This window comes from Dendrobates tinctorius, unplaced genomic scaffold (genome assembly GCF_039654945.1).
Source record: "Dendrobates tinctorius isolate UK_male_01 unplaced genomic scaffold, ASM3965494v1 ptg000332l, whole genome shotgun sequence".
Lineage (NCBI taxonomy): Eukaryota > Metazoa > Chordata > Amphibia > Anura > Dendrobatidae > Dendrobates > Dendrobates tinctorius.
In genome coordinates, this window is record NW_027361998.1 from 17,626,329 (window position 1) to 17,833,893 (window position 207,565).

At 45.4% G+C, this 207,565-nt stretch overlaps 78 non-coding genes across 78 annotated transcripts; all 78 read right to left on the bottom strand.

Moving 5' to 3' along the window:
- Window positions 1-5,086: 5,086 nt before the first annotated feature.
- On the bottom strand, window positions 5,087-5,159 carry TRNAV-UAC (transfer RNA valine (anticodon UAC)). Its single transcript has one exon. It is a non-coding gene; the product is annotated as a tRNA-Val (tRNA).
- Window positions 5,160-5,256: 97 nt separating this feature from the next.
- On the bottom strand, window positions 5,257-5,329 carry TRNAV-CAC (transfer RNA valine (anticodon CAC)). Its single transcript has one exon. It is a non-coding gene; the product is annotated as a tRNA-Val (tRNA).
- A 1,888-nt stretch (window positions 5,330-7,217) lies between these two features.
- On the bottom strand, window positions 7,218-7,290 carry TRNAV-UAC (transfer RNA valine (anticodon UAC)). The gene has a single exon. It is a non-coding gene; the product is annotated as a tRNA-Val (tRNA).
- A 256-nt stretch (window positions 7,291-7,546) lies between these two features.
- TRNAV-AAC (transfer RNA valine (anticodon AAC)) lies at window positions 7,547-7,619 on the bottom strand. The gene has a single exon. It is a non-coding gene; the product is annotated as a tRNA-Val (tRNA).
- Window positions 7,620-13,729: 6,110 nt separating this feature from the next.
- Window positions 13,730-13,802, bottom strand: TRNAV-UAC (transfer RNA valine (anticodon UAC)). The gene has a single exon. It is a non-coding gene; the product is annotated as a tRNA-Val (tRNA).
- A 256-nt stretch (window positions 13,803-14,058) lies between these two features.
- Window positions 14,059-14,131, bottom strand: TRNAV-AAC (transfer RNA valine (anticodon AAC)). The gene has a single exon. It is a non-coding gene; the product is annotated as a tRNA-Val (tRNA).
- A 12,083-nt stretch (window positions 14,132-26,214) lies between these two features.
- Window positions 26,215-26,287, bottom strand: TRNAV-CAC (transfer RNA valine (anticodon CAC)). The gene has a single exon. It is a non-coding gene; the product is annotated as a tRNA-Val (tRNA).
- An 86-nt stretch (window positions 26,288-26,373) lies between these two features.
- Window positions 26,374-26,446, bottom strand: TRNAV-AAC (transfer RNA valine (anticodon AAC)). Its single transcript has one exon. It is a non-coding gene; the product is annotated as a tRNA-Val (tRNA).
- Window positions 26,447-27,214: 768 nt separating this feature from the next.
- TRNAV-UAC (transfer RNA valine (anticodon UAC)) lies at window positions 27,215-27,287 on the bottom strand. The gene has a single exon. It is a non-coding gene; the product is annotated as a tRNA-Val (tRNA).
- Window positions 27,288-27,447: 160 nt separating this feature from the next.
- Window positions 27,448-27,520, bottom strand: TRNAV-CAC (transfer RNA valine (anticodon CAC)). Its single transcript has one exon. It is a non-coding gene; the product is annotated as a tRNA-Val (tRNA).
- An 86-nt stretch (window positions 27,521-27,606) lies between these two features.
- Window positions 27,607-27,679, bottom strand: TRNAV-AAC (transfer RNA valine (anticodon AAC)). Its single transcript has one exon. It is a non-coding gene; the product is annotated as a tRNA-Val (tRNA).
- Window positions 27,680-28,617: 938 nt separating this feature from the next.
- Window positions 28,618-28,690, bottom strand: TRNAV-CAC (transfer RNA valine (anticodon CAC)). The gene has a single exon. It is a non-coding gene; the product is annotated as a tRNA-Val (tRNA).
- A 1,513-nt stretch (window positions 28,691-30,203) lies between these two features.
- On the bottom strand, window positions 30,204-30,276 carry TRNAV-AAC (transfer RNA valine (anticodon AAC)). The gene has a single exon. It is a non-coding gene; the product is annotated as a tRNA-Val (tRNA).
- Window positions 30,277-31,044: 768 nt separating this feature from the next.
- On the bottom strand, window positions 31,045-31,117 carry TRNAL-UAG (transfer RNA leucine (anticodon UAG)). The gene has a single exon. It is a non-coding gene; the product is annotated as a tRNA-Leu (tRNA).
- A 1,272-nt stretch (window positions 31,118-32,389) lies between these two features.
- Window positions 32,390-32,462, bottom strand: TRNAV-CAC (transfer RNA valine (anticodon CAC)). The gene has a single exon. It is a non-coding gene; the product is annotated as a tRNA-Val (tRNA).
- An 86-nt stretch (window positions 32,463-32,548) lies between these two features.
- Window positions 32,549-32,621, bottom strand: TRNAV-CAC (transfer RNA valine (anticodon CAC)). Its single transcript has one exon. It is a non-coding gene; the product is annotated as a tRNA-Val (tRNA).
- A 1,098-nt stretch (window positions 32,622-33,719) lies between these two features.
- On the bottom strand, window positions 33,720-33,792 carry TRNAV-GAC (transfer RNA valine (anticodon GAC)). Its single transcript has one exon. It is a non-coding gene; the product is annotated as a tRNA-Val (tRNA).
- Window positions 33,793-33,878: 86 nt separating this feature from the next.
- TRNAV-AAC (transfer RNA valine (anticodon AAC)) lies at window positions 33,879-33,952 on the bottom strand. The gene has a single exon. It is a non-coding gene; the product is annotated as a tRNA-Val (tRNA).
- A 767-nt stretch (window positions 33,953-34,719) lies between these two features.
- TRNAI-UAU (transfer RNA isoleucine (anticodon UAU)) lies at window positions 34,720-34,792 on the bottom strand. Its single transcript has one exon. It is a non-coding gene; the product is annotated as a tRNA-Ile (tRNA).
- A 1,097-nt stretch (window positions 34,793-35,889) lies between these two features.
- TRNAV-UAC (transfer RNA valine (anticodon UAC)) lies at window positions 35,890-35,962 on the bottom strand. The gene has a single exon. It is a non-coding gene; the product is annotated as a tRNA-Val (tRNA).
- Window positions 35,963-36,059: 97 nt separating this feature from the next.
- On the bottom strand, window positions 36,060-36,132 carry TRNAV-CAC (transfer RNA valine (anticodon CAC)). The gene has a single exon. It is a non-coding gene; the product is annotated as a tRNA-Val (tRNA).
- A 927-nt stretch (window positions 36,133-37,059) lies between these two features.
- On the bottom strand, window positions 37,060-37,132 carry TRNAI-UAU (transfer RNA isoleucine (anticodon UAU)). Its single transcript has one exon. It is a non-coding gene; the product is annotated as a tRNA-Ile (tRNA).
- A 1,097-nt stretch (window positions 37,133-38,229) lies between these two features.
- Window positions 38,230-38,302, bottom strand: TRNAV-UAC (transfer RNA valine (anticodon UAC)). Its single transcript has one exon. It is a non-coding gene; the product is annotated as a tRNA-Val (tRNA).
- Window positions 38,303-38,399: 97 nt separating this feature from the next.
- Window positions 38,400-38,472, bottom strand: TRNAV-CAC (transfer RNA valine (anticodon CAC)). The gene has a single exon. It is a non-coding gene; the product is annotated as a tRNA-Val (tRNA).
- A 927-nt stretch (window positions 38,473-39,399) lies between these two features.
- TRNAV-UAC (transfer RNA valine (anticodon UAC)) lies at window positions 39,400-39,472 on the bottom strand. Its single transcript has one exon. It is a non-coding gene; the product is annotated as a tRNA-Val (tRNA).
- Window positions 39,473-44,069: 4,597 nt separating this feature from the next.
- TRNAV-CAC (transfer RNA valine (anticodon CAC)) lies at window positions 44,070-44,142 on the bottom strand. The gene has a single exon. It is a non-coding gene; the product is annotated as a tRNA-Val (tRNA).
- A 1,093-nt stretch (window positions 44,143-45,235) lies between these two features.
- TRNAV-CAC (transfer RNA valine (anticodon CAC)) lies at window positions 45,236-45,308 on the bottom strand. The gene has a single exon. It is a non-coding gene; the product is annotated as a tRNA-Val (tRNA).
- An 86-nt stretch (window positions 45,309-45,394) lies between these two features.
- Window positions 45,395-45,467, bottom strand: TRNAV-AAC (transfer RNA valine (anticodon AAC)). The gene has a single exon. It is a non-coding gene; the product is annotated as a tRNA-Val (tRNA).
- A 7,018-nt stretch (window positions 45,468-52,485) lies between these two features.
- TRNAV-UAC (transfer RNA valine (anticodon UAC)) lies at window positions 52,486-52,558 on the bottom strand. Its single transcript has one exon. It is a non-coding gene; the product is annotated as a tRNA-Val (tRNA).
- A 243-nt stretch (window positions 52,559-52,801) lies between these two features.
- Window positions 52,802-52,874, bottom strand: TRNAV-AAC (transfer RNA valine (anticodon AAC)). Its single transcript has one exon. It is a non-coding gene; the product is annotated as a tRNA-Val (tRNA).
- A 7,813-nt stretch (window positions 52,875-60,687) lies between these two features.
- TRNAV-UAC (transfer RNA valine (anticodon UAC)) lies at window positions 60,688-60,760 on the bottom strand. Its single transcript has one exon. It is a non-coding gene; the product is annotated as a tRNA-Val (tRNA).
- A 99-nt stretch (window positions 60,761-60,859) lies between these two features.
- On the bottom strand, window positions 60,860-60,932 carry TRNAV-CAC (transfer RNA valine (anticodon CAC)). The gene has a single exon. It is a non-coding gene; the product is annotated as a tRNA-Val (tRNA).
- Window positions 60,933-60,996: 64 nt separating this feature from the next.
- Window positions 60,997-61,069, bottom strand: TRNAV-AAC (transfer RNA valine (anticodon AAC)). The gene has a single exon. It is a non-coding gene; the product is annotated as a tRNA-Val (tRNA).
- A 6,340-nt stretch (window positions 61,070-67,409) lies between these two features.
- On the bottom strand, window positions 67,410-67,482 carry TRNAV-UAC (transfer RNA valine (anticodon UAC)). The gene has a single exon. It is a non-coding gene; the product is annotated as a tRNA-Val (tRNA).
- A 94-nt stretch (window positions 67,483-67,576) lies between these two features.
- On the bottom strand, window positions 67,577-67,649 carry TRNAV-CAC (transfer RNA valine (anticodon CAC)). The gene has a single exon. It is a non-coding gene; the product is annotated as a tRNA-Val (tRNA).
- An 86-nt stretch (window positions 67,650-67,735) lies between these two features.
- On the bottom strand, window positions 67,736-67,808 carry TRNAV-AAC (transfer RNA valine (anticodon AAC)). The gene has a single exon. It is a non-coding gene; the product is annotated as a tRNA-Val (tRNA).
- Window positions 67,809-68,576: 768 nt separating this feature from the next.
- On the bottom strand, window positions 68,577-68,649 carry TRNAV-UAC (transfer RNA valine (anticodon UAC)). The gene has a single exon. It is a non-coding gene; the product is annotated as a tRNA-Val (tRNA).
- Window positions 68,650-69,914: 1,265 nt separating this feature from the next.
- Window positions 69,915-69,987, bottom strand: TRNAV-CAC (transfer RNA valine (anticodon CAC)). The gene has a single exon. It is a non-coding gene; the product is annotated as a tRNA-Val (tRNA).
- A 927-nt stretch (window positions 69,988-70,914) lies between these two features.
- Window positions 70,915-70,987, bottom strand: TRNAV-UAC (transfer RNA valine (anticodon UAC)). The gene has a single exon. It is a non-coding gene; the product is annotated as a tRNA-Val (tRNA).
- Window positions 70,988-71,084: 97 nt separating this feature from the next.
- Window positions 71,085-71,157, bottom strand: TRNAV-CAC (transfer RNA valine (anticodon CAC)). Its single transcript has one exon. It is a non-coding gene; the product is annotated as a tRNA-Val (tRNA).
- A 1,248-nt stretch (window positions 71,158-72,405) lies between these two features.
- Window positions 72,406-72,478, bottom strand: TRNAV-AAC (transfer RNA valine (anticodon AAC)). The gene has a single exon. It is a non-coding gene; the product is annotated as a tRNA-Val (tRNA).
- Window positions 72,479-73,574: 1,096 nt separating this feature from the next.
- TRNAV-UAC (transfer RNA valine (anticodon UAC)) lies at window positions 73,575-73,647 on the bottom strand. The gene has a single exon. It is a non-coding gene; the product is annotated as a tRNA-Val (tRNA).
- Window positions 73,648-74,745: 1,098 nt separating this feature from the next.
- TRNAV-CAC (transfer RNA valine (anticodon CAC)) lies at window positions 74,746-74,818 on the bottom strand. Its single transcript has one exon. It is a non-coding gene; the product is annotated as a tRNA-Val (tRNA).
- Window positions 74,819-86,178: 11,360 nt separating this feature from the next.
- On the bottom strand, window positions 86,179-86,251 carry TRNAV-UAC (transfer RNA valine (anticodon UAC)). The gene has a single exon. It is a non-coding gene; the product is annotated as a tRNA-Val (tRNA).
- A 256-nt stretch (window positions 86,252-86,507) lies between these two features.
- TRNAV-AAC (transfer RNA valine (anticodon AAC)) lies at window positions 86,508-86,580 on the bottom strand. The gene has a single exon. It is a non-coding gene; the product is annotated as a tRNA-Val (tRNA).
- A 768-nt stretch (window positions 86,581-87,348) lies between these two features.
- Window positions 87,349-87,421, bottom strand: TRNAV-UAC (transfer RNA valine (anticodon UAC)). The gene has a single exon. It is a non-coding gene; the product is annotated as a tRNA-Val (tRNA).
- Window positions 87,422-96,730: 9,309 nt separating this feature from the next.
- TRNAV-UAC (transfer RNA valine (anticodon UAC)) lies at window positions 96,731-96,803 on the bottom strand. Its single transcript has one exon. It is a non-coding gene; the product is annotated as a tRNA-Val (tRNA).
- Window positions 96,804-97,503: 700 nt separating this feature from the next.
- On the bottom strand, window positions 97,504-97,577 carry TRNAV-CAC (transfer RNA valine (anticodon CAC)). Its single transcript has one exon. It is a non-coding gene; the product is annotated as a tRNA-Val (tRNA).
- An 85-nt stretch (window positions 97,578-97,662) lies between these two features.
- Window positions 97,663-97,735, bottom strand: TRNAV-AAC (transfer RNA valine (anticodon AAC)). The gene has a single exon. It is a non-coding gene; the product is annotated as a tRNA-Val (tRNA).
- Window positions 97,736-99,172: 1,437 nt separating this feature from the next.
- Window positions 99,173-99,245, bottom strand: TRNAG-CCC (transfer RNA glycine (anticodon CCC)). The gene has a single exon. It is a non-coding gene; the product is annotated as a tRNA-Gly (tRNA).
- An 86-nt stretch (window positions 99,246-99,331) lies between these two features.
- TRNAV-AAC (transfer RNA valine (anticodon AAC)) lies at window positions 99,332-99,404 on the bottom strand. Its single transcript has one exon. It is a non-coding gene; the product is annotated as a tRNA-Val (tRNA).
- Window positions 99,405-100,172: 768 nt separating this feature from the next.
- On the bottom strand, window positions 100,173-100,245 carry TRNAE-UUC (transfer RNA glutamic acid (anticodon UUC)). Its single transcript has one exon. It is a non-coding gene; the product is annotated as a tRNA-Glu (tRNA).
- Window positions 100,246-100,342: 97 nt separating this feature from the next.
- On the bottom strand, window positions 100,343-100,415 carry TRNAV-CAC (transfer RNA valine (anticodon CAC)). The gene has a single exon. It is a non-coding gene; the product is annotated as a tRNA-Val (tRNA).
- An 86-nt stretch (window positions 100,416-100,501) lies between these two features.
- On the bottom strand, window positions 100,502-100,574 carry TRNAV-AAC (transfer RNA valine (anticodon AAC)). The gene has a single exon. It is a non-coding gene; the product is annotated as a tRNA-Val (tRNA).
- Window positions 100,575-107,662: 7,088 nt separating this feature from the next.
- Window positions 107,663-107,735, bottom strand: TRNAV-UAC (transfer RNA valine (anticodon UAC)). The gene has a single exon. It is a non-coding gene; the product is annotated as a tRNA-Val (tRNA).
- A 97-nt stretch (window positions 107,736-107,832) lies between these two features.
- On the bottom strand, window positions 107,833-107,905 carry TRNAV-AAC (transfer RNA valine (anticodon AAC)). Its single transcript has one exon. It is a non-coding gene; the product is annotated as a tRNA-Val (tRNA).
- A 5,379-nt stretch (window positions 107,906-113,284) lies between these two features.
- TRNAV-CAC (transfer RNA valine (anticodon CAC)) lies at window positions 113,285-113,357 on the bottom strand. Its single transcript has one exon. It is a non-coding gene; the product is annotated as a tRNA-Val (tRNA).
- A 928-nt stretch (window positions 113,358-114,285) lies between these two features.
- Window positions 114,286-114,358, bottom strand: TRNAV-UAC (transfer RNA valine (anticodon UAC)). The gene has a single exon. It is a non-coding gene; the product is annotated as a tRNA-Val (tRNA).
- A 97-nt stretch (window positions 114,359-114,455) lies between these two features.
- TRNAV-CAC (transfer RNA valine (anticodon CAC)) lies at window positions 114,456-114,528 on the bottom strand. Its single transcript has one exon. It is a non-coding gene; the product is annotated as a tRNA-Val (tRNA).
- An 86-nt stretch (window positions 114,529-114,614) lies between these two features.
- Window positions 114,615-114,687, bottom strand: TRNAV-AAC (transfer RNA valine (anticodon AAC)). The gene has a single exon. It is a non-coding gene; the product is annotated as a tRNA-Val (tRNA).
- A 4,136-nt stretch (window positions 114,688-118,823) lies between these two features.
- Window positions 118,824-118,896, bottom strand: TRNAI-UAU (transfer RNA isoleucine (anticodon UAU)). The gene has a single exon. It is a non-coding gene; the product is annotated as a tRNA-Ile (tRNA).
- Window positions 118,897-120,127: 1,231 nt separating this feature from the next.
- Window positions 120,128-120,200, bottom strand: TRNAV-CAC (transfer RNA valine (anticodon CAC)). The gene has a single exon. It is a non-coding gene; the product is annotated as a tRNA-Val (tRNA).
- Window positions 120,201-146,744: 26,544 nt separating this feature from the next.
- Window positions 146,745-146,817, bottom strand: TRNAV-CAC (transfer RNA valine (anticodon CAC)). Its single transcript has one exon. It is a non-coding gene; the product is annotated as a tRNA-Val (tRNA).
- A 2,573-nt stretch (window positions 146,818-149,390) lies between these two features.
- On the bottom strand, window positions 149,391-149,463 carry TRNAV-AAC (transfer RNA valine (anticodon AAC)). The gene has a single exon. It is a non-coding gene; the product is annotated as a tRNA-Val (tRNA).
- Window positions 149,464-150,562: 1,099 nt separating this feature from the next.
- Window positions 150,563-150,635, bottom strand: TRNAV-AAC (transfer RNA valine (anticodon AAC)). Its single transcript has one exon. It is a non-coding gene; the product is annotated as a tRNA-Val (tRNA).
- A 927-nt stretch (window positions 150,636-151,562) lies between these two features.
- TRNAA-UGC (transfer RNA alanine (anticodon UGC)) lies at window positions 151,563-151,635 on the bottom strand. The gene has a single exon. It is a non-coding gene; the product is annotated as a tRNA-Ala (tRNA).
- A 585-nt stretch (window positions 151,636-152,220) lies between these two features.
- On the bottom strand, window positions 152,221-152,293 carry TRNAV-UAC (transfer RNA valine (anticodon UAC)). The gene has a single exon. It is a non-coding gene; the product is annotated as a tRNA-Val (tRNA).
- Window positions 152,294-153,389: 1,096 nt separating this feature from the next.
- TRNAV-CAC (transfer RNA valine (anticodon CAC)) lies at window positions 153,390-153,462 on the bottom strand. Its single transcript has one exon. It is a non-coding gene; the product is annotated as a tRNA-Val (tRNA).
- A 5,939-nt stretch (window positions 153,463-159,401) lies between these two features.
- TRNAV-AAC (transfer RNA valine (anticodon AAC)) lies at window positions 159,402-159,475 on the bottom strand. Its single transcript has one exon. It is a non-coding gene; the product is annotated as a tRNA-Val (tRNA).
- Window positions 159,476-160,418: 943 nt separating this feature from the next.
- TRNAV-CAC (transfer RNA valine (anticodon CAC)) lies at window positions 160,419-160,491 on the bottom strand. The gene has a single exon. It is a non-coding gene; the product is annotated as a tRNA-Val (tRNA).
- A 16,956-nt stretch (window positions 160,492-177,447) lies between these two features.
- TRNAV-CAC (transfer RNA valine (anticodon CAC)) lies at window positions 177,448-177,520 on the bottom strand. The gene has a single exon. It is a non-coding gene; the product is annotated as a tRNA-Val (tRNA).
- Window positions 177,521-178,606: 1,086 nt separating this feature from the next.
- Window positions 178,607-178,679, bottom strand: TRNAG-CCC (transfer RNA glycine (anticodon CCC)). The gene has a single exon. It is a non-coding gene; the product is annotated as a tRNA-Gly (tRNA).
- Window positions 178,680-181,104: 2,425 nt separating this feature from the next.
- TRNAV-AAC (transfer RNA valine (anticodon AAC)) lies at window positions 181,105-181,177 on the bottom strand. Its single transcript has one exon. It is a non-coding gene; the product is annotated as a tRNA-Val (tRNA).
- Window positions 181,178-194,854: 13,677 nt separating this feature from the next.
- Window positions 194,855-194,927, bottom strand: TRNAV-UAC (transfer RNA valine (anticodon UAC)). The gene has a single exon. It is a non-coding gene; the product is annotated as a tRNA-Val (tRNA).
- A 99-nt stretch (window positions 194,928-195,026) lies between these two features.
- Window positions 195,027-195,099, bottom strand: TRNAV-CAC (transfer RNA valine (anticodon CAC)). Its single transcript has one exon. It is a non-coding gene; the product is annotated as a tRNA-Val (tRNA).
- An 86-nt stretch (window positions 195,100-195,185) lies between these two features.
- Window positions 195,186-195,258, bottom strand: TRNAV-AAC (transfer RNA valine (anticodon AAC)). The gene has a single exon. It is a non-coding gene; the product is annotated as a tRNA-Val (tRNA).
- Window positions 195,259-197,202: 1,944 nt separating this feature from the next.
- On the bottom strand, window positions 197,203-197,275 carry TRNAV-UAC (transfer RNA valine (anticodon UAC)). Its single transcript has one exon. It is a non-coding gene; the product is annotated as a tRNA-Val (tRNA).
- Window positions 197,276-198,375: 1,100 nt separating this feature from the next.
- Window positions 198,376-198,448, bottom strand: TRNAV-UAC (transfer RNA valine (anticodon UAC)). The gene has a single exon. It is a non-coding gene; the product is annotated as a tRNA-Val (tRNA).
- Window positions 198,449-207,565: the final 9,117 nt, after the last annotated feature.

Sequence of the window (207,565 nt, forward strand, 5' to 3'; positions counted from 1 at the left end):
AGAAGCGAAAGCTCGTCCACAGAGCGCAGTCGTACGAGCACTCCATCTGCAGCTGCCACTGTTGCCCACGATGTGTCCCCCTATCGAGCAGCTAGTTTAAAGCGTCAGCAGGCTGTGTTGCAGATGATGTGTTTGGGCGACAGACACACCGCCGAGGTGCTGGCCGAGTACTTGAAGCGACAAACTGAGTCATGGCTGGGCAGTGTACATCTTGAGGCAGGCAAGGTAGTTAGTGATAACGGCCGTAATTTTGTGGCAGCCATAGCCCTTTCAAAACTCAGCCACATACCTTGCTTGGCTCACACCTTGAACCTGGTGGTGCAGTGCTTCCTCAAAAATTATCCGGAGTTAACAGCCCTGCTCCAGAAGGTGCGAAGACTGTGCGCGCACATCCGCCGGTCGCCTGTACACTCCGTTCGTATGCAGAAGCTGCAGCGATTGCTCCACCTTCCCAACCACCGCCTCATTATCAACATTGCAACAAGGTGGAACTCCACCCTGCACATGGTGGAGCGGCTGTGCGAGCAGAGGCAGGCCATAATGCATTTGTGGGAGGATACACGGCCAGGCACTTTGAGAGCAGACATGGAGTTGACAGGTGTGCAGTGGTCGAAGCTGAAAGACCTTTGTAAAGTCCTTCAGTGTTTTGAGGAATGCACACGGCTGGTAAGCGCAGACGACGCCATCCTAAGCATGAGCATCCCACTTATGCATCTGCTCATGCAAACTTTGACGCACCTTAAGGAGCAGTCGTCTGCAGCCAATGTTGATGAGGAGGAAGAGGAGGAGGGAATCCTTGATGACATTCAGCCATTGTCTGCTCAGGGACCTCTCCTGGATGAGGTGGAGGAAGAAGAGGGGGAGGAGGAGGATGATGGGGATGATTACTTAGGGGAGGAGGATGCATCTCGTGGGGCAAGTGAAAATGTTGGCGTGGCAAGGTCTGGTACAGGGTTTGTGCGTGACTGGAGGGATGTGGATTTGCCAGAAAGTGCTCCTCCACCCAGCACTCGCAGTGCATCATTGACACCGGGAACATTGGCCCACATGTCAGATTATGCCTTGCGGATCCTAAAAAGGGACCCCCGCATTGCCAAAATGATGAACGATGACGACTACTGGTTGGCCAGCATCCTGGATCCACGCTATAAAGGCAAATTACAAAACATCATGCCACAGGAGAACCTTGACCTAATATTAGCTAATAAACAAGCAACTCTGGTAAATCGGTTGCTTGAGGCATTCCCAGCACACAGCAGCGGTGATGGTTCTCACACGAGCCGTACGGACCGGGGGCAGCTTGGCAGAGGTGTTCGTGGTGCACACAGCAGAAGTGGCATTGGAGACAGGGGTTTCATGACAATGTTGTGGACTGATTTTTCAAATACCGCTCACACAACTGGTAATACTGCATCGATGGAAAGTGACAGGAGACAGCAGTTGTCAACTATGGTAACAAACTACTTTTCCTCCCATATCGATGTTCTCCCACACAGGTCATTCCCCTTTGACTATTGGGCCGCTAAACTGGACACCTGGCCTGAATTGGCCCAATATGCCTTACAGGAGCTCGCTTGCCCAGCTGCAAGTGTGCTATCGGAAAGAGTCTTCAGTGCAGCTGGATCAATCCTGACAGAAAAAAGGACCCATCTGTCAACCCAAAATGTGGATGATCTAACCTTCATTAAAATGAACCACGCATGGGTTTCCAAGAATTTTGTCCCACCTTCCCCTGATGACACATAGGGTGACAGAAAAATGGCTTGCTTTGGTCCACCTCTTCCTGGTACTTCACCTATTTCACCTTTTGCATCAGCTGAATGTCCAACATCAACATATGCCACTTTCTAAAACTCCCTAACTGTGCTGCCTCCCCCCCCATGGCCGGGGTCACCACCTACCGCACAACACCGTGCGAGTGCCGTTGCCCTGGACAGGTGGGTAGGCCGACTCTTGGGCGCGGGCACTGGCACAGGGTCCCTCATAGTGCAATCAAGTGTCTCTGACGGTGGTGGTGCACACCCGCCGTCAGACACACCGCTGTACTATGAGGGGCCCAGTGCCAGTACCGACGCCCACGAGTGGGCCCCCCTTGCTTGGGCAGGGCCCCAGCATTTGCAATCTTTACCTCTCCCTGCTCCTCCGCTGTGTAATCTGGGCCGTCAAATCCATACTGTGCCTGACACCGTCTTTGCCTGCCTCCTGAGACATATATTTTGAATGTGTACGCTATCCATACATGTTATCCAGGGATACGGTACCCCTTTCTAACCTTTGTGCAATCACGTGCAATCCATACTGGGCCTAACACCGTCTGAGCCTGCCTCATGCTGTATAGACATATATTTTGAATGTGTACGCTATCCATACATGTTATCCAGGGATACGGTACCCTTTCTAACCTTTGTGCAATCACGTGCAATCCATACTGAGCCTAACACCGTCTGAGCCTGCCTCATGCTGTATAGACATATATTTTGAATGTGTACGCTATCCATACATGTTATCCAGGGATACGGTACCCTTTCTAACCTTTGTGCAATCACGTGCAATCCATACTGGGCCTAACACCGTCTGAGCCTGCCTCATGCTGTATAGACATATATTTTGAATGTGTACGCTATCCATACATGTTATCCAGGGATATGGTACCCTTTCTAACCTTTGTGCAATCACGTGCAATCCATACTGGGCCTAACACCGTCTGAGCCTGCCTCATGCTGTATAGACATATATTTTGAATGTGTACGCTATCCATACATGTTATCCAGGGATACGGTACCTTTCTAACCTTTGTGCAATCACGTGCAATCCATACTGGGCCTAACACCGTCTGAGCCTGCCTCATGCTGTATAGACATATATTTTGAATGTGTACGCTATCCATACATGTTATCCGGGGATACGGTACCCTTTCTAACCTTTGTGCAATCACGTGCAATCCATACTGGGCCTAACACCATCTGAGCCTGCCTCATGCTGTATAGACATAAATTTTGAATGTGTACGCTATCCATACATGTTATCCGGGGATACGGTACCCTTTCTAACCTTTGTGCAATCACGTGCAATCCACACTGGGCCTAACACCGTCTGAGCCTGCCTCCTGATGTATAGACATATATTTTGAATGTGTACGCTATCCATACATGTTATCCGGGGATACGGTACCCTTTCTAACCTTTGTGCAATCACGTGCAATCCATACTGGGCCTAACACCGTCTGAGCTTGCCTCCTGAGACATATATTTTGAATGTGTACGCTATCCATACATGTTATCTGGGGATACGGTACCCTTTCTCACCTTTGTGCAATCACGTGTAATCCATACTGGGAGTGAGAACGGCTGGCGAGCTGTTAAGCAAGCTACAGCACCTGTCCAGACAAGTACAGGGATTCCCTAGAGAGGAGACTTATTTGATTGTTTTCAATGTTGGGACAGCAATTTTTGGGGAGCACTATACTCTGGAGAATGATAGATGGGGCCCACCATACACTGGAACTTTCCAAGGGTGGACATCAGACACTGGAGCAGCATTTACAGGGCCCATTATACACTAGAGCATTAGAAATGGGGCCCATTGTGTTTGGAGCATTATTTGGGCCCATAAGACAGTGGAGCTTCATCCATGGGGACCAACATATACTGTAGCATTATGTGGAGCTCATCATATACTGTTTCAAACATTATATGGGACCAATGATTCTGTATGGAGAAATAGATGGGCCTCGTCATGAGATGTAAAAAGTGAGGTATTTTTCATTGTACTATACCGCTATTTCTCTGCCGTATCGGAGCATGATGAGTTGTGGTATGTGTTAAAGGGGCGCTCTTTCGCCCAGGGCACATGAAAACCTGGAGCCAGCCCCCCCCCACAGTTTGTAGCCAAATAACCCCCATTTTTCAGTGTGTAACTTGTATTATGAAGTTAATTAAGGTTGACAAGCTTAAGAAAGAAGAATTGATGTTTTTGGCATTCAAATGGGCACTGTAGGTGTGTTTCCTGTCCTCCTCTGCCGACTTTTATTCTCCATTGACTTACATTGGGTTTCGTGTTTCGGGACGACCCCGAATTTTCCCTATAATCGGACGATGTTGCTCGACCCGACTTTTGGAAAAGTCGTGTTTCTCGAAACGAAACGCGACCCTAAAAAACCAAAAGTCGCTCAACTCTAGTTGTGACAACAAGCAATCGAGATCAAGAACTGAAAGTCAAAAGCTTAGATACCAAAGTGTAACAGCGTGTTTCTGCCCAGTTTTCGAACTGGGGACCTTTCGTGTGTTATGCGAACGTGATAACCACTACACTACAGAAACCGGCTGCGGAAGGTTATTGTGGTCATGATGAGCCATCGAGAACAAAGACTCAACGTCAAAAGCTTTAATATCAACGCCTAATGTCATGCTTCTATCCAGTTTCGAACTGGGGACCGTTCGCGTGTGAGGTGAACGTGACAACCACTACACTTCAGAAACTCCATGCAAAGCTAAAGATGTTTAAACATGCTGAAATGAACTTGAAAAAGAAAAAACATTCAGCCAAAGTCAAGAGGTCTTCCTCTATGTCTAAAGACAGGACAAAGTGCATTTTGCAACACAGGAACCTTTCATTTGTCAGGCTATTGGAGAAAAAGAACAAACAGGGAAACAAAACCATGCTCCACAAAACATTCTCATGCCTTTGTCCAAAAGCCAAAAAGAAAAAGCACCTAGATGCCTGCTTTCGCACCTTGATCCTATCAGGTGTTACTTGAATTAGGAACACTTAGACACTGTCAAAAACACACATGCTTGCCAAAAGCAAAAACGGGCAGAAATAATCACATTGGTAAAAGTAATGCTCATTAAACCAGCAATAGAAAATGCTAACTAAGGCTAATTAATCCAACAACATATGTTTGTGATCAAAATAAAGAAAAGCCATATGTTTCTGCCCGGGATCCAAACAGGGAACTTTCAGGAGGATGGCAAACAGGACAATCACTACACTACAGTAACCAGACAAGAGCGTTTACTGTGGTCATGGCAAGCATTAAAGATCAAGCACTCATTGTCAAAAGCGCTAGTTTGCCAGTGGAACGCTGTGTTTCTGCCCAGTTTCGAACTGAGGACCTTTCGCATGTAAAGCGAACATGATAACCGCTACACTACAGAAACCAACCGATTCAAACAAGCAAAAAATGCTGTGGTCATGGCAAGCAATAAAGAACAAGCACTGAAAGTCAAAAAGATCGTTTTCCAAGAGAAAAAGCTGTGTTTCTGCCCAGTTTCGAACTGGGGACCTTTCGCGTGTGAGGCGAACGTGATAACCGCTACACTACAGAAACCGGAAGCAAGCGCTTAGGCCTGTTTCACACTTGCTTTTTTTTGCAGCGCGTTTTTCCCTCAAAAAAACGCATTGAAAAACGCATACAAAAGCATACAACTGCTGCGTTTTTTTCAAGCATTTTTATGAGCATGCAGGAAAAAAACACAGCGTTTTTATGCGTTTGTATGCGTTTTTAGTGCGTTTTTACCGCGTTTGCGTTTTTTTCCAACATTATGTGGCCCCTCACATAAACCCAAACCATGACTTTACTAACCCTGACCCTAACCCTAACCCTAACCCTAACCCTGACCCTAACCCTAACCCTAACCCTAACCCTTAACCAAACCATACTTAACCCTAACCCTGACCCTAACCATTAACCAAACCATACTTAACCCTAACCCTGACCCTAACCCTGACCCTAACCCTAACCCTAACCCTAACCCTAACCCTGACCCTAACCCTTAACCAAACCATACTTAACCCTAACCCTGACCCTAACCCTAACCCTAACCCTGACCCTAACCCTTAACCAAACCATACTTAACCCTAACCCTGACCCTAACCCTAACCCTAACCCTGACCCTAACCCTAACCCAAAACCCCCTTAACTAACCCTAACTTTACCCAAACCCCTAAATTCCATTGTCTAAACTAATGGTAAAAAAATAAATGCATGTGCAAAAAAACGCATACATAAGCATGCCAATGCGCACATATGCTCACCATAGACTTATAATGGGTGTCTTGCTGTAAAAAAACGCATTGCGCGCGCATGCGTTTTTTTTAGGCAAATTGGACGCACAAAAAATGCAACAAGTTGCATTTTGTGCGCCCGAGCGCATACCGCAAAAAAACGCATGCGCGGTAAAACGCGTACAAACGCATGTGTATGCGCACATAAGCGCATACCATGCAAAGTATAGGAAAAAAAACGCATGCGCTATTTAGCGCTAAATTACCGCGAAAAAAACCGCAAATGTGAAACCAGCCTTACTGTGGTGACAACAAGCAATCGAGATCAAGAACTGAAAGTCAAAAGCTTGGATACCAAAGGGTAACAGCGTGTTTCTGCCCAGTTTCGAACTGGGGACCTTTTGTGTGTTAGGCAAACATGATATCCACTACACTACAGAAACGGACTGCAGAAGGTTACTGTGCTCATGATGAGCCATCGAGAACAAAGACTCAACATCAAAAGCTTTAATATCAACACCTAATGTCATGCTTCTATACAGTTTCGAACTGGGGACCGTTCACGTGTGAGGTGAACGTGACAACCACTACACTTCAGAAACTCCATGCAAAGCTAAATATGTTTAAACATGCTGAAATGAACTTGAAAAAGAAAATAACATCCAGCCAAAGTCAAGAGGTCTTCCTCTATGTCTGAAAACAGGACAAAGTGCATTTTGCAACACAGGAACCTTTCATTTGTCAGGCTATTGGAGAAAAAGAACAAACAGGGAAACAAAACCATGCTCCACAAAACATTCTCATGCCTTTGTCCAAAAGCCAAAAAGAAAGAGCACCTAGATGCCTGCTTTCGCACCTTGATCCTATCAGGTGTTACTTGAATTAGGAACACTTAGACACTGTCAAAAACACACATGCTTGCCAAAAGCAAAAACGGGTAGAAAAAATCACATTGGTAAAAGTAATGCTCATTAAACCAGCAATAGAATATGCTAACTAAGGCTAATTAAGCCAACAATATACGTTTGTGATCAAAATAAAGAAAAGCCACATGTTTCTGCCCGGGATCAAAACAGGGAGCTTTCAGGAGGATGGCAAACAGGACAATCACTACACTACAGTAACCAGACAAGAGCGTTTACTGTGGTCATGGCAAGCATTAAAGATCAAGCACTCATTGTCAAAAGCGCTAGTTTGCAAGAGGAACACTGTGTTTCTGCCCAGTTTCGAACTGCGGACCTTTCGCGTGTAAAGCGAACGTGATAACCGCTACACTACAGAAACCAACCGAGTCAAACAAACAAAAAATGCTGTGGTCATGGCAAGCAATAAAGAACAAGCACTGAAAGTCAAAAAGATCGTTTTCCAAGAGAAAATGCTGTGTTTCTGCCCAGTTTCAAACTGGGGACCTTTCGCGTGTGAGGCCAACGTGATAACCGCTACACTACAGAAAGCGGATGCAAGCGCTTACTGTGGTGACAACAAGCAATCGAGATCAAGAACTGAAAGTCAAAAGCTTGGATACCAAAGGGTAACAGCGTGTTTCTGCCCAGTTTCGAACTGGGGACCTTTCGCGTGTTAGGCGAACGTGATAACCACTACACTACAGAAACCGGCTGCGGAAGGTTACTGTGGTCATGACGAGCCATCGAGAACAAAGACTCAACGTCAAAAGCTTTAATATCAACGCCTAATGTCATGCTTCTATCCAGTTTCGAACTGGGGACCGTTTGCGTGTGAGGTTAACGTGACAACCACTACACTTCAGAAACTCAATGCAAAGCTAAAGATGTTTAAACATGCTGAAATGAATTTGAAAAAGAAAAAAACAGCCAGCCAAAGTCAAGAGGTCTTCCTCTATGTCTGAAGACAGGACAAAGTGCATTTTGCAACACAGGAACCTTTCATTTGTCAGGCTATTGGAGAAAAAGAACAAACAGGGAAACAAAACCATGCTCCACAAAACATTCTCATGCCTTTGTCCAAAAGCCAAAAAGAAAAAGCACCTAGATGCCTGCTTTCGCACCTTGATCCTATCAAGTGTTACTTGAATTAGGAACACTTAGACACTGTCAAAAACACACATGCTTGCCAAAAGCAAAAACGGGTAGAAATAATCACATTGGTAAAAGTAATGCTCATTAAACCAGCAAGAGAATATGCTAACTAAGGCTAATTAAGGCTACTTTCACACATCAGGTTTTCGGCGTCAGGCGCGATCCGGCGTCGTGCCGGAACGCCGGATCCGGCAAATGTTTAGTAAAACCGGATGTGACGGATCTGGTTTTCTGCCGGATCCGTCTTTTTCTTGACAGACAAAACCGGATCCGTCTCATTTGGTTCATCCGTTTTTCTATCCGTTTTTCGACGGTTACGCCGGATCCGGTTTTTAAAATTGACCCTTGTGGCCTTCCGAACGGGATTGGCTACTGGAAAACTATATATAGAGTGTTCCTACAGCCCTTCTTTGACAGGTTGTCGAAGAGAAAGTGCAGGTTGGAGAGAAGAGCAAGTTACTGGCGAAGATGGATGTTGTCATTGGAAATATTTTGAAGAATTTGGCGGTTTTTATAGCGGAGGTGAATCGTTTGAGGGTGATTGTTCTGGAGAAGGAGAGAGCGAGACAGCAGCGCATCAGGCATCGTAGACGACGTTTGTGGATCCACCCCATCACAGCCAAGAGAATGACGCGTGGGGTCTATTCTACACTCTGCATGGACCTTCGACGAAACCCGGATAAATTTTTTGGATATGTTAGGATGAAAATGGAGAATTTTGATTACTTGGTGGAGCGCATTGCACACCTCATAAGAAAAGCGAACACCTATTGCCGCTTCTCTGTTTCACCCGCAGAGCGTCTGATGGTGACTTTAAGGTAAGCCACATTTATTGGATGTGATCGCATCAGAGCACACTTTCACTGCAATCTTGTTGGTGGTAGTTTGTATCTCCAAGTGTTATAGGTCAGTTTTGGTATGTAATGCTGTGATTTAAAACTAATTTATTGTTTTTTAATTCCCCACAGATTTCTTGCAACTGGAGAATCCCTTTCGTCACTGCATTTCCAGTACAGACTCGGGATTTCCACCATATCTGGAATTGTGAAGTACACATGCCGTGCACTGTGGGACTCCTTAGCTGAAGAGTTTTTACCAGAGCCCACAACAGAGAGGTGGATTGAAATTGCTGACAAGTTTCAACAGATATGTCAGTTTCCCAACTGCTTGGGCGCTGTGGACGGGAAACATTTCCGCATTGTAAAGCCAGCTGGATCGGGATCGGAATATTTCAATTACAAGAAATATTTTTCAATTGTCCTCATGGCCATCGCTGACGCGGAATACAAATTTATTGCGGTTGATATTGGGGCCTATGGCCGCTCCAATGACTCTCAAGTTTTCAAACTGTCTGCCATGGGGCGTAAACTGTATGGAAACACCTTCCAGTTCCCACCACCTACCGCTGCCGCAAACATCTGGTCCACCTATGCCATTTGTCTGTGTAGGGGATGAAGCCTTCCAGCTGTCAGAACACCTTTTGAAACCGTACTCTAGCAGAGGATTGACAATACCAAAACGCATTTTTAATTACCGCCTCACAAGAGCAAGAAGAATGGTTGAATGTACCTTTGGTATTCTGACAGCCAAATGGCGGGTCCTATTGACTGCGATCAACCTCAAGACAGAAACTGTGGACGAGGTGATCAAAGCGTGCGTGGTTCTCCACAATTTTGTTATCTGCAAGGAACCCATTTCCATTGAGGACACCTCTGAAGAAACCACCTTGCAAGATTACCATGACATTACCACTAGAAGTTCTGTGACGGTTTCAGTGATGAGGGACAATTTTGCACAATACTTTATGTCACCTCAAGGCAGAGTACACTGGCAGGATGACAGAGTGTGAAAGATTTGTGCCCTAACCAAACTTGTGTACCTTCTGTACCAACAGTATATACCTTTGCCAACCAAAGTTGGCTATCTTGTCATGGTCTCTATTTTTAGCTTTAGGCCACAGGTGTGTACCTGGTTGTGTTTTATGCAAAGTATTTCACCTTTTAACAAAAGTTGTGTACATTGTTAGGAAATCACCAACAATAAACACAACTTTTTAGGTGAAATACTTTGCTTCAAACACAACCAGGAACACAACTGTGGCAAAAAGCTAAAATTTACCCACAGTTATATACCTAGTTTTGAATACCATTTCACCTTTTAAATACCCTGTATTTAACCTTTTTCGCCGCAGAAAGAAATGACAGACAACCAGTGTAAAATAATTTAACTTTTATTGAAAAATGTTTTTTTTAGTAAACTTTTTTTAAATTTTAATAAACTTGTTTAATAAAGCTTTGAAACCATAAAACTGGTCATTTTTATTTAAATACACACATTATAAATCTGTGCAGTGTGTGGTGGAAATACTGCTGGAGGGGCTGCGGGACACTTCGACACTGGGAGTGTGGAGAGAGGACTGGGATCGTGGTGGGGAAGGAACAGTTAGAGGTGAAGGTGTGGAAAAAACTACAGAATGGGTGGACATGTGGGAAGCAGAAGAGGTGGTGGGTGGTGGAGTGGAGGGTTGGGCAGGGACTGTAGGAGCAGATGATGTTGATGGCAAGTTGTATGGGGAAGGAGTTTGGTACGGGGCAGGTTGCTGGAAGTGGGGAGATGTCTGGTACAGGGCAGGTTGCTGGAAGTGGGGAGATGTCTGGTACGGGGCAGGTTGCTGGAAGTGGGGAGATGTCTGGTACTGGGGAGGTTGCTGGTACTGGGGAGTTTGCAGGTACTGGGGAGGTTGCTGGTACTGGGGAGGTTGCTGGTACTGGGGAGGTTGCTGGTGCTGGGGAGGTTGCTGGTACTGGGGAGGTTGCTGGTGCTGGGGAGGTTGCTGGTGCTGGGGAGGTGGATGGTATGTAATAGGAGGGGGAGGATGGAAAGTGGCTGGAGGGGGTGTAGATGTAATAGGAGGGGGAGGATGGAAAGTGGCTGGAGGGGGTGTAGATGTAATAGGAGGGGGAGGATGAAAAGTGGCTGGAGGGGGTGCAGGTGGAGGAACTACTGTGGTGGGAGGAGGAGGTTGGGAGGTAACTTGCTGGAGAGCAGCGTGGCATGAATGCATTACATGCATCTGCTGGGCAGGAGAGAGCGTTTCCATGCGCTCCACAACAGACCTGAAAAAGGTGTGGTTTGGCGAAGATCTTGCTTCTGAATGCATGGTTTGCAGAAGTGTCTTCACCTCCAGAATGCTGGAGTTGATCTGCTGAAAGCCTGCGGAGATTTGCTCTGACAAGACTTTTAGACAGTTCTGGAAAGATGCATTCAGATGCAAGAACTCTGGCGCATAAGTCTTTTCCTGACCCCTCTGCCACTGCTGCCCAGTACCCGCAGGTGTACTAGAGGTGGCAGGGGCAGAAGGGTGGGGTAAAGGGAAAGCGATCTCCACACCAGCAGCTTCATGTAATGTAGGCGGCCACGATGCTCCTGTGCTGGTGGATGGGACAGATGGGTCGAATGTGTGGGAAGGCTGGGAAGGTGCAGATGTACCGGGGCGGTCGAAGTGTCCCTCGGTGCTGGTCTCCTCAGGGATCGCCTCAGAAGGGTCCAATCGTGCAGGTTCCCGAGTGCTGCTCACCGTGCTGTGGAATAAAGAGAAAAAAAAACAATTAAAATAGTGACATGGTATGGCCCTGGCTGAAAAAAAAAGTTACATCTAAACTTTTTTTGTCACATGTGGTGTGTAATATTTACCTTCTGGTGAGCATTGTCTCCCGGAGGAACGACAGGGCTCGTGCGTACTTGTACTTGCTCCTGCGTCCTCCAGATCCACTCGGGGCCCGCATCTCTTTATTGAACTCCTTCTTGAAATGATCCCTCACAGACCGCCACCGCTTCACAATTCTCTCCCCTGAAACGAGAAAGGACAAAGTGGTTAGTATACAACATCAGTGTTTCCCAAACTCCAGTCCTCATGGTCCCCAGGGGTCATGTTTTCAGGATTTCCAAAGTAAATAGAAATCCTGAACACATGATCCGTGGGGACCACGAGGACTGGAGTTCGGGAAACACTGGTTTAAATCAAGCAACCGGTACTGTATATACTTACGCTCTTTAATCTGGGCCCGAGCTTCGAGGTCCTCCCAGCGGTCCACAAGGAGCGAACAGATTTCCTCCCAGAGTCGTTGGGTAACGATCAGGTCAGCGTGGCGGCGGTCAGCCATATTCCAGAGCGGCTCCCTTTCTCTGACGAGATCGATGAGGTGGTCCACATCAATCCCTCCATCCTCACCGTCAGAGTCGGGAGCACGCTGTGAAGGCTGTTAAAGAAAAAGACAAAAATAACATAATTAGCCTCCACAAAAGAAATGAAATAAAAAGTGCAAAAAAACAAAGCAAAAATATTTATACTTACACGCTGGTGACCGCCGCGTTGCTGTCGCCGACGACCCTGGGAGGCACTGCGAGGACCTCTTGGCCGAGCACCAGATTGGGAAGACTAGAGAAGAAAACAAAAAATGTTATGTCTTTGGATGTAGGCATTTGTTTGCTGTGTGTGGTCTGCAGAACATTGTTTTCTATGTGTTGTGTGTAGTGTGATGTTGTGTTTCTGCGTTTGATGCAAAAAACTTACCAATTGTGAGTCCACTCCAAGTGTCTGTCCACCCCTTCCTTCTTCTTCTGGGAGCTCCTCTTCATCTTGTGATTCCTGTTTTGAAATAAAAGGCAATGAATACACATATATTACAGAGATGATGGATTTTTGAAATAAAAACTTACTGTCAAACGCTGACGATGCGAGGGAGGGAGGGCTCCCAGAAGCTGTGCTGTCTTCCTCATGGCCAGACTCCATGGCTGTGGGTGGTGTTTCTGCTGCTGCATCTATTGGGCGGCTGTTGAATAAAGAGAAACAAAGGGCCCATGAATATCTTGATATTCCATAGCCCTAGTTTGGAGGAATGGGAGATTTGATAATTACCGTCTCTCATCTGCTGCTGGACTCCCCTCACGTTGTTCAGCATGCTGCTCCATTTGGGGTGGTGCTGATGATGCTGCTGCTGCAGATGTCTGCTGCCTTCTCCTGCTCCTGGTTCTTGGCTTGGGTGGCATGTTGGGTGTGGCTGAGGGTCCCATTGTCTTGCTTTTATATATGTCCTGTGGGCAGAGCTACTGAGCATGCTCAGACCAAAGAAGCCGGATCCGGCTGTCGCCGGATCAGGCGCATTGCGGCGCTCATAGGCTTTCATTGTATGAAAAAGCCGGACACGCCGGATCCGGCGTGTCCGGCTTTTTCGCCGGAGACAAAAAACGTTACAGTAGCCGTTTTTTCCAGACGCCGGATCGCGTCACATTGCCGGATCCGGCGAAAATCGGATAAAACGCATGGCCATCCGGCTCGATCCGGCTCTAATGCAAGTCAATGGGGGGGAATCCGGATCCGGCATTGCATTTCGCCGGATCCGGTTTTAGTCAAAAGCGCCGGATCGCGCCTGACGCCGAAAACCTGATGTGTGAAAGAGGCCTAAGCCAACAATATACGTTTGTGATCAAAATAAAGAAAAGCCACATGTTTCTGCCCGGGATCAAAACAGGGAACTTTCAGGAGGATGGCAAACAGGACAATCACTACACTACAGTAACCAGACAAGAGCGTTTACTGTGGTCATGGCAAGCATTAAAGATCAAGCACTCATTGTCAAAAGCACTAGTTTGCAAGAGGAACGCTGTGTTTCTGCCCAGTTTCAAACTGAGGACCTTTCGCATGTAAAGCGAACGTGATAACCGCTACACTACAGAAACCAACCAATTCAAACAAGCAAAAAATGCTGTGGTCATGGCAAGCAATAAAGAACAAGCACTGAAAGTCAAAAAGATCGTTTTCCAAGAGAAAAAGCTGTTTTTCTGCCCAGTTTCGAACTGGGGACCTTTCGCGTGTGAGTCAAACATGATAACCGCTACACTACAGAAACCAGATGCTAGTGTTTACTGTGGTGACAACAAGCAATCGAGATCAAGAACTGAAAGTCAAAAGCTTGGATAGCAAAGGGTAACAGCGTGTTTCTGCCCAGTTTCGAACTAGGGACCTTTCGCGTGTTAGGCGAACGTGATAACCACTACACTACAGAAACCGGCTGCAGAAGGTTACTGTGGTCATGACGAGCCATCGAGAACAAAGACTCAAAGTCAAAAGCTTTAATATCAATACCTAATGTCATGCTTCTATCCAGTTTCGAACTGGGGACCGTTCGCGTGTGAGGTTAACGTGACAACCAATACACTTCAGAAACTCCATGCAAACCTAAAGATGTTTAAACGTGCTGAAATGAACTTAAAAAAGAAAAAAACAGCCAGCCAAAGTCAAGAGGTCTTCCTCTATGTCTGAAGACAGGACAAAGTGCATTTTGCAACACAGGAACCTTTCATTTGTCAGGCTATTGGAGAAAAAGAACAAACAGGGAAACAAAACCATGCTCCACAAAACATTCTCATGCCTTTGTCCAAAAGCCAAAAAGAAAAAGCACCTGGATGCCTGCTTTCGCACTGATAGGAACTGAAGGAGTTAAATTGAGTTCTGTCTATGTTGCATTCTCTTGTTTAAAACCTTATCTGTTCTTCGAGGAGATGTCTCAGACATCTCCCTTGTGAACCAAGGTCAAATACCTCTGCTTTTTTGCCTAAGTGACTTTCTTTGTAGAAAACAAGTTGTGAAATCATTTGTACTGCGCATGTCTGTAAATGTTTAAATTCTTTACTATAAAAGACGGAAGCCTAACTGATAAGCCAGAGGCGTCTTGGCAGGCATCCCGAGTGGTATTATACAGCCCGTGTCTGTGTTATCCTTCTCGACGGAGCAATTGATTAGAGACATATGGTGCTTCACACCTAAAAACATCGGTCCTTCAGATGAAAGAGTAATCTGAGGTATCCCGACAGTTTCCTGGCGCCCGAAACAGGGACCTGATATAGGCACCTCTCCAAGACTACCCGATCTACAGACCACTCCAGTTACTGATGAAATTGTGAACAGCAGACCTAAACACCTGGCCAGGTAAGAGATCAATTTTTCTCTTCTCTGCTCTTTATAATCTATCATTATAACTAAGGTCCGTATAAAGGGGAATCTAGTAGAGGAGGGGGCCGTAAAATCAGGTCCATATAAGAACTCTGAGGAAATCGGGTGTGACACGCATATGTAATTTCTGCTCGAATGAGAGGTTACTGTAGGTTCTGTCTGTGCACAGCTATTTTTAGAAAAAGAGCTGATGCAAATCAAAATGGGAGAGGTCTGACATTACGGAATATAAGGCTGGGTGAACAGTTCATACTGCGCAGCCCGGACGGACAAGTTTTTCACAATAGACGATTCCGCACTAGAAATAGAGGAGGTTGTTGAGTGACTGCCTTGATTTGAAGGACTGTGAAAAGTAGACAAATAAGCTGCACAGTAGGTATTCGTTCAAAGAGTGGTGATATTGCCTAACTGGGTCATGTGACAGCGTCCTTTCGGGGAGGTCACCGCCTAAGCTTAAATCAACACCCTTTACGAATAAACCTTGTGACAGATAAGAGTGTGATAGAATGAGCACAGGACCACGAAATGAGCCTGTGACAGGATATGACTGAAGAACCCCGATAGATGGACACATTGTTTACAATCCTGTGTGTTGTGGGAGTATTTCTGTTCGGATGCTACATAGCATATAAGTACACAAAACACGTAGTACACCGAGGAACAGACACTCCATTTAGCCTGTTAGCACCTTAGGAAGAAGGTAACGAGGTATAGTAGAGCCTAGTCTTGAGCTTACCCAATACACCACCTAAGGCAGGGGACTAACAGGAAGACAACAAGAGAAACAGGATAAGAATAAAAGATAAAATGGGGAACAGTCAGGGAAAGACACCTGAAGAAGGAAATCGGTTATGTGATATAATTGAGGATAGATATGGAAGTAGTGCAGCAAAGAACCTGGAAAAAGTATTAATCAAATCCAAAGTGCAAGATAGGCAGGCTGTGTGAATCCTTGTATATATGTCTATGAGAACCTCTGAATAAGATGAGAGATGAGTAATTGAGTAAAAAAAAAAAAAAAAATAAAAAAAAATCAGTGAATGAGCACGTATGAATGAATCATCACACATCATTTTTGTGTCAAGAGATTTGTGACCTTTCTAGTTGTGGTGGAATCCCGGACAGATGCGTTATAGATAATTCTAATCTACATCTGAGACTGAATGAATTGAGTAATGATATAGTTCGTGTTATATGTGGCATTACATTGTAAAGTTTCCTGAATGCATTTGGCCAGAAAAAGGGCAAGGCATGGTTAATCTCATTATACAGTTATCTGCCCTTACAGTGAAATCCCGTGATTTTGAGTTTCTTTGTAGAAATTGATTTTGATAAGTCTAAAGAACTACAGAATTCTGTGAAGGACGACGCTGCATTCTGATGGGAGGGGTGAAGGATGGCGCTGCGCAGTTTTTCTTCTCCCTTCGCTCTTATCTCTGCTGAGTGTGAGCTGTGCTCAAAATTCTCTGTAATTCTATCCGTAAGGTACGCGCTGAAAGATTTGTGCATTTTAAAGCAACAGTACTTAATTGAAGATTGGAAGTTAAAAGTAAGATATGGTGCCTAATTTAGAAGGGAATTGTAAGTGATTGTTTGGTCATTGTAAGTGATTGCTTGGTCATTAATGTGTTTGAACCTGCTTCTAGTTGTGTGATTGATTTGTATAGCAAATTGTGTCAAATTACAAGAGACAGAGAAGGAAGGAAGCAGTAAAACAAGTGGGACAAATATTGAAAAAGGCAAAAATACCAGAGTGTGAATGTTTGGATGTACAAAAAGGCACAGACAAGGGAAGAAAATAGCAAGATAAATGATGCTTGAGAATGTGCAGCAGTGTGGAAGGTGTATTATGAATGTTTGATTGACAAAGTGTAATCAGAGACCCAGACAAAACAGATGGACTTGTAAACACTGTGGTCAGACTCAGACAAATCCAGACTGAATAGCTACTTGTGTGACCTGTGCTACTGACCTAAGAGAATTGCACTAAATCCTATCCAGACAAGATTATAAGAAGCTGACATAATAGTGTGGATAGTGGGTAGTGGGGACATTGGCCCTTGAGGAGTAAGCTGACAGTAGACATCAGACGACCAACCCCATCAGGACCTAGAAGTGTGACTAGAATAAGAAAGATACAGGTGTATTATCCCTGGAGCCCCTCTGACCAGCTAGCTTTGCTGAAGCAGCTGCCTGCCCCTGAAGACCAACCATTCCCGTTTTACAGACACATAAAGGAAGTACAGCAAACATATAAGTGTACCTGGGCAGACTTAGAGAGGTTGGTGAGTTTAAAGGCAGGTGACGCACTAGATCATATAATTAAGACACACAGATGTGACAAAGAATCAGGCTTGGGGCATGGATGATAAATCTGCACGATCTGGGGAGACGTACTGTGAGTCACTAAGACAATGGGCTGCAGTGGAACAATCAGAGCAGTCTGTACTCCTGACTAATGTGACACAGCAAAGATGAGAGAGAGTAGAGATATACCTTGGACGGTTACAGCTGAAATGGGCAGACATGGGGTACATTTGCATAAACCCACTTGATGTTAGAATACTGGTGAATGCATTCATTGACGGTATGAACAAAGACTTACGAGACGCAGTACAGACAGCCAGACCTGAATGGAGATATGTAGATCTGAAAGACCTCCTTAAGGTAGCTAAAGAAATTGAGCGAAGAAGGACAATAAAACGACCTGTCATGTATGCTGGAGCACAAGGAAAAAAGTGGAGACGTAATAGGGAAGGCATGTGAGATGACACTGACGTTTCTTTTGACAATCTATTCCCCACATGACATCCATGCCATACTCCTACAAGTTCAACCAAAACATCTGTCTATGGCCAGACAGCTCCGACTTGAGTGTGCTCTACTAATTCCTGAGTATGTCACTCCTCAAAAGATGTAACGTTCTGAATCCAGCCACCCTCCTGCCTGTGGATTCAGAAAAGGGGGAATTGGTGACCGTATTGGCAAGTGAGGAAGGATACTTTGACATGACGCATGAACATGTCTGCATAGAACTGATGAGTCAGGAGACAGTTGGGTTTGCACACATTCATGAAAAACCTGTTCCTAATGCAGACTTTGAGTTTCTTTTTTGTAGATGGCCCCAGATACCACCAGGATGGACGATTCTACACTGGATATGCAGTAGTATCCTCACATGAGGTAATCCGAGCGGAGCCACTCTCTCCTCACATGTCGGCGCAGGAGGCAGAGTTGAAGGCACTCACTGAGGCGTGTAGAGCCGCTGCAGGTAAAGTCGCTAATATTTTCACAGATTCGAAGCCCATTAAAAATGCAGAGCTGGTGAAACAATTGATGGAGGCATTGATGTTACCAGTCCAGGTTGGCATTGTCAAGGTAAAAGCACACACAAAGGTGACTCCGTGGAGGTAGAGGGCAATAGAAGGGCGAACGAGGCTGCTAAAATAGCACAAGGCGGCCTAGAGAGAGCAGTGGACGGTGGCGGGGAGTCAGCGTATTCCAGCCACATTGGGTCTAGAAGTCCTGAAATCCCTCCAGCAAAAGGCTGCCCAAACAGAGAAGGTACACCGGGGGAGACTGGGAGCTGAGCTGAACTCAAATGGAGTATGGGAGAATAAGGATAAAATGTGCCCACCAAAGTCCCTGTTCCCAGTCATGGCGCAAGCAGCACATGGCCCCAATCACACCTCAAAAAGTCACATGTGTGCCATGGTAGATGCCTTCTGGATCGCTCCTGGCTTCAGTTGCGCAGCCGCGAAACTTGTACAATCATGCCTCATCTGTGCACAGCACAACCAAGGTAAAACAGTAAAAGTCCCTAAGAAAGCGACACCTAGGCCTCTCTACGCATTTCAGAAACAGCAGATTGACGACATACAGCTACCAAGGTAGGAGTGTATGCAAATATCCTAGTATGTGTAGATCTCTTCTCTGGATGGCCAGAGGCCTACCCGGTGAAAACGGCTACAGCTCGAGCCACTGCAAAGAAACTGGTGATGGAACTAGTACCACGATTCGGTGTCCCTGAAACAATTGAATCAGACAGAGGTACACACTTTACTGCTGAGGTAATGCAAAATGTAATGCAAATGATCATAGAATCATAGAATCATAGAATCGTAGAGTTGGAAGGGACCTCCTGGGCCATCTGGTCCAACCCCCTGCTCAAAGCAGGATTCGCTAAATCATCCCAGTCAGATGTCTGTCCAGCCTCTGTTTGAAGACTTCCATTGAAGGAGAACTCACCACTTCTCGTGGCAGCCTGTTCCACTCATTGATCACTCTAACTGTCAAAAAGTTTTTTCTAATATCTAATCTGTGTCTCCTCCCATTCAGTTTCATCCCATTGCTTCTAGTCTTTCCTTGTGCAAATGAGAATAAAGTTGATCCTTCTACAATGTGACAGCCCTTTAGATATTTGTAGACAGCTATTAAGTCTCCTCTCAGTCTTCTCTTTTGCAAACTAAACATTCCCAAATCCTGCAACCTTTCCTCATAAGACAGGGTTTGCAGACCGGTCACCATTCTGCTCGCTCTTTTCTGAACTTGCTCCAGTTTGTTGATGTCTTTTTTAAAATGTGGTGCCCAAAACTGGACACAATATTCCAGATGAGGTCTGACCAAAGAGGAGTAGAGGGAAATAATGACTTCACGTGATCTAGACTGTATGCTTCTGTTAATACATCCTAGAATTGCATTTGCCTTTTTTGCTGCTGCATCACATTGTTGACTCATATTCAGTCTGTGATCTATTAGTATACCCAAGTCTTTTTCACATGTGCTGTCACTTAGCCCTATTCCTCCCATTCTATATATGCTTTTTCCATTTTTATTGCCCAGATGTAGTACTTTGCATTTCTCCCTGTTAAAAACCATTCTGTTAGTTGCTGCCCACTTCTCCAGTTTATTTAAATCTTTTTGAATCCTCTCTCTCTCTTCTCTAGTATTAGCTATCCCTCCTAGCTTTGTGTCATCAGCAAATTTAATCAGTTTACCCTCAATTCCTTCATCTAAATCGTTGATAAAGATGTTGAACAATACAGGGCCCAGGACAGAGCCCTGTGGTACCCCACTTGAGACATTCTTCCAACTGGATGTGCAGCCATTTACGACCACTCTTTGGGTCCGATCACTAAGCCAGTTATGAATCCACCTAACAGTTGCCTTGTCCATTCCATACTTAATCATTTTTTCAATAAGGATTGTATGAGAGACTTTGTCAAATGCTTTGCTGAAGTCAAGATATACTATATCTACAGCATTTCCTTGATCCACCCAATCAGTGATACCGTCATAGAAGGAAATTAAGTTAGTCTGACATGACTTATTAGTTACAAACCCATGCTGACTCTGTTTAATCACTTCATTCTTATCCAGGTATTGACATACATGTTGTTTAATAATTTGTTCAAAGATCTTTCCTGGTATAGAAGTCAGACTCACCGGCCTATAGTTGCCTGGGTCCACCTTCTTCCCCTTTTTGAAGATAGGAACAACATTTGCTCTTCTCCAGTCTTCTGGCACTTCTCCTGTTCTCCAAGAATTTTCAAAGATTATAGAGAGGGGTTCAAAAATTTCTTCTGCTATCTCCTTCAGTACTCTGGGGTGTAATTCATCTGGACCTGGAGACTTGAATTCATTTAGGCTAGCTAAGTGTTTCCTCACTATCTTTCTGTTTATAGATATCCTGGATTCTTCTATTCCCTTAATAGGACAGTGAATAACAGTTGATGTTACATTTCCTTTCTGAGAGAAAACAGATGCAAAATAGGAATTTAAAAGTTCAGCCTTCTCAACATCCTGTCTTACCATTTCATCATTTTCATCCTGTAAAAATCCTATAGCATCTTTGACTTTTCTTTTACTTTTGACATATCCCCAAAATCCTTTATTATTGCTTTTGACATCTCTTGCAAGCCTCAATTCATTTTCAGCTTTAGCTAATCTGATTTGTGCCCTGCAGGTTCTGCAGACAGCATTATATTCTTCTTTAGATATGCCTCCCTCTTTCCATTTTATAAACATTTTTTTCTTCCTTTTTAGCATGTGCTTAAGTTCTGTGTTCATCCATCCTGGTTTCCTTAACTGCTTCCTATTCTTCCCTCTTTTCGGAATTGTTAACAACTGTGCTTTGAGAATTTCATTTTTCAAGATTTCCCATCCTTCCTGGACATTTTTGTCTTTAAGGATATCCAGCCATTGGATCCCTCCAATTCTCTTTCTGAATCCCTTAAAATCTGCCTTTCTGAAATCTAACCTTGACGTCTGAGTCTTCACAGGTCTTCCGCCTCTAGTTATCCAAAATACTAAAATAGCATGGTCGCTACCTCCTAGGGTCCCAGCCACTTTTACCTCCTCAACCATTTCCTCCCTGTTTATAAGGATTAGATCCAAGGTAGCAGTTCCCCTTGTTTTCTCCCTGACCTTTTGGAAGATAAAGTTGTCAGCAAGAGAGGATAAGAATTTCCTTGACCTGTTAGTTTTGCCTGAGAGAGATTCCCAACAAATGTCTGGATAGTTGAAATCTCCCATGACAACTATGTCATATTTTTTGGAGAACTTGGCCATTTGATGCATAAAGAGTTCATCCATAGCTTCAGCTTGCACAGGCGGCCTGTAGTAAATGCCTACAATGGTGTCCTTTCCATTGTTCTGTCCTTGTATTCTTACCCAAACAGTTTCCACAGAACTCCCAGTCTCTGAAGCTTCAATCTCTGTGCAGATATACGCATTTCTAACATACAATGCGACACCCCCTCCTCGTTTATCAAGTCTGTTTCTTGCAAATAAGTTGTATCCTTCTAGTCTTGTATTCCAATCATGTGTATTGTCCCACCAAGTTTCAGTGATTCCAATGACATCATATTTCTTTTCCTGTGTTAGTAGTTCCAATTCTCCTTGTTTGTTGCCCATGCTTTGTGCATTAGTATAGAAACATTTTAGTTTGTGATTGGTTTCTCTTTCTCCAATATTTTTATTAATTAGATTCTTTCGTCTTTGTTCTTCCTTTCCACTTCTAATAGCAGAGTTGTCAATAGCATTTGTCAGGTGTATGGCTTTTTCTGGTCTTTTGCTTCCCTTCCCATGTTGTTCTAGTTTAAACCTCTCTTTACAAGTGTAGCAAGGCGACTTCCAAATACATGCTTACCAGTCTTTGTAAGGTGCACCCCATCTCTAGCAAGTAGTCCATCGTATAAGTAGTTCACTCCGTGATCCAGAAATCCAAATCGTTGCTGAAGGCACCATTGACGTAGCCAGTTGTTCACCTGCAGAATCTTATTCCACCTCCTTGTTCCATGGCCATCCACTGGGAGGATGGAAGAGAAGACCACTTGCGCTCCCAGTTCTTTCACTTTCTTGCCTAAGTCTTCAAAGTCTCTGCAGATGGTTTCCAGGTCGTTTCTTGCAGTGTCATTTGTCCCCACATGTAGTAGCAGGAATGGGTAGTCATCTGTAGGTCTGAAGAGTCCTGATATCCTGTCAGACACATCTTTAATTTTTTCACCTGGAAGACAACACATTTCTCTTGAAGTTATATCCGGTCTGCAGATAGCGGCCTCAGTTCCTCTCAACAGGGAATCCCCCATGACCACCACTCTCCGTTTCTTCTTCACAACATTTTTCTTTCTCCATCCAGGAGGACTCTGAAGGCGTACAAGGTTGCTGCTTGTTGGCAAAGTCTTATCCTGATGTATTTCTTCATTGTTTTCCTGCGTGAGAGCCTGGTACTGGTTCCTGAGCAGTATGGGTGCTGACTGCCTCCTGATCCTCCTGCTTCTCTGGGTCACATGTCTCCATTCCTCTGTTTCTTCAGGTGCACTTCGAATTTCTTCTCTTTCTGTAACATGAAGAGATAATTCTGCTCTGTCCAAGAACTCTTCACCTTCCTTAATGATCTTCAACGTAGCTAACCTCTCTTCGAGATTTTGCAACTTTTCCTCCAACAGGGACACAAGCTTGCATTTGTGGCATGTGAAGTTTGGCTTTTCCACTGGTAAATCTGTGAACATGTAGCAAGAAATGCAGCTCACCAAATGGCTCCTGGCCTCTTCCATCTTGAGATTTCTTAAAAACGATGAAAGATGAGCCAAATATGCAAATGATCTCCTCAAGACTCTTCCCCTGGTTTTCCAATTTCCTCTTTTCAGCTGCAACGGCCAAAACCCAGTGATCGTTGAGCTCGCGGAGACTTCACTTATCCCAGAAGGCACTGGGAATATGCAAATGATCTCCTCAAAACTCTTCCCCTGGTTTTCCGATTTCCTCTTTTCAGCTGCAACGGCCAAAACCCAGTGATCGTTGAGCTCGCGGAGACTCTTCACTTATCCCAGAAGGCACTGGGAATATGCAAATGATCTCCTCAAGACTCTTCCCCTGGTTTTCCGATTTCCTCTTTTCAGCTGCAACGGCCAAAACCCAGTGATCGTTGAGCTCGCGGAGACTCTTCACTTATCCCCGAAGGCACTGGGAATATGCAAATGATCTCCTCAAGACTCTTCCCCTGGTTTTGAATAATAAGTTTATACAACATCATGAAAAATTACTGAATGATTGGTCAAATGACACTCAGTCTCCAGCAGATTGCTGGATCTGCACACATTCACCAGTATCAGCCACTAGTATTCCGTTCCTTGTTATTCCTATGCCACCCGAGGAATTATTTGCCTGGACCAGTTGTTCTGATACACTTGCTAATAATGCCACAAATAATGTGAAGTTATGGAACACAACTGTTGGAATACCTATTGTGGGATGGGTAGGATACCCTTGGTGGCAGGGTAATCTTTCAGGAAGTAATACATACCTTCAATATCTGGCATATAAAGGGGGGGCTTGGGTACCCAGGAATAGAACTCGATTAACCTACCTGGGGCAAATTCCAATGTATGGCCTACAAGTTAGTTTTAATGTAACTTCCCACTCTACTGATGCCTTCAAACCAATACTGCTAGAAAGAAGGTTGCATAACACGTCCTGTGAGTATTCCAATTTATTTCCCCAGGGCAACAATGAAACTTGTTTTAATATTTCAGGTAATATACCTTGCAATGAGTCATCTGGATATGAGAAAGGAACTCCCACCTGTGGAAATCCCGATGTAGGGAATTGTAGCCCTTTAGGACAACTTCCAAATTGGTGTATGCTTCAGAATGTATCTGCGCTCATAGATTTAGTTCATAGACTGGTATTACAACATTCAGCCCTATGGGACCTACCTAGTGACATGTACTGGATATGTGGAGACAATGCATATAAATGGTTGCCAGTAGGGGTAAAAGGTGCTTGTACTCTGGGTCGTTTGACTCCAGCTAACTTTGTTATTCCGAATGACCAGTTGAATACTCAGAGCATACCTAAACACACGTTGTACAAAAGAGCTGCTGACAATACACCTCACCTCTCTGGGAGACCACATATAGTGCAGATGAGTGTGGCTAATAAAATTGTCAGTTCTATTTTTATTTATCCTATGATTACTCAAATGTGGGATAAATTAGTCAGGGCTACAGATTACTTAGATGACCAAATATGGGATATATTGGATATATTGAACACCACCGTTGCTGTCCAAAATCAGCTCATCATAGCCACTAATCAGCATACCATAGTATTAGATTATTTAACTGCAGCGCAAGGAGGTATGTGTCAAGTCATCGGACCAGCTTGCTGTCATTATATAGATCCCAACAGCATTATAAAGTTAAAATTGAAAATAGAGGATGTTCAAAAACTTAGAGATCAGTACGATAAAGACAATGATCGTACTAAGGATAGTTGGTGGTCAGATACATTCTCCTTTCTTAATCCAGCTAATTGGTTTAAGGGTATTGGAGGCTGGATAACTGGGATTATACTGTCTATTACGTATTGTTGTTTATATCTTCATAATATATGTGCTATTGAAACTTGTTTTTTTGTGTATCTCTGTATGCAAGAAAAGATGTAGAAATAGATAAGGAAGTTTGACTGTAAACAACAAGAATTTAACTATTATTCCTTTGAGTCCTAGATTGACATCTCATTTCTGGCATGAAGGAGCGTACTCTTGCAATGATGGACGTGGCTTCAGTATCTGGGGGATGGAGAAGGTAGAAGACCTGTCTCCCTTGGGCAACCCGTCGGCCTGGGATAGTACCTGGTGAACGAGCCACTATCCGCTGTTGTTGCAGGATCCAGTGTTCCAGATTGTGGAAAATGAAGATGTCAAAGGGGGGAATGATAGGAACTGAAGGAGTTAAATTGAGTTCTGTCTATGTTGCATTCTCTTGTTTAAAACCTTATCTGTTCTTCGAGGAGATGTCTCAGACATCTCCCTTGTGAACCAAGGTCAAATACCTCTGCTTTTTCGCCTAAGTGACTTTCTTTGTAGAAAACAAGTTGTGAAATCATTTGTACTGCGCATGTCTGTAAATGTTTAAATTCTTTACTATAAAAGACGGAAGCCTAACTGATAAGCCAGAGGTGTCTTGGCAGGCATCCCGAGTGGTATTATACAGCCCATGTCTGTGTTATCCTTATCGACGGAGCAATTGATTAGAGACATATGGTGCTTCACACCTAAGAACATCGGTCCTTCAGATGAAAGAGTAATCTGAGGGTTCCCGACAGCACCTTGATCCTATCAGGTGTTACTTGAATTAGGAACACTTAGACACTGTCAAAAACACACATGCTTGCCAAAAGCAAAAACGGGTAGAAATAATCACATTGGTAAAAGTAATGCTCATTAAACCAGCAATAGAATATGCTAACTAAGGGTAATTAAGCCAACAATATACGTTTGTGATCAAAATAAAGAAAAGCCACATGTTTCTGCCCGGGATCAAAACAGGGAACTTTCAGGAGGATGGCAAACAGGACAATCACTACACTACAGTAACCAGACAAGAGCGATTACTGTGGTCATGGAAAGCATTAAAGATCAAGCACTCATTGTCAAAAGTGCTAGTTTGCAAGAGAAACACTGTGTTTCTGCCCAGTTTCGAACAGAGGACCTTTTGCGTGTAAAGCGAACGTGATAACAACTACACTACAGAAACCAACCGATTCAAACAAACAAAAAATGCTGTGGTCATGGCAAGCAATAAAGAACAAGCACTGAAAGTCAAAAAGATCGTTTTCCAAGAGAAAAAGCTGTGTTTCTGCCCAGTTTCGAACTGGGGACCTTTCGCATGTGAGGCGAACGTGATAACCGCTACACTACAGAAACCTGATGCAAGTGATTACTGTGGTGACAACAAGCAATCGAGATCAAGAACTGAAAGTCAAAAGCTTGGATACCAAAGGGTAACAGCGTGTTTCTGCCCAGTTTCGAACTGGGGACCTTTCGCGTGTTAGGCGAATGTGATAACCACTACACTACAGAAACCGGCTGCAGAAGGTTACTGTGGTCATGACGAGCCATCGAGAACAAAGACTCAACGTCAAAAGCTTTAATATCAACGCCTAATTTCATGCTTCTATCCAGTTTCGAACTGGGGACCGTTCGCGTGTGAGGTGAACGTGACAACCATTACACTTCAGAAACTCAATGCAAAGCTAAAGATGTTTAAACATGCTGAAATGAACTTGAAAAAGAAAAAAACAGCCAGCCAAACTCAAGAGATCTTCCTCTATGTCTGAAGACAGGACAAAGTGCATTTTGCAACACAGGAACCTTTCATTTGTCAGGCTATTGGAGAAAAAGAACAAACAGGGAAACAAAACCATGCTGCACAAAACATTCTCATGCCTTTGTCCAAAAGCCAAAAAGAAAAAGCACCTAGATGCCTGCTTTCGCATCTTGATCCTATCAGGTGTTACTTGAATTAGGAACACTTAGACACTGTCAAAAACACACATGCTTGCCAAAAGCAAAAACGGGTAGAAATAATCACATTGGTAAAAGTAATGCTCATTAAACCAGCAATAGAATATGCTAACTAAGGCTAATTAAGCCAACAATATACGTTTGTGATCAAAATAAAGAAAAGCCACATGTTTCTGCCCGGGATCAAAACAGGGAACTTTCAGGAGGATGGCAAACAGGACAATCACTACACTACAGTAACCAGACAAGAGCGTTTACTGTGGTCATGGCAAGCATTAAAGATCAAGCACTCATTGTCAAAAGCGCTAGTTTGCAAGAGAAACGCTGTGTTTCTGCCCAGTTTCGAACTGTGGACCTTTCGCGTGTAAAGCGAACGTAATAACCGCTACACTACAGAAACCAACCGATTCAAACAAACTTTTTTGTTTGTTTGAATCGGTTGGTTTCTGTAGTGTAGCGGTTATTACGTTCGCTTTACACGCGTTATTGCTGTGGTCATGGCAAGCAATAAAGAACAAGCACTGAAAGTCAAAAAGATCGTTTTCCAAGAGAAAAAGCTGTGTTTCTGCCCAGTTTCGAACTGGGGACCTTTCGCGTGTGAGGCGAACATGATAACCGCTACACTACAGAAACCGGAAGCAAGCGCTTACTGTGGTGACAACAAGCAATCGAGATCAAGAACTGAAAGTCAAAAGCTTGGATACCAAAGGGTAACAGCGTGTTTCTGCCCAGTTTCGAACTGGGGACCTTTCCCGTGTTAGGCGAACGTGATAACCACTACACTACAGAAACCAGCTGCGGAATGTTACTGTGGTCATGACGAGCCATCGAGAACAAAGACTCAACGTCAAAAGCTTTAATATCAACGCCTAATGTCATGCTTCTATCCAGTTTCGAACTGGAGACCGTTCGCGTTTGAGGTGAACGTGACAACCACTACACTTCAGAAACTCCATGCAAATCTAAAGATGTTTAAACATGCTGAAATGAACTTGAAAAAGAAAAAAACAGCCAGCCAAAGTCAAGAGGTCTTCCTCTATGTCTGAAGACAGGACAAAGTGCATTTTGCAACACAGGAACCTTTCATTTGTCAGGCTATTGGAGAAAAAGAACAAACAGGGAAACAAAACCATGCTCCACAAAACATTCTCATGCCTTTGTCCAAAAGCCAAAAAGAAAAAGCACCTAGATGCCTGCTTTCGCACCTTGATCCTATCAGGTGTTACTTGAATTAGGAACACTTAGACACTGTCAAAAACACACATGCTTGCCAAAAGCAAAAACGGGTAGAAATAATCACATTGGTAAAAGTAATGCTCATTAAACCAGCAATAGAATATGCTAACTAAGGCTAATTAAGCCAACAATATACGTTTGTGATCAAAATAAAGAAAAGCCACATGTTTCTGCCCTGGATCAAAACAGGGAACTTTCAGGAGGATGGCAAACAGGACAATCACTACACTACAGTAACCAGACAAGAGCGTTTACTGTGGTCATGGCAAGCATTAAAGATCAAGCACTCATTGTCAAAAGCGCTAGTTTGCAAGAGGAACGCTGTGTTTCTGCCCAGTTTCGAACTGAGGACCTTTCACGTGTAAAGCTAATATGATAACCGCTACACTACTGAAACCAACCGATTCAAACAAACAAAAAATGCTGTGGTCATGGCAAGCAATAAAGAACAGGCACTGAAAGTCAAAACGATCGTTTTCCAAGAGAAAAAGCTGTGTTTCTGCCCAGTTTCGAACTGGGCACCTTTCGCGTGTGAGGCGAACGTGATAACCGCTACACTACAGAAACCGGAAGAAAGCGCTGACTGTGGTGACAACAAGGAATCGAGATCAAGAACTGAAAGTCAAAAGCTTGGATACCAATGTGTAACAGCGTGTTTCTGCCCAGTTTCAAACTGGGGACCTTTCGCGTGTTAGGCGAACGTGATAACCACTACACTACAGAAAACGGCTGCGGAAGGTTTCTGTGGTCATGACGAGCCATCGAGAACAAAGACTCACCTTTCTCATGTGAGGCGAACGTGATAACCGCTACACTACAGAAAGCGGATGCAAGCGCTTACTGTGGTGACAACAAGCAATCGAGATCAAGAACTGAAAGTCAAAAGCTTGGATACCAAAGGGTAACAGCGTGTTTCTGCCCAGTTTTGAACTGTGGACCTTTCGCGCGTTTGGCAAACGTGATAACCACTACACTACAGAAACCAGCTGCGGAAGGTTACTATGGTCATGACGAGCCATCGAGAACAAAGACTCAACGTCAAAAGCTTTAATATCAACGCCTAATGTCATGCTTCTATCCAGTTTCGAACTAGGGACCGTTCGCGTGTGAGGTGAACGTGACAACAACTACACTTCAGAAACTCCATGCAAAGCTAAAGATGTTTAAACATGCTGAAATGAACTTGAAAAAGAAAAAAACAGCCAGCCAAAGTCAAGAGGTCTTCCTCTATGTCTGAAGACAGGACAAAGTGCATTTTGCAACACAGGAACCTTTCATTTGTCAGGCTTTTGGAGAAAAAGAACAAACAGGGAAACAAAACCATGCTCCACAAAACATTCTCATGCCTTTGTCCAAAAGCCAAAAAGAAAAAGCACCTAGATGCCTGCTTTCGCACCTTGATCCTATCAGGTGTTACTTGAATTAGGAACACTTAGACACTGTCAAAAACACACATGCTTGCCAAAAGCAAAAACGGGTAGAAATAATCACATTGGTAAAAGTAATGCTCATTAAACCAGCAATAGAATATGCTAACTAAGGCTAATTAAGCCAACAATATACGTTTGTGATCAAAATAAAGAAAAGCCACATGTTTCTGACCGGGATCAAAACAAGGAACTTTCAGGAGGATGGCAAACAGGACAATCACTACACTACAGTAACCAGACAAGAGAATTTACTGTGGTCATGGCAAACATTAAAGATCAAGCACTCATTGTCAAAAGCACTAGTGTGCAAGAGGAGCGTTGTGTTTCTGCCCACTTTCGAACTGAGGACCTTTCGTGTGTAAAGCGAACGTGATAACCTCTACACTACAGAAACCAACCAATTTACACAAACAAAAAATGCTGTGGTCATGGCAAGCAATAAAGAACAAGCACTGAAAGTCAAAAAGATCGTTTTCCAAGAGAAAAAGCTGTGTTTCTGCCCATTTTCGAACTGGGGACCTTTCGCGGGTGAGGCGAGCGTGATAACCGCTACTCTACAGAAAGCAGATGCAAGCGCTTACTGTGGTGACAACAAGCAATCGAGATCAAGAACTGAAAGTCAAAAGCTTGGATACCACAGGGTAACAGCGTGTTTCTGTCCAGTTTCGAACTGGGGACCTTTCGCGTGTTAGGCGAATGTGATAACCACTACACTACAGAAACCGGCTGCAGAAGGTTACTGTGGTCATGACGAGCCATCGAGAACAAAGACTCAACATCAAAATCTTTAATATCAACGCTTAATGTCATGCTTCTATCCAGTTTTGAACTGGGGACCGTTCGCGTGTGAGGTGAACGTGACAACCACTACACTTCAGAAACTCCATGCAAAGCTAAAGATGTTTAAACATGCTGAAATGAACTTGAAAAAGAAAAAAACAGCCAGCCAAAGTCAAGAGGTTTTCCTCTATGTCTGAAGACAGGACAAAGTGCATTTTGCAACACAGGAACCTTTCATTTGTCAGGCTATTGGAGAAAAAGAACAAACAGGGAAACAAAACCATGCTCCACAAAACATTCTCATGCCTTTGTCCAAAAGCCAAAAAGAAAAAGCACCTAGATGCCTGCTTTCGCACCTTGATCTTATCAGGTGTTCCTTGAATTAGGAACACTTAGACACTGTCAAAAACACACATGCTTGCCAAAAGCAAAAACGGGTAGAAATAATCACATTGGTAAAAGTAATGCTCATTAAACCAGCAATAGAATATGCTAACTAAGGCTAATTAAGCCAACAATATACGTTTGTGATCAAAATAAAGAAAAGCCACATGTTTCTGCTCAGGATCAAAACAGGGAACTTTCAGGAGGATGGCAAACAGGACAATCACTACACTACAGTAACCAGACAAGAGCGTTTACTGTGGTCATGGCAAGCATTAAAGATCAAGCACTCATTGTCAAAAGCGCTAGTTTGCAAGAGGAACGCTGTGTTTCCACCCAGTTTCGAACTGAGGACCTTTCGCGTCTAAAGCGAACGTGATAACCGCTACACTACAGAAACTAACCAATCCAAACAAACAAAAAATGCTGTGGTCATGGCAAGCAATAAAGAACAAGCACTGAAAGTAAAAAAGATCGTTTTCCATGAGAAAAAGCTGTGTTTCTGCCCAGTTTCGAACTGGGGACTTTTCGCGTGTGAGGCGAACGTGATAGCCGCTACACTACAGAAACCGGAAGCAAGCGCTTACTGTGGTGACAACAAGCAATCGAGATCAAGAACTGAAAGTCAAAAGCTTAGATACCAAAGGGTAACAGCGTGTTTCTGCCCAGTTTCGAACTGGGGACCTTTCGCGTGTTAGGCGAACGTGATAACCACGACACTAGAGAAACCGGCTGCGGAAGGTTACTGTGGTCATGACGAGCCATCGAGAACAAAGACTCAACGTCAAAAGCTTTAATATCAACGCCTAATGTCATGCTTCTATTAAGTTTCGAACTGGGGACCGTTCGCGCGTGAGGTGAACGTGACAACCACTACACTTCAGAAACTCCATGCAAAACTAAAGATGTTTAAACATGCTGAAATGAACTTGAAAAAGAAAAAAACAGCCAGCCAAAGTCAAGAGGTCTTCCTCTATGTCTGAAGACAGGACAAAGTGCATTTTGCAACACAGGAACCTTTCATTTGTCAGGCTATTGGAGAAAAAGAACAAACAGGGAAACAAAACCATGCTCCACAAAACATTCTCATGCCTTTGTCCAAAAGTCAAAAAGAAAAAGCACCTAGATGCCTGCTTTCGCACCTTGATCCTATCAGGTGTTACTTGAATTAGGAACACTTAGACACTGTCAAAAACACACATGCTTGCCAAAAGCAAAAACGGGTAGAAATAATCACTTTGCTAAAAGTAATGCTCATTAAACCAGCAATAGAATATGCTAACTAAGGCTAATTAAGCCAACAATATACGTTTGTGATCAAAATAAAGAAAAGCCACATGTTTCTGCCCGGGATCAAAACAGGGAACTTTCAGGAGGATGGCAAACAGGACAATCACTACACTACAGTAACCAGACAAGATCGTTTACTGTGGTCATGGCAAGCATTAAAGATCAAGCACTCATTGTCAAAAGTGCTGGTTTGCAAGAGGAACGATGTGTTTCTGCCCAGTTTCGAACTGAGGACTTTTTGCACGTAAAGCGAACGTGTTAACCGTAGTGGTAGTACTACAGAAACCAACCGATTCAAACAAGCAAAAAATGCTGTGGTCATGGCAAGCAATAAAGAACAAGCACTGAAAATCAAAAAGATCGTTTTCCAAGAGAAAAGCTAAGTTTCTGCCCAGTTTCGAACTGGGGACCTTTTGCGTGTGAGGCAAACGTGATAACCACTACACTAGAGAAACCAGAAGCAAGCGCTGACTGTGGTGACAACAAGCAATCGAGATCAAGAACTGAAAGTCAAAAGCTTGGATACCAAAGGGTAACAGCGTGTTTCTGCCCAGTTTCGAACTGGGGACCTTTCGCGTGTGAGGCGAACGTGATAACCACTACAATACAGAAACCAGCTGCGGAAGGTTCTTGTGGTCATGACCAGCCATCGAGAACAAAGACTCCACGTCAAAAGCTTTAATATCAACACCTAATGTCATGCTTCTATCCAGTTTCAAACTGGGGACCATTCGTGTGTGAGGTGAACTTGACAACCACTACACTTCAGAAACTCCATGCAAAACTAAAGATGTTTAAACATGCTGAAATGAACTTGAAAAAGAAAAAAAACATCCAGCCAAAGTCAAGAGGTCTTCCTCTATGTCTGAAGACAGGACAAAGTACATTTTGCAACACCGGAACCTTTCATTTGTCAGGCTATTGGAGAAAAAGAACAAACAGGGAAACAAAACCATGCTCCACAAAACATTCTCATGCCTTTGTCCAAAAGCCAAAAAGAAAAAGCACCTAGATGCCTGCTTTCGCACCTTGATCCTATCAGGTGTTACTTGAATTAGGAACACTTAGACACTGTCAAAAACACACATGCTTGCCAAAAGCAAAAACGGGTAGAAATAATCACATTGGTAAAAGTAATGCTCATTAAACCAGCAATAGAATATGCTAACTAAGGCTAATTAAGCCAACAATATATGTTTGTGATCAAAATAAAGAAAAGCCACATGTTTCTGCCCGGGATCAAAACAGGGAACTTTCAGGAGGATGGCAAACAGGACAATGACTACACTACAGTAACCAGACAAGAGCGTTTACTGTGGTCATGGCAAGCATTAAAGATCAAGCACTCATTGTCAAAAGTGCTAGTTTGCAAGATGAACGCTGTGTTTCTGCCCAATTTCGAACGGAGGACCTTTCGCTTGTAAAGAGAACGTGATAACAGCTACACTACAGAAACCAACCGATTCAAACAAGCAAAAAATGCTGTGGTCATGGCAAGCAATAAAGAACAAGCACTGAAAATCAAAAAGATCTTTTTCCAAGAGAAAAAGCTGTGTTTCTACCCAGTTTCGAACTTGGGACCTTTCACGTGTGAGGCGAAAGTGATAACCACTACACTACAAAAACCAGATGCAAGCGCTTACTGTGTTGACAACAAGCAATCGAGATCAAGAACTGAAAGTCAAAAGCTTGGATACCAAAGGGTAACAGCGTGTTTCTGCCCAGTTTCGAACTGGGGACCTTTCGCGTGTCAGTCGAACGTGATAACCGCTACACTACAGAAACCAGATGCAAGTGCTTACTGTGGTGACAACAAGAAATCGAGATCAATAACTGAAAGTCAAAAGCTTGGATACCAAAGGGTAACAGCGTGGTTCTGCCCAGTTTCGAACTGGGGACCTTTCGCGTGTTAGGCGAACGTGATAACCACTACACTACAGAAACCGGCTGCGGAAGGTTACTGTGGTCATGACGAGCCATCGAGAACAAAGACTCAACGTCAAAAGCTTTAATATCAATGCCTAATGTCATGCTTCTATCCAGTTTCGAACTGGGGACCGTTCGCGTGTGAGGTGAACGTGACAACCACTACACTTCAGAAACTCCATACAAAGGTAAAGATGTTTAAACATGCTGAAATGAACTTGAAAAAGAAAAAAACAGCCAGCCAAAGTCAAGAGGTCTTCCTCTATGTCTGAAGACAGGACAAAGTGCATTTTGCAACACAGGAACCTTTCATTTGTCAGGCTATTGGAGAAAAAGAACAAACAGGGAAACAAAACCATGCTCCACAAAACATTCTCATGCCTTTGTCCAAAAGCCAAAAAGAAAAAGCACCTAGATGCCTGCTTTCGCACCTTGATCCTATCAGGTGTTACTTGAATTAGGAACACTTAGACACTGTCAAAAACACACATGCTTGCCAAAAGCAAAAACGGGTAGAAATAATCACATTGGTAAAAGTAATGCTCATTAAACCAGCAATAGAATATGCTAACTAAGGCTAATTAAGCCAACAATATATGTTTGTGATCAAAATAAAGAAAAGCCACATGTTTCTGCCCGGGATCAAAACAGGGAACTTTCAGGAGGATGGCAAACAGGACAATCACTACACTACAGTAACCAGACAAGAGCGTTTACTGTGGTCATGGCAAGCATTAAATATCAAGCACTCATTGTCAAAAGCGCTAGTTTGCAAAAGGAATGCTGTGTTTCTGCCCAGTTTCGAACTGAGGCCCTTTCGCGTATAAAGCGAATGTGATAACCGCTACACTACAGAAACCAACCGATTCAAACAAACAAAAAATGCTGTGGTCATGGCAAGCAATAAAGAACAAGCACTGAAAGTCAAAAAGATCGTTTTCCAAGAGAAAAAGCTGTGTTTCTGCTCAGTTTCGAACTGGGGACCTTTCGCGAGTGAGGCGAACGTTATAACAGCTACATTACAGAAACCAGAAGCAAGTGCTTACTGTGGTGACAACAAGCAATCGAGATCAAGAACTGAAAGTCAAAAGCTTGGATACCAAAGGGTAACAGCGTGTTTCTGCTCAGTTTCGAACCGGGGAGCTTTCGCATGTTAGGCGAACGTGATAACCACTACACTACAGAAACCGGCTGAGGATAGTTACTGTGGTCATGACGAGCCATCGAGAACAAAGACTCAACGTCAAAAGCTTTAATATCAACGCCTAATGTCATGCTTCTATCCAGTTTCGAACTGGGGACCGTTCGCGTGTGAGGTGAACGTGACAACCACTACACTTCAGAAACTCCATGCAAAGCTAAAGATGTTTAAACATGCTGAAATGAACTTGAAAAAGAAAAAAACAGCCAGCCAAAGTCAAGAGGTCTTCCTCTATGTCTGAAGACAGGACAAAGTGCAGTTTGCAACACAGGAACCTTTCATTTGTCAGGCTATTGGAGAAAAAGAACAAACAGTGAAACAAAACCATGCTCCACAAAACATTCTCATGCCTTTGTCCAAAAGCCAAAAAGAAAAAGCACCTAGATGCCTGCTTTCGCACCTTGATCCTATCAGGTGTTACTTGAATTAGGAACACTTAGACACTGTCAAAAACACACATGCTTGCCAAAAGCAAAAACGGGTAGAAATAATCACATTGGTAAAAGTAATGCTCATTAAACCAGCAATAGAATATGCTAACTAAGGCTAATTAAGCCAACAATATACGTTTGTGATCAAAATAAAGAAAAGCCACATGTTTCTGCCCGGGATCAAAACAGGGAACTTTCAGGAGGATGGCAAACAGGACAATGACTACACTACAGTAACCAGACAAGAGCGTTTACTGTGGTCATGGCAAGCATTAAAGATCAAGCACTCATTGTCAAAAGCACTAGTTTGCGAGAGGAACGCTGTGTTTCTGCCCAGTTTCGAACTGAGGACCTTTCGCGTGTAAAGCGAACGTGATAACCACTACACTACAGAAACCAAACTATTCAAACAAGCAAAAAATGCTGTGGTCATGGCAAGCAATAAAGAACAAGCACTGAAAGTCAAAAAGATCGTTTTCCAAGAGAAAAAGCTGTGTTTCTGCCCAGTTTCGAACTGGGGACCTTTCGCGTGTGAGGCGAACGTGATAACCGCTACACTACAGAAACCGGAAGCAAGCGTTTACTGTGGTGACAACAAGCAATCGAGATCAAGAACTGAAAGTCAAAAGCTTGGATACCAAAGGGTTACAGCGCGTTTCTGCCCAGTCTCGAACTGGGGACCTGTCGCGTGTTAGGCGAATGTGATATCCACTACACTACAGAAACCGGCTGCGGAAGGTTACTGTGGTCATGACGAGCCATCGAGAACAAAGACTCAACGTCAAACGCTTTAATATCAACGCCTAATGTCATGCTTCTATCTAGTTTCGAACTGGGGAACGCTCGCGTGTGAGGTGAACGTGACAACCACTACACTTCAGAAACTCCATGCAAAGATAAAGATGTTTAAACATGCTGAAATGAACTTGAAAAAGAAAAAAACAGCCAGCCAAAGTCAAGAGGTCTTCCTCTATGTCTGAAGACAGGACAAAGTGCATTTTGCAACACAGGAACCTTTCATTTGTCAGGCTATTGGAGAAAAAGAACAAACAGGGAAACAAAACCATGCTCCACAAAACATTCTCATGCCTTTGTCCAAAAGCCAAAAAGAAAAAGCACCTAGATGCCTGCTTTCGCACCTTGATCCTATCAGGTGTTACTTGAATTAGGAACACTTAGACACTGTCAAAAACACACATGCTTGCCAAAAGCAAAAACGGGTAGAAATAATCACATTGGTAAAAGTAATGCTCATTAAACCAGCAATAGAATATGCTAACTAAGGCTAATTAAGCCAACAATATATGTTTGTGATCAAAATAAAGAAAAGCCACATGTTTCTGCCCGGGATCAAAACAGGGAACTTTCAGGAGGATGGCAAACAGGACAATCACTACACTACAGTAACCAGACAAGAGCGTTTACTGTGGTCATGGCAAGCATTAAATATCAAGCACTCATTGTCAAAAGCGCTAGTTTGCAAAAGGAATGCTGTGTTTCTGCCCAGTTTCGAACTGAGGCCCTTTCGCGTATAAAGCGAATGTGATAACCGCTACACTACAGAAACCAACCGATTCAAACAAACAAAAAATGCTGTGGTCATGGCAAGCAATAAAGAACAAGCACTGAAAGTCAAAAAGATCGTTTTCCAAGAGAAAAAGCTGTGTTTCTGCTCAGTTTCGAACTGGGGACCTTTCGCGAGTGAGGCGAACGTTATAACAGCTACATTACAGAAACCAGAAGCAAGTGCTTACTGTGGTGACAACAAGCAATCGAGATCAAGAACTGAAAGTCAAAAGCTTGGATACCAAAGGGTAACAGCGTGTTTCTGCTCAGTTTCGAACTGGGGAGCTTTCGCATGTTAGGCGAACGTGATAACCACTACACTACAGAAACCGGCTGAGGATAGTTACTGTGGTCATGACGAGCCATCGAGAACAAAGACTCAACGTCAAAAGCTTTAATATCAACGCCTAATGTCATGCTTCTATCCAGTTTCGAACTGGGGACCGTTCGCGTGTGAGGTGAACGTGACAACCACTACACTTCAGAAACTCCATGCAAAGCTAAAGATGTTTAAACATGCTGAAATGAACTTGAAAAAGAAAAAAACAGCCAGCCAAAGTCAAGAGGTCTTCCTCTATGTCTGAAGACAGGACAAAGTGCATTTTGCAACACAGGAACCTTTCATTTTTCAGGCTATTGGAGAAAAAGAACAAACAGGCAAACAAAACCATGCTCCACAAAACATTCTCATGCCTTTGTCCAAAAGCCAAAAAGAAAAAGCACCTAGATGCCTGCTTTCGCACCTTGATCCTATCAGGTGTTACTTGAATTAGGAACACTTAGACACTGTCAAAAACACACATGCTTGCCAAAAGCAAAAACGGGTAGAAATAATCACATTGGTAAAAGTAATGCTCATTAAACCAGCAATAGAATATGCTAACTAAGGCTAATTAAGCCAACAATATACGTTTGTGATCAAAATAAAGAAAAGCCACATGTTTCTGCCCGGGATCAAAACAGGGAACTTTCAGGAGGATGGCAAACAGGACAATGACTACACTACAGTAACCAGACAAGAGCGTTTACTGTGGTCATGGCAAGCATTAAAGATCAAGCACTCATTGTCAAAAGCACTAGTTTGCGAGAGGAACGCTGTGTTTCTGCCCAGTTTCGAACTGAGGACCTTTCGCGTGTAAAGCGAACGTGATAACCACTACACTACAGAAACCAAACTATTCAAACAAGCAAAAAATGCTGTGGTCATGGCAAGCAATAAAGAACAAGCACTGAAAGTCAAAAAGATCGTTTTCCAAGAGAAAAAGCTGTGTTTCTGCCCAGTTTCGAACTGGGGACCTTTTGCGTGTGAGGCGAACGTGATAACCGCTACACTACAGAAACCGGAAGCAAGCGCTTACTGTGGTGACAACAAGCAATCGAGATCAAGAACTGAAAGTCAAAAGCTTGGATACCAAAGGGTAACAGCGTGTTTCTGCCCAGTTTCGAACTGGGGACCTTTCGCGTGTTAGGCGAACGTGATAACCACTACATTACAGAAAACGGCTGTGGAAGGTTACTGTGGTCATGACGAGCCATCGAGAACAAAGACTCAACGTCAAAAGCTTTAATATCAACGCTTAATGTCATGTTTCTATCCAGTTTTGAACTGGGGACCGTTCGCGTGTGAGGTGATCGTGACAACCACTAGACTTCAGAAACTCCATGCAAAGCTAAAGATGTTTAAACATGCTGAAATGAACTTGAAAAAGAAAAAAACAGCCAGCCAAAGTCAAGAGGTCTTCCTCTATGTCTGAAGACAGGACAAAGTGCATTTTGCAACACAGGAACCTTTCATTTGTCAGGCTATTGGAGAAAAAGAACAAACAGGGAAACAAAACCATGCTCCACAAAACATTCTCATGCCTTTGTCCAAAAGCCAAAAAGAAAAAGCACCTAGATGCCTGCTTTCGCACCTTGATCCTATCAGGTGTTACTTGAATTAGGAACACTTAGACACTGTCAAAAACACACATGCTTGCCAAAAGCAAAAACGGGTAGAAATAATCACATTGGTAAAAGTAATGCTCATTAAACCAGCAATAGAATATGCTAACTAAGGCTAATTAAGCCAACAATATACGTTTGTGATCAAAATAAAGAAAAGCCACATGTTTCTGCCCGGGATCAAAACAGGGAACTTTCAGGAGGATGGCAAACAGGACAATCAGTACACTACAGTAACCAGACAAGAGCGTTTACTGTGGTCATGGCAAGCATTAAAGATCAAGCACTCATTGTCAAAAGCACTAGTTTGCAAGAGGAACGCTGTGTTTCTGCCCAGTTTCGAACTGAGGACCTTTCGCGTGTAAAGCGAACGTGATAACCGCTACACTACAGAAACCAACCGATTCAAACAAACAAAAAATGCTGTGGTCATGGCAAGCAATAAAGAACAAGCACTGAAAGTCAAAAAGATCGTTTTCCAAGAGAAAACGTTGTGTTTCTGCCCAGTTTCGAACTGGGGACCGTTCGCGTGTGAGGCGAACATGATAACCGCTACACTACAGAAAACGGATGCAAGTGCTTACTGTGGTGACAACAAGAAATCGAGATCAAGAACTGAAAGTCAAAAGCTTGGATACTAAAGGGTAACATCGTGTTTCTGCCCAGTTTCAAACTAGGGACCTTTCTCGTGTTAGGCAAACGTGATAATCACTACACTACAGAAACCGGCTGCGGAAGATTACTGTGGTCATGACGAGCCATCGAGAACAAAGACTCAACATCAAAAGCTTTAATATCAACGCCTAATGTCATGCTTCTATCAAGTTTTGAACTGGGGACTGTTCGCGTGTGAGGCGAACATGATAACCGCTACACTACAGAAACAGGATGCAAGCTCTTACTGTGGTGACAACAAGCAATCGAGATCAAGAACTGAAAGTCAAAAGCTTGGATACCAAAGGGTAACAGCGTGTTTCTGCCCAGTTTCGAACTGGGGACCTTTCGCGTGTTAGGCTACTTTCACACATCAGGTTTTCGGCGTCAGGCGCGATCCGGCGTCGTGCCGGAACGCCGGATCCGGCAAATGTTTAGTAAAACCGGATGTGACGGATCCGGTTTTCTGCCGGATCCATCTTGTTCTTGACAGACAAAACCGGATCCGTCTCATCCGGTTCATCCGTTTTTCTATCTGTTTTTCGACGGATTACGCCGGATCCGGTTTTTAAAATTGACCCTCAAGGCAGAGTACACTGGAAGGATGACAGAGTGTGAAAGATTTGTGCCCTAACCAAACTTGTGTACCTTCTGGACCAACAGTATATACCTTTGCCAACCAAAGTTGGCTATCTTGTCATGGTCTACTATTTTTAGCTTTAAGCCACAGGTGTGTACCTGGTTGTGTTTTATGCAAAATATTTCACCTTTTAACAAAAGTTGTGTACATTGTTAGGAAATCACCAACAATAAACACAACTTTTTAGGTGAAATACTTTGCTTCAAACACAACCAGGAACACAACTGTGGCAAAAAGCTAAAATTTACCCACAGTTATATACCTGGTTTTGAATACCTTTTTACCTTTGAAATACCCTGTATTTAACCTTTTTTTTAAACATAGTTCGCCGCAGAAAGAAAAGACAGACAACCATTGTGAAACGATAATTTAACTTTTATTTAAATTTTTATTTTTTTTTTAAATGTTTTTAAAGTGCAAAAAACTTTTTTAATAAAGGTTTTAAACCCAATGGGCATTTTTATTAAAAAAAAAAAAATTACAAATCTGTGTAGTGTGGGGTGGAAATACTGCTGGAGGGGCTGCGGGACACTTCGACACTGGGTGTGTGGAGAGAGGACTGGGATCGTGGTGGGGACGGAACAGTTAGAGGTGAAGGTGTGGAAAAAGCTACAGAATGGGTGGACATGTTGGAGGCAGAAGAGGTGGTGGGCGGTGGAGTGGAGGGTTGGGCAGGGACTGTAGGAGCAGATGATGTTGATGGAAAGTTGTATGGGGAAGGAGTTTGGTACGGGGAAGGAGTTTGGTACGGGGAAGGAGTTTGGTATGGGGCAGGTTGCTGGAAGTGGGGAGATGTCTGGTACTGGGGAGGTTGCTGGTACTGGTGAGGTTGCTGGTATGTAATAGGAGGGGGAGGATGGAAAGTGGCTGGAGGGGGTGCAGATGTAATAGGAGGGGGAGGATGGAAAGTGGCTGGAGGGGTGCAGGTGGAGGAACTACAGTGGTGGGAGGTGGAGGTTGGGAGGTAACCTGCTGTAGAGCACCGTGGCACGAATGCATTACATGCATCTGCTGGGTAGGAGATAGTGTTGCCATGTGCTCCACAACAGACCTGAAAAAGGTGTGGTTTGGCGAAGATCTTGCTTCTGAATGCATGGTTTGCAGAAGTGTCTTCACCTCCAGAATGCTAGAGTTGATCTGCTGAAAGCCTGCGGAGATTTGCTCTGACAAGACTTTTAGACAGTTCTGGAAAGATGCATTCAGATGCAAGAACTCTTGCGCATAACTCTTTTCCTGACCCCTCTGCCGCTGCCGCCCAGTACCCGCAGGTGTACTAGAGGTGGCAGGGGCAGAAGGGTGGGGTAAAGGGAAAGCGATCTCCTCACCAGCAGCTTCATGTAATGTAGGCGGCCACGATGCTCCTGTGCTGGTGGATGGGACAGATGGGTCGAATGTGTGGGAAGGCTGGGAAGGTGCAGATGTACCGGGGCGGTCGAAGTGTCCCTCGGTGCCGGTCTCCTCAGGGATCGCCTCAGAAGGGTCCAATCGTGCAGGCTCCCGAGTGCTGCTCACCGTGCTGTGGAATAAAGAGAAAAAAAACAATTAAAATACTGACATGGTATGGCCCTGGCTGAAAAAAAAAAGTTACATCTAACATTTTTTTTCACATGTGGTGTGTAATATTTACCTTCTGGTGAGCATTGTTTCCCGGAGGAACGACAGGGCTTGTGCGTACTTGTACTTGCTCCTGCGTCCTCCAGATCCACTCGGGGCCCGCATCTCTTTATTGAACTCCTTCTTGAAACGATCCCTCACAGACCGCCACCGATTCACAATTCTGTTCCCTGAAACGAGAAAGGAGTGGTTAGTATACAACATCAGTGTTTCACAAACTCCAGTCCTCATGGTCCCCAGGGGTCATGTTTTCAGGATTTCCATAGTAAATAGAAATCCTGAACACATGATCCGTGGGGACCACGAGGACTGGAGTTCGGGAAACACTGGTTTACATCAAGCAACCGGTACTGTATATACTTACGCTCTTTAATCTGGGCCCGAACATCGAGGTCCTCCCAGCGGCCCACAAGGAGCGAACAGATTTCCTCCCAGAGTCGTCGGGTAACGATCAGGTCAGCGTGGCGGCGGTCAGCCATATTCCAGAGCGGCTCCCTTTCTCTGATGAGATCGATGAGGCGGTCCACATCAATCCCTCCATCCTCACCGTCAGAGTCGGGAGCACGCTGTGAAGGCTGTTAAAGAAAAAGACAAAAATAACATAATTAGCCTCCACAAAAGAAATGAAATAAAAAGTGCAAAAAAACAAAGCAAAAATATTTATACTTCCACGACGGTGACCGCCGCGTTGCTGTCGCCGACGACCCTGGGAGGCACTGCGAGGACCTCTTGGCCGAGCACCAGATTGGGAAGACTAGAGAAAAAAACAAAAAATGTTATGTATTTGGATGTAGGCATTTGTTTGCTGTGTGTGGTCTGCAGAACGTTGTTTTCTATGTGTTGTGTGTAGTGTGATGTTGTGTTTCTGCGTTTGATGCAAAAAACTTACCAATTGTGAGCCCACTCCAGGTGTCTGTCCACCCCTTCCTTCTTCTTCTGGGAGCTCCTCTTCATCTTGTGATTCCTGTTTTGAAATAAAAGGCAATGAATAGACATATATTACAGAGATGATGGATTTTGGAAATAAAAACTTACCGTCAAATGCTGACGATGCGAGGGAGGGCTCCCAGAAGAAGATGTGCTGTCCTGTTGATGGCCAGACTCCATGGCTGTGGGTATTGCTGCTGCTGTTGCTGCTGCCAGTGATGCCATTTCTGCTGCTGCTGCTGCATCTCTTTGGCGGCTGTTGAATAAAGAGAAACAAAGGGCCAATGAATATCTTGATATTCCATGGCCCTAGTTTGGAGGAATGGGGGATTTGATAATTACCGTCTCTTATCTGCTGCTGGACTCCCCTCCTCAGCATGTTCCATTTGCTGCTCCATTTGTGGTGGTGCTGATGGTGCTGCTGCTGCAGATGTCTGCTGCCTTCTCCAGCTCCTGGTTCTTGGCTTGGGTTGGGTGTGGCTGAGGGTCCCATTGTCTTGCTTTTATATATCTCCTGTGGGCAGAGCTACTGAGCATGCTCAGACCAAAAAACCGGATCCGGCCGCCGGATCCGGCGCATTGCGGCGCTCATAGGCTTTCATTGTGTGAAAAAGCTGGACGCGCCGGATCCGGCGTGTCCGGCTTTTTCGCCGGAGACAAAAAACGTTACAGTAGCCGTTTTTTCCAGACGCCGGATCGCGACACATTGCCGGATCCGGCGAAAACCGGAAGAAACGCATGGCCATCCGGCGCAAATGCAAGTCAATTGGGGGGAAACCAGATCCGGCATAGCATTTCGCCGGATCCGGTTTCTGTCAAAAGCGCCGGATCGCGCCTGACGGCGAAAACCTGATGTGTGAAAGAGGCCTTAGGCGAACGTGATAACCACTACACTACAGAAACCGGCTGCCGAAGGTTACTGTGGTCATGACGAGCCATCGAGAACAAAGACTCAATGTCAAAAGCTTTAATATCAACGCCTAATGTCATGCTTCTATCCAGTTTCGAACTGAGGACCTTTCACGTGTAAAGCGAACGTGATAACCGCTACACTACAGAAACCAGCCGATTCAAACAAACTAAAAATGCTGTGGTCATGGCAAGCAATAAAGAACAAGCACTGAAAGTCAAAAAGATCGTTTTCCAAGAGATAAAGCTGTGTTTCTGCCCAGTTTCGAACTGGGGACCTTTCGCGTGTGAGGCGAACGTGATAACCGCTACACTACAGAAACCAGATGCAAGCACTTACTGTGGTGACAACAAGCAATCGAGATCAAGAACTGAAAGTCAAAAGCTTGGATACCAAAGGGTAACAGCGTGTTTCTGCCCAGTTTCGAACTGGGGACCTTTTGCGTGTTAGGCGAACGTGATAACCACTATACTACAGAAACCGGCTGCGGAAGGTTACTGTGGTCATGACGAGCCATCGAGAACAAAGACTCAACATCAAAAGCTTTAATATCAACGCCTAATGTCATGCTTCTATCCAGTTTCGAACTGGGGACCGTTCGCGTTTGAGGTGAATGTGACAACCACTACACTTCAGAAACTCCATGCAAAGCTAATGATGTTTAAACATGCTGAAATGAACTTGAAAAAGAAAAAAACAGCCAAAGTCAAGAGGTCTTCCTCTATGTCTGAAGACAGGACAAAGTGCATTTTGCAACACAGGAACCTTTCATTTGTCAGGCTATTGGAGAAAAAGAACAAACAGGGAAACAAAACCATGCTCCACAAAACATTCTCATGCCTTTGTCCAAAAGCCAAAAAGAAAAAGCACCTAGATGCCTGCTTTCGCACCTTGATCCTATCAGGTGTTACTTGAATTAGGAACACTTAGACACTGTCAAAAACACACATGCTTGCCAAAAGCAAAAACGGGTAGAAATAATCACATTGGTAAAAGTATTGCTCATTAAACCAGCAATAGAATATGCTAACTAAGGCTAATTAAGCCAACAATATACGTTTGTGATCAAAATAAAGAAAAGCCACATGTTTCTGCCCGGGATCAAAACAGGGAACTTTCAGGAGGATGGCAAACAGGACAATCACTACACTACAGTAACCAGACAAGAGCGTTTACTGTGGCCATGGCAAGCATTAAAGATCAAGCACTCATTGTCAAAAGCGCTAGTTTGCAAGAGGAACGCTGTGTTTCTGCCCAGTTTCGAACTGAGGACCTTTCGCGTGTAAAGTGAACGTGATAACCGCTGCACTACAGAAACCAAGCAATTCAAACAAACAAAAAATACTGTGGTCATGGCAAGCAATAAAGAACAAGCACTGAAAGTCAAAAAGATCGTTTTCCAAGAGAAAAAGCTGTGTTTCTGCCCAGTTTCGAACTGGGGACCTTTCGTGTGTGAGGCGAACGTGATAACCGCTACACTACAGAAACCGGAAGCAAGCGCATACTGTGGTGACAACAAGCAATCGAGATCAAGAACTGAAATTCAAAAGCTTGGATACCAAAGGGTAACAGCGTGTTTCTGCCCAGTTTCGAACTGGGGACCTTTCGCGTGTTAGGCGAACGTGATAACCACTACACTACAGAAACCGGCTGTGGAAGGTTACTGTGGTCATGATGAGCCATCGAGAACAAAGACTCAATGTCAAAAGCTTTAATATCAACGCCTAATGTCATGCTTCTATCCAGTTTCGACCTGGGGACCGTTCGCGTGTGAGGTGAACGTGACAAACACTACACTTCAGAAACTCCATGCAAAGCTAAAGATGTTTAAACATGCTGAAATGAACTTGAAAAAGAAAAAAACAGCCAGCCAAAGTCAAGAGGTCTTCCTCTATGTCTGAAAACAGGACCAAGTGCATTTTGCAACACAGGAACCTTTCATTTGTCAGGCTATTGGAGAAAAAGAACAAACAGGGAAACAAAACCATGCTCCACAAAACATTCTCATGCCTTTGTCCAAAAGCCAAAAAGAAAAAGCACCTAGATGCCTGCTTTCGCACCTTGATCCTATCAGGTGTTACTTGAATTAGGAACACTTAGACACTGTCAAAAACACACATGCTTGCCAAAAGCAAAAACGGGTAGAAATAATCACATTGGTAAAAGTAATGCTCATTAAACCAGCAATAGAATATGCTAACTATGGCTAATTAAGCCAACAATATACGTTTGTGATCAAAATAAAGAAAAGCCACATGTTTCTGCCCGGGATCAAAACAGGGAACTTTCAGGAGGATGGCAAACAGGACAATCACTACACTACAGTAACCAGACAAGAGCGTTTACTGTGGTCATGGCAAGCATTAAAGATCAAGCACTCATTGTCAAAAGCGCTAGTTTGCAAGAGGAACGCTGTGTTTGTGCCCAGTTTTGAACTGAGGACCTTTCGCGTGTAAAGCGAACATGATAACCGCTACACTACAGAAACCAACCGATTCAAACAAACAAAAAATGCTGTGGTCATGGCAAGCAATAAAGAACAAGCACTGAAAGTCAAAAAGATCGTTTTCCAAGAGAAAAAGCTGTGTTTCTGCCCAGTTTCGATCTGGCGACCTTGCGCGTGTGAGGCGAACGTGATAACCGCTACACTACAGAAACCGGATGCAAGCACTTACTGTGGTGACAACAAGCAATCGAGATCAAGAACTGAAAGTCAAAAGCTTGGCTACCAAAGGGTAACAGCGTGTTTCTGCCCAGTTTCGAACTGGGGACCTTTCGCGTGTTAGGCGAACGTGATAACTAGAGTTGAGCGATACCGTCCGATACTTCAAAGTATCGGATCGGAATGGATCGGCCGATCTTTAAAAAAAGTATCGGTATCGCCGATTCCGATACCGGAAGTCCCATTCAAGTCTATGGGACTTCCGGTATCGGAATAAGAAAAACCCTGTTTTTGCCTTGTACAGCCTCTCTGGGGTCTGTACGGGCCTTTCGGGGGGCTGTGCCGGCCTGCCAGGGGGTCTGTGCAGGCTCCGGTGGTCTGTGCCGGCCTGCCGGGGGGCTGTGCAGGCTCCGGGGGGCTGTGCCGGCCTGCCGGGGGGCTGTGCCGGCCTGCCGGTGGCCTGTGCAGGCTCCGGGGGGCTGTGCCGGCCTGCCGGGGGGCTGTGCCGGCCTGCCGGTGGCCTGTGCAGGCTTCGGGGGTCTGTGCAGGCATCGTCCGATGGGACTACAAGTCCCATCGGGCGATGCCTGCTACCATGACAGTGATTGACACATTAGCCAATTATGGGACAGTAGTAGTCCCATCATCCGGCTAATGTGTTGAATGTAAAAAAAAAAAAAAAAATACATGCTACATACATGCTACATTCATACTACATACTACATACATGCTACATTCATACTACATATATACTACATACATACTACATATATACTACATGCAAGCTACATACATACTGCATGCTACATACATACTACATGCTACATACATACTACATATATGCTACATACATACTACATATATACTACATGCATGCTACATACATACTGCATGCTACATACATACTACATGCTACATATATACTACATACATACTACATGCATGCTACATGCTACATACATACCACATACATACTACATACATACTACATACATACTACATGCATGCTACATACATACTACATGCTACATACATACATACTACATATATACTACATGCATGCTACATACATACTACATGCTACATACATACTACATGCTACATACATTCCACATATATACTACATGCATGCTACATACATACTGCATGCTACATACATACTACATGCTACATATATACTACATACATACTACATGCATGCTACATGCTACATACATACCACATACATACTACATGCATGCTACATACATACTACATGCATGCTACATACATACTACATGCTACATACATACATACTACATATATACTACATGCATGCTACATACATACTACATGCTACATACATACTACATGCTACATACATTCCACATATATACTACATACATACTACATGCATGCTACATGCTACATACATACCACATACATACTACATACATACTACATACATACTACATACATACTACATGCATGCTACATGCTACATACATACCACATACATACTACATGCATGCTACATACATACTACATGCATGCTACATACATACTACATGCTACATACATACATACTACATATATACTACATGCATGCTACATACATACTACATGCTACATACATACTACATATATACTACATGCATGCTACATAGAATCATAGAATCATAGAATCATAGAATCATAGAATCATAGAATCGTAGAGTTGGAAGGGACCTCCTGGGCCATCTGGTCCAACCCCCTGCTCAAAGCAGGATTCGCTAAATCATCCCAGTCAGATGTCTGTCCAGCCTCTGTTTGAAGACTTCCATTGAAGGAGAACTCACCACTTCTCGTGGCAGCCTGTTCCACTCATTGATCACTCTAACTGTCAAAAAGTTTTTTCTAATATCTAATCTGTGTCTCCTCCCATTCAGTTTCATCCCATTGCTTCTAGTCTTTCCTTGTGCAAATGAGAATAAAGTTGATCCTTCTACAATGTGACATCCCTTTAGATATTTGTAGACAGCTATTAAGTCTCCTCTCAGTCTTCTCTTTTGCAAACTAAACATTCCCAAATCCTGCAACCTTTCCTCATAAGACAGGGTTTGCAGACCGGTCACCATTCTGCTCGCTCTTTTCTGAACTTGCTCCAGTTTGTTGATGTCTTTTTTAAAATGTGGTGCCCAAAACTGGACACAATATTCCAGATGAGGTCTGACCAAAGAGGAGTAGAGGGAAATAATGACTTCACGTGATCTAGACTGTATGCTTCTGTTAATACATCCTAGAATTGCATTTGCCTTTTTTGCTGCTGCATCACACTGTTGACTCATATTCAGTCTGCGATCTATTAGTATACCCAAGTCTTTTTCACATGTGCTGTCACTTAGCCCTATTCCTCCCATTCTATATATGCTTTTTCATTTTTATTGCCCAGATGTAGTACTTTGCATTTCTCCCTGTTAAAAACCATTCTGTTAGTTGCTGCCCACTTCTCCAGTTTATTTAAATCTTTTTGAATTCTCTCTCTCTCTTCTCTAGTATTAGCTATCCCTCCTAGCTTTGTGTCATCAGCAAATTTAATCAGTTTACCCTCAATTCCTTCATCTAAATCGTTGATAAAGATGTTGAACAATACAGGGCCCAGGACAGAGCCCTGTGGTACCCCACTTGAGACATTCTTCCAACTGGATGTGCAGCCATTTACGACCACTCTTTGGGTCCGATCACTAAGCCAGTTATGAATCCACCAAACAGTTGCCTTGTCCATTCCATACTTAGTCATTTTTTCAATAAGGATTGTATGAGAGACTTTGTCAAATGCTTTGCTGAAGTCAAGATATACTATATCTACAGCATTTCCTTGATCCACCCAATCAGTGATACCGTCATAGAAGGAAATTAAGTTAGTCTGACATGACTTATTAGTTACAAACCCATGCTGACTCTGTTTAATCACTTCATTCTTATCCAGGTATTGACATACATGTTGTTTAATAATTTGTTCAAAGATCTTTCCTGGTATAGAAGTCAGACTCACCGGCCTATAGTTGCCTGGGTCCACCTTCTTCCCCTTTTTGAAGATAGGAACAACATTTGCTCTTCTCCAGTCTTCTGGCACTTCTCCTGTTCTCCAAGAATTTTCAAAGATTATGGAGAGGGGTTCAAAAATTTCTTCTGCTATCTCCTTCAGTACTCTGGGGTGTAATTCATCTGGACCTGGAGACTTGAATTCATTTAGGTTAGCTAAGTGTTTCCTCACTATCTTTCTGTTTATAGATATCCTGGATTCTTCTATTCCCTTAATAGGACAGTGAATAACAGTTGATGTTGCATTTCCTTTCTGAGAGAAAACAGATGCAAAATAGGAATTTAAAAGTTCAGCCTTCTCAACATCCTGTCTTACCATTTCATCATTTTCATCCTGTAAAAATCCTATAGCATCTTTGACTTTTCTTTTACTTTTGACATATCCCCAAAATCCTTTATTATTGCTTTTGACATCTCTTGCAAGCCTCAGTTCATTTTCAGCTTTAGCTAATCTGATTTGTGCCCTGCAGGTTCTGCAGACAGCATTATATTCTTCTTTAGATATGCCTCCCGCTTTCCATTTTATAAACATTTTTTTCTTCCTTTTTAGCATGTGCTTAAGTTCTGTGTTCATCCATCCTGGTTTCCTTAAATGCTTCCTATTCTTCCCTCTTTTCGGAATTGTTAACAACTGTGCTTTGAGAATTTCATTTTTCAAGATTTCCCATCCTTCCTGGACATTTTTGTCTTTAAGGATATCCAGCCATTGGATCCCTCCAATTCTCTTTCTGAATCCCTTAAAATCTGCCTTTCTGAAATCTAACCTTGACGTCTGAGTCTTCACAGGTCTTCCACCTCTAGTAATCCAAAATTCTAAAATAGCATGGTCGCTACCTCCTAGGGTCCCAGCCACTTTTACCTCCTCAACCATTTCCTCCCTGTTTATAAGGATTAGATCCAATGTAGCAGTTCCCCTTGTTTTCTCCCATACATACTACATACATACTACATGCTACATACATACATACTACATATATACTACATGCATGCTACATACATACTACATGCTACATACATACTACATATATACTACATGCATGCTACATACATACTACATGCTACATACATACTACATATATACTACATGCATGCTACATACATACTACATGCTACATACATACTACATATATACTACATGCATGCTACATACATACTACATGCTACATACATACTACATATATACTACATGCATGCTACATACATACTACATGCTACATACATACTACATATATACTACATGCATGCTACATACATACTACATGCTACATACATACCACATATATACTACATGCATGCTACATACATACTACATGCTACATACATACTACATATATACTACATGCATGCTACATACATACTGCATGCTACATACATACCACATATATACTACATACATACAATACATTCATACAATACATACATAGACATACAGTACATATAACATAGAGTAACATACTTACCAATACTTGTCACATTGTTCCCCGAAGCCATTGTCTTTTCCGGAATAAATATTAACATAACAAACCACAAAAATACTCACCCACGATCCGAAGCAGTCCACAAGATCAAGCACTCATTGTCAAAAGCACTAGTGTGCAAGAGGAGCGTTGTGTTTCTGCCCACGTTCGAACTGAGGACCTTTCGTGTGTAAAGCGAACGTGATAACCACTACACTACAGAAACCAACCGATTCAAACAAAGAAAATATGCTGTGGTCATGGCAAGCAATAAAGAACAAGCACTGAAAGTCAAAAAGATCATTTTCCAAGAGAAAAAGCTGTGTTTCTGCCCAGTTTCGAACTGGGGACCTTTCTCATGTGAGCCAAACATGATAACCGCTACACTACAGAAAGCGGATGCAAGCGCTTAATGTGGTGACAACAAGCAATTGAGATCAAGAACTGAAAGTCAAAAACTTTGAATACCAAAGGGTAACAGCATGTTTCTGCCCAGTTTCGAACTAGGGACCTTTCTCGTGTTATGCGAACATGATAACCACTACACTACAGAAACCGGCTGCGGAAGGTTACTGTGGTCATGACGAGCCATCGAGAACAAAGACTCAACGTCAAAAGCTTTAATATCAACACCTAACGTCATGCTTCTATCCATTTTCGAACTGGGGACCGTTCACGTGCGAGGTGAACGTGACAACCACTACACTTCAGAAACTCCATGCAAAGCTAAAGATGTTTAAACATGCTGAAATGAACTTGAAAAAGAAAAAAACAGCCAGCCAAAGTCAAGAGGTCTTCCTCTATGTCTGAAGACAGGACAAAGTGCATTTTGCAACACAGGAACCTTTCATTTGTCAGGCTATTGGAGAAAAAGAACAAACAGGGAAACAAAACCATGCTCCACAAAACATTCTCATGCCTTTGTCCAAAAGCCAAAAAGAAAAAGCACCTAGATGCCTGCTTTCGCACCTTGATCCTATCAGGTGTTACTTGAATTAGGAACACTTAGACACTGTCAAAAACACACATGCTTGCCAAATGCAAAAACGGGTAGAAATAATCACATTGGTAAAAGTAATGCTCATTAAACCAGCAATAGAATATGCTAACTAAGGCTAATTAAGCCAACAATATACGTTTGTGATCAAAATAAAGAAAAGCCACATGTTTCTGCCCGGGATCAAAACAGGGAACTTTCAGGAGGATGGCAAACAGGACAATCACTACACTACAGTAACCAGACAAGAGCGTTTACTGTTGTCATGGCAAGCATTAAAGATCAAGCACTCATTGTCAAAAGCGCTAGTTTGCAAGAGAAATGCTGTGTTTCTGCCCAGTTTCAAACTGAGGAACGTTAGCGAGTGAGGAGAAAGTTATAACCGCTACACTACAGAAACCAGATGCAAGCGCTTACTGTGGTGACAACAAGCAATCGAGATCAAGAACTGAAAGTCAAAAGCTTGGATAGCAAATGGTAACAGCGTGTTTCTGCCCAGTTTCGAACTGGGGATCTTTCGCGTGTAAAGCGAACGTGATAACCGCTACACTACAGAAACCACCCGATTTAAAAAAAAAAAAAAAAAAAAAAAATGCTGTGGTCATGGCAAGCAATAAAGAACAAGCACTGAACGACAAAAAGATTGTTTTCCAAGAGAAAAAAAAAGCTGTGTTTTTGCCGAGTTTCGAACTGGGGACCTTTCGCATGTGAAGGGAAAGATGCAAGCGCTTACTGTGGTGACAACAAGCAATCGAGATCAAGAACTGAAAGTCAAAAGCTTGGATACCAAAGGGTAACATCGTGTTTCTGCCCAGTTTCGAACTGGGGACCTTTCGCGTGTTAGGCAAACGTGATAACCACTACACTACAGAAACCGACTGCAGAAGGTTACTGTGGTCATGACGAGCCATCGAGAACAAAGACTCAACGTCAAAAGCTTTAATATCAACGCCTAATGTCATGCTTCTATCGAGTTTCGAACTGGGGACCGTTCACGTGTGAGGTGAACCTGACAACCACTACACTTCAGAAACTCCATGCAAAGCTAAAGATGTTTAAACATGCTGAAATGAACTTGAAAAAGAAAAAAACATCCAGCCAAAGTCAAGAGGTCTTCCTCTATGTCTGAAGACAGGACAAAGTGCATTTTGCAACACAGGAACCTTTCATTTGTCAGGCTATTGGAGAAAAAGAACAAACAGGGAAACAAAACCATGCTCCACAAAACATTCTCATGCCTTTGTCCAAAAGCCAAAAAGAAAAAGCACCTAGATGCCTGCTTTCGCACCTTGATCCTATCAGGTGTTACTTGAATTAGGAACACTTAGACACTGTCAAAAACACCCATGCTTGCCAAAAGCAAAAACGGGTAGAAATTAGAGTTGAGCGACTTTTGGTTTTTTAGGGTCGCGTTTCGTTTCGTGAAACCCGACTTTTCCAAAAGTCGGGTCGAGCAAGATCGTCCGATTATAGGGAAAAGTCGGGGTCGTTCCGAAACACGAAACCCAATGTAAGTCAATGGGGAATAAAAGTCGGCAGTGAGAGGAGGACAGGAAACACACCTACAGTGCCCATTTGAATGCCAAAAGCATCAATTCTTCTTACTTAAGCTTGTCAACCTTAATTAACTTCATAATACAAGTTACGCACTGAAAAATGGGGGTTATTTGGCTAAAGTTGTGGGGGGGAGGGCTGGCTGCAGGTTTTCATGTGCCCTGGGCGAAAGAGCGCCCCTTTAACACATACCACAACTCATCATGCTCCGATACGGCAGATAAATAGCGGTATAGTACAATGAAAAATACCTCACTTTTTACATCTCATGACGAGGCCCATCTATTTCTCCATACAGAATCATTGGTCCCATATAATGTTTGAAACAGTATATGATGAGCTCCACATAATGCTACAGTATATGTTGGTCCCCATGGATGAAGCTCCACTGTCTTATGGGCCCAAATAATGCTCCAAACATAATGGGCCCCATTTCTAATGCTCTAGTGTATAATGGGCCCTGTAAATGCTGCTCCAGTGTCTGATGTCCACCTTTGGAATGTTCCAGTGTATGGTGGGCCCCATCTATCATTCTCCAGAGTATAGTGCTCCCCAAAAATTGCTGTCCCAACATTGAAAACAATCAAATAAGTCTCCTCGCTAGGGAATCCCTGTACTTGTCTGGACAGGTGCTGTAGCTTGCTTAACAGCTCGCCAGCCGTTCTCACGCCCAGTATGGATTGCACGTGATTGCACAAAGGTTAGAAAGGGTACCGTATCCCTGGATAACATGTATGGATAGCGTACACATTCAAAATATATGTCTCAGGAGGAAGGCTCAGACGGTGTCAGGCACAGTGTGGATTTGACGGCCCAGATTACACAGCGGAGGAACAGGGAGAAGTAAAGATTGCAAATGCTGGGGCCCTGCCCAAGCAAGGGGGCCCACTCGTGGGCGTCGGTTCTGGCACTGGGCCCCTCATAGTACAGCGGTGTGTCTGACGGCGGGTGTGCACCACCACTGTCAGAGACACTTGATTGCACTATGAGGGACCCTGTGCCAGTGCCCGCGCCCAAGAGTCGGCCTACCCACCTTTCCAGGGCAACGGCACTCGCACGGTGTCATGCGGTAGGTGGTGACCCCGGCCATGGGGGGGAGGCAGCACAGTTAGGGAGTTTTAGAAAGTGGCATATGTTGATGTTGGACATTCAGCTGATGCAAAAGGCGAAATAGGTGAAGTACCAGGAAGAGGTGGACCAAAGCAAGCCATTTTTCTGTCACCCTATGTGTCATCAGGGGAAGGTGGGACAAAATCCTTGGAAACCCATGCGTGGTTCATTTTAATGAAGGTTAGATCATCCACATTTTGGGTTGACAGACGGGTCCTTTTTTCTGTCAGGATTGATCCAGCTGCACTGAAGACTCTTTCCAATAGCACACTTGCAGCTGGGCAAGCGAGCTCCTGTAAGGCATATTGGGCCAATTCAGGCCAGGTGTCCAGTTTAGCGGCCCAATAGTCAAAGGGGAATGACCTGTGTGGGAGAACATCGATATGGGAGGAAAAGTAGTTTGTAACCATAGTTGACAACTGCTGTCTCCTGTCACTTTCCATCGATGCAGTATTACCAGTTGTGTGAGCGGTATTTGAAAAATCAGTCCACAACATTGTCATGAAACCCCTGTCTCCAACGCCACTTCTGCTGTGTGCACCACGAACACCTCTGCCAAGCTGCCCCCGGCCCGTACGGCTCGTGTGAGAACCATCACCGCTGCTGTGTGCTGGGAATGCCTCAAGCAACCGATTTACCAGAGTTGCTTGTTTATTAGCCAATATTAGGTCAAGGTTCTCCTGTGGCATGATGTTTTGTAATTTGCCTTTATAGCGTGGATCCAGGATGCTGGCCAACCAGTAGTCGTCATCGTTCATCATTTTGGCAATGCGGGGGTCCCTTTTTAGGATCCACAAGGCATAATCTGACATGTGGGCCAATGTTCCCGGTGTCAATGATGCACTGCGAGTGCTGGGTGGAGGAGCACTTTCTGGCAAATCCACATCCCTCCAGTCACGCACAAACCCTGTACCAGACCTTGCCACGCCAACATTTTCACTTGCCCCATGAGATGCATCCTCCTCCCCTAAGTAATCATCCCCATCATCCTCCTCCTCCTCCTCTTCTTCCTCCACCTCGTCCAGGAGAGGTCCCTGAGCAGACAATGGCTGAATGTCATCAAGGATTCCCTCCTCCTCTTCCTCCTCATCAACATTGGCTGCAGACGCCTGCTCCTTAAGGTGCGTCAAAGTTTGCATGAGCAGACGCATAAGTGGGATGCTCATGCTTAGGATGGCGTCGTCTGCGCTTACCAGCCGTGTGCATTCCTCAAAACACTGAAGGACTTTACAAAGGTCTTTCAGCTTCGACCACTGCACGCCTGTCAACTCCATGTCTGCTCTCAAAGTGCCTGGCCGTGTATCCTCCCACAAATGCATTATGGCCTGCCTCTGCTCGCACAGCCGCTCCACCATGTGCAGGGTGGAGTTCCACCTTGTTGCAATGTCGATAATGAGGCGGTGGTTGGGAAGGTGGAGCAATCGCTGCAGCTTCTGCATGCGAACGGAGTGTACAGGCGACCGGCGGATATGCGCGCACAGTCTTCGCACCTTCTGGAGCAGGGCTGTTAACTCCGGATAATTTTTGAGGAAGCACTGCACCACCAGGTTCAAGGTGTGAGCCAAGCAAGGTATGTGGCTGAGTTTTGAAAGGGCTATGGCTGCCACAAAATTACGGCCGTTATCACTAACTACCTTGCCTGCCTCAAGATGTACACTGCCCAGCCATGACTCAGTTTGTCGCTTCAAGTACTCGGCCAGCACCTCGGCGGTGTGTCTGTCGCCCAAACACATCATCTGCAACACAGCCTGCTGACGCTTTCCACTAGCTGCTCGATAGGGGGACACATCGTGTGCAACAGTGGCAGCTGCAGATGGAGTGCTCGTACGACTGCGCTCTGTGGACGAGCTTTCGCTTCTGGAGGAGGAGGAGGAGGAGGAGGGTCGAACGCCTACAGCCAACTGTTTCCTATACCGTGGGCTAGGCAGCACTGTCCCACCACCGCTGTCCCCTGTGGACCCTGCATCCACCACATTAACCCAGTGCGCAGTGATGGACACGTAACGGCCCTGGCCATGCCGACTGGACCATGCATCAGTTGTGAGGTGCACCTTTCCGCTCACTGACTGCTTGAGTGCATGGACAATGCGGTCTTTCACATGGTGGAGGGCTGGGATGGCTTTGCGAGAGAAGAAGTGGCGACTGGGTAGGTCATAGCGTGGTACTGCATAGGCCATGAGTTCGCGGAAAGCTGTGCTTTCCACCAACCGAAAGGGCATCATCTCAAACGAGATTAGTTTGGCAATGTGGGCGTTCAAACCCAGTGTACACGGATGAGAGACTGAGTACTTTCTTGACCTACTCATAGTGTCTGGGAGGGTGAGCTGGACTTGAGAGCTGCATATGGTGGAAGTAGCGGTGGACAGGGCGGACTGAGAGAGGGTTGATGATGGTGATGGAGTTGGTGTTCTTTCTGATGGCCTAGAATCAGTCTTTCGTTGATATAACAGTGGGATTCCCTGACTGCTGTGGTCTTGCAACGACACCTCAACATTTGCTGCTGTGCTAACCGGTGGGCTTACAGTGGGGGAAACAATGTAGCGTTGCTGACTACCTTCGTTGTGATCAGTTGCACATGTGGCACTTGAGGTTTGGTGTTGTGTCCACGCTTGCAAGTGCATGCTGGTTAAATGTCTAAGCATGCAACTGGTATTCAAATTTTTCAGATTTTTCCCTCGGCTAAAGGTCTTTGCGCACTTCTTACAGATAACCTTGGCCTGATCATAAGGATTTTGTTCAAAAAAGTGCCACACTGCACTCTTCCTACTTTGGCAGACATTTTGCGGCCTAGCACGCTGTGATCTTTTGACCCTCTGGACAAGCTGTCCAGCAACTCTTTTGATGTTTGGAACCTGTCTTTGGAGTGCTCCGGGCCTGCCAGATAACAGCTGTTGCGATGTCGATGTCTGCTGTGGATGCTCCTCATCTGAGCTATTGGAAGCAGCACCCTCTTCCGTCAATGGATGCCAATCTGGGTCAACAACTGGGTCATCCATCACCTCCTCTTCTATGTCATGTGCACCTTTCTCTGTGTCACCGTGTATGGTGGTATAGTGTGCGGGAAGGGGCACCTGAGTCTCATCAGGGTCAAAATCTGGCTCTGTACACTGCGAGGACAATGTAGTGCTCTGAGTGAATGTACCAGCAGAATAATCCATCAGCGGCTGTGCATCAGTGCACTCCATGTCAGATTCATCTTGGCCTGGGTAATTCACCATTTCACTTGATAATCCAGGCATGGTATGTGAAAACAGCTCCATGGAGTAATCAGTAGTATGGCCTGCGTCATCCTTCAATCTTGGTTGGGGTGAAGGACAGAAGGAAAGGTGTGGTTCATGAACATGAGCCTTCAATGACGACTCCGTGCTTTTACTTTTTACAACTGAAGAAGAGGAGGCGATAGAGCTGGAGGCTGAGTCAGCAATGTAAGACAAAACTTTTTCCTGATGCTCTGCCTTTAAAAGCGGTTTGCCAACTCCTAGAAAACTAAGCGTTCGAGGCCTTATGTAGCCAGACGATGACGCAGGGTCAGCACCTCCTGCATTCGGTCCTATTTTGCTCTTGCCACTACCATCAGATCCACCACCAACACCATCATTACCAGCTGCCAACCCCCGCCCAATTCCACGGCCTCTTCCACCAGCCTTCCTCATTTTTGGTAGAAATGTAGACAAAATCCAACAAACTATATAGTAATGTAAAACAAGGTACAAGGTGTCTATAGGACAGGGGAGATTTAGAATTTCTGCACACACTTGTGGACAGTGGACACTTTTGGATTGTGTGAGGCCCACTGATATCTGAGCGCTATGTGACAGGCTCGATGGCACAGCTGCCTGTGACCAAAGTGACGAGAGGATAATGGAGATTTTGAATCTCTGCGCACACTTTTGGACACTGGACACTTGTGGATTGTGTGAGGCCCACTGATATCTGAGCGCTATGTGACACGCTCGATGGCACAGCTGCCTGTGACCAAAGTGACGAGAGGATAATGGAGATTTTGAATCTCTGCGCACACTTTTGGACACTGGACACTTGTGGATTGTGTGAGGCCCACTGATAACTGAGCGCTATGTGACACGCTCAATGGCACAGATGCCTGTGACCAAAGTGACGAGAGGATAATGGAGATTTTGAATCTCTGCGCACACTTTTGGACACAGGACACTTGTGGATTGTGTGAGGCCCACTGATATCTGAGTGCTATGTGACACGCTCGATGGCACAGCTGCCTGTGACCAAAGTGACAAGAGGATAATGGAGATTTTGAATCTCTGCGCACACTTTTGGACACTGGACACTTGTGGATTGTGTGAGGCCCACTGATATCTGAGTGCTATGTGACACGCTCGATGGCACAGCTGCCTGTGACCAAAGTGACGAGAGGATAATGGAGATTTTGAATCTCTGCGCACACTTTTGGACACTGGACACTTGTGGATTGTGTGAGGCCCACTGATATCTGAGCGCTATGTGACACGCTCGATGGCACAGCTGCCTGTGACCAAAGTGACGAGAGGATAATGTTGATTTTGAATCTCTGCGCACACTTTTGGACACTGGACACTTGTGGATTGTGTGAGGCCCACTGATATCTGAGCGCTATGTGACACGCTCGATGGCACAGCTGCCTGTGACCAAAGTGACGAGAGGATAATGGAGATTTTGAATCTCTGCGCACACTTTTGGACACTGGACACTTGTGGATTGTGTGAGGCCCACTGATATCTGAGCGCTATGAGACAGGCTCGATGGCACAGCTGTGACCAAAGTGACGAGAGGATAATGGAGATTTTGAATCTCTGCGCACACTTTTGGACACTGGACACTTGTGGATTGTGTGAGGCCCACTGATATCTGAGCGCTATGTGACACGCTCGATGGCACAGCTGCCTGTGACCAAAGTGACGAGAGGATAATGGAGATTTTGAATCTCTGCGCACACTTTTGGACACTGGACACTTGTGGATTGTGTGAGGCCCACTGATATCTGAGCGCTATGTGACACGCTCGATAGCACAGCTGCCTGTGACCAAAGTGACGAGAGGATAATGGAGATTTTGAATCTCTGCGCACAATTTTGGACACTGGACACTTGTGGATTGTGTGAGGCCCACTGATATCTGAGCGCTATGTGACAGGCTCGATGGCACAGCTGTGACAAAAGTGACTAGAGAATAAGGGAGATTGCATTGCTTTTAAAAAAGCAGTTTGCGGAGCAGTGGGTAAACAGCAATGCCAGCGTGTCAGGAAGCCTTAAAAGGCAGCCCAACAACCAACACCACTGATACACCACAATATAGCTTCCCCTTGCACTGCACACACAGTGACTTGTGTGTTGTGCAGGCCAAATCGCTAGCAGCAGAAGTAGTTTTTTTGTCTTCTTCCCTGCCTAACGCTCTCCCTACAGAATCAGCAGCAACCTCTCCCTATACTAAGATCGGCAGAAGTAAGATGGCGGTCGGCGTGCACGCCCTTTTATACCCCCTGTGATGCCCACCAAAGCAAGCCAATCACTTGCATGCCCTTCTGAAAGATGGTGGTGACCCGTGCCTAGGTCATCACGTTGCCCACAGTGTCCGTGGATCCTGATTGGCTGAAAAAGAGCGCAAAACAAACTTTTGAAACGCGTAAGTCGCCGACCTCGTGGCCGACCTCATCCTAGGGTCGGGTTTCGTTTCATGAAACCCGACTTTGCTAAAAGTCGGCGACTTTTGAATTTTTTCGACCCGTTTCGCTCAACTCTAGTAGAAATAATCACATTGGTAAAAGTAATGCTCATTAAACCAGCAATAGAATATGCTAACTAATGCTAATTAAGCCAACAATATAGGTTTGTGATCAAAATAAAGAAAAGCCACATGTTTATGCCCGGGATCAAAACAGGGAACTTTCAGGAGGATGGCAAACAGGACAATCACTACACTACAGTAACCAGACAAGAGCGTTTACTGTGGTCATGGCAAGCATTAAAGATCAAGCACTCATTGTCAAAAGCGTTAGTTTGCAAGAGAAACGCTGTGTTTCTGCCCAGTTTCGAACTGAGGACCTTTCGCGTGTAAAGCGAACGTGATAACCGCTACACTACAGAAACCAACCGATTCCAAAAAAAAAAAAAAAATGCTGTGGTCATGGCAAGCAATAAAGAACAAGCACTGAAAGTCAAAAAGACCGTTTTCCAAGAGTAATGCTGTGTTTCTGCCCAGTTTCGAACTGGGGACCTTTCGCGTGTGAGGCGAACGTGCTAACCGCTACACTACAGAAACCGGATGCAAGTGTTTACTGTGGTGAACTGAAAGTCAAAAGCTTGGATACCAAAGGGTAACAGCATGTTTCTGCCCAGATTCGAACTGGGGACCTTTCGCGTGTTAGGCGAACGTGATAACCACTACACTACAGAAACCGGCTGCTGAAGGTTACTGTGGTCATGACGAGCCATCGAGAACAAAGACTCAACGTCAAAAGCTTTAATATCAACACCTAATGTCATGCTACTATCTAGTTTCGAACTGGGGACCGTTCGCGTGTGAGGTGAACGTGACAACCACTACACTTCAGAAACTCCATGCAAAGCTAAAGATGGTTAAACATGCTGAAATGAACTTGAAAAAGAAAAAAACAGCCAGCCAAAGTCAAGAGGTCTTCCTCTATGTCTGAAGACAGGACAAAGTACATTTTGCAACACAGGAACCTTTCATTTGTCAGGCTATTGGAGAAAAAGAACAAACAGGGAAACAAAACCATGCTCCACAAAACATTCTCATGCCTTTGTCCAAAAGCCAAAAAGAAAAAGCACCTAGATGCCTGCTTTCGCACCTTGATCCTATCAGGTGTTACTTGAATTAGGAACACTTAGACACTGTCAAAAACACACATGCTTGCCAAAAGCAAAAACGGGTAGAAATAATCACATTGGTAAAAGTAATGCTCATTAACCCCTTCCTGACATCCGACGTACTATCCCGTCCACGGTACCCGGGCCCGTAAGACCGTGGACGGGATAGTACGTCTACCGCGATTAGCGGTGCCCACGTGGTGAGCGCCGCTGATCGCGGCCGGGTGTCAGCTGATTATCACAGCTGACACCCGGCACTATGTGTCAGGGGCGGTCACGGACCGCCCCCGACACGTTAACCCCTTGCACACCGCGATCAAACATGATTGCGGTGTACCGGGAGTTAAAGGGAAGCATCGGGAGGGAGGGGGCTCCCTCCGTGCTTCCCTGAGCCCCCCACGGCAGCGCAAAGTGCAGCGCTGCTGCGGGGGGCTCCTATCCTCCAGGCCCCCGAATCCAAGATGGCGACGGGGGCCTTCGGGGACCTGAGGAAGCTGGCTTCCTCAGTGCCTGCAAAGCGCAGGCAAGAGGAAGTCTGCTTCAATGCCTGTGACAGATTGCTGATCTGTCACAGTGATCTGTGATGTGACAGATCAGCGATCTGTCACAGGACAGTGATGTCCCACCTGGGACTATGTAATAAAGTAAAAAAAAAATTAAAAAAAAAAGTAAAAATAAATTAAAAAAAATCGCCAAATAAATTAGAAAAAAAAAAAAAAATATTCCCCCAATAAATCCATTTTTTGGAAATAATAAAAAAAAAAACAATAAAAGTACACATATAAGGTATTGCCGCGTCCGTAATGACCAGCCCTATAAAACTGTCCCATTAGTTAACCCTTTAAGCGAACCCCTTAAAAAATAAAAATAAAAAACGAAGCAAAAAATAATGATTTATTATCATACCGCCAAACAAAAAGTGTAATAACGCGCGATCAAAAAGACGCATATAAATATCCATGGTACCGCTGAAAACGTCATCTTGTCCCGCAAAAAACGAGCCACAATACAGCGTCATCAGCCAAAAAAATAAAAAAGTTATAGCTCGCAGAATAAAGCGATGCAAAAATAATAATTTTTTATATAAAATAGTTTTCATTGCATAAAACCGACAAAAACATAAAAAAAGACCTAAATGAGGTATTGCTGTAACCGTACTGACCCGAAGAATAAAACCGCTTCATCAATTTTACCGCACGCGGAACGGTGTAAACGCACCCCCCCAAAAGAAATTCATGAAACGCTGGTTTTTGTTCATTCTGCGTCCCAAAAATAGGAATAAAAAGCGATCAAAAAATGTCACGTGCCCGAAAATGGTACCAATAAAAACGTCAACTCGTCCCGCAAAAAATAAGACCTCACATGACTCAGTGGGTCAAAATACGGAAAAATTATAGCTCTCAATATGTGGTGATGCAAAAACTATTTTACAATAAAAAGCGTCTTTTAGCGTTTGACAGCCGCCAAACATAAAAACCGCCATAAATAGTAAGTCAAACCCCCCGTTATCACCCCCTTAGTTAGGGAAAAATAATAAAACTAAAAAAAAGTATTTATCTCCATTTTCCCGTTAGGGTAAGGCTGTGTGCACACGCTGCGGATTAGGTGCGGATTCACCCGCGCAGATTTTGTAAAATCCGCAGGTGAAACCGCAGGTCAAAAGACCTGCGGTTTTACCTGCAGATTGCTCTGCGGTTTTGTCCTGCGGTTTTTCATCTCCTCAATAGAGGAGATGGCAAACCGCAGGAGAATCCGCAGAAAGAATTGACATGTCAATTCTTTCTGCGGATTGAAAACCGCAGATAATTCGCGCGGAAAATTCCGCACCGTCTGCACTGCGGTTTTTGATTCCCATAGGGAATCATGGAACTGTACACCGCAGCAAAAACTGCTGCTGGTCCGCAGCGGCCAAAACTGCTGTGGAACCGCAGCAAAATCCGCAGCGTGTGCACACAGCCTTAGGGTTAGGGCTAGGGTTAGGGCTAGGGTTAGGGCTAGGGTTAGGGTTAGGGCTAGGGTTAGGGCTAGGGTTAGGGCTAGGGCTAGGGCTAGGGCTAGGGTTAGGGCTCAGATTAGGGTTAGGGGTGTGTTGGGGTTAGGGTTGGAGTTATAATTGGGAGTTTCCACTGTTTGGGCACATCAGGGGCTCTCCAAATGCAACATGGCGTCTGATCTCAATTCCAGCCAATTCTGAGTTGAAAAAGTCAAATGGTGCTCCTTCCCTTCCAAGCTCTGCCATGCGCCCAAACAGTGTTTTACCCCCACATGTAGGGTATCAGCCTACTCAGGACAAATTGCAAAACATATTTTGGGGTCCAATTTCTCCTGTTACCCTTAGGAAAATAAAAAATTGGGGGCAAAAATATCATTTTTGTGGAAAAAAATGATTTTTTTATTTTCACGTCCGAGTGTTATAAACTTCTGTGAAACACTTGGGGGTTCAAAGTGCTCACCACACATCTAGATAGGTTCCGTGGGGGGTCTAGTGTCCAAAATGGGGTCACATGTGGGGAGTTTCAATAGTTTAGGTACATCAGGGGCTCTCCAAACGCACATGACACCCGCAGACCATTCCATCAAAGTCTGCATTCCAAAACGTCACTGCTTCCCTTCCGAGCCCAGACGTGTGTCCATACAGTAGTTTTCTCCCACATATGGGGTGTCAGCGTACTCAGGCCAAATTGGAAAACAACTTTTGGGGTCCAATTTCTCCTGTTACCCTTGGGAAAATGAAAAAAATGGTGACTAATTGATCATTTTTCTGGAAAAAATACGATTTTTTTATTTTCATGCCCTGGCATTATAAACTTCAGTGAAGCCCTTGGGGGTTCAAAGTGCTCACCTCACATCTAGATAAGTTCCTTAGTGGGTCTAATTTTCAAAATGGGGTCATTTGTGGGGGGTTTCCACTGTTTAGGTACATTAGGGGCTCTCCAAAGGCAACATGACACCCGCAGACCATTCCATCAAAGTCTGCATTCCAAAACGTCACTACTTCCCTTCCGAGCCCCGACGTGTGCCCATACAGTAGTTTTCTCCCACATATGGGGTATCAGCATACTCAGGACAAATTGGACAACAACTTTTGGGGTCCAATTTCTCCTGGTACCCTTGGGAAAATAAAAAAATGGTGACTAAAAGATCATGTTTGTGGAAAAAATACAAATTTTTTATTTTCACGCCCGGGCATTATAAACTTCTCTGAAGCACTGTGGGGTTCAAAGTGCTCACCACACATCTAGATAAGTTCCTTGGGGGGTCTAGTTTACAAAATGGTGTCATTTGTGGGGGGTTTCCACTGTTTAGGTACATTAGGGGCTCTCCAAAGGCAACATGACACCCGCAGACCATTCCATCAAAGTCTGCATTCCAAAACGTCACTACTTCCCTTCCGAGCTCCGACGTGTGCCCATACAGTAGTTTTCTCCCACATATGGGGTATCAGCATACTCAGGACAAATTGGACAACAACTTTTAAGGTCCAATTTCTCCTGGTACCCTTGGGAAAATAAAAAAATGGTGACTAAAAGATCATGTTTGTGGAAAAAATACGAATTTTTTATTTTCACGCCCGGGCGTTATAAACTTCTGTGAAGCACTGGGGGGTTCAAAGTGCTCACCACACATCTAGATAAGTTCCTTGGGGGGTCTAGTTTCCAAAATGGTGTCATTTGTGGGGGGTTTCCACTGTTTTGGTACATCAGGGGTTTTCCAAACGCGACATGGTGTCCGATCTCAATTCCAGCCAAAAACGTCAAATGGCGCTGCTTCCCTTCCGAGCTCTGCCATTCGCCCAAATAGTGGTTTATCCCCACATGTGGGGTATCAGCGTACTCAGGACAAATTGCACAATAACTTTTAGGGTCCTGTTACCCTTGGAAAAATAAGAATTGAGGGTGAAAAGATCATTTTTGTGGAAAAAATATGATTTTTTAATTGTATGGCTTTATGTTATAAACTTCTGTGAAGCCCATGGGGGTTCAAAGTTCTCACCACACATCTAGATAAGTTCCTTAGGGGGTCTAGTTTCCAAAATGGTGTCATTTGTGGGGGGTTTCCACTGTTTTGGTACATCAGGGGTTTTCCAAACGCGACATGGTGTCCGATCTCAATTCCAGCCAAAAACGTCAAATGGCGCTGCTTCCCTTCCGAGCTCTGCCATGCGCCCAAATAGTGGTTTACCCCCACATGTGGGGTATCAGCGTACTCAGGACAAATTGCACAATAACTTTTAGGGTCCTGTTACCCTTGGAAAAATAAGAATTGAGGGTGAAAGATCATTTTTGTGGAAAAAATATGATTTTTTAATTGTATGGCTTTATGTTATAAACTTCTGTGAAGCCCATGGGGGTTCAAAGTTCTCACCACACATCTAGATAAGTTCCTTAAGGGGTCTAGTTTCCAAAATGGTGTCATTTGTGGGGGGTTTCCACTGTTTTGGTACATCAGGGGTTTTCCAAACGCGACATGGAGTCCGATCTCAATTCCAGTCCAAAACGTCAAATGGCGCTGCTTCCCTTCCGAGCTCTGCCATGCGCCCAAATAGTGGTTTACCCCCACATGTGGGGTATCAGCGTACTCAGGACAAATTGCACAATAACTTTTAGGGTCCTGTTACCCTTGGAAAAATAAGAATTGAGGGTGAAAAGATCATTTTTGTGGAAAAAATATGATTTTTTAATTGTATGGCTTTATGTTATAAACTTCTGTGAAGCCCATGGGGGTTCAAAGTTCTCACCACACATCTAGATAAGTTCCTTAGGGGTCTAGTTTCCAAAATGGGGTCACTTGTAGGGGGTTTCCACTGTTTAGGTACATCAGGGACTCTCCAAACGTGACATGGCGTCCAATCTGAATTCCAGCCAATTTTGCATTGAAAAAGTCAAACGGCGCTCCTTCCATTCTGAGCTCTGCCATGCGCCGAAACAGTCGTTCCCCCCCACATATCAGGTATCTGCGTACTCAGGACAAATTGCACAATAACTTTTGCAGTCAAATTTCTCCTGTTACCCTTGGTAAAATAAAAAAAATTGAACCTGAATTATTTTTTTTATGAAAAAAAGTTAGATGTTCATTTTTTTTAAATATTCAAAAAAATTCCTGTGACGCACCTAAAGGGTTAATAAACTTCTTGAATGTGGTTTTGAGCACCTTAAGGGGTGCAGTTTTTAGAATGGTGTCACTTTTGGGTATTTTCTATCATATAGACCCCTCAAAGTGGCTTCAAATGTGATGTGGTCCTAAAAATAAAATGGTGTTGTAAAAATGAGAAATCGCTGGTCAACTTTTAACCCTTATAACTTCCTAACAAAAAAAAATTTTGGTTCCAAAATTGTGCTGATGTAAAGCAAACATGTGGGAAATGTTACTTATCAAGTTTTTTGTGTGCCGTATCTCTGTGATTTAAGGGCATAAAACTTCAAAGTTGGAAAATTGCGAAATTTTCAAAATTTTTGCCAAATTTCCATTTTTTTCACAAATAAACGCAAGTTATTTGAATGAAATTTTACCACTAACATGAAGTACAATATGTCACGAGAAAACAATGTCAGAATCACCGGGATCCATGGAAGCGTTCCAGAGTTATGACCTCATAAAGGTACAGTGGTCAGAATTGTAAAAATTGGCCAGGTCATGAACGTGCAAACCACCCTTGGGGGTGAAGGGGTTAAACCAGCAATAGAATTTGCTAACTAATGCTAACTAAGCCAACAATATACGTTTGTGATCAAAATAAAGAAAAGCCACATGTTTCTGCCCGGGATCAAAACAGGGAACTTTCAGGAGGATGGCAAACAGGACAATCACTACACTACAGTAACCAGACAAGAGCGTTTACTGTGGTCATGGCAAGCATTAAAGATCAAGCACTCATTGCCAAAGGAACTAGTTTGCAAGAGAAACGCTGTGTTTCTGCCCAGTTTCGAACTGAGAACCTTTCGCGTGTAAAGCGAAAGTGATAACCGCTACACTACAGAAACCAACAAAACCAAAAAACAAAAATACTGTGGTCATGGCAAGCAATAAAGAACAAGCACTGAAAGTCAAAAAGATCGTTTTCCAAGAGAAAAGCTGTGTTTCTGCCCAGTTTCGACCTGGGGACCTTTCGCGTGTGAGGCGAACGTGATAACCGCTACACTACAGAAACCAGATGCAAGCACTTACTGTGGTGACAACAAGCAATTGAGATCAAGAACTGAAAGTCAAAAGCTTGGATACCAAAGGGTAACAGCGTGTTTCTGCCCAGTTTCAAACTGGGGACCTTTCGCGTGTTAGGCGAATGTGATAACCACTACACTACAGAAACCGGCTGCGGAAGGTTACTGTGGTCATGAAGAGCCATCGACAACAAAGACTCAACGTCAAAAGCTTTAATATCAACGCCTAATGTCATGCTTCTATCTAGTTTCGAACTGGGGACCGTTCGCGTGTGAGGTGAACGTGACAACCAATACACTTCAGAAACTCCATGCAAAGCTAAAGATGTTTAAACATGCTGAAATAAACTTGAAAAAGAAAAAAACAGCCAGCCAAAGTCACGAGGTCTTCCTCTATGTCTGAAGACAGGACAAAGTGCATTTTGCAACACAGGAAACTTTCATTTGTCAGGCTATTGGAGAAAAAGAACAAACAGGGAAACAAAACCATGCTCCACAAAACATTCTCATGCCTTTGTCCAAAAGCCAAAAAGAAAAAGTACCTAGATGCCTGCTTTCGCACCTTGATCCTATCAGGTGTTACTTGAATTAAGAACACTTAGACACTGTCAAAAACACACATGCTTGCCAAAAGCAAAAACGGGTAGAAATAATCACATTGGTAAAAGTAATGCTCATTAAACCAGCAATAGAATATGCTAACTAATGCTAATTAAGCCAACAATATACATTTGTGATCAAAATAAAGAAAAGCCATATGTTTCTGCCCGGGATCAAAACAGGGAACTTTCAGGAGGATGGCAAACAGGACAATCACTACACTACAGTAACCAGACAAGAGCGTTTACTGTGGTCATGGCAAGCATTAAAGATCAAGCACTCATTGTCAAAAGCGCTAGTTTGCAAGAGAAACGCTGTGTTTCTGCCCAGTTTCGAACCGAGGACCTTTCGCGTGTAAAGCGAAAGTGATAACCGCTACACTACAGAAACCAACCAATACAAAAAACAAAAAATGCTGTGGTCATGGCAAGCAATAAAGAACAAGCACTGACAGTCAAAAAGATCGTTTTCCAAGAGAAAAGCTGTGTTTATGCCTAGTTTCGAACTGGGGACCTTTACGCTTGTGAGGCGAACGTGATAACCGCTACACTACAGAAACCGGATGTAAGTGCTTACTGTGGTGACATCAAGCAATCAAGATCAAGAACTGAAAGTCAAAAGCTTGGATACCAAAGGGTAACAGCGTGTTTCTGCCCAGTTTCGACCTGGTGACCTTTCGCGTGTTAGGCGAACGTGATAACCACTACACTACAGAATCCGGCTGCGGAAGGTTACTGTGGTCATGACGAGCCATCGAGAACAAAGACTCAACGTCAAAAGCTTTAATATCAACACCAAATGTCATGCTTCTATCCAGTTTCGAACTGGGGACCGTTCGCGTGTGAGGTGAACGTGACAACCACTACACTTCAGAAACTCCATGCAAAGCTAAAGATGTTTAAACATGATGGAATGAACTTGAAAAAGAAAAAAACAGCCAGCCAAAGTCAAGAGGTCTTCCTCTATGTCTGAAGACAGGACAAAGTGCATTTTGCAACACAGGAACCTTTCATTTGTCAGGCTATGGGAAAAAAGAACAAACAGGGAAACAAAACCATGCTCCACAAAACATTCTCATGCCTTTGTCCAAAAGCCAAAAAGAAAAAGCACCTAGATGCCTGCTTTCGCACCTTGATCCTATCAGGTGTTACTTGAATTAGGAACACTTAGACACTGTCAAAAACACACATGCTTGCCAAAAGCAAAAACGGGTAGAAATAATCACATTGGTAAAAGTAATGCTCATTAAACCAGCAATAGAATATGCTAACTAAGGCTAATTAAGCCAACAATATACGTTTGTGATCAAAATAAAGAAAAGCCACATGTTTCTGCCCGGGATCAAAACAGGGAACTTTCAGGAGGATGGCAAACAGGACAATCACTACACTACAGTAACCAGACAAGAGCGTTTACTGTGGTCATGGCAAGCATTAAAGATCAAGCACTCATTGTCAAAAGCGCTAGTTTGCAAGAAGAACGCTGTGTTTCTTCCCAGTTTCGAACTGAGGACCTATCACGTGTAAAGCAAACGTGATAACCACTACACTACAGAAACCAACCGATTCAAACAAACAAAAAATGCTGTGGTCATGGCAAGCAATAAAGAACAAGCACTGAAAGTCAAAAAGATCGTTTTCCAAGAGAAAAAGCTGTGTTTCTGCCCAGTTTCGAACTGGAGACCATTCGCGTGTGAGGCGAACGTGATAACCGCTACACTACAGAAACCGGATGCAAGTGCTTACTGTGGTGACAACAAGCAATCGAGATCAAGAACTGAAAGTCAAAAGCTTGGATACCAAAAGGTAACAGCGTGTTTCTGCCCAGTTTCGAACTGGGGACCTTTCTCGTGTTAGGCGAACGTGATAACCACTACACTACAGACACCGGCTGCGGAATGTTACTGTGGTCATGACGAGCCATCGAGAACAAAGACTCAACGTCAAAAGCTTTAATATCAACGCCTAATGTCATGCTTCTATCCAGTTTCGAATTGGGGACCGTTCGCGTGTGAGGTGAACGTGACAACCACTACACTTCAGAAACTCCATGCAAAGGTAAAGATGTTTAAACATGCTGAAATGAACTTGAAAAAGAAAAAAACAGCCAGCCAAAGTCAAGAGGTCTTCCTCTATGTCTGAAGACAGGACAAAGTGCATTTTGCAACACAGGAACCTTTCATTTGTCAGGCTATTGGAGAAAAAGAACAAACAGGGAAACAAAACCATGCTCCACAAAACATTCTCATGCCTTTGTCCAAAAGCCAAAAAGAAAAAGCACCTAGATGCCTGCTTTCGCACCTTGATCCTATCAGGTGTTACTTGAATTAGGAACAATTAGACACTGTCAAAAACACACATGCTTGCCAAAAGCAAAAACGGGTAGAAATAATCACATTGGTAAAAGTAATGCTCATTAAACCAGCAATAGAATATGCTAACTAAGGCTAATTAAGCCAACAATATACGTTTGTGATCAAAATAAAGAAAAGCCACATGTTTCTGCCCGGGATCAAAACAGGGAACTTTCAGGAGGATGGCAAACAGGACAATCACTACACTACAGTAACCAGACAAGAGCGTTTACTGTGGTCATGGCAAGCATAGAAGATCAAGCACTCATTGTCAAAAGCGCTAGTTTGCAAGAGGAACGCTGTGTTTCTGCCCAGTTTCAAACTGAGGACCTTTCGCGTGTAAAGCGAACGTGATAACCGCTACACTACAGAAACCAACCGATTCAATCAAACAAAAAATGCTGTGGTCATGGCAAGCAATAAAGAACAAGCATTGAAAGTCAAAAAGATCGTTTTTAAAGAGAAAAAGCTGTGTTTCTGCCCAGTTTCGAACTTGGGACCTTTCGCGTGTGAGGCGAATGTGATAACCGCTACACTACAGAAACCACAAGCAAGTGCTTACTGTGGTGACAACAAGCAATCGAGATCAAGAACTGAAAGTCAAAAGCTTGGATACCAAAGGGTAACAGCGTGTTTCTGCCCAGTTTCGAACTGGGGACCTTTCGCCTGTTAGGAGAACGTGATAACCACTACACTACAGAAACCGGCTGCGGAAGGTTTCTGTGGTCATGACGAGCCATCGAGAACAAAGACTCAACGTCAAAAGCTTTAATATCAACGGCTAATGTCATGCTTCTATCCAGTTTCGAACTGGGGACCGTTCGCGTGTGAGGTGAACGTGACAACCACTACACTTCAGAAACTCCATGCAAAGCTAAAGATGTTTAAACATGCTGAAATGAACTTGAAAAAGAAAAAAACAGCCAGCCAAAGTCAAGAGGTCTTCTTCTATGTCTGAAGACAGGACAAAGTGCATTTTGCAACACAGGAACCTTTCATTTGTCAGGCTATTGGAGAAAAAGAACAAACAGGGAAACAAAACCATGCTCCACAAAACATTCTCATGCCTTTGTCCAAAAGCCAAAAAGAAAAAGCACCTAGATGCCTGCTTTCGCACCTTGATCCTATCAGGTGTTACTTGAATTAGGAACACTTAGACACTGTCAAAAACACACATGCTTGCCAAAAGCAAAAACGGGTAGAAATAATCACATTGGTAAAAGTAATGCTCATTAAACCAGCAATAGAATATGCTAACTAAGGCTAATTAAGCCAACAATATACGTTTGTGATCAAAATAAAGAAAAGCCACATGTTTCTGCCCGGGATCAAAACAGGGAACTTTCAGGAGGATGGCAAACAGGACAATCACTACACTACAGTAACCAGACAAGAGCGTTTACTGTGGTCATGGCAAGCATTAAAGATCAAGCACTCATTGTCAAAAGCACTAGTTTGCAAGAGGAACGCTGTGTTTCTTCCCAGTTTCGAACTGAGGACCTTTCGCGTGTAAAGTGAACGTGATAACCCCTACACTACAGAAACCAACCGATTCAAACAAACAAAAAATGCTGTGGTCATGGCAAGCAATAAAGAACAAGCACTGAAAGTCAAAAAGATCGTTTTCCAAGAGAAAAAGCTGTGTTTCTGCCCAGTTTCGAACTGGGGACCTTTCGCATGTGAGGATAACCTCTACACTACAGAAAGCGGATGCCAGCGCTTACTGTGGTGACAACAAGCAATCGAGATCAAGAACTGAAAGTCAAAATCTTGGATACCAAAGGGTAACAGCGTGTTTCTGCCCAGTTTCGAACTGGGGACCTTTTGCGTGTTAGGCGAACGTGATAACCACTACACTACAGAAACCGGCTGAGGAATGTTACTGTGGTCATGACGAGCCATCGAGAACAAAGACTCAACGTCAAAAGCTTTAATATCAACGCCTAATGTCATGCTTCTATCCAGTTTCGAAATGGGGACCGTTCGCGTGTGAGGTGAACGTGACAACCACTACACTTCAGAAACTCCATGCAAAGCTAAAGATGTTTAAACATGCTGAAATGAACTTGAAAAAGAAAAAAACAGCCAGCCAAAGTCAAGAGGTCTTCCTCTATGTCTGAAGACAGGACAAAGTGCATTTTGCAACACAGGAACCTTTCATTTGTCAGGCTATGGGAAAAAAGAACAAACAGGGAAACAAAACCATGCTCCACAAAACATTCTCATGCCTTTGTCCAAAAGCCAAAAAGAAAAAGCACCTAGATGCCTGCTTTCGCACCTTGATCCTATCAGGTGTTACTTGAATTAGGAACACTTAGACACTGTCAAAAACACACATGCTTGCCAAAAGCAAAAACGGGTAGAAATAATCACATTGGTGAAAGTAATGCTCATTAAACTAGCAAAAGAATATGCTAACTAATGCTAATTAAGCCAACAATATACGTTTGTGATCAAAATAAAGAAAAGCCACATGTTTCTGCCTGGGATCAAAACAGGGAACTTTCAGGAGGATGGCAAACAGGACAATCACTACACTACAGTAACCAGACAAGAGCATTTACTGCGGTCATGGCAAGCATTAAAGATCAAGCACTCATTGTCAAAAGCGCAAGTTTGCAAGAGAAACGCTGTGTTTCTGCCCAGTTTCGAACTGAGGACTTTTCGCGTGTAAATCAAACGTGATAACTGCTACACTACAGAAACCAACCGATTCAAAAAAAACAAAAAATGCTGTGGTCATGGCAAGCAATAAAGAACAAGCACTGACAGTCAAAAAGATCGTTTTCCAAGAGAAAAGCTGTGTTTCTGCCCAGTTTCAAACTGGGGACCTTTCGCGTGTGAGGCGAACGTGATAACCGCTACACTACAGAACCCAGATGTAAGTGCTTACTGTGGTGACAACAAGCAATCGAGATCAAGAACTGAAAGTCAAAAGCTTGGATACCAGAGGGTAACAGCGTGTTTCTGCCCAGTTTCGAACTGGGGACCTTTCGCGTGTAAGGCAAACGTGATAACCACTACACTACAGAAACCAGCTGCGGAAGGTTGCTGTGGTCATGACGCGCCATTGAGAACAAAGACTCAACGTCAAAAGCTTTAATATCAACGCCTAATGTCATGCTTCTATCCAGTTTCGAATTGGGGACCGTTAGCGTGTGAGGTGAACGTGACAACCACTACACTTAAGAAACTCCATGCAAAGCTAAAGATGTTTAAACATGCTGAAATGAACTTGAAAAAGAAAAAAACATTCAGCCAAAGTCAAGAGGTCTTCCTCTATGTCTGAAGACAGGACAAAGTGCAGTTTGCAACACAGGAACCTTTCATTTGTCAGGCTATTGGAGAAAAAGAACAAACAGGGAAACAAAACCATGCTCCACAAAACATTCTCATGCCTTTGTCCAAAAGCCAAAAAGAAAAAGCACCTAGATGCCTGCTTTTGCACCTTGATCCTATCAGGTGTTACTTGAATTAGGAACACTTAGACACTGTCAAAAACACACATGCTTGCCAAAAGCAAAAACGGGTAGAAATAATCACATTGGTAAAAGTAATGCTCATTAAACCAGCAATAGAATATGCTAACTAAGGCTAATTAAGCCAACAATATACGTTTGTGATCAAAATAAAGAAAAGCCACATGTTTCTGCCCGGGATCAAAACAGGGAACTTTCAGGAGGATGGCAAACAGGACAATCACTACACTACAGTAACCAGACAAGAGCGTTTACTGTGGTCATGGCAAGCATTAAAGATCAAGCACTCATTGTCAAAAGCACTAGTTTGCAAAAGGAACGCTGTGCTTCTGCCCAGTTTCGAACAGAGGACCTTTCGCGTGTAAAGCTAACGTGATAACCTCTACACTACAGAAACCACCTGATTAAAAAAAATCAAAAAATGCTGTGGTCATGGCAAGCAATAAAGAACAAGCAATGAAAGTCAAAAAGATCGTTTTCCAAGAGAAAAAGCTGTGTTTCTGCCCAGTTTCGAACTGGGGACCTTTCGCGTGTGAGGGGAACATGATAACCGCTACACTACAGAAACCGGATGCAAGTGCTTACTGTGGTGACAACAAGCAATCGAGATCAAGAACTGAAAGTCAAAAGCTTGGATACCAAAAGGTAACAGCGTGTTTCTGCCCAGTTTCGAACTGGGGACCTTTCGCGTGTGAGGCGAACGTGATAACCACTACACTACAGAAACCGGCTGCGGAAGGTTACTGTGGTCATGACGAGCCATCGAGAACAAAGACTCAACGTCAAAAGCTTTAATGTAAACGCCTAATGTCATGCTTCTATCCAGTTTCGAACTGGTGACCGTTCGCGTGTGAGGTGAACGTGAAAACCACTACACTTCAGAAACTCCATGCAAAGCTAAAAATGTTTAAACATGCTGAAATGAACTTGAAAAAGAAAAAAACAACCAGCCAAAGTCCAGAGGTCTTCCTCTATGTCTGAAGACAGGACAAAGTGCATTTTGCAACACAGGAACCTTTCATTTGTCAGGCTATTGGAGAAAAAGAACAAACAGGGAAACAAAACCATGCTCCACAAAACATTCTCATGCCTTTGTCCAAAAGCCAAAAAGAAAAAGCACCTAGATGCCTGCTTTCGCACCTTGATCCTATCAGGTGTTACTTGAATTAGGAACACTTAGACACTGTCAAAAACACACATGCTTGCCAAAAGCAAAAACGGGTAGAAATAATCACATTGGTAAAAGTAATGCTCATTAAACCAACAATAGAATATGCTAAATAAGGCTAATTAAGCCAACAATATACGTTTGTGATCAAAATAAAGAAAAGCCACATGTTTCTGCCCGGGATCAAAACAGGGAACTTTCAGGAGGATGGCAAACAGGACAATCACTACACTACAGTAACCAGACAAGAGCGTTTACTGTGGTCATGGCAAGCATTAAAGATCAAGCACTCATTGTCAAAAGCGCTAGTTTGCAAGAGGAACGCTGTGTTTCTGCCCAGTTTCGAACTGAGGACTAGAGTTGAGCGACTTTTGGTTTTTTAGGGTCGCGTTTCGTTTCGTGAAACCCGACTTTTCCAAAAGTCGGGTCGAGCAAGATCGTCCGATTATAGGGAAAAGTCGGGGTCGTCCCGAAACACGAAACCCAATGTAAGTCAATGGGGAATAAAAGTCGGCAGTGAGAGGAGGACAGGAAACACACCAACAGTGCCCATTTGAATGCCAAAAGCATCAATTCTTCTTACTTAAGCTTGTCAACCTTAATTAACTTCATAATATAAGTTACGCACTGAAAAATGGGTGTTATTTGGCTAAAGTTGTGGGGGGGGAGGGCTGGTTGCAGGTTTTCATGTGCCCTGGGCGAAAGAGCGCCCCTTTAACACATACCACAACTCATCATGCTCCGATACGGCAGATAAATAGCGGTATAGTACAATGAAAAATACCTCACTTTTTACATCTCAGGACGAGGCCCATCTATTTCTCCATACAGAATCATTGGTCCCATATAATGTTTGAAACAGTATATGATGAGCTCCACATAATGCTACAGTATATGTTGGTCCCCATGGATGAAGCTCCACTGTCTTATGGGCCCAAATAATGCTCCAAACATAATGGGCCCCATTTCTAATGCTCTAGTGTATAATGGGCCCTGTAAATGCTGCTCCAGTGTCTGATGTCCACCTTTGGAATTTTCCAGTGTATGGTGGGCCCCATCTATCATTCTCCAGAGTATAGTGCTCCCCAAAAATTGCTGTCCCAACATTGAAAACAATCAAATAAGTCTCCTCGCTAGGGAATCCCTGTACTTGTCTGGACAGGTGCTGTAGCTTGCTTAACAGCTCGCCAGCCGTTCTCACGCCCAGTATGGATTGCACGTGATTGCACAAAGGTTAGAAAGGGTACCGTATCCCTGGATAACATGTATGGATAGCGTACACATTCAAAATATATGTCTATACAGCGTGAGGCAGGCTCAGATGGTGTTAGGCCCAGTATGGATTGCACGTCATTGCACAAAGGTTAGAAAGGGTACCGTATCCCTGGATAACATGTATGGATAGCGTACACATTCAAAATATATGTCTATACAGCATGAGGCAGGCTCAGATGGTGTTAGGCCCAGTATGGATTGCACGTCATTGCACAAAGGTTAGAAAGGGTACCGTATCCCTGGATAACATGTATGAATAGCGTACACATTCAAAATATATGTCTATACAGCATGAGGCAGGCTCAAACGGTGTTAGGCCCAGTATGGATTGCACGTCATTGCACAAAGGTTAGAAAGGGTACCGTATCCCCGGATAACATGCATGGATAGCGTACACATTCAAAATATATGTCTATACAGCATGAGGCAGGCTCAGACGGTGTTAGGCCCAGTATGGATTGCACGTGATTGCACAAAGGTTAGAAAGGGTACCGTATCCCCGGAAAACATGTATGGATAGCGTACACATTCAAAATATATGTCTATACAGCATGAGGCAGGCTCAGACGGTGTTAGGCCCAGTATGGATTGCACATCATTGCACAAAGGTTAGAAAGGGTACCGTATCCCCGGATAACATGTATGGATAGCGTACACATTCAAAATATATGTCTATACAGCATGAGGCAGGCTCAGACGGTGTTAGGCCCAGTATGGATTGCACGTCATTGCACAAAGGTTAGAAAGGGTACCGTATCCCTGGGTAACATGTATGGATAGCGTACACATTCAAAATATATGTCTATACAGCATGAGGCAGGCTCAGACGGTGTTAGGCCCAGTATGGATTGCACGTCATTGCACAAAGGTTAGAAAGGGTACCGTATCCCCGGATAACATGTATGGATAGCGTACACATTCAAAATATATATCTATACAGCATGAGGCAGGCTCAGATGGTGTTAGGCCCAGTATGGATTGCACGTCATTGCACAAAGGTTAGAAAGGGTACCGTATCCCCGGATAACATGTATGGATAGCGTACACATTCAAAATATATGTCTATACAGCATGAGGCAGGCTCAGACGGTGTTAGGCCCAGTATGGATTGCACATCATTGCACAAAGGTTAGAAAGGGTACCGTATCCCCGGATAACATGTATGGATAGCGTACACATTCAAAATATATGTCTATACAGCATGAGGCAGGCTCAGATGGTGTTAGGCCCAGTATGGATTGCACGTCATTGCACAAAGGTTAGAAAGGGTACCGTATCCCTGGATAACATGTATGGATAGCGTACACATTCAAAATATATGTCTCAGGAGGCAGGCTCAGACGGTGTCAGGCACAGTATGGATTTGACGGCCCAGATTACACAGCGGAGGAGCAGGGAGAGGTAAAGATTGCAAATGCTGGGGCCCTGCCCAAGCAAGGGGGGCCCACTCTTGGGCGTCGGTACTGGCACTGGGCCCCTCATAGTACAGCGGTGTGTCTGACGGCGGGTGTGCACCACCACCGTCAGAGACACTTGATTGCACTATGAGGGACCCTGTGCCAGTGCCCGCGCCCAAGAGTCGGCCTACCCACCTGTCCAGGGCAATGGCACTCGCACAGTGTCGTGCGCTAGGTGGTTACCCCGGCCATGGGGGGGGAGGCAGCACAGTTAGGGAGTTTTAGAAAGTGGCATATGTTGATGTTGGACATTCAGCTGATGCAAAAGGCGAAATAGGTGAAGTACCAGGAAGAGGTGAACCAAAGCAAGCCATTTTTCTGTCACCATATGTGTCATCAGGGGAAGGTGGGACAAAATCCTTGGAAACCCATGCGTGGTTCATTTTAATGAAGGTTAGATCATCCACATTTTGGGTTGACAGACGGGTCCTTTTTTCTGTCAGGATTGATCCAGCTGCACTGAAGACTCTTTCCGATAGCACACTTGCAGCTGGGCAAGCGAGCTCCTGTAAGGCATATTTGGCCAATTCAGGCCAGGTGTCCAGTTTAGCGGCCCAATAGTCAAAGGGGAATGACCTGTGTGGGAGAACATCGATATGGGAGGAAAAGTAGTTTGTAACCATAGTTGACAACTGCTGTCTCCTGTCACTTTCCATCGATGCAGTATTACCAGTTGTGTGAGCGGTATTTGAAAAATCAGTCCACAACATTGTCATGAAACCCCTGTCTCCAACGCCACTTCTGCTGTGTGCACCACGAACACCTCTGCCAAGCTGCCCCCGGCCCGTACGGCTCGTGTGAGAACCATCACCGCTGCTGTGTGCTGGGAATGCCTCAAGCAACCGATTTACCAGAGTTGCTTGTTTATTAGCCAATATTAGGTCAAGGTTCTCCTGTGGCATGATGTTTTGTAATTTGCCTTTATAGCGTGGATCCAGGATGCTGGCCAACCAGTAGTCGTCATCGTTCATCATTTTGGCAATGCGGGGGTCCCTTTTTAGGATCCGCAAGGCATAATCTGACATGTGGGCCAATGTTCCCGGTGTCAATGATGCACTGCGAGTGCTGGGTGGAGGAGCACTTTCTGGCAAATCCACATCCCTCCAGTCACGCACAAACCCTGTACCAGACCTTGCCATGCCAACATTTTCACTTGCCCCACGAGATGCATCCTCCTCCCCTAAGTAATCATCCCCATCACCCTCCTCCTCCTCTTCTTCCTCCACCTCGTCCAGGAGAGGTCCCTGAGCAGACAATGGCTGAATGTCATCAAGGATTCCCTCCTCCTCTTCCTCCTCATCAACATTGGCTGCAGACGCCTGCTCCTTAAGGTGCGTCAAAGTTTGCATGAGCAGACGCATAAGTGGGATGCTCATGCTTAGGATGGCGTCGTCTGCGCTTACCAGCCGTGTGCATTCCTCAAAACACTGAAGGACTTTACAAAGGTCTTTCAGCTTCGACCACTGCACGCCTGTCAACTCCATGTCTGCTCTCAAAGTGCCTGGCCGTGTATCCTCCCACAAATGCATTATGGCCTGCCTCTGCTCGCACAGCCGCTACACCATGTGCAGGGTGGAGTTCCACCTTGTTGCAATGTCGATAATGAGGCGGTGGTTGGGAAGGTGGAGCAATCGCTGCAGCTTCTGCATACGAACGGAGTGTACAGGCGACCGGCGGATGTGCGCGCACAGTCTTCGCACCTTCTGGAGCAGGGCTGTTAACTCCGGATAATTTTTGAGGAAGCACTGCACCACCAGGTTCAAGGTGTGAGCCAAGCAAGGTATGTGGCTGAGTTTTGAAAGGGCTATGGCTGCCACAAAATTACGGCCGTTATCACTAACTACCTTGCCTGCCTCAAGATGTACACTGCCCAGCCATGACTCAGTTTGTCGCTTCAAGTACTCGGCCAGCACCTCGGCGGTGTGTCTGTCGCCCAAACACATCATCTGCAACACAGCCTGCTGACGCTTTCCACTAGCTGCTCGATAGGGGGACACATCGTGTACAACAGTGGCAGCTGCAAATGGAGTGCTCGTACGACTGCGCTCTGTGGACGAGCTTTCGCTTCTAGAGGAGGAGGAGGAGGAGGGTCGAACGCCTACAGCCAACTGTTTCCTATACCATGGGCTAGGCAGCACTGTCCCACCACCGCTGTCCCCTGTGGACCCTGCATCCACCACATTAACCCAGTGCGCAGTGATGGACACGTAACGGCCCTGGCCATGCCGACTGGACCATGCATCAGTTGTGAGGTGCAGCTTTCCGCTCACTGACTGCTTGAGTGCATGGACAATGCGGTCTTTCACATGATGGTGGAGGGCTGGGATGGCTTTGCGAGAGAAGAAGTGGCGACTGGGTAGGTCATAGCGTGGTACTGCATAGGCCATGAGTTCGCGGAAAGCTGTGCTTTCCACCAACCCAAAGGGCATCATCTCAAACGAGATTAGTTTGGCAATGTGGGCGTTCAAACCCAGTGTACGCGGATGAGAGACTGAGTACTTTCTTGACCTACTCATAGTGTCTGGGAGGGTGAGCTGGACTTGAGAGCTGCATATGGTGGAAGTAGCGGTGGACAGGGCGGACTGAGAGAGGGTTGATGATGGTGATGGAGTTGGTGTTCTTTCTGATGGACTAGAATCAGTCTTTCGTTGATATAACAGTGGGATTCCCTGACTGCTGTGGCCTTGCAACGACACCTCAACATTTGCTGCTGTGCTAACCGGTGGGCTTACAGTGGGGGAAACAATGTAGCGTTGCTGACTACCTTCGTTGTGATCAGTTGCACATGTGGCACTTGAGGTTTGGTGTTGTGTCCACGCTTGCAAGTGCATGCTGGTTAAATGTCTAAGCATGCAACTGGTATTCAAATTTTTCAGATTTTTCCCTCGGCTAAAGGTCTTTGCGCACTTCTTACAGATAACCTTGGCCTGATCATGAGGATTTTGTTCAAAAAAGTGCCACACTGCACTCTTCCTACTTTGGCAGACATTTTGCGGCCTAGCACGCTGTGATCTTTTGACCCTCTGGACAAGCTGTCCAGCAACTCTTTTGATGTTTGGAACCTGTCTTTGGAGTGCTCCGGGCCTGCCAGATAACAGCTGTTGCGATGTCGATGTCTGCTGTGGATGCTCATCTGAGCTATTGGAAGCAGCACCCTCTTCCCCCAATGGATGCCAATCTGGGTCAACAACTGGGTCATCCATCACCTCCTCTTCTATGTCATGTGCACCTTTCTCTGTGTCACCGTGTATGGTGGTATAGTGTGCGGGAAGGGGCACCTGAGTCTCATCAGGGTCAAAATCTGGCTCTGTACACTGCGAGGACAATGTAGTGCTCTGAGTGAATGTACCAGCAGAATCATCCATCAGCGGCTGTGCATCAGTGCACTCCATGTCAGATTCATCTTGGCCTGGGTAATTCACCATTTGACTTGATAATCCAGGCATGGTATGTGAAAACAGCTCCATGGAGTAATCAGTAGTATGGCCTGCGTCATCCTTCAATCTTGGTTGGGGTGAAGGACACAAGGAAAGGTGTGGTTCATGAACATGAGCCTCCAATGACGACTCAGTGCTTTTACTTTTTACAACTGAAGAAGAGGAGGCGATAGAGCTGGAGGCTGAGTCAGCAATGTAAGACAAAACTTTTTCCTGATGCTCTGCCTTTAAAAGCGGTTTGCCAACTCCTAGAAAACTAAGCGTTCGAGGCCTTATGTAGCCAGACGATGACGCAGGGTCAGCACCTCCTGCATTCGGTCCTATTTTGCTCTTGCCACTACCATCAGATCCACCACCAACACCATCATTACCAGCTGCCAACCCCTGCCCAATTCCACGGCCTCTTCCACCAGCCTTCCTCATTTTTGGTAGAAATGTAGACAAAATCCAACAAACTATATAGTAATGTAAAACAAGGTACAAGGTGTCTATAGGACAGGGGAGATTTAGAATTTCTGCACACACTTGTGGACAGTGGACACTTTTGGATTGTGTGAGGCCCACTGATATCTGAGCGCTATGTGACACGCTCGATGGCACAGCTGCCTGTGACCAAAGTGACGAGAGGATAATGGAGATTTTGAATCTCTGCGTACACTTTTGGACACTGGACACTTGTAGATTGTGTGAGGCCCACTGATATCTGAGCGCTAGGTGACACGCTCGATGGCACAGCTGCCTGTGACCAAAGTGACGAGAGGATAATGGAGATTTTGAATCTCTGCGTACACTTTTGGACACTGGACACTTGTGGATTGTGTGCGGCCCACTGATATCTGAGCGCTATGTGACACGCTCGATGGCACAGCTGCCTGTGACCAAAGTGACGAGAGGATAATGGAGATTTTGAATCTCTGCGTACACTTTTGGACACTGGACACTTGTAGATTGTGTGAGGCCCACTGATATCTGAGCGCTATGTGACATGCTCGATGGCACAGCTGCCTGTGACCAAAGTGACGAGAGGATAATGGAGATTTTGAATCTCTGCGTACACTTTTGGACACTGGACACTTGTGGATTGTGTGAGGCCCACTGATATCTGAGCGCTATGTGACACGCTCGATGGCACAGCTGCCTGTGACCAAAGTGACGAGAGGATAATGGAGATTTTGAAACTCTGCGTACACTTTTGGACACTGGACACTTGTGGATTGTGTGAGGCCCACTGATATCTGAGCGCTATGTGACACGCTCGATGGCACAGCTGCCTGTGACCAAAGTGACGAGAGGATAATGGAGATTTTGAATCTCTGCGTACACTTTTGGACACTGGACACTTGTGGATTGTGTGAGGCCCACTGATATCTGAGCGCTAAGTGACACGCTTGATGGCACAGCTGCCTGTGACCAAAGTGACGAGAGGATAATGGAGATTTTGAATCTCTGCGTACACTTTTGGACACTGGACACTTGTAGATTGTGTGAGGCCCACTGATATCTGAGCGCTATGTGACACGCTCGATGGCACAGCTGCCTGTGACCAAAGTGACGAGAGGATAATGGAGATTTTGAATCTCTGCGTACACTTTTGGACACTGGACACTTGTGGATTGTGTGAGGCCCACTGATATCTGAGCGCTATGTGACACGCTCGATGGCACAGCTGCCTGTGACCAAAGTGACGAGAGGATAATGGAGATTTTGAATCTCTGCGTACACTTTTGGACACTGGACACTTGTGGATTGTGTGCGGCCCACTGATATCTGAGCGCTATGTGACACGCTCGATGGCACAGCTGCCTGTGACCAAAGTGACGAGAGGATAATGGAGATTTTGAATCTCTGCGTACACTTTTTGACACTGGACACTTGTGGATTGTGTGCGGCCCACTGATATCTGAGCGCTATGTGACACGCTCGATGGCACAGCTGCCTGTGACCAAAGTGACGAGAGGATAAGGGAGATTTTGAATCTCTGCGTACACTTTTTGACACTGGACACTTGTGGATTGTGTGCGGCCCACTGATATCTGAGCGCTATGTGACACGCTCGATGGCACAGCTGTCTGTGACCAAAGTGACGAGAGGATAATGGAGATTTTGAATCTCTGTGTACACTTTTGGACACTGGACACTTGTGGATTGTGTGCGGCCCACTGATATCTGAGCGCTATTTGACACGCTCGATGGCACAGCTGCCTGTGACCAAAGTGACGAGAGTATAATTGAGATTTTGAATCTCTGCGTACACTTTTGGACACTGGACACTTGTGGATTGTGTGAGGCCCACTGATATCTGAGCGCTATGTGACACGCTCGATGGCACAGCTGCCTGTGACCAAAGTGACGAGAGGATAATGGAGATTTTGAATCTCTGCGTACACTTTTGGACACTGGACACTTGTGGATTGTGTGAGGCCCACTGATATCTGAGCGCTATGTGACACGCTCGATGGCACAGCTGCCTGTGACCAAAGTGACGAGAGGATAATGGAGATTTTGAATCTCTGCGTACACTTTTGGACACTGGGCACTTGTGGATTGTGTGCAGCCCACTGATATCTGAGCGCTATGTGACACGCTCGATGGCACAGCTGCCTGTGACCAAAGTGACGAGAGGATAATGGAGATTTTGAATCTCTGCGTACACTTTTGGACACTGGACACTTGTGGATTGTGTGAGGCCCACTGATATCTAAGCGCTATGTGACACGCTCGATGGCACAGCTGCCTGTGACCAAAGTGACGAGAGGATAATGGAGATTTTGAATCTCTGCGTACACTTTTGGACACTGGACACTTGTGGATTGTGTGAGGCCCACTGATATCTGAGCGCTATGTGACACGCTCGATGGCACAGCTGCCTGTGACCAAAGTGACGAGAGGATAATGGAGATTTTGAATCTCTGCGTACACTTTTGGACACTGGACACTTGTGGATTGTGTGAGGCCCACTGATATCTGAGCGCTATGTGACACGCTCGATGGCACAGCTGTGACAAAAGTGACTAGAGGATAAGGGAGATTGGATTGCTTTTAAAAAAGCAGTTTGCGGAGCAGTGGGTAAACAGCAATGCCAGCGTGTCAGGAAGCCTTAAAAGGCAGCCCAACAACCAACACCACTGATACACCACAATATAGCCTCCCCTTGCACTGCACACACAGTGACTTGTGTGTTGTGCAGGCCAAATCGCTAGCAGCAGAAGCAGTTTTTTTGTCTTCTTCCCTGCCTAACGCTCTCCCTACAGAATCAGCAGCAACCTCTCCCTATACTAAGATCGGCAGAAGTAAGATGGCGGTCGGCGTGCACGCCCTTTTATACCCCCTGTGACGCCCACCAAAGCAAGCCAATCACTTGCATGACCTTCTGAAAGATGGTGGTGACCCGTGCCTAGGTCATCATGTTGCCCACAGTGTCCGTGGATCCTGATTGACTGAAAAAGAGAGCAAAACAAACTTTTGAAACGCGACTTTGGCGCGTAAGTCACCGACCTCGTGGCCGACCTCATCCTAGGGTCGGGTTTCGTTTCATGAAACCCGACTTTGCCAAAAGTCGGCGACTTTTGAATTTTTTCGACCCGTTTCGCTCAACTCTACTGAGGACCTTTCGCGTGTAAAGCAAACGTGATAACCGCTACACTACAGAAACCAACCGATTCAAACAAACAAAAAATGCTGTGGTCATGGCAAGCAATAAAGAACAAGCACTGAAAGTCAAAAAGATCGTTTTCCAAGAGAAAAAAGATGTGTTTCTGCCCAGTTTCGAACTGTGGACCTTTCGCGTGTGAGGCGAACGTGATAACCGCTACACTACAGAAAGCGGATGCAAGCGCTTACTGTGGTGACAACAAGCAATCGAGATCAAGAACTGAAAGTCAAAAGCTTGGATACCAAAGGGTAACAGCGTGTTTCTGCCCAGTTTCGAACAGGGGACCTTTCTCGTGTTAGGCGAACGTGATAACCACTACACTACAGACACAGGCTGCGGAAGGTTACTGTGGTCATGACGAGCCATCGAGAACAAAGACTCAACGTCAAAAGCTTTAATATCAACGCCTAATGTCATGCTTCTGTCCAGTTTCAAACTGGGGACCGTTCGCGTGTGAGGTGAACGTGACAACCACTACACTTCAGAAACTCCATGCAAAGCTAAAGATGTTTAAACATGCTGAAATGAACTTGAAAAAGAAAAAAACAGCCAGCCAAAGTCAAGAGGTCTTCCTCTATGTCTGAAGACAGGACAAAGTGCATTTTGCAACACAGGAACCTTTCATTTGTCAGGCTATTGGAGAAAAAGAACAAACAGGGAAACAAAACCATGCTCCACAAAACATTCTCATGCCTTTGTCCAAAAGCCAAAAAGAAAAAGCACCTAGATGCCTGCTTTCGCACCTTGATCCTATCAGGTGTTACTTGAATTAGGAAAACTTAGACACTGTCAAAAACACACATGCTTGCCAAAAGCAAAAACGGGTAGAAATAATCACATTGGTAAAAGTAATGCTCATTAAACCAGCAATAGAATATGCTAACTAAGGCTAATTAAGCCAACAATATACGTTTGTGATCAAAATAAATAAAAGCCACATGTTTCTGCCCGGGATCAAAACAGGGAACTTTCAGGAGGATGGCAAACAGGACAATCACTACACTACAGTAACCAGACAAGAGCATTTACTGTGGTTATGGCAAGCATTAAAGATCAAGCACTCATTGTCAAAAGCGCTAGTTTGCAATAGAAATGCTGTGTTTCTGCCCAGTTTCGAACTGAGGACCTTTCGCGTGTAAAGCAAACGTGATAACCGCTACACTACAGAAACCAACTGATGCAAACTAACAAAAAATGCTGTGGTCATGGCAAGCAATAAAGAACAAGCACTGAAAGTCAAAAAGATCGTTTTCCAAGAGAAAAAGCTGTGTTTCTGCCCAGTTTCGAACTGTGGACCTTTCGCGTGTGAGGCAAACGTGATAACCGCTACACTACAGAAACCGGATGCAAGCGCTTACTGTGGTGACAACAAGCAATCGAGATCAAGAACTGAAAGTCAAAAGCTTGGATACCAAAGGGTAACTGCGTGTTTCTGCCCAGTTTCGAACTGGGGACCTTTCGCATGTTAGGCGAACGTGATAACCACTACACTACAGAAACCAGCTGTGGAAGGTTACTGTGGTCATGAAGAGCCATCGAGAACAAAGACTCAACGTCAAAAGCTTTAATATCAACGCCTAACGTCATGCTTCTATCTAGTTTTGAACTGTGGACAGTTCGCGTGTGAGGTGAACGTGACAACCACTACACTTCAGAAACTCCATGCAAATCTAAAGATGTTTAAACATGCTGAAACGAACTTGAAAAAGAAAAAAACAGCCAGCCAAAGTCAAGAGGTCTTCCTCTATGTCTGAAGACAGGACAAAGTGCATTTTGCAACACAGGAACCTTTCATTTGTCAGGCTATTGGAGAAAAAGAACAAACAAGGAAACAAAACCATGCTCCACAAAACATTCTCATGCCTTTGTCCAAAAGCCAAAAAGAAAAAGCACCCAGATGCCTGCTTTCGCACCTTGATCCTATCAGGTGTTACTTGAATTAGGAACACTTAGACACTGTCAAAAACACACATGCTTGTCAAAAGCAAAAACGGGTAGAAATAATCACATTGGTAAAAGTAATGCTCATTAAACCAGCAATAGAATATGCTAACTAAGGCTAATTAAGCCAACAATATACGTTTGTGATCAAAATAAAGAAAAGCCACATGTTTCTGCCCGGGATCAAAACAGGGAACTTTCAGGAGGATGGCAAACAGAACAATCACTACACTACAGTAACCAGACAAGAGCGTTTACTGTGGTCATGGCAAGCATTAAAGATCAAGCACTCATTGTCAAAAGCGCTAGTTTGCAAGAGGAACGCAGTGTTTCTACCCAGTTTCGAACTGAGGACCTTTCGCGTGTAAAACAAACGTGATAACCACTACACTACAGAAACCAACCGATTCAAACAAACAAAAAATGCTGTGGTCATGGCAAGCAATAAGGAACAAGCACTGAAAGTCAAAAAGATCGTTTTCCAAGAGAAAAAGCTGTGTTTCTGCCCAGTTTCGAACTGGGGACCTTTCGTGTGTGAGGCGAACCTGATAACCGCTACACTACAGAAACCGGATGCAAGCGCCTACTGTGGTGACAACAAGCAATCGAGATCAAGAACTGAAAGTCAAAAGCTTGGAAACCAAAGGGTAACTGCATGTTTCGAACTGGGGACCTTTCGCGTGTTAGGCGAGCGTGATAACCACTACACTACAGAAACCAGCTGAGGAAGGTTACTGTGGTCATGACGAGCCATCGAGAACAAAGACTCAACGTCAAAAGATTTAATATCAACGCCTAATGTCATGCTTCTATCCAGTTTCGAACTGGGGACCGTTCGCGTGTGAGGTGAACGTGACAACTAGAGTTGAGCGAAACGGGTCGAAAAAATTCAAAAGTCGCCGACTTTTGGCAAAGTCGGGTTTCATGAAACGAAACCCGACCCTAGGATGAGGTCGGCCACGAGGTCGGAGACTTACGCGCCAAAGTCGCGTTTCAAAAGTTTGTTTTGCGCTCTTTTTCAGCCAATCAGGATCCACGGACACTGTGGGCAACGTGATGACATAGGCACGGGTCACCACCATCTTTCAGAAGGGCATGCAAGTGATTGGCTTGCTTTGGTGGGCGTCACAGGGGGTATAAAAGGGCGTGCACGCCGACCGCCATCTTACTTCTGCCGATCTTAGTATAGGGAGAGGTTGCTGCTGATTCTGTAGGGAGAGCATTAGGCAGGGAAGAAGACAAAAAAACTGCTTCTGCTGCTAGCGATTTGGCCTGCACAACACACAAGTCACTGTGTGTGCAGTGCAAGGGGAGGCTATATTGTGGTGTATCAGTGGTGTTGGTTGTTGGGCTGCCTTTTAAGGCTTCCTGACACGCTGGCATTGCTGTTTACCCACTGCTCCGCAAACTGCTTTTTTAAAAGCAATCCAATCTCCATTATCCTCTCGTCACTTTGGTCACAGGCAGCTGTGCCATCGATCGTGTCACATAGCGCTCAGATATCAGTGGGCCGCACACAATCCACAAGTGTCCAGTGTCCAAAAGTGTACGCAGAGATTTAAAATCTCCATTATCCTCTCGTCACTTTGGTCACAGGCAGCTGTGCCATCGAGCGTGTCACATAGCGCACAGATATCAGTGGGCCGCACACAATCCACAAGTGTCCACTGTCCAAAAGTGTACGCAGAGATTCAAAATCTCCATTATCCTCTCGTCACTTTGGTCACAGGCAGCTGTGCCATCGAGCGTATCACATAGCGCTCAGATATCAGTGGGCCGCACACAATCCACAAGTGTCCACTGTCCACAAGTGTACGCAGAGATTCAAAATCTCCATTATCCTCTCGTCACTTTGGTCACAGGCAGCTGTGCCATCGATCGTGTCACTTAGCGCTCAGACATCAGTGGGCCGCACACAATCCACAAGTGTCCACTATCCAAAAGTGTGTGCAGAGATTCAAAATCTCCATTATCCTCTCGTCACTTTGGTCACAGGCAGCTGTGCCATCGAGCGTGTCACATAGCGCTCAGATATCAGTGGGCTGCACACAATCCACAAGTGTCCAGTGTCAAAAAGTGTACGCAGAGATTCAAAATCTCCATTATCCTCTCGTCATTTTGGTCACAGGCAGCTGTGCCATCGAGCGTGTCACATAGCGCTCAGATATCAGTGGGCCGCACACAATCCACAAGTGTCCACTGTCCACAAGTGTACGCAGAGATTCAAAATCTCCATTATCCTCTCGTCACTTTGGTCACAGGCAGCTGTGCCATCGAGCGTGTCACATAGCGCTCAGATATCAGTGGGCCGCACACAATCCACAAGTGTCCAGTGTCCTAAAGTGTACGCAGAGATTCAAAATCTCCATTATCCTGTCGTCACTTTGGTCACAGGCAGCTGTGCCATCGAGCGTGTCACATAGCGCTCAGATATCAGTGGGCCGCACACAATCCACAAGTGTCCACTGTCAACAAGTGTGTGCAGAAATTCTAAAACTCCCCTGTCCTATAGACACCTTGTACCTTGTTTTACATTACTATATAGTTTGTTGGATTTTGTCTACATTTCTACCAAAAATGAGGAAGGCTGGTGGAAGAGGCCGTGGAATTGGGCGGGGGTTGGCAGCTGGTAATGATGGTGTTGGTGGTGGATCTGATGGTAGTGGCAAGAGCAAAATAGGACCGAATGCAGGAGGTGCTGACCCTGCGTCATCGTCTGGCTACATAAGGACTCGAACGCTTAGTTTTCTAGGAGTTGGCAAACCGCTTTTAAAGGCAGAGCATCAGGAAAAAGTTTTGTCTTACATTGCTGACTCAGCCTCCAGCTCTATCGCCTCCTCTTCTTCAGTTGTAAAAAGTAAAAGCACTGAGTCGTCATTGGAGGCTCATGTTCATGAACCACACCTTTCCTTGTGTCCTTCACCCCAACCAAGATTGAAGGATGACGCAGGCCATACTACTGATTACTCCATGGAGCTGTTTTCACATACCATGCCTGGATTATCAAGTCAAATGGTGAATTACCCAGGCCAAGATGAATCAGACATGGAGTGCACTGATGCACAGCCGCTGATGGATGATTCTGCTGGTACATTCACTCAGAGCACTACATTGTCCTCGCAGTGTACAGAGCCAGATTTTGACCCTGATGAGACTCAGGTGCCCCTTCCCGCACACTGTACCACCATACACGGTGACACAGAGAAAGGTGCACATGACATAGAAGAGGAGGTGATGGATGACCCAGTTGTTGACCCAGATTGGCATCCATTGGGGGAAGAGGGTGCTGCTTCCAATAGCTCAGATGAGGAGCATCCACAGCAGACATCGACATCGCAACAGCTGTTATCTGGCATGCCCGGAGCACTCCAAAGACAGGTTCCAAACATCAAAAGAGTTGCTGGACAGCTTGTCCAGAGGGTCAAAAGATCACAGCGTGCTAGGCCGCAAAATGTCTGCCAAAGTAGGAAGAGTGCAGTGTGGCAGTTTTTTGAACAAAATCCTCATGATCAGGCCAAGGTTATCCGTAATAAGTGCACAAAGACCTTTAGCCGAGGGAAAAATCTGAAAAATTTGAATACCAGTTGCATGCTTAGACATTTAACCAGCATGCACTTGCAAGCGTGGACACAACACCAAACCTCAAGTGCCACATGTGCAACTTATCACAACGAAGGTAGTCAGCAATGCTACATTGTTTCCCCCACTGTAAGCCCACCGGTTAGCACAGCAGCAAATGTTGAGGTGTCGTTGCAAGGCCACAGCAGTCAGGGAATCCCACTGTTATATCAACGAAAGACTGATTCTAGGCCATCAGAAAGAACAACAACTCCATCACCATCATCAACCCTCTCTCAGTCCGCCCTGTCCACCGCTACTTCCACCATATGCAGCTCTCAAGTCCAGCTCACCCTCCCAGACACTATGAGTAGGTCAAGAAAGTACTCAGTCTCTCATCCGCGTACACTGGGTTTGAACGCCCACATTGCCAAACTAATCTCGTTTGAGATGATGCCCTTTCGGTTGGTGGAAAGCACAGCTTTCCGCGAACTCATGGCCTATGCAGTACCACGCTATGACCTACCCAGTCGCCACTTCTTCTCTCGGAAAGCCATCCCAGCCCTCCACCATCATGTGAAAGACCGCATTGTCCATGCACTCAAGCAGTCAGTGAGCGGAAAGGTGCACCTCACAACTGATGCATGGTCCAGTCGGCATGGCCAGGGCCGTTACGTGTCCATCACTGCGCACTGGGTTAATGTGGTGGATGCAGGGTCCACAGGGGACAGCGGTGGTGGGACAGTGCTGCCTAGCCCACGGTATAGGAAACAGTTGGCTGTAGGCGTTCGACCCTCCTCCTCCTCCTCCTCCTCCAGAAGCGACAGCTCGTCCACAAAGCGCAGTCGTACGAGCACTCCATCTGCAGCTGCCACTGTTGCACACGATGTGTCCCCCTATCGAGCAGCTAGTGGAAAGCGTCAGCAGGCTGTGTTGCAGATGATGTGTTTGGGCGACAGACACACCGCCGAGGTGCTGGCCGAGTACTTGAAGCTACAAACTGAGTCATGGCTGGGCAGTGTACATCTTGAGGCAGGCAAGGTAGTTAGTGATAACGGCCGTAATTTTGTGGCAGCCATAGCCCTTTCAAAACTCAGCCACATACCTTGCTTGGCTCACACCTTGAACCTGGTGGTGCAGTGCTTCCTCAAAAATTATCCGGAGTTAACAGCCCTGCTCCAGAAGGTGCGAAGACTGTGCGCGCACATCCGCCGGTCGCCTGTACACTCCGTTCGTATGCAGAAGCTGCAGCGATTGCTCCACCTTCCCAACCACCGCCTCATTATCGACATTGCAACAAGGTGGAACTCCACCCTGCACATGGTGGAGCGGCTGTGCGAGCAGAGGCAGGCCATAATGCATTTGTGGGAGGATACACGGCCAGGCACTTTGAGAGCAGACATGGAGTTGACAGGCGTGCAGTGGTCGAAGCTGAAAGACCTTTGTAAAGTCCTTCAGTGTTTTGAGGAATGCACACGGCTCGTAAGCGCAGACGACGCCATCCTAAGCATGAGCATCCCACTTATGCGTCTGCTCATGCAAACTTTGACGCACCTTAAGGAGCAGGCGTCTGCAGCCAATGTTGATGAGGAGGAAGAGGAGGAGGGAATCCTTGATGACATTCAGCCATTGTCTGCTCAGGGACTTATCCTGGACGAGGTGGAGGAAGAAGAGGAGGAGGAGGAGGAGGAGGAGGATGATGGGGATGATTACTTAGGGGAGGAGGATGCATCTCGTGGGGCAAGTGAAAATGTTGGCGTGGCAAGGTCTGGTACAGGGTTTGTGCGTGACTGGAGGGATGTGGATTTGCCAGAAAGTGCTCCTCCACCCAGCACTCGCAGTGCATCATTGACACCGGGAACATTGGCCCACATGTCAGATTATGCCTTGCGGATCCTAAAAAGGGACCCCCGCATAGCCAAAATGATGAACGATGACGACTACTGGTTGGCCAGCATCCTGGATCCACGCTATAAAGGCAAATTACAAAACATCATGCCACAGGAGAACCTTGACCTAATATTGGCTAATAAACAAGCAACTCTGGTAAATCGGTTGCTTGAGGCATTCCCAGCACACAGCAGCGGTGATGGTTCTCACACGAGCCGTACGGGCCGGGGGCAGCTTGGCAGAGGTGTTCGTGGTGCACACAGCAGAAGTGGCGTTGGAGACAGGGGTTTCATCACAATGTTGTGGACTGATTTTTCAAATACCGCTCACACAACTGGTAATACTGCATCGATGGAAAGTGACAGGAGACAGCAGTTGTCAACTATGGTTACAAACTACTTTTCCTCCCATATCGATGTTCTCCCACACAGGTCATTCCCCTTTGACTATTGGGCCGCTAAACTGGACACCTGGCCTGAATTGGCACAATATGCCTTACAGGAGCTCGCTTGCCCAGCTGCAAGTGTGCTATCGGAAAGAGTCTTCAGTGCAGCTGGATCAATCCTGACAGAAAAAAGGACCCGTCTGTCAACCCAAAATGTGGATGATCTAGCCTTCATTAAAATGAACCACGCATGGGTTTCCAAGGATTTTGTCCCACCTTCCCCTGATGACACATAGGGTGACAGAAAAATGGCTTGCTTTGGTCCACCTCTTCCTGGTACTTCACCTATTTCGCCTTTTGCATCAGTTGAATGTCCAACATCAACATATGCCACTTTCTAAAACTCCCTAACTGTGCTGCCTCCCCACCCATGGCCGGGGTCACCACCTAGCGCACGACACCGTGCGAGTGCCGTTGCCCTGGACAGGTGGGTAGGCCGACTCTTGGGCGCGGGCACTGGCACAGGGTCCCTCATAGTGCAATCAAGTGTCTCTGACGGTGGTGGTGCACACCCGCCGTCAGACACACCGCTGTACTATGAGGGGCCCAGTGCCAGTACCGACGCCCACGAGTGGGCCCCCCTTGCTTGGCCAGGGCCCCAGCATTTGCAATCTTTACCTCTCCCTGCTCCTCCGCTGTGTAATCTGGGCCGTCAAATCCATACTGTGCCTGACACCGTCTGAGCCTGCCTCCTGAGACATATATTTTGAATCCAGTCTGGCCTAAGCTGTTACAAGTGGTTCAGCCGCTCGACCCTTATTCACATTCACGCCACTTGGCAAGTGATAAGGTTTTAAATACTAGAGTAGGGACTGTCCCACAAGGGTTGCCGTGACGTGGCGGGATGGCTTGTACATTATTTTGATCAAAATTATGTTTACTAAATACCCTTATTATTATTATTACCTTTATGCATTATTTGCAGTATATTTTTTACTTTTAGTTCAGGATATTTGTGTTTTTTGCTTTCTGTTTTCTCTGGTTAATGGTCATGTGTTAAAATGCACTTACATTGTGCATACACATTAACTTACTTGTCTCAGTTCAGATTTGTTTTTTATTTTTTTTTTGTTTTTTATATATTTTGAATGTGTACGCTATCCAAACATGTTATCCAGGGATACGGTACCCTTTCTAACCTTTGTGCAATGACGTGCAATCCATACTGGGCCTAACACCGTCTGAGCCTGCCTCATGCTGTATAGACATATATTTTGAATGTGTACGCTATCCATACATGTTTTCCGGGGATACGGTACCCCTTCTAACCTTTGTGCAATGACGTGCAATCCATACTGGGCCTAACACCGTCTGAGCCTGCCTCATGCTGTATAGACATATATTTTGAATGTGTACGCTATCCATACATGTTATCCGGGGATACGGTACCCCTTCTAACCTTTGTGCAATCACGTGCAATCCATACTGGGCCTAACACCGTCTGAGCCTGCCTCATGCTGTATAGACATATATTTTGAATGTGTACGCTATCCATACATGTTATCCAGGGATACGGTACCCCTTCTAACCTTTGTGCAATGACGTGCAATCCATACTGGCCCTAACACCGTCTGAGCCTGCCTCATGCTGTATAGACATATATTTTGAATGTGTACGCTATCCATACATGTTATCCGGGGATACGGTACCCCTTCTAACCTTTGTGCAATGACGTGCAATCCATACTGGGCCTAACACCGTCTGAGCCTGCCTCATGCTGTATAGACATATATTTTGAATGTGTACGCTATCCATACATGTTATCCGGGGATACGGTACCCCTTCTAACCTTTGTGCAATGACGTGCAATCCATACTGGGCCTAACACCGTCTGAGCCTGCCTCATGCTGTATAGACATATATTTTGAATGTGTACGCTATCCATACATGTTATCCGGGGATACGGTACCCTTTCTAACCTTTGTGCAATGACGTGCAATCCATACTGGGCCTAACACCGTCTGAGCCTGCCTCATGCTGTATAGACATATATTTTGAATGTGTACGCTATCCATACATGTTATCCGGGGATACGGTACCCCTTCTAACCTTTGTGCAATGACGTGCAATCCATACTGGGCCTAACACCGTCTGAGCCTGCCTCATGCTGTATAGACATATATTTTGAATGTGTACGCTATCCATACATGTTATCCGGGGATACGGTACCCCTTCTAACCTTTGTGCAATGACGTGCAATCCATACTGGCCCTAACACCGTCTGAGCCTGCCTCATGCTGTATAGACATATATTTTGAATGTGTACGCTATCCATGCATGTTATCCAGGGATACGGTACCCTTTCTAACCTTTGTGCAATCACGTGCAATCCATACTGGGCGTGAGAACGGCTGGCGAGCTGTTAAGCAAGCTACAGCACCTGTCCAGACAAGTACAGGGATTCCCTAGCGAGGAGACTTATTTGATTGTTTTCTATGTTGGGACAGCAATTTTTGGGGAGCACTATACTCTGGAGAATGATAGATGGGGCCCACCATACACTGGAACATTCCAAAGGTGGACATCAGACACTGGAGCAGCATTTACAGGGCCCATTATACACTAGAGCATTAGAAATGGGGCCCATTATGTTTGGAGCATTATTTGGGCCCATAAGACAGTGGAGCTTCATCCATGGGGACCAACATATACTGTAGCATTATGTGGAGCTCATCATATACTGTTTCAAACATTATATGGGACCAATGATTTTGTATGGAGAAATAGATGGGCCTCGTCATGAGATGTAAAAAGTGAGGTATTTTTCATTGTACTATACCGCTATTTCTCTGCCGTATCGGAGCATGATGAGTTTTGGTATGTGTTAAAGGGGCGCTCTTTCGCCCAGGGCACATGAAAACCTGCAGCCAGCCCTCCCCCCCCACAAATTTAGCCAAATAACCCCCATTTTTCAGTGCGTAACTTGTATTATGAAGTTAATTAAGGTTGACAAGCTTAAGTAAGAAGAATTGATGCTTTTGGCATTCAAATGGGCACTGTAGGTGTGTTTCCTGTCCTCCTCTCACTGCCGACTTTTATTCCCCATTGACTTACATTGGGTTTCGTGTTTCGGGACGACCCCGACTTTTCCCTATAATCGGACGATCTTGCTCGACCCGACTTTTGGAAAAGTCGGGTTTCACGAAACGCGACCCTAAAAAACCAAAAGTCGCTCAACTCTAGTGACAACCACTACACTTCAGAAACTCCATGCAAAGATAAAGATGTTTAAACATGCTGAAATGAACTTGAAAAAGAAAAAAACAGCCAGCCAAAGTCAAGAGGTCTTCCTCTATGTCTGAAGACAGGACAAAGTGCATTTTGCAACACAGGAACCTTTAATTTGTCAGGCTATTGGAGAAAAAGAACAAACAGGGAAACAAAACCATGCTCCACAAAACATTCTCATGCCTTTGTCCAAAAGCCAAAAAGAAAAAGCACCTAGATGCCTGCTTTCGCACCTTGATCCTATCAGGTGTTACTTGAATTAGGAACACTTAGACACTGTCAAAAACACACATGCTTGCCAAAAGCAAAAACGGGTAGAAATAATCACATTGGTAAAAGTAATGCTCATTAAACCAGCAATAGAATATGCTAACTAATGCTAATTAAGCGAATAATATACATTTGTGATCAAAATAAAGAAAAGCCACATGTTTCTGCCCGGGATCAAAACAGGGAACTTTCAGGAGGATGGCAAACAGGACAATCACTACACTACAGTAACCAGACAAGAGCGTTTACTGTGGTCATGGCAAGCATTAAAGATCAAGCACTCATTGTCAAAAGCGCTAGTTTGCAAGAGGAACGCTGTGTTTCTGCCCAGTTTCGAACTGAGGACCTTTCACGTGTAAAGCGAACGTGATAACCGCTACACTACAGAAACCAACCGATTCAAACAAACAAAAAATGCTGTGGTCATGGCAAGCAATAAAGAACAAGCACTGAAAGTCAAAAAGATCGTTTTCCAAGAGAAAAAGCTGTGTTTCTGCCCAGTTTCAAACTGGGGACCTTTCGCGCGTGAGGCGAACGTGATAACCGCTACACTACAGCAACCGAATGCAAGCACTTACTGTGGAGACAACAAGCAATCGAGATCAAGAACTGAAAGTCAAACGCTTGGATACCAAAGGGTAACAGCTTGTTTCTGCCCAGTTTCGAACTGGGGACCTTTCGCATGTTAGGGGAACGTGATAACCACTACACTACAGAAACCAGCTAAGGAGGGTTACTGTGGTCATGACGAGCCATCGAGAACAAAGACTCAACGTCAAAAGCTTTAATACCAACGCCTAATGTCATGCTTCTATCCAGTTTCGAACTGGGGAACTTTCGCGTGTTAGGCGAACGTGATAACCACTACACTACTGAAACCGGCTGAGGAAGGTTACTGTGGTCATGACGAGCCATCGAGAACAAAGACTCAACGTCAAAAGCTTTAATATCAATGCGTGTAAAGCGAACGTGATAACCACTACACTTCAGAAACCAACCGATTCAAGCAAACAACAAATGCTGTGGTCATGGCAAGCAATAAAGAACAAGCACTGAAAGTCAAAGAGCTCGTTTCCCAAGAGAAACAGCTGTGTTTCTGCCCAGTTTTGAACTGGGGACCTTTCGCATGTGAGGCGAACGTGATAACCGCTACACTACAGAAAACGGATGCAAGCGCTTACTGTGGTGACAACAAGCAATCGAGATCAAGAACTGAAAGTCAAAAGCTTGGATATCAAAGGGTAACAGCGTGTTTCTGCCCAGTTTCGAACTGGGGACTTTTCGCGTGTTAGGCGAACATGATAACCACTACACTACAGAAACCAACCAATTCAAAGAAACAAAAAATGCGGTGGTCATGGCAAGCAATAAAGAACAAGCACTGAAAGTCAAAAATATCGTTTTCCAAGAGAAAAAGCTGTATTTCTGTCCAGTTTCGAACTGGGGACCTTTTGCGTGTAAAGCGAACGTGATAACCACTACACTACAGAAACCAACCGATTCAAACAATCAAAATATGCTGTGGTCATGGCAAGCAATAAAGAACAAGCACTGAAAGTCAAAAATATCGTTTTCCAAGAGAAAAAGCTGTGTTTCTGCCCAGTTTCGAACTGGGGACGTTTCGCATGTGAGGCGAACGTGATAACCGCTACACTACTGAAAATGGATGGAAATGCTTACTGTAGTGACAACAAGCAATTGAGATCAAAAACTGAAAATCAAAACCTTGGATATCAAAGGGTAACAGCGTGTTTCTGCCCAGTTTCGAACTGGGGACCTTTCGCGTGTTAGGCGAACCTGATAACCACTACACTACAGAAACCGGCTGTGGAAGGTTACTGTGGTCATGACGAGCCATCGAGAACAAAGCCTCAACGTCAAAAGCTTTAATATTAACGCCTAATGTCATGCTTCTATCCAGTTTCGAACTGGGGACCGTTCGCGTGTGAGGTGAACGTGACAACCACTACACTTCAGAAACTCCATGCAAAGCTAAAGATGTTTAAACATGCTGAAATGAACTTGAAAAAGAAAAAAACAGCCAGCCAAAGTCAAGAGGTCTTCCTCTATGTCTGAAGACAGGACAAAGTGCATTTTGCAACACAGGAACCTTTCATTTGTCAGGCTATTGGAGAAAAATAACAAACAGGGAAACAAAACCATGCTCCACAAAACAATCTCATGCCTTTGTCCAAAAGCCAAAAAGAAAAAGCACCTAGATGCCTGCTTTCGCACCTTGATCCTATCAGGTGTTACTTGAATTAGGAACACTTAGACACTGTCAAAAACACACATGCTTGCCAAAAGCAAAAACGGGTAGAAATAATCACATTGGTAAAAGTAATGCTCATTAAACCAGCAATAGAATATGCTAACTAAGGCTAATTAAGCCAACAATATACGTTTGTGATCAAAATAAAGAAAAGCCACATGTTTCTGCCCGGGATCAAAACAGGGAACTTTCAGGAGGATGGCAAACAGGACAATCACTACACTACAGTAACCAGACAAGAGCGTTTACTGTGGTCATGGCAAGCATTAAAGATCAAGCACTCATTGTCAAAAGCACTAGTTTGCAAGAGGAACGCTGTGTTTCTGCCCAGTTTCGAACTGAGGACCTTTCACATGTAAAGCGAATGTGATAACAGCTACACTACAGAAACCAACCAATTCAACCAAAAAAAAAATGCTGTGGTCATGGCAAGCAATAAAGAACAAGCACTGAAAGTCAAAAAGATCGTTTTCCAAGAGAAAAAGCTGTGTTTCTGCCCAGTTTCGAACTGGGGACCTGTCACGTGGGAGGTGAACGTGATAACCGCTACACTACAGAAACCAGATGCAAGCGCTTACTGTGGTGACAACAAGCAATCAAGATCAAGAACAGAAAGTCAAAAGCTTGGATACCAAATAGAAACATCGTGTTTCTGCTCAGTTTCGAACTGGGGACCTTTCGCGTGTTAGGCGAACGTGATAACCACTACACTACAGAAACCGGCTGCGGAAGGTTACTGTGGTCATGACGAGCCATCGAGAACAAAGACTCAACGTCAAAAGCTTTAATATCAACGCCTAATGTCATGTTTCTGTCCAGTTTTGAACTGGGGACCGTTCGCGTGTGAGGTGAACGTGACAACCACTACACTTCAGAAACTCCATGCAAAGCTAAAGATGTTTAAACATGCTGAAATGAACTTGAAAAAGAAAAAAACAGCCAGCCAAAGTCAAGAGGTCTTCCTCTATGTCTGAAGACAGGACAAAGTGCATTTTGCAACACAGGAACCTTTCATTTGTCAGGCTATTGGAGAAAAAGAACAAACAGGGAAACAAAACCATGCTCCACAAAACATTCTCATGCCTTTGTCCAAAAGCCAAAAAGAAAAAGCACCTAGATGCCTGCTTTCGCACCTAGATCCTATCAGGTGTTACTTGAATTAGGAACACTTAGACACTGTCAAAAACACACATGCTTGCCAAAAGCAAAAACGGGTAGAAATAATCACATTGGTAAAAGTAATGCTCATTAAACCAGCAATAGAATATGCTAACTAAAGCTAATTAAGCCAACAATATACGTTTGTGATCAAAATAAAGAAAAGCCACATGTTTCTGCCCGGGATCAAAACAGGGAACTTTCAGGAGGATGGCAAACAGGACAATCACTACACTACAGTAACCAGACAAGAGCGTTTACTGTGGTCATGGCAAGCATTAAAGATCAAGCACTCAGTGTCAAAATCGCTAGTTTGCAAGAGGAACGCTGTGTTTCTGCCCAGTTTCGAACTGAGGACCTTTTGCGTGAAAAGCAACCGTGATAACCGCTACACTACAGAAACCAACCGATTCAAACAAACAAAAAATGCTGTGGTCATGGCAAGCAATAAAGAACAAGCACTGAAAGTCAAAAAGATCGTTTTCCAAGAGAAAAAGCTGTGTTTCTGCCCAGTTTCGAACTGGGGACCTTTCGCGTGTGAGGCGAACGTGATAACCGCTACACTACAGAAACTGGAGGCAAGCGCTTACTGTGGTGACAACAAGCAATCGAGATCAAGAACTGAAAGTCAAAAGCTTGGATACTAAAGGGTAACAGTGTGTTTCTGCCCAGTTTTAAACTGGGGACCTTTCGCGTGTTAGGCGAACGTGATAACCACTACACTACAGAAACCATCTGCGGAAGGTTACTGTGGTCATGACGAGCCATCGAGAACAAAGACTCAACGTCAAAAGCTTTAATATCCATGCCTAATGTCATGCTTCTATCCAGTTTCGAACTGGGGACCGTTCGCGTGTGAGGTGAACGTGACAACCACTACACTTCAGAAACTCCATGCAAAGCTAAAGATGTTTAACCCCTTCACGACCTTTGACGCCACGTAGGCGTCATGAAAAGTCGTTGCAAAACGACCCATGACGCCTATGCGGCGTCATGAAAAGATCTCCCTCCTGCGGGTCGGGTGAGCGGGTTCAATGAAAGTTCACCCGACCCGCCGGTACAGGAGGACCTAGACTTGACCCCAGGGGGGGTGGCTTCGCCCCCCCGGGGATACGATCACTCCCAGTGACCTTTTTGTCACCCCCCTCGCATCTGATTGGAGCTAGCGTCCATGTGACGCTAGCCCTCCAATCAGATGTGGAGGGGCGGGATAAAATCATGGCTGCCTCGTTCCTCAACTTCATCCTGTCCGTGGAAGCTGAGGAACGAGGTGCCAGACTGCCGCCCTGACCTGCGATCGCCGCCACCGCCGCCGCTGTCACCGCTGTCATCGCCGCTGCCGCTGCCACCACTGCCTTCCGGTAGTATAACTTCCCCTCCACCGCCTAATTCCAGCCCCTCCCACCTCCGCTCACTCACCCCTGCTCCCTGATCCTCCCCCCAGCACCCCCGATCTCCCCCCAGCACCCCCGATCTCCCCCCAGCACCCCCGATCTCCCCCCAGCACCCCCGATCATCCACCTGCTGTTACCTCTGCGCTCCTCAGCCGCCTACTGCCTTCTGTGACTGTGCCGCAGTAATCACCCTCATTAACCCCTGCCCCCCTGATTAACCCCTGCCCCCCTGATTAACCCCTGCCCCCCTGATTAACCCCTGCCCCCCTGATTAACCCCTGCTGCTGCAGGTTCTTTTATTTCTTTATCTCCTCCGCCACCTCCTGCCCCCGGTGCCTGACAGCCCCCCTCTGCCCCTGATCCTCCCCCAGCACCCTTGATCCTCCCCCAGCACCCCCGATCTCCCCCAGCACCCCCCGATCTCCCCCAGCACTCCCGATCATCCACCTGCTGTTACCTCTTCTGCGCTCCTCAGCCGCCTACTGCCTCCTGTGACTGAGAGCCCCAGTAATCACCCTCATTAACCCCTGCCCCCCAATTAACCCCTGCCCCCCTGATTAACCCCTGCTGCTGCAGGTTCTTTTATTTCTTTATCTCCTCCGCCACCTTCTGCCCCCCCGGTGCCTGACAGCCCCCCTCTGCCCCTGGTGATCCCCCAGCACCCTTGATCCTCCCCCAGCACCCTTGATCCTCCCCCAGCACCCTTGATCTCCCCCAGCACCCCCGATCATCCACCTGCTGATCCACATCTGCGAGCTCCTCAGCCGCCTACTGCCTCCTGTCTGAGAGCCCCCTCCTGTGTCCCAGTGATCACCCTCATTAACCTCTGCCCCCCCTGATTAACCTCTGCCCCCCCTGATTAACCCCTGCCCCCCTGATTAACCCCTGATTATCCCCTGCTGCTGCAGGTTTTTTTATTTCCTTATCTCCTCAGCCACCTCCTGCCCCCCGGTGCCTGACAGCCCCCCTCTGCCCCGATCACCCCCCAGCACCCCTGATCACCCCCCAGCACCCCTGATCACCCCCACTGTTGCTGCCGCCGCTGGTTCCGTCTCCACCTAATTCTCCTCAGCGCCCCCCGCGCGCCTGACAGTCCCCTCCTGCCCCCCGCGCGCCTGACAGTCCCCTCCTGCCCCCCGCGCGCCTGACAGTCCCCTCCTGCCCCCCGCGTGCCTGACAGTCCCCTCCTGACAGCCCATTCTCCAGTAAAAAGTTTCACCAAACACTCGCACATACACACACACACGCACACTATAATAAAGGATTTTTACACACGCACACACACCACACGCACAATGTCCCGCTCATCCCAGTCCCAAAGGGTCTACTCAGTTGAGGAGGCATATGAAATTATTGCCTCTGATACTGATAGTGAGAGAGATGACCCCACCTTTCTCTATTCCTCCCACGCTTCCTCTTCCAGCGACACAGACTTGCCACCACCGAGATGTCGCAGGACGAGAAATCGTCCGGAGCCCAGAGAGGAAGAGTCGGAGGCCTTAGAGGAAGAGTCGGGTATCTTGGAGGAAGTCTCACAGCCAAGTGTGAGTTTCCCCCAACCTAGTGCTAGTGACGCCCAACCTAGCACTAGTGCTCCCTCCTGGACCCCCGTCCCTGAAAATTTTGCTCCACGGATTCCTGATTTTGTTCCCCAATCAGGAATCCAGTTTGAGACTGCCAACTTCAGGGAAATAGACTTTTTCAAAGTCTTTTTCTCGGAGTCAATCGTCAGTCTCATGGTGGAGCAAACAAACTTGTATGCCCAACAATTTTTGGCGGAACACCCAATTTCTTCATTCTCTACTTGGAGTCCTGTGGACTCTGTAGAAATGATTAAATATTGGGGACTGGTCCTTCACATGGGGATTGTGAAGAAACCAGAAATTCACCAATACTGGAGTACTGATATTTTATATCAAACTCCAGTATTTGGCATGGTGATGACTCGGAAACGGTTTGAGGCTATTCATAAATTTCTTCATTTCAGGGACAACACTGAAATCCTTCCCCGCGATGACCCGAATTTTGATAGACTGTTCAAAATTCGGCCAGTCGTCGAACACTTCAACAACAAGTTTGCTGAAGTGTACATTCCCGAAAGGGAAATTTGTGTGGATGAATCCCTCATCCACTTCAAAGGGAGGCTTCAGTTCCGTCAGTACCTGCCCAGCAAAAGGGCAAGGTACGGGATGAAACTCTACAAGCTGTGTGAGAGTACCTCAGGGTACACTCTCAGCTTTAGAGTTTACCAAGGAAAGGACAGTAGGATCCAGCCCCCAGAATGTCCACTTGCTTTGGGGGTGAGTGGGAAAATAGTGTGGGATTTGGTCCACCCTCTGCTTGATAAAGGTTACCATCTGTACGTTGATAACTTTTATACAAGCATCACACTATTTCAATCCCTCTCTGCCAGAGCTACCGTCGCTTGCGGTACCGTGCGCAGAAACCAGAGGGGTCTCCCTTTGCCGCTAATTGAGCAGCCTCTCCGAAAGGGTGAGACTCGAGCCCAATGTAGCGGCAACATGCTTGTGGTCAAGTTCAAAGACAAAAGAGATGTCTTTGTCTTGACCACAATCCATGGTCCCGGCACCACGGCCACCACCATTCGAGGTACCCCAGTACCGGTCCACAAACCGGACTGTGTCCTGGCGTACAACCATCACATGGGGGGGTTGATCTTTCTGATCAAGTCCTCCAGCCCTATAGTGCCATGCGGAAAACGAAGGTGTGGTACAAAAAACTGGCTGTGTACCTCGTACAAATGGCACTGTATAACGCATGCGTGCTATCACGATGTGCAGGCCAGAACCACTCCTTCCTTGATTTCCAGGAGGCGGTGATAAAGGCCATGATTTTTGGAGAGGAGGACGGAGCGCGCCCCAGCACCCCTGGAACTCAAGTTTCCCGTATGGTACCAGGGCAACATTTTCCCCGTGAGGAGAGAAAAAAAAAACGGTGCCGGGTATGCTATAAAAGGGGGACAAGAAGGGAAACTCGTTTCCAATGTGAAACGTGTCCCGACAAACCTGGACTGTGTTTGAATGAATGCTTCAGAATTCATCACACGTCCATGGACTAAACACATCCTGACACTCCACTACAGAACTCACCCACACCAGCCTGACATACACCACACCACACACACCAACCTGACGTACACCACACCACACACACCAACCTGACGTACACTACACCACACACACCAACCTGATGTAGTATCAGGTTGGTATGTGTGGCGTAGTGTACGTCAGGTTGGTGTGTGTGTGTGGCATTGTGTACTTCAGGTTGGTGTGTGTGGTGTATACTATACCACACACAGCAACCTGACGTACACTACACTACACCACACCACACACCAACCTGACGTACACTACGCCACACACACCAACCTGATGTAGTATCAGGTTGGTATGTGTGGCGTAGTGTACTGTACGTCAGGTTGGTGTGTGTGTGTGTGGCGTAGTGTACATCAGATTGGTGTGTGTGTGTGGTGTGTACTACACCACACACACCAACCTGACGTACACTACACCACACACCAACCTGACGTACACTATGCCACACACACCAACCTGATGTATCAGATTGGTATGTGTGGCGTAGTGTACGTCAGGTTGGTGTGTGTGGCATAGTGTACATCAGGTTGGTGTGTGTGTGGTGTATACTATACCACACACACCAACCTGACGTACACCACACCACACACCAACCTGATGTACACTACGCAACACACACCAACCTGATGTAGTGTCAGGTTGGTATGTGTGGCGTAGTGTACGTCAGGTTGTTGTGTGTGTGTGGCATAGTGTACGTCAGATTGGTGTGTGGTGTATACTATACCACACACACCAACCTGACGTACACCACACCACACACCAACCTGACGTACACTACGCCACACACACCAACCTGATGTAGTGTCAGGTTGGTATGTGTGGCGTAGTGTACGTCAGGTTGGTGTGTGTGTGGCGTAGTGTACGTCAGGTTGGTGTGTGTGTGGTGTGTACTACACCACACACACCAACCTGACGTACACTACACCACACACCAACCTGACGCACACTACGCCACACACACCAACCTGATGTAGTGTCAGGTTGGTATGTGTGGCGAAGTGTACGTCAGGTTGGTGTGTGTGTGTGTGGCGTAGTGTACGTCAGGTTGGTGGGTGTGTGGTGCATACCCTACCACACACACCAACCTGACGTACACTACATACTTTCCATAAGCGACCTGGTGTCCGCTAATGATTGGAGCTAACTTTCCATTCAAAAAGTCAAATGGCGCTCCTTCCCTTCAGGGCCCTGCCGTGCGCCCAAACAGTGGTTTATGACTACATATGAGGTATCAATGTACTCAGGAGCAATTGCCCAACAAATTTTAGGATCCACTTTATCCTGTTGCCCATGAAAAAATGAAAAAGTGTAGGCAAAAAGAAATTTTTTGTAAAAAAAAAGTACTTTTTCATTTTTACAGATCGATTTGTGAAGTACCTGCGGGTTCAAAGTTCTCACTATGTATCTAGCTAAGTTCGTTGGGGTGTCTAGTTTCCAAAATGGGGTCACTTGTGGGGGTACTCCAATGTTTAGGCAGACAGGGGCTCTCCAAACGCGACATGGTGTCCGCTAACTATTGGAGCTAATTTTCCATTCCAAAAGTCAAATGGCGCTCCTTCCCTTCAGGGCCCTGCCGTGCGCCCAAACAGTGGTTTATGACCACATATGAGGTATCAGTGTACTCAGGAGAAATTACCCAACAAATCTTAGGACCCATTTAATCCTGTTGCCCAAGAAAAAATGAAAAAATGTAGGCAAAAAGAATTTTTTTTGTGAAAAAAAAAGTACTTTTTCATTTTTACAGATCAATTTGTGAATTACCTGGGGGTTCAAAGTGCTCACTATGCATCTAGATAAGTTCGTTGGGGTGTCTAGTTTCCAAAATGGGGTCACTTGTGGGGGTACTCCAATGTTTAGGCACACAGGGGCAGTCCAAACATGACATGGTGTCCGCTAACTATTGGAGCTAATTTTCCATTCCAAAAGTCAAATGGCGCTCCTTCCCTTCAGGGCCCTGCCGTGCGCCCAAACAGTGGTTTATGACTACATATGAGGTATCAGTGTACTCAGGAGAAATTGCTCAACAAATTTTAGGATCCATTTTATCCTGTTGCCCAGGTGAAAATGAAAACATTGATGCTAAAAAAAAAATTTTGTTGGAAAAATTAAAATGTCCTTTTTTTCCTTCCATGTTGCTTTAGTTCCTGTGAAGCACCTGAAGGGTTAATAATCTTCTTAAATGTAGTTTTGAGTAGCTTGAGGGGTGCAGTTTTTAGAATGGTGTCACTTTTGGGTATTTTCTGCCATATAGACCCCTCAAAGTGACTTTAAATGTGAGGTGGTCCCTAAAAAAAATGGTTTTGTAAATTTTGCTGTAAAAATGAGAAATCACTGGTCAACTTTTAACCCTTATAACTTCCTAACAAAAAAAAATGTTGTTTCCAAAATTGTGCTGATGTAAAGTAGACATGTTGGAAATGTTATTTATTAACTAGTTTGTGTCACATAACTCTCTGGTTTAACAGAATAAAAATTAAAAAATTGAAAATTGCAAAATTTTCAAAATTTTCGCTAAATTTCCATTTTTTTCACAAATAAACGCAAAAATTTTCAACCTAAATTTACCACTAACATGAAGCCCAATATGTCACGAAAAAACAATCTCAGAATCGCTAAGATGCGTTGAAGCGTTCCTGAGTTATTACCTCATAAAGGGACACTGGTCAGAAATGCAAAAAATGGCCAGGTCATTAAGGTCAAAATAGGCTGGGTCATGAAGGGGTTAAACATGCTGAAATGAACTTGAAAAAGAAAAAAACAGCCAGCCAAAGTCAAGAGGTCTTCCTCTATGTCTGAAGACAGGACAAAGTGCATTTTGCAACACAGGAACCTTTCATTTGTCAGGCTATTGGAGAAAAAGAACAAACAGGGAAACAAAACCATGCTCCACAAAACATTCTCATGCCTTTGTCCAAAAGCCAAAAAGAAAAAGCACCTAGATGCCTGCTTTCGCACCTTGATCCTATCAGGTGTTACTTGAATTAGGAACACTTAGACACTGTCAAAAACACACATGCTTGCCAAAAGCAAAAACGGGTAGAAATAATCACATTGCTAAAAGTAATGCTCATTAAACCAGCAATAGAATATGCTAACTAAGGCTAATTAAGCCAACAATATACGTTTGTGATCAAAATAAAGAAAAGCCACATGTTTCTGCCCGGGATCAAAACAGGGAACTTTCAGGAGGATGGCAAACAGGACAATCACTACACTACAGTAACCAGACAAGAGGGTCTACTGTGGTCATGGCAAGCATGAAAGATCAAGCACTCATTGTCAAAAGCGCTAGTTTGCAAGAGGAACGCTGTGTTTCTGCCCAGTTTCGAACTGAGAACCTTTTGCGTGTAAAGCAAACGTGATAACCGCTACACTACAGAAACCAACCGATTCAAACAAACAAAAAATGCTGTGGTCATGACAAGCAATAAAGAACAAGCACGGAAAGTCAAAAAGATCGTTTTCCAAGAGAAAAAGCTGTGTTTCTGCCCAGTTTCGAACTGGGGACCTTTCGCGTGTTAGGCGAACGTGATAACCACTACACTACAGAAACCGGCTGCGGAAGGTTACTGTGGTCATGACGAGCCATAGAGAACAAAGACTCAACGTCAAAAGCTTTAATATCAACGCCTAATGTCATGCTTCTATCCAGTTTCGAACTGCGGACCGTTCGCGTGTGAGGTGAACGTGACAACCACTACACTTCAGAAACTCCATGCAAAGCTAAAGAAGTATAAACATGCTGAAATGAACTTGAAAAAGAAAAAAAACAGCCAGCCAAAGTCAAGAGGTATTCCTCTATGTCTGAAGACAGGACAAAGTGCATTTTGCAACACAGGAACCTTTTATTTGTAAGGCTATTGGAGAAAAAACCAGGGGAAGAGTCTTGAGGAGATCATTTGCATATTCCCAGTGCCTTCTGGGATAAGTGAAGAGTCTCCGCGAGCTCAACGATCACTGGGTTTTGGCCGTTGCAGCTGAAAAGAGGAAATCGGAAAACCAGGGGAAGAGTCTTGAGGAGATCATTTGCATATTCCCAGTGCCTTCTGGGATAAGTGAAGAGTCTCCGCGAGCTCAACGATCACTGGGTTTTGGCCGTTGCAGCTGAAAAGAGGAAATCGGAAAACCAGGGGAAGAGTCTTGAGGAGATCATTTGCATATTCCCAGTGCCTTCTGGGATAAGTGAAGAGTCTCCGCGAGCTCAACGATCACTGGGTTTTGGCCGTTGCAGCTGAAAAGAGGAAATCGGAAAACCAGGGGAAGAGTCTTGAGGAGATCATTTGCATATTCCCAGTGCCTTCTGGGATAAGTGAAGAGTCTCCGCGAGCTCAACGATCACTGGGTTTTGGCCGTTGCAGCTGAAAAGAGGAAATCGGAAAACCAGGGGAAGAGTCTTGAGGAGATCATTTGCATATTCCCAGTGCCTTCTGGGATAAGTGAAGAGTCTCCGCGAGCTCAACGATCACTGGGTTTTGGCCGTTGCAGCTGAAAAGAGGAAATCGGAAAAACCACGCGCCTATCGGCGAAATTTGGCTCATCTTTCATCGTTTTTAAGAAATCTCAAGATGGAAGAGGCCAGGAGCCATTTGGTGAGCTGCATTTCTTGCTACATGTTCACAGATTTACCAGTGGAAAAGCCAAACTTCACATGCCACAAATGCAAGCTTGTGTCCCTGTTGGAGGAAAAGTTGCAAAATCTAGAAGAGAGGTTAGCTACGTTGAAGATCATTAAGGAAGGTGAAGAGTTCTTGGACAGAGCACAATTATCTCTTCATGTTACAGAAAGAGAAGAAATTCGAAGTGCACCTGAAGAAACAGAGGAATGGAGACATGTGACCCAGAGAAGCAGGAGGATCAGGAGGCAGTCAGCACCCATACTGCTCAGGAACCAGTACCAGGCTCTCACGCAGGAAAACGATGAAGAAATACATCAGGATAAGACTTTGCCAACAAACAGCAACCTTGTACGCCCTCAGAGTCCTCCTGGATGGAGAAAGAAAAATGTTGTGAAGAAGAAACGGAGAGTGGTGGTCATGGGGGATTCCCTGCTGAGAGGAACAGAGGCCGCTATCTGCAGACCGGATATAACTACAAGAGAAATGTGCTGTCTTCCAGGTGCAAAAATTAAAGATGTGTCTGACAGGATATCAGGACTCTTCAGACCTACAGATGACTACCCATTCCTGCTACTACATGTGGGGACAAATGACACCGCAAGAAACGACCTGGAAACCATCTGCAGAGACTTTGAAGACTTAGGCAAGAAAGTGAAAGAACTGGGAGTGCAGGTGGTCTTCTCTTCCATCCTCCCAGTGGATGGCCATGGAACAAGGAGGTGGAATAAGATTCTGCAGGTGAACAACTGGCTACGTCGATGGTGCCGTCAGCAACGATTTGGATTTCTGGATCACGGAGTGAACTACTTATACGATGGACTACTTGCTAGAGATGGGGTGCACCTTACGAAGACTGGAAAGCATGTATTTGGAAGTCGCCTTGCTACACTTGTAAGGAGAGCTTTAAACTAGAACAACATGGGAAGGGAAGCAAAAGACCAGAAAAAGCCATACACCTGACAAATGCTATTGAGAACTCTGCTATTAGAAGTGGAAAGGAAGAACAAAGACGAAAGAATCTAATTAATAAAAATATTGGAGAAAGAGAAACCAATCACAAACTAAAATGTTTCTATACTAATGCACAAAGCATGGGCAACAAACAAGGAGAATTGGAACTACTAACACAGGAACAGAAATATGATGTAATTGGAATCACTGAAACTTGGTGGGACAATACACATGATTGGAATACAAGACTAGAAGGATACAACTTATTTGCAAGAAACAGACTTGATAAACGAGGAGGGGGTGTCGCATTGTATGTTCGAAACGCGTATATCTGCACAGAGATTGAAGCTTCAGAGACTGGGAGTTCTGTGGAAACTGTTTGGGTAAGAATACAAGGACAGAACAATGGAAAGGACACCATTGTAGGCATTTACTACAGGCCGCCTGTGCAAGCCGAAGATATAGATGAACTCTTTATGCATCAGATGGCCAAGTTCTCCAAAAAATATGACATAGTTGTCATGGGAGATTTCAACTATCCAGACATTTGTTGGGAAGCTCTCTCAGGCAAAACTAACAGGTCAAGGAAATTCTTATCCTCTCTTGCTGACAACTTTATCTTCCAAAAGGTAAGGGAGAAAACAAGGGGAACTGCTACCTTGGATCTAATCCTTATAAACAGGGAGGAAATGGTTGAGGAGGTAAAAGTGGCTGGGACCCTAGGAGGTAGCGACCATGCTATTTTAGAATTTTGGATTACTAGAGGTGGAAGACCTGTGAAGACTCAGACGTCAAGGTTAGATTTCAGAAAGGCAGATTTTAAGGGATTCAGAAAGATAATTGGAGGGATCCAATGGCTGGATATCCTTAAAGACAAAAATGTCCAGGAAGGATGGGAAATCTTGAAAAATGAAATTCTCAAAGCACAGTTGTTAACAATTCCGAAAAGAGGGAAGAATAGGAAGCATTTAAGGAAACCAGGATGGGTGAACACAGAACTTAAGCACATGCTAAAAAGGTAGAAAAAAATGTTTATAAAATGGAAAGAGGGAGGCATATCTAAAGAAGAATATAATGCTGTCTGCAGAACCTGCAGGGCACAAATCAGATTAGCTAAAGCTGAAAATGAATTGAGGCTTGCAAGAGATGTCAAAAGCAATAATAAAGGATTTTGGGGATATGCAAAAGTAAAAGAAAAATCAAAGATGCTATAGGATTTTTACAGGATGAAAATGATGAAGTGGTAAGACAGGATGTTGAGAAGGCTGAACTTTTAAATTCCTATTTTGCATCTGTTTTCTCTCAGAAAGGAAATGTAACACCAACTGTTATTCACTGTCCTATTAAGGGAATAGAAGAATCCAGGATATCTATAAACAGAAAGATAGTGAGGAAACACTTAGCTAACTTAAATGAATTCAAGTCTGCAGGTCCAGATGAATTACACCCCAGAGTACTGAAGGAGATAGCAGAAGAAATTTTTGAACCCCTCTCCATAATCTTTGAAAATTCTTGGAGAACAGGAGAAGTGCCAGAAGACTGGAGAAGAGCAAATGTTGTTCCTATCTTCAAAAAGGGGAAGAAGGTGGACCCAGGCAACTATAGGCTGGTGAGTCTGACTTCTATACCAGGAAAGATCTTTGAACAAATTATTAAACAACATGTATGTCAATACCTGGATAAGAATGAAGTGATCAAACAGAGTCAGCATGGGTTTGTAACTAATAAGTCATGTCAGACTAACTTAATTTCCTTCTATGACGGTATCACTGATTGGGTGGATCAAGGAAATGCTGTAGATATAGTATATCTTGACTTCAGCAAAGCATTTGACAAAGTCTCTCATACAATCCTTATTGAAAAAATGACTAAGTATGGAATGGACAAGGCAACTGTTAGGTGGATTCATAACTGGCTTAGTGATCGGACCCAAAGAGTGGTCGTAAATGGCTGCACATCCAGTTGGAAGAATGTCTCAAGTGGGGTACCACAGGGCTCTGTCCTGGGCCCTGTATTGTTCAACATCTTTATCAACGATTTAGATGAAGGAATTGAGGGTAAACTGATTAAATTTGCTGATGACACAAAGCTAGGAGGGATAGCTAATACTAGAGAAGAGAGAGAGAGGATTCAAAAAGATTTAAAAAAACTGGAGAAGTGGGCAGCAACTAACAGAATGGTTTTTAACAGGGAGAAATGCAAAGTACTACATCTGGGCAATAAAAATGAAAAAAGCATATATAGAATGGGAGGAATAGGGCTAAGTGACAGCACATGTGAAAAAGACTTGGGTATACTAATAGATCACAGACTGAATATGAGTCAACAGTGTGATGCAGCAGCAAGAAAGGCAAATGCAATTCTAGGATGTATTAACAGAAGCATACAGTCTAGATCACGTGAAGTCATTATTTCCCTCTACTCCTCTTTGGTCAGACCTCATCTGAAATATTGTGTCCAGTTTTGGGCACCACATTTTAAAAAAGACATCAACAAACTGGAGCAAGTTCAGAAAAGAGCGACCAGAATGGTGACCGGTCTGCAAACCCTGTCTTATGAGGAAAGGTTGCAGGATTTGGGAATGTTTAGTTTGCAAAAGAGAAGACTGAGAGGAGACTTAATAGCTGTCTACAAATATCTAAAGGGCTGTCACATTGTAGAAGGATCAACTTTATTCTCATTTGCACAAGGAAAGACTAGAAGCAATGGGATGAAACTGAATGGGAGGAGACACAGATTAGATATTAGAAAAAACTTTTTGACAGTTAGAGTGATCAATGAGTGGAACAGGCTGCCACAAGAAGTGGTGAGTTCTCCTTCAATGGAAGTCTTCAAACAGAGGCTGGACAGACATCTGACTGGGATGATTTAGCGAATCCTGCTTTGAGCAGGGGGTTGGACCAGATGGCCCAGGAGGTCCCTTCCAACTCTACGATTCTATGATTCTATGATTCATTAAACCAGCAATAGAATATGCTAACTAAGGCTAATTAAGCCAACAATATACGTTTGTGATCAAAATAAAGAAAAGCCACATGTTTCTGCCTGGGATCAAAACAGGGAACTTTCAGGAGGATGGCAAACAGGACAATCACTACACTACAGTAACCAGACAAGAGCGTTTACTGTGGTCATGGCAAGCATTAAAGATCATGCAGTCATTGTCAAAAGCGCTAGTTTGCAAGAGAAACGCTGTGTTTCGGCCCAGTTTCGAACTGAGGACTTTTCGCGTGTAAAGTGAACGTGATAACCGCTACACTACAGAAACCAACCAATTCAAACAAACAAAAATTGCTGTGGTCATGGCAAGCAATAAAGAACAAGCACTGAAAGTCAAAAAGATCATTTTCCAAGAGAAAAAGCTGTGTTTCTGCCCAGTTTCGAAATGGGGACCTTTCGCGTGTGAGGCGAACGTGATAACCGCTACACTACAGAAACCGTATGCAAGTGCGTACTGTGGTGACAACAAGCAATCGAGATCAAGAACTGAAAGTCAAAAGCTTGGATACCAAAGGGTAACAGCGTGTCGCTGCCCAGTTTCGAACTGGGGACCTTTCGCGTGTTAGGCCAAAGTGATAACCACTACACTACAGAAACCGGCTGCAGAAGGTTACTGTGGTCATGACGAGCCATCGAGAACAAAGACTCAACGTCAAAAGCTTTAATATCAACGGCTACTGTCATGCTTCTATCCAGTTTCGAACTGGGGACCGTTCGCGTGTGAGGGGAACGTGACAACCACTACACTTGAGAAACTCCATGCAAAGCTAAAGAAGTTTAAACATGCTGAAATGAACTTGAAAAAAGAAAAAAACAGCCAGCCAAAGTCAAGAGGTCTTCCTCTATGTCTGAAGACAGGACAAAGTGCATTTTGCAACACAGGAACCTTTCATTTGTCAGGCTATTGGAGAAAAAGAACAAACAGGGAAACAAAACCATGCTCCACAAAACATTCTCATGCCTTTGTCCAAAAGCCAAAAAGAAAAAGCACCTAGATGCCTGCTTTCGCACCTTGATCCTATCAGGTGTTACTTGAATTAGGAACACTTAGACACTGTCAAAAACACACATGCTTGCCAAAAGCAAAAACGGGTAGAAATAATCACATTGGTAAAAGTAATGCTCATTAAACCAGCAATAGAATATGCTAACTAAGGCTAATTAAGCCAACAATATACGTTTGTGATCAAAATAAAGAAAAGCCACATGTTTCTGCCCGGGATCAAAACAGGGAACTTTCAGGAGGATGGCAAACAGGACAATCACTACACTACAGTAACCAGACAAGAGCGTTTACTGTGGTCATGACAAGCAATAACGATCAAGCACTCATTGTCAAAAGCACTAGTTTGCAAGAGGATCGCTGTGTTTCTGCCCAGTTTCGAACTGAGGACCTTTCGCGTGTAAAGCGAACGTGATAATCGCTACACTACAGAAACCAACCGCTTAAAACAAACAAAAAATGCTGTGGTCATGGCAAGCAATAAAGAACAAGCACTGAAAGTCAAAAAGATCGTTTTCCAAGAGAAAAAGCTGTGTTTCTGCCCAGATTCGAACTGGGGACCTTTCACGTGTGAAGCGAACGTGATAACCGCTACACTACAGAAACCAGATGCAAGCGTTTACTGTGGTGACAACAAGCAATCGAGATCAAGAACTGAAAGTCAAAAGCTTCGATACCAAAGGGTAACAGAGTGTTTCTGCCCAGTTTCGAACTGGGGACCTTTCACGTGTTAGGCGAACGTGTTAACCACTACACTACAGAAACCGGCTGCAGAAGGTTACTGTGGTCATGACGAGCCATCGAGAACAAAGACTCAACGTCAAAAGCTTTAATATCAACGCCTAATGTCATGCTTCTATCTAGTTTCGAACTGGGGACCGTTCGCGTGTGAGGTGAACGTGACAACCACTACACTTCAGAAACTCCATGCAAAGCTAAAGATGTTTAAACATGCTGAAATGAACTTGAAAAAGAAAAAAACAGCCAGCCAAAGTCAAGAGGTCTTCCTCTATGTCTGAAGACAGGACAAAGTGCATTTTGCAACACAGGAACCTTTCATTTGTCAGGCTATTGGAGAAAAAGAACAAACAGGGAAACAAAACCATGCTCCACAAAACATTCTCATGCCTTTGTCCAAAACCCAAAAAGAAAAAGCACCTAGATGCCTGCTTTCGCACCTTGATCCTATCAGGTGTTACTTGAATTAGGAACACTTAGACACTGTCAAAAACACACATGCTTGCCAAAAGCAAAAACGGGTAGAAATAATCACATTGGTAAAAGTAATGCTCATTACGCCGTCAGCAACGATTTGGATTTCTGGATCACGGAGTGAACTACTTATACGATGGACTACTTGCTAGAGATGGGGTGCACCTTACGAAGACTGGAAAACATGTATTTGGAAGTCATCTTGCTACACTTGTAAGGAGAGCTTTAAACTAGAACAACATGGGAAGGGAAGCAAAAGACCAGAAAAAGCCATACACCTGACAAATGCTATTGAGAACTCTGCTATTAGAAGTGGAAAGGAAGAACAAAGACAAAAGAATCTAATTAATAAAAATATTGGAGAAAGAGAAACCAATCACAAACTAAAATGTTTCTATACTAGTGCACAAAGCATGGGCAACAAACAAGGAGAATTGGAACTACTAACACAGGAAAAAAAATATGATGTCATTGGAATCACTGAAACTTGGTGGGACGATACACATGATTGGAATACAAGACTAGAAGGATACAACTTATTTGCAAGAAACAGACTTGATAAACGAGGAGGAGGTGTCGCATTGTATGTTAGAAACGCGTATATCTGCACAGAGATTGAAGCTTCAGAGACTGGGAGTTCTGTGGAAACTGTTTGGGTAAGAATACAAGGGACAGAACAATGGAAAGGACACCATTGTAGGCATTTACTACAGGCCGCCTGTGCAAGCTGAAGATATGGATGAACTCTTTATGCATCAAATGGCCAAGTTCTCCAAAAAATATGACATAGTTGTCATGGGAGATTTCAACTATCCAGACATTTGTTGGGAATCTCTCTCAGGCAAAACTAACAGGTCAAGGAAATTCTTATCCTCTCTTGCTGACAACTTTATCTTCCAAAAGGTAGGGGAGAAAACAAGGGGAACTGCTACCTTGGATCTAATCCTTATAAACAGGGAGGAAATGGTTGAGGAGGTAAAAGTGGCTGGGACCTTAGGAGGTAGCGACCATGCTATTTTAGAATTTTGGATAACTAGAGGTGGAAGACCTGTGAAGACTCAGACGTCAAGGTTAGATTTCAGAAAGGCAGATTTTAAGGGATTCAGAAAGATAATTGGAGGGATCCAATGGCTGGATATCCTTAAAGACAAAAATGTCCAGGAAGGATGGGAAATCTTGAAAAATGAAATTCTCAAAGCACAGTTGTTAACAATTCCAAAAAGAGGGAAGAATAGGAAGCATTTAAGGAAACCAGGATGGGTGAACACAGAACTTAAGCACATGCTAAAAAGGTAGAAAAAAATGTTTATAAAATGGAAAGAGGGAGGCATATCTAAAGAAGAATATAATGCTGTCTGCAGAACCTGCAGGGCACAAATCAGATTATCTAAAGCTGAAAATGAATTGAGGCTTGCAAGAGATGTCAAAAGCAATAATAAAGGATTTTGGGGATATGTCAAAAGTAAAATAAAAATCAAAGATGCTATAGGATTTTTACAGGATGAAAATGATGAAATGGTAAGACAGGATGTTGAGAAGGCTGAACTTTTAAATTCCTATTTTGCATCTGTTTTCTCTCAGAAAGGAAATGTAACACCAACTGTTATTCACTGTCCTATTAAGGGAATAGAAGAATCCAGGATATCTATAAACAGAAAGATAGTGAGAAAACACTTAGCTAACTTAAATGAATTCAAGTCTCCAGGTCCAGATGAATTACACCCCAGAGTACTGAAGGAGATAGCAGAAGAAATTTTTGAACCCCTCTCCATAATCTTTGAAAATTCTTGGAGAACAGGAGAAGTGCCAGAAGACTGGAGAAGAGCAAATGTTGTTCCTATCTTCAAAAAGGGGAAGAAGGTGGACCCAGGCAACTATAGGCCGGTGAGTCTGACTTCTATACCAGGAAAGATCTTTGAACAAATTATTAAACAACATGTATGTCAATACCTGGATAAGAATGAAGTGATCAAACAGAGTCAGCATGGGTTTGTAACTAATAAGTCATGTCAGACTAACTTAATTTCCTTCTATGACGGTATCACTGATTGGGTGGATCAAGGAAATGCTGTAGATATAGTATATCTTGACTTCAGCAAAGCATTTGACAAAGTCTCTCATACAATCCTTATTGAAAAAATGACTAAGTATGGAATGGACAAGGCAACTGTTAGGTGGATTCATAACTGGCTTAGTGATCGGACCCAAAGAGTGGTCGTAAATGGCTGCACATCCAGTTGGAAGAATGTCTCAAGTGGGGTACCACAGGGCTCTGTCCTGGGCCCTGTATTGTTCAACATCTTTATCAACGATTTAGATGAAGGAATTGAGGGTAAACTGATTAAATTTGCTGATGACACAAAGCTAGGAGGGATAGCTAATACTAGAGAAGAGAGAGAGAGGATTCAAAAAGATTTAAAAAAACTGGAGAAGTGGGCAGCAACTAACAGAATGGTTTTTAACAGGGAGAAATGCAAAGTACTACATCTGGGCAATAAAAATGAAAAAAGCATATATAGAATGGGAGGAATAGGGCTAAGCAACAGCTCATGTGAAAAAGACTTGGGTATACTAATAGATCACAGACTGAATATGAGTCAACAGTGTGATGCAGCAGCAAGAAAGGCAAATGCAATTCTAGGATGTATTAACAGAAGCATACAGTCTAGATCACGTGAAGTCATTATTTCCCTCTACTCCTCTTTGGTCAGACCTCATCTGGAATATTGTGTCCAGTTTTGGGCACCACATTTTAAAAAAGACATCAACAAACTGGAGCAAGTTCAGAAAAGAGCGACCAGAATGGTGACAGGTCTGCAAACCCTGTCTTATGAGGAAAGGTTGCAGGATTTGGGAATGTTTAGTTTGCAAAAGAGAAGACTGAGAGGAGACTTAATAGCTGTCTACAAATATCTAAAGGGCTGTCACATTGTAGAAGGATCAACTTTATTCTCTTTTGCACAAGGAAAGACTAGAAGCAATGGGATGAAACTGAATGGGAGGAGACACAGATTAGATATTAGAAAAAACTTTTTGACAGTTAGAGTGATCAATGAGTGGAACAGGCTGCCACGAGAAGTGGTGAGTTCTCCTTCAATGGAAGTCTTCAAACAGAGGCTGGACAGACATCTGACTGGGATGATTTAGCGAATCCTGCTTTGAGCAGGGGGTTGGACCAGATGGCCCAGGAGGTCCCTTCCAACTCTATGATTCTATGATTCTATAATTCTATGAAAAAGAACAAACAGGGAAACAAAACCATGCTCCACAAAACATTCTCATGTCTTTGTCCAAAAGCCAAAAAGAAAAATCACCTAGATGCCTGCTTTCGCACCTTGATCCTATCAGGTGTTACTTGAATTAGGAACACTTAGACACTGTCAAAAACACACATGCTTGCCAAAAGCAAAAACGGGTAGAAATAATCACATTGGTAAAAGTAATGCTCATTAAACCAGCAATAGAATATGCTAACTAAGGCTAATTAAGCCAATAATATACGTTTGTGATCAAAATAAAGAAAAGCCACATGTTTCTGCCCGGGATCAAAACAGGGAACTTTCAGGAGGATGGCAAACAGGACAATCACTACACTACAGTAACCAGACAAGAGCGTTTACTGTGGTCATGGCAAGCATTAAAGATCAAGCACTCATTGTCAAAAGCGCTAGTTTGCAAGAGGAACACTGTGTTTCTGCCCAGTTTCGAACTGAGGACCTTTCACGTATAAAGAGAACGTGATAACCGCTACACTACAGAAACCAACCGATTCAAACAAACAAAAAATGCTGTGGTCATGGCAAGCAATAAAGAACAAGCACTGAAAGTCAAAAAGATTTCGAACTGGGGACCTTTGGCGTGTTAGGCGAACGTGATAAACACTACACTACAGAAAACGGCTGCGGAAGGTTACTGTGGTCATGACGAGCCATCGAGAACAAAGACTCAACGTCAAAAGCTTTAATATCAACGCCTAATGTCATGCTTCTATCCAGTTTCGAACTGGGGACCTTTCGCGTGTTAGGCGAACGTGATAACCACTACACTACAGAAACCGGCAGCGGAAGGTTACAGTGGTCATGACGAGCCATCGAGAACAAAGACTCAACGTCAAAAGCTTTAATATCAACGCCTAATGTCATGCTTCTATCCAGTTTCGAACTGGGGACCGTTCGCGTGTGAGGTGAACGTGACAACCACTACACTTCAGAAACTCCATGCAAAGCTAAAGATGTTTAAACATGCTGAAATGAACTTGAAAAAGAAAAAAACAGCCAGCCAAAGTCAAGAGGTCTTCCTCTATGTCTGAAGACAGGACAAAGTGCATTTTGCAACACAGGAACCTTTCATTTGTCAGCCTATTGGAGAAAAAGAACAAACAGGGAAACAAAACCATGCTCCACAAAACATTCTCATGCCTTTGTCCAAAACCCAAAAAGAAAAAGCACCTAGATGCCTGCTTTCGCACCTTGATCCTATCAGGTGTTACTTGAATTAGGAACACTTAGACACTGTCAAAAACACACATGCTTGCCAAAAGCAAAAACGGGTAGAAATAATCACATTGGTAAAAGTAATGCTCATTAAACCAGCAATAGAATATGCTAACTAAGGCTAATTAAGCCAACAATATACGTTTGTGATCAAAATAAAGAAAAGCCACATGTTTCTGCCCGGGATCAAAACAGGGAACTTTCAGGAGGATGGCAAACAGGATAATCACTACACTATAGTAACCAGACAAGAGCGTTTACTGTGGTCATGGCAAGCATTAAAGATCAAGCACTCATTGTCAAAAGCGCTAGTTTGCAAGAGAAACGCTGTGTTTATGCCCAGTTTCGAACTGAGGACCTTTCGCGTGTAAAGTGAACGTGATAACCGCTACACTACAGAAACCAACCGATTTAAACAAAAAAAAAATGCTTTGGTCATGGCAAGCAATAAAGAACAAGCACTGAAAGTCAAAAAGATCGTTTTCCAAGAGAAAAAGCTGTGTTTTTGCCCAGTTTCGAACTGGGGACCTTTCGCGTGTGAGGCGAACGTGATAACCGCTACACTACAGAAACCGGATGCAAGTGCTTACTGTGGTGACAACAAGCAATCGAGATCAAGAACTGAAAGTCAAAAGCTTGGATACCAAAGGGTAACAGCGTGTTTCTGCCCAGTTTCGATCTGGGGACCTTTCGTGTGTTAGGCGAACGTGATAACTAGAGTTGAGCGAAACGGGTCGAAAAAATTCAAAAGTCGGGTTTCATGAAACGAAACCCGACCCTAGGATGAGGTCGGCCACGAGGTCGGCGACTTACGCGCCAAAGTCGAGTTTCAAAAGTTTGTTTTGCGCTCTTTTTCAGCCAATCAGGATCCACGGACAATGTGGGCAACGTGATGACCTAGGCACGGGTCACCACCATCTTTCAGAAGGGCATGCAAGTGATTGGCTTGCTTTGGTGGGCGTCACAGGGGGTATAAAAGGGCGTGCACGCCGACCGCCATCTTACTTCTGCCGATCTTAGTATAGGGAGAGGTTGCTGCTGATTCTGTAGGGAGAGCGTTAGGCAGGGAAGAAGACAAAAAAACTGCTTCTGCTGCTAGCAATTTGGCCTGCACAACACACAAGTCACTGTGTGTGCAGTGCAAGGGGAGGCTATATTGTGGTGTATCAGTGGTGTTGGTTGTTGGGCTGCCTTTTAAGGCTTCCTGACACGCTGGCATTGCTGCTTACCCACTGCTCTGCAAACTGCTTTATTAAAAGCAATCCAATCTCCCTTATCCTCTAGTCACTTTTGTCACAGCTGTGCCATCGAGCGTGTCACATAGCGCTCAGATATCAGTGGGCCTCACACAATCCACAAGTGTCCAGTGTCCAAAATTGTATGCAGAGATTCAAAATCTCCATTATCCTCTCGTCACTTTGGTCACAGGCAGCTGTGCCATCGAGCGTGTCACATAGCGCTCAGATATCCGTGGGCCTCACACAATCCACAAGTGTCCAGTGTCCAAAAGTGTGCGCAGAGATTCAAAATCTCCATTATCCTCTCGTCACTTTGGTCACAGGCAGCTGTGCCATCGAGCGTGTCACATAGCGCTCAGATATCAGTGGGCCTCACACAATCCACAAGTGTCCAGTGTCCAAAAGTGTACGCAGAGATTCAAAATCTCCATTATCCTCTCGTCACTTTGGTTACAGGCAGCTGTGCCATCGAGCGTGTCACATAGCGCTCAGATATCAGTGGGCCTCACACAATCCACAAGTGTCCAGTGTCCAAAAGTGTACGCAGAGATTAAAAATCTCCATTATCCTCTCTTCACTTTGGTCACAGGCAGCTGTGCCATCGAGCCTGTCACATAGCGCTCAGATATCAGTGGGCCTCACACAATCTACAAGTGTCCAGTGTCCAAAAGTGTACGCAGAGATTCAAAATCTCCATTATCCTCTCGTCACTTTGGTCACAGGCAGCTGTGCCATCGAGCGTGTCACATAGCGCTCAGATATCAGTGGGCCTCACACAATCCACAAGTGTCCAGTGTCCAAAAGTGTACGCAGAGATTCAAAATCTCCATTATCCTCTCGTCACTTTGGTCACAGGCAGCTGTGCCATCGAGCGTGTCACATAGCGCTCAGATATCAGTGGGCCTCACACAATCCACAAGTGTCCAGTGTCCAAAAGTGTACGCAGAGATTCAAAATCTCCATTATCCTCTCGTCACTTTGGTCACAGGCAGCTGTGCCATCGAGCCTGTCACATAGCGCTCAGATATCAGTGGGCCTCACACAATCCACAAGTGTCCAGTGTCCAAAAGTGTACGCAGAGATTCAAAATTTCCATTATCCTCTCGTCACTTTGGTCACAGGCAGCTGTGCCATCGAGTGTGTCACATAGCGCTCAGATATCAGTGGGCCTCACACAATCCACAAGTGTCCAGTGTCCAAAAGTGTACGCAGAGATTCAAAATCTCCATTATCCTCTCGTCACTTTGGTCACAGGCAGCTGTGCCATCGAGCGTGTCACATAGCGCTCAGATATCAGTGGGCCTCACACAATCCACAAGTGTCCAGTGTCCAAAAGTGTACGTAGAGATTCAAAATCTCCATTATCCTCTCGTCACTTTGGTCACAGGCAGCTGTGCCATCGAGCGTGTCACATAGCGCTCAGATATCAGTGGGCCTCACACAATCCACAAGTGTCCAGTGTCCAAAAGTGTACGCAGAGATTCAAAATCTCCATTATCCTCTCGTCACTTTGGTCACAGGCAGCTGTGCCATCGAGCTTGTCACATAGCGCTCAGATATTAGTGGGCCTCACACAATCCACAAGTGTCCAGTGTCCAAAAGTGTACGCAGAGATTAAAAATCTCCATTATCCTCTCGTCACTTTGGTCACAGGCAGCTGTGCCATCGAGCGTGTCACATAGCGCTCAGATATCAGTGGGCCTCACACAATCCACAAGTGTCCAGTGTCCAAAAGTGTACGCAGAGATTCAAAATCTCCATTATCCTCTCGTCACTTTGGTCACAGGCAGCTGTGCCATCGAGCGTGTCACATAGCGCTCAGATATCAGTGGGCCTCACACAATCCACAAGTGTCCAGTGTCCAAAAGTGTACGCAGAGATTCAAAATCTCCATTATCCTCTCGTCACTTTGGTCACAGGCAGCTGTGCCATCGAGCGTGTCACATAGCGCTCAGATATCAGTGGGCCTCACACAATCCACAAGTGTCCAGTGTCCAAAAGTGTACGCAGAGATTCAAAATCTCCATTATCCTCTCGTCACTTTGGTCACAGGCAGCTGTGCCATCGAGCGTGTCACATAGCGCTCAGATATCAGTGGGCCTCACACAATCCACAAGTGTCCAGTGTCCAAAAGTGTACGCAGAGATTAAAAATCTCCATTATCCTCTCTTCACTTTGGTCACAGGCAGCTGTGCCATCGAGCCTGTCACATAGCGCTCAGATATCAGTGGGCCTCACACAATCTACAAGTGTCCAGTGTCCAAAAGTGTACGCAGAGATTCAAAATCTCCATTATCCTCTCGTCACTTTGGTCACAGGCAGCTGTGCCATCGAGCGTGTCACATAGCGCTCAGATATCAGTGGGCCTCACACAATCCACAAGTGTCCAGTGTCCAAAAGTGTACGCAGAGATTCAAAATCTCCATTATCCTCTCGTCACTTTGGTCACAGGCAGCTGTGCCATCGAGCCTGTCACATAGCGCTCAGATATCAGTGGGCCTCACACAATCCACAAGTGTCCAGTGTCCAAAAGTGTTCGCAGAGATTCAAAATCTCCATTATCCTCTCGTCACTTTGGTCACAGGCAGCTGTGCCATCGAGCGTGTCACATAGCGCTCAGATATCAGTGGGCCTCACACAATCTACAAGTGTTCAGTGTCCAAAAGTGTGCGCAGAGATTCAAAATCTCCATTATCCTCTCGTCACTTTGGTCACAGGCAGCTGTGCCATCGAGTGTGTCACATAGCGCTCAGATATCAGTGGGCCTCACACAATCCACAAGTGTCCAGTGTCCAAAAGTGTACGCAGAGATTCAAAATCTCCATTATCCTCTCGTCACTTTGGTCACAGGCAGCTGTGCCATCGAGCGTGTCACATAGCGCTCAGATATCAGTGGGCCTCACACAATCCACAAGTGTCCAGGGTCCAAAAGTGTACGCAGAGATTCAAAATCTCCATTATCCTCTCGTCACTTTGGTCACAGGCAGCTGTGCCATCGAGCGTGTCACATAGCGCTCAGATATCAGTGGGCCTCACACAATCCACAAGTGTCCAGTGTCCAAAAGTGTACGCAGAGATTCAAAATCTCCATTATCCTCTCATCACTTTGGTCACAGGCAGCTGTGCCATCGAGCGTGTCACATAGCGCTCAGATATCAGTGGGCCTCACACAATCTACAAGTGTCCAGTGTCCAAAAGTGTACGCAGAGATTCAAAATCTCCATTATCCTCTCGTCACTTTGGTCACAGGCAGCTGTGCCATCGAGCGTGTCACATAGCGCTCAGATATCAGTGGGCCTCACACAATCCACAAGTGTCCAGTGTCCAAAAGTGTACGCAGAGATTCAAAATCTCCATTATCCTCTCGTCACTTTGGTCACAGGCAGCTGTGCCATCGAGCGTGTCACATAGCGCTCAGATATCAGTGGGCCTCACACAATCTACAAGTGTCCAGTGTCCAAAAGTGTACGCAGAGATTCAAAATCTCTATTATCCTCTCGTCACTTTGGTCACAGGCAGCTGTGCCATCGAGCGTGTCACATAGCGCTCAGATATCAGTGGGCCTCACACAATCTACAAGTGTCCAGTGTCCAAAAGTGTACGCAGAGATTCAAAATCTCCATTATCCTCTCATCACTTTGGTCACAGGCAGCTGTGCCATCGAGCATGTCACATAGCGCTCAGATATCAGTGGGCCTCACACAATCCACAAGTGTCCAGTGTCCAAAAGTGTACGCAGAGATTCAAAATCTCCATTATCCTCTCGTCACTTTGGTCACAGGCAGCTGTGCCATCGAGCGTGTCACATAGCGCTCAGATATCAGTGGGCCTCACACAATCCAAAAGTGTCCAGTGTCCAAAAGTGTACGCAGAGATTAAAAATCTCCATTATCCTCTCGTCACTTTGGTCACAGGCAGCTGTGCCATGGAGCCTGTCACATAGCGCTCAGATATCAGTGGGCCTCACACAATCTACAAGTGTCCAGTGTCCAAAAGTGTACACAGAGATTCAAAATCTCCATTATCCTCTCGTCACTTTGGTCACAGGCAGCTGTGCCATCGAGCGTGTCACATAGCGCTCAGATATCAGTGGGCCTCACACAATCCACAAGTGTCCAGTGTCCAAAAGTGTACGCAGAGATTCAAAATCTCCATTATCCTCTTGTCACTTTGGTCACAGGCAGCTGTGCCATCGAGCGTGTCACATAGCGCTCAGATATCAGTGGGCCTCACACAATCCACAAGTGTCCAGTGTCCAAAAGTGTACGCAGAGATTCAAAATCTCCATTATCCTCTCGTCACTTTGGTCACAGGCACCTGTGCCATCGAGCGTGTCACATAGCGCTCAGATATCAGTGGGCCTCACACAATCTACAAGTGTCCAGTGTCCAAAAGTGTGCGCAGAGATTCAAAATCTCCATTATCCTCTCGTCACTTTGGTCACAGGCAGCTGTGCCATCGAGTGTGTCACATAGCGCTCAGATATCAGTGGGCCTCACACAATCCACAAGTGTCCAGTGTCCAAAAGTGTACGCAGAGATTCAAAATCTCCATTATCCTCTCGTCACTTTGGTCACAGGCAGCTGTGCCATCGAGCGTGTCAAATAGCGCTCAGATATCAGTGGGCCTCACACAATCCACAAGTGTCCAGTGTCCAAAAGTGTACGCAGAGATTCAAAATCTCCATTATCCTCTCGTCACTTTGGTCACAGGCAGCTGTGCCATCGAGCGTGTCACATAGCGCTCAGATATCAGTGGGCCTCACACAATCCACAAGTGTCCAGTGTCCAAGAGTGTACGCAGAGATTCAAAATCTCCATTATCCTCTCGTCACTTTGGTCACAGGCAGCTGTGCCATCGAGCGTGTCACATAGCGCTCAGATATCAGTGGGCCTCACACAATCTACAAGTGTCCAGTGTCCAAAAGTGTACGCAGGGATTCAAAATCTCCATTATCCTCTCGTCACTTTGGTCACAGGCAGCTGTGCCATCGAGCGTGTCACATAGCGCTCAGATATCAGTGGGCCTCACACAATCCACAAGTGTACAGTGTCCAAAAGTTTACGCAGAGATTCAAAATCTCCATTATCCTCTCGTCACTTTGGTCACAGGCAGCTATGCCGTCGAGCGTGTCACATAGCGCTCAGATATCAGTGGGCCTCACACAATCTACAAGTGTCCAGTGTCCAAAAGTGTACGCAGAGATTCAAAATCTCCATTATCCTCTCGTCACTTTGGTCACAGGCAGCTGTGCCATCGAGCGTGTCACATAGCGCTTAGATATCAGTGGGCCTCACACAATCTACAAGTGTCCAGTGTCCAAAAGTGTACGCAGAGTTTCAAAATCTCCATTATCCTCTCGTCACTTTGGTCACAGGCAGCTGTGCCATCGAGCATGTCACATAGCGCTCAGATATCAGTGGGCCTCACACAATCCACAAGTGTCCAGTGTCCAAAAGTGTACGCAGAGATTCAAAATCTCCATGATCCTCTCGTCACTTTGGTCACAGGCAGCTGTGCCATCGAGCATGTCACATAGCGCTCAGATATCAGTGGGCCTCACACAATCCAAAAGTGTCCACTGTCCACAAGTGTGTGCAGAAATTCTAAATCTCCCCTGTCCTATAGACACCTTTTTTCTCTTTTTTCTTATTACTATATAGTTTGATGGATTTTGTCTACATTTCTACCAAAAATGAGGAAGGCTGGTGGAAGAGGCCGTGGAATTGGGCGGGGGTTAGCAGCTGGTAATGATTGTGTTGGTGGTGGATCTGATGGTAGTGTCAAGAGCAAAATAGGACCGAATGCAGGAGGTGCTGCCCCTGCGTCATCGTCTGGCTACATAAGGCCTCGAACGCTTAGTTTTCTAGGAGTTGGCAAACCGCTTTTAAAGGCAGAGCATCAGGAAAAAGTTTTGTCTTACATTGCTGACTCAGCCTCCAGCTCTATCGCCTCCTCTTCTTCAGTTGTAAAAAGTAAAAGCACTGAGTCGTCATTGGAGGCTCATGTTCATGAACCACACCTTTCCTTGTGTCCTTCACCCCAACCAAGATTGAAGGATGACGCAGGCCATACTACTGATTACTCCATGGAGCTGTTTTCACATACCATGCCTGGATTATCAAGTCAAATGGTGAATTACCCAGGCCAAGATGAATCTGACATGGAGTGCACTGATGCACAGCCGCTGATGGATGATTCTGCTGGTACATTCTCTCAGAGCACTACATTGTCCTCGCAGTGTACAGAGCCAGATTTTGACCCTGATGAGACTCAGGTGCCCCTTCCCGCACACTATACCACCATACACAGTGACACAGAGAAAGGTGCACATGACATAGAAGAGGAGGTGATGGATGACCCAGTTGTTGACCCAGATTGGCATCCATTGGGGGAAGAGGGTGCTGCTTCCAATAGCTCAGATGAGGAGCATCCACAGCAGACATCGACATCGCAACAGCTGTTATCTGGCAGGCCCGGAGCACTCCAAAGACAGGTTCCAAACATCAAAAGAGTTGCTGGACAGCTTGTCCAGAGGGTCAAAAGATCACAGCGTTCTAGGCCGCAAAATGTCTGCCAAAGTAGGAAGAGTGCAGTGTGACACTTTTTTGAACAAAATCCTCATGATCAGGCCAAGGTTATCTGTAAGAAGTGCGCAAAGACCTTTAGCCGAGGGAAAAATCTGAAAAATTTGAATACCAGTTGCATGCTTAGACATTTAACCAGCATGCACTTGCAAGCGTGGACACAACACCAAACCTCAAGTGCCACATGTGCAACTGATCACAACGAAGGTAGTCAGCAATGCTACATTGTTTCCCCCACTGTAAGCCCACCGGTTAGCACAGCAGCAAATGTTGAGGTGTCGTTGCAAGGCCACAGCAGTCAGGGAATCCCACTGTTATATCAACGAAAGACTGATTCTAGGCCATCAGAAAGAACACCAACTCCATCACCATCATCAACCCTCTCTCAGTCCGCCCTGTCCACCGCTACTTCCACCATATGCAGCTCTCAAGTCCAGCTCACCCTCCCAGACACTATGAGTAGGTCAAGAAAGTACTCAGTCTCTCATCCGCGTACACTGGGTTTGAACGCCCACATTGCCAAACTAATCTCGTTTGAGATGATGCCCTTTCGGTTGGTGGAAAGCACAGCTTTCCACGAACTCATGGCCTATGCAGTACCACGCTATGACCTACCCAGTCGCCACTTCTTCTCTCGCAAAGCCATCCCAGCCCTCCACCATCATGTGAAAGACCGCATTGTCCATGCACTCAAGCAGTCAGTGAGCGGAAAGGTGCACCTCACAACTGATGCATGGTCCAGTCGGCATGGCCAGGGCCGTTACGTGTCCATCACTGCGCACTGGGTTAATGTGGTGGATGCAGGGTCCACAGGGGACAGCGGTGGTGGGACAGTGCTGCCTAGCCCACGGTATAGGAAACAGTTGGCTGTAGGCGTTCGACCCTCCTCCTCCTCCTCCTCCTCCTCCAGAAGCGAAAGCTCGTCCACAGAGCGCAGTCGTACGAGCACTCCATCTGCAGCTGCCACTGTTGCACACGATGTGTCCCCCTATCGAGCAGCTAGTGGAAAGCGTCAGCAGGCTGTGTTGCAGATGATGTGTTTGGGCGACAGACACACCGCCGAGGTGCTGGCCGAGTACTTGAAGCGACAAACTGAGTCATGGCTGGGCAGTGTACATCTTGAGGCAGGCAAGGTAGTTAGTGATAACGGCCGTAATTTTGTGGCAGCCATAGCCCTTTCAAAACTCAGCCACATACCTTGCTTGGCTCACACCTTGAACCTGGTGGTGCAGTGCTTCCTCAAAAATTATCCGGAGTTAACAGCCCTGCTCCAGAAGGTGCGAAGACTGTGCGCGCACATCCGCCGGTCGCCTGTACACTCCGTTCGCATGCAGAAGCTGCAGCGATTGCTCCACCTTCCCAACCACCGCCTCATTATCGACATTGCAACAAGGTGGAACTCCACCCTGCACATGGTGGAGCGGCTGTGCGAGCAGAGGCAGGCCATAATGCATTTGTGGGAGGATACACGGCCAGGCACTTTGAGAGCAGACATGGAGTTGACAGGCGTGCAGTGGTCGAAGCTGAAAGACCTTTGTAAAGTCCTTCAGTGTTTTGAGGAATGCACATGGCTGGTAAGCGCAGACGACGCCATCCTAAGCATGAGCATCCCACTTATGCGTCTGCTCATGCAAACTTTGACGCACCTTAAGGAGCAGGCGTCTGCAGCCAATGTTGATGAGGAGGAAGAGGAGGAGGGAATCCTTGATGACATTCAGCCATTGTCTGCTCAGGGACCTCTCCTGGACGAGGTGGAGGAAGAAGAGGAGGAGGAGGATGATGGGGATGATTACTTAGGGGAGGAGGATGCATCTCGTGGGGCAAGTGAAAATGTTGGCGTGGCAAGGTCTGGTACAGGGTTTGTGCGTGACTGGAGGGATGTGGATTTGCCAGAAAGTGCTCCTCCACCCAGCACTCGCAGTGCATCATTGACACCGGGAACATTGGCCCACATGTCAGATTATGCCTTGCGGATCCTAAAAAGGGACCCCCGCATTGCCAAAATGATGAACGATGACGACTACTGGTTGGCCAGCATCCTGGATCCACGCTATAAAGGCAAATTACAAAACATCATGCCACAGGAGAACCTTGACCTAATATTGGCTAATAAACAAGCAACTCTGGTAAATCGGTTGCTTGAGGCATTCCCAGCACACAGCAGCGGTGATGGTTCTCACACGAGCCGTACGGGCCGGGGGCAGCTTGGCAGAGGTGTTCGTGGTGCACACAGCAGAAGTGGCGTTGGAGACAGGGGTTTCATGACAATGTTGTGGACTGATTTTTCAAATACCGCTCACACAACTGGTAATACTGCATCGATGGAAAGTGACAGGAGACAGCAGTTGTCAACTATGGTTACAAACTACTTTTCCTCCCATATCGATGTTCTCCCACACAGGTCATTCCCCTTTGACTATTGGGCCGCTAAACTGGACACCTGGCCTGAATTGGCCCAATATGCCTTACAGGAGCTCGCTTGCCCAGCTGCAAGTGTGCTATCGGAAAGAGTCTTCAGTGCAGCTGGATCAATCCTGACAGAAAAAAGGACCCGTCTGTCAACCCAAAATGTGGATGATCTAACCTTCATTAAAATGAACCACGCATGGGTTTCCAAGGATTTTGTCCCACCTTCCCCTGATGACACATAGGGTGACAGAAAAATGGCTTGCTTTGGTCCACCTCTTCCTGGTACTTCACCTATTTCGCCTTTTGCATCAGCTGAATGTCCAACATCAACATATGCCACTTTCTAAAACTCCCTAACTGTGCTGCCTCCCCCCCATGGCCGGGGTAACCACCTAGCGTACGACACCGTGCGAGTGCCATTGCCCTGGACAGGTGGGTAGGCCGACTCTTGGGCGCGGGCACTGGCACAGGGTCCCTCATAGTGCAATCAAGTGTCTCTGACGGTGGTGGTGCACACCCGCCGTCAGACACACCGCTGTACTATGAGGGGCCCAGTGCCAGTACCGACGCCCAAGAGTGGGCCCCCCTTGCTTGGGCAGGGCCACAGCATTTGCAATCTTTACCTCTCCCTGCTCCTCCGCTGTGTAATCTGGGCCATCAAATCCATACTGTGCCTGACACCGTCTGAGCCTGCCTCCTGAGACATATATTTTGAATGTGTATGCTATCCATACATGTTATCCAGGGATACGGTACTCTTTCTAACCTTTGTGCAATGACGTGCAATCCATACTGGGCCTAACACCGTCTGAGCCTGCCTCATGCTGTATAGACATATATTTTGAATGTGTACGCTATCCATACATGTTATCCGGGGATACGGTACCCTTTCTAACCTTTGTGCAATGACGTGCAATCCATACTGGGCCTAACACCGTCTGAGCCTGCCTCATGCTGTATAGACATATATTTTGAATGTGTACGCTATCCATACATGTTATCCAGGGATACGGTACCCTTTCTAACCTTTGTGCAATGACGTGCAATCCATACTGGGCCTAACACCGTCTGAGCCTGCCTCATGCTGTATAGACATATATTTTGAATGTGTACGCTATCCATACATGTTATCAGGGGATACGGTACCCTTTCTAACCTTTGTGCAATGACGTGCAATCCATACTGGGCCTAACACCGTCTGAGCCTGCCTCATGCTGTATAGACATATATTTTGAATGTGTACGCTATCCATACATGTTATCCGGGGATACGGTACCCTTTCTAACCTTTGTGCAATGACGTGCAATCCATACTGGGCCTAACACCGTCTGAGCCTGCCTCATGCTGTATAGACATATATTTTGAATGTGTACGCTATCCATACATGTTATCCGGGGATACGGTACCCTTTCTAACCTTTGTGCAATGACGTGCAATCCATACTGGGCCTAACACCGTCTGAGCCTGCCTCATGCTGTATAGACATATATTTTGAATGTGTACGCTATCCATACATGTTATCCAGGGATACGGTACCCTTTCTAACCTTTGTGCAATCACGTGCAATCCATACTGGGCGTGAGAACGGCTGGCGAGCTGTTAAGCAAGCTACAGCACCTGTCCAGACAAGTACAGGGATTCTCTAGCGAGGAGACTTATTTGATTGTTTTCAATGTTGGGACAGCAATTTTTGGGGAGCACTATACTCTGGAGAATGATAGATGGGGCCCACCATACACTGGAACATTCCAAAGGTGGACATCAGACACTGGAGCAGCATTTACAGGGCCCATTATACACTAGAGCATTAGAAATGGGGCCCATTTTGTTTGGAGCATTATTTGGGCCCATAAGACAGTGGAGCTTCATCCATGGGGACCAACATATACTGTAGCATTATGTGGAGCTCATCATATACTGTTTCAAACATTATATGGGACCAATGATTCTGTATGGAGAAATAGATGGGCCTCGTCATGAGATGTAAAAAGTGAGGTATTTTTCATTGTACTATACCGCTATTTATCTGCCGTATCGGAGCATGATGAGTTGTGGTATGTGTTAAAGGGGCGCTCTTTCGCCCAGGGCACATGAAAACCTGCAGCCAGCCCTCCCCCCCCACAACTTTAGCCAAATAACACCCATTTTTCAGTGCGTAACTTATATTATGAAGTTAATTAAGGTTGACAAGCTTAAGTAAGAAGAATTGATGTTTTTGGCATTCAAATGGGCACTGTTGGTGTGTTTCCTGTCCTCCTCTCACTGCCGACTTTTATTCCCCATTGACTTACATTGGGTTTCGTGTTTCGGGACGACCCCGACTTTTCCCTTTAATCGGACGATCTTGCTCGACCCGACTTTTGGAAAAGTCGGGTTTCACGAAACGAAACGCGACCCTAAAAAACTAAAAGTCGCTCAACTCTAGTGATAACCACTACACTACAGAAACCGGCTGCGGAAGGTTACTGTGGTCATGACGAGCCATCGAGAACAAAGACTCAACGTCAAAAGCTTAAATTTCAACGCCTAATGTCATGCTTCTATCCAGTTTCGAACTGGGGACCGTTCGCGTGTGAGGTGAACGTGACAACCACTACACTTCAGAAACTCCATGCAAAGCTAAAGATGTTTGAACATGCTGAAATGAACTTGAAAAAGAAAAAAACAGCCAGCCAAAGTCAAGAGGTCTTCCTCTATGTCTGAAGACAGGACAAAGTGCATTTTGCAACACAGGAACCTTTCATTTGTCAGGCTATTGGAGAAAAAGAACAAACAGGGAAACAAAAACATGCTCCACAAAACATTCTCATGCCTTTGTCCAAAAGCCAAAAAGAAAAAGCACCTGGATGCCTGCTTTCGCACCTTGATCCTATCAGGTGTTACTTGAATTAGGAACACTTAGACACTGTCAAAAACACACATGCTTGCCAAATGCAAAAACGGGTAGAAATAATCACATTGGTAAAAGTAATGCTCATTAAACCAGCAATAGAATATGCTAACTAAGGCTAATTAAGCCAACAATATACGTTTGTGATCAAAATAAAGAAAAGCCACATGTTTCTGCCCGGGATCAAAACAGGGAACTTTCAGGAGAATGGCAAACAGGACAATCACTACACTACAGTAACCAGACAAGAGCGTTTACTGTGGTCATGACAAGCATTAACGATCAATCACTCATTGTCAAAAGCACTAGTTTGCAAGAGGAACGCTGTGTTTCTGCCCAGTTTCGAACTGAGGACCTTTCGCGTGTAAAGCGAACGTGATAACCGCTACACTAGAGAAGCCAACCGATTCAAACAAATAAAAAATGCTGTGGTCATGGCAAGCAATAAAGAACAAGCACTGAAAGTCAAAAAGATCGTTTTCCAAGAGAAAACGCTGTGTTTCTGCCCAGTTTCGAACTGTTGACCTTTCGCGTGTGAGGCGAACGTGATAACCGCTACACTACAGAAACCGGATGCAAGCGCTTACTGTGGTGACAACAAGCAATCGAGATCAAGAACTGAAAGTCAAAAGCTTGGATACCAAAGGGTAACAGCGTGTTTCTGCCCAGTTTTGAACTGGGGACCTTTCGCGTGTTAGGCTAACGTGATAACCACTACACTACAGAAACCAGCTGTGGAAGGTTACTGTGGTCATGACGAGCCATCGAGAACAATGACTCAACGTCAAAAGCTTTAATATCAACGCCTAATGTCATGCTTCTATCCAGTTTCGAACTGGGGACCGTTCGCGTGTGAGGTGAACGTGACAACCACTACACTTCAGAAACTCTATGCAAAGCTAAAGATGTTTAAACATGCTGAAATGAACTTGAAAAAGAAAAAAACAGCCAGCCAAAGTCAAGAGGTCTTCCTCTATGTCTGAAGACAGGACAAAGTGCATTTTGCAACACAGGAACCTTTCATTTGTCAGGCTATTGGAGAAAAAGAACAAACAGGGAAACAAAACCATGCTCCACAAAACATTCTCATGCCTTTGTCCAAAAGCCAAAAAGAAAAAGCACCTGGATGCCTGCTTTCGCACTGATAGGAACTGAAGGAGTTAAATTGAGTTCTGTCAATGATGCATTCTCTTGTTTAAAACCTTATCTGTTCTTCGAGGAGATGTCTCAGACATCTCCCTTGTGAACCAAGGTCAAATACCTCTGCTTTTTTGCCTAAGTGACTTTCTTTGTAGAAAACAAGTTGTGAAATCATTTGTACTGCGCATGTCTGTAAATGTTTAAACTCTTTACTATAAAAGACGGAAGCCTAACTGATAAGCCAGAGGCGTCTTGGCAGGCATCCCGAGTGGTATTATACAGCCCGCGTCTGTGTTATCCTTCTCGACGGAGCAATTGATTAGAGACATATGGTGCTTCACACCTAAGAACATCGGTCCTTCAGATGAAAGAGTAATCTGAGGTATCCCGACAGTTTCCTGGCGCCCGAAACAGGGACCTGATATAGGCACCTCTCCAAGACTACCCGATCTACAGACCACTCCAGTTACTGATGAAATTGTGAACAGCAGACCTAAACACCTGGCCAGGTAAGAGATCAATTTTCCTCTTCTCTGCTCTTTATAATCTATCATTATAACTAAGGTCCGTATAAAGGGGAATCTAGTAGAGGAGGGGGCCGTAAAATCAGGTCCATATAAGAACTCTGAGGAAATCGGGTGTGACACGCATATGTAATTTCTGCTCGAATGAGAGGTTACTGTAGGTTCTGTCTGTGCACAGCTATTTTTAGAAAAAGAGCTGATGCAAATCAAAATGGGAGAGGTCTGACATTACGGAATATAAGGCTGGGTGAACAGTTCATACTGCGCAGCCCGGACGGACAAGTTTTTCACAATAGACGATTCCGCACTAGAAATAGAGGAGGTTGTTGAGTGACTGCCTTGATTTGAAGGACTGTGAAAAGTAGACAAATAAGCTGCACAGTAGGTATTCGTTCAAAGAGTGGTGATATTGCCTAACTGGGTCATGTGACAGCGTCCTTTCGGGGAGGTCACCGCCTAAGCTTAAATCAACACCCTTTACGAATAAACCTTGTGACAGATAAGAGTGTGATAGAATGAGCACAGGACCACGAAATGAGCCTGTGACAGGATATGACTGAAGAACCCCGATAGATGGACACTTTGTTTACAATCCTGTGTGTTGTGGGAGTATTTCTGTTCGGATGCTACATAGCATATAAGTACACAAAACACGTAGTACACCGAGGAACAGACACTCCATTTAGCCTGTTAGCACCTTAGGAAGAAGGTAACGAGGTATAGTAGAGCCTAGTCTTGAGCTTACTCAATACACCACCTAAGGCAGGGGACTAACAGGAAGACAACAAGAGAAACAGGATAAGAATAAAAGATAAAATGGGGAACAGTCAGGGTAAGACACCTGAAGAAGGAAATCGGTTATGTGATATAATTGAGGATAGATATGGAAGTAGTGCAGCAAAGAACCTGGAAAAAGTATTAATCAAATCCAAAGTGCAAGATAGGCAGGCTGTGTGAATCCTTGTATATATGTCTATGAGAACCTCTGAATAAGATGAGAGATGAGTAATTGAGTAAAAAAAAAAAAAAAAAAATCAGTGAATGAGCACGTATGAATGAATCATCACACATCATTTTTGTGTCAAGAGATTTGTGACCTTTCTAGTTGTGGTGGAATCCCGGACAGATGCGTTATAGATAATTCAAATCTACATCTGAGACTGAATGAATTGAGTAATGATATAGTTCGTGTTATATGTGGCATTACATTGTAAAGTTTCCTGAATGCATTTGGCCAGAAAAAGGGCAAGGCATGGTTAATCTCATTATACAGTTATCTACCCTTACAGTGAAATCCCGTGATTTTGAGTTTCTTTGTAGAAATTGATTTTGATAAGTCTAAAGAACTACAGAATTCTGTGAAGGACGACGCTGCATTCTGATGGGAGGGGGGAAGGATGGCGCTGCGCAGTTTTTCTTCTCCCTTCGCTCTTATCTCTGCTGAGTGTGAGCTGTGCTCAAAATTCTCTGTAATTCTATCCGTAAGGTACGCGCTGAAAGATTTGTGCATTTTAAAGCAACAGTACTTAATTGAAGATTGGAAGTTAAAAGTAAGATATGGTGCCTAATTTAGAAGGGAATTGTAAGTGATTGTTTGGTCATTGTAAGTGATTGCTTGGTCATTAATGTGTTTGAACCTGCTTCTAGTTGTGTGATTGATTTGTATAGCAAATTGTGTCAAATTACAAAAGACAGAGAAGGAAGGAAGCAGTAAAACAAGTGGGACAAATATTGAAAAAGGCAAAAATACCAGAGTGTGAATGTTTGGATGTACAAAAAGGCACAGACAAGGGAAGAAAATAGCAAGTGAATAAATGATGCTTGAGAATGTGCAGCAGTGTGGAAGGTGTATTATGAATGTTTGATTGACAAAGTGTAATCAGAGACCCAGACAAAACAGATGGACTTGTAAACACTGTGGTCAGACTCAGACAAACCCAGACTGAATAGCTACTTGTGTGACCTGTGCTACTGACCTAAGAGAATTGCACTAAATCCTATCCAGACAAGATTATAAGAAGCTGACATAATAGTGTGGATAGTGGGTAGTGGGGACATTGGCCCTTGAGGAGTAAGCTGACAGTAGACATCAGACGACCAACCCCATCAGGACCTAGAAGTGTGACTAGAATAAGAAAGATACAGGTGTATTATCCCTGGAGCCCCTCTGACCAGCTAGCTTTGCTGAAGCAGCTGCCTGCCCCTGAAGACCAACCATTCCCATTTTACATACACATAAAGGAAGTACAGCAAACATATAAGTGTACCTGGGCAGACTTAGAGAGGTTGGTGAGTTTAAAGGCAGGTGACGCACTAGATCATATAATTAAGACACACAGATGTGACAAAGAATCAGGCTTGGGGCATGGATGATAAATCTGCACGATCTGGGGAGACGTACTGTGAGTCACTAAGACAATGGGCTGCAGTGGAACAATCAGAGCAGTCTGTACTCCTGACTAATGTGACACAGCAAAGATGAGAGAGAGTAGAGATATACCTTGGACGGTTACAGCTGAAATGGGCAGACATGGGGTACATTTGCATAAACCCACTTGATGTTAGAATACTGGTGAATGCATTCATTGACGGTATGAACAAAGACTTACGAGACGCAGTACAGACAGCCAGACCTGAATGGAGATATGTAGATCTGAAAGACCTCCTTAAGGTAGCTAAAGAAATTGAGCAAACAAGGACAATAAAACGACCTGTCATGTATGCTGGAGCACAAGGAAAAAAGTGGAGACGTAATAGGGAAGGCATGTGAGATGACACTGACGTTTCTTTTGACAATCTATTCCCCACATGACATCCATGCCATACTCCTACAAGTTCAACCAAAACATCTGTCTATGGCCAGACAGCTCCGACTTGAGTGTGCTCTACTAATTCCTGAGTATGTCACTCCTCACAAGATGTAACGTTCTGAATCCAGCCACCCTCCTGCCTGTGGATTCAGAAAAGGGGGAATTGGTGAACGTATTGGCAAGTGAGGAAGGATACTTTGACATGACGCATGAACATGTCTGCATAGAACTGATGAGTCAGGAGACAGTTGGGTTTGCACACATTCATGAAAAACCTGTTCCTAATGCAGACTTTGAGTTTCTTTTTTGTAGATGGCCCCAGATACCACCAGGATGGACGATTCTACACTGGATATGCAGTAGTATCCTCACATGAGGTAATCCGAGCGGAGCCACTCTCTCCTCACATGTCGGCGCAGGAGGCAGAGTTGAAGGCACTCACTGAGGCGTGTAGAGCCGCTGCAGGTAAAGTCGCTAATATTTTCACAGATTCGAAGCCCATTAAAAATGCAGAGCTGGTGAAACAATTGATGGAGGCATTGATGTTACCAGTCCAGGTTGGCATTGTCAAGGTAAAAGCACACACAAAGGTGACTCCGTGGAGGTAGAGGGCAATAGAAGGGCGAACGAGGCTGCTAAAATAGCACAAGGCGGCCTAGAGAGAGCAGTGGACGGTGGCGGGGAGTCAGCGTATTCCAGCCACATTGGGTCTAGAAGTCCTGAAATCCCTCCAGCAAAAGGCTGCCCAAACAGAGAAGGTACACCGGGGGAGACTGGGAGCTGAGCTGAACTCAAATGGAGTATGGGAGAATAAGGATAAAATGTGCCCACCAAAGTCCCTGTTCCCAATCATGGCGCAAGCAGCACATGGCCCCAATCACACCTCAAAAAGTCACATGTGTGCCATGGTAGATGCCTTCTGGATCGCTCCTGGCTTCAGTTGCGCAGCCGCGAAACTTGTACAATCATGCCTCATCTGTGCACAGCACAACCCAGGTAAAACAGTAAAAGTCCCTAAGAAAGCGACACCTAGGCCTCTCTACCCGTTTCAGAGACGGCAGATTGACGACATACAGCTACCAAGGTAGGAGTGTATGCAAATATCCTAGTATGTGTAGATCTCTTCTCTGGATGGCCAGAGGCCTACCCGGTGAAAACGGCTACAGCTCGAGCCACTGCAAAGAAACTGGTGATGGAACTAGTACCACGATTCGGTGTCCCTGAAACAATTGAATCAGACAGAGGTACACACTTTACTGCTGAGGTAATGCAAAATGTAATACAAATGATCATAGAATCATAGAATCATAGAATCGTAGAGTTGGAAGGGACCTCCTGGGCCATCTGGTCCAACCCCCTGCTCAAAGCAGGATTCGCTAAATCATCCCAGTCAGATGTCTGTCCAGCCTCTGTTTGAAGACTTCCATTGAAGGAGAACTCACCACTTCTCGTGGCAGCCTGTTCCACTCATTGATCACTCTAACTGTCAAAAAGTTTTTTCTAATATCTAATCTGTGTCTCCTCCCATTCAGTTTCATCCCATTGCTTCTAGTCTTTCCTTGTGCAAATGAGAATAAAGTTGATCCTTCTACAATGTGACAGCCCTTTAGATATTTGTAGACAGCTATTAAGTCTCCTCTCAGTCTTCTCTTTTGCAAACTAAACATTCCCAAATCCTGCAACCTTTCCTCATAAGACAGGGTTTTCAGACCGGTCACCATTCTGGTCGCTCTTTTCTGAACTTGCTCCAGTTTGTTGATGTCTTTTTTAAAATGTGGTGCCCAAAACTGGACACAATATTCCAGATGAGGTCTGACCAAAGAGGAGTAGAGGGAAATAATGACTTCACGTGATCTAGACTGTATGCTTCTGTTAATACATCCTAGAATTGCATTTGCCTTTTTTGCTGCTGCATCACATTGTTGACTCATATTCAGTCTGTGATCTATTAGTATACCCAAGTCTTTTTCACATGTGCTGTCACTTAGCCCTATTCCTCCCATTCTATATATGCTTTTTCCATTTTTATTGCCCAGATGTAGTACTTTGCATTTCTCCCTGTTAAAAACCATTCTGTTAGTTGCTGCCCACTTCTCCAGTTTATTTAAATCTTTTTGAATCCTCTCTCTCTCTTCTCTAGTATTAGCTATCCCTCCTAGCTTTGTGTCATCAGCAAATTTAATCAGTTTACCCTCAATTCCTTCATCTAAATCGTTGATAAAGATGTTGAACAATACAGGGCCCAGGACAGAGCCTTGTCCATTCCATACTTAATCATTTTTTCAATAAGGATTGTATGAGAGACTTTGTCAAATGCTTTGCTGAAGTCAAGATATACTATATCTACAGCATTTCCTTGATCCACCCAATCAGTGATACCGTCATAGAAGGAAATTAAGTTAGTCTGACATGACTTATTAGTTACAAACCCATGCTGACTCTGTTTAATCACTTCATTCTTATCCAGGTATTGACATACATGTTGTTTAATAATTTGTTCAAAGATCTTTCCTGGTATAGAAGTCAGACTCACCGGCCTATAGTTGCCTGGGTCCACCTTCTTCCCCTTTTTGAAGATAGGAACAACATTTGCTCTTCTCCAGTCTTCTGGCACTTCTCCTGTTCTCCAAGAATTTTCAAAGATTATAGAGAGGGGTTCAAAAATTTCTTCTGCTATCTCCTTCAGTACTCTGGGGTGTAATTCATCTGGACCTGGAGACTTGAATTCATTTAGGCTAGCTAAGTGTTTCCTCACTATCTTTCTGTTTATAGATATCCTGGATTCTTCTATTCCCTTAATAGGACAGTGAATAACAGTTGATGTTACATTTCCTTTCTGAGAGAAAACAGATGCAAAATAGGAATTTAAAAGTTCAGCCTTCTCAACATCCTGTCTTACCATTTCATCATTTTCATCCTGTAAAAATCCTATAGCATCTTTGACTTTTCTTTTACTTTTGACATATCCCCAAAATCCTTTATTATTGCTTTTGACATCTCTTGCAAGCCTCAATTCATTTTCAGCTTTAGCTAATCTGATTTGTGCCCTGCAGGTTCTGCAGACAGCATTATATTCTTCTTTAGATATGCCTCCCTCTTTCCATTTTATAAACATTTTTTTCTTCCTTTTTAGCATGTGCTTAAGTTCTGTGTTCATCCATCCTGGTTTCCTTAACTGCTTCCTATTCTTCCCTCTTTTCGGAATTGTTAACAACTGTGCTTTGAGAATTTCATTTTTCAAGATTTCCCATCCTTCCTGGACATTTTTGTCTTTAAGGATATCCAGCCATTGGATCCCTCCAATTCTCTTTCTGAATCCCTTAAAATCTGCCTTTCTGAAATCTAACCTTGACGTCTGAGTCTTCACAGGTCTTCCGCCTCTAGTTATCCAAAATTCTAAAATAGCATGGTCGCTACCTCCTAGGGTCCCAGCCACTTTTACCTCCTCAACCATTTCCTCCCTGTTTATAAGTATTAGATCCAAGGTAGCAGTTCCCCTTGTTTTCTCCCTGACCTTTTGGAAGATAAAGTTGTCAGCAAGAGAGGATAAGAATTTCCTTGACCTGTTAGTTTTGCCTGAGAGAGATTCCCAACAAATGTCTGGATAGTTGAAATCTCCCATGACAACTATGTCATATTTTTTGGAGAACTTGGCCATTTGATGCATAAAGAGTTCATCCATAGCTTCAGCTTGCACAGGCGGCCTGTAGTAAATGCCTACAATGGTGTCCTTTCCATTGTTCTGTCCTTGTATTCTTACCCAAACAGTTTCCACAGAACTCCCAGTCTCTGAAGCTTCAATCTCTGTGCAGATATACGCATTTCTAACATACAATGCGACACCCCCTCCTCGTTTATCAAGTCTGTTTCTTGCAAATAAGTTGTATCCTTCTAGTCTTGTATTCCAATCATGTGTATTGTCCCACCAAGTTTCAGTGATTCCAATGACATCATATTTCTTTTCCTGTGTTAGTAGTTCCAATTCTCCTTGTTTGTTGCCCATGCTTTGTGCATTAGTATAGAAACATTTTAGTTTGTGATTGGTTTCTCTTTCTCCAATATTTTTATTAATTAGATTCTTTCGTCTTTGTTCTTCCTTTCCACTTCTAATAGCAGAGTTCTCAATAGCATTTGTCAGGTGTATGGCTTTTTCTGGTCTTTTGCTTCCCTTCCCATGTTGTTCTAGTTTAAAGCTCTCTTTACAAGTGTAGCAAGGCGACTTCCAAATACATGCTTACCAGTCTTCGTAAGGTGCACCCCATCTCTAGCAAGTAGTCCATCGTATAAGTAGTTCACTCCGTGATCCAGAAATCCAAATCGTTGCTGACGGCACCATCGACGTAGCCAGTTGTTCACCTGCAGAATCTTATTCCACCTCTTTGTTCCATGGCCATCCACTGGGAGGATGGAAGAGAAGACCACTTGCGCTCCCAGTTCTTTCACTTTCTTGCCTAAGTCTTCAAAGTCTCTGCAGATGGTTTCCAGGTCGTTTCTTGCAGTGTCATTTGTCCCCACATGTAGTAGCAGGAATGGGTAGTCATCTGTAGGTCTGAAGAGTCCTGATATCCTGTCAGACACATCTTTAATTTTTTCACCTGGAAGACAACACATTTCTCTTGAAGTTATATCCGGTCTGCAGATAGCGGCCTCAGTTCCTCTCAACAGGGAATCCCCCATGACCACCACTCTCCGTTTCTTCTTCACAACATTTTTCTTTCTCCATCCAGGAGGACTCTGAAGGCGTACAAGGTTGCTGCTTGTTGGCAAAGTCTTATCCTGATGTATTTCTTCATTGTTTTCCTGCGTGAGAGCCTGGTACTGGTTTCTGAGCAGTATGGGTGCTGACTGCCTCCTGATCCTCCTGCTTCTCTGGGTCACATGTCTCCATTCCTCTGTTTCTTCAGGTGCACTTCGAATTTCTTCTCTTTCTGTAACATGAAGAGATAATTCTGCTCTGTCCAAGAACTCTTCACCTTCCTTAATGATCTTCAACGTAGCTAACCTCTCTTCGAGATTTTGCAACTTTTCGTCCAACAGGGACACAAGCTTGCATTTGTGGCATGTGAAGTTTGGCTTTTCCACTGGTAAGTCTGTGAACATGTAGCAAGATAGGTGTAGAACAAGCATTTCATACACCCTACCACCCACAGAGTTCAGGGAAGGTAGAGAGAATGAACGGGACACTAAAATTGAAAATACAGAAAACCATGGAACAAACCCATAAACCATGGCCAGAGTGTCTCCCATTAGCATTATTCTCAGTAGGGTACACACCCACGGGGAAAACTAAACTGTCACCCTTCGAGATACTGTTTGGAAGACCACCGAACACAGGGTTGTACTACCCACAGGTCTTAACACTCAATGTGGATAATTTGACAAGTTATGTAATCCAGTTGCAAAAGCATTTAACTCAAATGCATTCTCTAGTTTTCTCTTTCATTCCAGATCCAGATAGTGTGGAAGGAACTCACTGTCTTCAACCTGGTGATTACGTATATGTCAAGAAACACTCCAGAAAGAACCTTGAACCCCGATATCAAGGACCTTACCAAGTACTCCTAACAACGCCTACTTCTGTTAAGTTGGAAGGACGACCAACCTGGATCCACGCATCGCATTGCAAACTAGCCACAGGAGTTAACAAAGCATAAGAGTGCATAATGTTTTGGTTTGGTTTTGTTGCATTATCTGTAATAATGGTAGCTGCGTGGGACAGTCTAAATGCTCCAATGTCCTTGAATAATAAGTTTATACAACATCATGAAAAATTACTGAATGATTGGTCAAATGACACTCAGTCTCCAGCAGATTGCTGGATCTGCACACATTCACCAGTATCAGCCACTAGTATTCCGTTCCTTGTTATTCCTATGCCACCCGAGGAATTATTTGCCTGGACCAGTTGTTCTGATACACTTGCTAATAATGCCACAAATAATGTGAAGTTATGGAACACAACTGTTGGAATACCTATTGTGGGATGGGTAGGATACCCTTGGTGGCAGGGTAATCTTTCAGGAAGTAATGCACACCTTCAATATCTGGCATATAAAGGGGGGGCTTGGGTACCCAGGAATAGAACTCGATTAACCTACCTGGGGCAAATTCCAATGTATGGCCTACAAGTTAGTTTTAATGTAACTTCCCACTCTACTGATGCCTTCAAACCAATACTGCTAGAAAGAAGGTTGCATAACACGTCCTGTGAGTATTCCAATTTATTTCCCCAGGGCAACAATGAAACTTGTTTTAATATTTCAGGTAATATACCTTGCAATGAGTCATCTGGATATGAGAAAGGAACTCCCACCTGTGGAAATCCCGATGTAGGGAATTGTAGCCCTTTAGGACAACTTCCAAATTGGTGTATGCTTCAGAATTTATCTGCGCTCATAGATTTAGTTCATAGACTGGTATTACAACATTCAGCCCTATGGGACCTACCTAGTGACATGTACTGGATATGTGGAGACAATGCATATAAATGGTTGCCAGTAGGGGTAAAAGGTGCTTGTACTCTGGGTCGTTTGACTCCAGCTACCTTTGTTATTCCGAATGACCAGTTGAATACTCAGAGCATACCTAAACACACGTTGTACAAAAGAGCTGCTGACAATACACCTCGCCTCTCTGGGAGACCACATATAGTGCAGATGAGTGTGGCTAATAAAATTGTCAGCTCTATTTTTATTTATCCTATGATTACTCAAATGTGGGATAAATTAGTCAGGGCTACAGATTACTTAGATGACCAAATATGGGATATATTGGATACATTGAACACCACCGTTGCTGTCCAAAATCAGCTCATCATAGCCACTAATCAGCATACCATAGTATTAGATTATTTAACTGCAGCGCAAGGAGGTATGTGTCAAGTCATCGGACCAGCTTGCTGTCATTATATAGATCCCAACAGCATTATAAAGTTAAAATTGAAAATAGAGGATGTTCAAAAACTTAGAGATCAGTACGATAAAGACAATGATCGTACTAAGGATAGTTGGTGGTCAGATACATTCTCCTTTCTTAATCCAGCTAATTGGTTTAAGGGTATTGGAGGCTGGATAGCTGGGATTATACTAAGTCTATTACGTATTGTTGTTTGTATCTTCATAATATATGTGCTATTGAAACTTGTTTTTTTGTGTATCTCTGTATGCAAGAAAAGATGTAGAAATAGATAAGGAAGTTTGACTGTAAACAACAAGAATTTAACTATTATTCCTTTGAGTCCTAGATTGACATCTCATTTCTGGCATGAAGGAGCGTACTCTTGCAATGATGGACGTGGCTTCAGTATCTGGGGGATGGAGAAGGTAGAAGACCTGTCTCCCTTGGGCAACCCGTCGGCCTGGGATAGTACCTGGTGAACGAGCCACTATCCGCTGTTGTTGCAGGATCCAGTGTTCCAGATTGTGGAAAATGAAGATGTCAAAGGGGGAATGATAGGAACTGAAGGAGTTAAATTGAGTTCTGTCTATGTTGCATTCTCTTGTTTAAAACCTTATCTGTTCTTCGAGGAGATGTCTCAGACGTCTCCCTTGTGAACCAAGGTCAAATACCTCTGCTTTTTCGCCTAAGTGACTTTCTTTGTAGAAAACAAGTTGTGAAATCATTTGTACTGCGCATGTCTGTAAATGTTTAAATTCTTTACTATAAAAGACGGAAGCCTAACTGATAAGCCAGAGGTGTCTTGGCAGGCATCCCGAGTGGTATTATACAGCCCGTGTCTGTGTTATCCTTATCGACGGAGCAATTGATTAGAGACATATGGTGCTTCACACCTAAGAACATCGGTCCTTCAGATGAAAGAGTAATCTGAGGGTTCCCGACAGCACCTTGATCCTATCAGGTGTTACTTGAATTAGGAACACTTAGACACTGTCAAAAACACACATGCTTGCCAAAAGCAAAAACGGGTAGAAATAATCACATTGGTAAAAGTAATGCTCATTAAACCAGCAATAGAATATGCTAACTAAGGCTAATTAAGCCAACAATATACGTTTGTGATCAAAATAAAGAAAAGCCACATGTTTTTTGCCCGGGATCAAAACAGGGAACTTTCAGGAGGATGGCAAACAGGACAACCACTACACTACAGTAACCAGACAAGAGCGATTACTGTGGTCATGGAAAGCATTAAAGATCAAACACTCATTGTCAAAAGTGCTAGTTTGCAAGAGAAACACTGTGTTTCTGCCCAGTTTCGAACTGAGGACCTTTTCGCGTGTAAAGCAAACGTGATAACAACTACACTACAGAAACCAACCGATTCAAACAAACAAAAAATGCTGTGGTCATGGCAAGCAATAAAGAACAAGCACTGAAAGTCAAAAAGATCGTTTTCCAAGAGAAAAAGCTGTGTTTCTGCCCAGTTTTGAACTGGGGACCTTTCGCGTGTGAGGCGAGCGTGATAACCGCTACATTACAGAAACCAGATGCAAGCGCTTACTGTGGTGACAACAAGCAATCGAGATCAAGAACTGAAAGTCAAAAGCTTGGATAGCAAAGGGTAACAGCGTGTTTCTGCCCAGTTTCGAACTGTGGACCTTTCACGTGTTAGGCGAACGTGATAACCACTACACTACAGAAACCGGCTGCGGAAGGTTACTGTGGTCATGACGAGCCATCGAGAACAAAGACTCAACGTCAAAAGCTTTAATATCAACGCCTAATGTCATGCTTCTATCCAGTTTCGAACTGGGGACCGTTCGCGTGTGAGGTGAACGTGACAACCACTACACTTCAGAAACTCCATGCAAAGCTAAATATGTTAAAACATGCTGAAATGAACTTGAAAAAGAAAAAAACAGCCAGCCAAAGTCAAGAGGTCTGAAGACAGGACAAAGTGCATTTTGCAAAACAGGAACCTTTCATTTGTCAGGCTATTGGAGAAAAAGAACAAACAGGGAAACAAAACCATGCTCCACAAAACATTCTCATGCCTTTGTCCAAAAGCCAAAAAGAAAAAGCACCTAGATGCCTGCTTTCGCACCTTGATCCTATCAGGTGTTAATTGAATTAGGAACACTTAGACACTGTCAAAAACACACATGCTTGCCAAAAGCAAAAACGGGTAGAAATAATCACATTGGTAAAAGTAATGCTCATTAAACCAGCAATAGAATATGCTAATTAAGCCAACAATATACGTTTGTGATCAAAATAAAGAAAAGCCACATGTTTCTGCCCTGGATCAAAACAGGGAACTTTCAGGAGGATGGCAAACAGGACAATCACTACACTACAGTAACCAGACAAGAGCGTTTACTGTGGTCATGGCAAGCATTAAAGATCAAGCACTCATTGTCAAAAGCGCTAGTTTGCAAGAGGAACGCTGTGTTTCTGCCCAGTTTCGAACTGAGGACCTTTCACGTGTAAAGCTAACATGACAACCGCTACACTACTGAAACCAACCGATTCAAACAAACAAAAAATGCTGTGGTCATGGCAAGCAATAAAGAACAAGCACTGAAAGTCAAAAAGATCGTTTTCCAAGAGAAAAAGCTGTGTTTCTGCCCAGTTTCGAACTGGGGACCTTTCGCGTGTGAGGCGAACATGATAACCGCTACACTACAGAAACCAGATGCAAGCGCTTACTGTGGTGACAATAAGCAATCGAGATCAAGAACTGAAAGTCAAAAGCTTGGATACCAAATGGTAACAGCGTGTTTCTGCCCAGTTTCGAAATGGGGACCTTTTGCGTGTTAGGCGAACGTGATAACCACTACACTACAGAAACCAGCTGCGGAAGGTTACTGTGGTCATGACGAGCCATCGAGAACAAAGACTCAATGTCAAAAGCTTTAATATCAATGCCTAATGTCATGATTTTATCCAGTTTCGAACTGGGGACCGTTGGCGTGTGAGGTCAACGTGACAACCACTACACTTCAGAAACTCCATGCAAAGCTAAATATGTTTAAACATGCTGAAATGAACTTGAAAAAGAAAAAAACAGCCAGCCAAAGTCAAGAGGTCTGAAGACAGGACAAAGTGCATTTTGCAACACAGGAACCTTTCATTTGTCAGGCTATTGGAGAAAAAGAACAAACAGGGAAACAAAACCATGCTCCACAAAACATTCTCATGCCTTTGTCCAAAAGCCAAAAAGAAAAAGCACCTAGATGCCTGCTTTTGCACCTTGATCCTATCAGGTGTTACTTGAATTAGGAACACTTAGACACTGTCAAAAACACACATGCTTGCCAAAAGCAAAAACGGGTAGAAATAATCACATTGGTAAAAGTAATGCTCAATAAACCAGCAATAGAATATGCTAACTAATGCTAATTAAGCCAACAATATACGTTTGTGATCAAAATAAAGAAAAGCCACATGTTTCTGCCCTGGATCAAAACAGGGAACTTTCAGGAGGATGGCAAACAGGACAATCACTACACTACAGTAACCAGACAAGAGCGTTTACTGTGGTCATGGCAAGCATTAAAGATCAAGCACTCATTGTCAACAGCGCTAGTTTGCAAGAGGAACGCTGTGTTTCTGCCCAGTTTCGAACTGAGGACCTTTCGCGTGTTAGGCGAACGTGATAACCACTACACTACAGAATACGGCTGCAACAGGTTACTGTGGTCATGACGAGCCATCGAGAACAAAGACTCAACGTCAAAAGCTTTAATATCAACACCTAATGTCATGCTTCTATCCAGTTTCGAACTGAGGACCTTTCGCGTGTAAAGCGAACGTGATAACCGCTACACTACAGAAACCAACCGCTTCAAACAAACAAAAAATGCTGTGGTCATGGCAAGCAATAAAGAACAAGCACTGAAAGTCAAAAAGATCGTTTTCCAAGAGAAAAAGTTGTGTTTCTGCCCAGTTTCGAACTGGGGACCTTTTGCGTGTGAGGCGAACGTGATAACCGCTACACTACAGAAAACGGATGCATGTACTTACTGTTGTGACAACAAGCAATCGAGATCAAGAACTGAAAGTCAAAAGCTTGGATACCAAAGGGTAACAGCGTGTTTCTGCCCAGTTCCGAACTGGGGACCTTTCGCGTGTTAGGCGAACGTGATATCCACTACACTACAGAAACCGGCTGCGGAAGGTTACTGTGGTCATGACGAGCCATCGAGAACAAAGACTCAACGTCAAAAGCTTTAACATCAACGCCTAATGTCATGCTTCTATCCAGTTTCGAACTTGGGACCGTTCGCGTGTGAGGTGAACGTGACAACCACTACACTTCAGAAACTCCATGCAAAGCTAAAGATGTTTAAACATGCTGAAATGAACTTGAAAAAGAAAAAAACAGCCAGACAAAGTCAAGAGGTCTTCCTCTATGTCTGAAGACAGGACAAAGTGCATTTTGCAACACAGGAACCTTTCATTTGTCAGGCTATTGGAGAAGAAGAACAAACAGGGAAACAAAACCATGCTCCACAAAACATTCTCATGCCTTTGTCCAAAAGCCAAAAAGAAAAAGCACCTAGATGCCTGCTTTCGCACCTTGATCCTATCAGGTGTTACTTGAATTAGGAACACTTAGACACTGTCAAAAACACACATGCTTGCCAAAAGCAAAAACGGGTAGAAATAATCACATTGGTAAAAGTAATGCTCATTAAACCAGCAATAGAATATGCTAACTAAGGCTAATTAAGCCAACAATATACGTTTGTGATCAAAATAAAGAAAAGCCACATGTTTCTGCCCGGGATCAAAACAGGGAACTTTCAGGAGGATGGCAAACAGCACAATCACTACACTACAGTAACCAGACAAGAGCGTTTACTGTGGTCATGGCAAGCATTAAAGATCAAGCACTCATTGTCAAAAGCGCTAGTTTGCGAGAGGAACGCTGTGTTTCTGCACAGTTTCGATCTGAGGACCTTTCGCATGTAAAGCAAATGTGATAACCGCTACAATACAGAAACCAACCTATTCAAACAAACAAAAAATGCTGTGGTCATGGCAAGCAATAAAGAACAAGCACTGAAAGTCAAAAAGATCGTTTTCCAAGAGAAAAAGCTGTGTTTCTGCCCAGTTTCGAACTGGGGACCTTTCATGTGTGAGGCGAACGTGATAACCGCTACACTACAGAAACCGGATGCAAGTGCTTACTGTGGTGACAACAAGCAATCGAGATCAAGAACTGAAATTCAAAAGCTTGGATACCAAAGGGTAACAGCGTGTTTCTGCCCAGTTTCGAACTGGGGACCTTTCGCGTGTTAGGCGAACATGATAACCACTACACTACAGAAACCGGCTGTGGAAGGTTATTGTGGTCATGACGAGCCATCGAGAACAAAGACTCAACGTCAAAAGCTTTAATATCAACGCCTAATGTCATGCTTCTATCCAGTTTCGACCTGGGGACCGTTCGCGTGTGAGGTGAACGTGACAACCACTACACTTCAGAAACTCCATGCAAAGCTAAAGATGTTTAAACATGCTGAAATGAACTTGAAAAAGAAAAAAACAGCCAGCCAAAGTCAAGAGGTCTTCCTCTATGTCTGAAGACAGGACCAAGTGCATTTTGCAACACAGGAACCTTTCATTTGTCAGGCTATTGGAGAAAAAGAACAAACAGGGAAACAAAACCATGCTCCACAAAACATTCTCATGCCTTTGTCCAAAAGCCAAAAAGAAAAAGCACCTAGATGCCTGCTTTCGCACCTTGATCCTATCAGGTGTTACTTGAATTAGGAACACTTAGACACTGTCAAAAACACACATGCTTGCCAAAAGCAAAAACGGGTAGAAATAATCACATTGGTAAAAGTAATGCTCATTAAACCAGCAATAGAATATGCTAACTAAGGCTAATTAAGCCAACAATATACGTTTGTGATCAAAATAAAGAAAAGCCACATGTTTCTGCCCGGGATCAAAACAGGGAACTTTCAGGAGGATGGCAAACAGGACAATCACTACACTACAGTAACCAGACAAGAGCGTTTACTGTAGTCATGGCAAGCATTAAAGATCAAGCACTCATTGTCAAAAGCGCTAGTTTGCAAGAGGAATGCAGTGTTTCTACACAGTTTTGAACTGAGGACCTTTCGCGTGTAAAGCGAACGTTATAACCGCTACACTACAGAAACCAACCGATTCAAACCAACAAAAAATGCTGTGGTCATGGCAAGCAATAAAGAACAAGCACTGAAAGTCAAAAAGATCGTTTTCCAAGAGAAAAAAAGCTGTGTTTCTGCTCAGTTGCGAACTGGGGACCTTTTGCGTGTGAGGCGAACGTGATAACCACTACACTGCAGAAAACGGATGCAAATGCTTACTGTGGTGACAACAAGCAATCTAGATCAAGAACTGAAAGTCAAAAGCTTGGATACCAAAGGGTAACAGCGTGTTTCTGCCCAGTTTCGAACTGGGGACCTTTCGCGTGTTAGGCAAACGTGATAACCACTACACTACAGAAACCGGCTGGGGAAGGTTACTGTGGTCATGACGAGCCATCGAGAACAAAGACTCAACGTCAAAAGCTTTAATATCAACGCCTAATGTCATGCTTCTATCCAGTTTCGAACTGGGGACCTTTCGCGTGTTAAGCGAACGTGATAACCACTACACTACAGAAACCAGCTGCGGAATGTTACTGTGGTCATGACGAGCCATCGAGAACAAAGACTCAACGTCAAAAGCTTTAATATCAACGCCTATTGTCATGCTTCTATCTAGTTTCGAACTGGGGACCGTTCGCGTTTGAGGTGAACGTGACAACCACTACACTTCAGAAACTCCATGCAAAGCTAAAGATGTTTAAACATGCTGAAATGAACTTGAAAAAGAAAAAAACAGCCAGCCAAAGTCAAGAGGTCTTCCTCTATGTCTGAAGACAGGACAAAGTGCATTTTGCAACACAGGAACCTTTCATTTGTCAGGCTATTGGAGAAAAAGAACAAACAGGGAAACAAAACCATGCTCCACAAAACATTCTCATGCCTTTGTCCAAAAGCCAAAAAGAAAAAGCACCTAGATGCCTGCTTTCGCACCTTGATCCTATCAGGTGTTACTTGAATTAGGAACACTTAGACACTGTCAAAAACACACATGCTTGCCAAAAGCAAAAACGTGTAGAAATAATCTCATTGGTAAAAGTAAAGCTCATTAAACCAGCAATAGAATATGCTAACTAAGGCTAATTAAGCCAACAATATACGTTTGTGATCAAAATAAAGAAAAGCCACATGTTTCTGCCCGGGATCAAAACAGGGAACTTTCAGGAGGATGGCAAACAGGACAATCACTACACTACAGTAACCAGACAAGAGAGTTTACTGTGGTCATGGCAAGCATTAAAGATCAAGCACTCAATGTCAAAAGCGCTAGTTTGCAAGAGGAACGCTGTGTTTCTGCCCAGTTTCTAACTGAGGACCTTTTGCGTGCAAAGCGAACGTGATAACCGCTACACTACAGAAACCATCCGATTCAAACAAACAAAAAATGCTGTGGTCATGGCAAGCAATAAAGAACAAGCACTGAAAGTCAAAAAGATCGTTTTCCAAGAGAAAAAGCTGTTTTTCTGCCCAGTTTCGAACTGGGGACCTTTCGCGTGTGAAGCGAACGTGATAACGGCTACACTACAGAAACCGGATGCAAGCTCTTACTGTGGTGACAACAAGCAATCGAAATCAAGAACTGAAAGTCAAATGCTTGGATACCAAAGGGTAACAGCGTGATTCTGCCCAGTTTCGAACTGGGGACCTTTCGCGTGTTAGGCTAACGTGATATCCACTACACTACAGAAATCGGCTGTGGAAGGTTACTGTGGTCATGACAAGCCATCGAGAACAAAGACTCAACGTCAAAAGCTTTAATATCAACGCCTAATGTCATGCTTCTAGCCAGTTTCGAACTGAGGACCTTTCGCGTGTAAAGCGAACGTGATAACCGCTACACTACAGAAACCAACCGATTCAAACAAACAAAAAATGCTGTGGTCATGGCAAGCAATAAAGAACAAGCACTGAAAGTCAAAAAGATCGTTTTCCAAGAGAAAAAGCTGTGTTTCTGCCCAGTTTCGAACTGGCGACCTTTCGCGTGTAAGGCCAACGTGATAACCGCTACACTACAGAAACCGGATGCAAGCGTTTACTGTGGTGACAACAAGCAATCGAGATCAAGAACTGAAAGTCAAAAGCTTGGATACCAAAGGGTAACAGCGTGTTTCTGCCCAGTTTCGAACTGGGGACCTTTCTCGTGTTAGGCGAACGTGATAACCACTACACTACAGAAACCGGCTGCGGAAGGTTACTGTGGTCATGACGAGCCATCGAGAACAAAGACTCAACGTCAAAAGCTTTAATATCAACGCCTAATGTCATGCTTCTATCCAGTTTCGAACTGGGGACCGTTCGCGTGTGAGGTGAACTTGACAACCACTAAACTTCAGAAACTCCATGCAAAGCTAAAGATGTTTAAACATGCTGAAATGAACTTGAAAAAGAAAAAACAGCCAGCCAAAGTCAAGAGGTCTTCCTCTATGTCTGAAGACAGGACAAAGTGCATTTTGCAACACAGGAACCTTTCATTTGTCAGGCTATTGGAGAAAAAGAACAAACAGGGAAACAAAACCATGCTCCACAAAACATTCTCATGCCTTTGTCCAAAAGCCAAAAAGAAAAAGCACCTAGATGCCTGCTTTCGCACCTTGATCCTATCAGGTGTTACTTGAATTAGGAACACTTAGACACTGTCAAAAACACACATGCTTGCCAAAAGCAAAAACGGGTAGAAATAATCACATTGGTAAAAGTAATGCTCATTAAACCAGCAATAGAATATGCTAACTAAGGCTAATTAAGCCAACAATATACGTTTGTGATCAAAATAAAGAAAAGCCACATGTTTCTGCCCGGGATCAAAACAGGGAACTTTCAGGAGGATGGCAAACAGGACAATCACTACACTACAGTAACCAGACAAGAGCGCTTACTGTGGTCATGGAAAGCATTAAAGATCAAGCACTCATTGTTAAATGCACTAGTTTGCGAGAGGAGCGCTGTGTTTCTGCCCAGTTTCGAACTGAGGACCTTTCTCGTGTAAAGCGAAAGTGATAACCGCTACACTACAGAAACCAAGCGATTCAAACAAACAAAAAATGCTGTGGTCATGGCAAGCAATAAAGAACAAGCACTGAAAGTCAAAAAGATCGTTTTCCAAGAGAAAAAGCTGTGTTTCTGCCCAGTTTCGAACTGGGGACCTTTTGCGTGTGAGGCGAACGTGATAACCGCTACACTACAGAAACCGGATGCAAGCACTTACTGTGGTGACAACAAGCAATCGAGATCAAGAACTGAAAGTCAAAAGCTTGGATACCAAAGGGTAACAGCGTGTTTCTGCCCAGTTTCGAACTGGGGACCTTTCGCGTGTTAGGCGAACGTGATAACTAGAGTTGAGCAATACCGTCCGATACTTCAAAGTATCGGATCGGAATGGATCGGCCGATCTTTAAAAAAAGTATCGGTATCGCCGATTCCGATACCGGAAGTCCCATTCAAGTCTATGGGACTTCCGGTATCGGAATAAGAAAAACCCTGTTTTTGCCTTGTACAGCCTCTCTGGGGTCTGTACGGGCCTTTCGGGGGGCTGTGCCGGCCTGCCAGGGGGTCTGTGCAGGCTCCGGTGGTCTGTGCCGGCCTGCCGGGGGGCTGTGCAGGCTCCGGGGGGCTGTGCCGGCCTGCCGGGGGGCTGTGCCGGCCTGCCGGTGGTCTGTGCAGGCTCCGGGGGGCTGTGCCGGACTGCCGGGGGGCTGTGCCGGCCTGCCGGTGGTCTGTGCAGGCTTCGGGGGTCTGTGCAGGCATCGTCCGATGGGACTACAAGTCCCATCGGGCGATGCCTGCTACCATGACAGTGATTGACACATTAGCCAATTATGGGACAGTAGTAGTCCCATCATCCGGCTAATGTGTTGAATGTAAAAAAAAAAAAAAAAAATACATGCTACATACATGCTACATTCATACTACATACTACATACATGCTACATTCATACTACATATATACTACATACATACTACATATATACTACATGCATGCTACATACATACTGCATGCTACATACATACTACATGCTACATACATACTACATATATGCTACATACATACTACATATATACTACATGCATGCTACATACATACTGCATGCTACATACATACTACATGCTACATACATACCACATATATACTACATACATACTACATGCATGCTACATGCTACATACATACCACATACATACTACATACATACTACATACATACTACATACATACTACATGCATGCTACATGCTACATACATACCACATACATACTACATGCATGCTACATACATACTACATGCATGCTACATACATACTACATGCATGCTACATACATACTACATGCTACATACATACATACTACATATATACTACATGCATGCTACATACATACTACATGCTACATACATACTACATATATACTACATGCATGCTACATAGAATCATAGAATCATAGAATCATAGAATCGTAGAGTTGGAAGGGACCTCCTGGGCCATCTGGTCCAACCCCCTGCTCAAAGCAGGATTCGCTAAATCATCCCAGTCAGATGTCTGTCCAGCCTCTGTTTGAAGACTTCCATTGAAGGAGAACTCACCACTTCTCGTGGCAGCCTGTTCCACTCATTGATCACTCTAACTGTCAAAAAGTTTTTTCTAATATCTAATCTGTGTCTCCTCCCATTCAGTTTCATCCCATTGCTTCTAGTCTTTCCTTGTGCAAATGAGAATAAAGTTGATCCTTCTACAATGTGACATCCCTTTAGATATTTGTAGACAGCTATTAAGTCTCCTCTCAGTCTTCTCTTTTGCAAACTAAACATTCCCAAATCCTGCAACCTTTCCTCATAAGACAGGGTTTGCAGACCGGTCACCATTCTGCTCGCTCTTTTCTGAACTTGCTCCAGTTTGTTGATGTCTTTTTTAAAATGTGGTGCCCAAAACTGGACACAATATTCCAGATGAGGTCTGACCAAAGAGGAGTAGAGGGAAATAATGACTTCACGTGATCTAGACTGTATGCTTCTGTTAATACATCCTAGAATTGCATTTGCCTTTTTTGCTGCTGCATCACACTGTTGACTCATATTCAGTCTGCGATCTATTAGTATACCCAAGTCTTTTTCACATGTGCTGTCACTTAGCCCTATTCCTCCCATTCTATATATGCTTTTTTCATTTTTATTGCCCAGATGTAGTACTTTGCATTTCTCCCTGTTAAAAACCATTCTGTTAGTTGCTGCCCACTTCTCCAGTTTATTTAAATCTTTTTGAATCCTCTCTCTCTCTTTTCTAGTATTAGCTATCCCTCCTAGCTTTGTGTCATCAGCAAATTTAATCAGTTTACCCTCAATTCCTTCATCTAAATCGTTGATAAAGATGTTGAACAATACAGGGCCCAGGACAGAGCCCTGTGGTACCCCACTTGAGACATTCTTCCAACTGGATGTGCAGCCATTTACGACCACTCTTTGGGTCCGATCACTAAGCCAGTTATGAATCCACCAAACAGTTGCCTTGTCCATTCCATACTTAGTCATTTTTTCAATAAGGATTGTATGAGAGACTTTGTCAAATGCTTTGCTGAAGTCAAGATATACTATATCGACAGCATTTCCTTGATCCACCCAATCAGTGATACCGTCATAGAAGGAAATTAAGTTAGTCTGACATGACTTATTAGTTACAAACCCATGCTGACTCTGTTTAATCACTTCATTCTTATCCAGGTATTGACATACATGTTGTTTAATAATTTGTTCAAAGATCTTTCCTGGTATAGAAGTCAGACTCACCGGCCTATAGTTGCCTGGGTCCACCTTCTTCCCCTTTTTGAAGATAGGAACAACATTTGCTCTTCTCCAGTCTTCTGGCACTTCTCCTGTTCTCCAAGAATTTTCAAAGATTATGGAGAGGGGTTCAAAAATTTCTTCTGCTATCTCCTTCAGTACTCTGGGGTGTAATTCATCTGGACCTGGAGACTTGAATTCATTTAGGCTAGCTAAGTGTTTCCTCACTATCTTTCTGTTTATAGATATCCTGGATTCTTCTATTCCCTTAATAGGACAGTGAATAACAGTTGATGTTGCATTTCCTTTCTGAGAGAAAACAGATGCAAAATAGGAATTTAAAAGTTCAGCCTTCTCAACATCCTGTCTTACCATTTCATCATTTTCATCCTGTAAAAATCCTATAGCATCTTTGACTTTTCTTTTACTTTTGACATATCCCCAAAATCCTTTATTATTGCTTTTGACATCTCTTGCAAGCCTCAGTTCATTTTCAGCTTTAGATAATCTGATTTGTGCCCTGCAGGTTCTGCAGACAGCATTATATTCTTCTTTAGATATGCCTCCCTCTTTCCATTTTATAAACATTTTTTTCTTCCTTTTTAGCATGTGCTTAAGTTCTGTGTTCATCCATCCTGGTTTCCTTAAATGCTTCCTATTCTTCCCTCTTTTCGGAATTGTTAACAACTGTGCTTTGAGAATTTCATTTTTCAAGATTTCCCATCCTTCCTGGACATTTTTGTCTTTAAGGATATCCAGCCATTGGATCCCTCCAATTCTCTTTCTGAATCCCTTAAAATCTGCCTTTCTGAAATCTAACCTTGACGTCTGAGTCTTCACAGGTCTTCCACCTCTAGTAATCCAAAATTCTAAAATAGCATGGTCGCTACCTCCTAGGGTCCCAGCCACTTTTACCTCCTCAACCATTTCCTCCCTGTTTATAAGGATTAGATCCAAGGTAGCAGTTCCCCTTGTTTTCTCCCATACATACTACATACATACTACATGCTACATACATACATACTACATATATACTACATGCATGCTACATACATACTACATGCTACATACATACTACATATATACTACATGCATGCTACATACATACTACATGCTACATACATACTACATATATACTACATGCATGCTACATACTACATGCTACATACATACTACATATATACTACATGCATGCTACATACATACTACATGCTACATACATACTACATATATACTACATGCATGCTACATACATACTACATGCTACATACATACTACATATATACTACATGCATGCTACATACATACTACATGCTACATACATACCACATATATACTACATGCATGCTACATACATACTACATGCTACATACATACTACATATATACTACATGCATGCTACATACATACTGCATGCTACATACATACCACATATATACTACATACATACAATACATTCATACAATACATACATAGACATACAGTACATATAACATAGAGTAACATACTTACCAATACTTGTCACATTGTTCCCCGAAGCCATTGTCTTTTCCGGAATAAATATTAACATAACAAACCACAAAAATACTCACCCACGATCCGAAGCAGTCCACGAGTGTGTCCCACGACGATCTTGGGTAGAGAACTGCAGCATCAGCTGATGCTGCCGTTCTCTACGGTCTGCAGGAATCCAATGACGGAAGGTAGGTATCCTTCCGCACTGTATTCCTCCGCCACTTAAAAAAAAAAAAGTCCCTAGTCTCACTTTATGCCATTGCTGTGTGGGAATTTCCCATTGGCTAATGTGTCAATCACTGTCATGGTAGCAGGCATCGCCAGATGGGACTTATAGTCCCATCGGACGATGCTTGCACAGACCCCTGGACATCAGCACAGCCCCCCGGCAGGCCGGCACAGCCCCCCGGCAGGCCGGTACAGACCCCCACAGGGTGCACAGACCACCGGCAGGCCGGCACAGACCCCCGGCAGGCCGGTACAGACCCCGGGCTGTCCACACAGCCCCCCGGCAGGCTGGCAGAGACCCCCGGAAGGCCCGAAATGACGGCGCATCATGATGCGCACACACCGCGCATCTTTTTGACGTCAGGCTGTCAATCAACTTTGAACTTCCGATTCCGATACCGACTTCCGATATTGAAAAAATATCGGAAGTCGGTATCCCGATACAGCAAGTATCGGCCGATACCCGATACTTGCGGTATCGGAATGCTCAACACTAGTGATAACCACTACACTACAGAAACCGGCTGCGGAAGGTAACTGTGGTCATGACGAGCCATCGAGAACAAAGACTCAACGTCAAAAGCTTTAATATCAACGCCTAATGTCATGCTTCTATCCAGTTTCGAACTGGGGACCGTTCGCGTGTGAGGTGAACGTGACAACCACTACACTTCAGAAACTCCATGCAAAACTAAAGATGTTTAAACATGCTGAAATGAACTTGAAAAAGAAAAAAACAGCCAGCCAAAGTCAAGAGGTCTTCCTCTATGTCTGAAGACAGGACAAAGTGCATTTTGCAACACAGGAACCTTTCATTTGTCAGGCTATTGGAGAAAAAGAACAAACAGGGAAACAAAACCATGCTCCACAAAACATTCTCATGCCTTTGTCCAAAAGCCAAAAAGAAAAAGCACCTAGATGCCTGCTTTTGCACCTTGATCCTATCAGGTGTTACTTGAATTAGGAACACTTAGACACTGTCAAAAACACACATGCTTGCCAAAAGCAAAAACGGGTAGAAGTAATCACATTGGTAAAAGTAATGCTCATTAAACCAGCAATAGAATATGCTAACTAAGGCTAATTAAGCCAACAATATACGTTTGTGATCAAAATAAAGAAAAGCCACATGTTTCTGCCCGGGATCAAAACAGGGAACTATCAGGAGGATGGCAAACAGGACAATCACTACACTACAGTAGCCAGACAAGAGCGTTTACTGTGGACATGGCAAGCATTAAAGATCAAGCACTCATTGTCAAAAGAGCTAGTTTGCAAGAGTAACGCTGTGTTGCTGCCCGGTTTCGAACTGAGGACCTTTTGCGTGTAAAGCGAACGTGATAACTTATACACAACAGAAACCAACCGCTTCAAGCAATCAAAAAATGCTGTGGTCATGGCAAGCAATAAAGAACAAGCACTGAAAGTCAAAAAGATCGTTTTCCAAGAGAAAAAGCTGTTTTTCTGCCCAGTTTCGAACTGGGGACCTTTCGCGTGTGAGGCAAACGTGATAACCACTACACTACAGAAACCGGATGCAAGCTCTTACTGTGGTGACAACAAGCAATCGAAATCAAGAACTGAAAGTCAAATGCTTGGATACCGAAGGGTAACAGCGTGATTCTGCCCAGTTTCGAACTGGGGACCTTTCGCGTGTTAGGCGAACGTGATAACCACTACACTACAGAAACCAGCTGCGGAAGGTTACTGTGGTCATGATGAGCCATCGAGAACAAAGACTCAACGTCAAAAGCCTTTATACCAACGCCTAATGTCATGCTTCTATCCAGTTTCGAACTGGGGACCATTCGCGTGTGAGGTGAACGTGACAACCACTACACTTCAGAAACTCCATGCAAAGCTAAAGATGTTTAAACATGCTGAAATGAACTTGAAAAAGAAAAAAAAACAGCCAGCCAAAGTCAAGAGGTCTTCCTCTATGTCTGAAGACAGGACAAAGTGCATTTTGCAACACAGGAACCTTTCATTTGTCAGGCTATTGGAGAAAAAGAACAAACAGGGAAACAAAACCATGCTCCACAAAACATTCTCATGCCTTTGTCCAAAAGCCAAAAAGAAAAAGTACCTAGATGCCTGCTTTCGCACCTTGATCCTATCAGGTGTTACTTGAATTAGGAACACTTAGACACTGTCAAAAACACACATGCTTGCCAAAAGCAAAAACGGGTAGAAATAATCACATTGGTAAAAGTAATGCTCATTAAACCAGCAATAGAATATGCTAACTAAGGCTAATTAAGCCAACAATATACGTTTGTGATCAAAATAAAGAAAAGTCACATGTTTCTGCCCGGGATCAAAACAGGGAACTTTCAGGAGGATGGCAAACAGGACAATCACTACACTACAGTAACCAGACAAGAGCGTTTACTGTAGTCATGGCAAGCATTAAAGATCAAGCACTCATTGTCAAAAGCGCTAGTTTGCAAGAGGAACGCAGTGTTTCTACACAGTTTCGAACTGAGGACCGTTCGCGTGTAAAGCAAACGTGATAACCGCTACACTACAGAAACCAACCGATTCAAACAAACAAAAAATGCTGTGGTCATGGCAAGCATTAAAGAACAAGCACTGAAAGTCAAAAAGATCATTTTCCAAGAGGAAAAAAAAACTATGTTTCTGCCCAGTTTCGAACTGGGGACCTTTCGCGTGTGAGGCAAATGTGATAACCGCTACACTACAGAAACCGGATGCAACCCTTACTGTGGTGACAACAAGCAATCGAGATCAAGAACTGAAAGTCAAAAGCTTGGATACCAAAGGGTAACAGCGTGTTTCTGCCCAGTTTCGAACTTGGGAACTTTCGCGTGTTAGGCGAACGTGATAACCACTACACTACAGAAACCGGCTGTGGAAGGTTACTGTAGTCATGACGAGCCATCGAGAACAAAGACTCAGCGTCAAAAGCTTTAAGATCAACGCTTAATGTCATGCTTCTATTCAGTTTCGAACTGGGGACCGTTCTCATGTGAGGTGAACGTGACAACCACTACACTTCAGAAACTCCATGCAAAGATAAATATGTTTAAACATGCTGAAATTAACTTGAAAAAGAAAAAAACAGCCAGCCAAAGTCAAGAGGTCTTCCTCTATGTCTGAAGACAGGACAAAGTGCATTTTGCAACACAGGAACCTTTCATTTGTCAGGCTATTGGAGAAAAAGAACAAACAGGTAAACAAAACCATGCTCCACAAAACATTCTCATGCCTTTGTCCAAAAGCCAAAAAGAAAACCAGGGGAAGAGTCTTGAGGAGATCATTTGCATATTCCCAGTGCCTTCTGGGATAAGTGAAGAGTCTCCGCGAGCTCAACGATCACTGGGTTTTGGCCGTTGCAGCTGAAAAGAGGAAATCGGAAAACCAGGGGAAGAGTCTTGAGGAGATCATTTGCATATTCCCAGTGCCTTCTGGGATAAGTGAAGAGTCTCCGCGAGCTCAACGATCACTGGGTTTTGGCCGTTGCAGCTGAAAAGAGGAAATCGGAAAAACCGCGCTCATCTTTCATCGTTTTTAAGAAATCTCAAGATGGAAGAGGCCAGGAGCCATTTGGTGAGCTGCATTTCTTGCTACATGTTCACAGATTTACCAGTGGAAAAGCCAAACTTCACATGCCACAAATGCAAGCTTGTGTCCCTGTTGGAGGAAAAGTTGCAAAATCTCGAAGAGAGGTTAGCTACGTTGAAGATCATTAAGGAAGGTGAAGAGTTCTTGGACAGAGCAGAATTATCTCTTCATGTTACAGAAAGAGAAGAAATTCGAAGTGCACCTGAAGAAACAGAGGAATGGAGACATGTGACCCAGAGAAGCAGGAGGATCAGGAGGCAGTCAGCACCCATACTGCTCAGAAACCAGTACCAGGCTCTCACGCAGGAAAACAATGAAGAAATACATCAGGATAAGACTTTGCCAACAAGCAGCAACCTTGTACGCCTTCAGAGTCCTCCTGGATGGAGAAAGAAAAATGTTGTGAAGAAGAAACGGAGAGTGGTGGTCATGGGGGATTCCCTGTTGAGAGGAACTGAGGCCGCTATCTGCAGACCGGATATAACTTCAAGAGAAATGTGTTGTCTTCCAGGTGCAAAAATTAAAGATGTGTCTGACAGGATATCAGGACTCTTCAGACCTACAGATGACTACCCATTCCTGCTACTACATGTGGGGACAAATGACACTGCAAGAAACGACCTGGAAACCATCTGCAGAGACTTTGAAGACTTAGGCAAGAAAGTGAAAGAACTGGGAGCGCAGGTGGTCTTCTCTTCCATCCTCCCAGTGGATGGCCATGGAACAAGGAGGTGGAATAAGATTCTGCAGGTGAACAACTGGCTACGTCGATGGTGCCGTCAGCAACGATTTGGATTTCTGGATCACGGAGTGAACTACTTATACGATGGACTACTTGCTAGAGATGGGGTGCACCTTACGAAGACTGGAAAACATGTATTTGGAAGTCGCCTTGCTACAATTGTAAGGAGAGCTTTAAACTAGAACAACATGGGAAGGGAAGCAAAAGACCAGAAAAAGCCATACACCTGACAAATGCTATTGAGAACTCTGCTATTAGAAGTGGAAAGGAAGAACAAAGACGAAAGAATCTAATTAATAAAAATATTGGAGAAAGAGAAACCAATCACAAACTAAAATGTTTCTAAACTAATGCACAAAGCATGGGCAACAAACAAGGAGAATTGGAACTACTAACACAGGAAAAGAAATATGATGTCATTGGAATCACTGAAACTTGGTGGGACAATACACATGATTGGAATACAAGACTAGAAGGATACAACTTATTTGCAAGAAACAGACTTGATAAACGAGGAGGGGGTGTCGCATTGTATGTTAGAAACACGTATATCTGCACAGAGATTGAAGCTTCAGAGACTGGGAGTTCTGTGGAAACTGTTTGGGTAAGAATACAAGGACAGAACAATGGAAAGGACACCATTGTAGGCATTTACTACAGGCCGCCTGTGCAAGCTGAAGCTATGGATGAACTCTTTATGCATCAAATGGCCAAGTTCTCCAAAAAATATGACATAGTTGTCATGGGAGATTTCAACTATCCAGACATTTGTTGGGAATCTCTCTCAGGCAAAACTAACAGGTCAAGGAAATTCTTATCCTCTCTTGCTGACAACTTTATCTTCCAAAAGGTAAGGGAGAAAACAAGGGGAACTGCTACCTTGGATCTAATCCTTATAAACAGGGAGGAAATGGTTGAGGAGGTAAAAGTGGCTGGGACCCTAGGAGGTAGCGACCATGCTATTTTAGAATTTTGGATAACTAGAGGCGGAAGACCTGTGAAGACTCAGACATCAAGGTTAGATTTCAGAAAGGCAGATTTTAAGGGATTCAGAAAGAGAATTGGAGGGATCCAATGGCTGGATATCCTTAAAGACAAAAATGTCCAGGAAGGATGGGAAATCTTGAAAAATGAAATTCTCAAAGCTAGAGTTGAGCGATACCAGCCGATACTTGAAAATATCGGATCGGAATGGATCGGCCGATCTTTAAAAAAAGTATCGGTATCGCCGATTCCGATACCGGGAACCAATGCAAGTCAATGGGGCCAAAATATCGGAATTAAAAAAAACCCTTTCTTTCCTTGTAGGTTAATTCTACATGAAGAAAAACAACTAAGAATAATGTAGAATGTATTGTGGGAGGTGGAGGAGACATTAAAGCCATAGAGGTTTAGCCCAATCAAATGGAATAGCAGGAATTAAACTTTTTTTTTTAAAGATGTTAGGAGTTACAAAGATATTGACTATGTTAGCCTCATTTATATTTTGCCAGACATGTATGTCTTCTTCTTCTACTTCCTTTTTTTACATTCTTCTTCTTCTTCTTCTTCTACTTCCTTTTTTTACATTCTTCTTCTTCTTCTTCTACTTCCTTTTTTTACATTCTTCTTCTTCTTCTTCTACTTCCTTTTTTTACATTCTTCTTCTTATTCCTTTTTTTACATTCTTCTTCTTCTTCTTCTACTTCCTTTTTTTACATTCTTCTTCTTCTTCTTCTACTTCCTTTTTTTACATTCTTCTTCTTCTTCTTCTACTTCCTTTTTTTACATTCTTCTTCTTCTTCTACTTCCTTTTTTTACATTCTTCTTCTTATTCCTTTTTTTACATTCTTCTTCTTCTTCTTCTACTTCCTTTTTTTACATTCTTCTTCTTCTTCTTCTTCTTCTTCTTCCTTTTCTTACATTCTTCATATTCTTCTTATTCAACAATTATTATTCTACATATTCAGCTTCTTCATCTTCTTCCTATTCTTCTTCATCATATTCTTGTTTGTGTCAGGCATTCCTGTAGTTGTTATCTAGAAAAGTTAGAAGTTTACACCTTCCGTTCTGCCTGTCACAAAAGATTTACAACAGGATTTGTCCGCGTTCAGTTTGGCCTGCAGAAGCAGGCCTTTTCCAGGGGCACCACGAGGAGGAACGGACTCACCCCCATACACTGCTTAGTCTTCTTCTGCTTATAAATAAGATAATATCATTTGCTCAGAGTATTAGTCTTATGCTTAATGTTCTTCTGCTTTGTTTTTTTTATGCTTCTTTGTCTTCTCTCTCTTGTTGTTCTGCATCTTGGTGGTTGTCTTCCTGTTCTTTGTCCTCTTGAACCAGCTGACGGTACTGGCACCCGGAGGGGCAGCTGAAGGAACAAGAGCCAATGGCACTACCGAGGACCAGCTGACGGTGCTGGAACCCGGTTACTAAGCAGGAGGTACCTGTGCTACAAAGCACTACCAAGGACCAGCAGACGTTGCCGGAACTCGGATACCGAGATGGAGGCACCTAGGCCAAAGGCTCTGACGAGAACCAGCTGACGGTGCTGGAACCCGGAGGGGTAGCATAAGCTGCAAGAGCAAATGGAAATAGCGAGGACCAGCTGACAGTGCTGGCACCCGGAGGGGCAGCAGAAGGAATAAGAGCCAATGGCACAACCGAGGACCAGCTGACGGTGCTGGAACCCGGTTACTAAGCACGAGGTACCTGTGCTACAAAGCACTACCAAGGACCAGCAGACGTTGCCGGAACTCGGATACCGAGATGGAGGCACCTAGGCCAAAGGCTCTGATGAGAACCAGCTGACGGTGCTGGAACCCGGAGGGGTATCAGAAGTTACCCCTGAAAAGCAAAGTTGGCATGCCGCAAGCTGGCCGCAGTTACCGAATCACACAGTCCTACAGGGGGTGCTTGTCCTACTGGCACTATGGAACAAACCTTTCTTACCAGAACCCGCAGTCCACATAGGAAGCACCTAAACTGCTGGCACCCTAGCCTCGGCTAACCCAACCGCAACACGACATGGCAACTTGGGGTGGCAAACTGACATTGACACTTCCCGGAAACAGCAGGCAGGGCTGGAACCAAGCTGGGCAGGAGGGAGTACCCATGCCAAAGTCAGTTATGAGCAGCAACTGGCGATGTTGGAGCCCAGGACAAGCACTTAGCAGGCTGAGGCCTGATGTGCTGTCAATTGGGAGGCAGCAGGACAGATTGCCATCAAAACAGCAGGGGAACAGCTGACGTTACTGAACCCCACAAACACAGGAGCTAGTGTTTTACTCTGTGAAGACGGCACTTCCGAGCAACAACTGGCTGTGTTGAAGCCCAGGGACAAGCACGGAGCAGGCTTAGGCTGCATTGAAGAAATTTTAAGATCGGTTGTAGACTACTAATTTGAACCAAGCTCCACTTAGGCCTGTGGCTTCACTGATTTTCGTATTTCCCCTGTCCTCCAACCCCGCCAGTTACAGCTCCGAAGTGGCGTCTGCACAATCCACACTTGTTCCTGTGTTACAGGTGTTCAGTCCGGTCAGTTAATCCCCTGATGTGTGTCCGGCAATGTCGCCTGCTCTGTCCACATTCCGATAATGGGAATGTGGACAGAGCAGGCGACATTGCCGGACACACATCAGGGGATTAACTGACCGGACTGAACACCTGTAACACAGGAACAAGTGTGGATTGTGCAGACGCCACTTCGGAGCTGTAACTGGCGGGGTTGGAGGACAGGGGAAATACGAGAGACAGTGTAGCCACAGGCCTAATTGGAGCACGGTTAAAAATCAGTAGTGGTACGACTGTGTAGGCAGCAGGAGACTTTGCCATCCACACAGCAGGGGATCAGCTGACATTACTGAACCCCACTGAGACACGGGAGCAAGTGTCTCTTTCCGTGTGGACGGCACTTCCGAACTACAACTGGCTGTGTTGAAGCCCAGGAAATAGGAGGGTGTAGGCAGAGGCCTACTGTATTTTGAATGAGTTTACAGCAGGAGAGACTGCCATCCACACAGCAGGGGATCAGCTGACGTTACTGAACCCCACTGAGACACGGGAGCAAGTATCTCTTTCCGTGTGGACGGCACTTCCGAACTACAACTGGCTGTGTTGAAGCCCAGGAAATAGGAGGGTGTAGGCAGAGGCCTACTGTATTTTGAATGAGTTTACAGCAGGAGAGACTGCCATCCACACAGCAGGGGATCAGCTGACGTTACTGAACCCCACTGAGACACAGGGAGCAAGTGTCTCTTTCCGTGTGGACGGCACTTCCGAACTACAACTGGCTGTGTTGAAGCCCAGGAAATAGGAGGGTGTAGGCAGAGGCCTACTGTATTTTGAATGAGGTGACAGCAGGAGAGACTGCCATCCACACAGCAGGGGATCAGCTGACATTACTGAACCCCACTGAGACACGGGAGCAAGTATCTCTTTCCGTGTGGACGGCACTTCCGAACTACAACTGGCTGTGTTGAAGCCCAGGAAATAGGAGGGTGTAGGCAGAGGCCTACTGAATTTTGAATGAGTTTACAGCAGGAGAGACTGCCATCCACACAGCAGGGGATCAGCTGACGTTACTGAACCCCACTGAGACACGGGAGCAAGTGTCTCTTTCCGTGTGGACGGCACTTCCGAACTACAACTGGCTGTGTTGAAGCCCAGGAAATAGGAGGGTGTAGGCAGAGGCCTACTGTATTTTGAATGAGTTTACAGCAGGAGAGACTGCCATCCACACAGCAGGGGATCAGCTGACGTTACTGAACCCCACTGAGACACGGGAGCAAGTATCTCTTTCCGTGTGGACGGCACTTCCGAACTACAACTGGCTGTGTTGAAGCCCAGGAAATAGGAGGGTGTAGGCAGAGGCCTACTGTATTTTGAATGAGTTTACAGCAGGAGAGACTGCCATCCACACAGCAGGGGATCAGCTGACGTTACTGAACCCCACTGAGACACGGGAGCAAGTGTCTCTTTCCGTGTGGACGGCACTTCCGAACTACAACTGGCTGTGTTGAAGCCCAGGAAATAGGAGGGTGTAGGCAGAGGCCTACTGTATTTTGAATGAGGTGACAGCAGGAGAGACTGCCATCCACACAGCAGGGGATCAGCTGACGTTACTGAACCCCACTGAGACACGGGAGCAAGTATCTCTTTCCGTGTGGACGGCACTTCCGAACTACAACTGGCTGTGTTGAAGCCCAGGAAATAGGAGGGTGTAGGCAGAGGCCTACTGAATTTTGAATGAGGTGACAGCAGGAGAGACTGCCATCCACACAGCAGGGGATCAGCTGACGTTACTGAACCCCACTGAGACACGGGAGCAAGTATCTCTTTCCGTGTGGACGGCACTTCCGAATTACAACTGGCTGTGTTGAAGCCCAGGAAATAGGAGGGTGTAGGCAGAGGCCTACTGTATTTTGAATGAGTTTACAGCAGGAGAGACTGCCATCCACACAGCAGGGGATCAGCTGACGTTACTGAACCCCACTGAGACACGGGAGCAAGTATCTCTTTCCGTGTGGACGGCACTTCCGAACTACAACTGGCTGTGTTGAAGCCCAGGAAATAGGAGGGTGTAGGCAGAGGCCTACTGTATTTTGAATGAGTTTACAGCAGGAGAGACTGCCATCCACACAGCAGGGGATCAGCTGACGTTACTGAACCCCACTGAGACACGGGAGCAAGTGTCTCTTTCCGTGTGGACGGCACTTCCGAACTACAACTGGCTGTGTTGAAGCCCAGGAAATAGGAGGGTGTAGGCAGAGGCCTACTGTATTTTGAATGAGGTGACAGCAGGAGAGACTGCCATCCACACAGCAGGGGATCAGCTGACGTTACTGAACCCCACTGAGACACGGGAGCAAGTGTCTCTTTCCGTGTGGACGGCACTTCCGAACTACAACTGGCTGTGTTGAAGCCCAGGAAATAGGAGGGTGTAGGCAGAGGCCTACTGTATTTTGAATGAGTTTACAGCAGGAGAGACTGCCATCCACACAGCAGGGGATCAGCTGACGTTACTGAACCCCACTGAGACACGGGAGCAAGTATCTCTTTCCGTGTGGACGGCACTTCCGAACTACAACTGGCTGTGTTGAAGCCCAGGAAATAGGAGGGTGTAGGCAGAGGCCTACTGTATTTTGAATGAGTTTACAGCAGGAGAGACTGCCATCCACACAGCAGGGGATCAGCTGACGTTACTGAACCCCACTGAGACACGGGAGCAAGTATCTCTTTCCGTGTGGACGGCACTTCCGAACTACAACTGGCTGTGTTGAAGCCCAGGAAATAGGAGGGTGTAGGCAGAGGCCTACTGTCTTTGTAATGCGGAGATAGCAGGAGAGACTGCCATCTCCACAGCAGGGGAACAGCTGGCAGTGCTGAACCCCACTAACACTTGAACGAATGTGTTTGGCTCTGTGGAGACGACACTTCTGAACACCAACTGACGTTGTTGGAGCCCAGGATTAGGCGAGGAGCAGGCTGGGGCCTACTGGATTTTGGCAGGTGAATACAGCAGGAGACTTGCCATCTCCACAGCAGGGGAACAGCTGGCAGTGCTGAACCCCACTAACACTTGAACGAATGTGTTTGGCTCTGTGGAGACGACACTTCTGAACACCAACTGACGTTGTTGGAGCCCAGGATTAGGCGAGGAGCAGGCTGGGGCCTACTGGATTTTGGCAGGTGAATGCAGCAGGAGACTTGCCATCTCCACAGCAGGGGAACAGCTGGCAGTGCTGAACCCCACTAACATTTGAACGAATGTGTTTGGCTCTGTGGAGACGACACTTCTGAACACCAACTGACGTTGTTGGAGCCCAGGATTAGGCGAGGAGCAGGCTGGGGCCTACTGGATTTTGGCAGGTGAATGCAGCAGGAGACTTGCCATCTCCACAGCAGGGGAACAGCTGGCAGTGCTGAACCCCACTAACACTTGAACGAATGTGTTTGGCTCTGTGGAGACGACACTTCTGAACACCAACTGACGCTGTTGGAGCCCAGGATTAGGCGAGGAGCAGGCTGGGGCCTACTGGATTTTGGCAGGTGAATGCAGCAGGAGACTTGCCATCTCCACAGCAGGGGAACAGCTGGCAGTGCTGAACCCCACTAACACTTGAACGAATGTGTTTGGCTCTGTGGAGACGACACTTCTGAACACCAACTGACGCTGTTGGAGCCCAGGATTAGGCGAGGAGCAGGCTGGGGCCTACTGGATTTTGGCAGGTGAATGCAGCAGGAGACTTGCCATCTCCACAGCAGGGGAACAGCTGGCAGTGCTGAACCCCACTAACACTTGAACGAATGTGTTTGGCTCTGTGGAGACGACACTTCTGAACACCAACTGACGCTGTTGGAGCCCAGGATTACGCATGCCGCATGCAGAGGCCAATGGGCATCGGTTTTTATGGAGGTTGTGGACTACTACTGATTCTAACCATGCTCCACTTAGGTCTCTGGCTCCACTGTCTCTACTATTTACCCTGGCCTCCAACCCCGCCAGCTACATCTCTGAAGTGGCGTCAGCACAATCTACACTTGTTCCTGTGTTACTGGTGCTCAGTCCCATCAGTCGATCCCCTGATGTTTGTCCGGCAAGTTCGCCAGCTCTGTCCTCATTCCCACTACTGGTTATGGGAATGTGGACAGAGCAGGAGACCTTGCCGGACACACATCAGGGGATAAACTGATGGGACTGAGCCACAGGAACACAGGAACAAGTGTAGATTGTGCTGACGCCACTTCAGAGATGTAGATGGCGGGGTTGGAGGTCAGGGGAAATAGTAGAGACAGTGGAGCCAGAGACCTAAGTTGGGCACGGTTAAAAATCAGTAGTGGTTTGAATGTTGTTGGAGCTGGTGACTCTGCCGTCCACACAGCAGGGGATCAGCTGGCATTACTGAACCCCAGTAACACAGGAGCTAGTGTGTTTCTCTGTGCAGACGACACATCTGAGCGACAACTGGCTGTGTTGAAGCACAGGGATTATAGTTCAGGTGGTAGAAAAATGAACACACCAGCAGACCTGGATACAGTTGCCAACCACTAATTTAGTCTGTAAGAGGAATGGCAAAGTCTTTGGAGATCCAGGCCTTGTTCATTTTCAGAAAAGTCAGCCGGTCAACATTATCGGAAGATAGTCGCGTGCGACGGTCTGTTAGTACACCACCTGCGGCACTAAAGACACGTTCCGATAATACACTGGCAGCAGGGCAAGCCAGCACCTCCAATGCATACTGGCTAAGCTCTGGCCATGTATCCAGCTTAGAGACCCAAAACTTGAAGGGGGAAGAGCCATCTGGGAGTACAGCGACAGGGCAAGACATGTAGTCTGACACCATCTGACGGAAGCGTTGCCTCCTGCTGACTCGAGGCGTCGCTGATGGTGTAGACAATTGTGGTGGACACACAAAACTTTGCCACATTTGGGCCATAGTGGTCTTGCCTTGTGCTGCGGCACTGCCTCTGCTCCCTCTTTGTGCAGAGTTTCCTCCACTGCCTCGACGCACAGAGCTGCTTTGTAAAGCACTAGCAACAATGCTGTCGGGTGGAATGGAAAACATTATGGACTGCACCAGTGACTCTTCGTACTCCCGCATTTTACGCTCCCGGTTCAACGTTGGTATGAGCCTTTGTACGCTGTCCCGGTAGCGAGGATCTAGGAGGGTGTACACCCAATAATCAGCCGAGACGAGAATGTGGGCGATGCGGCGGTCGTTTCTCAGGCACTGCAGCATGAAATCAACCATGTGCTGCAGACTCCCAACTGCCAAAGAACCGCTGTCCCCTGTTTGAGGCGTGACCTCGACCTGCTCTGCATCACCCCACCCTCGCTGTACATACTGAGTAGAGGTTTGTGTACCTCCCTCCTCTGGAGAGATGTCTTCCTCCTCCATCGACTCCTCCTCATCCTCCTCACAAAGTGTCCCCTGCCTAGGCCTTTGTGAGGAAACACGTAGCGCAGACTGTCCAGAAGCAGATGGCATTTGGGACTCCACCTCTTCTGAAACCTCATCCCTTAGTGCTTGCAGTGTTTGTTGAAGCAGGCAGATAAGGGGGACAGTCATGCTGACTAGTGCATCATCTGCACTCGCCATCCGCGTGGATTCATCGAAGGCACGCAAAACGAGGCAGATGTCCTTCATAGAGGCCCACTCAATGGTGCTGAAGTGTGAACGGCGCACAGTGCGACTTGTTTGCGCCTGATGCAGCTGGTACTCCATGACTGCTGCCTGCTGCTCACACAACCGCTCCAACATATGTAACGTTGAATTCCACCGGGTGGGTAGGTCACATATGATGCGATGTTCCGGAAGGCCAAATCGTCGCTGCAGAGCAGCGAGGCGCGATCTTGCCGTGCTGGAACGTCGCAAGTGAGCGCACTCTATGCGGACCTTGTGCAACAGTGCAGCAAGATCCGGATAGTCCCTCAGAAAGCTCTGCACGACCAAGTTAAGAACATGTGCCAGACATGGGATGTGTGTGAGGTTGCCTAGGCCAAGAGCTGCCACCAGATTTCGGCCATTGTCACACACTACCAAGCCCGGCTGGAGATTCGCTGGCCCAAACCACACATCGCTCTCCAGCTTGATAGCATTCCAGAGCTCCTGCGCTGTGTGGCTTCGATTCCCCAAAGAAATTAATTTGAGTACAGCCTGTTGACGTTTGGCCACGGCTGTGCTCATATCGGTCGTAACAGGCTCCTGCTCTGCTGTTTCTGAGGAACTTGAGTAGGAGGAGGAGTCTATGTGTACAGACTGGAGTCCTGCAATCCGTGGCGTTGGAAGAACACGTACAGCGCCACTCTCCAGATCCGTACCCGGCTCCACAACATTGACCCAGTGGGCAGTGAGGGAAAGGTATCGTCCCTGTCCATGGTTACTGGTCCACGCATCGGTGGTCAGGTGGACCTTGCTACTAACGGCGTTTAGTAGCGCATGTTTTATTTTGCCCTCAACATGTTTCTGCAGGGCAGGGACGGCTCGCCTGCTGAAATAAAAGCGGCTGGGCACGTTGTATTGGGGGACTGCCAATGCCATTAAGTCCCGGAAGGTGTCAGTGTCCACCAGCCTGAATGACAGCATTTCAACTGCCAGAAGTTTGGCAATGCCAGCATTCAGAGACTGTGCTCGGGGATGGTTTGCCGAGTAAGGGCGCCTTTTATCCCATGCCTGTGCTACCGATGGCTGTGATGGATGGGAACGTGCTGTTATGGGTGGAATCTGACAGGGTCTCCGGACAACAGTGGCAGAGGTTCTTCCTTGGCGATCCTGTGAGGAAGCCGAACCAGCAGTGTGTGAGCTGGAGGAAGAGGCCCCAACACGAACTGAAGAGGTGGTAGGTGGTGCTGTACGTTGGCCTACGTCTTCAGGGTGTCTCTGCAACTCCAACTCGTGCTTGGTGCGCACATGTTTCCACATATTTGTGGTATTGAGGTTGCTGACATTTCTCCCTCTTTTGACTCTCTGATGACACAGCTTGCATTTGACAAAGCAAATGTCATCTGCAACTGTGTCAAAAAAGGACCACGCACTGCAACTCTTGTGAGCGCCCGGTTTGCCTTTGGAAGGAGGAATGCTCCTAACGGGTGCCGAAGTGGAGGGTACAGGCAACCAAGTCTTCCCCCTCCCTCTGCCTCCTGTTTTGGCCGGTAGGGGAATCTCTTCCTCCGAGCTGCTCCCACCACCTTCCTGTTGCTCACGCCATGATGGGTCAAGGACCTCATCATCTTCCCTCCCCTCTTCAAACAGCTGCTTCTCCGGGGTTGTCTCGCCAGCACCGTACGCACCAGAAAGTGGCAACTGAGTCTCGTCATCATCTGATGCGTACTGAGGTGTGCTGACCATAGGCACTGGCCCACTCGCCTCTTCAGATTCAGAGGGACAAAGAAGTTGCGCATCACTGCATACTCCCTCTTCTTCACATTCAGGAATGCTGCTTGGCTGGCCCCCTCTTTCCAAGCCAACAGATTCCGAGAACAGAAGTAGAGACTGTGATGGCTCCTGTCCATGTCTCTCTGACTGCCTGGGCACTTTGGCAGGTGGTGAAGAGACAGATGGTTGCTCTTCGGTGCTCTGACCCTGAGAGGATGCGGAAGTAATTGAAGTCGATGCGTTAGCTGCCATCCATCCGACAACGGCTTCAATTTGTTCCTCCCGCAGCAGTGGGGTACGTTGAGGTCCTACAAAGCTGCGCATAAAGGACTGTTGCCTGCTAAAACTGGGGGATGCTGATCCACTGGTGCCCGCAGCAGGCCCAGAATCCCCACGTCCTCTACCTGTAGAATCCCCACGTCCTCTCCCTGCAGAATCCCCACGTCCTCTCCCTGCTGAAACTCCACGCCCACGCCCACGCCCCCGCGCCTTACTCCCTGCCTTCTTCATCTTGCAAGACTGCTTAAGATAGGCAAAAAAGTACAAAGGGGGGCCTTAGTGTGCTTATTCCTGAACAGCTGGTTACAGGTACAAGAAACACTAATTTTATGAAGTGTGTGTGTGTGGACTAGACTTTAATAGGAGCTGATGTGGCCTACACAAGTTCAAAATGTAGTGTTTGGTGAACTTTTTATGTGGTTTCTTTGTTTGAAACAAACTCAAAGTATGAGAACAAAGAATTGAAACTGATAGTATCACCAACTTTTTGGAGCTATTACAATGCAGGCAGGTAACCTACAATGCAAAAGATGAGGCTCCAAAAAAATTGGGTAATACTAATCTGGCTGCGCCGGCAGGGCACAAGCCAGAAAAAAAGGCTCCTCTATCTACTCCTATATAGTGTTTGCAACCAACCAATGTTGATGGATACGGATGGATGCACACTAATAGGAGAAGAAAAAATGAGCTGCACTCAGAGACAAATATGTGTGAGGCAGTGACGCACGTTGAGCGTCCTACAACCAGACGTAGCTGCAGGACACTCTACTCAGCGTGAGCTGCACTCACACACAGTCAGAGACCTCTCAGACAGCCGTCAACAGTGCAGCTAAGTGGGCACTGGCACTGACAGGCTGCAGAAAGGCTCCGCTGTGTACTCCTATATAGTGTTTGCAACCACCGTAGATGGAGACGGATGGATGCACACTAATAGAAGAAAAAATGAGCTGCACTCAAATAAAAATATGTGTGAGGCAGTGACGCACGCTGAGCGTCCTACAGCCAGACGTAGCTGCAGGACACACTACTCAGCGTGAGCTGCACTCACACACAGTCAGAGACCTCTCAGACAGCCGTGAACAGTGCAGCAAAGTGGACACTAGCACTGAAAGGCTGCAGAAAGGCTCCGCTGTCTACTACTAGTGTTTGCAACCAACGTATATGGATACGGATGGAAGCACACTAGATTGAAATTATTTAAAAAATGCAGCTCAAAAAATAAAAGATGTATGAGGCAGCAGTGATCACACTGGGTGGCCTACAGCCTGACGTGGCTGCAGGACCCACTCCACAGCGTGAGCTGCACTCACACAGCCCTTGCAGACAGCTGTGAACACTGCTGCTAGGGCAAAGAAGGCTACAGTGGTGGTTTATGTAGCCTGGGTAAAGCACTAGATGTTTGGTGGAATCGCTATTTCTAACTGTCCCTCACAGTCTTCTACAGCAGCCTGTCCCTAACTGAATTCACAGCAGAGTGACCAGAAATGGCGGCTGCGGTGGCTTTTATAGTGCATCATGACATCATTTCGGCAGCCAATCACAGCCATGCCAATAGTTAACATGCCTACATGCCTAACAGGATGTGCCCACACTTCGGAGGATTCCCATTGGCTTAATCAAAGCAAGCAGGCTCATAGCATGATGGGAACTTCCTATTCCGATTCCGATCCCGGAATCCGATATGAAAAAAGTATCGGAATTAAGTATCGGAATTCCGATACCGCTAATATCGGCCGATACCCGATACTTGCGGTATCGGAATGCTCAACACTACTCAAAGCACAGTTGTTAACAATTCCGAAAAGAGGGAAGAATAGGAAGCAGTTAAGGAAACCAGGATGGATGAACACAGAACTTAAGCACATGCTAAAAAGGAAGAAAAAAATGTTTATAAAATGGAAAGAGGGAGGCATATCTAAAGAAGAATATAATGCTGTCTGCAGAACCTGCAGGGCACAAATCAGATTATCTAAAGCTGAAAATGAATTGAGGCTTGCAAGAGATGTCAAAAGCAATAATAAAGGATTTTGGGGATATGTCAAAAGTAAAAGAAAAGTCAAAGATGCTATAGGATTTTTACAGGATGAAAATGATGAAATGGTAAGACAGGATGTTGAGAAGGCTGAACTTTTAAATTCCTATTTTGCATCTGTTTTCTCTCAGAAAGGAAATGTAACATCAACTGTTATTCACTGTCCTATTAAGGGAATAGAAGAATCCAGGATATCTATAAACAGAAAGATAGTGAGGAAACACTTAGCTAGCCTAAATGAATTCAAGTCTCCAGGTCCAGATGAATTACACCCCAGAGTACTGAAGGAGATAGCAGAAGAAATTTTTGAACCCCTCTCTATAATCTTTGAAAATTCTTGGAGAACAGGAGAAGTGCCAGAAGACTGGAGAAGAGCAAATGTTGTTCCTATCTTCAAAAAGGGGAAGAAGGTGGACCCAGGTAACTATAGGCCGGTGAGTCTGACTTCTATACCAGGAAAGATCTTTGAACAAATTATTAAACAACATGTATGTCAATACCTGGATAAGAATGAAGTGATTAAACAGAGTCAGCATGGGTTTGTAACTAATAAGTCATGTCAGACTAACTTAATTTCCTTCTATGACGGTATCACTGATTGGGTGGATCAAGGAAATGCTGTAGATATAGTATATCTTGACTTCAGCAAAGCATTTGACAAAGTCTCTCATACAATCCTTATTGAAAAAATGACTAAGTATGGAATGGACAAGGCAACTGTTAGGTGGATTCATAACTGGCTTAGTGATCGGACCCAAAGAGTGGTCGTAAATGGCTGCACATCCAGTTGGAAGAATGTCTCAAGTGGGGTACCACAGGGCTCTGTCCTGGGCCCTGTATTGTTCAACATCTTTATCAACGATTTAGATGAAGGAATTGAGGGTAAACTGATTAAATTTGCTGATGACACAAAGCTAGGAGGGATAGCTAATACTAGAGAAGAGAGAGAGAGGATTCAAAAAGATTTAAATAAACTGGAGAAGTGGGCAGCAACTAACAGAATGGTTTTTAACAGGGAGAAATGCAAAGTACTACATCTGGGCAATAAAAATGGAAAAAACATATATAGAATGGGAGGAATAGGGCTAAGTGACAGCACATGTGAAAAAGACTTGGGTATACTAATAGATCACAGACTGAATATGAGTCAACAGTGTGATGCAGCAGCAAAAAAGGCAAATGCAATTCTAGGATGTATTAACAGAAGCATACAGTCTAGATCACGTGAAGTCATTATTTCCCTCTACTCCTCTTTGGTCAGACCTCATCTGGAATATTGTGTCCAGTTTTGGGCACCACATTTTAAAAAAGACATCAACAAACTGGAGCAAGTTCAGAAAAGAGCGACCAGAATGGTGACCGGTCTGCAAACCCTGTCTTATGAGGAAAGGTTGCAGGATTTGGGAATGTTTAGTTTGCAAAAGAGAAGACTGAGAGGAGACTTAATAGCTGTCTACAAATATCTAAAGGGCTGTCACATTGTAGAAGGATCAACTTTATTCTCATTTGCACAAGGAAAGACTAGAAGCAATGGGATGAAACTGAATGGGAGGAGACACAGATTAGATATTAGAAAAAACTTTTTGACAGTTAGAGTGATCAATGAGTGGAACAGGCTGCCACGAGAAGTGGTGAGTTCTCCTTCAATGGAAGTCTTCAAACAGAGGCTGGACAGACATCTGACTGGGATGATTTAGCGAATCCTGCTTTGAGCAGGGGGTTGGACCAGATGGCCCAGGAGGTCCCTTCCAACTCTACGATTCTATGATTCTATGATTCTATGAAAAAGCACCTAGATGCCTGCTTTCGCACCTTGATCCTATCAGGTGTTACTTGAATTAGGAACACTTAGACACTGTCAAAAACACACATGCTTGCCAAAAGCAAAAACGGGTAGAAATAATCACATTGGTAAAAGTAATGCTCATTAAACCAGCAATAGAATATGCTAACTAAGGCTAATTAAGCCAACAATATACGTTTGTGATCAAAATAAAGAAAAGCCACATGTTTCTGCCCGGGATCAAAACAGGGAACTTTCAGGAGGATGGCAAACAGGACAATCACTACACTACAGTAACCAGACAAGAGCTTTTACTGTGGTCATGGCAAGCATTAAAGAAAAAGCACTCATTGTCAAAAGCGCTAGTTTGCAAGAGGAATGCTGTGTTTCTGCCCAGTTTCGAACTGAGGACCTTTCGCTTGTGAAGCAAACGTGATAACCGCTACACTACAGAAACCAGATGCAAGAGCATACTGTGGTGACAACAAGCAATCGAGATCAAGAACTGAAAGTCAAAAGCTTGGATACCAAAGGGTAACAGCGTGTTTCTACCTGGGGACCTTTCGCGTGTTAGGCGAACGTGATAACAACTACACTACAGAAAACGGCTGAGGAAGGTAACTGTGGTCATGACGAGTCATCGAGAACAAAGACTCAACGTCAAAAGCTTTAATATCAACGCCTAATGTCATGCTTCAATCTAGTTTCGAACTGTGGACCGTTCGCGTGTGAGGTGAACGTGACAACCACTACACTTCAGAAACTCCATGCAAAGCTAAAGATGTTTAAACATGCTGAAATGAACTTGAAAAAGAAAAAAACAGCCAGCCAAAGTCAAGAGGTCTTCCTCTATGTCTGAAGACAGGACAAAGTGCATTTTGCAACACAGGAACCTTTCATTTGTCAGGCTATTGGAGAAAAAGAACAAACAGGGAAACAAAACCATGCTCCACAAAACATTCTCATGCCTTTGTCCAAAAGCCAAAAAGAAAAAGCACCTAGATGCCTGCTTTCCCACCTTGATCCTATCAGGTGTTACTTGAATTAGGAACACTTAGACACTGTCAAAAACACACATGCTTGCCAAAAGCAAAAACGGGTAGAAATAATCACTTTGGTAAAAGTAATGCTCATTAAACCAGCAATAGAATATGCTAACTAAGGCTAATTAAGCCAACAATATACGTTTGTGATCAAAATAAAGAAAAGCCACATGTTTCTGCCCGGGATCAAAACAGGGAACTTTCAGGAGGATGGCAAACAGGACAATCACTACACTACAGTAACCAGACAAGAGCGTTTACTGTGGTCATGGCAAGCATTAAAGATCAAGCACTCATTGTCAAAAGCGCTAGTTTGCAAGAGGAACGCTGTGTTTCTGCCCAGTTTCGAAATGAGGACCTTTCGCGTGTAAAGCCAACGTGATAACCGCTACACTACAGAAACCAACCAAGTCAAACAAACAAAAAATGCTGTGGTCATGGCAAGCAATAAAGAACAAGCACTGAAAGTCAAAAAGATCGTTTTCCAAGAGAAAAAGCTGTGTTTCTGCCCAGTTTCGAACTGGGGACCTTTCGCATGGGAGGCGAACATGATAACCGCTACACTACAGAAACCGGATGCAAGAGCTTACTGTGGTGACAACAAGCAATCAAGATCAAGAACTGAAAGTCAAAAGCTTGGATACCAAAGGGAAACAGCGTGTTTCTGCCCAGTTTCAAACTGGGGACCTTTCTCGTGTTAGGCGAACGTGATAACCACTACACTACATAAACCGGCTGCGGGAGGTTACTGTGATCATGACGAGCCATCGAGAACAAAGACTCAACGTCAAAAGCTTTAATGTCAGCGACACATGTCATGCTTCTATCCAGTCTCGAACTGGGGACCGTTCGCGTGTGAGGTGAACGTGATAACCACTACACTTCTGAAACTCCATGCAAAGCTAAAGATGTGTAAACGTGCTGAAATGAAATTGAAAAAGAAAAAAACAGCCAGCCAAAGTCAAGAGGTCTTCCTCTATGTCTGAAGACAGGACAAAGTGCATTTTGCAACACAGGAACCTTTCATTTGTCAGGCTATTGGAGAAAAAGAACAAATAGGGAAACAAAACCATGCTCCACAAAACATTCTCATGCCTTTGTCCAAAAGCCAAAAAGAAAAAGCACCTAGATGCCTGCTTTCGCACCTTGATCCTATCAGGTGTTACTTGAATTAGGAACACTTAGAAACTGTCAAAAACACACATGCTTGCCAAAAGCAAAAACGGGTAGAAATAATCACATTGGTAAAAGTAATGCTCATTAAACCAGCAATAGAATATGCTAACTAAGGCTAATTAAGCCAACAATATACGTTTGTGATCAAAATAAAGAAAAGCCACATGTTTCTGCCCGGGATCAAAACAGGGAACTTTCAGGAGGATGGCAAACAGGACAATCACTACACTACAGTAACCAGACAAGAGCATTTACTGTGGTCATGGCAAGCATTAAAGATCAAGCACTCATTGTCAAAAGCGCTAGTTTGCAAGAGGAACGCTGTGTTTCGGCCCAGTTTCGAACAGAGGACCTTTCGCGTGTAAAGTGAACGTGATAACCGCTACACTACAGAAGCCAACCAATTGAAACAAGCAAAAAATGCTGTGGTCATGACAAGCAATAAAGAACAAGCACTGAAAGTCAAAAAGATCGTTTTCCAAGAGAAAAGCTGTGTTTCTGCCAAGTTTCGAACTGGGAACCTTTCAAGTGTTAAGCGAACGTGATAACCGCTACACTACAGAAACCAGATGCAAGAGCATACTGTGGTGACAACAAGCAATCGAGATCAAGAACTGAAAGTCAAAAGCTTGGATACCAAAGGGTAACAGCGTGATTCTGCCCAGTTTCGAACTGGAGACCTTTCGTGTGTTAGGTGAACGTGATAACCACTACACTGCAGAAACCGGCTGCGCAAGGTTACTGTGGTCATGACGAGCCATCGAGAACAAAGACTCAACGTCAAAAGCTTTAATATCAACGCCTAATGTCACGCTTCTATCCAGTTTTGAACTGGGGACCGTTCACGTGTGAGGTGAACGTGACAACCACTACACTTCAGAAACTCCATGCAAAAATAAAGATGTTTAAACATGCTGACATGAACTTGAAAAAGAAAAAAACATCCAGCCAAAGTCAAGAGGTCATCCTCTATGTCTGAAGACAGGACAAAGTGCATTTTGCAACACAGGAACCTTTCATTTGTCAGGCTATTGGAGAAAAAGAACAAACAGGGAAACAAAACCATGCTCCACAAAGCATTCTCATGCCTTTGTCCAAAAGCCAAAAAGAAAAAGCACCTAGATGCCTGCTTTCGCACCTTGATCCTATCAGGTGTTACTTGAATTAGGAACACTTAGACACTGTCAAAAACACACATGCTTGCCAAAAGCAAAAACGGGTAGAAATAATCACATTGGTAAAAGTAATGCTCATTAAACCAGTAATAGAATATGCTAACTAAGGCTAATTAAGCCAACAATATATGTTTGTGATCAAAATAAAGAAAAGCCACATGTTTCTGCCCGGGATCAAAACAGGGAACTTTCAGGAGGATGGCAAAAAGGACAATCACTACACTACAGTAACCAGACAAGAGCATTTACTGTGGTCATGGCAAGCATTAAAGATCAAGCACTCATTGTCAAAAGCGCTAGTTTGCAAGAGGAACGCTGTTTTTCTGCCCAGTTTCAAACTGAGGACCTTTCGCGTGTAAAGCAAACGTGATAACCGCTACACTACAGAAGCCAACCAATTCAAACAAGCAAAAAATGCTGTGGTCATGGCAAGCAATAAAGAACAAGCACTGAAAGTCAAAAAGATCGTTTTCCAAGAGAAAAAGCTGTGTTTCTGCCCAGTTTCAAACTGGGGACCTATCGCATGTGAGGCGAACGTGATAACCGCTACACTACAGAAACCAGACGCAAGCGCTTACTGTGGTGACAACAAGCAATCGAGATCAAGAACTGAAAGTCAAAAGCTTGGGTATCAAAGGGTAACAGCATGTTTCTGCCCAGTTTCGAACTGGGGACCTTTCGCGTGTTAGGCGAATGTGATAACCACTACACTACAGAAACCGGCTGCGGAAGGTTACTGTGGTCATGACGAGCCATCGAGAACAGAGACTCAACGTCAAAAGCTATCAACGCCTAATGTCATGCTTCTATCCAGTTTCGAACTGGGGACCGTTCGCGTGTGAGGTGAACGTGACAACTAGTGTTGAGCATTCCGATACCGCAAGTATCGGGTATCGGCCGATATTAGCGGTATCGGAATTCCGATACTGACTTCCGATACTTTTGTCATATCGGATTCCGGAATCGGAATCGGAAGTTCCCATCATGCTATGAGCCTGCTTGCTTTGATTAAGCCAATGGGAATCCTCCGAAGTGTGGGCACATCCTGTTAGGCATGTAGGCATGTTAACTATTGGCATGGCTGTGATTGGCTGCCGAAATGATGTCATGATGCACTATAAAAGCCACCGCAGCCGCCATTTCTGGTCACTCTGCTGTGAATTCAGTTAGGGACAGGCTGCTGTAGAAGACTGTGAGGGACAGTTAGAAATAGCGATTCCACCAAACATCTAGTGCTTTACCCAGGCTACATAAACCACCACTGTAGCCTTCTTTGCCCTAGCAGCAGTGTTCACAGCTGTCTGCAAGGGCTGTGTGAGTGCAGCTCACGCTGTGGAGTGGGTCCTGCAGCCACGTCAGGCTGTAGGCCACCCAGTGTGATCACTGCTGCCTCATACATCTTTTATTTTTTGAGCTGCATTTTTTAAATAATTTCAATCTAGTGTGCTTCCATCCGTATCCATATACGTTGGTTGCAAACACTAGTAGTAGACAGCGGAGCCTTTCTGCAGCCTTTCAGTGCTAGTGTCCACTTTGCTGCACTGTTCACAGCTGTCAGAGAGGTCTCTGACTGTGTGTGAGTGCAGCTCACGCTGAGTAGTGTGTCCTGCAGCTACGTCTGGCTGTAGGACGCTCAGCGTGCGTCAGTGCCTCACACATATTTTTATTTGAGTGCAGCTCATTTTTTCTTCTATTAGTGTGCATCCATCAGTCTCCATCTACGGTGGTTGCAAACACTATATAGGAGTACACAGCGGAGCCTTTCTGCAGTCTGTCAGTGCCAGTGCCCAATTAGCTGCACTGTTGACGGCTGTCTGAGAGGTCTCTGACTGTGTGTGAGTGCAGCTCACGCTGAGTAGAGTGTCCTGCAGCTACGTCTGGTTGTAGGACGCTCAACGTGCGTCACTGCCTCACACATATTTGTCTTTGAGTGCAGCTCATTTTTTCTTCTCCTATTAGTGTGCATCCATCCGTATCCATCAACATTGGTTGGTTGCAAACACTATATAGGAGTAGATAGAGGAGCCTTTTTTTCTGGCTTGTGCCCTGCCGGCGCAGCCAGATTTGTATTACCCAATTTTTTTGGAGCCTCATCTTTTGCATTGTAGGTTACCTGCCTGCATTGTAATAGCTCCAAAACGTTGGTGATACTATCAGTTTCAATTCTTTGTTCACATACTTTGAGTTTGTTTCCAACAAAGAAACCACAAAAAAAGTTCACCAAACACTACATTTGGAACTTGTGTAGGCCACATCAGCTCCTATTAAAGTGTAGTCCACACACACACACTTCATAAAATTAGTGTTTCTTGTACCTGTAACCAGCTGTTCAGGAATAAGCACACTAAGGCCCCCCTTTGTACTTTTCTGCCTATCTTAAGCAGTCTGGCAAGATGAAGAAGGCAGGGAGTAAGGCGCGTGGGCGTGGGCATGGAGTTTCAGCAGGGAGAGGACGTGGGGATTCTGCAGGGAGAGGATGTGGGGATTCAGCAGGTAGAGGACGTGGGGATTCTGGGCCTGCTGCGGGCACCAGTGGATCAGCATCCCCCAGTTTTAGCAGGCAACAGTCCTTTATGCGCAGCTTTGTAGGACCTCAACGTACCCCACTGCTGTGGGAGGAACAAATTGAAGCCGTTGTCGGATGGATGGCAGCTAACGCATCGACTTCAATTACTTCCGCATCCTCTCAGGATCAGAGCACCGAAGAGCAACCATCTGTCTCTTCACCACCTGCCAAAGTGCCCAGGCAGTCAGAGAGACATGGACAGGAGCCATCACAGTCTCTACTTCTGTTCTCGGAATCTGTTGGCTTGGAAAGAGGGGGCCAGCCAAGCAGCATTCCTGAATGTGAAGAAGAGGGAGTATGCAGTGATGCTCAACTTCTTTGTCCCTCTGAATCTGAAGAGGCGAGTGGGCCAGTGCCTATGGTCAGCACACCTCAGTACGCATCAGATGATGACGAGACTCAGTTGCCACTTTCTGGTGCGTACGGTGCTGGCGAGACAACCCCGGAGAAGCAGCTGTTTGAAGAGGGGAGGGAAGATGATGAGGTCCTTGACCCATCATGGCGTGAGGAACAGGAAGGTGGTGGGAGCAGCTCGGAGGAAGAGATTCCCCTACCGGCCAAAACAGGAGGCAGAGGGAGGGGGAAGACTTGGTTGCCTGTACCCTCCACTTCGGCACCCGTTAGGAGCATTCCTCATTCCAAAGGCAAACCGGGCGCTCCCAAGAGTTGCAGTGCGTGGTCCTTTTTTGACACAGTTGCAGATGACATTTGCTTTGTCAAATGCAAGCTGTGTCATCAGATAGTCAAAAGAGGGAGAAATGTCAGCAACCTCAATACCACAAATATGTGGAAACATGTGCGCACCAAGCACGAGTTGGAGTTGCAGAGACACCCTGAAGACGTAGGCCAACGTACAGCACCACCTACCACCTCTTCAGTTCGTGTTGGGGCCTCTTCCTCCAGCTCACACACTGCTGGTTCGGCTTCCTCACAGGATCGCCAAGGAAGAACCTCTGCCACTGTTGTCCGGAGACCCTGTCAGATTCCACCCATAGCAGCACGTTCCCATCCATCACAGCCATCGGTAGCACAGGCATGTGATAATAGGCGCCCTTACTCGGCAAACCATCCCCGAGCACAGTCTCTGAATGCTGGCATTACCAAACTTCTGGCAGTTGAAATGCTGTCATTCAGGCTGGTGGACACTGACACCTTCCGGGACTTAATGGCATTGGCAGTCCCCCAATACAACTTGCCCAGCCGCTTTTATTTCAGCAGGCGAGCCGTCCCTGCCCTGCAGAAACATGTTGAGGGCAAAATAAAACATGCGCTACTAAACGCCGTTAGTAGCAAGGTCCACCTGACCACCGATGCGTGGACCAGTAACCATGGACAGGGACGATACCTTTCCCTCACTGCCCACTGGGTCAATGTTGTGGAGCCGGGTACAGATCTGGAGAGTGGCGCTGTACGTGTTCTTCCAACGCCACGGATTGCAGGACTCCAGTCTGTACACATAGACTCCTCCTCCTACTCAAGTTCCTCAGAAACAGCAGAGCAGGAGACTGTTACGACCGATATGAGCACAGCCGTGGCCAAACGTCAACAGGCTGTACTCAAATTAATTTCTTTGGGGAATCGAAGCCACACAGCGCAGGAGCTCTGGAATGCTATCAAGCTGGAGAGCGATGTGTGGTTTGGGCCAGTGAATCTCAAGCCGGGCTTGGTAGTGTGTGACAATGGCCGAAATCTGGTGGCAGCTCTTGGCCTAGGCAACCTCACACACATCCCATGTCTGGCACATGTGCTTAACTTGGTCGTGCAGAGCTTTCTGAGGGACTATCCGGATCTTGATGCACTGTTGCACAAGGTCCGCATAGAGTGCGCTCACTTGCGACGTTCCAGCACGGCAAGATCGCGCCTCGCTGCTCTGCAGCGACGATTTGGCCTTCCAGAAAATCGCATCATATGTGACCTACCCACCCGGTGGAATTCAACGTTACATATGTTGGAGCGGTTGTGTGAGCAGCAGGCAGCAGTCATGGAGTACCAGCTGCATCAGGCGCAAACAAGTCGCACTGTGCGCCGTTCACACTTCAGCACCATTGAGTGGGCCTCTATGAAGGACATCTGCCTCGTTTTGCGTGCCTTCGATGAATCCACGCGGATGGCGAGTGCAGATGATGCACTAGTCAGCATGACTGTCCCCCTTATCTGCCTGCTTCAACAAACACTGCAAGCACTAAGGGATGAGGTTTCGGAAGAGGTGGAGGATGAGGAGTCCCAAATGCCATCTGCTTCTGGACAGTCTGCGCTACGTGTTTCCTCACAAAGGCCTAGGCAGGGGACACTTTGTGAGGAGGATGAGGAGGAGTCGATGGAGGAGGAAGACATCTCTCCAGAGGAGGGAGGTACACAAACCTCTACTCAGTATGTACAGCGAGGGTGGGGTGATGCAGAGCAGGCCGAGGTCACGCCTCAAACAGGGGACAGCGGTTCTTTGGCAGTTGGGAGTCTGCAGCACATGGTTGATTTCATGCTGCAGTGCCTGAGAAACGACCGCCGCATCGCCCACATTCTCGTCTCGGCTGATTATTGGGTGTACACCCTCCTAGATCCTCGCTACCGGGACAGCGTACAAAGGCTCATACCAACGTTGAACCGGGAGCGTAAACTGCGGGAGTACGAAGAGTCACTGGTGCAGTCCATAATGTTTTCCATTCCACCCGACAGCATTCTTGCTAGTGCTTTACAAAGCAGCTCTGTGCGTCGAGGCAGTGGAGGAAACTCTGCACAAAGAGGGAGCAGAGGCAGCGCCGCAGCACAAGGCAAGACCACTATGGCCCAAATGTGGCAAAGCTTTGTGTGTCCACCACAATTGTCTACACCATCAGCGACGCCTCGAGTCAGCAGGAGGCAACGCTTCCGTCAGATGGTGTCAGACTACATGTCTTGCCCTGTCGCTGTACTCCCAGATGGCTCTTCCCCCTTCAAGTTTTGGGTCTCTAAGCTGGATACATGGCCAGAGCTTAGCCAGTATGCATTGGAGGTGCTGGCTTGCCCTGCTGCCAGTGTATTATCGGAACGTGTCTTTAGTGCCGCAGGTGGTGTACTAACAGACCGTCGCACGCGACTATCTTCCGATAATGTTGACCGGCTGACTTTTCTGAAAATGAACAAGGCCTGGATCTCCAAAGACTTTGCCATTCCTCTTACAGACTAAATTAGTGGTTGGCAACTGTATCCAGGTCTGCTGGTGTGTTCATTTTTCTACCACCTGAACTATAATCCCTGTGCTTCAACACAGCCAGTTGTCGCTCAGATGTGTCGTCTGCAGAGAAACACACTAGCTCCTGTGTTAGTGGGGTTTAGTAACGCCAGCTGATCCCCTGCTGTGTGGACGGCAAAGTCACCAGCTCCATCAACATTCAAACCACTACTGATTTTTAACCGTGCCCAACTTAGGTCTCTGGCTCCACTGTCTCTACTATTTCCCCTGACCTCCAACCCCGCCATCTACATCTCTGAAGTGGCGTCAGCACAATCTACACTTGTTCCTGTGTTCCTGTGGCTCAGTCCCATCAGTTTATCCCCTGATGTGTGTCCGGCAAGGTCTCCTGCTCTGCCACATTCCCATAACCAGTAGTGGGAATGAGGACAGAGCTGGCGAACTTGCCAGACAAACATCAGGGGATCAACTGACGGAACTGAGCACCAGTAACACAGGAACAAGTGTAGATTGTGCTGACGCCACTTCAGAGATGTAGCTGGCGGGGTTGGAGGCCAGGGTAAATAGTAGAGACAGTGGAGCCAGAGGCCTAAGTGAAGCATGGTTAGAATCAGTAGTAGTCAACAACCTCCATAAAAACCGCTGCCCATTGGCCTCTGCATGCGGCATGCGTAATCCTGGGCTCCAACAGTGTCAGTTGGTGTTCAGAAGTGTCGTCTCCACAGAGCCAAACACATTCGTTCAAGTGTTAGTGGGGTTCAGCACTGCCAGCTGTTCCCCTGCTGTGGAGATGGCAAGTCTCCTGCTGCCTTCAGCTGCCAAAAGCAACAGGCCCCAGCCTGCTCCTCGCCTAATCCTGGGCTCCAACAGCGTCAGTTGGTGTTCAGAAGTGTCATCTCCACAGAGCCAAACACATTCGTTCGAGTGTTAGTGGGGTTCAGCACTGCCAGCTGTTTCCCTGCTGTGGAGATGGCAAGTCTCCTGCTGCCTTCACCTGCCAAAAGCAACAGGCCCCAGCCTGCTCCTCGCCTAATCCTGGGCTCCAACAGCGTCAGTTGTGTTCAGAAGTGTCGTCTCCACAGAGCCAAACACATTCGTTCGAGTGTTAGTGGGTTTCAGCACTGCCAGCTGTTACCCTGCTGTGGAGATGGCAAGTCTCCTGCTGCCTACACCTGCCAAAATCCAGTAGGCCCCAGCCTGCTCCACGCCTAATCCTGGGCTCCAACAGCATCAGTTGGTGTTCAGAAGTGACATCTCCACAGAGCCAAACACATTAGTTCGAGTGTTAGTGGGTTTCAGCACTGCCAGCTGTTCCCCTGCTGTGGAGATGGCAAGTCTCCTGCTGCCTTCACCTGCCAAAAGCAACAGGCCCCAGCCTGCTCCTCGCCTAATCCTGGGCTCCAACAGCGTCAGTTGGTGTTCAGAAGTGTCGTCTCCACAGAGCCAAACACATTCGTTCGAGTGTTAGTGGGTTTCAGCACTGCCAGCTGTTCCCCTGCTGTGGAGATGGCAAGTCTCCTGCTGCCTTCACCTGCCAAAAGCAACAGGCCCCAGCCTGCTCCTCGCCTAATCCTGGGCTCCAACAGCGTCAGTTGGTGTTCAGAAGTGTCATCTCCACAGAGCCAAACACATTCGTTCGAGTGTTAGTGGGCTTCAGCACTGCCAGCTGTTCCCCTGCTGTGGAGATGGCAAGTCTCCTGCTGCCTTCACCTGCCAAAAGCAACAGGCCCCAGCCTGCTCCTCGCCTAATCCTGGGCTCCAACAGCGTCAGTTGGTGTTCAGAAGTGTCATCTCCACAGAGCCAAACACATTCGTTCGAGTGTTAGTGGGTTTCAGCACTGCCAGCTGTTCCCCTGCTGTGGAGATGGCAAGTCTCCTGCTGCCTTCACCTGCCAAAAGCAACAGGCCCCAGCCTGCTCCTCGCCTAATCCTGGGCTCCAACAGCGTCAGTTGGTGTTCAGAAGTGTCGTCTCCACAGAGTCAAACACATTCGTTCGAGTGTTAGTGGGTTTCAGCACTGCCAGCTGTTCCCCTGCTGTGGAGATGGCAAGTCTCCTGCTGCCCACACCTGCCAAAATCCAGTAGGCCCCAGCCTGCTCCACACCTAGTCCTGGGCTCCAACAGCGTCAGTTGGTGTTCAGAAGTGACATCTCCACAGAGCCAAACACATTCGTTCGAGTGTTAGTGGGTTTCAGCACTGCCAGCTGTTCCCCTGCTGTGGAGATGGCAAGTCTCCTGCTGCCTTCACCTGCCAAAAGCAACAGGCCCCAGCCTGCTCCTCGCCTAATCCTGGGCTCCAACAGCGTCAGTTGGTGTTCAGAAGTGTCATCTCCACAGAGCCAAACACATTCGTTCAAGTGTTAGTGGGGTTCAGCACTGCCAGCTGTTCCCCTGCTGTGGAGATGGCAGTCTCTCCTGCTGTCAGCTCATTCCAAATACAGTAGGCCTTTGCCTACACCCTCCTATTTCCTGGGCTTCAACACAGCCAGTTGTAGCTCGGAAGTGCCGTCCACACGGAAAGAGACACTTGCTCCCGTGTCTCAGTGGGGTTCAGTAACGTCAGCTGATCCCCTGCTGTGTGGATGGCAGTCTCTCCTGCTGTCACCTCATTCCAAATACAGTAGGCCTGTGCCTACACCCTCCTATTTCCTGGGCTTCAACACAGCCAGTTGTAGCTCGGAAGTGCCGTCCACACGGAAAGAGATACTTGCTCCCGCGTCTCAGTGGGGTTCAGTAACGTCAGCTGATCCCCTGCTGTGTGGATGGCAGTCTCTCCTGCTGTCACCTCATTCCAAATACAGTAGGCCTCTGCCTACACCCTCCTATTTCCTGGGCTTCAACACAGCCAGTTGTAGCTCGGAAGTGCCGTCCACACGGAAAGAGACACTTGCTCCCGTGTCTCAGTGGGGTTCAGTAACGTCAGCTGATCCCCTGCTGTGTGGATGGCAGTCTCTCCTGCTGTCACCACATTCCAAATACAGTAGGCCTCTGCCTACACCCTCCTATTTCCTGGGCTTCAACACAGCCAGTTGTAGCTCGGAAGTGCCGTCCACACGGAAAGAGACACTTGCTCCCGTGTCTCAGTGGGGTTCAGTAACGTCAGCTGATCCCCTGCTGTGTGGATGGCAGTCTCTCCTGCTGTCGCCACATTCCAAATACAGTAGGCCTCTGCCTACACCCTCCTATTTCCTGGGCTTCAACACAGCCAGTTGTAGCTCGGAAGTGCCGTCCACACGGAAAGAGATACTTGCTCCCGCGTCTCAGTGGGGTTCAGTAACGTCAGCTGATCCCCTGCTGTGTGGATGGCAGTCTCTCCTGCTGTCACCTCATTCCAAATACAGTAGGCCTCTGCCTACACCCTCCTATTTCCTGGGCTTCAACACAGCCAGTTGTAGCTCGGAAGTGCCGTCCACACGGAAAGAGACACTTGCTCCCGTGTCTCAGTGGGGTTCAGTAACGTCAGCTGATCCCCTGCTGTGTGGATGGCAGTCTCTCCTGCTGTCACCACATTCCAAATACAGTAGGCCTCTGCCTACACCCTCCTATTTCCTGGGCTTCAACACAGCCAGTTGTAGCTTGGAAGTGCCGTCCACACGGAAAGAGACACTTGCTCCCGTGTCTCAGTGGGGTTCAGTAACGTCAGCTGATCCCCTGCTGTGTGGATGGCAGTCTCTCCTGCTGTCACCACATTCCAAATACAGTAGGCCTCTGCCTACACCCTCCTATTTCCTGGGATTCAACACAGCCAGTTGTAGCTCGGAAGTGCCGTCCACACGGAAAGAGACACTTGCTCCCGTGTCTCAGTGGGGTTCAGTAACGTCAGCTGATCCCCTGCTGTGTGGATGGCAGTCTCTCCTGCTGTCACCTCATTCCAAATACAGTAGGCCTCTGCCTACACCCTCCTATTTCCTGGGCTTCAACACAGCCAGTTGTAGCTCGGAAGTGCCGTCCACACGGAAAGAGATACTTGCTCCCGTGTCTCAGTGGGGTTCAGTAACGTCAGCTGATCCCCTGCTGTGTGGATGGCAGTCTCTCCTGCTGTCACCTCATTCCAAATACAGTAGGCCTCTGCCTACACCCTCCTATTTCCTGGGCTTCAACACAGCCAGTTGTAGCTCGGAAGTGCCGTCCACACGGAAAGAGACACTTGCTCCCGTGTCTCAGTGGGGTTCAGTAACGTCAGCTGATCCCCTGCTGTGTGGATGGCAGTCTCTCCTGCTGTCACCACATTCCAAATACAGTAGGCCTCTGCCTACACCCTCCTATTTCCTGGGCTTCAACACAGCCAGTTGTAGCTCGGAAGTGCCGTCCACACGGAAAGAGACACTTGCTCCCGTGTCTCAGTGGGGTTCAGTAACGTCAGCTGATCCCCTGCTGTGTGGATGGCAGTCTCTCCTTCTGTCACCACATTCCAAATACAGTAGGCCTCTGCCTACACCCTCCTATTTCCTGGGCTTCAACACAGCCAGTTGTAGTTCGGAAGTGCCGTCCACACGGAAAGAGATACTTGCTCCCGTGTCTCAGTGGGGTTCAGTAACGTCAGCTGATCCCCTGCTGTGTGGATGGCAGTCTCTCCTGCTGTCACCTCATTCCAAATACAGTAGGCCTCTGCCTACACCCTCCTATTTCCTGGGCTTCAACACAGCCAGTTGTAGCTTGGAAGTGCCGTCCACACGGAAAGAGACACTTGCTCCCGTGTCTCAGTGGGGTTCAGTAACGTCAGCTGATCCCCTGCTGGGTGGATGGCAGTCTCTCCTGCTGTCACCACATTCCAAATACAGTAGGCCTCTGCCTACACCCTCCTATTTCCTGGGCTTCAACACAGCCAGTTGTAGCTCGGAAGTGCCGTCCACACGGAAAGAGACACTTGCTCCCGTGTCTCAGTGGGGTTCAGTAACGTCAGCTGATCCCCTGCTGTGTGGATGGCAAAGTCTCCTGCTGCCTACACAGTCATACCACTACTGATTTTTAACCGTGCTCCAATTAGGCCTGTGGCTCCACTGTCTCTCGTATTTCCCCTGTCCTCCAACCCCGCCAGTTACAGCTCCGAAGTGGCATCTGCACAATCCACACTTGTTCCTGTGTTACAGGTGTTCAGTCCGGTCAGTTAATCCCCTGATGTGTGTCCGGCAATGTCACCTGCTCTGTCCACATTCACATAACTAGTTATGAGAATGTGGACAGAGCAGGCGACATTGCCGGACACACATCAGGGGATTAACTGACCGGACTGAACACCTGTTACACAGGAACAAGTGTGGATTTTGCAGACGCCACTTCGGAGCTGTAACTGGCGGGGTTGGAGGACAGGGGAAATACGAAAATCAGTGAAGCCACAGGCCTAAGTGGAGCTTGGTTAAAATTAGTAGAAGTCTACAACCGATCTTAAAATTTCTTCAATGCAGCCTCAGCCTGCTCCGTGCTTGTCCCTGGGCTTCAACACAGCCAGTTGTTGCTCGGAAGTGCCGTCTTCACAGAGTAAAACACTAGCTCCTGTGTTTGTGGGGTTCAGTAACGTCAGCTGTTCCCCTGCTGTTTTGATGGCAATCTGTCCTGCTGCCTCCCAATTGACAGCACATCAGGCCTCAGCCTGCTAAGTGCTTGTCCTGGGCTCCAACATCGCCAGTTGCTGCTCATAACTGACTTTGGCACGGGTACTCCCTCCTGCCCAGCTTGGTTCCAGCCCTGCCTGCTGTTTCCGGGAAGTGTCAATGTCAGTTTGCCACCCCAAGTTGCCATTTCGTGTTGCGGTTGGGTTAGCCGAGGCTAGGGTGCCAGCAGTTTAGGTGCTTCCTATGTGGACTGCGGGTTCTGGTAAGAAAGGCTTGTTCCGTAGTGCCAGTAGGACAAGCACCCCCTGTAGGACTGTGTGATTCGGTAACTGCGGCCAGCTTGCAGCATGCCAACTTTGCTTTTCAGGGGTAACTTCTGCTACCCCTCCGGGTTCCAGCACCGTCAGCTGGTTCTCGTCAGAGCCTTTGGCCTAGGTGCCTCCATCTCGGTATCCGAGTTCCGGCAATGTCTGCTGGTCCTTGGTAGTGCTTTGTAGCACAGGTACCTCCTGCTTAGTAACCGGGTTTCAGCACCGTCAGCTGGTCCTCGGTTGTGCCATTGGCTCTTATTCCTTCTGCTGCCCCTCCGGGTGCCAGCACTGTCAGCTGGTCCTCGCTATTTCCATTTGCTCTTGCAGCTTATGCTACCCCTCCGGGTTCCAGCACCGTCAGCTGGTTCTCGTCAGAGCCTTTGGCCTAGGTGCCTCCATCTCGGTATCCGAGTTCCGGCAATGTCTGCTGGTCCTTGGTAGTGCTTTGTAGCACAGGTACCTCCTGCTTAGTAACCGGGTTCCAGCACCGTCAGCTGGTCCTCGGTTGTGCCATTGGCTCTTATTCCTTCTGCTGCCCCTCCGGGTGCCAGCACTGTCAGCTGGTCCTCGCTATTTCCATTTGCTCTTGCAGCTTATGCTACCCCTCCGGGTTCCAGCACCGTCAGCTGGTTCTCGTCAGAGCCTTTGGCCTAGGTGCCTCCATCTCGGTATCCGAGTTCCGGCAACGTCTGCTGGTCCTTGGTAGTGCTTTGTAGCACAGGTACCTCCTGCTTAGTAACCGGGTTCCAGCACCGTCAGCTGGTCCTCGGTAGTGCCATTGGCTCTTGTTCCTTCTGCTGCCCCTCCGGGTGCCAGTACAGTCAGCTGGTTCAAGAGGACAAAGAACAGGAAGACAACCACCAAGATGCAGAACAACAAGAGAGAGAAGACAAAGAAGCATAAAAAAACAAAGCAGAAGAACATTAAGCATAAGACTAATACTCTGAGCAAATGATATTATCTTATTTATAAGCAGAAGAAGACTAAGCAGTGTATGGGGGTGAGTCCGTTCCTCCTCGTGGTGCCCCTGGAAAAGGCCTGCTACTGCAGGCCAAACTGAACGCGGACAAATCCTGTTGTAAATCTTTTGTGACAGGCAGAACAGAAGGTGTAAACTTCTAACTTTTCTAGATAACAACTACAGGAATGCCTGACACAAACAAGAATATGATGAAGAGGAATAGGAAGAAGATGAAGAAGTTGAATATGTAGAATAATAATTGTTGAATAAGAAGAATATGAAGAATGTAAGAAAAGGAAGAAGAAGAAGAATGTAAAAAAAGGAAGTAGAAGAATTTAAAAAAAGGAAGAAGAGTGTAAAAAAAGGAATAAGAAGAAGAATGTAAAAAAAGGAAGTAGAAGAATGTAAAAAAAGGAAGAAGAATGTAAAAAAAGGAAGAAGAATGTAAAAAAAGGAATAAGAAGAAGAAGAAGGTAAAAAAAGGAAGAAGAATAAGAAAGAAGAAGAAAGAAGAAAGAAGAAGAAGACATACATGTCTGGCAAAATATAAATGAGGCTAACATAGTCAATATCTTTGTAACTCCTAACGTCTTTAAAAAAAAAGTTTAATTCCTGCTATTCCATTTGATTGGGCTAAACCTCTATGGCTTTAATGTCTCCTCCACCTCCCACAATACATTCTACATTATTCTTAGTTGTTTTTCTTCATGTAGAATTAACCTACAAGGAAAGAAAGGGTTTTTTTTAATTCCGATATTTTGGCCCCAGTGACTTGCATTGGTTCCCGGTATCGGAATCGGCGATACCGATACTTTTTTTTAAGATCGGCCGATCCATTCCGATCCGATATTTTCAAGTATCGGCTGGTATCGCTCAACTCTAGTGACAACCACTACACTTCAGAAACTCCATGCAAAGCTAAAGATGTTTAAACATGCTGAAATGAACTTGAAAAAGAAAAAAACAGCCAGCCAAAGTCAAGAGGTCTTCCTCTATGTCTGAAGACAGGACAAAGTGCATTTTGCAACACAGGAACCTTTCATTTTTCAGGCTATTGGAAAAAAGAACAAACAGGGAAACAAAACCAAGCTCCACAAAACATTCTCATGCCTTTGTCCAAAAGCCAAAAAGAAAAAGCACCTAGATGCCTGCTTTCGCACCTTGATCCTATCAGGTGTTACTTGAATTAGGAACACTTAGACACTGTCAAAAACACACATGCTTGCCAAAAGCAAAAACGGGTAGAAATAATCACATTGGTAAAAGTAATGCTCATTAAACCAGCAATAGAATATGCTAACTAAGGCTAATTAAGCCAACAATATACATTTGTGATCAAAATAAAGAAAAGCCACATGTTTCTGCCCGGGATCAAAACAGGGAACTGTCAGGAGGATGGCAAACAGGACAATCACTACACTACAGTAACCAGACAAGAGCGTTTACTGTGGTCATGGCAAGCATTAAAGATCAAGCACTCATTGTCAAAAGCGCTAGCTTGCAAGAGGAACGCTGTGTTTCTGCCCAGTTTCAAACTGTGGACCTTTCGCGTGTGAAGCGAACGTGATAACCGCTACACTACAGAAACCAGAGCTTACTGTGGTGACAACAAGCAATCGACATCAAGAACTGAAAGTCAAAAGCTAGGATACCAAAGGGTAACAGCGTGTTTCTGCCCAGTTTCGAACTGAGGACCTTTCGCGTGTAAAGCGAACGTGATAACCGCTACACTACAGATTCCAACCGATTCAAAAAATACAAAAAATGCTGTGGTCATGGCAAGCAATAAAGAACAAGCACTGAAAGTCAAAAAGATCGTTTTCCAAGAGAAAAAGCAGTGTTTCTGCCCAGTTTCGAACTGAGGACTTTTCGCGTGTAAAGCAAACGTGATAACCGCTACACTACAGAAACCAACCGATTCAAAAAAAAAAAAAAAATGCTGTGGTCATGGCAAGCAATAAAGAACAAGCACTGAATGTCAAATAGATCGTTTTCCAAGAGAAAAAGCTGTGTTTCTGCCCAGTTTTGAACTGGGGACCTTTCGCGTGTGAGGCGAACATGATATCCGCTACACTACAGAAACCGGATGCAAGCTCTTACTGTGGTGACAACAAGCAATCGAGATCAAGAACTGAAAGTCAAAAGCTTGGATACCAAAGGGTAACAGCATGTTTCTGCCCAGTTACGAACTGGGGACCTTTCGCGTGTTAGGCGAACGTGATAACCACTACACTACAGAAACCAGCTGGGGACGGTTACTGTGGTCATGATGAGCCATCGAGAACAAAGACTCAACGTCAAAAGCTTTAATAGCAACGCCTAATGTCATGCTTCAATCCAGTTTCGAACTGGGGACCATTCGCGTGTGGGGTGAACGTGACAACCACTACACTTCAGAAACTCCATGCAAAGCTAAAGATGTTTAAACATGCTGAAATGAACTTGAAAAAGAAAAAAACATCCAGCCAAAGTCAAGAGGTCTTCCTCTATGTCTGAAGACAGGATAAAGTGCATTTTGCAACACAGGAACCTTTCATTTGTCAGGCTGTTGGAGAAAAGAACAAACAGGGAAACAAAACCATGCTCCACAAAACATTCTCATGCCTTTGTCCAAAAGGAAAAAGCACCTAGATGCCTGCTTTCGCACCTTAATCCTATCAGGTGTTACTTGAATTAGGAACACTTAGACACTGTCAAAAACACACATGCTTGCCAAAAGCAAAAACGGGTAGAAATAATCACATTGGTAAAAGTAATGCTCATTAAACCAGCAATAGAATATGCTAACTAAGGCTAATTAAGCCAACAATATACGTTTGTGATCAAAATAAAGAAAAGCCACATGTTTCTGCCCGGGATCAAAACAGGGAACTTTCAGGAGGATGGCAAACAGGACAATCACTACACTACAGTAACCAGACAAGAGCATTTACTGTGGTCATGGAAAGCATTAAACATCAAGCACTCATTGTCAAAAGCACTAGTTTGCAAGAGGAACGCTGTGTTTTTGCCCAGTTTCGAACTGAGGACCTTTCGCGTGTAAAGAGAACGTGATAACCGCTACACTACAGAAACCAACCGATTCAAACCAACCGATTCAAACAAACAAAAAATGCTGTGGTCATGGCAAGCAATAAAGAACAAGCACTGAAAGTCAAAAAGATCGTTTTCCAAGAGGTAAAGCTGTGTTTCTGCCCAGTTTCAAACTGGGAACCTTTCTCGTGTGAGGCGAACGTGATTACCGCTACACTACAGAAACCTGATACAAGTGCTTACTGTGGTGACAACAAGCAATCGAGATCAAGAACTGAAAGTCAAAAGCTTGGATACCAAAGGGTAAAAGCGTGTTTCTGCACAGTTTCGAACTGGGGACCTTTCACGTGTTAGGTGAACGTGATAACCACTACACTACAGAAACCGGCTGCAGAAGGTTACTGTGGTCATGACGAGCCATCGAGAACAAAGACTCAACGTCAAAAGCTTTAATATCAATGCCTAATGTCATGCTTCTATCTAGTTTCGAACTGGGGAACGTTCGCGTGTGAGGTGAACGTGACAACTACTACTCTTCAGAAACTCCTTGCAAAGATAAAGATGTTTAAACATGCTGAAATGAACTTGAAAAAGAAAAAAACAGCCAGCCAAAGTCAAGAGGTCTTCCTCTATGTCTGAAGACAGGACAAATTGCATTTTGCAACACAGGAACCTTTCATTTGTCAGGCTATTGGAGAAAAAGAACAAACAGGGAAACAAAACCATGCTCCACAAAACATTCTCATGCCTTTGTCCAAAAGCCAAAAAGAAAAAGCACCTAGATGCCTGCTTTCGCACCTTGATCCTATCAGGTGTTACTTGAATTAGGAACACTTAGACACTGTCAAAAACACACATGCTTGCCAAAAGCAAAAACCGGTAGAAATAATCACATTGGTAAAAGTAATGCTCATTAAACCAGCAATAGAATATGCTAACAAAGGGTAATTAAGCCAACAATATACGTTTGTGATCAAAATAAAGAAAAGCCACATGTTTCTGCCCGGGATCAAAACAGGGAACTTTCAGGAGGTTGGCAAACAGGGCAATCACTACACTACAGTAACCAGACAAGAGCGTTTACTGTGGTAATGGCAAGCATTAAACATCAAGCACTCATTGTCAAAAGCACTAGTTTGCAAGAGGAACGCTGTGTTTCTGCCCAGTTTCGTACTGAGGACCTTTCGCGTGTAAAGCGAACGTGATAACCGCTACACTACAGAAACCAACCGATTCAAACAAACAAAAAATGCTGTGGTCATGGCAAGCAATAAAGAACAAGCACTGAAAGTCAAAAAGATCGTTTTCCAAGAGAAAAAAAAGCTGTGATTATGCCCAGTTTCGAACTGGGGACGTTTCGCGTGTGAGGCGAACGTGATAACCGCTACACTACAGAAACCTGATGCAAGCGCTTACTGTGGTGACAACAAGCAATCGAGATCAAGAACTGAAAGTCAAAAGCTTGGATACCAAAGGGTAACAGCGTGTTTCTGCACAGTTTAAAACTGGGGACCTTTCCCGTGTTAGGCGAACGTGGTAACCACTACACTACAGAAACCGGCTGCGTAAGGTTACTGTGGTCATGACGAGCCATCGAGAACAAAGACTCAACGTCAAAAGCTTTAATATCAATGCCTAATGTCATGCTTCTATCCAGTTTCGAACTGGGGAACGTTCGCGTGTGAGGTGAACGTGACAACTACTACTCTTCAGAAACTCCTTGCAAAGATAAAGATGTTTAAACATGCTGAAATGAACTTGAAAAAGAAAAAAACAGCCAGCCAAAGTCAAGAGGTCTTCCTCTATGTCTGAAGACAGGACAAAGTGCATTTTGCAACACAGGAACCTTTCATTTGTCAGGCTATTGGAGAAAAAGAACAAACAGGGAAACAAAACCATGCTCCACAAAACATTCTCATGCCTTTGTCCAAAAGCCAAAAAGAAAAAGCACCTAGATGCCTGCTTTCGCACCTTGATCCTATCAGGTGTTACTTGAATTAGGAACACTTAGACACTGTCAAAAACACACATGCTTGCCAAAAGCAAAAACCGGTAGAAATAATCACATTGGTAAAAGTAATGCTCATTAAACCAGCAATAGAATATGCTAACAAAGGGTAATTAAGCCAACAATATACGTTTGTGATCAAAATAAAGAAAAGCCACATGTTTCTGCCCGGGATCAAAACAGGGAACTTTCAGGAGGATGGCAAACAGGGCAATCACTACACTACAGTAACCAGACAAGAGCGTTTACTGTGGTCATGGCAAGCATTAAACATCAAGCACTCATTGTCAAAAGCACTAGTTTGCAAGAGGAACGCTGTGTTTCTGCCCAGTTTCGTACTGAGGACCTTTCGCGTGTAAAGCGAACGTGATAACCGCTACACTACAGAAACCAACCGATTCAAACAAACAAAAAATGCTGTGGTCATGGCAAGCAATAAAGAACAAGCACTGAAAGTCAAAAAGATCGTTTTCCAAGAGAAAAAAAAGCTGTGATTATGCCCAGTTTCGAACTGGGGACGTTTCGCGTGTGAGGCGAACGTGATAACCGCTACACTACAGAAACCTGATGCAAGCGCTTACTGTGGTGACAACAAGCAATCGAGATCAAGAACTGAAAGTCAAAAGCTTGGATACCAAAGGGTAACAGCGTGTTTCTGCACAGTTTAAAACTGGGGACCTTTCCCGTGTTAGGCGAACGTGGTAACCACTACACTACAGAAACCGGCTGCGTAAGGTTACTGTGGTCATGACGAGCCATCGAGAACAAAGACTCAACGTCAAAAGCTTTAATATCAACGCCTAATGTCCTGCTTCTATCCAGTTTCGAACTGGGGACCGTTCGCGTGTGAGGTGAACGTGACAACCACTACAATTCAGAAACTCCATGCAAAGATAAAGATGTTTAAACATGCTGAAATGAACTTGAAAAAGAAAAAAACATCCAGCCAAAGTCAAGAGGTCTTCCTCTATGTCTGAAGACAGGACAAAGTGCATTTTGCAACACAGGAACCTTTCATTTGTCAGGCTATTGGAGAAAAAGAACAAACAGGGAAACAAAACCATGCTCCACAAAACATTCTCATGCCTTTGTCCAAAAGCCAAAAAGAAAAAGCACCTAGATGCCTGCTTTCGCACCTTGATCCTATCAGGTGTTACTTGAATTAAGAACACTTAGACACTGTCAAAAACACACATGCTTGCCAAAAGCAAAAACGGGTAGAAATATTCACATTGGTAAAAGTAATGCTCATTAAACCAGCAATAGAATATGTTAACTAATGCTAATTAAGCCAACAATATATGTTTGTGATCAAAATAAAGAAAAGTCACATGTTTCTACCCGGGATCAAAACAGGGAACATTCAGGAGGATGGCAAACAGGACAATCACTACACTACAGTAACCAGACAAGAGCGTTTACTGTGGTCATGGCAAGCATTAAAGATCAAGCACTCATTGTCAAAAGCGCTAGTTTGCAAGAAAAACGCTGTGTTTCTGCCCAGTTTCGAACTGGGGACCTTTCGCGTGTTAGGCAAACGTAATAACCTCTACACTACAGAAACCGGATGCAAGCACTTATTGTGGTGACAACAAGCAATCGAGATCAAGAACTGAAAGTCAAAAGCTTGGATACCAAAGGGTAACAGCGTGTTTCTGCCCAGTTTCGAACTGGGGACCTTTCGAGTGTTAGGCGAACGTGATAACTAGAGTTGAGCGAAACGGGTCGAAAAAATTCAAAAGTCGTCGACTTTTGGCAAAGTCGGGTTTCATGAAACGAAACCCGACCCTAGGATGAGGTCGACCACGAGGCCCGCGACTTACGCGCCAAAGTCGCGTTTCAAAAGTTTGTTTTGCGCTCTTTTTCAGCCAATCAGGATCCACGGACACTGTGGGCAAAGTGATGACCTAGGCACGGGTCACCACCATCTTTCAGAAGGGCATGCAAGTGATTGGCTTGCTTTGGTGGGCGTCACAGGGCGTATAAAAGGGCGTGCACGCCGACCGCCATCTTACTTCTGCCGATCTTAGTATAGGGAGAGGTTGCTGCTGATTCTGTAGGGAGAGCGTTAGGCAGGGAAGAAGACAAAAAAACTGCTTCTGCTGCTAGCGATTTGGCCTGCACAACACACAAGTCACTGTGTGTGCAGTGCAAGGGGAGGCTATATTGTGGTGTATCAGTGGTGTTGGTTGTTGGGCTGCCTTTTAAGGCTTCCTGACACGCTGGCATTGCTGTTTACCCACTGCTCCGCAAACTGCTTTTTTAAAAGCAATCCAATCTCCCTTATCCTCTAGTCACTTTTGTCACAGCTGTGCCATCGAGCCTGTCACATAGCGCTCAGATATCAGTGGGCCTCACGCAATCCACAAGTGTCCAGTGTCCAAAAGTGTGCGCAGAGATTCAAAATCTCCATTATCCTCTCGTCACTTTGGTCACAGGCAGCTGTGCCATCGAGCGTGTCACATAGCGCTCAGATATCAGTGGGCCTCACACAATCCACAAGTGTCCAGTGTCCAAAAGTGTGCGCAGAGATTCAAAATCTCCATTATCCTCTCGTCACTTTGGTCACAGGCAGCTGTGCCATCGAGCGTGTCACATAGCGACCAGATATCAGTGGGCCTCACACAATCCACAAGTGTCCAGTTTCCAAAAGTGTGCGCAGAGATTCAAAATCTCCATTATCCTCTCGTCACTTTGGACACAGGCAACTGTGCCATCGAGCGTGTCACATAGCGCTCAGATATCAGTGGGCCTCACACAATCCACAAGTGTCCAGTGTCCAAAAGTGTGCGCAGAGATTCAAAATCTCCATTATCCTCTCGTCACTTTGGACACAGGCAACTGTGCCATCGAGCGTGTCACATAGCGCTCAGATATCAGTGGGCCTCACACAATCCACAAGTGTCCAGTGTCCAAAAGTGTGCGCAGAGATTCAAAATCTCCATTATCCTCTCGTCACTTTGGTCACAGGCAGCTGTGCCATCGAGCCTGTCACATAGCGCTCAGATATCAGTGGGCCTCACACATTCCACAAGTGTCCAGTGTCCAAAAGTGTGCGCAGAGATTCAAAATCTCCATTATCCTCTCGTCACTTTGGTCACAGGCAGCTGTGCCATCGAGCGTGTCACATAGCGCTCAGATATCAGTGGGCCTCACACAATCCACAAGTGTCCAGTGTCCAAAAGTGTGCGCAGAGATTCAAAATCTCCATTATCCTCTTGTCACTTTGGTCACAGCTGTGCCATCGAGCCTGTCACATAGCGCTCAGATATCAGTGGGCCTCACACAATCCACAAGTGTCCAGTGTCCAAAAGTGTGCGCAGAGATTCAAAATCTCCATTATCCTCTCGTCACTTTTGTCACAGGCAGCTGTGCCATCGAGCGTGTCACATAGCGCTCAGATATCAGTGGGCCTCACACAATCCACAAGTGTCCAGTGTCCAAAAGTGTGCGTAGAGATTCAAAATCTCCATTATCCTCTTGTCACTTTGGTCACAGCTGTGTCATCGAGCCTGTCACATAGCGCTCAGATATCAGTGGGCCTCACACATTCCACAAGTGTCCAGTGTCCAAAAGTGTGCGCAGAGATTCAAAATCTCCATTATCCTCTCGTCACTTTGGTCACAGGCAGCTGTGCCATCGAGCGTGTCACATAGCGCTCAGATATGAGTGGGCCTCACACAATCCACATGTATCCAGTGTCCAAAAGTGTGCGCAGAGATTCAAAATCTCCATTATCCTCTCGTCATTTTGGTCACAGCTGTGCCATCGAGCCTGTCACATAGCGCTCAGATATCAGTGGGCCTCACACAATCCACAAGTGTCCAGTGTCCAAAAGTGTGCGCAGAGATTCAAAATCTCCATTATCCTCTCGTCACTTTTGTCACAGGCAGCTGTGCCATCGAGCCTGTCACATAGCGCTCAGATATCAGTGGGCCTCACACAATCCACAAGTGTCCAGTGTCCAAAAGTGTGCGCAGAGATTCAAAATCTCCATTATCCTCTCGTCACTTTGGTCACAGCTGTGCCATCGAGCGTGTCACATAGCGCTCAGATATCAGTGGGCCTCACACAATCCACAAGTGTCCAGTGTCCAAAAGTGTGCGCAGAGATTCAAAATCTCCATTATCCTCTCGTCAATTTGGTCACAGGCAGCTGTGCCATCGAGCGTGTCACTTAGCGCTCAGATATCAGTGGGCCTCACACAATCCACAAGTGTCCAGTGTCCAAAAGTGTGCGCAGAGATTCAAAATCTCCATTATCCTCTCGTCACTTTGGTCACAAGCAGCTGTGCCATCGAGCGTGTCACATAGCGCTCAGATATCAGTGGGCCTCACACAATCCACAAGTGTCCAGTGTCCAAAAGTGTGCGCAGAGATTCAAAATCTCCATTATCCTCTCGTCACTTTAGTCACAGGCAGCTGTGCCATCGAGCGTGTCACATAGCGCTCAGATATCAGTGGGCCTCACACAATCCACAAGTGTCCAGTGTCCAAAAGTGTGCGCAGAGATTCAAAATCTCCATTATCCTCTCGTCACTTTGGTCACAGGCAGCTGTGCCATCGAGCGTGTCACATAGCGCTCAGATATCAGTGGGCCTCACACAATCCACAAGTGTCCAGTGTCCAAAAGTGTGCGCAGAGATTCAAAATCTCCATTATCCTCTCGTCACTTTGGTCACAGGCAGCTGTGCCATCGAGCGTGTCACATAGCGCTCAGATATCAGTGGGCCTCACACAATCCACATGTATCCAGTGTCCAAAAGTGTGCGCAGAGATTCAAAATCTCCATTATCCTCTCGTCACTTTGGTCACAGCTGTGCCATCGAGCCTGTCACATAGCGCTCAGATATCAGTGGGCCTCACACAATCCACAAGTGTCCAGTGTCCAAAAGTGTGCGCAGAGATTCAAAATCTCCATTATCCTCTCGTCACTTTTGTCACAGGCAGCTGTGCCATCGAGCCTGTCACATAGCGCTCAGATATCAGTGGGCCTCACACAATCCACAAGTGTCCAGTGTCCAAAAGTGTGCGCAGAGATTCAAAATCTCCATTATCCTCTCGTCACTTTGGTCACAGCTGTGCCATCGAGCGTGTCACATAGCGCTCAGATATCAGTGGGCCTCACACAATCCACAAGTGTCCAGTGTCCAAAAGTGTGCGCAGAGATTCAAAATCTCCATTATCCTCTCGTCACTTTGGTCACAGGCAGCTGTGCCATCGAGCGTGTCACTTAGCGCTCAGATATCAGTGGGCCTCACACAATCCACAAGTGTCCAGTGTCCAAAAGTGTGCGCAGAGATTCAAAATCTCCATTATCCTCTCGTCACTTTGGTCACAAGCAGCTGTGCCATCGAGCGTGTCACATAGCGCTCAGATATCAGTGGGCCTCACACAATCCACAAGTGTCCAGTGTCCAAAAGTGTGCGCAGAGATTCAAAATCTCCATTATCCTCTCGTCACTTTAGTCACAGGCAGCTGTGCCATCGAGCGTGTCACATAGCGCTCAGATATCAGTGGGCCTCACACAATCCACAAGTGTCCAGTGTCCAAAAGTGTGCGCAGAGATTCAAAATCTCCATTATCCTCTCGTCACTTTGGTCACAGGCAGCTGTGCCATCGAGCGTGTCACATAGCGCTCAGATATCAGTGGGCCTCACACAATCCACAAGTGTCCAGTGTCCAAAAGTGTGCGCAGAGATTCAAAATCTCCATTATCCTCTCGTCACTTTGGTCACAGGCAGCTGTGCCATCGAGCGTGTCACATAGCGCTCAGATATCAGTGGGCCTCACACAATCCACAAGTGTCCAGTGTCCAAAAGTGTGCGCAGAGATTCAAAATCTCCATTATCCTCTCGTCACTTTGGTCACAGGCAGCTGTGCCATCGAGCGTGTCACATAGCGCTCAGATATCAGTGGGCCTCACACAATCCACAAGTGTCCAGTGTCCAAAAGTGTGCGCAGAGATTCAAAATCTCCATTATCCTCTCGTCACTTTGGTCACAGGCAGCTGTGCCATCGAGCGTGTCACATAGCGCTCAGATATCAGTGGGCCTCACACAATCCACAAGTGTCCAGTGTCCAAAAGTGTGCGCAGAGATTCAAAATCTCCATTATCCTCTCGTCACTTTGGTCACAGGCAGCTGTGCCATCGAGCCTGTCACATAGCGCTCAGATATCAGTGGGCCTCACACAATCCACAAGTGTCCAGTGTCCAAAAGTGTGCGCAGAGATTCAAAATCTCCATTATCCTCTCGTCACTTTGGTCACAGGCAGCTGTGCCATCGAGCCTGTCACATAGCGCTCAGATATCAGTGGGCCTCACACAATCCAAAAGTGTCCACTGTCCACAGGTGTGTGCAGAAATTCTAAATCTCCCCTGTCCTATAGACACCTTGTACCTTGTTTTACATTACTATATAGTTTGTTGGATTTTGTCTATATTTCTACCAAAAATGAGGAAGGCTGGTGGAAGAGGCCGTGGAATTGGGCGGGGGTTGGCAGCTGGTAATGATGGTGTTGGTGGTGGATCTGATGGTAGTGGCAAGAGCAAAATAGGACCGAATGCAGGAGGTGCTGACCCTGTGTCATCGTCTGGCTACATAAGGCCTCGAACGCTTAGTTTTCTAGGAGTTGGCAAACCGCTTTTAAAGGCAGAGCATCAGGAAAAAGTTTTGTCTTACATTGCTGACTCAGCCTCCAGCTCTATCGCCTCCTCTTCTTCAGTTGCAAAAAGTAAAAGCACTGAGTCGTCATTGGAGGCTCATGTTCATGAACCACACCTTTCCTTGTGTCCTTCACCCCAACCAAGATTGAAGGATGACACAGGCCATACTACTGATTACTCCATGGGGCTGTTTTCACATACCATGCCTGGATTATCAAGTGAAATGGTGAATTACCCAGGCCAAGATGAATCTGACATGGAGTGCACTGATGCACAGCCGCTGATGGATGATTCTGCTGGTACATTCACTCAGAGCACTACATTGTTCTCGCAGTGTACAGAGCCAGATTTTGACCCTGATGAGACTCAGGTGCCCCTTCCCACACACTATACCACCATACACGGTGACACAGAGAAAGGTGCACATGACATAGAAGAGGAGGTGATGGATGACCCAGTTGTTGACCCAGATTGGCATCCATTGGGGGAAGAGGGTGCTGCTTCCAATAGCTCAGATGAGGAGCATCCACAGCAGACATCGACATCGCAACAGCTGTTATCTGGCAGGCCCGTAGCACTCCAAAGACAGGTTCCAAACATCAAAAGAGTTGCTGGACAGCTTGTCCAGAGGGTCAAAAGATCACAGCGTGCTAGGATGCAAAATGTCTGCCAAAGTAGGAAGAGTGCAGTGTGGCACTTTTTTGAACAAAATCCTCATGATCAGGCCAAGGTTATCTGTAAGAAGTGCGCAAAGACCTTTAGCCGAGGGAAAAATCTGAAAAATTTGAATACCAGTTGCATGCTTAGACATTTAACCAGCATGCACTTGCAAGCGTGGACACAACACCAAACCTCAAGTGCCACATGTGCAACTGATCACAACGAAGGTAGTCAGCAACGCTACATTGTTTCCCCCACTGTAAGCCCACCGGTTAGCACAGCAGCAAATGTTGAGGTGTCGTTGCAAGACCACAGCAGTCAGGGAATCCCACTGTTATATCAACGAAAGACTGATTCTAGGCCATCAGAAAGAACACCAACTCCATCACCATCATCAACCCTCTCTTAGTCCGCCCTGTCCACCGCTACTTCCACCATATGCAGCTCTCAAGTCCAGCTCACCCTCCCAGACACTATGAGTAGGTCAAGAAAGTACTCAGTCTCTCATCCGCGTACACTGGGTTTGAACGCCCACATTGCCAAACTAATCTCGTTTGAGATGATGCCCTTTCGGTTGGTGGAAAGCACAGCTTTCCGCAAACTCATGGCCTATGCAGTACCACGCTATGACCTACCCAGTCGCCACTTCTTCTCTCGCAAAGCCATCCCAGCCCTCCACCATCATGTGAAAGACCGCATTGTCCATGCACTCAAGCAGTCAGTGAGCGGAAAGGTGCACCTCACAACTGATGCATGGTCCAGTCGGCATGGCCAGGGCCGTTACCTGTCCATCACTGCGCACTGGGTTAATGTGGTGGATGCAGGTTCCACAGGGGACAGCGGTGGTGGGACAGTGCTGCCTAGCCCACGGTATAGGAAACAGTTGGCTGTAGGCGTTCGACCCTCCTCCTCCTCCAGAAGCGAAAGCTCGTCCACAGAGCGCAGTCGTACGAGCACTCCATCTGCAGCTGCCACTGTTGCACACGATGTGTCCCCCTATCGAGCAGCTAGTGGAAAGCGTCAGCAGGCTGTGTTGCAGATGATGTGTTTGGGCGACAGACACACCGCCGAGGTGCTGGCCGAGTACTTGAAGCGACAAACTGAGTCATGGCTGGGCAGTGTACATCTTGAGGCAGGCAAGGTAGTTAGTGATAACGGCCGTAATTTTGTGGCAGCCATAGCCCTTTCAAAACTCAGCCACATACCTTGCTTGGCTCACACCTTGAACCTGGTGGTGCAGTGCTTCCTCAAAAATTATCCGGAGTTAACAGCCCTGCTCCAGAAGGTGCGAAGACTGTGCGTGCACATCCGCCGGTCGCCTGTACACTCCGTTCGTAAGCAGAAGCTGCAGCGATTGCTCCACCTTCCCAACCACCGCCTCATTATCGACATTGCAACACGGTGAAACTCCACCCTGTACATGGTGAAGCGGCTGTGCGAGCAGAGGCAGGCCATAATGCATTTGTGGGAGGATACACGGCCAGGCACTTTGAGAGCAGACATGGAGTTGACAGGCGTGCAGTGGTCGAAGCTGAAAGACCTTTGTAAAGTCCTTCAGTGTTTTGAGGAATGCACACGGCTGGTAAGCGCAGACGACGCCATCCTAAGCATGAGCATCCCACTTATGCGTCTGCTCATGCAAACTTTGACGCACCTTAAGGAGCAGGCGTCTGCAGCCAATGTTGATGAGGAGGAAGAGGAGGAGGGAATCCTTGATGACATTCAGCCATTGTCTGCTCAGGGACCTCTCCTGGACGAGGTGGAGGAAGAAGAGGAGGAGGAGGAGGATGATGGGGATGATTACTTAGGGGAGGAGGATGCATGTCGTGGGGCAAGTGAAAATGTTGGCGTGGCAAGGTCTGGTACAGGGTTTGTGCGTGACTGGAGGGATGTGGATTTGCCAGAAAGTGCTCCTCCACCCAGCACTCGCAGTGCATCATTGACACCGGGAACATTGGCCCACATGTCAGATTATGCCTTGCGGATCCTAAAAAGGGACCCCCGCATTGCCAAAATGATGAACGATGACGACTACTGGTTGGCCAGCATCCTGGATCCACGCTATAAAGGCAAATTACAAAACATCATGCCACAGGAGAACCTTGACCTAATATTGGCTAATAAACAAGCTACTCTGGTAAATCGGTTGCTTGAGGCATTCCCAGCACACAGCAGCGGTGAT